Below are 284,513 nucleotides of genomic sequence, written 5' to 3' on the forward strand. Positions count from 1 at the left end.
TGGTCTGTGGTGTGTAATGAGGAGCAACCAGACGCTGCTGGTCTGTGGTGTGTAATGAGGAGCAACCAGATGCTGCTGGTCTGTAGTGTGTAATGAGGAGCAACCAGATGCTGCTGGTCTGTGGTGTGTAATGAGGAGCAACCAGATGCTGCTGGTCTGTGGTGTGTAATGAGGAGCAACCAGATGCTGCTGGTCTGTGGTGTGTAATGAGGAGCAACCAGATGCTGCTGGTATGTAGTGTGTAATGAGGAGCAACCAGATGCTGCTGGTCTGTAGTGTGTAATGAGGAGCAACCAGATGCTGCTGGTCTGTAGTGTGCAATGAGGAGCAACCAGACGCTGCTGGTCTGTGGTGTGTAATGAGGAGCAACCAGACGCTGCTGGTCTGTGGTGTGTAATGAGGAGCAACCAGACGCTGCTGGTCTGTGGTGTGTAATGAGGAGCAACCAGACGCTGCTGGTCTGTGGTGTGTAATGAGGAGCAACCAGATGCTGCTGGTCTGTAGTGTGTAATGAGGAGCAACCAGATGCTGCTGGTCTGTGGTGTGTAATGAGGAGCAACCAGATGCTGCTGGTCTGTGGTGTGTAATGAGGAGCAACCAGATGCTGCTGGTCTGTGGTGTGTAATGAGGAGCAACCAGATGCTGCTGGTCTGTGGTGTGTAATGAGGAGCAACCAGACGCTGCTGGTCTGTGGTGTGTAATGAGGAGCAACCAGACGCTGCTGGTCTGTGGTGTGTAATGAGGAGCAACCAGACGCTGCTGGTCTGTGGTGTGTAATGAGGAGCAACCAGACGCTGCTGGTCTGTGGTGTGTAATGAGGAGCAACCAGATGCTGCTGGTCTGTAGTGTGTAATGAGGAGCAACCAGATGCTGCTGGTCTGTGGTGTGTAATGAGGAGCAACCAGATGCTGCTGGTCTGTGGTGTGTAATGAGGAGCAACCAGATGCTGCTGGTCTGTGGTGTGTAATGAGGAGCAACCAGATGCTGCTGGTATGTAGTGTGTAATGAGGAGCAACCAGATGCTGCTGGTCTGTAGTGTGTAATGAGGAGCAACCAGATGCTGCTGGTCTGTAGTGTGCAATGAGGAGCAACCAGACGCTGCTGGTCTGTGGTGTGTAATGAGGAGCAACCAGACGCTGCTGGTCTGTGGTGTGTAATGAGGAGCAACCAGACGCTGCTGGTCTGTGGTGTGTAATGAGGAGCAACCAGATGCTGCTGGTCTGTAGTGTGTAATGAGGAGCAACCAGATGCTGCTGGTCTGTGGTGTGTAATGAGGAGCAACCAGACGCTGCTGGTCTGTGGTGTGTAATGAGGAGCAACCAGACGCTGCTGGTCTGTGGTGTGTAATGAGGAGCAACCAGACGCTGCTGGTCTGTGGTGTTTAATGAGGAGCAACCAGACGCTGCTGGTCTGTGGTGTGTAATGAGGAGCAACCAGACGCTGCACTTGACACATTTATGAAACAGCTTATTCCAGTTGCTAATAAGCTCCACCCATTAAGAAAATGACTGTAAAAACTGGAATTGATGAGGAACTGAAAAATGGTTGAGAGGGACGAGGCAAAAGGAAATAAGCATGCACAACCTTGGCTGAGAAATCACAACCGATTGGCTGAGAAATCACAACCGATTGGCTGAGAAATCACAACCGATTGGCTGAGAAATCACAACCGATTGGTTGAGAAATCACAACCGATTGGCTGAGAAATCACAACCGATTGGCTGAGAAATCACAACCGATTGGCTGAGGAATCACAACCGATTGGCTGAGGAATCACAACCGATTGGCTGAGAAATCACAACCGATTGGCTGAGGAATCACAACCGATTGGCTGAGGAATCACAACCGATTGGCTGAGAAATCACAACCGATTGGCTGAGAAATCACAACCGATTGGCTGAGAAATCACAACCGATTGGCTGAGAAATCACAACCGATTGGCTGAGAAATCACAACCGATTGGCTGAGAAATCACAACCGATTGGCTGAGAAATCACAACCGATTGGCTGAGAAATCATGTGACTAAACTGAATAAAAAGAAGAAGAAACTACACTATGAAACCAAGATACATGAATTAAGGAATGATAGTAAAACACTGGAGCTTTTTATCTTTATTGAACTAGGCAAGTCAGTTAAGAACAAATTCGTATTTTCAATGATGGCCGAGGAACAGTGGGTTAAACTGCCTGTTCAGGGGCAGAACGACAGATTTGTACCTTGTCAGCTCGGGGATATGAACTTTCGGTTACTAGTCCAACGCTCTAACCAATAGGCTACCCTGCCGCCCCAGAAATGAAATCCTGGGAAAAAAGACAAAGTCAGCTCCATCATTCATTGAAACAGATGGCTCCTTCATCACAAAACCAACTGATATTGCTACTTTAATGATTTTGTCATTGGCAAGATTAACAAACTTAGGCATGACATGCCAGCAACAAATTCTTACACTACACACCCAAGTATATCTGACCAAATTATGAAAGACAAGCACTGTCATTTTAAATTCTGTAAAGTTAGTGTAGAAGAGGTGAACAAAATTATAGTAGTTTATCAACAATGAGCCACCGGGGTCTCACAACTTGGATGGAAAATGACTGAGGATGATAGCGGACGATATTGCCACTCCTATTTGCCATATCTTACATGTTAAGCCTACTACAGTAGTTTAAGCCTACTACAGTAGTTTAAGCCTACTACAGTAGTTTAAGCCTACTACAGTAGTTTAAGCCTACTACAGTAGTTTAAGCCTCAGGCCTGGAGGGGAGATAAAGTCATTCCGCTTCCCAAGTATAGTAAAGCCCCATTTACTGGCTCAAATAGCCGACCAATCAGCCTGTCACCAACGCTTAGTAAAGTTTTGGAAAAAAATGGTGTTTAACCAGATACAATGCTATTTACAGATAGACCAGATACAATTCTATTTACAGATACAATGCTATTTTATAGTAAACAAATTGACAACAGACTTTCAGCATGCTTATAGAGAAGGACACTCAACAAGCACAGCACACTAAGAGAAATTGATGAATAAAAGATTGTGTGGGCTGTTTTGTTAGACTTCAGTGCAGCTTTCAACATTATCGATCATAGTCTGCTGCTGGAAAAACATATCTGTTATGGCTTTACACCCCCTGCTGTAATGTGGATAAAGAGTTACCTGTCTAACAGAACACAGAGGGTGTTCTTTAATGGAAGCCTATCAAATATAATCCAGGTAGAATCAGGCATTCCCCAGGGCAGCTGTCTAGGCCCCTTACCTTTTTCAATCTTTACAAATGACATGCCACTGGCTTTGAGAAAAGCCAATGTGTCTATGTATGCAGATGACTCAACACTATACACGTCAGCTACAACAGTGACTGAAATGACTGTTAAGTGTTGCAAAGTGCTGCAGTTCGTTTCAGAGTTGGTGGCATAGAATAAGTTCATCCTAAATATTTCTAAAACAAAACACATTGTATTTGGGACAAATCATTCACTAAAACCTAAACCTCAACTAAATCTTGTAATAAATCATGTGAAAATTGAGCAAGTTGAGGAGACTAAACTGCTTGGAGTAACCCTGGATTGTAAACTGTCACGGTCAAAACATATTGATACAACAGTAACTAAGATGGGGAGAAGTCTGTCCATAATAAAGCGCTGCTCTGCCTTCTTAACAACACTATCAACAAGGCAGGTCCGACAGGCCCTAGTTTCTACCTTCTTAACAACACTATCAACAAGGCAGGTCCTACAGGCCCTAGTTTCTACCTTAACAACACTATCAACAAGGCAGGTCCTACAGGCCCTAGTTTTGTCGCACCTGGACTACTGTTCAGTTGTGTGGTCAGGTGCCACAAAAAAAGCTCTTTGGAAAATTGGAAGTTGGAACCAAAAATCTCAAATTTGGACTCATCAGACCAAAGGACAGATTTCCATCGGTCTAATGTCCAATGCTTGTGTTTCTTGGTCCAGGCAAGTCTCTTCTTATTATTGGTGTCCTTTAGAAGTGGTTTCTTTGCAGTAATTTGACCATGAAGGCCTGAATCACACAGTCTCCTCTGAACAGTTGATGTTGAGATGTGTCTGGGCTGCAATTTCTGAGGCTGGTAACTCTAATGAACTTATCCTCTGCAGCAGAGGTAACTCTGGGGCTTCCTTTCCAGTTTCATCATAGCACTTGATGGTTTTTGCGACTGCACTTGAAACTTTCAAAGTTTTTGACATTTTCCGGATTGACTGACCTTCATGTCTTAAAGTAATGATGGACTGTCGTTTCTCTTTGTTTATTTGAGCTGTTCTTGCCATAATATGGACTTGTTCTTTTACCAAATAGGGCTATATTCTGTATACCCCCCTACCTTGTCACAACACAACTGATTGGCTCAAACACATTAAAAAAGGAAAGAAATTCCATAAAATCACATTTAAAAAGGCCCACCTATTAATTGAAATGTATTCCGGGTGACTACCTCATGAAGCTGGTTGAGAGAATGCCAAGAGTATGCAAAGCTGTCATCAAGGCAAAGGGTGGCTACTTTGAAGAATTTCAAATATAAAATATATTTTGATTTGTATAACACTTTTTTGGTTACTACATGATTCCATATGTGTTATTTCATAGTGTTGACGTCTTCACTATTGTTTGACAATGTAGAAAATAGTACAAATAAAGTCCCTTGAATGAGTAGGTGTGTCCAGACTGGTACTGTATATTTTGTGATATCCAATTGGTAGTTACAGTGTTGTCCCATCACTGCAACTCCCGTACTGACTCGGGAGAGGTGAAGGTCGAGAGCCATGCATCTTCCCGAAACACGACCCCACCAAGCGACACGGCTCGCTTAACCCGGAAGCCAGCCGCAACAATGTGTCAGAGGAAACACCGTACAGCTGGCGACTGAAGTCTGCGTTTATGCGCCCGGCCCGCCACAAGGAGTCACTAGATGGGACAAGAACAGCCCACCCGGCCAAACCCTCCCCTAACTCGGACGACGCTGGGCCAATTGTGCGCCGCCTCATGGGTCTCCCAGTTGCAGCCGGCTGCGACACAGCCCGGGATTGAACTCGGGTCTGGAGTGACTCCTCTAGCACTGCGATGGAGAATACAGAATAGAGCTAAGCACAGGCAAAATCCTCTAGGAAAACCTGGTTCAGTCCACCAGACACTGGAGACAAATGGACCTTTCAGCAGGACAATAACCTAAAACACATGTAGAAATCAGGGGTGTGACAGCCATACCCATAACATGATGCTGCCACCACAATACTCAAAAAACGCAAAGGGATCAACAACATTAGATTCACTCCACATTACTGGCATGAAGGACAAAGTGAAAAGGAAGCCTATTTAAAAATATAATCTCCAAATCATCCCTTTGCAAAAAGGCCATTAAGTAATACTGGAAGACAACATGGCAAAGATATGAACTTATGTCCTGAATGAAATACTAAAGGTTTTGTAAAACCCAACACAACACAGCACAGTGAGTGAAACCCTTAGTATTTTTTAGTATTCTGGTGGCAGCATCATGTTATTGGTATGCTTGTCATCGGCAGGGACTGGGGAGTTTGTCAGGATTAAAATAAATATGAAAAGGAGCAAAGCCCAGGTAAAAAGTTAGAGGAAAACCATCCTCAGTCTTCTTCAAACCTAACCCTGGGATAGTTACATTTTTCAGCGGGACAATTGCAAATGTTTATGCCAAAGACACACCAGAGTCGCTTTCCAAAAGGTTTTCCTGAGTGGTCTAGTCTCAGTCCTGACTTAAATTTGCTTGAAAATCAGAGACAAGGTATGACGATTAACTGTTAATTAATAATGGTTCCCGACTAAATTTACTGAACTTGAGCAATTTTGTCAAAAACAATGGACATACAGTGAGTGTACAAAACATTAAGAACACCTGCATAATAATGACTTGCACCCCCTTTTGCCCTCAGAACAGACTCAATTCGTCAGGCATGGACTCTACAAGGTGTTGAAAGCATTCCACAGGGATGCTGGCCCATGTTGACTCTACAAGGTGTTGAAAGCGTTCCACAGGGATGCTGGCCCATCTTGACTCTACAAGGTGTCGAAAGTGTTCCACAGGGATGCTGGCCCATCTTGACTCTACAAGGTGTCGAAAGTGTTCCACAGGGATGCTGGCCCATCTTGACTCTACAAGGTGTTGAAAGCATTCCACAGGCATGCTGGCCCATCTTGACTCTACAAGGTGTCGAAAGTGTTCCACAGGCATGCTGGCCCATCTTGACTCTACAAGGTGTTGAAAGTGTTCCACAGGCATGCTGGCCCATCTTGACTCTACAAGGTGTTGAAAGCGTTCCACAGGCATGCTGGCCCATCTTGACTCTACAAGGTGTCGAAAGTGTTCCACAGGCATGCTGGCCCATCTTGACTCTACAAGGTGTCGAAAGTGTTCCACAGGCATGCTGGCCCATCTTGACTCCAATGCTTCCCAAAGTTGTGTCAAGCTGGCTAGATTTCCTTTGGGTGGGGGAACATTTTTGATCCGGATTAGAAAATGTTGAGCTGAAAAACCCAGCAGCGTTGCAGTTCCTCACACAAACCGATGCGCCTGGCACCTACTACCCCCGTTCAAAGGCAGATACACAGTGGATGTATTTCAAGGTCTACCTTCAAACTCAGTGCCTCTTCGCCTGACATCATGGGAAAATCAAAAGAAATCAGCCAGGACCTCCGAAAGAAATGTAGACCTCCACAAGTCTGGTTCATCCTTGGGAGCAATTTCCAAACGCTTGAAGGTACCACGTTCATCTGTACAAACAATATTATGCAAGTATAAACTCCATGGGACCACGCAGCCGTCATTCTGCTCAGGAAGGAGACTCGTTCTGTCTCCTAGAGATGAACGTACTTTGGTGTGAAAAGTGCAAATCAATCTCAGAACAACAGCAAAGGACCTTGTGAAGATGCTGGAGGAAACGGGTACAAAAGTTTCTATGTCCACAGTAAAACAAAGATCGTACTTTTTTTAGAAATGTCCTCTGGTCTGATGAAACAAAAAAAGGACTGTTTGGCCATAATGACCATCGTTATGTTTGGAGGAAAAAGGGGGAGGCTTGCAAGCCGAAGAACACCATCCAAACTGTGAAGCACGGGGGTAACAGCATCATGTTGTGGGGGTGCTTTGCTGCAGGAGGGACTGGTGCACTTCACAAAATAGATGGCATCATGAGGAAAGAAAATTATGTGGATATATTGACGCAACATCTCAAGACATCAGTCAGGAAGTTAAAGCTTGGTCGCAAATGGGTCTTCCAAATGGACAACGTCCCCAAGCATACTTCCAAAGTTGTGGCAAAATGGCTTAAGGACAACAAAGTCAAGGTATTGGAGTGGCCATCACAAAGCCCTGACCTCAATCCTACAGAACATTTGTGGGCAGAACTGAACAAGTGTGTGTGAGCAAGGAGGCCTACAAACCTCACTCAGTTACACCAGCTCTGTCAGGAGGAATGGGCCAAAATTCACCCAACTTATTGTGAGAAGCTTGTGGAATGTTACCTGAAGTGTTTGACCCAAGTTAAACAATTTAAAGGCAATACACTCAATTTATATTTTGTAGCATGTAAACTTCTGACCCTCTGGGATTGTGATGAAAGAAATAAAAACTGAAATAAATCACTCTACTATTATTCTGACATTTCACATTCTTAAAATAAAGTGGTGATCCTAACTGACCTAAATGTTTTGTGTTCTTTATTCGTAGTGTTCTTTAGTCATGTGTTTTGGTGTTCTTTAGTCATGTGTTTTGGTGTTCTTTAGTCATGTGTTTTGGTGTTCTTTAGTCATGTGTTTTGGTGTTCTTTAGTCATGTGTTGTGTTCTTTAGTCATGTGTTTTGGTCTTCTTTAGTCATGTGTTTTGGTCTTCTTTAGTCATGTGTTTTGTGTTCTTTAGTCATGTGTTTTGTGTTCTTTAGTCATGTGTTTTGGTGTTCTTTAGTCATGTGTTTAAATGTTCTTTAGTCATGTGTTTTGGTCTTCTTTAGTCATGTGTTTTGGTCTTCTTTAGTCATGTGTTTTGGTCTTCTTTAGTCATGTGTTTTGGTGTTCTTTAGTCATGTGTTTTGTGTTCTTTAGTCATGTGTTTTGGTGTTCTTTAGTCATGTGTTGTGTTCTTTAGTCATGTGTTTTGGTCTTCTTTAGTCATGTGTTTTGGTCTTCTTTAGTCATGTGTTTTGTGTTCTTTAGTCATGTGTTTTGGTGTTCTTTAGTCATGTGTTTAAATGTTCTTTAGTCATGTGTTTTGGTCTTCTTTAGTCATGTGTTGTGTTCTTTAGTCATGTGTTTTGGTCTTCTTTAGTCATGTGTTTTGTGTTCTTTAGTCATGTGTTTTGGTGTTCTTTAGTCATGTGTTTAAATGTTCTTTAGTCATGTGTTTTGGTCTTCTTTAGTCATGTGTTGTGTTCTTTAGTCATGTGTTTTGGTCTTCTTTAGTCATGTGTTTTGTGTTCTTTAGTCATGTGTTTTGGTGTTCTTTAGTCATGTGTTTAAATGTTCTTTAGTCATGTGTTTTGGTCTTCTTTAGTCATGTGTTGTGTTCTTTAGTCATGTGTTTTGGTCTTCTTTAGTCATGTGTTTTGGTGTTCTTTAGTCATGTGTTTTGGTCTTCTTTAGTCATGTGTTTTGGTCTTCTTTAGTCAGGTGTTTTGGTCTTCTTTAGTCAGGTGTTTTGTGTTCTTTAGTCATGTGTTTTGTGTTCTTTAGTCATGTGTTTTGGTCTTCTTTAGTCATGTGTTTTGGTCTTCTTTAGTCATGTGTTTTGGTCTTCTTTAGTCATGTGTTTTGTGTTCTTTAGTCATGTGTTTTGGTGTTCTTTAGTCATGTGTTGTGTTCTTTAGTCATGTGTTTTGGTCTTCTTTAGTCATGTGTTTTGGTCTTCTTTAGTCATGTGTTTTGGTGTTCTTAGTCATGTGTTTAAATGTTCTTTAGTCATGTGTTTTGGTCTTCTTTAGTCATGTGTTGTGTTCTTTAGTCATGTGTTTTGGTCTTCTTTAGTCATGTGTTTTGGTCTTCTTTAGTCATGTGTTTTGGTGTTCTTTAGTCATGTGTTTAAATGTTCTTTAGTCATGTGTTTTGTGTTCTTTAGTCATGTGTTGTATTCTTTAGTCATGTGTTGTGTTCTTTAGTCATGTGTTTTGGTGTTCTTTAGTCATGTGTTTAGTGTTCTTTAGTCATGTGTTTTGTGTCCTTTAGTCATGTGTTTAGTGTTCTTTAGTCATGTGTTTTAGTGTTCTTTAGTCATGTGTTTTGGTGTTCTTTAGTCATGTGTTTTGTGTTCTTTAGTCATGTGTTTTGTGTTCTTTAGTCATGTGTTTTGTGTTCTTTAGTCATGTGTTTAGTGTTCTTTATTCGTAGTGTTCTTTAGTCATGTGTTTTGGTGTTCTTTAGTCATGTGTTTTGTGTTCTTTAGTCATGTGTTTTGTGTTTTTTAGTCATGTGTTTTGGTGTTCTTTAGTCACGTGTTTTGTGTTCTTTAGTCATGTGTTTTGTGTTCTTTAGTCATGTGTTTTGTGTTCTTTAGTCATGTGTTTTGTGTTCTTTAGTCATGTGTTTTGTGTTCTTTAGTCATGTGTTTTGTATCCTTTAGTCATGTGTTTAATGTTCTTTATTCGTAGTGTTCTTTCGTCATGTGTTTTGTGTTCTTTAGTCATGTGTTTTGGGTTCTTTAGTCATGTGTTTTGTGTTCTTTATTCGTAGTGTTCTTTCGTCATGTGTTTTGTGTCCTTTAGTCATGTGTTTTGTGTTCTTTATTCGTAGTGTTCTTTAGTCATGTGTTGTGTGTTCTTTAATCATGTGTTTTGTGTTCTTTAGTCATGTGTTGTGTGTTCTTTAGTCATGTGTTTTGCGTTCTTTATTCGTAGTGTTCTTTAGTCATGTGTTTTGTGTTCTTTATTTGTAGTGTTCTTTAGTCATGTGTTTTGTGTTCTTTATTCGTAGTGTTCTTTAGTCATGTGTTTTGTGTTCTTTAGTCATGTGTTTTGTGTTCTTTATTCGTAGTGTTCTTTAGTCATGTGTTTTGTGTTCTTTATTTCGTAGTGTTCTTTAGTCATGTGTTTTGTGTTCTTTAGTCATGTGTTTTGTGTTCTTTATTCGTAGTGTTCTTTAGTCATGTGTTGTGTGTTCTTTAGTCATGTGTTGTGTGTTCTTTAGTCATGTGTTGTGTGTTCTTTAGTCATGTGTTTTGTGTTCTTTAGTCATGTGTTTTGTGTTCTTTAGTCATGTGTTTTGTGTTCTTTAGTCATGTGTTGTGTGTTCTTTAATCATGTGTTTTGTGTTCTTTAGTCATGTGTTGTGTGTTCTTTAGTCATGTGTTTTGCGTTCTTTATTCGTAGTGTTCTTTAGTCATGTGTTTTGTGTTCTTTATTCGTAGTGTTCTTTAGTCATGTGTTTTGTGTTCTTTAGTCATGTGTTTTGTGTTCTTTATTCGTAGTGTTCTTTAGTCATGTGTTTTGTGTTCTTTATTTCGTAGTGTTCTTTAGTCATGTGTTTTGTGTTCTTTAGTCATGTGTTTTGTGTTCTTTATTCGTAGTGTTCTTTAGTCATGTGTTGTGTGTTCTTTAGTCATGTGTTGTGTGTTCTTTAGTCATGTGTTGTGTGTTCTTTAGTCATGTGTTTTGTGTTCTTTAGTCATGTGTTTTGTGTTCTTTAGTCATGTGTTTTGTGTTCTTTAGTCATGTGTTGTGTGTTCTTTAGTCATGTGTTGTGTCTTCTTTAGTCATGTGTTTTGTGTTCTTTAGTCATGTGTTTTGTGTTCTTTATTCGTAGTGTTCTTTAGTCATGTGTTGTGTGTTCTTTAGTCATGTGTTTTGTGTTCTTTAGTCATGTGTTGTGTGTTCTTTAGTCATGTGTTTTGTGTTCTTTAGTCATGTGTTGTGTGTTCTTTAGTCATGTGTTTTGTGTGGACCCCAACAACTAATGGGGATCTGAATAAAATCATAAATGCCAAACTGATGCAGGTGGGGGATAAAGGCCTAAATTAAGGCCTACGTTTGAATCAGACCACTTGCCTACTTGGCTCATAGGTTTTTGTAAATTCCCCTGTTTATACGTGGTACTTACATAGGCAGGTACAGTCTTATTCATATCGTGTTAAGTGTTCAAGGATTTTCAAATAAAGTCAGTGGAGGGAAAACAATAGGATACTTTGTGGGGGAGGGGAGCTTTATAGACGGCTGGGAGGAATGGCTGCAGCAGAAAATAAACATAAATAAAAAACTATGATGCTAAATAGTTATTATCTGGCTAGTAAATGGTGGGCCTATAGGGGGGTCAAATAAAATACTATTATGCTAAATAGTTATTATCTGGCTAGTAAATGGTGGGCCTATAGGGGGGTCAAATAAAATACTATTATGCTAAATAGTTATTATCTGGCTAGTAAATGGTGGGCCTATAGGGGGGGGGGGTCCAATAAACTATTATGCTAAATAGTTATTATCTGGCTAGTAAATGGTGGGCCTAGAGGGGGGTCAAATAAAATACTATTATGCTAAATAGTTATTATCTGGCTAGTAAATGGTGGGCCTATAGGGGGTCCAATAAAAACTATTATGCTAAATAGTTATTATCTGGCTAGTAAATGGTGGGCCTATAGGGGGGTCCAATAAACTATTATGCTAAATAGTTATTATCTGGCTAGTAAATGGTGGGCCTATAGGGGGGTCCAATAAAAAACTATGATGCTAAATAGTTATTATCTGGCTAGTAAATGGTGGGCATATAGGGGGGTCCAATAAAAACTATTATGCTAAATAGTTATTATCTGGCTAGTAAATGGTGGGCCTATAGGGGGTCCAATAAAAACTATTATGCTAAATAGTTATTATCTGGCTAGTAAATGGTGGGCCTATAGGGGGGTCAATAAAAACTATTATGCTAAATAGTTATTATCTGGCTAGTAAATGGTGGGCCTATAGGGGGGTCCAATAAAAACTATGATGCTGAATAGTTATTATCTGGCTAGTAAATGGTGGGCCTATAGGGGGGTCCAATAAAAACTATGATGCTAAATAGTTATTATCTGGCTAGTAAATGGTGGGCCTATAGGGGGGGGTCCAATAAAAACTATTATGCTAAATAGTTATTATCTGGCTAGTAAATGGTGGGCCTATAGGGGGGTCCAATAAAAACTATTATGCTAAATAGTTATTATCTGGCTAGTAAATGGTGGGCCTATAGGGCGGGGGGCCTATAGGGGGGGGGGGGTCCAATAAAACATAAAAACTATTATGCTAAATAGTTATTATCTGGCTAGTAAATGGTGGGCCTATAGGGGGTCCAATAAAAACTATTATGCTAAATAGTTATTATCTGGCTAGTAAATGGTGGGCCTATAGGGGGGTCCAATAAAAACTATTATGCTAAATAGTTATTATCTGGCTAGTAAATGGTGGGCCTATAGGGGGGTCAAATAAAAACTATTATGCTAAATAGTTATTATCTGGCTAGTAAATGGTGGGCCTATAGGGGGGGTCCAATAAAAACTATTATACTAAATAGTTATTATCTGGCTAGTAAATGGTGGGCCTATAGGGGGGGGGGTCCAATAAACTATGATGCTAAATAGTTATTATCTGGCTAGTAAATGGAGGGCCTATAGGGGGGGTCCAATAAAAACTATTATGCTAAATAGTTATTATCTGGCTAGTAAATGGTGGGCCTATAAAAAAAACTATTATGCTAAATAGTTATTATCTGGCTCGTAAATGGTGGGCCTATAGGGGGGGTCCAATAAAAACTATTATGCTAAATAGTTATTATCTGGCTAGTAAATGGTGGGCCTATAGGGGGGTCCAATAAAAACTATTATGCTAAATAGTTATTATCTGGCTAGTAAATGGTGGGCCTATAGGGGGGTCCAATAAAAACTATGATGCTAAATAGTTATTATCTGGCTAGTAAATGGTGGGCCTATAGGGGGGTCCAATAAAAACTATTATGCTAAATAGTTATTATCTGGCTAGTAAATGGTGGGCCTATAGGGGGGGGGGGTCCAATAAAAAACTATTATGCTAAATAGTTATTACCTGGCTAGTAAATGGTGGGCCTATAGGGGGGGGTCCAATAAAAAACTATTATGCTAAATAGTTATTATCTGGCTAGTAAATGGTGGGCCTATAGGGGGGGGGGGGTCCAATAAAAACTATTATGCTAAATAGTTATTATCTGGCTAGTAAATGGTGAGCCTATAAAAAACTATTATGCTAAATAGTTATTATCTGGCTCGTAAATGGTGGGCCTATAGGGAGGGGGGGTCCAATAAAAAACTATTATGCTAAATAGTTATTATCTGGCTAGTAAATGGTGGGCCTATAGGGGGGTCCAATAAAAACTATTATGCTAAATAGTTATTATCTGGCTAGTAAATGGTGGGCCTATAGGGGGGTCCAATAAAAACTATTATGCTAAATAGTTATTATCTGGCTAGTAAATGGTGGGCCTATAGGGGGGTCCAATAAAAACTATTATGCTAAATAGTTATTATCTGGCTAGTAAATGGTGGGCCTATAGGGGGAGTCAATGGTGGGCCTATAAAAAACTATGATGCTAAATAGTTATTATCTGGCTAGTAAATGGTGGGCCTATAAGGGGGGTCCAATAAAAATAGTTATTATCTATGACGCTAAATAGTTATTATCTGGCTAGTAAATGGTGGGCCTATAGGGGGTCCAATAAAAACTATTATGCTAAATAGTTATTATCTGGCTAGTAAATGGTGGGCCTATAGGGGGTCCAATAAAAACTATATGCTAAATAGTTATTATCTGGCTAGTAAATGGTGGGCCTATAGGGGGGGGGTCCAATAAAAACTATTATGCTAAATAGTTATTATCTGGCTAGTAAATGGTGGGCCTATAGGGGGGTCCAATAAAAACTATTATGCTAAATAGTTATTATCTGGCTAGTAAATGGTGGGCCTATAGGGGGGTCCAATAAAAACTATTATGCTAAATAGTTATTATCTGGCTAGTAAATGGTGGGCCTATAGGGGGGTCCAATAAAAACTGATGCTGCTAAATAGTTATTATCTGGCTAGTAAATGGTGGGCCTATAGGGGGGTCCAATAAACTATGATGCTAAATAGTTATTATCTGGCTAGTAAATGGTGGGCCTATAGGGGGGTCCAATAAACTATTATGCTAAATAGTTATTATCTGGCTAGTAAATGGTGGGCCTATAGGGGGGTCCAATAAAAATGCTATGATGCTAAATAGTTATTATCTGGCTAGTAAATGGTGGGCCTATAGGGGGGTCCAATAAACTATGATGCTAAATAGTTATTATCTGGCTAGTAAATGGTGGGCCTATAGGGGGGTCCAATAAAAACTATTATGCTAAATAGTTATTATCTGGCTAGTAAATGGTGGGCCTATAGGGGGTCCAATAAAAACTTATGCTAAATAGTTATTATCTGGCTAGTAAATGGTGGGCCTATAGGGGGGTCCAATAAAAACTATTATGCTAAATAGTTATTATCTGGCTAGTAAATGGTGGGCCTATAGGGGGGTCCAATAAAAACTATTATGCTAAATAGTTATTATCTGGCTAGTAAATGGTGGGCCTATAGGGGGGGTCAAATAAAAACGATGATGCTAAATAGTTATTATCTGGCTAGTAAATGGTGGGCCTATAGGGGGGTCCAATAAAAACTATTATGCTAAATAGTTATTATCTGGCTAGTAAATGGTGGGCCCATAGGGGGGGGGGTCCAATAAAAACTTATTATGCTAAATAGTTATTATCTGGCTAGTAAATGGTGGGCCTATAGGGGGGTCCAATAAAAACTATTATGCTAAATAGTTATTATCTGGCTAGTAAATGGTGGGCCTATAGGGGGTCCAATAAAAACTATTATGCTAAATAGTTATTATCTGGCTAGTAAATGGTGGGCCTATAGGGGGGTCCAATAAACTATGATGCTAAATAGTTATTATCTGGCTAGTAAATGGTGGGCCTATAGGGGGTCCAATAAACTATTATGCTAAATAGTTATTATCTGGCTAGTAAATGGTGGGCCTATAGGGGGGGCCTGGTCCAATAAACTATGATGCTAAATAGTTATTATCTGGCTAGTAAATGGTGGGCCTATAGGGGGGTCCAATAAAAAATGGTGGGCTATGATGCTAAATAGTTATTATCTGGCTAGTAAATGGTGGGCCTATAGGGGGGGTCCAATAAAAAACTATTATGCTAAATAGTTATTATCTGGCTAGTAAATGGTGGGCCTATAGGGGGGGGGTCCAATAAACTATGATGCTAAATAGTTATTATCTGGCTCGTAAATGGTGGGCCTATAGGGGGGTCCAATAAACTATTATGCTAAATAGTTATTATCTGGCTAGTAAATGGTGGGCCTATAGGGGGTCCAATAAAAAACTTATGCTAAATAGTTATTATCTGGCTAGTAAATGGTGGGCCTATAGGGGGGTCCAATAAAAAACTATTATGCTAAATAGTTATTATCTGGCTAGTAAATGGTGGGCCTATAGGGGGGGGGTCCAATAAAAAACTATTATGCTAAATAGTTATTATCTGGCTAGTAAATGGTGGGCCTATAGGGGGGTCCAATAAAAACTATTATGCTAAATAGTTATTATCTGGCTAGTAAATGGTGGGCCTATAGGGGGGTCCAATAAAAACTATTATGCTAAATAGTTATTATCTGGCTAGTAAATGGTGGGCCTATAGGGGGGTCCAATAAAAAACTATTATGCTAAATAGTTATTATCTGGCTAGTAAATGGTGGGCCTATAGGGGGTCCAATAAACTATGATGCTAAATAGTTATTATCTGGCTAGTAAATGGTGGGCCTATAGGGGGGTCCAATAAACTATTATGCTAAATAGTTATTATCTGGCTAGTAAATGGTGGGCCTATAGGGGGGTCCAATAAACTATGATGCTAAATAGTTATTATCTGGCTAGTAAATGGTGGGCCTATAGGGGGGTCCAATAAAAACTATGATGCTAAATAGTTATTATCTGGCTAGTAAATGGTGGGCCTATAGGGGGGTCCAATAAAAACTATTATGCTAAATAGTTATTATCTGGCTAGTAAATGGTGGGCCTATAGGGGAGGCTAAATAGGGTCCAATCCAAAAAACTATTATGCTAAATAGTTATTATCTGGCTAGTAAATGGTGGGCCTAAATGGTGGGCCTATATTATGCTAAATAGTTATTATCTGGCTAGTAAATGGTGGGCCTATAGGGGGGGGGGTCCAATAAAAAACTATTATGCTAAATAGTTATTATCAGGCTAGTAAATGGTGGGCCTATAGGGGGGGGGGTCCAATAAAAAACTATTATGCTAAATAGTTATTATCTGGCTAGTAAATGGTGGGCCTAAATGGTGGGCCTATATTATGCTAAATAGTTATTATCTGGCTAGTAAATGGTGGGCCTATAGGGGGGTCCAATAAAAAACTATTATGCTAAATAGTTATTATCTGGCTAGTAAATGGTGGGCCTATAGGGGGGGGGGTCCAATAAAAAACTATTATGCTAAATAGTTATTATCTGGCTAGTAAATGGTGGGCCTAAATGGTGGGCCTATATTATGCTAAATAGTTATTATCTGGCTAGTAAATGGTGGGCCTATAGGGGGGGGGGGTCCAATAAAAAACTATTATGCTAAATAGTTATTATCAGGCTAGTAAATGGTGGGCCTATAGGGGGGGGGGGGGAGGGGGTCAATAAAAAACTATTATGCTAAATAGTTATTATCTGGCTAGTAAATGGTGGGCCTAAATGGTGGGCCTATATTATGCTAAATAGTTATTATCTGGCTAGTAAATGGTGGGCCTATAGGGGGGTCCAATAAAAAACTATTATGCTAAATAGTTATTATCTGGCTTATCTGGCTAGTAAATCTGGTGGGCCTATAGGGGGGTCCAATAAAAACTATTATGCTAAATAGTTATTATCTGGCTAGTAAATGGTGGGCCTATAGGGGGGGGGTCCAATAAAAACTATTATGCTAAATAGTTATTATCTGGCTAGTAAATGGTGGGCCTAAATGGTGGGCCTATATTATGCTAAATAGTTATTATCTGGCTAGTAAATGGTGGGCCTATAGGGGGGTCCAATAAAAACTATTATGCTAAATAGTTATTATCTGGCTAGTAAATGGTGGGCCTATAGGGGGGTCCAATAAAAACTATTATGCTAAATAGTTATTATCTGGCTAGTAAATGGTGGGCCTATAGGGGGGGGGGTCCAATAAAAAACTATTATGCTAAATAGTTATTATCTGGCTAGTAAATGGTGGGCCTATAGGGGGGTCCAATAAAAACTATTATGCTAAATAGTTATTATCTGGCTAGTAAATGGTGGGCCTATAGGGGGGTCCAATGTGTTTCAAATGCCCCCAAAAATATCTGGTCCCAGTCAATTGTCCAAGTCAATAGCCCCTTTATAGGCCTAAATAAATAAACTCCATATGAAGGGGGGAGAAACAACTAAGGGTGACAACTTTAAGTACTCTACTTTATAACAAAATGTGTACATGTATGTTCTTGAAACATATGTTGTTTTGATTGAAGACTCAGATTGGTCACCTGAGTCAGCAGGACGACAGGTATAACAGGCCTGCCAGTACGGCGCATATCTCCATGCCCCCACTGCGCCTGCGTTCCCAGCATATTGAAACAGAGGCGCAGTTGTCTGACAGAGTTGAGAGATACAGTAAGATAGATACAGTAAGATCGACACAACGAGGAAAACATCGCGTCGCACGTTCGCCACCTACCTGTTGAATATCACCGCCGTTTAATTTGCAAGTTTGGGGTTGGGTTGACGAGTCACTCACTGTCGAAGAACAAAGTCGAACCTGGAAAAAGGAGAGTCAGTCGAGGTTTTTTGTCGAGGTAAATGCGGAAGGAAAGAGGATTTGTGCAACTGGTTGCCACTCCAATGTTCTAACCGGACCGACAGACCAAAGGATTTATCAACCGATCAAACCGATTTATTGACGCCAAAAAAACACAATGCCTTTAGGACTGAGGAGAAAGAAGAACAAGTCGAGAGAGAGCTCGAACCTGGTGGAGAACGAGGAGGTCGGTGGACACGCAACTGGGAGCTCCGTGAAGTCGACCGTAAACGGAGCGGGGCTCCCACCGCCACCTGCCAACCTGCGGCCCAAACTAGTGTTCCACACTCAGCTCGCCCACGGCAGCCCCACGGGAAGGATCGAGGGATTTACTAACGTCAAAGAACTCTACGGGAAAATAGCTGATACGTTCAATTTAAGTCCACCAGAGGTATGTTTTTCTTAACAACTTTTGTAGTTCTAGACAGATAAAACAACGAGGTTTTCTGAATGCCAAAACGGGGCAAAGTTTTTGCGCAAGGTGCGCCCTGACGGTGCGGTTTTACCTACGCACAAAGAGGCTGAGTTTTGACGTTCGCTAGACTGAGGTTAAGCAGTACCTGGTGGAAGTGAGTCAAAACCAAGCCTGATTTATCCTCGGCTACATGAGACCTCACATGATTTGACAGGTATTCTATGTAACTGTAGTTTCTGGGGCAATTTGGTGAGACTATTGTCCCGGTTCAGTTTAGGGAATAATAATGACATAAAAATAAATAACATAACTTATTATTTTAATAGATTGGGCTGTATGGGCATCTGGGTTTACATTGTCATTGAATCACATTAATAAATGGGGCTATATTTACCTGGTCATTGAATCACATTAATAAATGGGGCTATATTTACCTGGTCATTGAAGACAATTGAAAAGTTTGACAAATCCTTCTTGATTCTCTTTGAGATAGTTGAACTTTTTTTACGTGGTTAAATACCATTCTCTTTGAAGAGAATGAAGGCCTTGACTCAGACAGACAGACAGACAGACATTAGTGCAAAAGGTGCATTTCTCTACGGTGAGGGAGAGAGAAATGACCACGGTAAGTGCATGTTCACATCCCATTCTGTCTGCCCTCATCCCTGAGCCTGCCAGGCTCGGCTACCAAGGCTATACATCCCAAATCGCACCCTATTCCCCATGGGCCCTATTCCCTATAGGCCCTGGCCAAAGGTAGTGCACTAAAAGAGGATAGGGTGCCATTTAGGCCTCAGTCCACAGTCATTGTGCTGTCGGTCTTTGTTAAAGGAGTCTGTGAGTGACATGTCTGTCTTTTGTCTTTCTGAGCTGGACCTGATAGGTTGGCTGACCAGCCCGCCTCTGCTATCACACAGGGACACATTTGAGCTGGAGCCATCGTTTTACACACACACACACACACACACACACACACACACACACACACACACACACACACACACACACACCACCAGCGTAGATGATCCCACAGTGACAGACGAGAGAGAGAGAGAGAGATTCTCGGGAACCAGACAAACCAGACCGATGGACAAACTGGGAAAACAAAAAAAAACAAAGTTAAAAACATTTAAAAAAACAAAGTTAAACAAACATAATGTTGTCTTTTCATCTGACCTTAACAGAAACTCAACCGTTTCACAATGCATCTGTTGCATCACTATAATTTCTCTCCAAACGTGCCCCGACTTCCGCCCGACGACTCAAAGTGAGTTCTTTCCACAGTATACTTGGAAGTCGTTTGAGGTGAATGATGAGGGGCTTCCATTGGTTAGGAGATTATCCAATCGCTGATGACTTTGTTTTATACACAAAGCCCCTCCCCCAAAATGAGGGGCTTTTTGTATAAAACAAAGTTATCAGCGATTGGATAATCTCCTAACCAATTAGATTATCAAAGCCAATTACACATTTTCAAAACGCAGCTTTACACACCTGGCTCTGGCACAACTCAATCGGTTTCTGCGACCAATCAGAAGGTCTAGAATGGGTTTCCATTCTAGAATCCCCCGGGGAGGTACTACGATCCAGACTCATTGTAGAGAAGAAACTAATGTCTGTGGGCGTGGCCTAGCGTTTGGCCAAAACAAGGAGTAACCAGACAAGTCCCGTCTCCCAACGTGTTTGAACGTGACTCCTCTTTCTTGGTTTGTGAGCATGTTGTTGAAAACGTATATTCAACTACAGGATAGGGGCTGTTTGACACCCATTTTGGACTGTGTTGGATGTTTAATAAACAAAAAAAAATGTAAACAGACATCATGATCTGGGAATAGGGGAGGAGCTAGATCTGTTGTATCTCCCAGAGAGAGGCAGGGAGGGAGGTGTTGTGGTGGTTGGAATCTCCCAAAGGAAGTCCCCTACTTCCTGCCGGTGGGCACAGCCTAAAGACCATCCTGATAAAGCCTCTCTGTCCTGGACCATGGGTCTTCAGGGAGACGAGTTAGAGCTAACCACACCCCAACAACTTTCTACTTTGTCAACTACTTGGCAGAAGTGTAATATAGTATTGACCCAAATATTATTTTGGTGAGACCGGTATGGTAAGTTGCCAGACAAAAAAAGACAGCTGTGATTTATTGTTTGGTATACCTTAACGTCAGCTAGGGCTTTGTATAGGAAATAGGGTTAGGGTTAGGGTTAGGGGTTAGGGTTAGGGTTAGGGTTTGGGTTAGGGTTAGGGTTAGGGGTTAGGGGTTAGGGTTAGGGTTAGGGGTTAGGGTTAGGGTTTGGGTTTGGGTTAGGGCTAGGGTTAGGGTTAGGGTTAGGGTTAGGGGTTAGGGTTTGTATAGGAAATAGAGGATCGACCGATTATGATTTTTCAACACTGATACCGATTATTGGAGGACCAAAAAAGCCGATACCGATTTAAATCGGACAATTTTCTTACATTTGTAATAATGACCATTAGAACAACACTGAATGAATACTTATTAACTTAATATAATACAGCAATAAAATCAATTTAGCCTCAAGTAAATAATGAAACATGTTCAAAGTGTTGGATAAGAAAGTAAAAGTGCAATATGTGCCATGTAAGGAAGCTAACGTTTCAGTTCCTTGCTCAGAACATGAGAACATATGAAAGCTGGTGGTTCCTTTTAACATGAGTCTCCAATATTCCCAGTTAAAAAGTTTTAGGTTGTAGTTCTTATAGGACTCTTTCCCTCTATACCATTTGTATTTCATTAACCTTTGACTATTGGATGTTCTTATAGTCACTTTAGTATTGCCAGTGTAACAGTATAGCCTCCGTCCCTCTCCTCGCTCCTACCTGGGCTCGAAACAGGAACACATCGACAACAGCCCCCATCGAAGCAGCGTTGCCCATGCAGAGCAAGGGGAACAACCACAGGCTCGGAGCGAGTGACGTTTGAAACACTATTAGCACGCACCCCGCTAACTAGCTAGCCATTTCACATCGGTTACACCAGCCATCTCAGGATAGGCTTGAAGTCATAAACAGCTCAATGCTTGACGCACAACGAAGAGCTGCTGGCAAAACGCACGAAAGTGCTGTTTGAATGAATGTTTACGCGCCTGCTTCTGCCTACCACCGCTCAGTCAGATACTTAGATGCTTGTATGCTCAGTCAGATTATATGCAACACAGGACACGCTAGATAATATCTAGTAATATCATCAACCATGTGTAGTTAACTAGTGATTATGATTGATTCTTTTTTTATAAGATAAGTTTAATGCTAGCTAGCAACTTACCTTGGCTTACTGCATTCGCGTAACAGGCAGTCTCCTTGTGGAGTGCAACGAGAGAGAGGCAGGTCGTTATTGCGTTGGACTAGTTAACTGTACGGCTGCAAGATTGGATCCCCCGAGCGGACAAGGTGAACATCTGTCGTTCTGCCCCTGAACGAGGCAGTTAACCCACCGTTCCTAGGCCGTCATTGAAAATAAGAATGTGTTCTTAACTGACTTGCCTAGTTAAATAAAGGTGTAAAAAAATAAATAAAAAAAACTTTTAATTTTTATAAATCTGTGGCCAAATTTTTTTTTTCTGATTGTTATGAAAACTTGAAATCGGCCCTAATTAATCGGCCATTCAGATTAATCGGTCAACCTCTAATAGGAAATCGCTTGAACGCTCATCGTGCAAGTCAGACTTTTTTGTGAACATTGTTTCCATTACCTAAAACACAAACCTTCAGAACCAAGGTTTACTACAGGTGAGTTACTACAGGTGAGTTACTACAGGTGAGTTACCAGGACCACAGGTGTGGCTCTCTGGCCGGCAGCATTTCATCACCGCCGCGACGTCTGGGATTCTGTGTATTTCACGTCATCACCTCATGATTCTGAAGGACACGTGGAGAAAGCAGTCCTCATCTCTCACTGAGCTCTGTCATGAGGACGTTTTACAGTGTAGAAGCTTACTCCAGTCAGCTGTGACTACAGGTCAAAGTCTGCTGCAGTAGAGCTTTTTACTACGGGTGAGTTACCAGGACCACAGGTGTGGCTCTCTGGCCGGCAGCGTGACCTGCAGCCTGTCTCTGTCCCACCTGCCGTCTCTCTATGTATCTACCTGTACTATTGACTAGCTACTAGGGTTTAGACCGTGTGTGGTCTCTGTGTACCCATCTACCTATCTGGCTCTACTATTGACTAGCCACTAGGGTTTAGACCGTGTGTGGTCTCTGTGTACCCATCTACCTATCTGGCTCTACTATTGACTAGCTACTAGGGTTTAGACCGTGTGTGGTCTCTGTGTACCCATCTACCTATCTGGCTCTACTATTGACTAGCTACTAGGGTTTAGACCGTGTGTGGTCTCTGTGTACCCATCTACCTATCTGGCTCTACTATTGACTAGCTACTAGGGTTTAGACCGTGTGTGGTCTCTGTGTACCCATCTACCTATCTGGCTCTACTATTGACTAGCTACTAGGGTTTAGACCGTGTGTGGTCTCTGTGTACCCATCTACCTATCTGGCTCTACTATTGACTAGCTACTAGGGTTTAGACCGTGTGTGGTCTCTGTGTACCCATCTACCTATCTGGCTCTACTATTGACTAGCCACTAGGGTTTAGACCGTGTGTGGTCTCTGTGTACCCATCTACCTATCTGGCTCTACTATTGACTAGCTACTAGGGTTTAGACCGTGTGGGTCTCTGTGTACCCATCTACCTATCTGGCTCTACTATTGACTAGCTACTAGGTTTAGACCGTGTGTGGTGTACCCATCTACCTATCTGGCTCTACTATTGACTAGCTACTAGGGTTTAGACCGTGTGTGGTCTCTGTGTACCCATCTACCTATCTGGCTCTACTATTGACTAGCTACTAGGGTTTAGACCGTGTGTGGTCTCTGTGTACCCATCTACCTATCTGGCTCTACTATTGACTAGCTACTAGGGTTTAGACCGTGTGTGGTCTCTGTGTACCCATCTACCTATCTGGCTCTACTATTGACTAGCTACTAGGGTTTAGACCGTGTGTGGTCTCTGTGTACCCATCTACCTATCTGGCTCTACTATTGACTCGCTACTAGGGTTTAGACCGTGTGTGGTCTCTGTGTACCCATCTGGCTCTACTATTGACTAGCTACTAGGGTTTAGACCGTGTGTGGTCTCTGTGTACCCATCTGGCTCTACTATTGACTAGCTACTAACCCATACTATTGACTAGCTACTAGGGTTTACCGTTTTTCTGTGTACCCATCTACCTATCTGGCTCTACTATTGACTAGCTACTAGGGTTTAGACCGTGTGTGGTCTCTGTGTACCCATCTACCTATCTGGCTCTACTATTGACTAGCTACTAGGGTTTAGACCGTGTGTGGTCTCTGTGTACCCATCTACCTATCTGGCTCTACTATTGACTAGCTACTAGGGTTTAGACCGTGTGTGGTCTCTGTGTACCCATCTACCTATTGACTAGGGTTGGGCCTTGGTTTTTGTGGGCCTAATGAATTCAGGGCTTGCGGAGATACAAATAGGCCGAATATAAACCTTCCACAACCATAAGACCCACTAATAATTACATTATTTTATCAAAATAGTTGATTTAACCTGCTTTTGTGCAGTAATCACTGATCTGTCTTTCAAGTCTGTGAAAATGCCATGACCATGACGTACATTCACTAATAACGACTGACTTTTTTAGCACGTGGGTGTAACAGTATAACTTTAGACCGTCCCCCTCGCCCATACCCGGGCGCGAACCAGGGACCCTCTGCACACATCAACAACAGTCACCCCTCGAAGCATCGTCACCCATCGCTCCACAAAAGCCGCGGCCCTTGCAGAGCAAAGGGGGAACCACTACTTCAAGGTCTCAGAGCAAGTGACGTCACCGATTGAAACGCTATTTAGCGCGAACCACCGCTAACTAAGCTAGCCGTTTCACATCCGTTATATATGATAACGCTATTTAGCGCGCACCACCGCTAACTAAGCTAGCCGTTTCACATCCGTTACATGGGCTTGTGTTCGAGTAGCTGCCTGGCAGCGTGACCAGCAACCTGTCTGTCCACCTGCCGTCTCTATGTATCTACCATTGGCTAGTTACTAGCTAGCGAGTAGCCAGCTGATCTTTTATATTTCAAGTTTAGCCAACTTGTTACCAAATAGATCCAAGGTTGAACAGTTTTAATTGTTATGAACACACCCTTCTGTCTGTCTCCCACTGTTTGAACGGCAGGCTAGCCTGCCCACTTTGTTCAGATGTTGAAATCAAGCCTACCTACAAGTGGCCTACCGTTCCTTATTTCTCAGAGTGAGAACAAGTTGCCAAGTCTTTATGTAATTGTGTTTTATGCTTATTGCACATTTTTATAAAACACAGTCGCTAGTAGCATGTTCAATGATACTCCTGTTATTAGTAGCTTCTGCTCTTAGGCTTGGCCGGTATTCCGTATATATCGTACACCAGGGTATTTTGGAAAAAGCCACAGGATGGTTTTTCCCAATACCGTTGAAACTAACGTTTATTTATACGCACGCACACACACACACACACACACACACACACACACACACACACACACACACACACACACACACACACACACACACACACACACACACACACACACACACACACACACACACACACAGTGGGGAGAACAAGTATTTGATAACCTGCAAAAATTGGCAGTGTTTCCTACTTACAAAGCATGTAGAGGTCTGTAATTTTTAATCATAGGTACATTTCAACTGTGAGAGACGAAATCTAAAACAAAAATCTAGAAAATCACCTTGTATGATTTTAATTTGCATTTTATTGCATGACATAAGTATTTGATACATTAGAAAAGCAGAACTTAATATTTGGTACAGAAGCATTTGTTTACAATTACAGAGATCATACGTTTCCTGTAGTTCTTGATCAGGTTTGCACACACTGCAGCAGGGATTTTGGCCCACTCCTCCGTACAGACCTTCTCCAGATCCTTCAGGTTTCGGGGCTGTTGCTGGGCAATACGGACTTTCAGCTCCCTCCAAAGATTTTCTATTGGGTTCAGGTCTGGAGACTGGCTAGGCCACTCCAGGACCTTGAGATGCTTCTTACGGAGCCACTCCTTATTGCCCTGGCTGTGTGTTTCGGGTCGTTGTCATGCTGGAAAACCCAGCCACGACCCATCTTCAATGCTCTTACTGAGGGAAGGAGGTTGTTGGCCAAGATCTCACGATACATGGCCCCATCCATCCTCCCCTCAATAAGGTGCAGTCGTCCTGTCCCCTTTGCAGAAAAGCATCCCCAAAGGATGATGTTTCCACCTCCATGCTTCACGGTTGGGATGATGTTCTTGGGGTTGTACTCATCCTTCTTCTTCCTCCAAACACAGCGAGTGGAGTTTAGACCAAAAAGCTATATTTTTGTCTCATCAGACCACATGACCTTCTCCCATTCCTCCTCTGGATCATCCAGATGGTCATTGGCAAACTTCAGACGGGCCTGGACATGCGCTGGCTTGAGCAGGGGGACCTTGCGTGCGCTGCAGGATTTTAATCCATGACGGCGTAGGGTGTTACTCATGGTTTTCTTTGAGACTGTGGTCCCAGCTCTCTTCAGGTCATTGTCCAGGTCCTGCCGTGTAGTTCTGGGCTGATCCCTCACCTTCCTCATGATCATTGATGCCCCACGAGGTGAGATCTTGCATGGAGCCCCAGACCGAGGGTGAGGACATGGGGCGGCAGCGTAGCCTAGTGGTTAGAGTGTTGGACTAAATAAGAATCTGTTCTTAACTGACTTGCCTAGTAAAATAAAGGTAAAATATATATATTTTTTTTAAATTGACCGTCATCTTGATATTCTTCCATTTTCTAATAATTGCGCCAACAGTTGTTGCCTCCTCACCAAGCTGCTTGCCTTGTCTTGTAGCCCACCCCAGCCTTGTGCAGGTCTACAATTTGACCCTGATGTCCTTACACAGCTCTCTGGTCTTGGCCATTGTGGAGAGGTTGGAGTCTGTTTGATTGTGTGTGGACAATACAGATGTGCCAAGCTTGTAGCGTCATACCCAAGAAGACTCAAGGCTGTAATCACTGCCAAAGGTGCTTCAACAAAGTACTGAGTAAAGGGTCTGAATACTTATGTAAATGTAATATTTCAGTTTTGTATGTTTAATACATTTGGAAAAATGTCTAACTGTTTTTGCTTTGTCATTTATGGTGTGTTGTGTAGATTAAGGGATTTTTTTTAAAATCAATTTTTGAATAAGGCTGTAACAATAACAAAGTGGAGAAAGTCAAAGGGTCTGAGTATTTTTTAAGTGCACTGTACCTATCGGTACTATTAGCTCAGGTAGGGCTGTGCTCTGTGTGTACCCAGCTGTACTGCTTGGGCTCACCACGTCATTTGCTTACAGTTTGAATACTTCAGCTTCTTTCGACCAGGTGTCGCTTGTTGTCTCTTACTCTATTGGTACTAACTGCAGTGTGTTGTCTCTCTCTCTATTGGTACTAACTGCAGTGTGTTGTCTCTATTGGTACTAACTGCAGTGTGTTGTCTCTATTGGTACTAACTGCAGTGTGTTGTCTCTCTCTATTGGTACTAACTGCAGTGTGTTGTCTCTCTCTATTGGTACTAACTGCAGTGTGTTGTCTCTCTCTCTATTGGTACTAACTGCAGTGTGTTGTCTCTCTCTCTATTGGTACTAACTGCAGTGTGTTGTCTCTCTCTCTCTATTGGTACTAACTGCAGTGTACTAACTGCAGTGTGTTGTCTCTCTCTCTCTATTGGTACTAACTGCAGTGTGTTGTCTCTCTCTCTCTATTGGTACTAACTGCAGTGTGTTGTCTCTATTGGTACTAACTGCAGTGTGTTGTCTCTCTCTATTGGTACTAACTGCAGTGTGTTGTCTCTATTGGTACTAACTGCAGTGTGTTGTCTCTATTGGTACTAACTGCAGTGTGTTGTCTCTATTGGTACTAACTGCAGTGTGTTGTCTCTCTCTCTATTGGTACTAACTGCAGTGTGTTGTCTCTCTCTCTATTGGTACTAACTGCAGTGTGTTGTCTCTATTGGTACTAACTGCAGTGTGTTGTCTCTATTGGTACTAACTGCAGTGTGTTGTCTCTATTGGTACTAACTGCAGTGTGTTGTCTCTCTCTCTATTGGTACTAACTGCAGTGTGTTGTCTCTCTCTATTGGTACTAACTGCAGTGTGTTGTCTCTCTATTGGTACTAACTGCAGTGTGTTTCTCTCTCTATTGGTACTAACTGCAGTGTGTTGTCTCTTTCTCTATTGGTACTAACTGCAGTGTGTTGTCTCTCTATTGGTACTAACTGCAGTGTGTTGTCTCTCTCTATTGGTACTAACTGCAGTGTGTTGTCTCTCTCTATTGGTACTAACTGCAGTGTGTTGTCTCTCTCTATTGGTACTAACTGCAGTGTGTTGTCTCTCTCTCTATTGGTACTAACTGCAGTGTGTTGTCTCTCTCTCTATTGGTACTAACTGCAGTGTGTTGTCTCTCTCTCTATTGGTACTAACTGCAGTGTGTTGTCTCTCTCTATTGGTACTAACTGCAGTGTGTTGTCTCTCTATTGGTACTAACTGCAGTGTGTTGTCTCTCTCTATTGGTACTAACTGCAGTGTGTTGTCTCTATTGGTACTAACTGCAGTGTGTTGTCTCTATTGGTACTAACTGCAGTGTGTTGTCTCTCTCTATTGGTACTAACTGCAGTGTGTTGTCTCTCTCTCTATTGGTACTAACTGCAGTGTGTTGTCTCTCTATTGGTACTAACTGCAGTGTGTTGTTGGTACTAACTGCAGTGTGTTGTCTCTATTGGTACTAACTGCAGTGTGTTGTCTCTATTGGTACTAACTGCAGTGTGTTGTCTCTATTGGTACTAACTGCAGTGTGGTACTAACTGCAGTGTGTTGTCTCTCTCTCTATTGGTACTAACTGCAGTGTGTTGTCTCTCTCTAACTGCAGTGTGTTGTCTCTCTCTATTGGTACTAACTGCAGTGTGTTGTCTCTTTCTCTATTGGTACTAACTGCAGTGTGTTGTCTCTCTATTGGTACTAACTGCAGTGTGTTGTCTCTCTATTGGTACTAACTGCAGTGTGTTGTCTCTCTCTCTATTGGTACTAACTGCAGTGTGTTGTCTCTCTCTCTATTGGTACTAACTGCAGTGTGTTGTCTCTCTCTCTATTGGTACTAACTGCAGTGTGTTGTCTCTCTCTATTGGTACTAACTGCAGTGTGTTGTCTCTCTCTCTATTGGTACTAACTGCAGTGTGTTGTCTCTTTCTCTATTGGTACTAACTGCAGTGTGTTGTCTCTATTGGTACTAACTGCAGTGTGTTGTCTCTCTCTATTGGTACTAACTGCAGTGTGTTGTCTCTCTCTCTATTGGTACTAACTGCAGTGTGTTGTCTCTCTCTCTATTGGTACTAACTGCAGTGTGTTGTCTCTCTCTCTATTGGTACTAACTGCAGTGTGTTGTCTCTCTCTCTATTGGTACTAACTGCAGTGTGTTGTCTCTCTCTCTATTGGTACTAACTGCAGTGTGTTGTCTCTCTCTCTATTGGTACTAACTGCAGTGTGTTGTCTCTCTCTCTATTGGTACTAACTGCAGTGTGTTGTCTCTCTCTCTATTGGTACTAACTGCAGTGTGTTGTCTCTCTATTGGTACTAACTGCAGTGTGTTGTCTCTCTATTGGTACTAACTGCAGTGTGTTGTCTCTCTATTGGTACTAACTGCAGTGTGTTGTCTCTTTCTCTATTGGTACTAACTGCAGTGTGTTGTCTCTCTCTCTATTGGTACTAACTGTGTTGTCTCTCTCTCTATTGGTACTAACTGCAGTGTGTTGTCTCTCTCTATTGGTACTAACTGCAGTGTGTTGTCTCTCTCTAACTATTGGTACTAACTAACAGTGTGTTGGTACTAACTGCAGTGTGTTGTCTCTCTATTGGTACTAACTGCAGTGTGTTGTCTCTTTCTAACTGCAGTGTGTTGTCTCTCTCTATTGGTACTAACTGCAGTGTGTTGTCTCTCTCTCTATTGGTACTAACTGCAGTGTGTTGTCTGTCTCTCTGTGTTGTCTCTCTATTGGTACTAACTGCAGTGTGTTGTCTCTCTCTATTGGTACTAACTGCAGTGTGTTGTCTCTCTCTATTGGTACTAACTGCAGTGTGTTGTCTCTATTGGTACTAACTGCAGTGTGTTGTCTCTCTATTGGTACTAACTGCAGTGTGTTGTCTCTCTCTCTATTGGTACTAACTGCAGTGTGTTGTCTCTCTCTCTATTGGTACTAACTGCAGTGTGTTGTCTCTCTCTCTATTGGTACTAACTGCAGTGTGTTGTCTCTATTGGTACTAACTGCAGTGTGTTGTCTCTCTATTGGTACTAACTGCAGTGTGTGTCTCTCTCTCTCTATTGGTACTAACTGCAGTGTGTTGTCTCTCTCTCTCTATTGGTACTAACTGCAGTGTGTTGTCTCTCTCTCTCTATTGGTACTAACTGCAGTGTGTTGTCTCTCTCTCTCTATTGGTACTAACTGCAGTGTGTTGTCTCTCTCTCTCTATTGGTACTAACTGCAGTGTGTTGTCTCTCTCTCTCTATTGGTACTAACTGCAGTGTGTTGTCTCTCTAACTGCAGTGTGTTGTCTCTATTGGTACTAACTGCAGTGTGTTGTCTCTCTATTGGTACTAACTACAACTGTGTGTTGTCTCTATTGGTACTAACTACAGTGTGTTGTCTCTATTGGTACTAACTGCAGTGTGTTGTCTCTCTCTCTATTGGTACTAACTGCAGTGTGTTGTGTCTCTTGGTACTAACTACAGTGTTGTCTGCCTCTCTATTGGTACTAACTGCAGTGTGTTGTCTCTCTATTGGTACTAACTGCAGTGTGTTGTCTCTCTATTGGTACTAACTGCAGTGTGTTGTCTCTCTATTGGTACTAACTGCAGTGTGTTGTCTCTCTATTGGTACTAACTACAGTGTGTTGTCTGCCGCTGAGCGGGTGGCGATCAACTCTATGCTAATCCATGTAAACAAGGTCTGAGTAGTCTTTTTTTTTTTTTAGGCTAATTTCAAGCTTTGCAAAAGTGTACAGACTGTGAAGTAGACTGTGAAGTAGACTGTGAAGTAGACTGTGAAGTAGACTGTGAAGTAGACTGCGCTAGAGTAGACCAATGGTAGTCTCATGTTATATTAAGTTTACAGCAAGCCTGACACTTACTAATTGCTCAAAGGGATTAAAATGTTACAACCAATCCCATTTGATGGAGTGTGTGTGTGTGTGTGTGTGTGTGACATGGAGACATCTCAAGATAACTGGTCTAATCCAAGGCTTACTCTACTGGGATTAAGACATTAATAATTCATTAATACATGCTCATGTCATCACCAGACAGTAACACTGAGTTTGGAGTCACATTTTTGTGATTTTGTTTGTGTGTGTGGTGGGGGTGGGAGGGGGGGGGGACTACATTGATTTATTTTGGCTTATTTGTTTTGTTAGTGTTCGTTTACAATGGATTTTCTTCACCTGAAAACATTTCCGTTCCAAGTCAGGGATTACTGGAGCTGTAATAACGTTGCGGTTTTAAAATGGAAGGGGTCAGCGCATTGTTGTTGTTGAGAAGCAGAGCTCATTGTTGTTGTTGAGAAGCAGAGCGCATTGTTGTTGTTGAGAAGCAGAGCTCATTGTTGTTGTTGAGAAGCAGAGCTCATTGTTGTTGTTGAGAAGCAGAGCTCATTGTTGTTGTTGAGAAGCAGAGCTCATTGTTGTTGTTGAGAAGCAGAGCTCATTGTTGTTGTTGAGAAGCAGAGCTCATTGTTGTTGTTGAGAAGCAGAGCTCATTGTTGTTATTGAGAAGCAGAGCTCATTGTTGTTGTTGAGAAGCAGAGCTCATTGTTGTTATTGAGAAGCAGAGCTCATTGTTGTTATTGAGAAGCAGAGCTCATTGTTGTTATTGAGAAGCAGAGCTCATTGTTGTTATTGAGAAGCAGAGCTCATTGTTGTTATTGAGAAGCAGAGCTCATTGTTGTTATTGAGAAGCAGTGCTCGTTGTTGTTGAGAAGCAGAGCTCGTTGTTGTTGAGAAGCAGAGCTCGTTGTTGTTGAGAAGCAGAGCTCATTGTTGTTGAGAAGCAGAGCTCATTGTTGTGGAGAAGCAGAGCTCATTGTTGTGGAGAAGCAGAGCTCATTGTTGTTGAGGAGCAGAGCTCATTGTTGTTGAGAAGCAGAGCTCATTGTTGTTATTGAGAAGCAGAGCTCATTGTTGTTATTGAGAAGTACAGCTCATTGTTATTGAGAAGCAGAGCTCATTGTTGTTGAGAAGCAGTGCTCGTTGTTGTTGAGAAGCAGAGCTCATTGTTGTTATTGAGAAGCAGAGCTCATTGTTGTTATTGAGAAGCAGAACTCCTTGTTGTTATTGAGAAGCAGAGCTCATTGTTGTTATTGAGAAGCAGAGCTCATTGTTGTTATTGAGAAGCAGAACTCCTTGTTGTTATTGAGAAGCAGAGCTCATTGTTGTTATTGAGAAGCAGAGCTCATTGTTGTTATTGAGAAGCAGAGCTCATTGTTGTTATTGAGAAGTACAGCTCATTGTTATTGAGAAGCAGAGCTCATTGTTGTTGAGAAGCAGAGCTCATTGTTGTTGTTGAGAAGCAGAGCTCATTGTTGTTGTTGAGAAGCAGAGCTCATTGTTGTTATTGAGAAGCAGAGCTCATTGTTGTTATTGAGAAGCAGAGCTCATTTGATTTTCTTTATGCCCTCAATCCTATTCCTTGATATTTTACTGAATTTATTAATTACTACTGTGTTATCTCGTTGATTTCACCTTTTAATCCATTTGAAATGTTAAGGCTTTCTCTGTTGATTAAATTATTTAAAATGTCGTCACTTCTCTGGGTTAATAATGCATTTTAGTAAAGAAAAACAGGGAAGACATTGAGACCAAGTCCTTTTCCAGATGTGTCCTGTAGAATTTAACATAAAATACACAAACCCTATAAATATATACAGTACGATTGAACACACTGACTCCTTCCAGGGTTTTTCTTTATTTTATTTGTACTCTTTTTTCTACTTTGTAGAATAATAGAAAAGACAAAACTATTAAATAACACATATGGAATCATGTAGTAACCAACAAAGTGTTAAACAAATCAAAAATGTTGTATATTTTTAGATTCTTCAATGTCGCCACCCTTTACCTTGACAGCTATGCACTCTCTTGGCATGCCCTCAACCAGATTAATGAGGAATGCTTTTCCAAAGGTCTTGAAGGAGTTCCCACATATGCTGAGCACTTGTGGGTTGCTTTTCCTTCACTCTACAGTCCAACTCATCCCAAACCATCTCAATTGAGTTGAGGTCAGGTGATTGTGGAGGCCAGGTCATCTGATGTAGCATTCCATCACCCTCCGTCTTGGTAAAATAGCCCTTACACAGCCTGGAGGTGTGTTAGGTCATTGTCCTCTTGAAAAACAAATGACAGTCCCAGTAAGCCCAAACCAGATGGGATGGTGTATCGTTGCAGAATGTTGTGGTAGCCATGCTGGTAAAGTGTGCCTTGAATTCTAAATAAATCACTGACAGTGTCCCTAGCAAAGCACCATTACACCTCCTCCTCCATGCTTCAGGGGGGGAAAGATCATCTGTTCACCTACTTGTTTATTTATTTTTTTACCCCTTTTTTTGTCCCCAATTTTGTGGTATCCAATTGGTAGTTAGTCTTGTCTCATCGCTGCAACTCCTGTACGGACTCAGGAGAGGTGAAGGCCGTGCACCCTCTGAAACACAACCCAACCAAGTCGCACTGCTTCTTGACACAATGCCCACTTAACCCGTCAGCCCGCCGCACCAATGTGTCGGAGGAAACACAGTACACCTGGCGACCAGTGTGCGCTGCGCCCGGCCCGCCACAGGAGTCGCTAGTGCGCAATGGGACAAGTATATCCCTGCTGGCCAAACCGTCTCCTAACCCCGACGACGCTGGGCCGAACCATCCCCTAACCCGGACAAAGCTGGGCCGAACCCTCCCCTAACCCGGAGGACGCTGGGCCGAACCCTCCCCTAACCCGGAGGACGCTGGGCCGAACCCTCCCCTGACCCGGAGGACGCTGGGCCGAACCCTCCCCTGACCCGGAGGACGCTGGGCCGAACCCTCCCCTGACCCGGAGGACGCTGGGCCGAACCCTCCCCTGACCCGGAGGACGCTGGGCCGAACCCTCCCCTGACCCGGAGGACGCTGGGCCGAACCCTCCCCTGACCCGGAGGACGCTGGGCCGAACCCTCCCCTGACCCGGACGACGCTGGGCCGAACCCTGCCCTGACCCGGACGACGCTGGGCCGAACCCTGGGCTCCTCTACAACCTGTTTCTCCTGGACAGACATGGGCTCTATAACCTGTTTCTCCTGGACACCGGGCTCCCTGTTTCTCCAGGACAGACATGGGCTCCATAACCTGTTTCTCCTGGACAGACATGGGGCTCTATAACCTGTTTCTCCTGGACAGACATGGGGCTCTATAACCTGTTTCTCCTGGACAGACATGGGGCTCTATAACCTGTTTCTCCTGGACAGACATGGGGCTCTATAACCTGTTTCTCCTGGACCACGGGCTCTATAACCTGTTTCTCCTGGACAGACTGGGCTCCAACCCTGTTTCTCCTGACATGGGCTCGGATAACGTTTCTCCTGGACAGACATGGGCCTCCTGGACAGACATCCTCTATAACCTGTTTCTCCTGGACAGACATGGGCTCCTATAACCTGTTTCTCCTGGACAGACATGGGCTCTATAACCTGTTTCTCCTGGACAGACATGGGGCTCCTCTATAACCTGTTTCTCCTGGACAGACATGGGCTCTATAACCTGTTTCTCCTGGACAGACATGGGGCTCTACCTGTTTCTCCTGGACAGACATGGGGCTCCTCTATAACCTGTTTCTCCTGGACAGACATGGGCTCGATAACCTGTTTCTCCTGGACAGACATCCTCTATAACCTGTTTCTCCTGGACAGACATGGGCTCTATAACCTGTTTCTCCTGGACAGACATGGCGCTCCTCTATAACCTGTTTCTCCTGGACAGACATGGGGCTCCATAACCTGTTTCTCCTGGACAGACATGGGGCTCTATAACCTGTTTCTCCTGGACAGACATGGGGCTCTATAACCTGTTTCTCCTGGACAGACATGGGGCTCTATAACCTGTTTCTCCTGGACAGACATGGGGCTCCTCTATAACCTGTTTCTCCTGGACAGACATGGGGCTCCTCTATAACCTGTTTCTCCTGGACAGACATGGGGCTCCTCTATAACCTGTTTCTCCTGGACAGACATGGGGCTCCTCTATAACCTGTTTCTCCTGGACAGACATGGGGCTCTATAACCTGTTTCTCCTGGACAGACATGGGGCTCCTCTATAACCTGTTTCTCCTGGACAGACATGGGGCTCTATAACCTGTTTCTCCTGGACAGAGATGGGGCTCCTCTATAATCTGTTTCTCCTGGACAGAAAGCTCAGGTGTGAACTGAGACATGATTACAGTGAAAGGGCTTCAGTTGATTAAGTGGCTGTTTACCCGCCAAAGGGGATAGAAGGGTTGCCACGGTCACGGCATTGTTGAGACAGAGGGTAAGACCGTTTTCATTGGCTGCTGAGAGGCGTGTGTGTGTGTGTGTGTGTGTGAGAGAGAGAGAGAGAGAGAGAGCAGGTGGTGACCTCCAGTCATTGCTCAACCATTTACAATTACGATGTGATTGAATGATACTTTTGAAAAACACATTGTGTTGTGACCTGATATATTTTCTACCTTGGGATTACAATCTCTATGTGACACATGACTGGAGAAAGTGGACGCCTGTAGTTGGAGAAACCAATTATTATTATTATTATTATTATTATATTAAACCCCTGTCCACTTCATCAATGCCTTTTATCTAGTGATGTTTTATTTCTATTGGTAGACCCAAAGGCATCTATTCTTTTAGACCAATCAAATTGCTCAAATTTTAACACACACACACACACACACACAATGTGTTTTAATATAATCAACTATATCGTCTGGTGGTGCTTGAAGCTCACGGTTTGGTGCCTAAAGAGGGCAACAGATCTCGATTAGAGAGATATTTACCTGACCCAACTTCTCCTCCCGCTCCTGTTGCCTTTCACAGATTCTGCCAGAAGAGATATTTGCCACTACTGAAGATGCCGTTGTGGTTTTCAAGATTCTGCCACTCTCCTCCCGCTCCTCCCACTACTCTCCTGAGGATTGCCTTTCACAGATTCTCCCACAGAAGATGCCGTTGTGGTTTTCTTCTGCCACTACTCTCCTGAAGATGCCGTTGTGGTTTTCATGGTTTTTTTCACAGATTCTCCCACTACTCTCCTGAAGATGCCAGTTCTCCCACTACTCTCCTGAAGATGGTTTTTTTCACAGATTCTCCCACTACTCTCCTGAAGATGCCGTTGTGGTTTTCACAGATTCTCCCACTACTCTCCTGAAGATGCCGTTGTGGTTTTCACAGATTCTCCCACTACTCTCCTGAAGATGCCGTTGTGGTTTTCACAGATTCTCCCACTAAGATGCCGTCTCTCCACTACTGAAGATGCCGTTGTGGTTTTCACAGATTCTCCCACTACTCTCCGGAAGATGCCGAAGATGCCGTTGTGGTTTTCACAGATTCTCCCACTACTCTCCTGAAGATGCCGTTGTGGTTTTCACAGATTCTCCCACTACTCTCCTGAAGATGCCGTTGTGGTTTTCACAGATTCTCCCACTACTCTCCTGAAGATGCCGTTGTGGTTTTCACAGATTCTCCCACTACTCTCCTGAAGATGCCGTTGTGGTTTTCACAGATTCTCCCACTACTCTCCTGAAGATGCCGTTGTGGTTTTCACAGATTCTCCCACTACTCTCTCCCACTGAAGATGCCGTTGTGGTTTTCACAGATTCTCCCACTACTCTCCTGAAGATGCCGTTGTGGTTTTCGTTGTGGTTTTGTGGTTTTCACAGATTCTCCCACTAGAAGATTCTCTCCACTACTCTCCTGAAGATGCCGTTGTGGTTTTCACAGATTCTCCACACTAAGATGCTCTCTCCCACTGAAGATGCCGTTGTGGTTTTCACAGATTCTCCCACTACTCTCCTGAAGATGCCGTTGTGGTTTTCACAGATTCTCCCACTACTCTCCTGAAGATGCCGTTGTGGTTTTCTCTCCACTACTCTCCTGAAGATGCCGTTGTGGTTTTTCTGCCACAGAAGATTCTTCTGCCACTACTCTCCTGAAGATGCCGTTGTGGTTTTCACAGATTCTCCCACTACTCTCCTGAAGATGCCGTTGTGGTTTTCACAGATTCTCCCACTACTCTCCTGAAGATGCCGTTGTGGTTTTCACAGATTCTGCCACTACTCTCCTGAAGATGCCGTTTTTTCACAGATTCTCCCACTACTCTCCTGAAGATGCCGTTGTGGTTTTCTCTCCTGACAGATTCTCCCACTACTCTCCTGAAGATGCCGTTGTGGTTTTCACAGATTCTCCCACTACTCTCCTGAAGATGCCGTTGTGGTTTTCACAGATTCTCCCACTACTCTCCTGAAGATGCCGATTCTCCCACTACTCTCCTGAAGATGCCGTTGTGGTTTTCACAGATTCTCCCACTACTCTCCTGAAGATGCCGTTGTGGTTTTCTACAGATTCTCCTGAAGATGCCGTTGTGGTTTTCACAGATTCTCCCACTACTCTCCTGAAGATGCCGTTGTGGTTTTCACAGATTCTCCCACTACTCTCCTGAAGATGCCGTTGTTTTTCACAGATTCTCCCACTACTCTCCTGAAGGATGCCGTTGTGGTTTTCACAGATTCTCCCACTACTCTCCTGAAGATGCCGATTCTGCCACTGGTTTTTGTGGTTTTCACAGATTCTCCCACTACTCCTGAAGGAAGATGCCTGAAGATGAAGATGCCGTTGTGGTTTTCACAGATTCTCCCACTACTCTCCTGAAGATGCCGTGCCGTTGTGGTTTTCACAGATTCTCTCCACTACCTCCTGACCGTACAGATCTCCTGAAGATGCCGTTGTGGTTTTCACAGATTCTCCCACTACTCTCCTGAAGATGCCGTTGGTTTTCACAGATTCTCCCACTACTCTCTGAAGATTTTGGTTTTCACAGATTCTCCCACTACTCTCCTGAAGATGCCGTTGTGGTTTTCACAGATTCTCCCACTACTCTCCTGAAGATGCCGTTGTGGTTTTCAGATGCACGTTGTTTGCTGAAGTTCACTTTTTAAATATTTTTTTATAACATCATATCTATATATCCTTGTCATGTGGATAATCAAAATTCTATCCAGATAAACAACAAACTTCAAACAACTTTGGTCTGGCCAGAGGCTAGCAACATTATATAAAATATTCTGGGACCCTCAGAGCTTCCTGCTCCAGTGAGCTCAGGACAGACACAGCTGTAGGCTATTTGATCAAAGGGATAAGAAGCAGTGGTCGACTTGGACAGGAGCTGAGTTCAAATGTTCTACTGCTTGAGCTCCTGTCCCTCTTTATAGAATATCAACTCAACAGTATTGTGGATCTCCTAAATATAAAAACAGAACCCATTTCAGCCCAAGTCAAGAACTAAGGATGACAGAGGCAGAGAATTTTAACGTGAGCAAGGAATTTATTTCCTTCACACGGTAATTTGGGGGGAAAAGGGGCTGGACGGAACCAAAGAAAGTAAAAGTTAAGGAGCCCCCTCTCCTACCCACTGCTTACCTAACCAGCACCACCTGGCACGCTAACCAAAATACAGGGGGTGGTCCCCCAGGTCTTACCTACTGGGCCTAGACAGAGTACATACTGCAGGTATGTGTATTCCCGCAGGCCTCAGCACTCCTAAGGTGCCTTCCCCGTCCCCCCCTGGGAACAACAGAATACAAACTTAAAGTGAACAATTTCACAAATCAAAAACACAGTCCTATGGCATACACTATTACAGACCAACACTATGGTATACACAACCTACTCTACACAACACTATTACAGACCAACACTATGGTATACACAACCTACTCTACACAACACTATTACAGACCAACACTATGGTATACACAACCTACTCTACACAACACTATTACAGACCAACACTATGGTATACACAACCTACTCTACACAACACTATTACAGACCAACACTATGGTATACACAACCTACTCCCCACAACACTATTACAGACCAACACTATGGTATACACAACCTACTCTCCACAACACTATTACAGACCAACACTATGGTATACACAACCTACTCTCCACAACACTATTACAGACCAACACTATGGTATACACAACCTACTCTACACAACACTATTACAGACCAACACTATGGTATACACAACCTACTCTACACAACACTATTACAGACCAACACTATGGTATACACAACCTACTCTACACAACACTATTACAGACCAACACTATGGTATACACAACCTACTCTCCACAACACTATTACAGACCAACACTATGGTATACACAACCTACTCTACACAACACTATTACAGACCAACACTATGGCATACACAACCTACTCTCCACAACACTATTACAGACCAACACTATGGTATACACAACCTACTCCCCACAACACTATTACAGACCAACACTATGGTATACACAACCTACTCTCCACAACACTATTACAGACCAGCAACAAAACACATGACCTAGAAGCTCTCGCTTTCCTAACAAAGGAACACTGGCTTTTATCTGGAGAAGGAGTCTGTAATTGAAGACAGCTGTATCCCCTAACGAGAGGGCGGGGTCAGAGCTCCAATTAGCAATGGGGCCGACCAATCAGCTGCTTTGGACTTCAGGAAGCCGTTTCCTGAAATACACACATGAACACAAACAAACCCACAACAACTGGAACATAAACCTATTTCATGTTTCCATTGGATCAGAGCACTGATAAGAAGTAATCAGGTCTATATGTATGGTGTTTCCACTGGATCAGAGCACTGATAAGAAGTAATCAGGTCTATTTGTATGGTGTTTCCATTGGATCAGAGCACTGATAAGAAGTAATCAGGTCTATTTGTATGGTGTTTCCATTGGATCAGAGCACTGATAAGAAGTAATCAGGACTATTTGTATGGTGTTTCCACTGGATCAGAGCACTGATAAGAAGTAATCAGGTCTATTTGTATGGTGTTTCCATTGGATCAGAGCACTGATAAGAAGTAATCAGGTCTATTTGTATGGTGTTTCCACTGGATCAGAGCACTGATAAGAAGTAATCAGGACTATTTGTATGGTGTTTCCATTGGATCAGAGCACTGATAAGAAGTAATCAGGTCTATTTGTATGGTGTTTCCACTGGATCAGAGCATGACATTGTTCCCTTTCACGCTGAGTGGTTGTCGAAAGGGAGAGAGCTGGAAAGATCTTTCAAATACATTGAGGAACTATTGACATTATCAATGGATGGAAAAACAGACTTCGTTCACTTTCTGTTTGAGTTGAAGAAAACATTACTTTGAGAAGCTCCACAGCTCATTGGTGGTGGGGCGTTAACCAATCAGAAACACTATCAGATCCCCAAATGGGCACATTATTATGCCTCTGTTTTCACAGCAGGTCAGGTAGCCTATAGGTCTACTTCTATGTGTAACCAGGTAGCCTATAGGTCTACTTCTATGTGTAATCAGGTAGTCTATAGGTCTACTTCTATGTGTAATCAGGTAGTCTATAGGTCTACTTCCATGTGTAACCAGGTAGTCTATAGGTCTACTTCTATGTGTAATCAGGTAGTCTATAGGTCTACTTCTATGTGTAATCAGGCCAGGTAGCCTATAGGTCTACTTCTATGTGTAATCAGGTAGTCTATAGGTCTACTTCTATGTGTAATCAGGTAGTCTATAGGTCTACTTCTATGTGTAACCAGGTAGTCTATAGGTCTACTTCTATGTGTCATCAGGTAGTCTATAGGTCTACTTCTATGTGTCATCAGGTAGTCTATAGGTCTACTTCTATGTGTCATCAGGTAGTCTATAGGTCTACTTCTATGTGTAATCAGGTAGTCAGAACACTATAGGTCTACTTCTATGTGTAATCAGGTAGTCTATAGGTCTACTTCTATGTGTAATCAGGCCAGGTAGCCTATAGGTCTACTTCTATGTGTAATCAGGTAGTCTATAGGTCTACTTCCATGTGTAACCAGGTAGTCTATAGGTCTACTTCTATGTGTAATCAGGTAGTCTATAGGTCTACTTCTATGTGTAATCAGGCCAGGTAGCCTATAGGTTTACTTCACAGATTCTGCCACTACTCTCCTGAAGATGCCGTTGTGGTTTTCACAGATTCTCCCACTACTCTCCTGAAGATGCCGTTGTGGTTTTCACAGATTCTCCCACTACTCTCCTGAAGATGCCGTTGTGGTTTTCACAGATTCTCCCACTACTCTCCTGAAGATGCCGTTGTGGTTTTCACAGATTCTCCCACTACTCTCCTGAAGATGCCGTTGTGGTTTTCACAGATTCTCCCACTACTCTCCTGAAGATGCCGTTGTGGTTTTCACAGATTCTCCCACTACTCTCCTGAAGATGCCGTTATGGTTTTCAGATGCACGTTGTTTGCTGAAGTTCACTTTTTTAAATATTTTTTTATAACATCATATCTATATATCCTTGTCATGTGGATAATCAAAATTCTATCCAGATAAACAACAAACTTCAAACAACTTTGGTCTGGCCAGAGGCTAGCAACATTATATAAAATATTCTGGGACCCTCAGAGCTTCCTGCTCCAGTGAGCTCAGGACAGACACAGCTGTAGGCTATTTGATCAAAGGGATAAGAAGCAGTGGTCGACTTGGACAGGAGCTGAGTTCAAATGTTCTACTGCTTGAGCTCCTGTCCCTCTTTATAGAATATCAACTCAACAGTATTGTGGATCTCCTAAATATAAAAACAGAACCCATTTCAGCCCAAGTCAAGAACTAAGGATGACAGAGGCAGAGAATTTTAACGTGAGCAAGGAATTTATTTCCTTCACACGGTAATTTGGGGAAAAGGGACTGGACGGAACCAAAGAAAGTAAAAGTTAAGGAGCCCCTCTCCTACCCACTGCTTACCTAACCAGCACCACCTGGCACGCTAACCAAAATACAGGGGTGGTCCCCCAGGTCTTACCTACTGGGCCTAGACAGAGTACATACTGCAGGTATGTGTTTCCATTGCAGGCCTCAGCACTCCTAAGGTGCCTTCCCCGTCCCCCTGGGAACAACAGAATACAAACTTAAAGTGAACAATTTCACAAATCAAAAACACAGTCCTATGGCATACACTATTACAGACCAACACTATGGTATACACAACCTACTCTACACAACACTATTACAGACCAACACTATGGTATACACAACCTACTCTACACAACACTATTACAGACCAACACTATGGTATACACAACCTACTCTACACAACACTATTACAGACCAACACTATGGTATACACAACCTACTCTACACAACACTATTACAGACCAACACTATGGTATACACAACCTACTCCCCACAACACTATTACAGACCAACACTATGGTATACACAACCTACTCTCCACAACACTATTACAGACCAACACTATGGTATACACAACCTACTCCCCACAACACTATTACAGACCAACACTATGGTATACACAACCTACTCTACACAACACTATTACAGACCAACACTATGGTATACACAACCTACTCCCCACAACACTATTACAGACCAACACTATGGTATACACAACCTACTCTACACAACACTATTACAGACCAACACTATGGTATACACAACCTACTCCCCACAACACTATTACAGACCAACACTATGGTATACACAACCTACTCTACACAACACTATTACAGACCAACACTATGGTATACACAACCTACTCTCCACAACACTATTACAGACCAACACTATGGTATACACAACCTACTCCCCACAACACTATTACAGACCAACACTATGGTATACACAACCTACTCCCCACAACACTATTACAGACCAGCAACAAAACACATGACCTATTTGAAGCTCTCGCTTTCCTAACAAAGGAACACTGGCTTTTATCTGGAGAAGGAGTCTGTAATTGAAGACAGCTGTATCCCCTAACGAGAGGGCGGGGTCAGAGCTCCAATTGTAATGGGGCCGACCAATCAGCTGCTTTGGACTTCAGGAAGCCGTTTCCTGAAATACACACATGAACACAAACAAACCCACAACAACTGGAACATAAACCTATTTCATGTTTCCATTGGATCAGAGCACTGATAAGAAGTAATCAGGTCTATTTGTATGGTGTTTCCACTGGATCAGAGCACTGATAAGAAGTAATCAGGTCTATTTGTATGGTGTTTCCATTGGATCAGAGCACTGATAAGAAGTAATCAGGTCTATTTGTATGGTGTTTCCATTGGATCAGAGCACTGATAAGAAGTAATCAGGACTATTTGTATGGTGTTTCCACTGGATCAGAGCACTGATAAGAAGTAATCAGGTCTATTTGTATGGTGTTTCCATTGGATCAGAGCACTGATAAGAAGTAATCAGGTCTATTTGTATGGTGTTTCCACTGGATCAGAGCACTGATAAGAAGTAATCAGGACTATTTGTATGGTGTTTCCACTGGATCAGTAATGCACTGATAAGAAGTAATCAGGTCTATTTGTATGGTGTTTCCACTGGATCAGAGCATGACATTGTTCCCTTTCACGCTGAGTGGTTGTCGAAAGGGAGAGAGCTGGAAAGATCTTTCAAATACATTGAGGAACTATTGACATTATCAATGGATGGAAAAACAGACTTCGTTCACTTTCTGTTTGAGTTGAAGAAAACATTACTTTGAGAAGCTCCACAGCTCATTGGTGGTGGGGCGTTAACCAATCAGAAACACTATCAGATCCCCAAATGGGCACATTATTATGCCTCTGTTTTCACGCAGGTCAGGTAGTCTATAGGTCTACTTCTATGTGTAACCAGGTAGCCTATAGGTCTACTTCTATGTGTAATCAGGTAGTCTATAGGTCTACTTCTATGTGTAATCAGGTAGTCTATAGGTCTACTTCTATGTGTAACCAGGTAGTCTATAGGTCTACTTCTATGTGTAATCAGGTAGTCTATAGGTCTACTTCTATGTGTAATCAGGCCAGGTAGTCTATAGGTCTACTTCTATGTGTAATCAGGTAGTCTATAGGTCTACTTCTATGTGTCATCAGGTAGTCTATAGGTCTACTTCTATGTGTAATCAGGTAGTCTATAGGTCTACTTCTATGTGTCATCAGGTAGTCTATAGGTCTACTTCTATGTGTCATCAGGTAGTCTATAGGTCTACTTCTATGTGTCATCAGGTAGTCTATAGGTCTACTTCTATGTGTAATCAGGTAGTCTATAGGTCTACTTCTATGTGTAATCAGGTAGTCTATAGGTCTACGTCTATGTGTAATCAGGCCAGGTAGCCTATAGGTCTACTTTGATGTGTAATCAGGTAGTCTATAGGTCTACTTCTATGTTATCAGGTAGTCTATAGGTCTACTTCTATGTGTAATCAGGCCAGGTAGTCTATAGGTCTACTTCTATGTGTAACCAGGTAGTCTATAGGTCTACTTCTATGTGTAACCAGGTAGTCTATAGGTCTACTTCTATGTGTAATCAGGTAGTCTATAGGTCTACTTCTATGTGTAACCAGGTAGTCTATAGGTCTACTTCTATGTGTCATCAGGTAGTCTATAGGTCTACTTCTATGTGTCATCAGGTAGTCTATAGGTCTACTTCTATGTGTCATCAGGTAGTCTATAGGTCTACTTCTATGTGTAATCAGGTAGTCTATAGGTCTACTTCTATGTGTAATCAGGTAGTCTATAGGTCTACTTCTATGTGTAATCAGGTAGTCTATAGGTCTACTTCTATGTGTAATCAGGTAGTCTATAGGTCTACTTCTATGTGTAACCAGGTAGTCTATAGGTCTACTTCTATGTGTCATCAGGTAGTCTATAGGTCTACTTCTATGTGTCATCAGGTAGTCTATAGGTCTACTTCTATGTGTCATCAGGTAGTCTATAGGTCTACTTCTATGTGTCATCAGGTAGTCTATAGGTCTACTTCTATGTGTAATCAGGTAGTCTATAGGTCTACTTCTATGTGTCATCAGGTAGTCTATAGGTCTACTTCTATGTGTAATCAGGTAGTCTATAGGTCTACTTCTATGTGTAATCAGGGCCAGGTAGTCTATAGGTCTACTTCTATGTGTAACCAGGTAGTCTATAGGTCTACTTCTATGTGTAATCAGGCCAGGTAGCCTATAGGTCTACTTCTATGTGTAATCAGGTAGTCTATAGGTCTACTTCCATGTGTAACCAGGTAGTCTATAGGTCTACTTCTATGTGTAATCAGGTAGTCTATAGGTCTACTTCTATGTGTAATCAGGCCAGGTAGCCTATAGGTCTACTTCTATGTGTAATCAGGTAGTCTATAGGTCTACTTCTATGTGTAATCAGGTAGTCTATAGGTCTACTTCTATGTGTAATCAGGTAGTCTATAGGTCTACTTCTATGTGTCATCAGGTAGTCTATAGGTCTACTTCTATGTGTCATCAGGTAGTCTATAGGTCTACTTCTATGTGTCATCAGGTAGTCTATAGGTCTACTTCTATGTGTAATCAGGTAGTCTATAGGTCTACTTCTATGTGTAATCAGGTAGTCTATAGGTCTACTTCTATGTGTAATCAGGTAGCCTATAGGTCTACTTCTATGTGTAATCAGGTAGTCTATAGGTCTACTTCTATGTGTAATCAGGTAGTCTATAGGTCTACTTCTATATGTAATCAGGTAGTCTATAGGTCTACTTCTATGTGTAATCAGGTAGTCTATAGGTCTACTTCTGTGTGTAATCAGGTAGTCTATAGGTCTACTTCTATGTGTCATCAGGTAGCCTATAGGTCTACTTCTATGTGTAACCAGGTAGTCTATAGGTCTACTTCTATGTGTAATCAGGGCCAGGTAGTCTATAGGTCTACTTCTATGTGTAATCAGGGCCAGGTAGTCTATAGGTCTACTTCTATGTGTAACCAGGTAGTCTATAGGTCTACTTCTATATGTAATCAGGTAGTCTATAGGTCTACTTCTATGTGTCATCAGGTAGTCTATAGGTCTACTTCTATGTGTAATCAGGTAGTCTATAGGTCTACTTCTATGTGTAATCAGGTAGTCTATAGGTCTACTTCTATGTGTAATCAGGTAGTCTATAGGTCTACTTCTATGTGTAATCAGGTAGTCTATAGGTCTACTTCTATGTGTAATCAGGGCCATGTGGTCTATAGGTCTACTTCTATGTGTAACCAGGTAGTCTATAGGCCTACTTCTATGTGTCATCAGGTAGTCTATAGGTCTACTTCTATGTGTCATCAGGTAGTCTATAGGTCTACTTCTGTGTGTAATCAGGTAGTCTATAGGTCTACTTCTGTGTGCTCGTCCTTATTCAACATTCACAGGAGAGCTCCAAACAGAAGACAATAAATAAATTGACAGAATTGACGTGTTTCTCACAAGTGTATCATAAGTTGTGTGCTGTGCAAACAATGTGTCCACTCCGACAATGAGACCAGGAAGACTGGAACAATAATATAGAAAGCATGAAGAGAAATGACTGTAACCAAAGTAACAAACACTGTAGATTATGAATTAATGGTAAACGTAGTACTGGGGACACATGTCATGGGGGAATTGATAGACACTAAGACGTGCATTGTGTGGAGAGGAGGGACGTGCATTGTGTGGAGAGGAGGGACGTGCATTGTGTGGAGAGGGGCGTGCGTTGTGTGGAGAGGGGCGTGCGTTGTGTGGAGAGGAGGGGCGTGCGTTGTGTGGAGAGGGACGTGCGTTGTGTGGAGAGGGACGTGCGTTGTGTGGAGAGGGGCGTGCATTGTGCATCTGGGCGCTACATGGTCAACCTAACATCTGCATTGTCCGTGCAGCATTTAACATGTAACAGGCGAGTTTAGGCAGTTTATGAGAGAAAGAGAAAGACCGAGACTAGAAGTAGTTAAGTTCAGCATTTACATACGACCTCAGCAGAAGTCAGGACATTCAAATCAAATGTTATTTGTCACATACACATGGTTAGCAGATGTTAATGCGAGTGTAGCGAAATGCTTGTGCTTCATTCACACTTCTTGTGCTTCGGGGAGCAACACTGTTGTCAACAGACAGTATATACACTGCTCAAAAAAATCAAGGAAACACTAAAATAACACATCCTAGATCTGAATGAATTAAATATTCTTATTAAATACTTTTTTCTTTACATAGTTGAATGTGCTGACAAGAAAATCACACAAATTATCAATGGAAATCAAATGTATCAACCCATGGAGGTCTGGATTTGGAGTCACACTCAAAATTAAAGTGGAAAACCACACTACAGGCTGATCCAACTTTGATGTAATGTCCTTAAAACAAGTCAAAATGAGGCTCAGTAGTGTGTGTGGCCTCCACGTGCCTGTATGACCTCCCTACAACGCCTGGGCATGCTCCTGATGAGGTGGCGGATGGTCTCCTGAGGGATCTCCTCCCAGACCTGGACTAAAGCATCCGCCAACTCCTGGACAGTCTGTGGTGCAACGTGGCGTTGGTGGATGGAGCGAGACATGATGTCCCAGATGTGCTCAATTGGATTCAGGTCTGGGGAACGGGCGGGCCAGTCCATAGCATCAATGCCTTCCTCTTGCAGGAACTGCTGACACTCCAGACACATGAGGTCTAGCATTGTCTTGTGTTAGGAGGAACCCAGGGCCAACCGCACCAGCATATGGTCTCCCAAGGGGTCTGGGGATCTCATCCCGGTACCTAATGGCAGTCAGGCTACCTCTGGCGAGCACATGGAGGGCTGTGTGGCCCCCCAAAGAAATGCCACCCCACACCATGACTGACCCACCGTCAAACCGGTCATGCTGGAGCATGTTGCAGGCAGCAGCAGAACGTTCTCCACGGCATCTCTGTCACGTCTGTCACGTGCTCAGTGTGAACCTGCTTTCATCTGTGAAGAGCACAGGGCGCCAGTGACGAATTTTCCAATCTTGGTGTTCTCTGGCAAATGCCAAACGTCCTGCACGGTGTTGGGCTGTAAGCACAACCCCCACCTGTGGACGTCGGGCCCTCATACCACCCTCATGGAGTCTGTTTCTGACCGTTTGAGCAGACGCATGCACATTTGTGGCCTGCTGGGGGTCATTTTGCAGGCCACAGCTCGCATTGATGTGCCATCCTGGATGAGCTGCACTACCTGAGCCACTTGTGTGGGTTGTAGACTCCATCTCATGCTACCACTAGAGTGAAAGCACCGCCAGCATTCAAAAGTGACCAAAACATCAGCCAGGAAGCATTGGAACTGAGAAGTGGTCTGTGGTCCCCACCCGCAGAACCACTCCTTTATTGAGGGTGTCTTGCTAATTGCCTATAATTTCCACCTGTTGTCTATTCCATTTGCACAACAGCATGTGAAATGTATTGTCAATCAGTGTTGCTTCCTAAGTGGACAGTTTGATTTCACAGAAGTATGATTGACTTGGAGTTACATTGTGTTGTTTAAGTGTTCCCTTTATTTTTTTTTGAGCAGTGTATTTGTTTGTTACTGATCAACTAAAATAATCTCTGTTGACCAACGGCCGAACGACCACGCAATCGACTAGGTGGCTAATTGGGGTCAGCCCTGATTTCTATAGTTGGAAGGAAACACTCCTGTCTCCTTCATAAAGGTGTTTATCCATCCAGTGATTTTTATTTCTTCATGACTTGTTCTGAAGCTGTATCCTCTGACACTCGACCAATGATCCTAAAGACCTGATGCTGACCGGCTGTATCCCCTGGCAACAACCAGACCTACATGCCCCCTAGTCAGTCAGTCAGTCAGTCAGTCAATGATCCTAAAGACCTGATGCTGACCGGCTGTATCCCCTGGCAACAACCAGACCTACATGCCCCCTAGTCAGTCAGTCAGTCAGTCAGTCAATGATCCTAAAGACCTGATGCTGACCGGCTGTATCCCCTGGCAACAACCAGACCTACATGCCCCCTAGTCAGTCAGTCAGTCAGTCAATGATCCTAAAGACATGATGCTGACCGGCTGTATCCCCTGGCAACAACCAGACCTACATGCCCCCTAGTCAGTCAGTCAGTCAGTCAGTCAGTCAATGAATGATCAGTTTATCATGAACTTCCTCTTATCTAATGCTGGGACAATGTTGTGAGGTCAGCATTTTCATCGAACATCTCTAGGTTAGCCATTATTAAAATTCCATGGCTTTCTCAATGTAGGAAGCAACACAGCTTCCTAAAACAAATCCTTAGGTATATTCAGTCAGTTAAACAGGTATATGACAGACGGAACAGACGGCAGCGTGTATATACACACTTCAGCGATTGGCTTTCGTGGCCTACCACTTCACGGCTGAGCCGTTGTTGCTCCTAAACGTTCTTATTGTACAATATCAGCACTGACAGTTGCCCGGGGCAGCTCTGGCAGGGTAGAAATGTATGACGAACTGACTGGTTGGACAGGTGGCATCCTATGACGGTGCCACGGTGAAAGTCACTGAGCTCTTCGGTACGGGCCACAGTCAAATCCACTCATTTTGCAGGGGTGTCTACCATTTTGTAGTACGTTTATCAGCCAAAACATGACACCCACCCTGTTTTCAAGAGAATGCTGTCTCATCACAACACAAACTCCTCTGTTGATGAGGATGTCAAATAAGGTCTAAGCTTCAATGTGAAAATGAAAATTTTGAGTTTTTAGATAATTGACATTTAAGGTGAATAAAATGTACCCCAATTTTTATTTTTTTCAAAAATACAATTGTTTGACAACCCTGTTTTTCTAAGCTTTTTAAAAAGATATCCAACTCAACCTGTGTGTCTTTCCCAGTGATGAAGACATGGATGTCTCATGGTAGGGTGGATATGCAAAAATGGGTCAACATCTCCTAAATGTTTTAGCATTCAGATCCCAAAAGTAATTTTCTGATGCTTCTAGCGTGGGCAAATATGTATGGAAAGTGTTAGTTATCCAGATGTTCATATTATCATACGACAGGTAGCCTAGTGGTTAGAGTGTAGAGGCGGCAGGTAGCCTAGTGGTTAGAGTGTAGAGGCGGCAGGTAGCCTAGTGGTTAGAGTGTAGAGGAGGCAGGGTAGCCTAGTGGTTAGAGTGTAGAGGTGGCAGGGTAGCCTAGTGGTTAGAGTGTAGAGACGGCAGGTAGTCTAGTGGTTAGAGTGTAGGGACGGCAGGTAGTCTAGTGGTTAGAGTGTAGAGGCGGCAGGTAGCCTAGTGGTTAGAGTGTAGAGGCGGCAGGTAGCCTAGTGGTTAGAGTGTAGAGGAGGCAGGTAGCCTAGTGGTTAGAGTGTAGAGGAGGCAGGTAGCCTAGTGGTTAGAGTGTAGAGGAGGCAGGTAGCCTAGTGGTTAGAGTGTAGAGGTGGCAGGTAGCCTAGTGGTTAGAGTGTAGGGGCGGCAGGTAGCCTAGTGGTTAGAGTGTAGAGGCGGCAGGTAGCCTTGTGGTTAGAGTGTAGAGGAGGCAGGTAGCCTAGTGGTTAGAGTGTAGAGGAGGCAGGTAGCCTAGTGGTTAGAGTGTAGAGGAGGCAGGTAGCCTAGTGGTTAGAGTGTAGAGGAGGCAGGTAGCCTAGTGGTTAGAGTGTAGAGGAGGCAGGTAGCCTAGTGGTTAGAGTGTAGAGGAGGCAGGTAGCCTAGTGGTTAGAGTGTAGAGGAGGCAGGGTAGCCTAGTGGTTAGAGTGTAGAGACGGCAGGTAGCCTAGTGGTTAGAGTGTAGAGGCGGCAGGTAGCCTAGTGGTTAGAGTGTAGAGGCGGCAGGTAGCCTAGTGGTTAGAGTGTAGAGGAGGCAGGTAGCCTAGTGGTTAGAGTGTAGAGGAGGCAGGTAGCCTAGTGGTTAGAGTGTAGAGGAGGCAGGTAGCCTAGTGGTTAGAGTGTAGAGGAGGCAGGTAGCCTAGTGGTTAGAGTGTAGAGGAGGCAGGTAGCCTAGTGGTTAGAGTGTAGAGGAGGCAGGTAGCCTAGTGGTTAGAGTGTAGAGGCGGCAGGGTAGCCTAGTGGTTAGAGTGTAGGGCGGCAGGTAGCCTAGTGGTTAGAGTGTAGAGGAGGCAGGGTAGCCTAGTGGTTAGAGTGTAGAGGCGGCAGGGTAGCCTAGTGGTTAAGAGTGTAGAGGCGGTAGGTAGCCTAGTGGTTAGAGTGTAGGGGAGGCAGGTAGCCTATTGGTTAGAGTGTAGGGGCGGCAGGTGGCCTAGTGGTTAGAGTGTAGGGGCGGCAGGTAGCCTAGTGGTTAGAGTGTAGGGACGGCAGGGTAGCCTAGTGGTTAGAGAGTTGGACTAGTAACTGAAAGGTTGCAAGATCGACTCCCTGAGCTGACAAGGTACAAATCTGTCGTTCTGCCCCTCAACAGGGCACTGTTCCTTGGCCGTCATTAAAAGTAGGAATTTGTTCTTAACTGACTTGTCTCGTTAAATAAAGGTAAAAATAAGTACCATCCTTTTCTCACACTGGTGTATACATGGTATTACCAGTTTAGTACACAAGGGGGCGCAAAAAAAAAAAAAAGCCCATTGGGCGTAGCCAGCCTACTTTTTCCTCTACTTTTCTTTGTGTAACCAGCCTGCTTTTCTCAGGTCTCCTCCCTGGCCTGGTCTCCCTCCCTGGCCTGGTCTCCCTCCCTGGCCTGGTCTCCCTCCCTGGCCTGGCCTCTCCCACTGCCCTGGCCTCTCCCCTCCTCCTGCCCTGGCCTCTCCCCCTCCTGCCCTGTCCTCTCCTCCTCCTCCTGCCCTGGCCTCTCCTCCTCCTCCTGCCCTGGCCTCTCCTCCTCCTCCTGCCCTGGCCTCTCCTCCTCCTCCTGCCCTGGCCTCTCCTCCTCCTTCCCTGGCCTCTCCTCCTCCTCCCATTGCCCTGGCCTCTCCTCCTCCTCCTCCCATTGCCCTGGCCTCTCCTCCTCCCATTGCCCTGGCCTCTCCTCCTCCTCCTGCCCTGGCCTCTCCTCCTCCTTCCCTGGCCTCTCCTCCTCCTCCTGCCCTGGCCTCTCCTCCTCCTCCTGCCCTGGCCTCTCCTCCACCTCCTCCTCCCACTGCCCTGGCCTCTCCTCCTCTTCCTCCTCCCACTGCCCTGCCCTGTCCTCTCCTCCTCCTCCTGGCCTCTCCTCCTCCTGGCCTCCTCCTCCTCCTCCTGCCCTGGCCTCTCCTCCTCCTCCTGCCCTGGCCTCTCCTCCTCCTGCCCTGGCCTGGCTCCTCCTCCTGCCCTGGCCTCCCCTCCTCCCACTGTCCTGGCCTCTCCTCCTCCTGCCCTGGCCTCCCTCCTCCCACTGTCCTGGCCTCTCCTCCTCCTCCTGCCCTGGCCTCTCCTCCTCCTCCTCATCCTCCTCCTCCCACTGCCCTGTCCTCCCTGGCCTCCCCTCCTCCCACTGTCCTGGCCTCCCTCCCTGTCCTCCCCTCCTCCTGCCCTGGCCTCCCCTCCTCCTCTTCCTCCTGGCCTCCCGTCCTCTTCCTGGCCTGGCCTGACTCCCCCTCCTTCCTTCTGCATACTGCCCTGGCCTGGCCTCCCCTCCTCCTCCTGCCCTGGCCTCCCCTCCTCCTGCCCTGCCCTGGCCTGGCCTCCCCTCCTCCTCCTGGCATCTCCTCCTCCTGGCTTCCCGTCCTCTTCCTGGCCTGGCCTGACTTCCCCTCCCTCCTTCTGCATACTGCCCTGGCCTGGCCTCCCTCCCTGTTCTCTCCTCCTGCTCCCACTGCCCTGGCCTGGCCTCTCCTCCTCCTCCTCCTCCTCCTCCTCCCATTGCCCTGACCTCCCCTCCCTGTTCTCTCCTCCTCCTCCCACTGCCCTGGCCTCTCCTCCTCCTCCCACTGCCCTGGCCTCTCCTCCTCCTCCCACTGCCCTGGCCTCTCCTCCTCCTCCCACTGCCCTGGCCTCTCCTCCTCCTCCTGCCCTCCTCCTCCTCCTCCTCCTCCTCGCCTCTCCTCCTCCCACTGCCCTGGCCTGGCCTCTCCTCCTCCTGGCCTCTCCTCCTCCTGGCCTCTCCTCCTCCTGGCCTCTCCTCCTCCCACTGCCCTGGCCTCTCCTCCTCCTCCCACTGCCCTGGCCTGGCCTCTCCTCCTCCTCCCACTGCCCTGGCCTCGCCTCCCTCCTCCCCCCGCCCTGGCCTCTCCTCCTCCTCCTCCTCCTCCTGGCCTCTCCTCCTCCCACTGCCCTGGCCTGGCCTCTCCTCCTCCCACTGCCCTGGCCTCTCCTCCTCCTCCTCCTGGCCACTCCTCCTCCCACTGCCCTGGCCTCCTCCTCCTCCTCCTCCTGGCCACTCCTCCTCCTGGCCACTCCTCCTCCCACTGCCCTGTCCTCTCCTCCTCCTCCTCCTCCTCCTGGCCACTCCTCCTCCCACTTCCCTGGCCTCTCCTCCTCCCCCTGGCCTCTCCTCCTCCCACTGCCCTGGCCTCTCCTCCTCCCACTGCCCTGGCCTCTCCTCCCACTGCCCTGGCCTCTCCTCCTCCTGGCCTCTCCTCCTCCTCCTCCTCCTCCTCCTCCTCCTCCTCCTCCTCCTCCCACTGCCCTGGCCTCTCCTCCTCCTGGCCTCTCCTCCTCCTCCTCCTCCTCCTCCTCCCACTGCCCTGGCCTCTCCTCCTCCTGGCCTCTCCACCTCCTCCTCCTCCCACTGCCCTGGCCTCTCCTCCTCCTGGCCTCTCCTCCTCCTCCTCCTCCTCCCACTGCCCTGGCCTCTCCTCCTCCTCCTGGCCTCTCCTCCTCCTCCTCCTCCTGGCCACTCCTCCTCCCACTGCCCTGGCCTCTCCTCCTCCTCCTGGCCTCTCCGCCTCCTCCTCCCCTCCTCCTGCCCTCTCATCCTCCCATTGCCCTGGCCTCTCCTCCTCCTCCTCCTGGCCACTCATCCTCCCACTGCCCTGGCCTCTCCTCCTCCTCCTCCCAGCCACTCCTCCTCCCACTGCCCTGGCCTCTCCTCCTCCTCCTCCTGGCCACTCCTCCTCCCACTGCCCTGGCCTCTCCTCCTCCTGGCCTCTCCTCCTCCTCCTGGCCTCTCCTCCTCCTCCTGGCCTCTCCTCCTCCCACTGCCCTGGCCACTCCTCCTCCCACTGCCCTGGCCTCTCCTCCTCCTCCTGGCCTCTCCTCCTCCCACTGCCCTGGCCTCTCCTCCTCCTCCTCCTGGCCACTCCTCCTCCCACTGCCCTGGCCTCTCCTCCTCCTCCTCCTGGCCACTCCTCCTCCTGGCCTCTCCTCCTCCCACTGCCCTGGCCACTCCTCCTCCCACTGCCCTGGCCACTCCTCCTCCCACTGCCCTGGCATCTCCTCCTCCTCCTCCTCCAGGCCACTCCTCCTCCCACTGGCCTCTCCTCCTCCTCCTCCTGGCCACTCCTCCTCCCACTGCCCTGGCCACTCCTCCTCCCACTGCCATGGCCTCTCCTCCTCCTCCTCCTGGCCTCTCCTCCTCCTCCTGGCCTCTCCTCCTCCTCCTGGCCTCTCCTCCTCCTCCTGGCCTCTCCTCCTCCTCCTGGCCTCTCCTCCTCCCCCTGCCCTCTCCTCCTCCCACTGCCCTGGCTGTGTTCCCAGAGAGCTTCTGTTCAGTTCCGTCCTGTCCTGTGACTGTTCTGCTCTGTTCTACTCTGCCCTGTTCTTCTTTGTCCTGTCCTGTCCTGCTCTGCTCCATACTGTTTTGGCTGTGTGGTGTTGATGAAAGCTGGGAGTTTAGCCAAGTAGAGAGTCCACTTCACCTCCCACCCAGCCCCCTTTGCCTCCGCCTCCTCCTCCTCCTCCTCCACCCCCTCGCCTCAATTCAAAGGGGCTTTATTGCCAAAGCAAGTGAAAAAACAAAACAAAAGCGAAGAAGACAAAACAACAAAGTAAAAACTATTACAATTGAACAGTAAATTTCACTAGAAAAAGGTCAAAAAAAGAAGAGACATTTCAAGTCTTATATTATCAACTAAGTGTTTTAGCAATGTGCAAATAGTTGTAGTATGAAAGGGAAGATGAATAAACAGAGACATATTGGTGGTATTTACAATGTTTGTTCTTCACTGGTTGCCTATTTCTCATGGCAACAGGTCACACATCTCGCTGCTGTGATGCCTCTTCACCTAACAGATATGAGAGTTTATCAATGTTTTGGTTTGTTTCTCTAATTCTCTGTGTGTCTGTGGGAAATATGTATTTCTAATGTGGTCAGGAAGTGCAGCTCCATTTCAGACCTGGCTCTCTAGAGAAGACCGGCTATGGTGGAATCTCTGCTCACTGAGTCTGTTCACATGTTTTATTTTATTTAACCTTGTTTAACTTGGCAATCAGTTAAGAACAAATGATTATTTACAATGACGGCCGACCCCTACCAAACCCTTACCCGGACGACGCTGGGCCAATTGTGAGCCTCCCCTATGGGACTCCCAATCACGGCCGGTTGTGATAGAGCCTGGAATTGAACCAGGGTCTGTAGTGACGCCTGTAGCACTGAGATGCAGTGTCTTAGACCTCTGAACTAGGGTCTGTAGTGATGCACTGAGATGCAGTGCTTTAGACTGCTGCGCCACTCGGGAGCCCTAAATCCTTGACATTCCTTAATTTTCCACCTGATAGGTGTGGCATATCAAGAACCTGATTAAACAGAATGATCATTACACAGGTTCACCTTGTGCATGGGGACAATAAAAGGCAACTCGCAACGCAATGCCACAGGCTCAAGTTGAGGGAGCGTGCAATTGGCATATTGACTGCAGGAATGTCCACCAGAGCTTTTGCCAAAAAATGAAATGTTAATTTCTCTACCAAAAGCCGCCTCCAACATAGTTTTTTTACAAATTTGGCAGTATGTCCAACCGGCCTTACAACCACAGACCATGTGTAACCACAACAGCCCAGGACCTGCACATTTGGCTTCTTCACCTGCAGGATCGTCTGGACCAGCCTCCCAGACAGCTGATGAAACTGTGGGTTTGCACAACCAAATACATTTCTTCACAGACTGTTTGAAACCGCCTCAGGGAATCTCATCAGCGTGCTCGTGATCCTCACCAGGTGCTTGACCTGACTGCAGTTTGGCTTCGTCACCAAGAGCAGTGGGCAAATGCTCACCTTCGATGGCCACTGGCACGCTGGAGAAGTGTGCTCTTCACGGATGAATCCCGGTTTCAACTGTATTGGGTAGCTGGCAGACAGCGCGCGTCTGGCGTCATGTTGGTGAGCGGTTTGCAGATGTCAACGTGTGAACAGAGTGCCCCACGGTGGGGTTATGGTAAGGGCAGGCGTAAGCTATCGACAACGAACGCAATTACTTTTTATTGATGGCAATTTGAATGCACAGATATACCGTGATGAGATCTTGAGGCCCATTGTCGTGCCATTTCATCCACCGTCATCACCTCATGTGTCAGCATGATAATGCATAGCCCCATGTCGCAATGATCTGTACACACTTCCTGGAATCTGAAAATGTCCCAGGTCTTCCATGGCCTGCATCCTCACCAGACATGTTACCCATTGAGCATGTTTGGGATGCTCTGGATCGACGTGTACGACAGCGTTACAGTTCCTCCATCCTCACCAGACATGTTACCCATTGAGCATGTTTGCGATGCTCTAGATCGACATGTACGACAGCGTGTTCCAGTTTCTGCCAATGTCCAGCAACTTTGCACAGCCATTGAAGAGGAGTGGGACAACATCCACAGGCCACAATCAACAGCCTGATCAACTATATGTGAAGGAGATGTGTTGCGCTGCATGAGACAGGGTGGTCAAACCAGATACTGACTGGTTTTCTGATCCATCCCCCTACTTTTTTTAAGGTATCTGACCAACAGATGCATATCTGTTTTCCCAGTCATGTGAAATCCATAGATTAGTGCCTAATGAATTGTATTTCAATTGACTGATTTCCTTATGAACTGTAACTCAGTAAAATATTTTAAATTGTTGCATGTTGATTTTGTTTTTGCAGAATTCTTTGTCCTGTTTTATGAATTCTTGGTTGGTGAGTCCAGACCTCACAACCATGGAGGGTAATGGGTTCTATCTGTATAATGTACTGGTAGTGTAATGTGGGTGAGTCCAGACCTCACAACCATGGAGGGTAATGGGTTCTATCTGTATAATGTACTGGTAGTGTAATGTGGGTTCTAGAACTGATTTAAGTATTTTTTTTACCAGATCTTAATTGGTATGTTGAATTTTATGTTCCCTTTGATGGAGTAGAAGGCCCTTCTTGCCTTGTCTCTCAGATCGTTCATAGCTTTGTAGAAGTTACCTGTGGTGCTGATGTTTAGGCAGAGGTGGGTATAGTTTTTTTGTGTGCTCTAGGGCAACCGTGTCTAGATGGAATTTATATTTATGGTCCTGACAACTGGACCTTTTTTTGTAACAACATTATTTTTGTCTTACTGAGATTGTGTCAGAGCACAGGTCTGGCAATATGTGCAGAAGATTTAGGTGCTGCTGTAGGCCCTCCTTGGTTGGTGACAGAAGCACCAGATCATCAGCAAACAGTAGACATTTGACTTTAGATTCTGTGTTCTAGTGCCCTCGCCAATTTATTGATAGAAATGTTCAAGAGGGTGGGGCTCACGCTGCATCCCTGTCCCACCCCACGGCCCTGTGGAAATAAATCTGGCTGTTCGTTGCCCTTTTCTATCTCACACATGTTTGTCTACATTGCTTTTATAATGTCAGATGTTTTTCCCCCAACACCACTTTCCATCAGTTTGTATAGCAGACCCTCTTGATATTTGCTCAGTACACTGTTTTCACGGAGGAAGTGTACGAGTCTGCTGTTAATGATAATGCAGAGGTTGCTGTTGATGCATATCCCACGGTAGTTATATCAAATTTGTCTCCACTTTTGTGGATTGGGGTGATCAGTCCTTGGGTTCCAAATATTGGGGAAGATGCCAGAGCTACGCATGTATGATGTTAAAGAGTTTAAGTTTAGCCAATTGGAATTTGTGGTCTGTATATTTTATCATTTCATTTAGGATACTGTCAACACCACAGGCCTTTTTGGGTTGGATGGTTTGTATTTTGTCCTGTAGTTCATTCAATGTAATTGGAGAATCCAATGGATTCTGGTAGTCTTTAATAGCTGATTCTAAGATTAGTAGTTGATCATGTTTTTGCTGGTTGTTCTTTGTTAAAGAGCCAATCAGATTGGAGAAGTGGTTTACCCGGACATCTCCGTGTTGGATAGATAAATCTTCGTGTTGTTTGTTAAAGAGCCAATCAGATTGGAGAAGTGGTTTATCCATACATCTCCGTGTTGAATAGATAACTCTTCATGTTGTTTGTTAAAGAGCCAATCAGATTGGAGAAGTGGTTTACCCAGACATCTCCGTGTTGGATAGATTACTCTTCGTGTTGTTTGTTAAAGAGCCAATCAGATTGGAGAAGTGGTTTATCCAGACATCTCTGTTTTGGCAAGATAACTCTTCGTGTTGCTTGTTTAGTGTTATTCAATTTTCGCAGAAGTGGTTTCTTCTTCAATTACGCTGAGCTGATTTCTGACGTGCTGTTGGTTCTCTTTCCGTAGTGTATTTCTGTATTGTTTTAGTGATTCACCATAGAGAAGATGTAGGCTCAGGTTTTCCGTAGTGTATTTCTGTATTGTTTTAGTGATTCACCATAGAGAAGATGTAGGCTCAGGTTTTCCGTAGTGTATTTCTACATTGTTTTCGTGATTCAACATAGAGAAGATGTAGGCTCAGGTTTTCCGTAGTGTATTTCTGTATTGTTTTAGTGATTCACCATAGAGAAGATGTAGGCTCAGGTTTTCCGTAGTGTATTTCTGTATTGTTTTAGTGATTCACCATAGAGAAGATGTAGGCTCAGGTTTTCCGTAGTGTATTTCTGTATTGTTTTAGTGATTCACCATAGAGAAGATGTAGGCTCAGGTTTTCCGTAGTGTATTTCTGTATTGTTTTAGTGATTCACCATAGAGAAGATGTAGGCTCAGGTTTTCCGTAGTGTGTTTCTGTATTGTTTTAGTGATTCACCATAGAGAAGATGTAGGCTCATGTTTTCCGTAGTGTGTTTCTGTATTGTTTTAGTGATTCACCATAGAGAAGATGTAGGCTCATGTTTTCCGTAGTGTGTTTCTGTATTGTTTTAGTGATTCACCATAGAGAAGATGTAGGCTCAGGTTTCCGTAGTGTATTTCTGTATTGTTTTAGTGATTCACCATAGAGAAGATGTAGGCTCAGGTTTTCCGTAGTGTATTTCTGTATTGTTTTAGTGATTCACCATAGAGAAGATGTAGGCTCAGGTTTTCCGTAGTGTATTTCTACATTGTTTTAGTGATTCACCATAGAGAAGATGTAGGCTCAGGTTTTCCGTAGTGTATTTCTGTATTGTTTTAGTGATTCACCATAGAGAAGATGTAGGCTCAGGTTTTCCGTAGTGTATTTCTGTATTGTTTTAGTGATTCACCATAGAGAAGATGTAGGCTCAGGTTTTCCGTAGTGTATTTCTGTATTGTTTTAGTGATTCGCCATAGAGAAGATGTAGGCTCAGGTTTTCCGTAGTGTATTTCTGTATTGTTTTAGTGATTCACCATAGAGAAGATGTAGGCTCAGGTTTTCCGTAGTGTGTTTCTGTATTGTTTTAGTGATTCACCATAGAGAAGATGTAGGCTCAGGTTTTCCGTAGTGTATTTCTGTATTGTTTTAGTGATTCGCCAAGAGAAGATGTCTTTTTCCGTAGTGTTTTCTGTATTGTTTTAGTGATTCAAAACATGTTTTTTCCGTTGTGTTTTCTGCTGTATTGTTTTAGTGATTCGCCATAGAGAAGATGTAGGCTCAGGTTTTCCGTAGTGTATTTCTGTATTGTTTTAGTGATTCGCCATAGAGAAGATGTAGGCTCAGGTTTTCCGTTTATTTCTGTATTGTTTTAAATGATTGATAAGAAGATGTTTGCTCAGGTTTTCATTAAATCTGTAGAGCTGTGTTCATATGAGCAGATGTAGGCTCAGGTTTTCCGAGTATTTCTGTATTTTTATCAGTTATTAAATGGAACATTAGAACACATTTTCCGTATGTATTTCTGTATTGTTTTAGTGATTCGCCATAGAACATGTAGGCTCAGGTTTTCCGTATGTATTTCTGTATTGTTTTAATTCGCCATAGAGAAGATGTAGGCTCATTTATATTTCTGTATTGTTTTAATTCGCCATAGAACATTCAGAACACATTTATATTTCTGTAGTTATTAAATAGAACATGTAGGCTCAGGTTTCCACATTTATATCAGTTATTAAATAGAACATTCAGAACACATTTATTTCTGTTTGTTAAATAGAACATTCAGAACACATTTATATTTCATTGTTATTAAATAGAACATGTAGAACACATTTTCCGTATGTATTTATTAAATAGAACATTCAGAAGATGTAGGCTCAGGTTTTCCGTATATTTCTGTATTGTTTTAATTCGCCATAGAACATTCAGAACTCATTTTCCGTATATTTCTGTATTGTTTTAATTCGCCATAGAACATGTCAGAACTCATTTTCAGTTATTTCTGTAATTGTTTTATTCAGAACACATTTATATCAGTTATTTCTGTATAGAACATTCAGAACACATTTATATCAGGTTTTAAATAGAACATTCAGAACCATTTATTTCTGTATTGTTTTTAATTCCCCATAGAACATGTCTCAGGTTTTCCGTTTATATTTCTGTTATTGTTTTAGTGATTCGCATTCAGAAGATGTAGGCATTTTCCGTATATTTCTGTATTGTTATTAAATAGAAAGATTCTCAGGTTTTATATCAGTTATTTCTGTATTGTTTATTAGTGATTAAATAGAACATTCAGAACACATTTATTTCTGTATTGTTTTTGAAATGGAACATTCAGGCTCATTTATATTTCTGTATTGTTTTAATTCGCCATAGAACATTAGAACTCATTTTTCAGTTTTTAAATGGAACATTTCTCAACACTTTCAGTTTTTAAATCAAAACATTTTTTTCCTTTGAACTGCTTGACATATCAGTTATTAAACTAGAACTGTATGTTGAACATTTCATTTATATCAGTTATTAAATAGAACAATGTCTGTTTGCTGAACACATTTAAATCATCAGTTATATGAAATAGAACATTCAGAACACATTTATATCAGTTATTAAATGGAACATTCAGAACACATTTATATCAGTTATTAAATAGAACATTCAGAACACATTTATATCAGTTATTAAATAGAACATTCAGAACACATTTATATCAGTTATTAAATAGAACATTCAGAACACATTTATATCAGTTATTAAATAGAACATTCAGAACACATTTATATCAGTTATTAAATAGAACATTCAGAACACATTTATATCAGTTATTAAATAGAACATTCAGAACACATTTATATCAGTTATTAAATAGAACATTCAGAACACATTTATATCAGTTATTAAATAGAACATTCAGAACACATTTATATCAGTTATTAAATAGAACATTCAGAACACATTTATATCAGTTATTAAATAGAACATTCAGAACACATTTATATCAGTTATTAAATAGAACATTCAGAACACATTTATATCAGTTATTAAATAGAACATTCCATGCGAAAATATCTGGTTAATCAGCTGGCACTTTGACTTTTTAATTTTTTTAAAGACTGTCACATGACTACATAAATTGAAATATCGTGATTTTAGAGACACAATTTAACAATTGCCTATGATTAAAGGTTTAGGCTATAATGGACTCTCACCATTCATCATCATCATCATCATCATCATCATTATTCACATCATTCCAATTTAACCAAGTCAATTCCAAAGCTGATAATTGTGACATCAGTGAGCAGGCCTTCTGAGTGAGGAGAGACATGAGTCGACTTACCAAAGGAAAACGTCTGAAAAATGAATTATGAAATTCGAGCCACAGTAATCCAATGGTTATATAAAATGCCTGCCTTTCTCCCTACATTTTATGTCTGTCGTTTTCATTTAGTCTCCCTATAATATGAAAAATGTGGGCTATTTAAAAATAACAGAATACCATATTTTGAGTTGGCTCTATAGGCTATTATAGTGAAGATCCGAGGTTCAACTGTAAGGCAAGGGCATCTTTTAAAACGATTTTGATACTCACCTCATGTCTTGGACTATAGTCTCGTTCATATTATCGTGTTTTGAAATCAGTATTTGTCCATCTCTTCCATTTTCGTTCCCGTTTTCAATCAGAAAAATATGCCTGAGAGATTCACCAGACGGAACATTGGAATGTTGTAAAGTGCTGCCCAACCCGGCTGGCCAGAACACTCCCCTGAATAATAATAATAATAATAGGCATATAAACTGAAGAATATTAACTTAAGATTCTCACCAAGACAGGCAGACAGTCCAGACAAACAGTACAGTAGGTTATACATTGTACAAGAAGAGTATATAGGCTATTTTAAAAGAAGAACACACGTATGCTGCTCATGAACAATAACTAGGCCCAATCCATTACCTTAACTGTCCTCGTTGATCAGATCTGAATAAATGGGGTTGATGGATGTCCAGCAATCCAATTGCAAGCCATGAGGTGACTACCTCATGAAGCTGGTTGAGAGAATGCCAAGAGTGTGCAAAGCTGTCATCAAGGCAAAGTGTGGCGACTTTGAAGAATCTCAAATATAAAATATATTTTGATTTGTTTAACACTTTTTTGGTTACAACATGATTTGATGTCTTCACTATTATTCTACAATGTAGAAAATAGTAAAAAATAAAGAAAAAACCTTGAATGAGTAGGTGTTCTAGAACTTTTAACTGGTTCTATATGTATTTACTCTGTTCCATCTGACTGTGCAATCCACTGTCTCATCAGCCCAGCCAGGCAATTTATAAACTTGATCTCCATTATTTTTAAAAAGCATCTAGATATTATCTTGCAGAACAAAAAAACTGAGACTTGGTCGCGCCTCTGGCAACTGAACCGATAGAACGACCAGCTGGCTTGGGTAGCAACCCTAGATTTGTGTCTGAGTTTAGAGGATCTATTGGTATGGTTTGCCGGCCCTCGACCCTCATCTCAGGCCTAACAACACCCGGGCCAATATATTCTCCAAACACCGGCTTCAAGGGCATTATCACTTAAATGCAGCGGTGCCTCGGGGTGTTAGCGGGCTGACTGTGAACGCTCTGAGAGACTCTGGGTTGAGGTCTGTGATAAAGTAGTCTACAGTACTATTGCCAAGAGATGAGCTGTAGGTGTACCTACCATAGGAGTCTCCTCAAAGCCTACCGTTGACTATGTACTGACCCAGCGTGCGACAGAGCTGGAGGAGTTGTGACACGTTTTTGTTGGTTGTTTTGTCATAGTTGTGCCTGGGGGGGATATTTGAGTAGGTGTTTGTCCCCCTGTGTGCTGAGAATGTCAGGTTCTGGTCCAGTTCTGGCATTTAGGTCGTTACAGACTAGTACATGTCCCTGGGCCTGGAATTGATTGATCTCCCCCTCCAGGATGGAGAAGCTGTCTTCATTAAAGTATGGGGATCCTAGTGGGGGGATATAGGTAGCACACAGGAAGACATTTTACTCTGAGATTATTTCCTTCTTTATTTGTAACCAAATGTAAAATATCCCGTTTTGATTCATTGAATCAATAACTCCTGAATCTCTTCCCTGTGTAACACCTGGTAGTTTGGCTGATGGGACTACCAGCTCTATTTTAACTTGGAGGGCAACCAGTGGGTCCGTCTCCACTCTCTCTGACCCTCACTTGCTCTCTCTCTTGGTCTCTCTCACACTCTCTCATTCTCGCTATCGCTCTCTTCCTGACACCCTCTCTCTCTCTCTCTCTCTCGGTCTCTCTCATTCTTTCTCCTCGATCGCCCCCCCCCCTCTTCCTAATCCAATTATTTATACTCCAGTAACCAGGGGCAACCCTTGCTTGTGTCAGTGATTGTCAGCTGATGCGCATTCAATGCAGAGTGGAGCAGTGCTCTGCGTCTGTTAGGCCTCTTTGCTTGTATTGTGTACTAACAAGGAACGTCTTTTCTCTGCCACTCACGCTAGTCCGAGTCCCAAATGGCACCCTATTCCATATATAGTGCACTACTTTTGACCAGAGTCCAATGGGCCCTAGTGCACTATAAAGGGAATCGGGTACCTTTTTGGTACGCAGCCTAGATAAGAGCCCTGTAACACTTAGAGGTCATTCTGATGACCCCATACTAATACAGCATGTCAGGTAAGGCAGGTCAGGAAACTAGTACATCATATCAGAAACCCCATAGATATTGGTATCATATCAGGAATCCCATAGACTGGGCGGCAGGGTAGCCTAGTTGTTAGAGTGTAGGGGCGGCAGGGTAGCCTAGTGGTTAGAGTGTAGGGGCGGCAGGGTAGCCTAGTGGTTAGAGTGTAGAGGCGGCAGGGTAGCCTAGTGGTTAGAGTGTAGGGGCGGCAGGGTAGCCTAGTGGTTAGAGTGTAGGGGGCAGGGTAGCCTAGTGGTTAGAGTGTAGAGGCGGCAGGGTAGCCTAGTGGTTAGAGTGTAGGGGCGGCAGGGTAGCCTAGTGGTTAGAGTGTAGAGGCGGCAGGGTAGCCTAGTGGTTAGAGTGTAGAGGCGGCAGGGTAGCCTAGTGGTTAGAGTGTAGGGGCGGCAGGGTAGCCTAGTGGTTAGAGTGTAGGGGCGGCAGGGTAGCCTAGTGGTTAGAGTGTAGAGGCGGCAGGGTAGCCTAGTGGTTAGAGTGTAGAGGCGGCAGGGTGCCTAGTGGTTAGAGTGTAGGGCGGCAGGGTAGCCTAGTGGTTAGAGTGTAGAGGCGGCAGGGTAGCCTAGTGGTTAGAGTGTAGAGGTGGCAGGGTAGCCTAGTGGTTAGAGTGTAGGGCGGTAGGGTAGCTTAGTGGTTAGAGTGTAGGGGCGGCAGGGTAGCCTAGTGGTTAGAGTGTAGGGGCGGCAGGGTAGCCTAGTGGTTAGAGTGTAGAGGCGGCAGGGTAGCCTAGTGGTTAGAGTGTAGGGGCGGCAGGGTAGCCTAGTGGTTAGAGTGTAGAGGCGGCAGGGTAGCCTAGTGGTTAGAGTGTAGAGGCGGCAGGGTAGCCTAGTGGTTAGAGTGTAGAGGCGGCAGGGTAGCCTAGTGGTTAGAGTGTAGAGGCGGCAGGGTAGCTTAGTGGTTAGAGTGTAGGGGCGGCAGGGTAGCCTAGTGGCTAGAGTGTAGAGGAGGCAGGGTAGCCTAGTGGTTAGAGTGTTGGACGAGTAACCGAAAGGTTGCAAGTTCAAACCCCCGAGCTGACAAGGTACAATTCTGTACCTAGGCCGTCATTGAAAATAAGAATTTGTTCTTAACTGACTTGCCTAGTTAAATAAAGGTTAAAAAAATACAAATAAATATTGGTATCATATCAGAAACCCAGAAGTAAGGCGGTTCAGGAAACTAGTGCAACTTGTCATTTCATCACACCAGGTTTAGAAAGTTTGATACAAACTAAAATGGTTTTAAACTCACTCAAGAACAAATGTCTACTGTACCATTATTCTCTATTGGTGTTGATACAATAGCATTGAAATAAATGGTCTGCTTGAAAGAAGCTTTGACAAGGGTTGATAGATAAAATGTTAGATATTATATTATTCTATGGGTTTCTGAAATGGTACTATTTATCTATGGGTTTCTGACATGGTACTATTTATCTATGGGTTTCTGAGATGGTGCCATTTATCTATGGGTTTCTGAGATGGTGCCATTTATCTATGGGTTTCTGACATGGTACTATTTATCTATGGGTTTCTGACATGGTACCATTTATCTATGACATGGTACCATTTATCTATACATGGTGCCATTTATCTATGGGTTTCTGAAATGGTACTATTTATCTATGGGTTTCTGACATGGTACTATTTATCTATGGGTTTCTGAGATGGTGCCATTTATCTATGGGTTTCTGAGATGGTGCCATTTATCTATGGGTTTCTGACATGGTACTATTTATCTATGGGTTTCTGAGATGGTGCCATTTATCTATGGGTTTCTGAGATGGTGCCATTTATCTATGGGTTTCTGACATGGTACCATTTATCTATGGGTTTCTGACATGGTACCATTATCTATGGGTTTCTGACATGGTACCATTATCTATGGGTTTCTGACATGGTACCATTATCTATGGGTTTCTGATATTATAGTGTTTTATTGGAGTGCTGCCCTTTTGTACTGTCATTATTAGCCCTGTGTTTATTTATTTTATTTTTATTTAACTAGGCAAGTCAGTAACACACACAGACACAACCTGTGAAACACACACAGCCCGTCTGTGATGTAAATAGCAGTGAAATAAATGATTGACCAGCGGTAGAGTCCTCCCAGTAGCTGTGGGTGACCAGCGGTAGAGTCCTCCCAGTAGCTGTGGGTGACCAGCGGTAGAGTCCTCCCAGTAGCTGTGGGTGACCAGCGGTAGAGTCCTCCCAGTAGCTGTGGGTGACCAGCGGTAGAGTCCTCCCAGTAGCTGTGGGTGACCAGCGGTAGAGTCCTCCCAGTAGCTGTGGGTGACCAGCGGTAGAGTCCTCCCAGTAGCTGTGGGTGACCAGCGGTAGAGTCCTCCCAGTAGCTGTGGGTGACCAGCGGTAGAGTCCTCCCAGTAGCTGTGGGTGACCAGCGGTAGAGTCCTCCCAGTAGCTTTGGGTGACCAGCGGTAGAGTCCTCCCAGTAGCTGTGGGTGACCAGCGGTAGAGTCCTCCCAGTAGCTGTGGGTGACCAGCGGTAGAGTCCTCCCAGTAGCTGTGGGTGACCAGCGGTAGAGTCCTCCCAGTAGCTGTGGGTGACCAGCGGTAGAGTCCTCCCAGTAGCTGTGGGTGACCAGCAGTAGAGTCCTCCCAGTAGCTGTGGGTGACCAGATGTGACCTCCCAGTAGCTGTGGGTGACCAGATGTAGAGTCCTCCCAGTAGCTGTGGGTGACCAGCGGTAGAGTCCTCCCAGTAGCTTTGGGTGACCAGCGGTAGAGTCCTCCCAGTAGCTTTGGGTGACCAGCGGTAGAGTCCTCCCAGTAGCTGTGGGTGACCAGCGGTAGAGTCCTCCCAGTAGCTGTGGGTGACCAGCGGTAGAGTCCTCCCAGTAGCTGTGGGTGACCAGCGGTAGAGTCCTCCCAGTAGCTGTGGGTGACCAGCGGTAGAGTCCTCCCAGTAGCTGGGGGTGTGTCCTAAATGGCACCCTGTTCCCTTTGGGCCCTGGTTAACAGTAGTTCTCTATACAAGGAATGGTCTTCCATTTGGGACACCGAGTTTCAGCCATCCCAGTGGACTGAGCCATGGTCAGTTTAAAGGCCTTTTAAATCAGGCCTCAAACAGATCCCATTACCAACACTCCCTGGGTCTGCCACGAGGTGTGAAGCCAGATCTCTGCTGCATCACTGGCGCTGGTAGAAAGGTCACCTTCCTCATCTGCTCTACCAGTGGGAATAGGACATGACCAAAGAATAAACACATGACTCGCTCATTAATGATTTCTCTGTTAACACGCTGACGCTCACTCTGAAAATAAACTTTGAACTCAAGGCTTGAATCGCAGACGGACATCAGGGAATGCTGTCTTGTGTTTTTACAGAGGTTTTGGGACAATACACCTGACTCTGCTATTCAACCAGACTGCTTTTCCATTTTTCATATGGATCGAATGGCGGCTTCTGGTGAGAGTAGGGGGAGGGGTATGCTTTCTCATCGACAATTCCTGGTGTACCGAAGTTGAAAACATCTTGAGCGCCTCAACGAACTCAACGAACTGTACAAGAACATTATCTAGCAAGAATCCTCCTAACCAGAGGCAGTCTTTATTGTCGTGGGTGATTTAAAAAATAAAAAATGTAATCATTTGAAATATCACAAACATGATATCACCAACATGATGATGTTGTAGGCACAATAACAATCCGGACATTCCCCAACCAAAAACCTTGGGCGAACAGAGAATCCGTACCATGCTGAGACCCGTACTGCAGCATTCAATGTCAGCAGAATCGACCCCCATGACTCGGTCACGTGCAATGCATACAAAGCAAGCAGGTACAAGGTCCACAAATCCATCAGGGATGCAAAAAGACAATAGAGACTGAAACTTGAATTGATGTTCAACAATTCGGACTTGCGACACTTGTCACACCTGGACAAAAGGAACACCTATGTGAGAATGTTGTTCATTGACTACAGTTCAGCATTCAACCCTAAGTCTGGACACTACCTTCTGCAACTGGACACTGGACTTCCTGACGGGCAGATCAGTGTCATGATGTGGCCCTTTCTGGGTATATAGATTGTGGCTTCCCCACTCTCTTCTACACCCCAGGTTATGTTATCTCAGGTCGTAACTTCCTGGTGGAGACTCTTCCCCTGGCAATGCAGTATGGAGAGAGAGATTTTCACAGTAGAACAAAGGAACTCCCACCAAATTCTACTACATTGCAGAATTTGAGAATTGAACAATATCCACATTTTGGAGAATGTGTAAACGGTCGATGGAGAAGCCAGCTACGACCCGGTCCGTTTTTGTTTCGTGTTTGTGACCTCATGAAAGACAATGCTGCCACATTACCATAACTCTGTTTATACAGGTTCTTCAGTTATGAGGCTTGCATCTAATTATTGTATAAAATGAATGAGTAAAGATGAAACTATTTGTGAAATGATGTGATGTTAAACCTTTAATGTGAGAGAATTGTATTCCATTTAAAGTCATTGGCCCGCCCCTTACAAATGAGCACAGACATGATCAGGCGTCATGGAACCGCCTATTCTACTGCTGCAAATAAAAGCCCCTCCTAAGAAAATTCCCTTCAGACTGAGCAAACCCACAGCGTGGAAACAGAAAGAGAGAGAGAGAGAGACTCTGATGAACTCTCCAGCAGACAGACCGGATTCCAACAGAGATCACAACGACACATGGGCGTAAATATATATTGATTGCAATTATTCCGAAATGAGTGAGCGTTCATGTGCAAAGGATTAGCATTTCAATTCATATAATTATAGACTGTGTGTCGTGATCCCTTTTGTCTTTCCCGCTTCTTTCCCAGTCCATACCCCCTTCTTTCCCAGTCCACACCCACTTCCCTTTGTCCACCAAGCCATCATATCGGCTTAGCCCACTAGGGAATCCTCCCTATCCTTGTTAGTAACATATATCTACTGTTTGTTTGTTTATGCATTTCTGTGATTATTTAGTTAGTTAGTAAATAAATGATTAAGCCAATTGGTGTATGGATGATTTATAGTGAAGACTGGGTTCGTGCAGATAACCAACGATTTACGATGTTTGGAATGAGACTAACGTGAGGTAAAGAATGATTCATTAATAGAATACTAATTGATCAGATATTAAAATATCTGAAGAGTTGTATTCGGAGGATTATAACTTTGTAATCTGAAGATGTTCCATAGTGCCCGACTTCCTAGTTAATTACATTTAAATTATTAGTTTAATCACGTAATAATAATTAGTGAATTGATTTGATAAAATATGTCTTCACTTTTAATGATGCCAAAGACATGACAACAAGCTGTGAGGATTGGCAACAGCACATCCTCCACACTGACTATTAACACAGGGGTCCCCCAGGGGTGTGTACTCAGCCCTCTGCTGTACTCCCTGTTCACCAACGTCTGCTTGGCTTTGTCTACACCAACTCCATCAATTTTGCTGACGACACTACGGTTGTAGGCCTGATAGCCTATATAGAGGGGTGGTAAGTGAACTGGTATTGTGGTGCCAGGACAAGCGCTCCCTCAATGTCAGCAAAACCAAGGAATGGATTTTTTGACTTCAGGAATCACAGGACTGCAGTAGAGAGTGTCAGCAGTTTTAAGTTCCTCAGCGTCCACATCACCAAGGACCAACAACACGACCACTCTTGTCAAGTGGGCGTAACAGAGTCTCTACTTCTAAGGGGACTGAAGAAATTCACCGTGCCACCTGGGTCCTCTCCCAGTACTACCGCTGCACCGTGCCACCTGGGTCCTCTCCCAGTACTACCGCTGCACCGTGCCACCTGGGTCCTCTCCCAGTACTACCGCTGCACCGTGCCACCTGGGTCCTCTCCCAGGACTATCGCTGCACCGTGCCACCTGGGTCCTCTCTCAGGACTACCGCTGCACTGTGCCATCTGGGTCCTCTCCCAGGACTATCGCTGCACCGTGCCACCTGGGTCCTCTCCCAGGACTATCGCTGCACCGTGCCACCTGGGTCCTCTCCCAGGACTACCGCTGCACCGTGCCATCTGGGTCCTCTCCGGTCCTCTCCCAGGACTATCGCTGCACCGTGCCACCTGGTCCTCTCCCAGGATTATCGCTGCACTGTGCCATCTGGTCCTCTCCCAGGACTATCGCTGCACCGTGCCACCTGGTCCTCTCCCAGGATTATCGCTGCACTGTGCCACCTGGGTCCTCTCCCAGGACTATCGCTGCACCGTGCCACCTGGTCCTCTCCCAGTACTACCGCTGCACCGTGCCACCTGGGTCCTCTCCGGTCCTCTCCCAGGACTATCGCTGCACCGTGCCACCTGGTCCTCTCCCAGGACTATCGCTGCACCGTGCCACCTGGTCCTCTCCGGTCCTCTCCCAGGACTACCGCTGCACCGTGCCACCTGGGTCCTCTCCGGTCCTCTCCCAGAACTACCGCTGCACCGTGCCACCTGGGTCCTCTCCGGTCCTCTCCCAGGACTATCGCTGCACCGTGCCACCTGGTCCTCTCCCAGTACTACCGCTGCACCATGCCACCTGGGTCCTCTCCGGTCCTCTCCCAGGACTACCGCTGCACCGTGCCACCTGGGTCCTCCCCAGTACTATCTCTGCACCGTGCCACCTGGGTCCTCTCCGGTCCTCTCCCAGGACTACCGCTGCACCGTGCCACCTGGGTCCTCCCCCAGTACTATCTCTGCACCGTCCACCTGGGTCCTCTCCGGTCCTCTCCCAGGACTACGTCTGCACCGTGCCACCTGGGTCCTCTCCGGTCCTCTCCCAGGACTACCGCTGCACCATGCCACCTGGGTCCTCTCCCAGTACTACCGCTGCACCGTGCCACCTGGGTCCTCCCCAGGACTATCTCTGCCCCGTGCCACCTGGGTCCTCCCCAGGACTATCTCTGCACCGTGCCACCTGGGTCCTCTCCCAGTACTACCGCTGCACCGTGCCACCTGGGTCCTCCCCCAGGACTATCTCTGCACCGTGCCACCTGGTCCTCTCCCAGGACTACCTCTGCACCGTGCCACCTGGGTCCTCTCCCAGTACTATCTCTGCACCATGCCACCTGGGTCCTCCCCCAGGACTATCTCTGCACCGTGCCACCTGGGTCCTCTCCCAGGACTATTGTGCACCGTCAAGAAATGTATTTTAAAAAATGAATGAAAAATAAATAAAATAAAACACTGTGTATAGAAAACATTAAGAACACCTTCCTAATATTGAATTGGAACCTACCTTTTGTCCTCAGAACAGCCACAATTCGTCTGTGCATGGACTCTACAAGGTGCTGAAAGCGTTCCACAGGGATCCTGGCCCATGTTGACTCCAAATATTTCCACAGTTGTGTCAAGATGGCTGGATTTATTTTTGGTGTTGGACCATTCTTGATACAGACGGGAAAACTGTTGAGTGTGAAAACTAGCAGCATTGCAGTTCTTGACACAAAACGGTGCGCCTGGCACCTACTACCTTACCCCGTTCAAGGTCTTGCCCATTCACCCTCTGAATGGCACACATACTGTACACGATCCGTGTCTCAACACTTAAAAATCCTTATTTAACCCGTCTCCTTCCGTTCAGCTACACTGATTTGAAGTGGATTTAACAAGTGACATCCAATAAGGAATCATAGTTTCACCTGGATTCACCTGGTCAGTCAATGTCATGGAAAGATCTGGTGTTCTTAATGTTTTGTCCACTCAGTGTGTCTTGATCAGAAATGGTTCCCCTGAAGGAACCTGGTCGGTCATGAATAGGAAAGGCTGAGTTATGTCACATGTGCAGTGAACAATCATATATGGGAGTATCTGCTCAATCCAAATGTACAACCAACTGATTGCAGCATTACTGCAAAAATGGAGGAGGAAGGTGGAAGGGGGAGAAGGTAGGGAACTTGTCTGTCCTCCCTGAATTAAAAACCAAAATTGGCAACAACAAAAAAAATGTCAGAAAGAAATATACCAGTTTAACTTGAGGACCAAAATGTTGACCGAGGCTCCATACAGGTTGCAAAATGAGTTAGGAGATCTTTTGATGTTCTGATTCCGTGGGCACATGGTTTTATCAACTGTCTCTCTGTCTCTTCGTGTGTCTCCAGATCCTGTTCATTAATATGTCTGTCTGTCTCTCCCTCCCCAGATCCTGTTCTGTACATTGAACACCCATAAGATCGACATGGAGAAGCTGCTTGGTGGTCAGATCGGCCTGGAGGACTTTATATTCGCCCACATTAAAGGGATTAAGAAGGAGGTGGAGGTGTTTAAATCAGAGGAGGCCCTGGGACTCACCATCACAGACAACGGGGCGGGATACGCCTTCATCAAGGTAGGATTTTGTTTAAATATTTTAAAAAATAGAGAGAGATTTTATTGAGATATGAAAGATAGGAGAGTTTGCGAGTCAGAATGGCTGTGGTTCGGATCATAACCGATCCTGACTAGTCTCCCAGTCCTTTACATGTGCCAGGGTCCCGAGTACTAACTGCTTGACTACTCAGGCCACATCAAGGTAGGATACAATCAATCAATCCATAAAATCTCGTCAATCAACCAATAAAATATATCAATTGAATTGCAACTCATCTATTTATTATAGAAGGTTAAATCGTTACAATCACAGGGCTGTCACTTCTATTAGGCAGTTATTATAGACGATAGTTAGAGAGGCTAGTTTAGTACTACCTGGTCTTAGAGAGGCTAGTTTCGTACTACCTGAGGCTAGTTTAGTACTACCTGGTCTTAGAGAGGCTAGTTTAGTACTACCTTAAGGCTGGTCTTAGAGAGGCTAGTTTAGTACTACCTGGTCTTAGAGAGGCTAGTTTAGTACTACCTTAAGGCTGGTCTTAGAGAGGCTAGTTTAGTACTACCTGGTCTTAGAGAGGCTAGTTTAGTACTACCTTAAGGCTGGTCTTAGAGAGGCTAGTTTAGTACTACCTGGTCTTAGAGAGGCTAGTTTAGTACTACCTTAAGGCTGGTCTTAGAGAGGCTAGTTTAGTACTACCTGGTCTTAGAGAGGCTAGTTTAGTACTACCTTAAGGCTGGTCTTAGAGAGGCTAGTTTAGTACTACCTGGTCTTAGAGAGGCTAGTTTAGTACTTACTACCTGGTCTTAGAGAGGCTAGTTTAGTACTACCGTAAGGCTGGTCTTAGAGAGGCTAGTTTAGTACTACATTAAGGCTGGTCTTAGAGAGGCTAGTTTAGAACTACCTGGTCTTAGAGAGGCTAGTTTAGTACTACCTTAAGGCTGGTCTTAGAGAGGCTAGTTTAGTACTACCTGGTCTTAGAGGCTAGTTTAGTACTACCTTAAGGCTGGTCTTAGAGAGGCTAGTTTAGTACTACCTTAAGGCTGGTCTTAGAGAGGCTAGTTTAGTACTACCTGGTCTTAGAGAGACTAGTTTAGTACTACCTGGTCTTAGAGAGGCTAGTTTAGTACTACCTGGTCTTAGAGAGGCTAGTTTAGTACTACCTGGTCTTAGAGAGGCTAGTTTAGTACTACCGTAAGGCTGGTCTTAGAGAGGCTAGTTTAGTACTACCTTAAGGCTGGTCTTAGAGAGGCTAGTTTAGTACTACCTGGTCTTAGAGAGGCTAGTTTAGTACTACCTGGTCTTAGAGAGTCTAGTTTAGTACTACCTGGTCTTAGAGAGGCTAGTTTAGTACTACCTTAAGGCTGGTTTTATGATCAAAGTTTTCCACCAACATCTTGTACAGACAGCAACAATAATGGCGTCTTTTTCTAGGCACAAACAGAAGCTAACTCCGCCTTGACTCGCTGGCCAAAGTCTATGGGGGAACCACATTGCCCCCAAAAGGAATGGCTGAAGGAAACAGTGGTATTAATGTCAGGGTTTTATGACTACAAGCTGGTGGGCTCTATAGGCTAGTGTGTAAAACATTGCTCCAAGACACCCCCTTGTGTTGGTGAAGCGTCACGGTATCTTCAGAACATTTACACCAGAGGGTTTCTTACTGTTTTGATTAGTCAGCGTTTTACAGAACAGACTGACCCCGGGTACACGGGTACAGCTTCAGGGGAAAGATGGACTATAGTATCTTTATATCTACTGTATGCAGTATGGGTCAATTATTGTACATATATAATCTGTTTATTGTTGTCAGCACTAGTTCACCAGGGCCCGGTTTCCCATTAGCGATGAAAATTAGACTTCTGAGTGTTTTTGTAACGTGTGTTTTCCCAGAACACCACACTGAGAGAAGGTTCACCAAGGTTGTTGAGGCGTAGTGTTGATACTGATAGAATGGAAACAAAGGGAGCTCTCAGATCAGCTTTCTCCATTCAAATCTGACCTTTAACATTAGAATTATTTCACCAAACTGACAATGGATCAGCTTTCTCCATTCAAATTTTACCTTAATGGTCAAATCCACTCAAACTATCTCGAGCGCTGTTTTGCATCAGTTCACGGTTGATTCAGTCCCAACATGTTTTGCATGGCAGTTATCAAGATATTGGACTTTCAAGAAGCAAAGTGTCACAGGTCGCGTCATTATGATGATGATGCAACATTTAGAATTCATTGACAACACTAACGACCAATCCGCTCCAAGAGAGATATTATTGAGGCGGCTTATTCTAATGCGTATCCAATTAAAATGCTCTAAATCCCAGATCTGGCACATCATCGCACGTTAGGCTACACATCATGAGATATATTGAGACTAATTACAGACAGTAGCCTACAAGTAACAAAATAGAACTCTAATGAATGAACATGAAATGTATTTCGATATGATTGAATTATATACAGTAGGCCTATGTAGCATATACTGTAGGCTATTCATTTTTTTTATGCAGTTGTAACAGTATAACTTTAAACCGTCCCCTCGCCCATACCCGGGGGCGAACCAGGGACCCTCTGCACACATCAACAACAGTCACCCTCGAAGCATCGTTACCCATCGCTCCACAAAAGCCGCGGCCCTTGCAGAGCAAGGGGAACCACTACATCAAGGTCTCAGAGCAAGTGACGTCACCGATTGAAACGCTATTTAGCGCGCACCACCGCTAACTAAGCTAGCCGTTTCACATCCATTACACATGATGACGCTATTTAGAGCGCACCACCGCTAACTAAGCTAGCCGTTTCACATCCGTTACACATGATGACGCTAAGGCACTGCATCTCAGTGCAAGTAACGTCCATCACAGTCCCTGGTTCAAATCCAGGCTGTGTTCCGTAGGGCGGTGCACAATTGGCTCAGCGTCATCCGGGTTTGGCAGGGGGTAGGCCATCATTGTAAATAAGAATTTGTTCTTAACTGACTTGCCTGGTTAAATATATAAAAGTAGTAGTGACGTGTTTTTGTTGGTTGTTGTGTGTAGGGGGAATATTTGGGAGGGAATGCTGTCACCTCCAGGTAGATGTTTGTCCCCCTGTGTGCTGAGGGTGTCAGGTTCTTGTCCAGTTCTGGCATTTAGGTCACCACAGACTAGTACATGTCCATGAGCCTGGAAATGATTGATTTCCCCCTCTCGCATGGAGAAGCTGTCTTCATTAAAGTATGGGGATCCTAGTGGGGGGATATAGGTAGCACACACGAGGATATTTTTCTCTGTTGAGATAATTAACTTGTTTATTTCTAACCAAATGTAAAATGCTCCTGTTTTGATTAATTGAATAGTGGGTTGTGTCTGCTTTATAGTCTCTTACATCTTACATTGTTTCACATCTGGTAGTGTGGTGGATGGGACTACCAGCTCTCTGTAACCTAGAGGGCAACCAGTGGGTCCGTCTCCTCTATACCACCCACCTGGTAGTGTGGTGGATGGGACTACCAGCTCTCTGTAACCTAGAGGGCAACCAGTGGGTCCGTCTCCTCTATACCACCCACCTGGTAGTGTGGTGGATGGGACTACCAGCTCTCTGTAACCTAGAGGGCAACCAGTGGGTCCATCTCCTCTATACCACCCACCTGGTAGTGTGGTGGATGGGACTACCAGCTCTCTGTAACCTAGAGGGCAACCAGTGGGTCCGTCTCCTCTATACCACCCACCTGGTAGTGTGGTGGATGGGACTACCAGCTCTCTGTAACCTAGAGGGCAACCAGTGGGTCCGTCTCCTCTATACCACCCACCTGGTAGTGTGGTGGATGGGACTACCAGCTCTCTGTAACCTAGAGGACAACCAGTGGGTCCGTCTCCTCTATACCACCCACCTGGTAGTGTGGTGGATGGGACTACCAGCTCTCTGTAACCTAGAGGGCAACCAGTGGGTCCGTCTCCTCTATACCACCCACCTGGTAGTGTGGTGGATGGGACTACCAGCTCTCTGTAACCTAGAGGGCAACCAGTGGGTCCATCTCCTCTATACCACCCACCTGGTAGCTCTCTGTAACCTAGAGGGCAACCAGTGGGTCTATCTCCTCTATACCACCCACCTGGTAGTGTGGTGGATGGGATTACCAGCTCTCTGTAACCTAGAGGGCAACCAGTGGGTCCATCTCTATACCACCCACCTGGTAGTGTGGTGGATGGGACTACCAGCTCTCTGTAACCTAGAGGGCAACCAGTGGGTCCATCTCCTCTATACCACCCACCTGGTAGTGTGGTGGATGGGACTACCAGCTCTCTGTAACCTAGAGGGCAACCAGTGGGTCCATCTCCTCTATACCACCCACCTGGTAGTGTGGTGGATGGGACTACCAGCTCTCTGTAACCTAGAGGGCAACCAGTGGGTCCATCTCCTCTATACCACCCACCTGGTAGTGTGGTGGATGGGATTACCAGCTCTCTGTAACCTAGAGGGCAACCAGTGGGTCCATCTCCTCTATACCACCTACCTGGTAGTGTGGTGGATGGGACTACCAGCTCTCTGTAACCTAGAGGGCAACCAGTGGGTCCATCTCCTCTATACCACCCACCTGGTAGTGTGGTGGATGGGATTACCAGCTCTCTGTAACCTAGAGGGCAACCAGTGGGTCCATCTCTATACCACCCACCTGGTAGTGTGGTGGATGGGACTACCAGCTCTCTGTAACCTAGAGGGCAACCAGTGGGTCCGTCTCCTCTATACCACCTACCTGGTAGTGTGGTGGATGGGACTACCAGCTCTCTGTAACCTAGAGGGCAACCAGTGGGTCCGTCTCCTCTATACCACCCACCTGGTAGTGTGGTGGATGGGACTACCAGCTCTCTGTAACCTAGAGGGCAACCAGTGGGTCCATCTCCTCTATACCACCCACCTGGTAGTGTGGTGGATGGGACTACCAGCTCTCTGTAACCTAGAGGGCAACCAGTGGGTCCGTCTCCTCTATACCACCCACCTGGTAGTGTGGTGGATGGGACTACCAGCTCTCTGTAACCTAGAGGGCAACCAGTGGGTCCGTCTCCTCTATACCACCCACCTGGTAGTGTGGTGGATGGGACTACCAGCTCTCTGTAACCTAGAGGGCAACCAGTGGGTCCGTCTCCTCTATACCACCCACCTGGTAGTGTGGTGGATGGGACTACCAGCTCTCTGTAACCTAGAGGGCAACCAGTGGGTCCGTCTCCTCTATACCACCCACCTGGTAGCTCTCTGTAACCTAGAGGGCAACCAGTGGGTCCGTCTCCTCTATACCACCCACCTGGTAGTGTGGTGGATGGGACTACCAGCTCTCTGTAACCTAGAGGGCAACCAGTGGGTCCATCTCCTCTATACCACCCACCTGGTAGTGTGGTGGATGGGACTACCAGCTCTCTGTAACCTAGAGGGCAACCAGTGGGTCCGTCTCCTCTATACCACCCACCTGGTAGTGTGGTGGATGGGACTACCAGCTCTCTGTAACCTAGAGGGCAACCAGTGGGTCCGTCTCCTCTATACCACCCACCTGGTAGTGTGGTGGATGGGACTACCAGCTCTCTGTAACCTAGAGGGCAACCAGTGGGTCCGTCTCCTCTATACCACCCACCTGGTAGTGTGGTGGATGGGACTACCAGCTCTCTGTAACCTAGAGGGCAACCAGTGGGTCCGTCTCCTCTATACCACCCACCTGGTAGTGTGGTGGATGGGACTACCAGCTCTCTGTAACCTAGAGGGCAACCAGTGGGTCCGTCTCCTCTATACCACCCACCTGGTAGTGTGGTGGATGGGACTACCAGCTCTCTGTAACCTAGAGGGCAACCAGTGGGTCCGTCTCCTCTATACTACCAGCCCACCTGTGGGTCCGTCTCCTCTATACCACCCACCTGGTAGTGTGGTGGATGGGACTACCAGCTCTCTGTAACCTAGAGGGCAACCAGTGGGTCCGTCTCCTCTATACCACCCACCTGGTAGTGTGGTGGATGGGACTACCAGCTCTCTGTAACCTAGAGGGCAACCAGTGGGTCCGTCTCCTCTATACCACCCACCTGGTAGTGTGGTGGATGGGACTACCAGCTCTCTGTAACCTAGAGGGCAACCAGTGGGTCCGTCTCTCTCTATACCACCCACCTGGTAGTGTGGTGGATGGGACTACCAGCTCTCTGTAACCTAGAGGGCAACCAGTGGGTCCATCTCCTCTCCTCTATACCACCCACCTGGTAGTTTGGTGGATGGGACTACCAGCTCTCTGTAACCTAGAGGGCAACCAGTGGGTCCGTCTCCTCTATACCACCCACCTGGTAGTGTGGTGGATGGGACTACCAGCTCTCTGTAACCTAGAGGGCAACCAGTGGGTCCGTCTCCTCTATACCACCCACCTGGTAGTTTGGTGGATGGGACTACCAGCTCTCTGTAACCTAGAGGGCAACCAGTGGGTCCGTCTCCTCTATACCACCCACCTGGTAGTGTGGTGGATGGGACTACCAGCTCTCTGTAACCTAGAGGGCAACCAGTGGGTCCGTCTCCTCTATACCACCCACCTGGTAGTGTGGTGGATGGGACTACCAGCTCTCTGTAACCTAGAGGGCAACCAGTGGGTCCGTCTCCTCTATACCACCCACCTGGTAGTTTGGTGGATGGGACCAGCTCTCTGTAACCTAGAGGGCAACCAGTGGGTCCGTCTCCTCTATACCATGTTTCTTATAGAATAACAATGTCTGTATTTCTGATTTATTTTGTGAAGTCCAGGTTCCTGCTCTTTCGGCCAAAGGCAGGTGACCTCTCTCTCACCCCTCTCTCCCCGTCCCCCCAACAGCGTATCAAGGAGGGCAGTGTGGTGGACAATGTGAAGGTGATCTCTGTTGGAGACCACATAGAGTGCATCAACGGGAAGAACATTGTGGGAACACGTCACTACGAGGTTGCTCGCATGCTGAAGGAGCTGCCTAAGGAGCAGAAGTTCACCCTCAAACTGGTGGAGCCGATGAAGGCCTTTGGTGAGTGGACAGGGGATGTTCAGTAAACTACATTGGCGGCAAGTAGCCTAAAAATCTGTTGTTCTGCCCCTGAATAAGGCAGTTTAACCCACTGTTCCCTGATTGGCTGTCATGGTAAATAAGAATGTGTTCTTAACTGACTTTCCGAGTTAAACAAAGATAAAATACAAATGGTGAACTGTAGTAGTTGGTCGTTGGTGAGGGCATGGACCTCAGGTAGAAGGCTCTTCAACTTTGTAGGGTGTGCAGGCTTTTATTCTAGCCCAACAAGATGTTTTCTGAAGCGTTTTATTTTGGTGCTGAACAGAGATGCTGGAGCCGAGGTCGAAGGGAGCCAAGCCGGCCAGTGAGAATAAGTTGGGGACAGGGAGAGGGACTCTGAGACTGCGCGCCAAAGGACCTGCTACTGTAGAGGAAGTGGTGAGTGTGGATCCCGCTGTCGCGAAGAGAAGGGGGGTCCCTCTCTCTCTCTCTCTGGTACTCACACTGTTTCTCCTTTCCAGCCGACAGAGTTTGAGGAGAAAGCAGTGAAGAAGGTGGATGACCTACTGGAGAGCTACATGGGTATCAGAGATACAGAACTGGGTGAGTTGATAAGCCTTTTAAAAATCCAGTTGGATTGGATTTCAGAAGCAGTGTAGGCATATCTAATTTACATGAATGTCTAGACCGGAAAACGATCAGAATACACATTTGTTTACTAAACAGAAACATGTTGGTGTAACCGATGTGAAATGGCTAGCTAGTTAGCGGCGGTGTTGGTGTAACCGATGTGAAATGGCTAGCTACTTAGCGGTGATGTTGGTGTAACCGATGTGAAATGGCTAGCTAGTTAGCGGTGGTGTTGGTGTAACCGCTGTGAAATGGCTAGCTAGTTAGCGGTGGTGTTGGTGTAACCGATGTGAAATGGCTAGCTAGCTACTAGCGGTGGTGTTGGTGTAACCGATGTGAAATGGCTAGCTACTTAGCGGTGGTGTTGGTGTAACCGATGTGAAATGGCTAGCTACTTAGCGGTGGTGTTGGTGTAACCGATGTGAAATGGCTAGCTACTTAGCGGTGGTGTTGGTGTAACCGATGTGAAATGGCTAGCTACTTAGCGGTGGTGTTGGTGTAACCGATGTGAAATGGCTAGCTAGTTAGCGGTGGTGTTGGTGTAACCGATGTGAAATGGCTAGCTAGTTAGCGGTGGTGTTGGTGTAACCGATGTGAAATGGCTAGCTACTTAGCGGTGGTGTTGGTGTAACCGATGTGAAATGGCTAGCTAGTTAGCGGCGGTGTTGGTGTAACCGATGTGAAATGGCTAGCTACTTAGCGGCGGTGTTGGTGTAACCGATGTGAAATGGCTAGCTAGTTAGCGGTGGTGTTGGTGTAACCGATGTGAAATGGCTAGCTACTTAGCGGTGGTGTTGGTGTAACCGATGTGAAATGGCTAGCTACTTAGCGGTGGTGTTGGTGTAACCGATGTGAAATGGCTAGCTAGTTAGCGGTGGTGTTGGTGTAACCGATGTGAAATGGCTAGCTAGTTAGCGGCGGTGTTGGTGTAACCGATGTGAAATGGCTAGCTACTTAGCGGTGGTGTTTGGTGTAACCGATGTGAAATGGCTAGCTAGTTAGCGGCGGTGTTGGTGTAACCGATGTGAAATGGCTAGCTACTTAGCGGTGGTGTTTGGTGTAACCGATGTGAAATGGCTAGCTACTTAGCGGTGGTGTTGGTGTAACCGATGTGAAATGGCTAGCTACTTAGCGGTGGTGTTGGTGTAACCGATGTGAAATGGCTAGCTACTTAGCGGTGGTGTTGGTGTAACCGATGTGAAATGGCTAGCTAGTTAGCGGCGGTGTTGGTGTAACCGATGTGAAATGGCTAGCTACTTAGCGGTGGTGTTTGGTGTAACCGATGTGAAATGGCTAGCTAGTTAGCGGTGGTGTTGGTGTAACCGATGTGAAATGGCTAGCTACTTAGCGGCGGTGTTGGTGTAACCGATGTGAAATGGCTAGCTACTTAGCGGTGGTGTTGGTGTAACCGATGTGAAATGGCTAGCTACTTAGCGGTGGTGTTTGGTGTAACCGATGTGAAATGGCTAGCTACTTAGCGGTGGTGTTGGTGTAACCGATGTGAAATGGCTAGCTACTTAGCGGCGGTGTTGGTGTAACCGATGTGAAATGGCTAGCTACTTAGCGGTGGTGTTGGTGTAACCGATGTGAAATGGCTAGCTACTTAGCGGTGGTGTTGGTGTAACCGATGTGAAATGGCTAGCTACTTAGCGGTGGTGTTGGTGTAACCGATGTGAAATGGCTAGCTACTTAGCGGTGGTGTTGGTGTAACCGATGTGAAATGGCTAGCTACTTAGCGGTGGTGTTTGGTGTAACCGATGTGAAATGGCTAGCTACTTAGCGGTGGTGTTGGTGTAACCGCTGTGAAATGGTTATGTAACTGCTAGCTAGTTAGCGGTGGTGTTGGTGTAACCGATGTGAAATGGCTAGCTACTTAGCGGCGGTGTTGGTGTAACCGATGTGAAATGGCTAGCTAGTTAGCGGCGGTGTTGGTGTAACCGATGTGAAATGGCTAGCTACTTAGCGGTGGTGTTTGGTGTAACCGATGTGAAATGGCTAGCTAGTTAGCGGTGGTGTTGGTGTAACCGATGTGAAATGGCTAGCTACTTAGCGGCGGTGTTGGTGTAACCGATGTGAAATGGCTAGCTACTTAGCGGTGGTGTTGGTGTAACCGATGTGAAATGGCTAGCTACTTAGCGGTGGTGTTTGGTGTAAATGGCCGATGTGAAATGGCTAGCTACTTAGCGGTGGTGTTGGTGTAACCGATGTGAAATGGCTAGCTACTTAGCGGTGGTGTTGGTGTAACAGATGTGAAATGGCTAGCTACTTAGCGGTGGTGTTGGTGTAACCGATGTGAAATGGCTAGCTACTTAGCGGTGGTGTTTGTGTAACCGATGTGAAATGGCTAGCTACTTAGCGGTGGTGTTGGTGTAACCGATGTGAAATGGCTAGCTAGTTAGCGGTGGTGTTTGGTGTAACCGATGTGAAATGGCTAGCTACTTAGCGGTGGTGTTGGTGTAACCGATGTGAAATGGCTAGCTACTTAGCGGTGGTGTTGGTGTAACCGATGTGAAATGGCTAGCTAGTTAGCGGTGGTGTTTGGTGTAACCGATGTGAAATGGCTAGCTAGTTAGCGGTGGTGTTTGGTGTAACCGATGTGAAATGGCTAGCTACTTAGCGGTGGTGTTGGTGTAACCGATGTGAAATGGCTAGCTAGTTAGCGGTGGTGTTGGTGTAACCGATGTGAAATGGCTAGCTACTTAGCGGTGGTGTTGGTGTAACCGCTGTGAAATGGCTAGCTAGTTAGCGGTGGTGTTTGGTGTAACCGATGTGAAATGGCTAGCTACTTAGCGGTGGTGTTGGTGTAACCGCTGTGAAATGGCTAGCTAGCTCCTTAGCGGTGGTGTTTGGTGTAACCGATGTGAAATGGCTAGCTACTTAGCGGTGGTGTTGGTGTAACCGATGTGAAATGGCTAGCTACTTAGCGGTGGTGTTGGTGTAACCGATGTGAAATGGCTAGCTACTTAGCGGTGGTGTTTGGTGTAACCGATGTGAAATGGCTAGCTAGTTAGCGGTGGTGTTGGTGTAACCGATGTGAAATGGCTAGCTAGTTAGCGGTGATGTTGGTGTAACCGATGTGAAATGGCTAGCTAGTTAGCGGTGGTGTTGGTGTAACCGATGTGAAATGGCTAGCTACTTAGCGGTGATGTTGGTGTAACCGATGTGAAATGGCTAGCTACTTAGCGGTGGTGTTGGTGTAACCGATGTGAAATGGCTAGCTAGTTAGCGGTGATGTTGGTGTAACCGATGTGAAATGGCTAGCTAGTTAGCGGTGATGTTGGTGTAACCGATGTGAAATGGCTAGCTAGTTAGCGGTGGTGTTGGTGTAACCGATGTGAAATGGCTAGCTAGTTAGCGGTGATGTTGGTGTAACCGATGTGAAATGGCTAGCTACTTAGCGGTGGTGTTGGTGTAACCGATGTGAAATGGCTAGCTACTTAGATGGTGTTGTTGGTGTAACCGATGTGAAATGGCTAGCTAGTTAGCGGTGGTGTTGGTGTAACCGATGTGAAATGGCTAGCTAGTTAGCGGTGGTGTAACCGATGTGAAATGGCTAGCTCCTTAGCGGTGATGTTGGTGTAACCGATATGAAATGGCTAGCTACTTAGCGGTGGTGTTGGTGAGACGGAAGCTCCACTGTTACATTGGTCATGAAGGCAGTTGTTCTAATCTGTGATAAATCCTCTCTACTCCTCTCCCCCCACTCTCTAGCGGCGACCATGGTGGAGGTGGGTCGAGACAAGAAGAACCCTGATGAGTTTGCCATGGCTCTGGACGAGGCTCTCGGAGATTTTGCCTTCCCCGACGAGTTTGTGTTCGACGTCTGGGGCGCCATCGGAGATGCCAAACAGGGACGTCTTTAAATGTTTTAACTGATTACCCAGATCACCTCGCCTGGTCCAAGACAGCACAAACACATCTGGGACCAGGCTACCAACCCCTGTTCCAGTGGACAAATATCAGCCAGTAGAGAATGAGGGGTGGGAATTAACAGGGACCTCACACGCATTTGCGATTCCACACTGTGATTTTATTCCGATTTGATGTTCCGAACATATTGCTCACTAAATGTCTGCTGCAGAAGGACAAGCTAGAGAATGAGGAAATTAGTTTTAAATCAGTCATGGAAATAAGTGGTCACTGTGTTAAAAGATGGAAAAACAAACTATAGGATGGAAAATACCAGAATTTTGGCGCAGGTACATCGCTAACACTACCTTTTGAAAATTAAAAATCGATACTTAAAGAGTCAAAGTATCTACATAATACGGTCCAAAATAATATTGTGATATGTAACTATCGATTTATTTTATTATTATTTGTTATTATATACACCCTCGAAGACAGAATCACTTATTGACCAGTCATGTCCCACTTAACCTAGTTCTCTGGATTGCATCCCAAATGGGCACCCTATTTCCTTTCATAGTCCCTTACTTGGCATCCTATTTCCTTTCATAGTGCACTACTTGGCACCCTATTTCCTTTCATAGTCCCTTACTTGGCACCCTATTTCCTTTCATAGTGCACTACTTGGCACCCTATTTCCTTTCATAGTGCACTACTTGGCACCCTATTCCCTATATAGAGCACTACTTGGCACCCTATTCCCTACAGTGCACTACTTGTCCTTTCCCACAGGTTACAAAGGGTACACACCTCATGTCTGAATCAGTCCTTCTAATAACTGGTGTGAATTGTAATGTACTAATGATCACATACTTAATGTTCATCGTGGCGTTTTATAATTGGTCTTCTAATGTTGCTGTGGAGTTTTAAGCACCAGCAGAAACAGATGCTGTATGACCTTCATATGTTCCAACGCCTGACAGATGACTGTTTATTTAGAGCCTACAGAGAAATTAAATCGTTGTTTTTATTCTAGCTATGGAGGGTGAGGTGAGATCCCCCGACCCACCTTTCGGCTAACATTCCTTCACTTCGTGGCATTTTGTTTTGTACAGGCTGCTTAGTATATAATTATCTTATAATAAATACTTATATTTGTTTATTTATTCGTTCAAATAAACATTCATTTATTTTAAGCTGGAAAATGTTATTACAAATAAATCTCAAGACCGACGATCGGAATTCGACAGAAATCTTGAAAAGTGTCACTTCGTGGTCAATTGCAATTCAAAATGTCTGACACTGTCGAAAGAAACCACTGTAGATTGAATTGAATCGACACACTGAATTTGAATAGTAATAGAATTCTTACTGTAGGCTGTGTATTGAGTTGTTTTAGGGAAATACTTAAGGGATCACTGTTAAACAAAAAAATAAAATGTACTATTCTCGAGCTGAGCGTTTTGTATTATTCATTAACTGCAGAGATATCATGTAGATTGAGCAGAAGTTAGATACACGTTGTTTTCTGTATGTGGCTGAATACACAGTCAGTGCGTGACTGAGGTTTAGCGTGGCGGCGAGATTCAAATGTAAAGGCGATGTCGCAAACCACCTTTTATTTCAAGTTCACGATCCAGATAAAATAGAGCCCAAATTCGCTTTGGATAAAAGCATTTGCTAAATTTAGTAATTTCACACACGTCCTTATCCAGAGCGACTTGCACGAGCATTGAAGTCGTCATATTGGTGTAGACAAATACTACATTAGCTTCCCCCAGCACATTCCACCCGGCACATTCCACCCGGCACATTCCACCCAGCACATTGCAGAACATTCCACCCAGCAAACTTTATTAACACTTGGCTGTGTACATACATGTAAAAAAAAAAAAAATACAGCATGACAAGACTTATCACATTCTAGTGTTCCTTCTATTCTTCACAGAAAGCAGTTTGGTCTCGTCAGTCAGAATTATGAGCCGCTTGGGGGGGTCCACAAAATCATTTTAAGCAATTGAACATTTTGCCCCAGCTGGATTCAACATTTTATTGATATACTGATTTGAGAAAAAAAAGGAGAGAATTCTAGGCCCCTTGTATACATTGACTGAGCGAGAGTTTCACAAATGAACCGTTGGAAGCACGTTAATGTGGTAAGAGAAGTCTAACCGTCTGAAGTCTTGTGTGTGTTTTAAAATGCAGGACAGTATCGGTCCAGCTTTTCTGTTGTTCAACTTCTACAGAGTTGTTATATGGCCTGTATTCAACCTCAAATTAAAATTTCGATATGTGGATGGATTAAATCAAAAGTTTTACCATTTAAAAACAAGTTGGATGGAGAAACTAAACTTGTGCACCTATGTGTCAGATGGACGGTTTGCTTTGGTTGACCAAGATGGGACTCTCATTCATTCACACTCCAGAGTACTATACAGTTGAAACGACTAGTGTTGTGGTCTTACGGATTGTGAGGTACTGAAACAAACGTAAAACTTGTTATTTTATTTTTTAAGAGTTGGTTTCTGGACAGTAACTTTCAACCGTTTTAAGGGTGAGGAGAGAAAGTGGACGCATCAACCCAATGCACACTGATGGAAACGAGAGCCCTGAAATGTACACCTGCTCACTTGTGTTTCAAAAGCCTTCGGAGTGCAGTAAGCATGTGATCGTGAAGTGAACGAGTGGACACTTCGGGTAGAATTCTACAGCCTTCTCTCCCCACCTATCCTACCACCTTACAGCTCGTCTTCAATGTGGGTCCTGAAGGCATCTCCTGTCAACTTCTCCTGAGCTTGCTTCATAGCAGACAGAACTACAGACACACAGAGGGGAGGGGGGGGAGCAGTCAGAAGATTGACCTAAGCAAGGAACTACAATGAGTCAACCATCATCACCCAAACCTATAATATGTGATTCTCACCTTGGTCTGCGTTGCTGTAAAAGTACTTGTAGTTCGGGTTCCCGTTTTTGTTGGTGATCTCAGGGTGGACTTTACCACTGGGGTCTATGTGGTAGAAAGGAACAGGAATGGAGAGACAGTGTAAACATGATGGGGGTTGGGAGCACAGAAAATTATGAATAAAAAAAAAACTACCATTTTAGTAGGCTCTCAAAGAATAACTTATTATGTAGAGACCTAGGAGCAGTGTCCTGGGGATGTCTCCACCACCAGGACTGTAGAGGTTCTTACCTAGCAACGGTATCCTGGGAATGTCTCCACCACCAGGACTGTAGGGGTTCTTACCTAGCAACTGTATCCTGGGGATGTCTCCACCACCAAGACTGTAGGGGTTCTTACCTAGCAACAGTATCCTGGGGATGTCTCCACCACCAGGACTGTAGGGGTTCTTACCTAGCAACTGTATCCTGGGGATGTCTCCACCACCAGAACTGTAGGGGTTCTTACCTAGCAACTGTATCCTGGGGATGTCTCCACCACCAGGACTGTAGGGGTTCTTACCTAGCAACAGTATCCTGGGGATGTCTCCACCACCAGGACTGTAGGGGTTCTTACCTAGCAACAGTATCCTGGGGATGTCTCCACCACCAGAACTGTAGGGGTTCTTACCTAGCAACTGTATCCTGGGGATGTCTCCACCACCAGGACTGTAGGGGTTCTTACCTAGCAACAGTATCCTGGGGATGTCTCCACCACCAGGACTGTAGGGGTTCTTACCTAGCAACAGTATCCTGGGGATGTATCCACCACCAGGACTGTAGGGGTTCTTACCTAGCAACAGTATCCTGGGGATGTCTCCACCACCAGGACTGTAGGGGTTCTTACCTGGGGATGTATCCACCATCAGGACTGTAGGGGTTCTTACCTAGGAACATTATCCTGGGGATGTCTCCACCATCAGGACTGTAGGGGTACTTACCTAGGAACATTATCCTGGGGATGTATCCACCATCAGGACTGTAGGGGTTCTTACCTAGGAACAGTATCCTGGGGATGTCTCCACCACCAGGACTGTAGGGGTTCTTACCTGGGGATGTATCCACCATCAGGACTGTAGGGGTTCTTACCTAGGAACATTATCCTGGGGATGTCTCCACCATCAGGACTGTAGGGGTACTTACCTAGGAACATTATCCTGGGGATGTATCCACCATCAGGACTGTAGGGGTTCTTACCTAGGAACATTATCCTGGGGATGTATCCACCATCAGGACTGTAGGGGTTCTTACCTAGCAACAGTATCCTGGGGATGTATCCACCACCAGAACTGTAGGGGTTCTTACCTAGGAACATTATCCTGGGGATGTATCCACCATCAGGACTGTATGCCTCATCTTTAGGCTCCTCCTCATCCTAAGAACATAACATTTAGTGTTAATTCATATAAGTAGTGACATAGGGACCTGTACTACAGTGTATTCAGACTATACCCTCATTTTGTTACAGCCTTATTCTAAAATGGATTAAGTATTTTTTTCTCCTCTCAATCTACACACAGTCCCCCATGAAAATATATTTTTTCCACTTAGTATTTTCTACCCCTTTTTTCGTGATATCCAAATTGGTAGGTACAGTATTGTCCCTTCGCTGCAACTCCCATACGGACTCGGGATAGGCAAAGGTTAACAGCCCTGCGTTCTCCGAAACACGACCCTGCCCAGCCACACTGCTTCTTGACACGCTGCTCTCTTAACCCGGAAGTCAGCCGCACCAATGTGTTGGAGGAAATACCGTCCAACTGGCGACCGTGTCGGCGTGCATTGCGCCCGGCCCGCCACAGGAGTCGCTAGAGCGCGATGGGACAAGGACATCCAAGCCGGCCTAACCGGACGATGCTGGGCCAATGATGCGCCCTCATGGGTCTCCCGGGTCGGGGCCGGCCGCAACACAGCCTGGGATCGAACCCGGACCTGTAGTGATGCCTCAAGCACTACCTTAAACCGCTGCACCACTCGGGAGGCCTGAAATATCACATTTACATAAGTATTCAGACCCTTTACTCAGAACTTTGTTGAAGCACCTTTGGCAGTGATTACAGCCTCCAGTCTTATTGGGTATGACGCTACAAGATTGGCACACCTGTATTTGGGGAGTTTCTCCCATTCTTCTCTGAAGATCCTCTCAAGCTCTGTCAGGTTGGATTGGGAGTGTCGCTGCACAGCTATTTTCAGGTCTCTCCAGAGCTGTTTGATCGGGTTAAAGTCCGGGCTCTGGCTGCGACACTGAAGGACATTCAGAGACTTGTTTCCGAAGCCACTCCTGTGTTGTCTTGGCTGTGTGCTTAGGGTCGTTGTTCTGTTGGAAGGTGAACCTTCGCCCCAGTCTGAGGTCCTGAGTGCTCTGGAGCAGGTTCTCGTCAAGGAGTTCTGTACTTTCCTCCGTTTACCTTTCCCACAATCCTTACTCGTCTCCCAGTCCCTGCAACTGAAAAACATTGCCACAGCTTGATGCTGCCATCACCGTGCTTCACCGTAGGGATGGTGCCAGGTTTCCTCCAGACATAACGTTTGGCATTCAGGCCAAAAGTTCAATCTTGGTTGCATCAGACCAGATAATCTTTTTCTCATGGTCTGAGAGTTCTTTAGGTGCCTTTTGGCGAACTCAAAGCGGGCTGTCCTGTGCCTTTTACTGAGGAATGGCTTCTGTCTGGCCACTCTACCACAAAAGCCTGATTGGTAGAGTGCTGCAGAGGTGAGTGTCCTTCTGGAACATTCTCCCATCTCCAGAGGAACTCTGGAGCTCTTTCAGTGTGACCGTAGGGTTCTTGGTCACCTCCCTGACCAAGGCCCTTCTCCCCCGATTGCCCAGTTTAGCTGGTTGGCCAGCTCTAGGAAGAGTTTTGGTGGTTCCAAACCTCTCCCATTTAAGAATGATGGAGGCCACTGTGTTCTTCAGGACCTTCAATGCTGCAGAAATTTTTTGGTACCCTTCCCCAGATCTGTGCCTTGACACAATCCTGTCTCGGAGCTCTACGGACAACTCCTTCGACCTCATGGCTTGGTTATTTGCTCTGACATGCACCGTCAACTGTGGGACCTTATATATGACAGGTGTGATCCTTTCCAAATCATGTCCAATCAATTAAATTTACCACAGATGGACTCCAATCAAGTTGTCGAAACATCTCAAGGATGATCAATGGAAACAGGATACACCTGAGCTCAATTTAGAGTCTCATAGCAAAGGGTCTGAATACTTACGTAAATAAGGTAAGGGGGGGGGTGTCTCGTCGTCTGACAAACCACGGCTCTAACTCTGCCACCTTGGAAGATGGATTGGGATGCAGCCCATACAACAACAACAACAACACCTGTCTAGCTTAAACTGACAGATTTTTTTTAATTGTGTTGTTACACAGTCCATTATCCTCACCTCCAGGTTGACCATGACAAAGTTGTGAGCCAGCTCAGAGATCTCCTTGGACTCGGCGAACTTGGGCTTCAGAGCTGGAGGCAGAAAACTGAACGTGATGATGGCTTCATTGTGCAAGGTAAATGTAAATCAGGTTATTATAAAAAAAAGAGGACGGTCTTTACCTTTGCAGGCTCCACACCAGGTCTTGTGAATGATAACCATCAGTGGAAGACCACTGTGAAGAGAATAAAAGTCATTGTGTTTAAAGTAATGGCCACAAAACTCCCCCAATGGTTCCATTCAATTGACATCTATCTTGTAAGAGAGGGGATATATTCATTAGTCGGGACAAGAGGCAAAAAACATTTCTCGCACTGTAAACTTTAGACTCAAAAAACGAGTTTGCTTCCATTTGCTTCCTAGTGAATACAACCCCATTAACTCTTCCAGAGAAGTGTTTATATCAGAGGGTTACACCTGGCCACTCCTCCTCACCTGGCCTCTGCCTCCTTCTTCCCATCGTCCAGACTCCTCCAGTGGATGCTGTCTCCAAACCCTGGGAGGAGAATCACATTCGACAGTGTCAAGTTATTGTGTCAGGCTGTCAGCTGTTTACGTAACTGGTTAACGAGGACATGGGGTGGGTCTTTTATCTTCGCTGAAAGAAACGAGGGGATCATTGCTGGGAACTGAACACAGTGAATCTTGCATGCTTTGTTCCCGGTAACTTGATTTTACTATGCTGATAATATGACTGCAGGTTGGTTTGTGTACTATGAACATTGTAGCCAAACTAACTAGGTCTCAGATAAAGTTTCCATTTAAAAAGTATACTTTGTCGATATAGATACATGGTGAAATTAAGAGAGTGCCTGACCTCACTAATGCTCGTGGCTGAATGGAAGCAAGTCCCCACATCTAGTGGAAAGACTTCCCAGAAGAGTGGAGGCTGTTATAGCAGCAATGTTCCAACATCTAGTGGAAAGCCTTCCCAGAAGAGTGGAGGCTGTTATAGCAGCAATGTTCCAACATCTAGTGGAAAGCCTTCCCAGTAGAGTGGAGGCTGTTATAGCAGCAATGTTCCAACATCTAGAGGCTGTTATAGCAGCAATGTTCCAACATCTAGTGGAAAGCCTTCCCAGAAGAGTGGAGAGGCTGTTAAGCCTTCCCAGTAGAGTGGAGGCTGTTATAGCAGCAATGTTCCAACATCTAGTGGAAAGCCTTCCCAGAAGAGTGGAGGCTGTTATAGCAGCAATGTTCCAACATCTAGTGGAAAGCCTTCCCAGAAGAGTGGAGAGGCTGTTATAGCAGCAATGTACCAACATCTAGTGGAAAGCCTTCCCAGAAGAGTGGAGGCTGTTATAGCAGCAATGTTCCATCATCTAGTGGAAAGCCTTCCCAGAAGAGTGGAGGCTGTTATAGCAGCAATGTTCCAACATCTAGTGGAAAGCCTTCCCAGAAGAGTGGAGGCTGTTATAGCAGCAATGTTCCTACATCTAGTGGAAAGCCTTCCCAGAAGAGTGGAGAGGCTGTTATAGCAGCAATGTTCCAACATCTAGTGGAAAGCCTTCCCAGAAGAGTGGAGGCTGTTATAGCAGCAATGTTCCTACATCTAGTGGAAAGCCTTCCCAGAAGAGTGGAGGCTGTTATAGTAGCAATGTTCCAACATCTAGTGGAAAGCCTTCCCAGAAGAGTGGAGGCTGTTATAGTAGCAATGTTCCAACATCTAGTGGAAAGCCTTCCCAGAAGAGTGGAGGCTGTTATAGCAGCAATGTTCCAACATCTAGTGGAAAGCCTTCCCAGAAGAGTGGAGGCTGTTATAGCAGCAATGTACCAACATCTAGTGGAAAGCCTTCCCAGAAGAGTGGAGGCTGTTATAGCAGCAATGTTCCAACATCTAGTGGAAAGACTTCCCAGAAGAGTGGAGGCTGTTATAGCAGCAATGTTCCAACATCTAGTGGAAAGCCTTCCCAGAAGAGTGGAGAGGCTGTTATAGTAGCAATGTTCCAACATCTAGTGGAAAGCCTTCCCAGAAGAGTGGAGGCTGTTATAGCAGCAATGTTCCAACATCTAGTGGAAAGCCTCCCCAGAAGAATGGAGGCTGTTATAGCAGCAATGTTCCAACATCTAGTGGAAATCCTTCCCAGAAGAGTGGAGGCTGTTATAGCAGCAATGTTCCAACATCTAGTGGAAAGCCTTCCCAGAAGAGTAGAGGCTGTTATAGCAGCAATGTTCCAACATCTAGTGGAAAGCCTTCCCAGAAGAGTGGAGGCTGTTATAGTAGCAATGTTCCAACATCTAGTGGAAAGCCTTCCCAGAAGAGTGGAGGCTGTTATAGCAGCAATGTTCCAACATCTAGTGGAAAGCCTTCCCAGAAGAGTGGAGGTTGTTATAGTAGCAATGTTCCAACATCTAGTGGAAAGCCTTCCCAGAAGAGTGGAGGCTGTTATAGTAGCAATGTTCCAACATCTAGTGGAAAGCCTTCCCAGAAGAGTGGAGGCTGTTATAGCAGCAATGTTCCAACATCTAGTGGAAAGCCTTCCCAGAAGAGTGGAGGTTGTTATAGTAGCAATGTTCCAACATCTAGTGGAAAGCCTTCCCAGAAGAGTGGAGGCTGTTATAGCAGCAATGTTCCAACATCTAGTGGAAAGCCTTCCCAGAAGAGTGGAGGCTGTTATAGTAGCAATGTTCCAACATCTAGTGGAAAGCCTTCCCAGAAGAGTGGAGGCTGTTATAGCAGCAATGTACCAACATCTAGTGGAAAGCCTTCCCAGTAGAGTGGAGGCTGTTATAGTAGCAATGTTCCAACATCTAGTGGAAAGCCTTCCCAGAAGAGTGGAGGCTGTTATAGTAGCAATGTTCCAACATCTAGTGGAAAGCCTTCCCAGAAGAGTGGAGGCTGTTATAGTAGCAATGTTCCAACATCTAGTGGAAAGCCTTCCCAGAAGAGTGGAGGCTGTTATAGTAGCAATGTTCCAACATCTAGTGGAAAGCCTTCCCAGAAGAGTGGAGGCTGTTATAGCAGCAATGTTCCAACATCTAGTGGAAAGCCTTCCCAGAAGAGTGGAGGCTGTTATAGCAGCAATGTACCAACATCTAGTGGAAAGCATTCCCAGAAGAGTGGAGGCTGTTATAGCAGCAATGTACCAACATCTAGTGGAAAGCATTCCCAGAAGAGTGGAGGCTGTTATAGCAGCAATGTACCAACATCTAGTGGAAAGCCTTCCCAGAAGAGTGGAGGCTGTTATAGCAGCAATGTTCCAACATCTAGTGGAAAGCCTTCCCAGAAGAGTGGAGGCTGTTATAGCAGCAATGTACCAACATCTAGTGGAAAGCATTCCCAGAAGAGTGGAGGCTGTTATAGCAGCAATGTACCAACATCTAGTGGAAAGCATTCCCAGAAGAGTGGAGGCTGTTATAGCAGCAATGTACCAACATCTAGTGGAAAGCCTTCCCAGAAGAGTGGAGGCTGTTATAGCAGCAAAGAGGGGGGACCAACTCCATATTAATACCTATGATGTTGGACAAGCAGGTGTCCACATACTTTTGGTCATGCAGTGAATATCTTCCATGGCAAAAAATAAACCCGAAGCAGACAGATCCTTTAAAAAAAACCTGCTGTATGTCAAATATTAGGCGCTTTAGCGTGGAAAATAAATACACGTGACAACAGATTGACGGTTTTTTTTCTTAGCAAAAGTCAAGTCCGCTTGGTGTTGTCTTCCTTGCCACGATACTAGTATCAATCTAATCAATAACACACTGTGAGTAACATAGCACACCATTTCTTTCTTATAGTCTTGGGGGGGGGTGAAGACAACGAGAGAAGAGAAGGATGTAGACCATTTGAGGCCAATGAACAGAAGAGAAGCAGACGAGACTCCAACCTGACTGCTGGAAGCACAAGAGAAACAACTTGGTGAGGGGAGGACACACACACGGCGGCAGGGTAGCCTAGTGGTTAGAGTGTAGAGGCGGCAGGGTAGCCTAGTGGTTAGAGTGTAGAGGCGGCAGGGTAGCCTAGTGGTTAGAGTGTAGAGCCTAGCGGTTAGAGTGTAGAGGGTAGCCTAGTGGTTAGAGTGTAGAGGCGGCAGGGTAGCCGGCAGGGTAGCGGTTAGAGTGTAGAGGCGGCAGGGTAGCCTAGGGTAGCGGTTAGAGTGTAGAGGCGGGTAGCCTAGCGGTTAGAGTGTAGAGGCGGCAGGGTAGCCTAGCGGTTAGAGTGTAGAGGCGGCAGGGTAGCCTGCGGTTAGAGTGTAGGCGGCAGGGTAGCCTAGCGGTTAGAGTGTAGAGGCGGCAGGGTAGCCTAGCGGTTAGAGTGTAGAGGCGGCAGGGTAGCCTAGCGGTTAGAGTGTAGAGGCGGCAGGGTAGCCTAGCGGTTAGAGTGTAGAGGCGGCAGGGTAGCCTAGCGGTTAGAGTGTAGAGGCGGCAGGGTAGCCTAGCGGTTAGAGTGTAGAGGCGGCAGGGTAGCCTAGCGGTTAGAGTGTAGAGCGGCAGGGTAGCCTAGCGGTTAGAGTGTAGAGGCGGCAGGGTAGCCTAGGGTTAGAGTGTAGAGGCGGCAGGGTAGCCTAGCGGTTAGAGTGTAGAGGCGGCAGGGTAGCCTAGCGGTTAGAGTGTAGAGGCGGCAGGGTAGCCTAGCGGTTAGAGTGTAGAGGCGGCAGGGTAGCCTAGCGGTTAGAGTGTAGAGGCGGCAGGGTAGCCTAGCGGTTAGAGTGTAGAGGCGGCAGGGTAGCCTAGCGGTTAGAGTGTAGAGGCGGCAGGGTAGCCTAGCGGTTAGAGTGTAGAGGCGGCAGGGTAGCCTAGCGGTTAGAGTGTAGAGGCGGCAGGGTAGCCTAGCGGTTAGAGTGTAGGGTAGCCTAGCGGTTAGAGTGTAGAGGCGGCAGGGTAGCCTAGCGGTTAGAGTGTAGAGGCGGCAGGGTAGCCTAGCGGTTAGAGTGTAGAGGCGGCAGGGTAGCCTAGCGGTTAGAGTGTAGAGCGGCAGGGTAGCCTAGCGGTTAGAGTGGCGGCAGGGTAGCCTAGCGGTTAGAGTGTAGAGGCGGCAGGGTAGCCTAGCGGTTAGAGTGTAGAGGCGGCAGGGTAGCCTAGCGGTTAGAGTGTAGAGGCGGCAGGGTAGCCTAGCGGTTAGAGTGTAGAGGCGGCAGGGTAGCCTAGCGGTTAGAGTGTAGAGGCGGCAGGGTAGCCTAGCGGTTAGAGTGTAGGGCGGCAGGGTAGCCTAGCGGTTAGAGTGTAGAGGCGGCAGGGTAGCCTAGCGGTTAGAGTGTAGAGGCGGCAGGGTAGCCTAGCGGTTAGAGTGTAGAGGCGGCAGGGTAGCCTAGCGGTTAGAGTGTAGAGAGCGGCAGGGTAGCCTAGCGGTTAGAGTGTAGAGGCGGCAGGGTAGCCTAGCGGTTAGAGTGTAGAGGCGGCAGGGTAGCCTAGCGGTTAGAGTGTAGAGGCGGCAGGGTAGCCTAGCGGTTAGAGTGTAGAGGCGGCAGGGTAGCCTAGCGGTTAGAGTGTAGAGGCGGCAGGGTAGCCTAGTGGTTAGAGTGTAGAGGCGGCAGGGTAGCCTAGTGGTTAGAGTGTAGAGGCGGCAGGGTAGCCTAGTGGTTAGAGTGTAGAGGCGGCAGGGTAGCCTAGTGGTTAGAGTGTAGAGGCGGCAGGGTAGCCTAGTGGTTAGAGTGTAGAGGCGGCAGGGTTAGAGTGTAGAGACGGCAGGGTAGCCTAGTGGTTAGAGTGTAGAGGCGGCAGGGTAGCCTAGTGGTTAGAGTGTAGAGGCGGCAGGGTAGCCTAGTGGTTAGAGTGTAGAGGGGGCAGGGTAGCCTAGTGGTTAGAGTGTAGAGGCGGCAGGGTAGCCTAGTGGTTAGAGTGTTGGACTAGTAACCGGGAAGGTTGCGAGTTCAAACCCCCGAGCTGACAAGGTACAAATCTGTCGTTCTGCCCCTGAACAGGAAGTTAAACCCACTGTTCCCAGGCCGTCATTGAAAATAAGAATATGTTCTTAACTGACTTGCCTGGTTAAATAAAGGTCAAATAAAATAAATAAAACACACACACAGCCTCTTGCATGGTGTTTGTTTCGCAAACATGAATCTCTACCGTCTCCCTTACAGGTTTCACAGGGGAACTATGAGGCACAGACACAGGAGAGAGGCACAGACACAGGAGAGAGGCATGAGGCACAGACACAGGAGAGAGGCACAGACACAGGAGAGAGGAGAGAGGCACAGACACAGGAGAGAGGAGAGGCACAGACACAGGAGAGAGGAGAGAGGCACAGACACAGGAGAGAGGCATGAGGCACAGACACAGGAGAGAGGCACAGACACAGGAGAGGGCACAGACACAGGAGGCACAGACACAGGAGAGAGGCACAGACACAGGAGAGAGGCATGAGACACAGGAGAGAGGCATGAGGCACAGACACAGGAGAGAGGAGAGAGGCACAGACACAGGAGAGGAGAGAGGCACAGACACAGGAGAGAGGAGAGAGGCACAGACACAGGAGAGAGGAGAGAGGCACAGACACAGGAGAGAGGCACAGACACAGGAGAGAGGCATGAGGCACAGACACAGGAGAGAGGCATGAGGCACAGACACAGGAGAGAGGCACAGACACAGGAGACAGAGGCACAGACACAGGAGAGAGGCACAGACACAGGAGAGAGGCACAGACACAGGAGAGAGGCACAGACACAGGAGAGAGGCACAGACACAGGAGAGAGGCACAGACACAGGAGAGAGGCATGAGGCACAGACGAGAGGCATGAGGCACAGACACAGGAGAGAGGCATGAGGCATAGACACAGGAGAGAGGCATGAGGCACAGACACAGGAGAGAGGCACAGACACAGGAGAGAGGCACAGACACAGGAGAGAGGCACAGACACAGGAGAGAGGCACAGACACAGGAGAGAGGCATGAGGCACAGACAGACACAGGAGAGAGGCACAGACACAGGAGAGAGGCACAGACACAGGAGAGAGGCACAGACACAGGAGAGAGGAGAGAGGCACAGACACAGGAGAGAGGAGAGAGGCACAGACACAGGAGAGAGGAGAGAGGCTCAGACACAGGAGAGAGGCATGAGGCAGATGACAGGAGAGAACAGGTGGCGTTGGCCAGGAGATGAAGACCCTGAGCCGAGGACACACACACGTTAGAGCCAGCCCCCACTAAGGAAATAAATAGGCCATGGTGGCGAAGTAATTACAATATAGCAATTAAACACTGGAATGGTAGATCGGCAGAAGATGAATGTGCAGGTAGAGATACTGGGGTGCAAAGGAGCTAAATAAATAAATAGATAAATACCAGTATGGGAATGAAGTAGATAGATAGGTGGGCTGTCTACAGATGGGTTATGTACAGGTACAATGATCTGTGAGCTGCTCTGACAGCTGGTGCTTAAAGCTAGTGATTGAGATATGAGTCTCCAGCTTCAGAGAATTTTGCAGTTCGTTCCAGTCATTGGCAGCAGAGAATTGGAAGGAAAGACAACCAAAGGAGGAATTGTCTTTGGGGGTGGTGACCAGTGAGATATACCTGCTGGAGCGCGTGCTAAGAGTGGGTGCTGCTATGGTGATCAGTGAGCTGAGATAAGACGGGGCTTTACCTAGCAGAGACTTGTAGATGACCTGAAGCCAGTGGGTTTGGCGACGAGTATGAAGCGAGGGCCAACCAACGAGAGCGTACAGGTCGCAATGGTGGGTAGTATACGGGGCTTTGGTGACAAAACGGATGGCACTGTGATAGACTGCATGAAGAAGATAAATTAAGATAGTGACTAGTGATCTCCAATTCACACCTTATAAACAACATGCATGACTACAACATGACTGATGACTTAATGCTATACAGGACCATTCAGCACAATACAACATGACTGACTTAATGCTATACAGGACCATTCAGCACAATACAACATGACTGACTTAATGCTATACAGGACCATTCAGCACAATACAACATGACTGACTTAATGCTATACAGGACCATTCAGCACAATACAACATGACTGACTTAATGCTATCATTTGAGATCATTAGGGGTTCCACCGCACCTGTACTACAAACCACAGCACCTTCAGTACAGGGCTCCAACGAACTGGAATACCAATAAACCACAGCACCGTCAGTACAGGGCTACAACGAACTGGAATACCTCTAAACCACAGCACCTTCAGTACAGAGCTCCAACGAACTGGAATACCTCTAAACCACAGCACCTTCAGTACAGGGCTACAACGAACTGGAATACCTCTAAACCACAGCACCGTCATCTTCCGTACAGGGCTACAACGAACTGGAATACGTCTAAACCACAGCACCGTCATCTTCAGTACAGGGCTACAACGAACTGGAATACCTCTAAACCACAGCACCGTCATCTTCAGTACAGGGCTACAACGAACTGGAATACCTCTAAACCACAGCACCTTCATCTTCAGTACAGGGCTAAAACGAACTGGAATACCTCTAAACCACAGCACCGTCATCTTCAGTACAGGGCTACAACGAACTGGAATACCTCTAAACCACAGCACCGTCATCTTCAGTACAGGGCTACAACGAACTGGAATACCTCTAAACCACAGCACCGTCATCTTCAGTACAGGGCTACAACGAACTGGAATACCTCTAAACCACAGCACCGTCATCTTCAGTACAGGGCTACAACGAACTGGAATACCTCTAAACCACAGCACCGTCATCTTCAGTACAGGGCTACAACGAACTGGAATACCTCTAAACCACAGCACCGTCATCTTCAGTACAGGGCTACAACGAACTGGAATACCTCTAAACCACAGCACCGTCATCTTCAGTACAGGGCTACAACGAACTGGAATACCTCTAAACCACAGCACCGTCATCTTCAGTACAGGGCTACAACGAACTGGAATACCTCTAAACCACAGCACCGTCATCTTCAGTACAGGGCTACAACGAACTGGAATACCTCTAAACCACAGCACCGTCATCTTCAGTACAGGGCTACAACGAACTGGAATACCTCTAAACCACAGCACCGTCATCTTCAGTACAGGGCTAAAACGAACTGGAATACCTCTAAACCACAGCACCGTCATCTTCAGTACAGGGCTACAACGAACTGGAATACCTCTAAACCACAGCACCGTCATCTTCAGTACAGGGCTACAACGAACTGGAATACCTCTAAACCACAGCACCGTCATCTTCAGTACAGGGCTACAACGAACTGGAATACCTCTAAACCACAGCACCGTCATCTTCAGTACAGGGCTACAACGAACTGGAATACCTCTAAACCACAGCACCGTCATCTTCAGTACAGGGCTAAAACGAACTGGAATACCTCTAAACCACAGCATCTTCAGTACAGGGCTACAACGAACTGGAATACCTCTAAACCACAGCACCTTCAGTACAGGGCTACAACGAACTGGAATACCTCTAAACCACAGCACCTTCAGTACAGGGCTACAACAAACTGGAATACCTCTAAACCACAGCACCTTCAGTACAGGGCTACAACGAACTGGAATACCTCTAAACCACAGCATCTTCAGTACAGGGCTACAACGAACTGGAATACCTCTAAACAGTTAAACACAATGTAATACCCATAGAATTATGTACCATACACTTCTACAATTGGAGTGTAGAGCAAGATTCCGTCCGTCGTCTGGCCCGCTCCAACAACGCTCCAACAACGCTCACTTCGCCAGTTCATGGCATGCATTTGTAGTCTACTTGTGCGCTACTAATAGCCCCCCTTGAGTTCGCTAAATATTTTAATAAATAAACTGATTTTTTTTAAAACACACTCAGGTGCTAAATCAAGGTGACTTGCAAAGACAAGGACAAATAGCAAGAGGGTGATGTCGTGTCCATTAGAGGTCGATCGATTAATCTGAATGCCCGATTAAATAGAGCAGATTTCAAGTTTTCATAACAATAGGAAATCGGTATTTTTGGGCGCCGATTTTTATTTTATACCTTTATTTAACCAGGCAAGTCAGTTAAGAACACATTCTTATTTTCAATGACGGCCTAGGAACGGTGGGTTAACTGCATCGTTCAGGGGCAGAAAGACAGATGTTCACCTTGTCAGCTCGGGGGATCCAATCTTGCAACCTTACAGTTAACGAGTCCAACGCAATAACGACCTGCTTCTCTCTCGTGGCACTCCACAAGGTAAGTTGCTAGCATTAAACTTATCTTATAAAAAACAATCATAATCACTAGTTAACTACACATGGTTGATATTACTAGATATTATCTAGCGTGTCCTGCGTTGCATATAATCTGACTGAGCATACAAGCATACAAGTATCTAAGTATCTGACTGAGCGGTGGTAGGCAGAAGCAGGCGCTGTAAACATTCATTCAAACAGCACTTGTGCATTTTGCCAGCAGCTCTTCGTTGTGCGTCAAGCATTGCGCCGTTTATGACTTCAAGCCTATCAACTCCCAAGATGAGGCTGGTGTAACCAAAGTGAAATGGCTAGCTAGTTAGCGCGCGCTAATAGCGTTTCAAACGTCACTCACTCTGAGCCTTCTAGTAGTTGTTCCCCTTGCTCTGCATGGGTAACGCTGCTTCGAAGGTAGCTGTTGTCGTTGTGTTGCTGGTTCGAGCCCAGGTAGGGGTGAGGAGAGGGACGGAAGCTATACTGTTACACTGGCAATACTAAAGTGCCTTATAAGAACATCCAATAGTCAAAGGTTAATGAAATACAAATGGTATAGAGGGAAAGAGTCCTATAAGAACTACAACCTAAAACTTTTTAACTGGGAATATTGGAGACTCATGTTAAAAGGAACCACCAGCTTTCATATGTTCTCATGTTCTGAGCAAGGAACTGAAACGTTAGCTTTCTTACATGGCACATATTGCACTTTTACTTTCTTCTCCAACACTTTGTTTTTGCATTATTTAAACCAAATTGAACATGTTTCATTATTTACTTGAGGCTAAATTGATTTTATTTCTGTATTATATTAAGTTAAAATAAATAAAATATCGGCCGATTGGTCGGTATCGGCTTTTTTTTCCTCTGTCCTCCAATAATCGGTATCGGCGTTGAAAAATCTTAATCGGTCGACCTCTAGTGCCCATACTACATTGCAAGTGATGTCGTGTCCACAACTAAAATAACCATTGTTGAATCTGAAAAGACATGTATCCTGAACACATGATGGTGTACTTCCTACATGCACATGCTAGAAGAACGAGGTGGGTATATAACTAAGTGTGTCATTGTAGCAAAGTATTTATAACCTTAAAAAAAAATCAGAAATCTTAAAACATTTCGTTCATTTTCCTTTCTATTATCTATACAATATGGTATAATTGATTTTGGCCCAATGGGTCTGGCATATTCCCACATTCAAGGAGCTTTTCTTTTTTGATTGAGTTATTTTGCCTAAAAACCTTTAGGCCTACCTACAGAAGTATTTTTTTTTTTTTTAAATAACTCTGCATCTCTGCCCAGCCTGACAAGCGTGGCCAAAAGGGTGTTTAGCATCCCTAGTGGGTCTACAGTCAGGAGAGGATATTCTCTGCTCTACCATCCAATGAGCCTGAAGGCACAAACTGACCAAACTCGTGTTTATAAAAATGAATTAAAATGAGCACTAAATTACATTGGAGTTTAATTTGTATTTAATTCTAAGTAAATCACAGACTATATGCGCAATGCATAGATTATTTAATGTAACTAAAATGTTTAAATGCTTGAGCACTTTGTGCGCAACGGCCTAGTGTGTCACACTCGCAAATGCTTCTCAATGTATTTCTTTGAAGGCTATAGCCTTGAAATAAATCAAATTAAAAATACATTTCTGCACCTGGTTTATTTCGCATCTTTATATGCTGTTTAATATTATGTACAATACAGCTCAACTTTTAATAATGATTTGATTGTTTTAATGCTCATCTTTAAGAAGCATTATATCTAACGTTTGAAAATCGCCTCATCTGACTACTGCGTTCCGTCGCCTTGGTAACGTGTCATTCCGTCGCCTTGGTAACGTGTCATCAACGAATACACATTAAAAATGTTTAGTCTGACAGGCAGCCCAGATGCATGTACAATGCATGTCTAGTAGCCTCATTGAGAAGGTTTTCATTTTGACAACAAAATTAAGTGACTTTTTATTTATTTTTGAAGGCTATCCTGTTAAGAGACTAGCCAGGTAACATGGCATGTGTACTGTGCATCTTCGCTAGCTAGGTAGTGCAAAACCATGGCAAGCTTGTCTATCATTTATGGATATTTTAGTAACTAGTGGACATTAGCAGGACAGCTTGCTAAAGTGCAGGATTTGACTATAGATTTCACACTGGACATTGGCAGCATCATTTGGTAAGTCTCACGACTAGCTGGGATTGATTGAATAGGAGTGGACACTTAACTCTTCATGTCTGTTGCTAATGCTTTCAGAACAGACACGTTCACCTGCGGGATCGTCCGAGACCAGACACCCGGACAGCTGATCAAACTGTGGGTTTGCACGACCTTAGTCTCGGGGTGCTTGTCGTCACCAAGGTCTTGACCTGACTGCAGTTCTGTGTCTTAACTGATTTCAGCGGGCAGATGGCCACTGGCAAGCTGGAGAAGTTTGATCTTCACAGATGAATCCTGGTTTCAAACTGTACCAACACGCACAGCTGCATTTTATTGATGGCAATTTGAATCCCGTGATGAGATCCCGAGGCCCATTGTCGTGCCATTCATCCACCGCCATCACCTCATGTTTCAGCATGACAAATCAAATCATATTTTATTTGTCACAATGCACAGCCCCATGTCGCAAGGATGTGTACACAATTCCTGGAAGCTGAAAATGTCCCAGTTCTTCCATGGCCTGCATCCTCACCAGACATGTCATCCATTGAGCATGTTTGGGATGCTCTGGATCAACGTGTACGATGGTGTGTTCCAGTTCCCGCCAATATCCAGCTACTTCACACAGCCATTGAAGAGGACTGGGACAACATTCCACAGGCCACAATCAACAGCCTGATCAACTCTATGTGAAGGAGATGTGTCGCGCTGCATGAGGCAAATGGTGGTCACACCAGAAACTGACTTTTTTGTTTAAGTTATCTGTATTTCCAGTCATGTGAAATCCATAGATTAGGACCTAATGAATGTATTTCAATAGACTGATTTCCTTACATGAACTGTAACTCAGAAAAATATTTGAAATTGTTGCATTTATATTTTTTGTTCAGTGTAAAAATGTGAGTCACACTGCCAAGTCAAACCGGGGGGGATCCCGAGTGACGCAGCGGTCTAAGGCACTGCATCTCAGTGCTATAGGCATCACTACAGACCCTGGTTTGATTCCAAGCTGTTTCACAACCACCCGTGATTGGGAGTCCCATACATAGGGCATCACACAATTGGCCCAGCGTCATCTGGGTTTGGCCGGGATAGGCCGTCATTGTAAATAAGAATTTGTTCTTAACTGACTTGCCTGGTTAAATAGGGTTACGGTGCCCACTCACTGCCATGATCTTCATGTCATGGTGGTTGTTTATGGACAACAGAGTGGACTACTTGTGTTAATAAGCCAATATTGCGTCTCCTAACACCTGTGTGTAAACGGAGGACTGACACCAAACGTGTCGTCACTGAAAAATACTGTATTAAAAATGGGTTTCAAAACAGTGTATTTAGCATTTGTGAAATTATTTTGATGTGATATGGACAAAGTAGAGGGCTTTATGTTTTTAGAGCCGTACCGTAATTAGGAATCGATTCACGTTTAGAAATTAGTATTTGCCTCGAAACGCAACAGGTAAGATCCTTGGACTATAAGCAGTAACATTAGGATCCTTCTGTTCATTATTGGACTGATTAATCAGGCTGTAATAACAAATTAATTGATATATAAAGCCCGAAAGTAAAAATGATGTATATGCTCATTACAAGCCATAATGTTTAATAAAATTACATTTTAAAAACACACTCTACCAGTTGTCTTTGCGGTGTGTCCAACTGCTCAACACTTCTTTTTTACTATCCTCCCCTGATTCCAAATATAACATTGTCATGGCATGCTTGGTTCAATAGCTATTGATGAGAGAATATTGTATATAAAACTAACTTTACCAAATCATATACAGTACCTCCCTACCAGCTCTCTAAAAGGTCAGGTAAACAATACATTCCTGTGGATATTTTGTCAAATTTCGAGCAGCTGAAGGACAAAGAGTACAGACAACTGGTAGAGTACATTTGTATGTAATTTTATTCAACATTCTGGCTTGTAAGGAACATTTACAAGATTTTGCAGGCATTAGTCTGTATACCAATTAAGGCTGTATACCAATTCATTGTTTAAATTTTCGAAGTCACGTGAAATGCGGTTCTTGGAGCTTTAAACCCAATAACAATGTAATACTAAAAATAAATGTCTATTACTACAGCATGATTAATCAGATTACCACACCCAATGAGACATAGGTGAGGTTTGTTTGCAATATACAGGTAGCCGATGGGCGAGACATTGTGTCGTCGACAACACAAAGCTGATAAAGCTTTAAAAGTTAGATAACTCAAACTGGGTTGTTACTATTTACCACAGCCACAAAGAATTGGCTCTATCGTCAAAAAAAACTAGTTTTGGTCTTAATTTAAGATAGAATTTGGCATAAGGTTAGCAGTGTGGTTAAGGTTTGGTTCAAAATAAGATTTTAGTTAGATACATGTTCAATATAGGCGGAGTTTAGACATAAGTATGACTTTGTGGATGTGGTAACTAGTGACGACCCTCAAACAGCTAGCAAGCAAGAATCTTGTTAGCATGACCTGATGATTGTTACAATAACGTTAGTTTTCAGAGCTGCCACCGAAGCTACATTTGACTGTCTTACCTCTCGCATTCGCCTCAGCTGCAACCTTCTGAATATGAGTCAGAGAAAATAAAACATAAGAGGACAACAAAGCGATGTTGACAAGCGGGGACTGCATATTTGTAGCTGTGACGGCCTTTCTTCCAACAAACTAAGAGCGCGCACGGTGAAATTACACCGGAAGTGATGTTCGGTTGGATAGGAAAAAGGGTTTCCACCAGTTACCATAGCAAAAAAAATCTAAATTGGCTATAAAAAAATATATTTTGTGTAGCATTTTGGCTTTTAAGGTTAGGGTTGGACATAAAGTCAACCGTTTGGTTGTTAGGATTAGGTTTAAAATAATATTTTAATTGTAAAAAAAAAAAAAAAAAAAGGCGGGTTTATGACTTTGTGGCTGTGTTAACTAGTGACGAACAGGAAAAAGTGAGTTGAAGTGGAGCGGTTCGAACTTCAAAATACAAGTCCTCGTTTCTTCTTTGTACAGTCTGCAGTGCCTTCCGAAAGTATTCATTCACCTTGTCTTAGTCCAAAAATGTTTGTGTTATAGTCTAAATTCAAAACGGATTCAATATTATTTTTTTCTCACCCGTCTACACACAATAACCCACAATGTTCAGGCCAAAAAAGACTCCAGTCACAAACGGTTCTCTCTGCTACCGCACGGCAAGCGGTACCGGAGCGAGTGCCCAGTTTCGGCCCAAAAGGCTCCTTAACAGCTTCTACCCCCAAGCCATAAAACTGCTGAACAATTAATAAATTGTCCATCCGGGCTATTTACATTGACCCTCCCTCCTCCCTTTTGTTTTTACACTGCTGCTTCTCGCTGTTAATTATCTATGCCTTACCCCTACCTATATGTACAAATTACCTCAACTAACCTGTACCCCCGCACATTGACTCGGTACCGGTATATTATAGCCTCATTATTGTTATTCTATTGTGTTACAATTTTGTATTTTTTTTATTCTTCTTTAGTTTATTTAGGAAATATTTTCTTAACTATTGTCTAAAAACTGCATTGCTGGTTAAGGGCTTGTAAGTAAGCATTGCTGGTTAAGGGCGTGTAAGTACGCATTTCACGGTTAGGGCTCCGCTTGTTGTATTCAGCGCACGTGACAAATACAATTTGATTCGATTGGCAAAGTGAAAACATGTTTTTAGAAATTTTAGCTAATTTATTGAAAATAACTTACAGAAACATATAATTTAAATAACTATTCACATTTACATTTTTACATTTTAGTCACTTGGCAGACACTCTAGTCCAGAGCGATTTACAGTTTGTATATTCATGTTAAGGATATTCAGTTGATGTCGGAAATTTACATACACTTAGGTTGGAGTCATTAAAACTTGTTTTTCTACCACTCCACAAATGTCTTGTTAACAAACTATAGTTTTGGCAAGTCGGTTAGGACATCTACCTTGTGCATGACACAAGTAATTTTTCCAACAATTGTTTACAGACAGATTATTTCACTTCTAATTCACTGTATCACAATTCCAGTGAGTCAGAAGTTTACATACACATACATACACAGTTGACTGTGCCTTTAAACAGCTTGGAAAATTTCAGAAAATTATGTCATGGCTTTAGAAGCTTTTGATAGGCTAATTGACATTATTTGTGTCAATTGGAGGTGTACCTGTGGATGTATTTCAAGGCGTACCTTCAAACTTCAAAGTACCTCCTTGCTTGACATCATGGGGAAATCAAAAGAAATCAGCCAAGACCTCAGGAAAAAAAGGTATACCTCCACAAGTCTGGTTCATCCTTGGGAGCAATTTCCAAACGCCTGAAGGTACCATGTTCATCTGTACAAACAATAGTACACAAGTATAAACACCACGGGACCACGCAGCCGTCATACCGCTCAGGACGGAGACGCGTTCTGTCTCCTAGAGATGAACGTACTTTGGTGTGAAAAGTGCAAATCAATCCCAGAACAACAGCAAATGACCTTGTGAAGATGCTGGAGGAAACCGGTACAAAAGTATCTATATCCACAGTAAAACAAGTCCTATATCGACATAACCTGAAAGGCCATTCAGCAAGGAAGAAGCCACTGCTCCAAAACCGCCATTAAAAAGCCAGACTACGATTTTCCACTGCACATGGGGACAAAGATCATATTTTTTAAAGGAATGTCCTCTGGTCTGATGAAACAAAAATATAACTGTTTGGCCAATATGACCATCGTTGTGTTTGGAGGAAAAAGGGGGAGGCTTACAAGCCGAAGAACACCATCCCAACCCTGAAGCACGGGGGTGGCAGCATCATGTTGTGAGGGTGCTTTGCTGCAGAAGGAACTGGTGCACTTCACAAAATAGATGGCTTCATGAGGTGGGAAAATTACGTGGATATATTGATGCAACATCTCAAGACATCATTCAGGAAGTTAAAGCTTGGTCGCAAATGGGTATTCCAAATGGACAATGATCCCAAGCATACTTCCAAAGTTGTGGCAAAATGGCTTAAGGACAACAAAGTCAAGGTATTGGAGTGGCCATCACTAAGCTGTGACTTCAATCCCATAGAACATGTGTGGGTAGAACTGAAACCCGTGTGCGAGCAAGGAGGCTCACAAACCTGACTAAGTTACACCAGCACTGTCAGGAGGAATGGGTTCAAATTCACCTGACTTATTGTGGGAAGCTTGTGGAAGGTCAAGTTAAACAATGAAAAAGCTGAAATAAATCATTCTCTCTACTATTATTCTGCCATTTCACATTCTTAAAATAAAGTGGTGATCCTAACTGACCTAAGATTGAATTTTTACTAGGATTAAATGTCAGGAATTGTGAAAAACAGTTTAAATCAAATTGTATTGGTCACATACACATGGTTAGCAGATGTTAATGCGAGTGTAGCGAAATGCTTATGCTTCTAGTTCCGACCATGCAGTAATATCTAACAAGTAATCTAACAATTTCACAACCACTACCTTATATACAAGTGTAAAGGAATGAATAAGAATATGTACCTATAAATTAATGGATGAGCGATGGCCAAACGGCATAGTCAAGATGGTTTAGAGTACAGTATAAACATATGAGATGAGTTATGTAGGGTATGTAAACATTATATAAAGTGGCATTGTTTAAAGTGACTAGTGATACATTTATTACATCCACTTTTTAATTATTAAAGTGGCTTTAGATTTGAGTCAGTATGTTGGCAGCAGCCACTCAATGTTAGTGATGGCTGTTTAACAGTCTGATGGCCTTGTATTTGGCCAAGGTGTAGGTAAACTTCCGACTTAACTAGGTGGGACAACTGTAGCTAGGTGGGACAACTGTAGCTAGGTGGGACAACTGTAGCTAGGTGAGACAACTGTTGCTAGGTGGGACAACTGTAGCTTGGTGGGACAACTGTAGCTAGGTGGGACAACTGTAGCTAGGTGGGACAACTGTAGCTTGGTGGGTCAACTGTAGCTTGGTGGGTCAACTGTAGCTAGGTGGGACAACTGTAGCTTGGTGGGTCAACTGTAGCTTGGTGGGTCAACTGTAGCTAGGTGGGACAACTGTAGCTTGGTGGGTCAACTGTAGCTTGGTGGGACAACTGTAGCTTGGTGGGTCAACTGTAGCTTGGTGGGACAACTGTAGCTAGGTGGGACAACTGTAGCTAGGTGGGACAACTGTAGCTAGGTGGGACAACTGTTGCTAGGTGGGACAACTGTAGCTTGGTGGGACAACTGTAGCTAGGTGGGACAACTGTAGCTAGGTGGGACAACTGTAGCTTGGTGGGTCAACTGTAGCTTGGTGGGTCAACTGTAGCTAGGTGGGACAACTGTAGCTTGGTGGGTCAACTGTAGCTTGGTGGGTCAACTGTAGCTAGGTGGGACAACTGTAGCTTGGTGGGTCAACTGTAGCTTGGTGGGACAACTGTAGCTTGGTGGGTCAACTGTAGCTTGGTGGGACAACTGTAGCTTGGTGGGTCAACTGTAGCTTGGTGGGACAACTGTAGCTAGGTGGGACAACTGTAGCTAGGTGGGACAACTGTTGCTAGGTGGGACAACTGTAGCTTGGTGGGACAACTGTAGCTAGGTGGGACAACTGTAGCTAGGTGGGACAACTGTAGCTTGGTGGGTCAACTGTAGCTTGGTGGGTCAACTGTAGCTAGGTGGGACAACTGTAGCTTGGTGGGTCAACTGTAGCTTGGTGGGTCAACTGTAGCTAGGTGGGACAACTGTAGCTTGGTGGGTCAACTGTAGCTTGGTGGGACAACTGTAGCTTGGTGGGTCAACTGTAGCTTGGTGGGACAACTGTAGCTTGGTGGGTCAACTGTAGCTTGGTGGGTCAACTGTAGCTAGGTGGAACAACCACATATCAAAGGCATGGAAAGTACATTTTTCCTCAATAAAGTAGCTATCAGTAGAGTCAGAGTTAGAAAGGGGGAGGGTCAAGTGCAAGTGCTGGTTAAGGGTCAGACAGAGGATTATTTAAGACACTGTTTGAAGAAGTAGGGTTTAAGATGTTTTCAGAAGATGGGCAGGGACTCTATTGTCCTAGCTTCAGGGGGAAGCTGGTTCTGCCATTGAAGTGCTAGAACAGAGAACAGTTTGGACTGGGTTGAGCGGGAGCTGCCCTCCCACAGTGGTGGGAGAGTCAAGAGACCTGAGGTGGCAGAACAGAGAACAGTTTGGACTGGGCTGAGCGGGAGCTGCCCTCCCACAGTGGTGGGAGAGTCAAGAGACCTGAGGTGGCAGAACAGAGAACAGTTTGGACTGGGCTGAGCGGTAGCTGCCCTCCGGTAGGGGAGGGAGAGTCAAGAGACCTGAGGTGGCAGAACAGAGAACAGTTTGGACTGGGCTGAGCGGGAGCTGCCCTCCCACAGGGGTGGGAGAGTCAAGAGACCTGAGGTGGCAGAACAGAGAACAGTTTGGACTGGGCTGAGCGGGAGCTGCCCTCCCACAATGGTGGGAGAGTCAAGAGACCTGAGGTGGCAGAACAGAGAACAGTTTGGACTGGGCTGAGCGGTAGCTGCCCTCCGGTAGGGGAGGGAGAGTCAAGAGACCTGAGGTGGCAGAACAGAGAACAGTTTGGACTGGGCTGAGCGGGAGCTGCCCTCCCACAGGGGTGGGAGAGTCAAGAGACCTGAGGTGGCAGAACAGAGAACAGTTTGGACTGGGCTGAGCGGGAGCTGCCCTCCAGTAGGGGAGGGAGAGTCAAGAGACCTGAGGTGGCAGAACAGAGTGCTCAGAGTGCTCAGGGTAGGGTTTGTAAATTGCCCAAAGGTAGGGAGGGGCATTCACACCTCTGAGTCAATACTTTGTTGAAGCACATTTGTCTTTCTGGGTGAGTCTCTAAGAGCTGTCCACACCTGGATTGTGCAACATTTACCCATTATTTCTTTCTAAATCCTTCCAAGCTCTATCAAATTGGTTGTTGATCATTACTAGACAACCATTTTCAAGTCTTGCCATAGATTTTCAAGTAGGTTTAAGTCAAAACTGTAACTAGGCCACTCAGGAACATTCATAGTCTTCTTGGTAAGCAACTACAGTGTATATTTGACCTTTTGTTTCCGGTTATTGTCCTGCTGAAAGGTGAATTCATCTACCAGTGTCAGGTGGAAAGCAGACTGAGCCAGGTCTTTCAATAGGATTTTGCCTGTGCTTAGCTTCATTCCATTTCTTTTTATCCTGAAAAACTCCCCAGTCCTTACCGATTACAAGCATACCCATAACATGATGTAGCCATCACTATGCTTGAAAATATGGAGAGTTGTACTCAGTATTCAGGACAAAAAGGTTTATTTTCTTTGCCACATTACTTGCAGTATTACTTTTGTGCCTTGTTGCAAACAGGATGCATGTTTTGGAATATTTTTATTCTGTACGGGCTTCCTTCTTTTCCCTCTGTCAATTAGGTTAGTATTGTGGCGTAACTACAATGTTGTTGATCCATCCTCAGTTTTCTCCTATCACAGCCATTAAACTCTGTAGCTGTTTTTAAAGTCACCATTGGCCTCATGGTAAAAAAAAACCCTGAGTGGTTTCCTTCCTCTACAACAACTGAGTTAGGAAGGACCCCTTTGTAGTTACTGGGTGTATTGATACGCCATCCAAAGTCTAATTAATAACTTCACCATGCTCAAAGCGATACTCAATGTCAGCTTTAAAAAAAAAAAGTGGGCTCCCCGAGTAGTGCAGCGGTCTAAGGTACTGCATCTTAGTGGTATAGGCGTCACTACAGACACCCTGGTTTGATTCCAGGCTGTATCACAACCGGCCATGATTGGGAGTCCCATAGGGTGTCGCACAATTGGCCCAGCTTTGTCCGGGTTTGGCCGGGGTAGGCCGTCATTGTAAATAAGAATTTGTTCTTAACGGACTTGTCTAGTTAAATAAAGGTAAAAAAATATATATATTTTATCTACCAATAGGTGTCCTTTTTTTGCGAGGCATTGGAAAAACCTTGGTCTTTGTGGTTGTCACGGTTTTCACATGGTGAAGGAGAGTCAGACCAAACTGCAGCGTGTCGATTGCGATCCATGTTTATTGAAACAAACGTAAACACGAACACTACAAAACAATAAACGAAACCCAAAAACAGCCTATACATGTGTCAACTAACATCAAGACAATCACCCACAATTACAACCAAAGAATATGGCTGCCTAAATATGGCTCCCAATCAGAGACAACGATAAACACCTGCCTCTGATTGAGTACCACTTCAGACAGCCATAGACTCTCCTAGAACACCCCACTAAGCTACAATCCCACTAAGCATACACACCACATACAAAAACCCATGTCACACCCTGGCCTGACCAAATACATGAAGAAAAACACAAAATACTTCGACCAGGGCGTGACAGTGGTTGAATCTGTGTTTTCTAAGCACATTTTTACTCATGAACGTATTTAAGCTTGAATACTTATTGACTCAAGACATTTCAGCTTTTCATTTTTTTAATCATTTTTAAACTTTAAAAAAAATACACGATTCCACTTTTACATTATGAGGTATTGTGTATAGATCAGTGACACATTTTTAAAAATTCAATCCATTTTAAATTCAGGCTGTAACACAACTTAAATATGGAAAAAGCCAAGGGGTGTGAATCATTTCTAAAGGCACTGTATCTTACTGAAGAGCTCAGACTTTCAACGTGGCACCATCATAGGATGCCACCTTTCCAACAAGTCAGTATATCAAATTTCTGCCCTGCTCGAGCTGCCCCGATCGACTGCATTATTATTATTATTATTGTTATTTGTGAAGTGGAAATTTCTAGGAGCAACAACGGCTCAGCCACCAAGTGGAAGGCCACACAAGCTCACAGAACGGGACCGAGTGCTGAAGTTCTTAGCACGTAAAAAATGGTCTGTCCTCGGTTGCAACACTCACTACCGAGTTCCAAACTGCTTCTGGAAGCAACGTCAGCACAAGAACTGTTCGTCGGGAGCTTCATGAAATGGGTTTCCATGGCCGAGCAGCCGCACACAAGCCTAAGATCACCGTGCGCAATGCTAAGTGTCTGCTGGAGTGGTGTAAATCTCGCCGCCATTGGACTCTCTGAATCAAGCTTCAACATTTGTCAGTCCAATGGACAAATCTGGGTTTGGCAAAAAAATGTTATTTAACTCAGCAAACCAAACCCAGATGATACTGGGCCAATTGTGCACCGCCCTATGGGACTCCCGATCACGGCCGGTTGTTATACAGCCTGTGTATCATGGTTCGGGCTAGTCCTCTTAGTTCCAGTGAAGGGAAATCTTAACGCTACAGCATACAATGACATTATAGACAATTCTGTACTTCCAACTTTGTGGCAACAGTTTGGGGGAAGGCCCTTTCCTCTTTCAGCATGACAATACCCCCATGCACAAAGCAAGGTCCATACAGAAATGGTTTGTCGGAGATCGGCGTGGAAGAACTTGACTGGCCTGCACAAAGCCCTGACCTCAACCCTATTGAACACCTTTAGGATGAATTGGAACGCTGACTGTGAGCCAGGCCTAATCGCTCAACATCAGTGCCTGACCTCACTAATGCTCTTATGGCTGAATGGAAGCAAGTCCCCAGCAACAATGTTCCAACATCTAGTGGAAAGACTTCAGAAGAGTGGAGGCTGTTATTGCAGCAATGTACCAACATCTAGTGTAAAGCCTTCCCAGATGAGTGGAGGCTGTTATAGCAGCAATGTTCCAACATCTCGTGAAGAGCCTTCCCAGAAGAGTGGAGGCTGTTATAGCAGCAATGTTCCAACATCTAGTGTAAAGCCTTCCCAGAAGAGTGGAGGCTGTGATAGCAGCAATGTTCCAACATCTAGTGGAAAGCCTTCCCAGAAGAGTGGAGGCTGTTATAGCAGCAATGTTCCAACATCTCATGAAAAGTCATCAATCAATCAATTGAATCATCAAATCAAATTGTATTTGTCACATACACATGGTTAGCAATGTTAATGTGAGTGTAGCATTTACATTACATTTACATTACATTTAAGTCATTTAGCAGACGCTCTTATCCAGAGCGACTTACAAATTGGTGCATACACCTTATGACAACCAGTGGAACAGCCACTTGCATCTAAATCTTGTTGGGGGGTGAGAAGGGGGGTGAGAAGGATTACTTACCCTTACTTACCCTATCCTAGGTATTCCTTGAAGAGGTGGGGTTTCAGGTGTCTCCGGAAGGTGGTGATTGACTCCGCTGTCCTGGCGTCGTGAGGGAGTTTGTTCCACCATTGGGGGCCAGAGCAGCGAACAGTTTTGACTGGGCTGAGCGGGAACTGTACTTCCTCAGTGGTAGGGAGGCGAGCAGGCCAGAGGTGGATGAACGCAGTGTCCTTGTTTGGGTGTAGGGCCTGATCAGAGCCTGGAGGTACTGAGGTGCCGTTCCCCTCACAGCTCCGTAGGCGAGCACCATGGTCTTGTAGCGGATGCGAGCTTCAACTGGAAGCCAGTGGAGAGAGCGGAGGAGCGGGGTGACGTGAGAGAACTTGGGAAGGTTGAACACCAGACGGGCTGCGGCGTTCTGGATGAGTTGTAGGGGTTTAATGGCACAGGCAGGGAGCCCAGCCAACAGCGAGTTGCAGTAATCAAGACGGGAGATGACAAGTGCCTGGATTAGGACCTGCGCCGCTTCCTGTGTGAGGCAGGGTCGTACTCTGCGGATGTTGTAGAGCATGAACCTACAGGAACGGGACACCGCCTTGATGTTAGTTGAGAACGTCAGGGTGTTGTCCAGGATCACGCCAAGGTTCTTAGCGCTCTGGGAGGAGGACACAATGGAGTTGTCAACCGTGATGGCGAGATCATGGAACGGGCAGTCCTTCCCCGGGAGGAAGAGGAGCTCCGTCTTGCTGAGGTTCAGCTTGAGGTGGTGATCCGTCATCCACACTGATATGTCTGCCAGACATGCAGAGATGCGATTCGCCACCTGGTCATCAGAAGGGGAAAGGAGAAGATTAATTGTGTGTCGTCTGCATAGCAATGATAGGAGAGACCATGTGAGGTTATGACAGAGCCAAGTGACTTGGTGTATAGCGAGAATAAGAGAGGGCCTAGAACAGAGCCCTGGGGGACACCAGTGGTGAGAGCGCGTGGTGAGGAGACAGATTCTCGCCACGCCACCTGGTAGGAGCGACCTGTCAGGTAGGACGCAATCCAAGCGTGGGCCGCGCCGGAGATGCCCAACTCGGAGAGGGTGGAGAGGAGGATCTGATGGTTCACAGTATCGAAGGCAGCCGATAGGTCTAGAAGGATGAGAGCAGAGGAGAGAGAGTTAGCTTTAGCAGTGCGGAGCGCCTCCGTGATACAGAGAAGAGCAGTCTCAGTTGAATGACTAGTCTTGAAACCTGACTGATTTGGATCAAGAAGGTCATTCTGAGAGAGATAGCGGTAGAGCTGGCCAAGGACGGAATGTAGCGAAATGCTTGTGCTTCTAGTTCCGACAATGCAGTGATAACCAACAAGTAATCTAACTAACAATTCCAAAACGACTGTCTTATACACAGTGTAAGGGGATAAAGAATATGTACATAAAGATATATGAATGAGTGATGGTACAGAGCAGCATAGGCAAGATACAGTAGATGGTATCGAGTACAGTATATACATATGAGATGAGTATGTAAACAAAGTGGCATAGTTAAAGTGGCTAGTGAATCATCCGGAAATCATGCAGTTTATTCGGCTACGGGTGAAATAAACTGTAAAATAACTTTACAGGATGGTGAAAGTGAAAGGTGATGAGCGAGATGCTGCTTTCCAATAAATATCGAGGGTCTTATTCTGGTGATATCATCGTGAGCACACTCGCTATTTAAAGCAGCAACAAAAAAAATTGTCCGAAAACCATCAGTAGAGTTAAATGCGATGGAAACCCATTTAACTTGTATTTGGGTTTTATTCGGTTCATGGTTATTTAACCGCGAAAGCTATTTCTAATGTGCAGGTTGTCATCACACACATACTATAGTCTGAAGCAACAAGTCAATTTGATAATAATATATAATATAATATATGCCATTTAGCAGACGCTTTTATCCAAAGCGACTTACAGTCATGTGTGCATACATTCTACGTATGGGTGGTCCCGGGAATCGAACCCACTACCCTGGCGTTACAAGCGCCATGCTCTACCAACTGAGCTACAGAAGGACCACATTGAAACCCATTGAAACAAAACTCTGGTGGGAAAATGCACGACTTTATGCGGATTTTAGAATGTCGGCAATTGGGTGGAAACCTGGTTATTCATGCAACAACAACGAACATACAAATGTGATATGAACCGCAACGAGACGAAAGCACTCATTTCTCCATATACAACATTGGCACAAACGGTCGATTTCTCTTCAGAAACACATTGCAGGCAACTGTATTACAAATGGCGTTCATGTTGTGCCTATAAATCTGTATGTGTTTAAAGTGATCCAGCTCACACATTAAATCAATCAATTAAAAGCATAATCTGCTGAGAATGACACACGCAACCAAAACGACACTGCCTGAAATCCACCCAACACTGGAGAGAAAAGACACGTGGTGAGATTCGCCATCAGCGCCAACCGCGTGGTCTCTCTTGCTGTGAGCCACTTCCTGTTCTGCTGTGAACCCCGTGTGGATGTTGTGGCTTTAGGACTGATCAATCAAATTACTGACTCTCTCTTTACACAGGTAAATACTTGATTTTTAACAACTAGAGCTATGGACTACGGTATATACGACAAAAAAAACCAAACAAAAGACCACAGCCCTAAAACAGTATCCGGTGTTTTCGTTTTGCTTTGAGCAACCGAGCCTACTGTGTTTACAATGCTAGCTAGGGAACAGTATCCACGTTGTCTTACTTAGCTGTGTCTTTATGCAGTAACATTTAGATAACTAGCTACCTCGTCAGGAATATGTAATGGTTAACTGACTAACTGACAGCTAGATTAGTTAACGTGAGCTACATTTTTATGGCCAGCGTTAGACCATGTCATTAACAAAGCTAGTTTAACTAGCTAACTATTCATCTGTGTGTGTTTTGGCTTACGGGCATTTGTTTTATTTTTGAATAGTCAGTCCTTAGGAATGTAACACCTGATATATTGCAGTGTTTTCCAGACAATGAAAAAATGTGTTGTCTAGTAAACTAGATAACTCAACTGGTGTCTAGTTTATAGCTAGGTCCATTAAACGGCTTCCACGGTGGTTCAGGATAAACCTGAAGCTGATTACATTCACCCAGTGAGCTTGTGTTTATTTATTTATTTATTTATTTGTTAATTCATGAGAATATTGTCCGACGACAACTCATCCACGTTCCTCTTTTCCAGATAAAACCATGAACCAAGAGAAACTAGCCAAACTTCAGGCCCAGGTCCGGATAGGTGGAAAGGTAACTACGATCATCTCTTACTGTTGAAATAGACCATTTTTGTTATGACACAGGCACGACTAACTTGTAGTCCCTTCCATGTCTGGGAATGTGCAGGGTTTTTGACGGCAGCAGTTGAGTATTTTAACTGCCGGGTCTGTTTGGTTGAAAGGCATTAGACTTGTCAAAGCAACTGGTATTCGTGTTTCCCCCTGAGCACATTACTCCTATTATGAGCAGATGCTTTGGCCCATCCGGCCTGGCTGTGGGGGGGCCCATGGCTTTGTCTTCTTACTGTTTGGTTTGGTAAAGGGCCTCGTTGTGTCTCCTGTCCACAGCTAGATGGCACTATTGGTGTGGCCGAAATGTAACACCTGCCAAATGTGTGTTGGTTTTGTGTCATTGGCGGCTAAAGGCGCTGACTCGATCAGGACAGGCGTGTTGAAATATCAAAACAAACTCTTAACCAGCTATGTTCATTTGGGGACAGGTAGAAAAGCATTAAACGTTAAACAAGCATTTCGCTACACTCGCATTAACATCTGCTAACCATGTGTATGTGTGACAAATAAAAATTTGATTTTGATTTGAAACGTTTGTGGAAATTTAGCTAGCTTGCTGTTGCTAGCTAGTAATATAGTAATATATGCCATTTACCAGACGCTTTTATCCAAAGCGACTTACAGTCATGTGTGCATACATTCTACGTATGGGTGGTCCCGGGGATCGAACCCACTACCCTGGCGTTACAAGCGCCATGCTCTACCAACTGAGCTACAGAAGGACCATACGTTAATTTGTCCTATTTAGCTAGCTTGCTGTTGCTAGCTAACGTTAATTTGTCCTATTTAGCTAGCTTGCTGTTGCTAGCTAATTTGTCCTGGGATATAAACATTGGGTTTGTTACTTTACCTGAAATACACAAGGTCTTTGACAATTAATCCACACATTTTAAAGGGGAAACCGCATATCTTTTTTTTCTAGTCACATCTCTCCTCCTTCCAGGCTTCTACTTCAGTCTTTATGTGGCGGTTGACAACCACCTTTAAGGTGCATCGCCACCAACTGGTCTGGCGCGTGGACCTCGGTTTAGATTTTAAATCACCCGCGTGAGAAGAAGAAAAAAAAACGAACGAACGAACGAGGAGTTGAGAAAGGAGGGACTTGCAGCACGCGGACGGTCACAAATAGAAACGAGTTGTGTGTTAGTGCCTGGCTACGCAGACGCTCGTGAGCAGTGTGGATGCGATGATTGAATAAATGTCTCTTGCGACACAACAGCATGTTGGGTGGGTGTATTTCAGTAGCCGCGGTGGCGGGTGGTCAGGGCGCCACAGTGGTGAGTATTTCACTCGTATTTGTGAATACAAATAGTGAAGTATGATCACATTTATAGTAACATAAATGCTTCAGTAGCTGTTTTTTTTTAAAGTATTTCTGCCATTTTTTTCCCCCTTCTATAGCTGGTAAATTAAAGTCAAAAGAACTACAAATCTGTATTTGACCCTTTTTATTTAACGAGGCAAGTCAGTTAAGAACAAATTCTTAATTGCAATGACGGCCGAGGATATAGCCTATACCACCTCACGCTGAAATACTGCCTGGCTGTGGGCACCTGAAGAGCTAAAGTGAAAGATTTTTTTTTGGGGTGTATTTTGGCTGGTACAATCTGAGTGAATGGGGAAAAAGTTGTAATCTGCCTGACAGTGGCTGGTAGAACCTAAAATGTACTTTTTTTGTTCCGACTGTTGGCACTCAGCATATCACTAACATGTTGATGACTTTAAGTTTGACTACTACATCCATTGTACTGGCTGGAGATGGTTAATAAGTATTTGTGTGAAGACCGAATACTTGATATGTTACCCTGGGTGCTGAGTCCAAACCAACGTGCAGCAGATTCCATCTGTTGCATTCAGGGGTTCTGACGTGACGTTTCATTGGTCACCTCCATTCCTATTCATGGTTCACGAGCAAGTCTCTTCTTCTTATTGGTGTCCTTTAGTAGTGGTTTCTTTGCAGCAATTGGACCATAAAAGGCCTGATTCACACAGTCTCCTCCCAACAGTTGATGTTGATGTGTCTGTTACTTGAACTCTGAAGCATTTATTTGGGCTGAAATTGCTGAGGCTGGTAACTCTTATGAACTTATCCTCTGCAGCAGAGGTAACTCTGGGTCTTCCTTTCCTGTGGAGATCCAGTTTCATCATAGCACTTTATGGTTTTTGCGACTGCACTTGAAGAAACTTTCGAAGTTCTTTACATTTTCTGGATTGACTGACCTTCGTGTCTTAAAGTAATGGACTGTCATTTCGCTTTGCTTATTTGAGCTGTTCTTGCCATAATATGGACTTGTTCTTTTACCAAATAGGGCTATATTCTGTGTACCCCCCTACCTTGTCACAACACAACTGATTGGCTCAAACACATTAAGAAGGAAATAAATTCCAAAAATGAAACTTTTAACAAGGCGCACCTGTTAATTGAAATGCATTCCAGGTGACTACCTCATGAAGCTGGTTGAGAGAATGCCATGTGTGTGCAAAGCTGTCATCAAGGCAAAGGGTGGCTACTTTTGAAGAATCTCAAATATATCAAATATATGTTTTGAATTTACACTTCATTTCACACTAGTTCATAGTTTTGATGTCTATAGTAGTATTCTACAATGTAGGAAATAGTTGAAGTAAAGGAAAAAAAAACCTAGAATGAGTTATTGTTGTTTTCTACCAAACCTACCACCCTTCCCTGAATTGGAATAAACTAATGAACAATAACACTTAGGCTTCTACTTCCAGCATATACATACATTTACTTATGTCCTTAAAAATATATATAGTTTTGTTCTATTTGCCAAATATTCTAACTGACGATTTCTAAATTTCGGATCCCTTCAATTCATATCGTTTCTACAGATTGTAAATACATTTTTTTTTTTTCAATTTTTTTTACACTAAAATAATTATATTATTGACCATTTCAAATCACCCAGTTATCTGCAGTTGGCTCCAGGTAAAATGTTTGTACTTCGTCCCACTGTAATTATAAACATGTTGACGCTGTTGTCCTCAGGGAACAGCTCGCCGGAAGAAGAAGGTGGTTCACAGAACCGCAACAGCTGACGACAAAAAACTCCAGAGCTCCTTGAAGAAACTGGCGGTGAACAACATCGCTGGGATTGAGGAGGCAAGTCATTACAATATTTATTTATTTATATTTTTAACGGAGAAATTGAGTTGACTGTCTTCACACTGAGCATGTCAACTAAATCAACTCTTAGCCTCTCCCCTTTTTTTAAATTTTTTTATTTCACCTTTATTTAACCAGGTAGGCTAGTTGAGAACACCTTTATTTAACCAGGTAGGCTAGTTGAGAACACCTTTATTTAACCAGGTAGGCTAGTTGAGAAGACCTGTATTTAACCAGGTAGGCTAGTTGAGAACACCTTTATTTAACCAGGTAGGCTAGTTGAGAAGACCTGTATTTAACCAGGTAGGCTAGTTGAGAACACCTTTATTTAACCAGGTAGGCTAGTTGAGAACACCTTTATTTAACCAGGGAGGCTAGTTGAGAACACCTGTATTTAACCAGGTAGGCTAGTTGAGAACACCTTTATTTAACCAGGGAGGCTAGTTGAAAACACCTTTATTCAACCAGGGAGGCTAGTTGAGAACACCTGTATTTAACCAGGGAGGCTAGTTGAGAACACCTGTATTTAACCAGGTAGGCTCGTTGAGAACACCTGTATTTAACCAGGTAGGCTCGTTGAAAAGACCTTTATTTAACCAGGGAGGCTAGTTGAGAACACCTGTATTTAACCAGGTAGGCTAGTTGAGAACACCTTTATTTAACCAGGTAGGCTAGTTGAGAACACCTTTATTTAACCAGGGAGGCTAGTTGAGAACACCTTTATTTAACCAGGGAGGCTAGTTGAGAACACCTGTATTTAACCAGGGAGGCTAGTTGAGAACACCTTTATTTAACCAGGGAGGCTAGTTGAGAACACCTTTATTTAACCAGGTAGGCTAGTTGAGAAGACCTTTATTTAACCAGGTAGGCTAGTTGAGAAGACCTTTATTTAACCAGGGAGGCTAGTTGAGAACACCTTTATTTAACCAGGGAGGCTAGTTGAGAACACCTTTATTTAACCAGGTAGGCTAGTTGAGAAGACCTTTATTTAACCAGGTAGGCTCGTTGAGAAGACCTTTATTTAACCAGGTAGGCTCGTTGAGAACACCTGTATTTAACCAGGTAGGCTGGTTGAGAACACCTTTATTTAACCAGGTAGGCTAGATGAGAACACCTTTATTTAACCAGGTAGGCTAGTTGAGAACACCTTTATTTAACCAGGTAGGCTAGTTGAGAACACTTTTATTTAACCAGGTAGGCTAGTTGAGAACACCTTTATTTAACCAGGTAGGCTAGTTGAGAACAAGTTCTCATTTGCAACTGCGACCTGGCCAAGATAAAGCATAGCAGTGTGAACAGACAACACAGTTACACATGGAGTAAACAATTAACAAGTCAATAACACAGTAGAAAAAAAAGGGGCAGTCTATATACAATGTGTGCAAAAGGCATTGAGGAGGTAGGCAAATAATTACTATAATCCTTCGGCATCAAATGTAGATCTGAAAGTCTCGGGAATCGGGTCAACAACCGCTTGTTCTCTGAAATGATTAGATAGGAAAGCACGATTTGTTCTTCATGGCACATTTCTATCTGAACGTTCCGGAAACATTGTTGTGCTGTTTATACAGTACAGAATACTTTGCTAAACCCCTGTCTCTATCCCCCACCAGGTGAACATGATAAAGTACGATGGCACGGTGATCCACTTCAACAACCCCAAGGTGCAGGCCTCTCTGTCCGCCAACACGTTTGCCATCACAGGCCATGCAGAGAACAAACAGCTGACAGAGATGCTCCCAGGCATCCTCAGTCAGCTGGGGGCAGACAGCTTCACCAGCCTTCGCAAACTGGCAGAGCAGTTCCCACGCCAAGGTGGGTGTAGTGGGCTCACTGCATTAGGATTCAAGACCACTTGATTTTCTCTACGTTTTTGTTAAGTTACAGACCGTTTCTTTTTCCCCTCGTGAATTTACTCAAAATACCCCATAATGACAAAGCAAAAACATGTTTTTAGAAATTGTAGCTTAAGTTGTTAAAATGTAAAATCTGAAATATCACATTTTACGTAAGTATTCAGACACTTTACTCAGTACTTTGTTGAAGCACATTTAGCAGTGATTACAGCCTCCAGTCTTCTTGGGTATGACGCTACAAGCTTGGTACACCTGTATTTGGGGAGTTTCTCCCGTTCTTCTCTGCAGATCCTCTCAAGCTCTGTCAGGTTGGATGGGGAGCGTCACTGCACAGCTATTTTCAGGTCTCTCCAGAGATGTTCGATCGGGTTCAAGTCCAGACTCTGGCTGTGCCACACAAGGACATTCAGAGACTTGTCCCAAAGCCACTCTTTCGTTGTCTTGGCTGAGTCCTTAGAGTTGTTGTCCTGTTGGACGGTGAACCTTCTCCCCCCCCCCAACAGTCTGAGGTCCTGAGCGCTCTGATGCAGGTTTTCATCAAGGATCTCTATGTACTTTGCTCAGTTCATCTTTCCCTCGATCCTGACTCGTCTCCCAGTCCCTGCCATTGAAAAACATCCCCACAGCATGATGCTGCCACCACCATGCTTCACTGTCGGGATGTTTTAAAAAATATATATATAATTTTTAACCTTTATTTTACTAGGCAAGTCAGTTAAGAACAAATTCTTATTTTCAATGACTGCCTAGCCTTGTCAGCTCGGGGATTCGAACTTGCAACCTTTCAGTTACTAGTCCATCGCTCTAACCACTAGGCTACCCTGCCGCCTCTACACTCTAACCACTAGGCTACCCTGCCGCCTCTACACTCTAACCACAAGGCTACCCTGCCACCTCTACACTCTAACCACTAGGCTACCCTGCCGCCTCTACGCTCTAACCACTAGGCTACCTGCCGCCTCCACACTCTAACCACTAGGCTACCCTGCCGCCCCTACACTCTAACCACTAGGCTACCCTGCCTCCTCTACAATCTAACCACTAGGCTACCCTGCCCCCTCTACACTCTAACCACTAGACTACCTGCCTCCTCTACACTCTAACCACTAGGCTACCCTGCCGCCTCTACACTCTAACCACTAGGCTACCCTGCCGCCTCTACACTCTAACCACTAGGCTACCCTGCCGCCTCTACACTCTAACCACTAGGCTACCCTGCCGCCTCTACACTCTAACCACTAGGCTACCCTGCCGCCTCTACACTCTAACCACTAGGCTACCCTGCCGCCTCTACACTCTAACCACTAGGCTACCCTGCCGCCTCTACACTCTAACCACTAGGCTACCCTGCCACCTCTACACTCTAACCACTAGGCTACCCTGCCGCCTCTACACTCTAACCACTAGGCTACCTGCCGCCCCGTCTCTATGTTGCCAGGTTTCCTCCAGACCTGATACTTGGCATTCAGGCCAAAGAGTTCAATCTTGGTTTCATCAGACCAGAAAATCTGATAGTCCTTTAGGTGCCTATTGGCAAACTCCAAGAGGGCTGTCATGTGCCTTTTATTGAGGAGGGGCTTCCGTCTGGCCACTCTACCATAAAGGCCTGATTGGTGGAGTGCTGCAGAGATCGTTGTCCTTCTGGAAGGTTCTCCCATCTCCACAGAGGAACTCTGGAGCTCTGTCAGAGTGACCATCGGGTTCTTGGTCTCCTCCCTGGAGTGCTGCTGAGATGGTTCTCATTCTCATTGGAAAGGGGCTGATATTCCAGTTTTATTTTGCAAACATTTCTAAACCTGTTTTCGCTTTGTCATTATGGGATATTGTGATGTCCTTATGGGATATTTTGATGTCCTTATGGGATATTGTGTGTTGTTTGAGGAGTAAAAATAATGATTTAATCAATTTTAGAATTGGGCTGTAACGAAACAAAATGTGATAAAAGTCTAGGGCTCTGAATACTTCCCGAATGCCCTGCAGTTACAGCCTCACGAGGGGCAGTTGCGCAGCCTCGCGCCTTGTTCAAGAATAAAATGTCTAATTTTACCCTTTTTTTTTTTTTTTTTTTTTTTTCTCCTTCCCTATTGCAGTACTTGACAACAAAGCGATGTCGATCAGCAAACCAGAAGATATTGAAGAGGAGGACGATGTTCCAGGTATTGTTTCTCGAGACACGGCTTTGTTGTTAAAATGGCGGCATCATGCTCTCTTATATCTCTTATGATGCTGGTAGAGGGGCAGAATGTTGATCTCCCTGTTGGAAGTAGCTTTGAATTAGAGTTTCTGCTAAATGACCAAATGGTACTTTCCTGAAGATTTACATGTATCTCTCCTTTCTTTCTTTCTTTCTTTCTTTCTTTCTTTCTTTCTTTCTTTCTTTCTTTTCTCTCTCTCCTCTTCTCTCTCTCCACAGATCTTGTAGAAAACTTTGATGAAGCGTCAAAGAATGAAGCCAACTAATGAATCCAACTTCAGGCCCTTTTTATCCAGTACCCTCTGCCCTTCCTCAGTACCATCTATTCAGAACCCACTGGGTACCCCCCCCAATAACCTATCTTCTACCCAGTACACACCTCTCTATCGTGTGGACTCTGTGGGATCTGTTCAGTAAGCTGTAGCATGACTTACAGAATCTATCATGGAGAACAGATGCGTGTCAGAGCAGTCACCATTCCTATTCTCTCTCATGGCCTCAATACACCCCAGACCTCCCCCTCTCTCTCTCATGGCCTCAATACATCCCAGACCTCCCCTCTCTCTCAATACATCCCAGACCTCCCCCTCTCTCTCAATACATCCCAGACCTCCCCCTCTCTCTCAATACATCCCAGACCTCCCCCTCTCTCTCTCTCAATACACCCCAGACCTCCCCCTCTCTCTCTCTCAATACACCCCAGACCTCCCCCCTCTCTCTCTCTCTCAATACACCCCAGACCTCCCCCTCTCTCTCTCTCTCTCTCTCTCTCTCATGGCCTCAATACACCCCAGACCTCCCCCTCTCTCTCTCTCTCTCATGGCCTCAATACATCCCAGACCTCCCCCTCTCTCTCTCTCATGGCCTCAATACATCCCAGACCTCCCCCTCTCTCTCTCTCATTGCCTCAATACACCCCAGACCTCCCCTCTCTCCCCCTCTCTCTTTCTCTCATGGCCTCAATACACCCCAGACCTCCCCCTCTCTCTCTCTCATGGTCTCAATACACCTCCCCCTCTCTCTCATGGCCTCAATACACCTCCCCCTCTCTCTCTCAATACACCCTAGACTTCCCCCTCTCTCTCTCTCTCTCTCTGCACAACTGCTGTTGAAGGAACAACATCATCCAGTATTTTAGCCTCAAGACAAATCAAACTGGTGTTGTCCCAAATGGCTCCCTCTTCACTACTTTTAACCAGGCCCCATCGGGGATTTTAGTCGAAAGTAGTGTACAATGTAGTTGAGAATAGTTGACCATTTTGGTACGGCGCCATTATACCAACCAACCACCAACTGTAACACAGCAATCCATGTCTCGTATTTTAACAGGCGATCCTATTAATGTCTACATTCACTGAATGACTAGGGTACCAAGTACTCCATCCAGAATGATCCCCTGCACTACGTTCTGATTAGAGCAAAGGGGGTGCCGTTTGGGAGGCCCAATTACTATCAGTATATCTATCAGACATGAAGGTCTAGGCCCTACTCTAGGATGTCAACAGGTCCTGGTGTAGGCCTTACAGTAGGGTGTCAACAGGTCCTGGTGTAGGCCTTACTGTAGGGTGTCAACATGTCCTGGTGTAGGCCTTACTGTAGGGTGTCAACAGGTCCTGGTGTAGGCCTTACTGTAGGGTGTCAACAGGTCCTGGTGTAGGCCTTACTGTAGGGTGTCAACAGGTCCTGGTGTAGGCCTTACTGTAGGGTGTCAACAGGTCCTGGTGTAGGCCTTACTGTAGGGTGTCAACAGGTCCTGGTGTAGGCCTTACTGTAGGGTGTCAACAGGTCCTGGTGTAGGCCTTACTGTAGGGTGTCAACAGGTCCTGGTGTAGGCCTTACTGTAGGGTGTCAACAGGTCCTGGTCTAGGCCTTACTGTAGGGTGTCAACAGGTCCTGGTGTAGGCCTTACTGTAGGGTGTCAACAGGTCCTGTAGGGTCCTCCTGGTGTAGGCCTTAGGTCCCGGTCCTGGTGTAGGCCTTACTGTAGGGTGTCAGGCAGGTCCTGGTGTAGGCCTTACTGTAGGATGTCAACAGGTCCCGGTGTAGGCCTTACTGTAGGGTGTCAACAGGTCCTGGTGTAGGCCTTACTGTAGGATGTCAACAGGTCCTGGTGTAGGCCTTACTGTAGGGTGTCAACAGGTCCTGGTGTAGGCCTTACTGTAGGGTGTCAACAGGTCCTGGTGTAGGCCTTACTGTAGGGTGTCAACAGGTCCTGGTGTAGGCCTTACTGTAGGGTGTCAACAGGTCCTGGTCTAGGCCTTACTGTAGGGTGTCAACAGGTCCTGGTGTAGGCCTTACTGTAGGGTGTCAACAGGTCCTGGTCTAGGCCTTACTGTAGGGTGTCAACAGGTCCTGGTCTAGGCCTTACTGTAGGGTGTCAACAGGTCCCAGCCCTGCCAGACATCACTCATCTTATACAAAAAACAAAAACAATTATCCTGTTTATTAAAAACCAAATAAATCTGTGATCATGAATAGTTTGTTTGCTGTGTTTTTATTATGTGTGGTGATCTGCTTGTTTAAGCTGACATTGAATGGTTCAGATACTGTGCGTTTGTCTGAAATAGCACCCTATTCCCTATATAGTGACCTGTAGGGAACCCTGGTCCACTGTGGGGCACTATAGGGAACAGGTGCCATTTGGGATCTGCATGTTTCTGTGGTCTTGCTTAAAGCGGCAATATGTAACTTTTTGGTGCGACCCTGACCAAATTCACATAGAAATGTGTGTTATAGATTTGCCATTCTCATTGAAAGCAAGTCTAAGAAGCGGTAGATCTGTCCTAAACTCGGCAGCAAAAGAAACGTCCCTTTTTTCAGGACCCTGTCTTTCAAAGATAATTTGTAAAAATCCAAATAACTTCACAGATCTTCATTGTAAAGGGTTTAAACACTGTTTCCCATGCTTGTTCAATGAACCATAAACAATTAATGAACATGCACCTGTGGAACGGTCGTTAAGACACTAACAGCTTACAGACGGTAGGCAATTAAGGTCACAGTTATGAAAGCTTAGGACACTAAAGAGGCCTTTCTACTGACTCTGAAAAGAAAGATGCCCAGGATCCCTGCCCATCTGCGTAAACGTGCCTTAGGCATGCTGTAAGGAGACATGAGGACTGCAGATGTGGCCAGGGCAATAAATTGCAATGTCCGTACTGTGAGATGCCTAAGACAGCGCTACAGGACGGACAGCTGATCGTCCTCGCACTGGCAGACCATGTGTAACAACACCTGCACAGGATCGGTACATCCGAACATCACACCTGCGGGACAGGTACAGGATGGCAGCAACAACTGCCCGAGTTACACAAGGAACGCACAATCCCTCCATCAGTGCTCAGACTGTCCGCAATAGGCAGAGAGAGGCTGGACTGAGGGCTTGTAGGCCTGTTGTAAGGCAGGTCCTCACCAGACATCACCGGCAACAACGTCACCTATGGGCACAAACCCACCATCGCTGGACCAGACAGGACTGGCAAAAAGTGCTCTTCGCTGACGAGTCGCGGTTTTGTCTCACCAGGGTGATAGTCGGATTCGCGTTTATCGTCAAAGAAATGAGCATTACACCGAGGCCTGTACTCTGGAGCAGGATTGATCTGTTCCGTCAAGGTCTAGGGCGGTGTGTCACAGCGTCATCGGACTGAGCTTGTTGTCATTGCAGGCAATGTCAACGCTGTGCGTAACAGGGAAGACCTCCTCCTCCCTCATGTGGTACCCTTCCTGAAGGCTCATCCTGACATGACAATGCCACCAGCCATACTGCTTGTTCTGTGTGTGATTTCCTGCAAGACAGGAATGTCAGTGTTCTGCCATGGCCAGCGAAGAGCCCGGATCTCAATCCCATTGAGTACATCTGGGACCCATTGGATTGGAGGGTGAGGGCCATTCCTCCCAGAAATGTCTGGGAACTTGCAGGTGCCTTGGAAGAGTGGGGTAACATCTCACAGCAAGAACTGGCAAATCTGGTGCAGTCCATGAGGAGGAGATGCACTGCAGTACTTAATGCAGCTGGTGGCCACACCAGATACTGACTGTTACTTTTGATTTTGACCCCCCCCCCCTTTGTTCAGGGACACATTATTCCATTTCTGTTAGTCACATGTCTGTGGAACTTGTTCAGTTTGTCTCAGTTGTTGAATCTTATGTTCATACAAATATGTTAAGTTTGCTGAAAATAAACACAGTTGACAGTGAGAGGATGTTTCTTTTTTTGCTGAGGTTAGAAGCGCAATCATTTCATCTTTACTATTTATTTTGTTTATTTTTTGCTGAGTTTGTGCGATATTTCTTTGCTCCTCGTTTAAGTTTAGTTTTTGCGTCTTTTACTTTGGGATTTGTACAGCAGCTTCAAACAGCTGAAAAATACAATATTTTAGTTGATTGAAAAGACAGATTGTACATTGGTTCTCTCCACTCCACATTTCTTATTTTGTCACAAACTGAAAATAAGGGAACTATTAGAATTCTAGCAACCGGGAAATGGCGGAGTAAATGTATTAAAAATATAATTTAAAGTTACAAGTCCAGAGCCTCAATGTGTGTCTTGAACTACGTTGGGAATAGGGGTCTGTTTTCAGTCACAGACCATGTATATAGGCCAAGACCAAGCAAAGCAGTTCGACAAAAAACAACACATAAACAAACAGTCAAACACACAAAATAAAAATATATATGTACAGTGTAGAAGAGTAAGGAGGTAAGGCAATAAATAGGCCATAGAGGTGAAAATAATTACAATTTAGCTTTAATTACTGGAGTGATACATGTGCAGATGATGATGTGCAAGTAGAGAAACTGGGGTGCAAAGGAGCAAAATAAATGAATACCAGTATGGGGATGAGGTAGATAGATGGGCTGTTTACAGATGGACTAAGTACAGGTGCAGTGATCTGTAAACTGCTCTGACAGCTGATGCTGAAAGTTAGTGAGGGAGATATGAGTCTCCAGCTTCAGAGATATATATATTTTTTTGCAATTCGTTCCAGTCATTGGCAGCAGAGAACTGGAAGTGTTGGCTTTGGGGATGACCAGTGAAATATACCTGCTGTGGAACTCATGCTACAGGTGGGTGTTGCTATGGTGAGCTGAGATAAGGCGGGGCTTTACCTAGCAAAGACTTATAGATGACCTGGAGCCAGTGGGTTTGGCGACGGATATGTAGTGAGGGCCATCTAACGAGAGCATACAGGTCACAGTGGTGGGTCGTATATAGGGCTTTGGTGACAAAACGGATGGCACTGTGATAGACTGCATCCAATTTGTTGAGTAGAGTGTTGGAGGCTATTTTATAAATGACATCGCCAAAGTCGAGGATTGGTAGGATGGTCAGTTTTACGAGGGTATGTTTGGCAGCATGAGTGAAGGAGGCTTTGTTGCGAAATAGGAAGCCAATTCTAGATTTAATTTTGGATTGGAGATGCTTAATATGAGTCTGGAAGGAGAGTTTACAGTCTAACCAGACACCTAGGTATTTGTAGTTGTCCACATATTCTACGTCAGAACCGTCCAGAGTAGTGATGCTGGACCGGTGGGCAGGTGCGGGCAGCGATCGGTTGAAGAGCATGCACTTAGTTTAACAATATGATATAGGTGTGATGTGTACCCCGCTCTGCTTTTGCCTGGAAAAGGCATCTTATAAGGTTATTAAGTGAATGGTATTTTCGCTGAACGGTGGAGCTAATTGTAAAGGTGTCCGCATCACAGGAGGCTGGTAAGGGGAGGATGGCTGGAATAGAACAGTATCAAACAGATTTGAACCATGCGTTTGATGTGCTTGTTACCATTCCAGACATTACTAGACGCACATCCTCCCCACTTTAGGTGCCACCAGCCGCCTGTGGTCTGCATACATACGTTTGAAAAAAACTAGGGAAAAAAGCAGAAATATCTCTCATGAGACACCGTAGCAACAAGTACACAATGGTTTGAATTCATCCAAAATAACCAAGGGGCCAGTGTTCCTGTCGAGGCACTGTTTCGACAGCTCCTATAATTTTGCTGATGCCCAACCCAGAAATACAATTTCCATACACAGCCACATTGAAAGTCCGATAAGAAAATTCCTAGTAAAACGCTTTAGTTGTCACCTTTGTGCACAAAACATTCATTGAAATATTCAAATAATTGTCACGAACGCCATTTTGTTATCACTCACAGGCAAAGATATTGGCTGTGTTCTCGTGCATCAAAACTGTGATGTTTCATGGGTAAATTGTGACTGGCTGACTGATCTACAAACAATATTGAGTAGTTATTTATGATGCAAGATGATTTGTAGATTAGTTAGTCTCGCCTTTAAAATCGTCCATTAAAAATGTTAGTGCTAGTGTGCATGTGATGTTGGTGAAAACATGTTTTTTTTAACAGTCTACGGTACAAAGAAATATATAACTATTCCAATATCGTTCATCTGTGTCGTTTACCGTGGGAACAAATGAAGCATAATAGCAGAACAAGCAATGAAGTAGCCAAAGCCAAGCACGATCTAGCGTGATCCTATTGGTGCGTTGTTGCACCTATTTGCATATTTCTGTTAGGGAACGCTTCCTATTTGAGGTGCGTGTGTGCACAAACTCAAGTAGACTTTGCACTCCTAAACAACGGAATTTAAATTTTTAAAAAGTATAATAAACTTAGTCCACTATGTTCGTAACAGATTCTACTTTTGGTATTTGTAATTTTTATTGATATCAGATGTTTCATCGATGAGAAAATTTGCATAACGTCTGCCCGTTTTCACCTAGTTCCATCCTCGCTCACTGCCCGTTAATGGACTTCCTCTCACTACCATATTTGGTGGTGAGAAAACTTTCTTAACGGAGGGCAGCACGATTTCTATTATTATTATTTTTTAAATAAGAGTCCCCCTAGAAAGATAATTTTACGTACTTTTTATTTTAATATTGTATTTGGAATTACTCAATAGTCTACATAACTTAAAATGGTCTATTGGGCAGGGAAACGGGTTTAATTAAGTGACAGCCCCTCCATTCACTGCAATGCAATACACTGCATATGAATTACATATTGGCTTGTAGAGAGAAAAAAACTGTTCCAGTTGCCGATGTGAACGTGTGGTTGAGAGTACTCAGTAAGGTCTGTTGAATCTATATGGTGTTATTTCATGGGGGACTGAGGTCTAAATACCCAGCAACACTATCCACACTTAACTATTTGAAAAAAACTACTAATAATTGTTACTTGGCCCCTCCATTAGGGCAAGGCAAGAGTGCATGGAAGTCTAGTATGGGATGGTTGTTTATTACACACTGGAAATAAACAGGGAAATATATTTTTTTAAACTAAGTCTCACTCCAGTCTCCTTTTCACCTCAGTTTTACAAACTGATTTTCAATACAAACAGTCAATTAATGTATTCTATTGGAATGAATATAACATGCAGGACTCCATTCATATGTCAAAGAAAGGCTGAGTAATCACCAACCATTCAGAACATCATTTGGTTCGTAGAGATCCGACACTCTTTGGAAAGAAAAAAAGGGTTCCCAAAGGTTTGTATGGCTGTCCCCATAGAAGAACCCTTTCTTTGGTTCCAGGTTCCCTCTAAACTGCTCTCATGCTGCGCAGTAGGCCCAAGCAGCTCCTTTGGGACTGCCAATCAGCTCCTTTGGGACTGCCAAGCAGCTCCTTTGGGACTGCCAAGCAGCTCCTTTGGGACTGCCAATCAGCTCCTTTGGGACTGCCAATCAGCTCCTTTGGGACTGCCAAGCAGCTCCTTTGGGTCTGCCAAGCAGCTCCTTTGGGACTGCCAAGCAGCTCCTTTGGGACTGCCAATCAGCTCCTTTGGGACTGCCAAGCAGCTCCTTTGGGACTGCCAAGCAGCTCCTTTGGGACTGCCAAGCAGCTCCTTTGGGACTGCCAAGCAGCTCCTTTGGGACTGCCAAGCAGCTCCTTTGGGACTGCCAAGCAGCTCCTTTGGGACTGCCAATCAGCTCCTTTGGGACTGCCAATCAGCTCCTTTGGGACTGCCAATCAGCTCCTTTGGGACTGCCAAGCAGCTCCTTTGGGACTGCCAATCAGCCATGCAGAAGAAACATGAGCCCACCGAGAGAAGCACAATATTGAATTTAACTTTCTATAGTTTTCCCCTGTTAACGCTATCAGTGTTTCCCCTTTACTGTGGCAAATCTGAACAAATCAAATCAATATTAGCCACTTTCAATGCAACATACCAAAACAAACTATGTACAGTTGAAGTGGGGAGTTTACATACACCTTAGCCAAATACATTTCAACTCAGTTTTGAACTATTCCGGACATTTCATCTGAGTAAAAAAATCCCTGTTTTAGGTCAGTTAGGATCACCACTTTATTTTAAGAATGTGAAATGTCAGAATAATAGTAGAGAGAGTGATTTATTTCAGCTTTTATTTCTTTCATCACATTCCCAGTGGGACAGACATTTACATACACTCAATTACTATTTGGTAGCATTTCCTTTAAATTGTTTAACTTGGGTCAAATGTTTCTTGTAGCCTTCCACAAGCTTCTCACAATAAATTGGGTGAATTTTGGCCCATTCCTCCTGACAGAGCTGGTGTATCTGGTGTATCTGAGTCAGGTTTGTAGGCCTCCTTGCTCACACATGCTTTTTCAGTTCTGCCCACAAATTTTCTATAGGATTGAGGTCAGGGCTTTGTGATGACCACTCCGATACCTTGACTTTGTTGTCCTTAAGCCATTTTGCCACAACTTTGTAAGTATGCTTGTCCATTTGGAAGACCCATTTGCGACCAAGCTTTAACTTCCTGACTGATGTCTTGAGATGTTGCTTCAATATATTCACATAGTTTTCCGTCCTCAGGGTGCCATCTATTTTGTGAAGTCCACCAGCAAAGCACCCCCACAACATGATGCTGCCACCCCCACAACATGATGCTGCCACCCCCGTGCTTCACTGTTGGGATGGTGTTCTTCGGCTTGCAAGCGTCCCCCTTTTTCCTCCAAACATAACAATGGTCATTATGGCCAAACAGTTCTATTTTTGTTTCATCAGCCCAGAGGACATTTCTCTAAAAAGTAAGATCTTAGTCCCCATGTGCAGTTGCAAACCGTAGTCTGGCTTCTTTATGGCGGTTTTGGAGCAGTGGCTTCTTCCTTGCTGAGCGGCCTTTCAGGTTATGTTGATATAGGACTTGTTTTACTGTTGATATAGATACCTTTGTACCTGTTTCCTCCAGCATCGTCACAAGGTACTTTCCTGTTGTTCTGGGATTGATTTGCACTTTTCGCACCAAAGTACGTTCATCTCTAGGAGACAGAATGCGTCTCCTTCCTGAGCGGTATGACAGCTGCGTGGTCCCATGGTGTTTATACTTGCGCACTATTGTTTGTACAGATGAATATGGTACCTTCAGGCATTTGGAAATTGCTCCCAAGGATGAAGCAGACTTGTGGAAGTCTACAAAAAAAATGTTCTGGGGGTCTTGGCTGACTTCTTTTGATTTTCCCATGATGTCAAGCAAAGAGGCACTGCACTGAGTTTGAAGTTAGGCGTTGAAATACATCCACAGGTACACCTCCAATTGACTCAAATGAATTCAATTAGCCAATCAGAAGCTTCTAAAAGCCATGATATAATGTTATGCAATTTTCCAAGCTGTTTAAAGGCACAGTCAACTTAGTGTATGTAAACTTCTGACTCACAGGAATTGTGATACAATGAATTATAAGTGATATAATCTGTCTGTAAACAATTGTTGGAAAAATTATTTATGTCATGCACAAAGTAGATGTCCTAACTGACTTGCCAAAACTATAGCTTGTTATCAAGAAATGTGTGGAGTGGTTGAAAAATGAGTTTTAATGACTCCAACCTAAGTGTATGTAAACTTCCCGACTTCAACTGTATGAGATTGTGTTGTAGGCAGAACACATTGGAGTAGAATTCTATTGCATTGACTCAACTATCCCTTACGAGGCATAGGTATCCCTCACTACCAATCAGAACTGCAGTAGGCCTATATGCAAATGAACCATTGCCATATATGGATCTGTGTCATTTACTTTGAACTGGACTGTGTTTTCGTGGTCGTGAGTAGACGAGCTTGTTTTGAGATCAAAGAGAGCTGCGTGTAGCCACGTGTGAACAGTTTGTTCATATCCTTTGCTAGTCAGCAAGTTATTAGCCCAGTTATATATATATATATACACTTTGTAGTCAGCAATAGGGGAGTGATTGCTTCCTTCAAGAGCACAAAACGTATACATTTCTATACATCTTTGAAAAGCCAGTCAGGTAAAGAGCTTTTTTTTTCTGTCTAAAAGGGGCAATGTTGTATTTTGAGATCGGCTTGAATCAACTAAATAGTCAACAGGCAGAGGGTAGCGTAATTTGTATTTTTCTCTGTAATAATAGTATGGGAATAATAATGCTTTTTATTTGGTTAATTGTTTTCTTGCATCAAACACCATTTTCATTTCCACCTCCTTGTCTGTTGCACAAGTGGATAAACGGGTTAATGTGAAGCCCTGCATGTTTTTTTTCCCCCCATAAGTCTCATGGAATGTTGGCCTATATTGGAAATCACACATTGGCTGCTTCTGTAGGCTGATTGATATAACAGCTATTTCCATGTTAAAATGTTATGGGATGCATTTTCTCCATCGTTTTTGATGGTAGGCGACTTTGGTAGGCGAACGTTACAATCAAATAGCCACAGTAGCCTACTTGGCCACTGTTAAAACTGTAACTTACAGCAGGTACAGCCCTCCGTGTTCACAGTAAACGCGCACTGGAAGTTTCACAGAATTTTCACAACTTCCAAGTTTACGCTCAGCAGACCTTACGTTTGCTCAGTGCTGAAAAAAAGAGCGAACATTGGTTCCAGGTCAAACTTTTGGGGGTTTCAGGTAGAACCCTTTGGGGTTCCATGTAAGGAAACGGGTTCAACCTGGAACAACAAATGTCATCTTATGGGGACAGCCGAAGAACCCCAAATTCCTTCTTGCATTTGCTTATAAACACAAATCGACACGGATTAAAAATAGTTTATTTTGATTTAGTTATTCACCTTGCAACGTGTTAAAATGTGGGCTTTTATTTTTTTTAACGTTTCTTCACTATCATTGGAAAGTGATGTCATTGTTAGTGCTGCTAGCGGAATAGTAGTGAGGCGTCAGAGTGATTCCTGAGTGCTGACGTACAACTACTACTCTCCGTCTTCAGCTGTTCCAAGTCTGGCGATAACTGAACTGTATGTGGTGTGTTTACCTACACGGGGAGACTTGTAAAACGCAACTGAAAGGCGATTGTTATTGGACCTGTGTGTGTGTGTGTGAGAGAGAATGACCGGTACAAACGGAAGGATTTCATGGCACTACGCGTGAAGATGGGAATTCCACCAGTGAGTATAATAGTATCTAAATAGCTAATGCGGTCAGTTAGTTTTTCCATGTCATCTTAGCTCTGATGGTATAGACCCAGGCACTACGGTCATTGCGCAGGGTTCTACTGGGTTCAGTGGTGTAGAATATTCATGGCGTTCTGGAACTCCTCCAGATTCTAAGACGGACATTCTGTTGATTGTCTACTTTTAATTTGCGTTCCGCTCATTGGTTGGTTTGTCTAAGCCATACAAACAACATTAGTCAGCAAGCGAACTGACGGGGAATAGCGGTAACTCATTTTGTCGCTGATGGTGGACATTAGTTTAGGGTGTCAGCTTTTAGCGGTCGTAACCGCACCGGGTTTATGACGATATGCCTGCAACAACACACCGGGTAGAAGTAGCTGCTAGTAGTAACCTCGGCGCGACCACCCGCAACACTGCTGCTTCTTATAGCTACAATTTATCCTTTGTCCAAAACCGCTACTTGTAAACGTTCTCACTCACCGTTGCCACTATTTTACAACATTGTAGCCTACACATGATTGACTAAAGTCTGTGCAGTCTGCCATTAAGCTTAGTGGCACCGCAGAAACGAATGCTGATAGTACAGTAACCCATTTATAGATGCTAACTGCTTTATCGCCCATTGACTAACGAGTTAACGTTCGTGTCTTCTGGTCAATGGGGATATTTGTTAAGATCCCCGAAGCTCGTTTTGAACATTTAAAACGCATGCCTGCTGTACAGTTTTGTAAACATAAAGAACAGTCTTTCATATCATCTAAAAAAAAAAAAAAAAGTTAAGTTACAACACACTAGGATTTAGTGTTTGTACATGGCTATACCTCCATGTTACGGAGCGTGTTTACAGAAGACCAAGCCAACAGCCGATCAATACGCTGTGGTCCTCCTGTGGAAGAACTACACTCCCTCCCTGGTCTAGCATTCTCCAAACACCTGTGTGTAGGCTACCTGGGGAGGAAGTGTAGTTCAACTGGAGGCACACGTCATATGGAGCTGTGCAGAACTCCTACAGTAAAGTGTATCTTTTTTTATTTGTAAGATAATTTTTTGGGGTGATAGGTTGATTATGCTCCTTTTCATAATGTTTCGAAAACCGGTTTGAAAGCAATGATTGACTTTTGTAAACGTTTAAACATAGGGTTGGAATTGTAGTTGCACATGGAGCCAACCATGGGTGAATGTAGCTGCTGAAAACCCTACTTACAGAGCAGAAGGGTTTAGAGAGCTAAGCAACCCATACTCCCTGGCCACATGTTAACCATAAACAAACAGCTAATGAGATGTCACTACTTTATTTAACCAGGCAAGTCAGTTAAGAACAAATTCTTATTTACAATGACGGCCTAGGAACAGTGGGTTAACTGCCCGTTCAGGGGGCAGAACAAAAGATGTGTACCTTGTCAGCTCTGGGATTTGACCCAGCAACCTTTCAGTTACTGTCCCAACATTCTAACCACTACTGCCTCCTCTAACCCCTAGGCTACCTGCCTCCTCTAACCCCTAGGCTACCTGCCTCCTCTAACCACTAGGCTACCTGCCTCCTCTAACCACTAGGCTACCTGCCTCCTCTAACCACTAGGCTACCTGCCTCCTCTAAACACTAGGCTACCTGCCTCCTCTAAACACTAGGCTACCTGCCTCCTCTAACCCCTAGGCTACCTGCCTCCTCTAACCCCTAGGCTACCTGCCTCCTCTAACCCCTAGGCTACCTGCCTCCTCTAACCCCTAGGCTACCTGCCTCCTCTAACCCCTAGGCTACCTGCCTCCTCTAACCCCTAGGCTACCTGCCTCCTCTAACCCCTAGGCTACCTGCCTCCTCTAACCCCTAGGCTACCTGCCTCCTCTAACCACTAGGCTACCTGCCTCCTCTAACCACTAGGCTACCTGCCTCCTCTAACCACTTTAATGATAGCTATGTTAATGTGTATTATAACCTGGGTGGTTCCTGCCCCTGAATGCTGATTGGCTGACAGCCGTCCTATATCAGACTCGGCTACTACGGGTACGACAAAACATTTTATTTTTACTGCTCTAATTAAGTTGGTAACCAGTTTATAATGGCAATAAGACACCTCTGGGGTTATCCATATGGCCAAAATCACGGCTACGGGCTGTATCCAGGCACTCCATGTTGCAGGTATAAAAACAGCCCTAAGCAGTGATATATTGGCCATATACCACACCCCTATGCCTTATTGGTTAATTATCTCATGTAAAGACTTAGGGTGCCTTTTATTGTTTAAAGGTACTGCAAGTGAATTAGCAGATGCTATTTCATGTAGCTACTGGAACACAGCTGTTGACAGGTTGATGTTAGCTACTGGAACACAGCTGTTGATGTGGAGCTACTGTAACACAGCTGTTGATGTGGAGCTACTGGAACACAGCTGTAGTTTACTGGAACACATCTGTTGTTGTGGAGCTACTGTAACACATCTGTTGATGTGGAGCTACTGGAACACAGCTGTTGATGTGGAGCTACTGGAACACAGCTGTTGATGTGGAGCTACTGGAACACAGCTGTTGATGTGGAGCTATGGAACACAGCTGTTGATGTGGAGCTTACTGGAACACAGCTGTTGATGTGGAGCTACTGGAACACAGCTGTTGATGTGGAGCTACTGGAACACAGCTGTAGTGGAGCTACTGGAACACAGCTGTTGATGTGGAGCTACTGGAACACAGCTGTTGATGTGGAGTTTGGAACACAGCTGTCTATGTGGAGCTACTGGAACACAGCTGTTGATGGTAGCTACTGGAACACAGCTGTTGATGTGGAGCTACTGGAACACAGCTGTTGATGTTTACTGGAACACAGCTGTTGATGTGGAGCTACTGGAACACAGCTGTTGATGTGGAGCTACTGGAACACAGCTGTTGATGTGGAGCTACTGGAACACAGCTGTAGATGTGGAGCTATGGAACACAGCTGTTGATGTGGAGCTACTGGAACACAGCTGTTGATGTGGAGCTACTGGAACACAGCTGTTGATGTGGAGCTACTGGAACACAGCTGTTGATGTGGAGCTACTGGAACACAGCTGTTGATGTGGAGCTACTGGAACACAGCTGTTGATGTGGAGCTACTGGAACACAGCTGTTGATGTGGAGCTACTGGAACACAGCTGTATGTGGAGCTACTGGAACACAGCTGTTGATGTGGAGCTACTGGAACACAGCTGTTGATGTGGAGCTACTGGAACACAGCTGTTGATGTGGAGCTACTGGAACACAGCTGTCCTATATACAGGTAGTATGTACAGGTTGTCTATGTACAGGTTGTCTATGTACAGGTTATCTATGTACAGGTAGTTTATACAGGTTATCCTATATACAGGTTATCTATGTACAGGTTATACTACAGTGCCTTTGTTAAGTATTCAGACCCCTTGACACAGTGTTACGTTACAGCCTTATTCTAAAATGTGTTCAATAGTTTTTTCCTCCTCCTCAATCTACACACAATACACCACAATGATAAAGCAAAAAGGGGTTTAGAAATGTTAGCACATGTATTACAAATAAACTGATGATACATTTACGTAAGTGTTCAGACCCTTTCCTCAGTACTTTGTTGAAGCATATTTGGCAGTGATTACAGCCTCCAGTCTTCTTGGGTATGATGCTACCAGCTTGGTACACCTGTATTTGGGGAGTTTCTCCCATTGTTCTCTGCAGATCCTCTCAAGCTCTGTTCGGTTGGGTGTGGAGCGTTGCAGTACAGCTGTTTTCAGGTCTCTCCAGAGATGTTCAATTGGGTTTAAGTCAGTGTTCTGGCTGGGCCACTCAATGACATTCAGAGACTTGTCCCGAAGCTACTCCTGTGCTGTCTTGACTGTGTGCTTAGGTTCTTTCAGCCTGTTGAATGTGAACCTTCGCCCCAGTCTGAGGTTAACCTGCTTCAGAACGCTCTTCATCAAGGATCTCTCTGTACTTCCGTCTGGCCACTCTACCATAAAGGCCTAATTTGTGGAGTGCTGCAGAGATGGTTGTCCTTCTAGAAGGTTCTCCCATCTTCAGAGGTACTCTGGAGCTCTGTCAGAGTGAACATCGGGTTCTTGGTCATCTCCCAGACCAAGGCCTTTCTCACCTAATTGCTGAATTTGGCCGGGCAGCCAGGTCTAGGAAGAGACTTGGTGGTTCCAAACTTCTTCCATTTAAGAATGATGGAGGCCACTGTGTTCTTGGGGACCTTTTAATGCTGTAGAATATTTTTGGTACCATTCCCCAGATCTGGTGCCTCGACACAATCCTGTTTCGGAGCTCTACGGACAATTCCTTTGCCCTCATGGCTTGATTTTTGCTCTGACATGCACTGTCAACCTTGGGACCTTTTTTTTATATAGACAGGTGTGTGTGTCTTTTCCAAATCATGTCCAATCAATTGAATTCACCACAGGTGGACTCCATGTTATAGAAACATCTCAAGGATGATCAATGGGAACAGGATGCACCTGAGCTCAATGTTGAGTCTCATAGCAAAGGGTCTGAATACTTATGTATTTATTTCGTGTCTCATAGCAAAGGGTCTGAATACTTATGTATTTATTTCGTGTCTCATAGCAAAGGGTCTGAATACTTATGTATTTTTTTGTCTCATAGCAAAGGGTCTGAATACTTATGTATTTATTTGAGTCTCATAGCAAAGGGTCTGAATACTTATGTATTTATTTCGTGTCTCATAGCAAAGGGTCTGAATACTTATGTATTTATTTCGTGTCTCATAGCAAAGGGTCTGAATACTTATGTATTTATTTTGTGTCTCATAGCAAAGGGTCTGAATACTTATGTATTTATTTTGTGTCTCATAGTAATGTATATGTATGTAAATAAGATATCAAAGGGTAAGTTCAGGAGTAAACATGTGCTTAACAAGTCACATAATAAGTTGCGTGGACTCACTCTGTGTGCAATGACATACTATTTGTTTGACTGCCTGATGTCTGTACCCCACACATACTGTCTGTACCCCACACATACTGTCTGTACCCCACACATACTGTCTGTACCCCACACATACTGTCTGTACCCCACACATACTGTCTGTACCCCACACATACTGTCTGTACCCCACACATACTGTCTGTACCCCACACATACTGTCTGTACCCCACACATACTGTCTGTACCCCACACATACTGTCTGTACCCCACACATACAAGTATCTGTACGGTCCCTCAGTCGAGCAGTGAATTTCAAACACACATTAAACCACAAAGACCAGGGAGGTTTTCCTTGAAAAACTATGGCAGGACTTTAATGGTTGTCTAACAATGATCAACAACCAATTTGACCGAGCTTGAAGAATTTAGAAAATAATAATGGGCAAATGTTGCACAATTTAGGTGTGGAAAGCTCTTAGAGATTTACCCAGAAAGACTCTCTGCTGTAATCGCTGGGCGAAAGGTGCTTCTTTTAAGTATTCGAGGTGTGAATAGTTATGTAAATGAGATTTCTATATTTAATTTCCAACACATTTGCTAAACATTTCTCCAAATGTCTTATCACTTTGTCATTACGGGGTATTGTGTGTAGATTGGTGAGATAAAAAAAAGATATTTAATCCTTTTTGAATTCTTTCTGTAACACAATAAAATGTGTAATGAGTCTCGGGGTATGAATACTTTCTGAAGGCTCTATCCATCTACCCAGAGATTCTAGACCTTTCAGATATACAAACATCAAATGTTTAGGGCCGAGGGGTAGAGAGTTTGGAACACGGAGACTGAAGTCGTGTTAATTCTCGAACCAAGCCAGAGCCAGCATGCCCCAGTATGACAGTGCGTTCTCGCTATCTTGCTTTGTTTTTTTTAAGGAGCCCTCACGGTACTCTTTAAATGGAAGAATGATGACATTTAACTGACTCATATCGATGCCACAGGCTGTTTTCAAACGATAGGAGGTTGGGTAATGGGTTGGGTAATGTATTGGGTTGGGTAATGTATTGGGTTGGGTAATGTATTGGGTTGGGTAATGTATTGGGTTGGGTAATGTATTGGGTTGGGTAATGTATTGGGTTGGGTAATGTATTGGGTCGGGTAATGTATTGGGTCGGGTAATGTAAGGGGTCGGGTAATGTATTGGGTCGGGTATGGTGAGAGTAGCATAAAGATATGTGGTTTGGGTTAGATGGGTCTTACTACATACTCACCAAGGTTAGGGTTAGGTTAGATGGGTTGTAGTGTCATACTACATACTCACCAAGGTTAGGGTTAGGCTAGATGGGTTGTAGTGTCATACTACATACTCACCAAGGTTAGGGTTAGGTTAGATGGGTTGTAGTGTCATACTACATACTCACCAAGGTTAGGGTTAGGTTAGATGGGTTGTAGTGTCATACTACATACTCACCAAGGTTAGGGTTAGGTTAGATGGGTTGTAGTGTCATACTACATACTCACCAAGGTTAGGGTTAGGCTAGATGGGTTGTAGTGTCATACTACATACTCACCAAGGTTAGGGTTAGGTTAGATGGGTTGTAGTGTCATACTACATACTCACCAAGGTTAGGGTTAGGTTAGATGGGTTGTAGTGTCATACTACATCCTCACCAAGTTACCAACTATGTGAACAGCCTCCTGCAAATCTCTTTATAAACACATCCTGCTGTGTGAGGACAGGAGCCAGCCTGATTCAGATGTAATTACCCAGAGTCTGAATAATACATAATGCAGCTGTTGTAGACCTGTGAACTCTCATTCAAGGACAACGCCGCCACTTTACCATTCGGGTTGTGTTAAGGTTAAAGGTTAAAACTACACAGTTCTGGTGCCGTTTTTGTCAGAGGATCCCTGCGATGACTAATGCAATAAATGACGGGCAGTGATTTTTTTTTCAGAGAACTACAGACGGGTTATATAGGTTCCTGATCATGTTGAAACGTCTTTGCTGTGTGTTGCTCTGCGTTGCTATGCTATTGCATATCTTTTAAATGGGATATGGTATTAGGTGCCGGGTTTTCCACGCTCAAAAGTTTCCCCCGTGTGTATGAAGAACGGCCCACCACTCAAAGGACATCCAGTCAACTTGACACAACCGTGGGCCAGCATCCCTGTGGAATGCTTTCGATGCCTTTTTGTAGAGTCCACGAGGAATTATGGCTCAATGTTAGGATGGCGTTCCTAATGTCTGGTATACTCTGTGTATATGCAGTAGCAATTGAGCCCGGGGACAGGGAGTTGGATGAGGTCAGTTGACTGTTTACACTTGGCCCAAATGGAACCCGCTTTTACTATAAATAGTGCACTACTTTAAGGGTGCCATTTGGGACGATGCCTTGATCTGGTCAAGGATTCCTGTTCATCTAAAAACAAGCATGTTGCCTCTTAATCAGATTGAGTCTCAGTAGTGTAAGGTTGGAGCCGTGCTGTGTTGAGGCTGGGTCTGTGTGTGTGTGTGTGTGTGTGTGTGTGTGTGTGTGTGTGTCTGTGTGTGTGTGTGTGTGTCTGTGTGTCTGTGTGTCTGTGTGTGTGTGTGTCTGTGTGTGTCTGTGTGTCTGGTGTCTGTGTGTCTGTGTGTCTGTGTCTGTGTCTGTGTCTGTGTCTGTGTCTGTGTCTGTGTCTGTGTCTGTGTCTGTGTCTGTGTCTGTGTCTGTGTCTATTTAAGGCTAGTGCAGAGATCAGCAGTGTAAGGTTGGAGCTGTGTTGAGGCTGGGTCTGTGATAATGAGAGATTGGGTTTCCTCCCCATTTGTTCCTTAAAGGTGACATGAATTATCACACACACCAGACACACAGACACACAGACACACACAGACACACACAGACACACACACAGACACACACACACACACACACACACACACACACGCGCAGACACACACACACACACACACGCGCAGACACACACACACGCGCAGACACACAGACACGCGCAGACACACACACACGCGCAGACACACGCGCAGACACACACACACACACACACACACACGAGACACACACACACACACGCGCAGACACACACACACACACGCAGACACACACGCACACACACACGCGCAGACACACACGCACACACACACGCGCAGATGCGCAGACGCGCAGACACGCAGACACGCAGACACAGTAGTCAGGTGGAAGAGGTTACTTTACATTATCATACGAGGCTGAAAAATGGCGTCAACAGAGAGGGCTGCCGTGCTTCGAGCTCTTAGAAACATCTAGAAACAAGTATGTTGCCTCTTAATATGAAATGGCGCCGGAGGAGATGGCTGCCGTTTTTACGGGCTCCTAACCAATTTTTGTTGTTTTTCCGCATTATATGTAAATAATTTTGTACATAATGTTTCTGCCACCATCTTATGACCGGAAATAGCTTCTGGATATCAGGACGGCGACGACTCACCACGAACCGGATGAAGATCTTTGTTTTAACGAGTCGGACGCGAAAGTTTTTTTCTGCAGACATCCCCCGACCAATTCCACGTCATTCGCATGAAGAAAATCACCGTCCACATCACCAACAAACTAACATGGTCAAAACACACCAAGACAGTTGTGAAGAGGACACGACAAAACCTATTCCCCCTCAGGAGACTGAAATGATTTGGCATGTGTCCTTAGACCCTCAAAAGGTTCTACAGCTGCACCATCGAGAGCATTCTGACTCGTTCCATCACTGCCTGGTATGGCAACTGCTCGGCCTCTAACCTCAAGACTCCAGCCACCCGAGTCAGACTGTTCTCTCTGCTACCGCAAGGCAAGCGGTACCGGAGCGCCAAGTCTAGGTCCAAGAGGCTTCTAAACAGCTTCTACCCCCAAGCCATAAGACTCCTAAACATCTAGTCAAATGGCTACATAACTATCTGTACCAGTACCCCCTGTATATAGCCTCCACATTGACTCTGTACCAGTACCCCCTGTATATAGCCTCCACATTGACTCTGTACCGTAACACCCTGTATATAGCCTCCACATTGACTCTGTACCGGTACCCCTGTATATAACCTCCACATTGACTCTGTACTGGTACCCCTGTATATAGCCTCCACATTGACTCTGTACCGGTACCACCTGTATATAGCCTCCACATTGACTCTGTACTGGTACCCCTGTATATAGCCTCCACATTGACTCTGTACCGGTACCACCTGTATATAGCCTCCACATTGACTCTGTACTGGTACCCCTGTATATACCCTCCACATTGACTCTGTACCGGTACCACCTGTATATAGCCTCCACATTGACTCTGTACTGGTACCCCTGTATATAGCCTCCACATTGACTCTGTACCGGTACCCCCTGTATATAGCCTCCACATTAACTCTGTACCGTAACACCCTGTATATAGCCTCCACATTAACTCTGTACCGGTACCCCTGTATATAGCCTCCACATTGACTCTGTACTGGTACCCCTGTATATAGCCTCCACATTGACTCTGTACCGGTACCCCCTGTATATAGCCTCCACATTAACTCTGTACCGTAACACCCTGTATATAGCCTCCACATTAACTCTGTACCGGTACCCCTGTATATAGCCTCCACATTGACTCTGTACCGGTATCCCTGTATATAGCCTCCACATTGACTCTGTACCAGTACCCCCTGTATATAGCCTCCACATTGACTCTGTACCGTAACACCCTGTATATAGCCTCCACATTGACTCTGTACCGGTACCCCCTGTATAAAGCCTCCGCATTGACTCTGTACCAGTACCCCCTGTATATAGCCTCCGCATTGACTCTGTACCAGTACCCCCTGTATATAGATATTAGTTACTGTCAAGGCAGCAGCTACTCTTCCTGGGGTTTATTATGGATCCCCATTAGTTCCTGCCAAGGCAGCAGCTACTCTTCCTGGGGTTTATTATGGATCCCCATTAGTTCCTGCCAAGGCAGCAGCTACTCTTCCTGGGGTTTATTATGGATCCCCATTAGTTCCTGCCAAGGCAGCAGCTACTCTTCCTGGGGTTTATTATGGATCCCCATTTAGTTCCTACCAAGGCAGCAGCTACTCTTCCTGGGGTTTATTATGGATCCCCATTAGTTCCTGCCAAGGCAGCAGCTACTCTTCCTGGGGTTTATTATGGATCCCCATTAGTTCCTGCCAAGGCAGCAGCTACTCTTCCTGGGGTTTATTATGGATCCCCATTTAGTTCCTACCAAGGCAGCAGCTACTCTTCCTGGGGTTTATTATGGATCCCCATTAGTTCCTGCCAAGGCAGCAGCTACTCTTCCTGGGGTTTATTATGGATCCCCATTAGTTCCTGCCAAGGCAGCAGCTACTCTTCCTGGGGTTTATTATGGATCCCCATTAGTTCCTGCCAAGGCAGCAGCTACTCTTCCTGGGGTTTATTATGGATCCCCATTTAGTTCCTACCAAGGCAGCAGCTACTCTTCCTGGGGTTTATTATGGATCCCCATTAGTTCCTGCCAAGGCAGCAGCTACTCTTCCTGGGGTTTATTATGGATCCCCATTAGTTCCTGCCAAGGCAGCAGCTACTCTTCCTGGGGTTTATTATGGATCCCCATTAGTTCCTGCCAAGGCAGCAGCTACTCTTCCTGGGGTTTATTATGGATCCCCATTAGTTCCTGCCAAGGCAGCAGCTACTCTTCCTGGGGTTTATTATGGATCCCCATTTAGTTCCTGCCAAGGCAGCAGCTACTCTTCCTGGGGTTTATTATGGATCCCCATTAGTTCCTGCCAAGGCAGCAGCTACTCTTCCTGGGGTTTATTATGGATCCCCATTAGTTCCTGCCAAGGCAGCAGCTACTCTTCCTGGGGTTTATTATGGATCCCCATTAGTTCCTGCCAAGGCAGCAGCTACTCTTCCTGGGGTTTATTATGGATCCCCATTAGTTCCTGCCAAGGCAGCAGCTACTCTTCCTGGGGTTTATTATGGATCCCCATTAGTTCCTGCCAAGGCAGCAGCTACTCTTCCTGGGGTTTATTATGGATCCCCATTTAGTTCCTGCCAAGGCAGCAGCTACTCTTCCTGGGGTTTATTATGGATCCCCATTAGTTCCTGCCAAGGCAGCAGCTACTCTTCCTGGGGTTTATTATGGATCCCCATTAGTTCCTGCCAAGGCAGCAGCTACTCTTCCTGGGGTTTATTATGGATCCCCATTAGTTCCTGCCAAGGCAGCAGCTATTCTTCCTGGGGTTTATTATGGATCCCCACTAGTTCCTGCCAAGGCAGCAGCTACTCTTCCTGGTGTTTATTATGGATCCCCATTAGTTCCTGTCAAGGCAGCAGCTACTCTTCCTGGGGTTTATTATGGATCCCCATTTAGTTCCTACCAAGGCAGCAGCTACTCTTCCTGGGGTTTATTATGGATCCCCATTAGTTCCTGCCAAGGCAGCAGCTACTCTTCCTGGGGTTTATTATTGATCCCCAATAGTTCCTGTCAAGGCAGCAGCTACTCTTCCTGGGGTTTATTATGGATCCCCATTAGTTCCTGGCAAGGCAGCAGCTACTCTTCCTGGGTTTATTATGGATCCCCATTAGTTCCTGCCAAGGCAGCAGCTACTCTTCCTGGGGTTTATTATGGATCCCCATTAGTTCCTGCCAAGGCAGCAGCTACTCTTCCTGGGGTTTATTATGGATCCCCATTAGTTCCTGCCAAGGCAGCAGCTACTCTTCCTGGGGTTTATTATGGATCCCCATTAGTTCCTGCCAAGGCAGCAGCTACTCTTCCTGGGGTTTATTATGGATCCCCATTAGTTCCTGCCAAGGCAGCAGCTACTCTTCCTGGGGTTTATTATGGATCCCCATTAGTTCCTGCCAAGGCAGCAGCTACTCTTCCTGGGGTTTATTATGGATCCCCATTAGTTCCTGCCAAGGCAGCAGCTACTCTTCCTGGGGTTTATTATGGATCCCCATTAGTTCCTGCCAAGGCAGCAGCTACTCTTCCTGGGGTTTATTATGGATCCCATTAGTTCCTGCCAAGGCAGCAGCTACTCTTCCTGGGGTTTATTATGGATCCCCATTAGTTCCTGCAGCAGCTACTCTTCCTGGGGTTTATTATGGATCCCCATTAGTTCCTGCCAAGGCAGCAGCTACTCTTCCTGGGGTTTATTATGGATCCCCATTAGTTCCTGCCAAGGCAGCAGCTACTCTTCCTGGGGTTTATTATGGATCCCATTAGTTCCTGCCAAGGCAGCAGCTATTCTTCCTGGGGTTAATTATGGATCCCCATTAGTTCCTGCCAAGGCAGCAGCTACTCTTCCTGGGGTTTATTATGGATCCCCATTTAGTTCCTACAAAGGCAGCAGCTACTCTTCCTGGGGTTTATTATGGATCCCCATTAGTTCCTGCCAAGGCAGCAGCTACTCTTCCTGGGGTTTATTATGGATCCCCATTAGTTCCTGCCAAGGCAGCAGCTACTCTTCCTGGGGTTTATTATGGATCCCCATTTGTTCCTACCAAGGCAGCAGCTACTCTTCCTGGGGTTTATTATGGATCCCCATTAGTTCCTGCCAAGGCAGCAGCTACTCTTCCTGGGGTTTATTATGGATCCCCATTAGTTCCTGCCAAGGCAGCAGCTACTCTTCCTGGGGTTTATTATGGATCCCCATTAGTTCCTGCCAAGGCAGCAGCTACTCTTCCTGGGGTTTATTATGGATCCCCATTAGTTCCTGCCAAGGCAGCAGCTACTCTTCCTGGGGTTTATTATGGATCCCCATTTAGTTCCTACCAAGGCAGCAGCTACTCTTCCTGGGGTTTATTATGGATCCCCATTAGTTCCTGCCAAGGCAGCAGCTACTCTTCCTGGGGTTTATTATGGATCCCCATTAGTTCCTGCCAAGGCAGCAGCTACTCTTCCTGGGGTTTATTATGGATCCCCATTAGTTCCTGCCAAGGCAGCAGCTACTCTTCCTGGGGTTTATTATGGATCCCCATTAGTTCCTGCCAAGGCAGCAGCTACTCTTCCTGGGGTTTATTATGGATCCCCATTAGTTCCTGCCAAGGCAGCAGCTACTCTTCCTGGGGTTTATTATGGATCCCCATTTAGTTCCTACCAAGGCAGCAGCTACTCTTCCTGGGGTTTATTATGGATCCCCATTAGTTCCTGCCAAGGCAGCAGCTACTCTTCCTGGGGTTTATTATGGATCCCCATTAGTTCCTGCCAAGGCAGCAGCTACTCTTCCTGGGGTTTATTATGGATCCCCATTAGTTCCTGCCAAGGCAGCAGCTACTCTTCCTGGGGTTTATTATGGATCCCCATTAGTTCCTGCCAAGGCAGCAGCTACTCTTCCTGGGGTTTATTATGGATCCCCATGAGTTCCTGCCAAGGCAGCAGCTACTCTTCCTGGGGTTTATTATTGATCCCCACTAGTTCCTGCCAAGGCAGCAGCTACTCTTCCTGGGGTCCAAACACATTAAGGCACTTACACTTAATGTAAGTGTACCCATTAAGCCCACTTCCATATTGTTAGATCCTATACAGTACCAAAATACTCGTCATTTAAAAAAAAACTATTTTCTACACTGTAGAAATATAGTGAAGATATCACAACTATGAAATAACCCATATGGAATCATGTAGTAACCCAAAAAGTGTTTAACAAATCAAAATATATTTGAGATTCTTTAAAGTAGCCACCCTTTGCCTTGACAGCTTTGCACACTCTTGGCATTCTCTCAACCAGCTTCATGAGGTAGTCACCTGGAATGCATTTCAATTAACAGGTGTGCCTTGTTAAAAGTTAATTTGTGGAATTTCTTTCATTACTTTAAGACATGAAGGTCCGTCAATGTGAAACATTTCAAGAACTTTGAAAGTTTCTTCAAGTGCAGTCGCAAAAACCATCAAGCGCTATGATGAAACTGGCTCTCATAAGGACCGCCACAAGAAAGGAAGACCCAGAGTTACCTCTGCTGCAGAGGATACATTCATTAGGAGTTACCAGCCTCAGAAATTGCAGCCCAAATAAATGCTTCAGAGAGTTCAAGTAAGACGCATCTCAACATCAACTGTTCGGAGGAGAATGCGTGATTCAGGCTTTTGTGGTCGAATTGCTGCAAACCACTACTAAAGGACACCAATAAGAAGAGACTTGCTTGGGCCAAGAAACACAAGAAATGGACATTAGACTGGTGGAAATCTGTCCTTTGGTCTGATGAGTCCAAATTTGAGATTTTTGGTTCCAACTGCTGTGTATTTGTGAGACGCAGAGAAGATGAACGGATGATGTCCGCATGTGTGGTTCCTACCGTGAAGCATGGAGGAGGAGGTGGTGGTGTGATGTTTTGGGGGTGCTTTTCTGGTGACACTGTCTGATTTTATTTAGAATTCAAGGCACACTTAACCAGCCTGCCTACCACAGCATTCTGCAGTGATATGCCATCCCATCTGCTTTGCGCTTACCAGTGAAAAGACACCTCATTCAAGGGTTTCTCTATTTTTGTTGTTGTACTATTTTCAACATTGGAGAATAATAGTGAAGACATCAAAACTATGAAATAACACATTATGGAATCATGTAGAAGCCAGAAAAGTGTTGAAAAAAATCTAAATTTGTAAAACAGTCACTCTTCAATCTCTGGTCCCTGGTAAAAAAAAGTAATATTTTAACTAGGCAAGTTAGGTAAGAAGAAATTATTATTTACAGTGACGACCTACCCCGGCCAAACCCTAACCAGGACGACACTGGGGCAATTGTGCGCCGCCCTGTGGGACTCGAAATAACGGCCGGTTGTGATACCGCCTGGAATTGAACCCGGGTCTGTAGTGGACGCCTCTAGCACTGAGATGCAGTGTCTTAGACCGCTGTACCACTTGGGAGCGTAAAGCCTGGTCCTCTCCCCTCCCTTGTACTGTCCATGACCCTGAAGTTCAAACAGAACAGTTTTTAACCCCTGAGGTCCCGGTCAGCAAGAAGACTGGCCAGGTGTGTGTGTGTGTGTGTGTGTGTGTGTGTGTGTGTGTGTACTGTTCTACTCCGATTGGCCATTGCTCTTTATCCTCTATCAGACCAAGACCACAGTCGATTCCTCTCTAGTCATTTCCCTGAAGTGTGCACTCATTCAGTAATAGGTGATCAGAATTCAGCTCAACAGGTGTGGGATGAAACGGTAACACCAAATAAAAGATATGGGTGCTTGGCGCTGGCCAGACTGGATGAGGAAGTGAGCCTGAGTGTGACGGGTTCCTTGTCGTTGCAGATATGGGTGCTTGGCGCTGGCCAGACTGGATGAGGAAGTGAGCCTGAGTGTGACGGGTTCCTTGTCGTTGCAGATATGGGTGCTTGGCGCTGGCCAGACTGGATGAGGAAGTGAGCCTGAGTGTGAAGGAGATCACAGCTACCCAGGACTACTGTTGGAGAGGACCTCTGGACAGGTGAGGGAGGGAGTGAGCGAGATGATTGCCCGATGAGCGAGACATGGGGAGGGAGATGAAGAGATTGAGGGCGTTAACCCAGATAACTACTTCCAGTGCCGGTGCTAACCCGGTGTTAACCCGGTGTTAACCCTATATTAACAGGTTCCTGCAGCGTGTTTCAGGGTGGAGGTACCGGACTCATGGACAACCACTTCCAGACAGAGGCCTTCAACCTGGATAAAGTGTTGGATGACTTTGAACAGAAGCAAGGTGAGTCAATTAACACATTTAACCAATTCATCAATCAATCCATCCATCAACCCGCCAATCAGATTCGCACTTACTATGCTGTGGTCCGATTCTCTACCCTTCTCTCTATGTATGTTTAAGCAAAGCAGAGGACCAGCGCTTTTGCCAATAATTGGGAAAAAGATGAGAATTGGGTTGCCTGTGTAAGCACAGCCCTGGATCAGAATTGGGGTGTCTGTGTAAACAACGCCCTAGATCAGAATTGGGCTGTCTGTGTAAACAACGCCCTGGATCAGAATTGGGCTGGCTGTGTAAACAACGCCCTGGATCAGAATTGGGCTGGCTGTGTAAACAACGCCCTGGATCAGAATTGGGCTGGCTGTGTAAACAACGCCCTGGATCAGAATTGGGCTGGCTGTGTAAACAACGCCCTGGATCAGAATTGGGCTGGCTGTGTAAACAACGCCCTGGATCAGAATTGGGCTGGCTGTGTAAACAACGCCCTGGATCAGAATTGGGCTGGCTGTGTAAACAACGCCCTGGATCAGAATTGGGCTGGCTGTGTAAACAACGCCCTGGATCAGAATTGGGCTGGCTGTGTAAACAACGCCCTGGATCAGAATTGGGCTGGCTGTGTAAACAACGCCCTGGATCAGAATTGGGCTGGCTGTGTAAACAACGCCCTGGATCAGAATTGGGCTGGCTGTGTAAACAACGCCCTGGATCAGAATTGGGCTGGCTGTGTAAACGCCCTGGATCAGAATTGGGCTGGCTGTGTAAACAACAGCCTGTGTAAACAACGCCCTGGATCAGAATTGGGCTGGCTGTGTAAACAACGCCCTGGATCAGAATTGGGCTGGCTGTGTGGAAACAACGCCCTGGATCAGAATTGGGCTGGCTGTGTAAACAACGCCCTGGATCAGAATTGGGCTGGCTGTGTAAACAACGCCCTGGATCAGAATTGGGCTGGCTGTCAGAATTGGGCTGGCTGTGTAAACAACGCCCTGGAAGAATTGGGCGCCAACGCCCTGGATCAGAATTGGGCTGGCTGTGTAAACAACGCCCTGGATCAGAATTGGGCTGGCTGTGTAAACAACGCCCTGGATCAGAATTGGGCTGGCTGTGTAAACAACGCCCTGGATCAGAATTGGGCTGGCTGTGTAAACAACGCCCTGGATCAGAATCAGAATTGGGCTGAACAACGCCCTGGGCTGGCTGTGTAAACAACGCCCTGGATCAGAATTGGGCTGGCTGTGTAAACAACGCCCTGGATCAGATCAGAATGGGCTGGCTGTGTAAACAACGCCCTGGATCAGAATTCAGAATTGGGCTGGCTGTGTAAACAACGCCCTGGATCAGTAAACAACGCCCTGGATCAGAATTGGGCTGGCTGTGTAAACAACGCCCTGGATCAGAATTGGGCTGGCTGTGTAAACAACGCCCTGGATCAGAATTGGGCTGGCTGTGTAAACAACGCCCTGGATCAGAATTGGGCTGCCCCTCTGTGTAAACAACGCCCTAGATCAGAATTGGGCTGTCTGTGTAAACAACGCCCTGGATCAGAATTGGGCTGTCTGTGTAAACAACGCCCTGGATCAGAATTGGGCTAAACAACGCCCTAGATCAGAATTGGGCTGGCTGTGTAAACAACGCCCTGGATCAGAATTGGGCTGGCTGTGTAAACACATCCTTGGTGTGTGAAGGCAGAGTATTAGAGTGTTTTGTTAGACACACCGAGAGGGAACACAGGTTATTGAATGGGTAATTTGTGCCTCGTGTATTTGGTCGAGGGTTGTCTCTCTCTGTGTGTCACATTGTACGTTTTGAAAATGTTGACGGACAGGACCTCCATAGTCATCGTACACTGTCTGTAGGACAGTTCAGTGTGTGTGTGTCTATTTAAGGCTAGTGCAGAGATCAGCAGTGTAAGGTTGGAGCTGTGTTGAGGCTGGGTCTGTGATAATGAGAGATTGGGTTTCCTCCCCATTTGTTCCTTAAAGGTGACATGAATTATCACAGACACAGACACACAGACACACAGAGACACAGAGACACAGAGACACAGAGACACAGTCGCTCAGCTGGTTGTGTGTGCCTGCCATGTCACGGTACAGAGGGCTCTGTGTGTGTTCAGGCTGTGAGTGATTATCTGGGAGTCCTCAGCCAGATCCAGTTTGGCAGATTAACTGTGTGTAGTGTGTGGGTGTGTTCAGGAATGTGGACTCCTCCCAACATTCCAGACAGTATTCAAGTGTCGGAGAGGAAAGGAGAGGAAAGAGGGAAAGAGGGAAAGAGGAAAGGAGAGGAAAGAGGAAAGGAGAGGAAAGAGGAAAGGAGAGGAAAGAGGAAAGGAGAGGAAAGAGGAAAGAGGGAGGGGAGGAAAGGGGGAGGGGAGGAAAGGGGGAGGGGAGGAAAGAGGAAAGGAGAGGAAAGGAGGGGGAGGGGAGGGAGGAAAGAGGGAGGAAAGAGTGAGGGTGAGGGGAGCGAGGGAGAGGGGAGGGAGGAAAGAGAGAGAGGGAGGGAGGAAAGAGAGCGAGAAAGAGGGAGGAAAGAGGGAGAGGGAGGAGAGAGGGAGGAAAGAGGGAGAGGGAGGAAAGAGGGAGAGGGAGGAAAGAGGGAGGAAAGAGGGAGAGGGAGGAAAGAGGGAGAGGGAGGAAAGAGAGCGAGGGAGAGGGAGGAAAGAGAGCGAGGGAGAGGGAGGAAAGGGAGCGAGGGAGGAAAGGGAGCGAGGGAGAGGGGAGGGAGCGAGGGAGAGGGGAGGGAGGAAAGAGAGCGAGGGAGGAAAGAGTGAGGGAGAGGGGAGGGAGGAAAGAGTGAGGGAGAGGGGAGGGAGGAAAGAGGGAGAGGGGAGGAAAGAGGGAGAGGGGAGGAAAGAGGGAGAGGGGAGCGAGGGAGAGGGGAGGGAGGGAGAGGGGAGGGAGGAAAGAGTGAGGGGAGGGAGGAAAGAGTGAGGGAGAGGGGAGGGAGGAAAGAGTGAGGGGGAGGTGAGGGGAGGAAAGAGGGTGAGGACAGAGGAGAGGAGAGGAAAGGAGAGGGAGGGAAGAGGGGAGGAAAGAGAGTGAGGGAGAGGGGAGGAAAGAGAGGGAGGGAAGAGGGGAGGAAAGAGAGTGAGGGAGAGGGGAGGAAAGAGTGAGGGAGAGGGGAGGAAAGAGAGGAGAGGAAAGGAGAAGGAGAGGGGAGGAAAGGAAAGGAGAGGGAGGGAAGAGGGGAGGAAAGGGAGGGAGAGGGGAGGAAAGGGAGGGAGAGGGGAGGAAAGGGAGGGAGAGGGGTGAGGGGAGGGAGAGGGGAGGGAGAAGAGGGGAGAGGAAAGAGAGGGAGGTGAGGAGAGGAGAGGGGAGGAATGGAAAGGAGAGGAAGAGGGGGAGGAAAGAGGAAGAGAGGGAGGGAGAGGGGAGGAAAGAGGGAGGGAAAGGGAGGGAGGGAGAGGGGAGGAAAGGGGGAGGGAGAGGAGAGGGGAGGGAAGGAGAGAGGGAGGAAAGGGAGAGGAGAGAGAGAGGAAAGGGAGAGGAGAGAGAGAGAGAGGGAGAGGAAAGGGAGGGAGGAAAAAGAGGGGAGGAGAGGGGGAGGGAGAGGAAAGAAGGGGAGGGAGAGGAAAGAGAGGAGAGGAGAGGGGAGGACAGGGAGAGGGAAAGAGAAAGAGAGGGAGAGGAAAGAGAGGAGGACAGAGAGGGGAGGAGAGGAGGGAGAGGGGCCACAACCCTCCCAATACATCCCACCACCCATTCCAGCCTCGTTACTTCATTTCTCCACATCAGTAACAGAGTTTGTATTTGGTGGTTTAGTATTACATCCCTCTTTCCTGTTGTCTCTGGTAATGTCCTAACCTCTTTCCTGTTGTCTCTGGTAATGTCCTTCCCTCTTTCCTGTTGTCTGGTAATGTCCTTCCCTCTTTCCTGTTGTGTCTGGTAATGTCCTACCCTCTTTCCTGTTGCCTCTGGTAATGTCCTACCCTCTTTCCTGTTGTCTGGTAATGTCCTACCCTCTTTCCTGTTGTCTCTGGTAATGTCCTACCCTCTTTCCTGTTGTCTCTGGTAATGCTATTTCCTGTTGTCTCTGGTAATTTCCTACCCTCTTTCCTGTTGTGTCTGGTAATGTCCTACCCTCTTTCCTGTTGTGTCTGGTAATGTCCTTCCCTCTTTCCTGTTGTCTCTGGTAATGTCCTTCCCTCTTTCCTGTTGTCTCTGGTAATGTCCTACCCTCTTTCCTGTTGCCTCTGGTAATGTCCTACCCTCTTTCCTGTTGTGTCTGGTAATGTCCTTCCCTCTTTCCTGTTGTCTCTGGTAATGTCCTACCCTCTTTCCTGTTGTCTCTGGTAATGTCCTACCCTCTTTCCTGTTGTCTCTGGTAATGCCCTTCCCTCTTTCCTGTTGTCTCTGGTAATGTCCTACCCTCTTTCCTGTTGCCTCTGGTAATGTCCTTCCCTCTTTCCTGTTGTCTCTGGTAATGTCCTTCCCTCTTTCCTGTTGCGTCTGGTAATGTCCTTCCCTCTTTCCTGTTGCCTCTGGTAATGTCCTACCCTCTTTCCTGTTGTGTCTGGTAATGTCCTTCCCTCTTTCCTGTTGTCTCTGGTAATGTCTTTCCTGTTGTCTCTGGTAATGTCTTTCCTGTTGTCTCTGGTAATGTCTTTCCTGTTGTCTCTGGTAATGTCTTTCATGTTGTCTCTGGTAATGTCCTTCCCTCTTTCCTGTTGTCTCTGGTAATGTCCTTCCCTGTTGTCTCTGGTAATGTCCTTCCCTCTTTCCTGTTGTCTCTGGTAATGTCTTTCCTGTTGTCTCTGGTAATGTCTTTCCTGTTGTCTCTGGTAATGTCTTTCCTGTTGTCTCTGGTAATGTCTTTCCTGTTGTCTCTGGTAATGTCTTTCCTGTTGTCTCTGGTAATGTCTATCCTGTTGTCTCTGGTAATGTCTATCCTGTTGTCTCTGGTAATGTCTTTCCTGTTGTCTCTGGTAATGTCCTTCCCTCTTTCCCGTTGTCTCTGGTAATGTCCTTCCTCTTTCCCGTTGTCTCTGGTAATGTCTTTCCCGTTGTCTCTGGTAATGTCTTTCCTGTTGTCTCTGGTAATGTCTTTCCTGTTGTCTCTGGTAATGTCTTTCCTGTTGTCTCTGGTAATGTCCTTCCCTCTTTCCTGTTGTCTCTGGTAATGTCTTTCCTGTTGTCTCTGGTAATGTCTTTCCTGTTGTCTCTGGTAATGTCTTTCCTGTTGTCTCTGGTAATGTCTTTCCTGTTGTCTCTGGTAATGTCTTTCCTGTTGTCTCTGGTAATGTCTTTCCTGTTGTCTCTGGTAATGTCTTTCCCGTTGTCTCTGGTAATGTCTTTCCCGTCTTTCCCGTTAATGTCTGTTGTCTCTGGTAATGTCTTTCCCTCTTTCTGGTAATGTCTTTCCCGTTGTCTCTGGTAATGTCTTTCCCTCTTTCCTGTTGTCTCTGGTAATGTCTTTCCTGTTGTCTCTGGTAATGTCTTTCCTGTTGTCTCTGTAATGTCTTTCCTGTTGTCTCTGGTAATGTCCTTCCTCTTTCCTGTTGTCTCTGGTAATGTCTTTCCTGTTGTCTCTGGTAATGTCTTCCCTCTTTCCTGTTGTCTCTGGTAATGTCCTTCCCTCTTTCCTGTTGTCTCTGGTAATGTCCTACCCTCTTTCCTGTTGTCTCTGGTAATGTCCTTCCCTCTCTTAATGTCCTGTTGTCTCTGGTAATGTCCTTCCCTCTTTCCTGTTGTCTCTGGTAATGTCCTACCCTCTTTCCTGTTGTCTCTGGTAATGTCCTTCCCTCTTTCCTGTTGTCTCTGTTGTCTCTGGTAATGTCCTTCCCTCTTTCCTGTTGTCTCTGGTAATGTCCTTTCTTTCCTGTTGTCTCTGGTAATGTCCTTCTTTCCTGTTGTCTCTGGTAATGCCCTCCTGTTGTCTCTGGTAATGTCCTTCTGGTAATGTCCTGTTGTCTCTGGTAATGTCCTTCCCTCTTTCCTGTTGTGTCTGGTAATGCCCTTCCCTCTTCCTGTTGTCTCTGGTAATGTCTTTCCTGTTGTCTCTGGTAATGTCCTTCCCTCTTTCCTGTTGTCTCTGGTAATGTTCCCTTTCCTGTTGTCTCTGGTAATGTCTTTCCTGGTAATGTCTTTCCCGTTGTCTCTGGTAATGTCTTTCCTGTTGTCTCTGGTAATGTCTTTCCTGTTGTCTCTGGTAATGTCTTTCCTGTTGTCTCTGGTAATGTCTTTCCCTGTTGTCTCTGGTAATGTCTTTCCTGTTGTCTCTGGTAATGTCTTTCCCTGTTGTCTCTGGTAATGTCCTTTCTTTCCTGTTGTCTCTGGTAATGTCTTTCCTGTTGTCTCTGGTAATGTCCCTGTTGTCTCTGGTAATGTCTTTCCTGTTGTCTCTGGTAATGTCTTTCCTGTTGTCTCTGGTAATGTCTTTCCTGTTGTCTCTGGTAATGTCTTTCCTGTTGTCTCTGGTAATGTCTTTCCTGTTGTCTCTGGTAATGTCTTTCCTGTTGTCTCTGGTAATGTCTTTCCTGTTGTCTCTGGTAATGTCTTTCCTGTTGTCTCTGGTAATGTCTTTCCTGTTGTCTCTGGTAATGTCTATCCTGTTGTCTCTGGTAATGTCTATCCTGTTGTCTCTGGTAATGTCTTTCCTGTTGTCTCTGGTAATGTCCTTCCCTCTTTCCCGTTGTCTCTGGTAATGTCCTTCCCTCTTTCCCGTTGTCTCTGGTAATGTCTTTCCTGTTGTCTCTGGTAATGTCTTTCCTGTTGTCTCTGGTAATGTCTTTCCCTCTTTCCTGTTGTCTCTGGTAATGCCCTTCCCTCTTTCCTGTTGTCTCTGGTAATGTCTTTCCCGTTGTCTCTGGTAATGTCTTAACTGTTGTCTCTGGTAATGTCTTTCCCGTTGTCTCTGGTAATGTCTTTCCTGTTGTCTCTGGTAATGTCTTTCCCTGTTGTCTCTGGTAATGTCTTTCCTGTTGTCTCTGGTAATGTCTTTCCTGTTGTCTCTGGTAATGTCTTTCCTGTTGTCTCTGGTAATGTCTTTCTGGTAATGTCTTTCCCTTGTCTCTGGTAATGTCTCTGGTAATGTCTTTCCCGTCTCTTTTCCTGTTGTCTCTGGTAATGTCTTTCCTGTTGTCTCTGGTAATGTCTTTCCCGTTGTCTGGTAATGTCTTTCCTGTTGTCTCTGGTAATGTCTTTCCTTTGTCCTGGTAATGTCTTTCCTGTTGTCTCTGGTAATGTCCTTCCTCTGGTTTCATTCCTGTTGTCTCTGGTAATGTCCTTCCCTCTTTCCCGTTGTCCTGTAATGTCTTCCCTCTGGTCTCTGGTAATGTCTTTCCTGTTGTCTCTGGTAATGTCTTTCCTGTTGTCTCTGGTAATGTCCTTCCCTCTTTCCCGTTGTCTCTGGTAATGTCTTTCCTGTTGTCTCTGGTAATGTCTTTCCTGTTGTCTCTGGTAATGTCTTTCCCTCTTTCCTGTTGTCTCTGGTAATGCCCTTCCCTCTTTCCTGTTGTCTCTGGTAATGTCTTTCCCGTTGTCTCTGGTAATGTCTTAACTGTTGTCTCTGGTAATGTCTTTCCTGTTGTCTCTGGTAATGTCTTTCCTGTTGTCTCTGGTAATGTCTTTCCTGTTGTCTCTGGTAATGTCTTTCCCGTTGTCTCTGGTAATGTCTTTCCCGTTGTCTCTGGTAATGTCTTTCCCGTTGTCTCTGGTAATGTCTTTCCCGTTGTCTCTGGTAATGTCTTTCCCGTTGTCTCTGGTAATGTCTTTCCCGTTGTCTCTGGTAATGTCTTTCCGTTGTCTCTGGTAATCTCTGGTAATGTCTTTCCTGTTGTCTTTCTGTTGTCTCTGGTAATGTCTTTCCTGTTGTCTCTGGTAATGTCTTTCATGTTGTCTCTGGTAATGTCCTTCCCTCTTTCCTGTTGTCTCTGGTAATGTCCTACCCTCTTTCCTGTTGTCTCTGGTAATGTCCTTCTTTCCTGTTGTCTCTGGTAATGTCCTACCCTCTTTCCTGTTGTCTCTGGTAATGTCCTTCCCTCTTTCCTGTTGTCTCTGGTAATGTCCTACCCTCTTTCCTGTTGTCTCTGGTAATGCCCTTCCCTCTTTCCTGTTGTCTCTGGTAATGTCCTACCCTCTTTCCTGTTGTCTCTGGTAATGTTCTTCCCTCTTTCCTGTTGTCTCTGGTAATGTCCTTCCCTCTTTCCTGTTGCTCTGGTAATGTCCTTCCCTCTTTCCTGTTGTCTCTGGTAATGTCCTTCCCTCTTTCCTGTTGTCTCTGGTAATGTCCTTCCCTCTTTCCTGTTGCCTCTGGTAATGTCCTTCCCTCTTTCCTGTTGTCTCTGGTAATGTCCTTCCCTCTTTCCTGTTGTCTCTGGTAATGCCCTTCCCTCTTTCCTGTTGTCTCTGGTAATGCCCTTCCCTCTTTCCTGTTGTCTCTGGTAATGCCCTTCCCTCTTTCCTGTTGTCTCTGGTAATGCCCTTCCCTCTTTCCTGTTGTCTCTGGTAATGCCCTTCCCTCTTTCCTGTTGTCTCTGGTAATGCCCTTCCCTCTTTCCTGTTGTCTCTGGTAATGCCCTTCCCTCTTTCCTGTTGTCTCTGGTAATGTCTTTCCTGTTGTCTCTGGTAATGTCTTTCCCGTTGTCTCTGGTAATGTCTTTCCTGTTGTCTCTGGTAATGTCTTTCCTGTTGTCTCTGGTAATGTCTTTCCTCTGGTAATGTCTTTCATGTTGTCTCTGGTAATGTCTTTCCTGTTGTCTCTGGTAATGTCTTTCCTGTTGTCTCTGGTAATGTCTTTCCTGTTGTCTCTGGTAATGTCTTTCCTGTTGTCTCTGGTAATGTCTTTCCCGTTGTCTCTGGTAATGTCTTTCCCGTTGTCTCTGGTAATGTCTTTCCCGTTGTCTTTAATGTCTTTCGTTGTCTCTGGTAATGTCTTTCCTGTTGTCTCTGGTAATGTCTTTCCTGTTGTCTCTGGTAATGTCTTTCCTGTTGTCTCTGGTAATGTCTTTCCCGTTGTCTCTGGTAATGTCTTTCCCGTTGTCTCTGGTAATGTCTTTCCTGTTGTCTCTGGTAATGTCTTTCCCGTTGTCTCTGGTAATGTCTTTCCCGTTGTCTCTGGTAATGTCTTTCCTGTTGTCTCTGGTAATGTCTTTCCTGTTGTCTCTGGTAATGTCTTTCCCGTTGTCTCTGGTAATGTCTTTCCTGTTGTCTCTGGTAATGTCTTTCCTGTTGTCTCTGGTAATGTCTTTCCTGTTGTCTCTGGTAATGTCTTTCCCTCTTTCCTGTTGTCTCTGGTAATGTCTTTCCCGTTGTCTCTGGTAATGTCTTTCCCGTTGTCTCTGGTAATGTCTTTCCCGTTGTCTCTGGTAATGTCTTTCCTGTTGTCTCTGGTAATGTCTTTCCTGTTGTCTGTTGTCTCTGGTAATGTCCTTCCCTCTTTCCCGTTGTCTCTGGTAATGTCTTTCCTGTTGTCTCTGGTAATGTCTTTCCTCTTTCCTGTTGTCTCTGGTAATGTCTATTTCCTGTTGTCTCTGGTAATGTCTTTCCTGTTGTCTCTGGTAATGTCTTTCCTGTTGTCTCTGGTAATGTCCTTCCCTCTTTCCTGTTGTCTCTGGTAATGTCTTTCCTGTTGTCTCTGGTAATGTCTTTCCTGTTGTCTCTGGTAATGTCCTTCCCTCTTTCCTGTTGTCTCTGGTAATGTCTTTCCCGTTGTCTCTGGTAATGTCTTTCCCGTTGTCTCTGGTAATGTCTTTCCTGTTGTCTCTGGTAATGTCTTTCCCGTTGTCTCTGGTAATGTCTTTCCCGTTGTCTCTGGTAATGTCTTTCCTGTTGTCTCTGGTAATGTCTTTCATGTTGTCTCTGGTAATGTCTTTCCTGTTGTCTCTGGTAATGTCTTTCCTGTTGTCTCTTCCCGTTGTCTCTGGTAATGTCTTTCCCGTTGTCTCTGGTAATGTCTTTCCCGTTGTCTCTGGTAATGTCTTTCCCGTTGTCTCTGGTAATGTCTTTCCCGTTGTCTCTGGTAATGTCTTTCCCGTTGTCTCTGGTAATGTCTTTCCCGTTGTCTCTGGTAATGTCTTTCCTGTTGTCTCTGGTAATGTCTTTCCTGTTGTCTCTGGTAATGTCTTTCCCGTTGTCTCTGGTAATGTCTTTCCTGTTGTCTCTGGTAATGTCTTTCCTGTTGTCTCTGGTAATGTCTTTCCTGTTGTCTCTGGTAATGTCTTTCCTGTTGTCTCTGGTAATGTCTTTCCTGTTGTCTCTGGTAATGTCCTTCCCTCTTTCATGTTGTCTCTGGTAATGTCCTTCCCTCTTTCCCGTTGTCTCTGGTAATGTCCTTCCCTCTTTCCCGTTGTCTCTGGTAATGTCTTTCCCGTTGTCTCTGGTAATGTCTTTCCTGTTGTCTCTGGTAATGTCTTTCCTGTTGTCTCTGGTAATGTCTTTCCTGTTGTCTCTGGTAATGTCTTTCCTGTTGTCTCTGGTAATGTCTTTCCCTCTTTCCTGTTGTCTCTGGTAATGCCCTTCCCTCTTTCCTGTTGTCTCTGGTAATGTCTTTCCCGTTGTCTCTGGTAATGTCTTTCCTGTTGTCTCTGGTAATGTCTTTCCTGTTGTCTCTGGTAATGTCTTTCCCGTTGTCTCTGGTAATGTCTTTCCCGTTGTCTCTGGTAATGTCTTTCCCGTTGTCTCTGGTAATGTCTTTCCCGTTGTCTCTGGTAATGTCTTTCCCGTTGTCTCTGGTAATGTCTTTCCCGTTGTCTCTGGTAATGTCTTTCCCGTTGTCTCTGGTAATGTCTTTCCCGTTGTCTCTGGTAATGTCTTTCCCGTTGTCTCTGGTAATGTCTTTCCTGTTGTCTCTGGTAATGTCTTTCCTGTTGTCTCTGGTAATGTCTTTCATGTTGTCTCTGGTAATGTCCTTCCCTCTTTCCTGTTGTCTCTGGTAATGTCCTACCCTCTTTCCTGTTGTCTCTGGTAATGTCCTACCCTCTTTCCTGTTGCCTCTGGTAATGTCCTACCCTCTTTCCTGTTGTGTCTGGTAATGTCCTTCCCTCTTTCCTGTTGTCTCTGGTAATGTCCTACCCTCTTTCCTGTTGTCTCTGGTAATGCCCTTCCCTCTTTCCTGTTGTCTCTGGTAATGTCCTACCCTCTTTCCTGTTGCCTCTGGTAATGTTCTTCCCTCTTTCCTGTTGTCTCTGGTAATGTCCTTCCCTCTTTCCTGTTGTGTCTGGTAATGTCCTTCCCTCTTTCCTGTTGCCTCTGGTAATGTCCTTCCCTCTTTCCTGTTGCCTCTGGTAATGTCCTTCCCTCTTTCCTGTTGCCTCTGGTAATGTCCTACCCTCTTTCCTGTTGTGTCTGGTAATGCCCTTCCCTCTTTCCTGTTGTCTCTGGTAATGCCCTTCCCTCTTTCCTGTTGTCTCTGGTAATGCCCTTCCCTCTTTCCTGTTGTCTCTGGTAATGCCCTTCCCTCTTTCCTGTTGTCTCTGGTAATGCCCTTCCCTCTTTCCTGTTGTCTCTGGTAATGCCCTTCCCTCTTTCCTGTTGTCTCTGGTAATGCCCTTCCCTCTTTCCTGTTGTCTCTGGTAATGCCCTTCCCTCTTTCCTGTTGTCTCTGGTAATGCCCTTCCCTCTTTCCTGTTGTCTCTGGTAATGTCTTTCCTGTTGTCTCTGGTAATGTCTTTCCTGTTGTCTCTGGTAATGTCTTTCATGTTGTCTCTGGTAATGTCTTTCATGTTGTCTCTGGTAATGTCTTTCATGTTGTCTCTGGTAATGTCTTTCATGTTGTCTCTGGTAATGTCTTTCCCGTTGTCTCTGGTAATGTCTTTCCTGTTGTCTCTGGTAATGTCTTTCCTGTTGTCTCTGGTAATGTCTTTCCCGTTGTCTCTGGTAATGTCTTTCCCGTTGTCTCTGGTAATGTCTTTCCCGTTGTCTCTGGTAATGTCTTTCCCGTTGTCTCTGGTAATGTCTTTCCTGTTGTCTCTGGTAATGTCTTTCCTGTTGTCTCTGGTAATGTCTTTCCCGTTGTCTCTGGTAATGTCTTTCCCGTTGTCTCTGGTAATGTCTTTCCCGTTGTCTCTGGTAATGTCTTTCCCGTTGTCTCTGGTAATGTCTTTCCTGTTGTCTCTGGTAATGTCTTTCCTGTTGTCTCTGGTAATGTCTTTCCCGTTGTCTCTGGTAATGTCTTTCCCGTTGTCTCTGGTAATGTCTTTCCCGTTGTCTCTGGTAATGTCTTTCCTGTTGTCTCTGGTAATGTCTTTCCTGTTGTCTCTGGTAATGCCCTTCCCTCTTTCCTGTTGTCTCTGGTAATGTCTTTCCCGTTGTCTCTGGTAATGTCTTTCCCGTTGTCTCTGGTAATGTCTTTCCCGTTGTCTCTGGTAATGTCTTTCATGTTGTCTCTGGTAATGTCCTTCCCTCTTTCCCGTTGTCTCTGGTAATGTCTTTCCTGTTGTCTCTGGTAATGTCTTTCCCTCTTTCCTGTTGTCTCTGGTAATGCTATTTCCTGTTGTCTCTGGTAATGCTATTTCCTGTTGTCTCTGGTAATGTCTTTCATGTTGTCTCTGGTAATGTCCTTCCCTCTTTCCTGTTGTCTCTGGTAATGTCTTTCCTGTTGTCTCTGGTAATGTCTTTCATGTTGTCTCTGGTAATGTCCTTCCCTCTTTCCTGTTGTCTCTGGTAATGTCTTTCCCGTTGTCTCTGGTAATGTCTTTCCCGTTGTCTCTGGTAATGTCTTTCCTGTTGTCTCTGGTAATGTATTTCCCGTTGTCTCTGGTAATGTCTTTCCCGTTGTCTCTGGTAATGTCTTTCCTGTTGTCTCTGGTAATGTCTTTCATGTTGTCTCTGGTAATGTCTTTCCCGTTGTCTCTGGTAATGTCTTTCCCTCTTTCCCGTTGTCTCTGGTAATGTCTTTCCCGTTGTCTCTGGTAATGTCTTTCCCGTTGTCTCTGGTAATGTCTTTCCCGTTGTCTCTGGTAATGTCTTTCCCGTTGTCTCTGGTAATGTCTTTCCCGTTGTCTCTGGTAATGTCTTTCCCGTTGTCTCTGGTAATGTCTTTCCCGTTGTCTCTGGTAATGTCTTTCCTGTTGTCTCTGGTAATGTCTTTCCCGTTGTCTCTGGTAATGTCTTTCCTGTTGTCTCTGGTAATGTCTTTCCTGTTGTCTCTGGTAATGTCTTTCCTGTTGTCTCTGGTAATGTCTTTCCTGTTGTCTCTGGTAATGTCTTTCCCGTTGTCTCTGGTAATGTCTTTCCCGTTGTCTCTGGTAATGTCTTTCCCTCTTTCCTGTTGTCTCTGGTAATGCCCTTCCCTCTTTCCTGTTGTCTCTGGTAATGTCTTTCCCTCTTTCCTGTTGTCTCTGGTAATGTCTTTCCCATTGTCTCTGGTAATGTCTTTCCCTCTTTCCTGTTGTCTCTGGTAATGCCCTTCCCTCTTTCCTGTTGCCTCTGGTAATGTCCTTCCCTCTTTCCTGTTGTCTCTGGTAATGTCTTTCCTGTTGTCTCTGGTAATGCCCTTCCCTCTTTCCTGTTGTCTCTGGTAATGTCTTTCCCATTGTCTCTGGTAATGTCTTTCCCTCTTTCCTGTTGTCTCTGGTAATGCCCTTCCCTCTTTCCTGTTGCCTCTGGTAATGTCCTTCCCTCTTTCCTGTTGTCTCTGGTAATGTCTTTCCTGTTGTCTCTGGTAATGCCCTTCCCTCTTTCCTGTTGTCTCTGGTAATGTCTTTCCCGTTGTCTCTGGTAATGTCTTTCCCGTTGTCTCTGGTAATGTCTTTCCCGTTGTCTCTGGTAATGTCTTTCCCGTTGTCTCTGGTAATGTCTTTCCCGTTGTCTCTGGTAATGTCTTTCCCGTTGTCTCTGGTAATGTCTTTCCCGTTGTCTCTGGTAATGTCTTTCCCGTTGTCTCTGGTAATGTCTTTCCCGTTGTCTCTGGTAATGTCTTTCCCGTTGTCTCTGGTAATGTCTTTCCTGTTGTCTCTGGTAATGTCTTTCCCGTTGTCTCTGGTAATGTCTTTCCTGTTGTCTCTGGTAATGTCTTTCCTGTTGTCTCTGGTAATGTCTTTCCTGTTGTCTCTGGTAATGTCTTTCCTGTTGTCTCTGGTAATGTCTTTCCTGTTGTCTCTGGTAATGTCTTTCCTGTTGTCTCTGGTAATGTCTTTCCTGTTGTCTCTGGTAATGTCTTTCCCGTTGTCTCTGGTAATGTCTTTCCCGTTGTCTCTGGTAATGTCTTTCCCGTTGTCTCTGGTAATGCCCTTCCCTCTTTCCTGTTGTCTCTGGTAATGCCCTTCCCTCTTTCCTGTTGTCTCTGGTAATGTCTTTCCCGTTGTCTCTGGTAATGCCCTTTCCCTCTTTCCTGTTGTCTCTGGTAATGCCCTTCCCTCTTTCCTGTTGTCTCTGGTAATGCCCTTCCCTCTTTCCTGTTGTCTCTGGTAATGCCCTTCCCTCTTTCCTGTTGTCTCTGGTAATGCCCTTCCCTCTTTCCTGTTGCCTCTGGTAATGCCCTTCCCTCTTTCCTGTTGCCTCTGGTAATGCCCTTCCCTATTTCCTGTTGTCTCTGGTAATGTCTTTCCCGTTGTCTCTGGTAATGCCCTTCCCTCTTTCCCGTTGTCTCTGGTAATGTCTTTCCCGTTGTCTCTGGTAATGTCTTTCCCGTTGTCTCTGGTAATGTCTTTCCCGTTGTCTCTGGTAATGTCTTTCATGTTGTCTCTGGTAATGTCCTTCCCTCTTTCCCGTTGTCTCTGGTAATGTCTTTCCTGTTGCCTCTGGTAATGTCCTTCCCTCTTTCCTGTTGTCTCTGGTAATGTATTTCCGGTTGTCTCTGGTAATGCCCTTCCCTCTTTCCTGTTGTCTCTGGTAATGTCTTTCCTGTTGTCTCTGGTAATGTCTTTCCTGTTGTCTCTGGTAATGTCTTTCCCGTTGTCTCTGGTAATGTCTTTCCCGTTGTCTCTGGTAATGTCTTTCCCGTTGTCTCTGGTAATGTCTTTCCTGTTGTCTCTGGTAATGTCTTTCCCGTTGTCTCTGGTAATGTCTTTCCCGTTGTCTCTGGTAATGTCTTTCCCGTTGTCTCTGGTAATGTCTTTCCCGTTGTCTCTGGTAATGTCTTTCCCGTTGTCTCTGGTAATGTCTTTCCCGTTGTCTCTGGTAATGTCTTTCCCGTTGTCTCTGGTAATGTCTTTCCCGTTGTCTCTGGTAATGTCTTTCCCGTTGTCTCTGGTAATGTCTTTCCCGTTGTCTCTGGTAATGTCTTTCCCTCTTTCCTGTTGTCTCTGGTAATGTCCTTCCCTCTTTCCTGTTGTCTCTGGTAATGTCCTTCCCTCTTTCCTGTTGCCTCTGGTAATGCTATTTCCTGTTGCCTCTGGTAATGCTATTTCCTGTTGCCTCTGGTAATGCTATTTCCTGTTGCCTCTGGTAATGTCCTTCCCTCTTTCCTGTTGTCTCTGGTAATGTCTTTCCCTCTTTCCTGTTGCCTCTGGTAATGTCCTTCCCTCTTTCCTGTTGTCTCTGGTAATGTCTTTCCTGTTGTCTCTGGTAATGTCTTTCCTGTTGTCTCTGGTAATGCTATTTCCTGTTGCCTCTGGTAATGCTATTTCCTGTTGCCTCTGGTAATGTCCTTCCCTCTTTCCTGTTGTCTCTGGTAATGCCCTTCCCTCTTTCCTGTTGTCTCTGGTAATGCCCTTCCCTCTTTCCTGTTGTCTCTGGTAATGCCCTTCCCTCTTTCCTGTTGTCTCTGGTAATGTCCTTCCTTCTTTCCTGTTGTCTCTGGTAATGCTCTTTCCTGTTGTCTCTGGTAATGTCCTTCCCTCTTTCCTGTTGTCTCTGGTAATGTCTTTCCTGTTGTCTCTGGTAATGCCCTTCCCTCTTTCCTGTTGTCTCTGGTAATGTCCTTCCCTCTTTTCCTGTTGTCTCTGGTAATGCTATTTCCTGTTGCCTCTGGTAATGTCCTTCCCTCTTTCATGTTGTCTCTGGTAATGCTATTTCCTGTTGCCTCTGGTAATGTCCTTCCCTCTTTCCTGTTGCCTCTGGTAATGCCCTTCCCTCTTTCCTGTTGTCTCTGGTAATGCTATTTCCTGTTGCCTCTGGTAATGTCCTTCCCTCTTTCATGTTGTCTCTGGTAATGCTATTTCCTGTTGCCTCTGGTAATGTCCTTCCCTCTTTCCTGTTGCCTCTGGTAATGCCCTTCCCTCTTTCCTGTTGTCTCTGGTAATGCTATTTCCTGTTGCCTCTGGTAATGTCTTTCCCTCTTTCCTGTTGTCTCTGGTAATGTCTTTCCCTCTTTCCTGTTGTCTCTGGTAATGTCCTTCCCTCTTTCCTGTTGTCTCTGGTAATGTCCTTCCCTCTTTCCTGTTGTCTCTGGTAATGTCCTTCCCTCTTTCCTGTTTGATATCTCATGGACTCATCTATTTCCTGTCCAGTGTTTCATTCTCCTCTCCCTCCCCAGATGAGACCGACAGTCCTAGTCTGTCTGATAAGTGGATTCAGATCCTGGCCCCTCCTGCCCACCTACTATCTCCGAACCGTGCCCTGGCTTTGACCCCAGACCTCGGCCCCCTCCCCTTAAAGACCCCCCTGCCCCCTGCCCCATCATCCAGCAACCCCCAGGGGCCCAACGCCAAATGCCACCCCACCGCCGAGCCCCCACCCTGGGGAGAACTACCGGACTGCCATGCAGACGTGCGGAGCCCTCCGCTCCCCCAGCCCAACACTGGCAAACTGGTTGGGGGTGAGGGCTCGTCGGCCTCCTCTAGCCCCCCTCCGTACCACCACCACCACTCCTCTATCAGCCCCTCTAGTCCAGCCAGCCCTGCCCTCAACGGGCTCAGTGAACATCCCTGCAAGGGGAACCAGGCATGGTTGACCCCTTTAGACCACCACCTGCCCCCCACACCCTCAGACCCACGTACTGATGCCCCTGTGGGGGAGAGGGGTGACGGAAGCTCCCACATTAGTCACACACACTTGACCATTGAGGAGAGGCTGGGAGGGGTTGAGGCGATAGCAGAGAAGTTTAACTCCAAGCCAGAGACCGAGAGACCTGGTGCTTGGTCACCTATTCAGGACAGTGGCAGGGAGGAGGCTGGAATGGCTGGGATACAGTCACATGTGGAAGGAATCCCTAAGAGGGAAGGTCATGGAAATACTGTTAAAAATGGATTGAAGGAGGGACCGACAGAGCGGAAGGAGTGTAGGAATTCCTGTCAGAAGCAGACGAGGTTGATAGGAGAAATGGAGAAGGAGAGCAGGGGAGGTCAGGATGGAGAGATGGTTCTTACCAGCAGCATGACTACTGAGGAGGAGGACCGAGGGAGCAGGGAGGAGGACCGAGGGAGCAGGGAGGAGGACCGAGGGAGTAGGGAGGAGGAAGAGGAGTACCGAGGGAGCAGGGAGGAGGGCCAGTCTCTCCCTCCTCCTCACTCCAAGGAGGACTCCGTAACAGAGGAGAAGGAGATGGAGGAGAGCAACCTAGAGAACGGAGGAGGAGGAGATAGCAGTGTTCCCTCCATACTAAACACTCGTCTGCAGCTGGTAAGTGTTCCGTTCGGTGGAGCACGTCCCAAAGAACCGGTCAGTCTCAAACTCCAGATCCCCTGGCCGCTATCCGGACAGGACCAGAACCAACTATCACCTACCGTTAACACCACCACCACCACCGCAGTCTGCAAGAACAAGAACCTTGAGAACCGTGCCGGTGACATAACCATGGAAACCGGAACCGTCGTTGCCAGGGGTGACCCTGGTGGTTGTGTCGAGGTTGTTAACGGGGAGTTGATGACGACGGAGACCCGTTTAGCGTTGGGCCTGGTGCTGGAGTCCGAGAGCAGCCCGGACAATGACCTCCAGGCTGGGTGTCACCACCAGGGTGCTCTGCCCAGGAAACAGCTCTCCTCCCTGGGGGATGTGGCCCCCGTGTGGGTCCCTGACTCCCAGGCTCCAGTCTGTATGAAGTGCGAGGTCCGCTTCACCTTCACCAAGAGGAGGCATCACTGCAGGGCCTGTGGAAAGGTGGGTGGAGTCTATACTGCAGGAAAGGTGGGTGGAGTCTATACTGCAGGAACTGTGGAAGGTGGGTGGAGTCTATACTGCAGGAACTGTGGAGAGGTGGGTGGAGTCTATACTGCAGGAACTGTGGAGGTGGGTGGAGTCTATACTGCAGGAAAGGTGGGTGGAGTCTATACTGCAGGAACTGTGGAGAGGTGGGTGGAGTCTATACTGCAGGAACTGTGGAGAGGTGGGTGGAGTCTATACTGCAGGGCCTGTGGAAAGGTGGGTGGAGTCTATACTGCAGGAACTGTGGAGGTGGGTGGAGTCTATACTGCAGGAACTGTGGAAAGGTGGGTGGAGTCTATACTGCAGGAACTGTGGAAAGGTGGGTGGAGTCTATACAGCAGGGCCTGTGGAAAGGTGGGTGGAGTCTATTATTATATATTGAACCTTTATTTTGACAGGGAGTCGATGCTGAGACCAAGGTCTCTTTTCCAGGTGAGCCCTGTTTAACACAACAATACACATCAATAAACACATTCATATACATGTTGGTATACAGGAAAAGTAGACCCCAACCAGAAACGGACACATTCTTCAGGAAATGCCTCCCAATTTTGGAGTGCTTGGGAGATCATTCCACACGCGAGGTGCAGAAGCACTGCAAAGCAGATGAACTTAACTCAGTGGAGATTAAAGGGACCTTCAGAGTTAGTCATCCCTGTGGGTCTGGAGACTCGTATGTCTAGAATTTAACAATGAAGTAAAGTATGGCGGAAGTTTGCACACGAGGGCTTTATAAACAAAAAGAGAGCAGTGCATTGATCTATGAGACTTGAGGGCCAGCCTACCTTCTGATACAGAGTGCAGTGACGTGTACGGAATCCATCTCCCGTAATATAGTGTAGGGCATTATGGGAAACAATACAGGAGCAGCTCCGTTCTCGTCGACCGGCGGGGCTCGGCTCTCTCGTCGACCGGGGCTCGGCTCTCTCGTCGACTACCACTATAGTCTATAAAGCCAGAAGGAATGTCGACTGAATGATTTGTTTTCTGATATTTAACTAAGTTACTTATTCCTATGAAATAAACCCATTAGAATTGTTGAAGCTGAGCTGGGTTGTTCTAGGATAGCTGGGACAGGTCTGGACTGTTGTGGACAAACACTGTCTCAATTTCCCAAGGTCACACACCCTCCCTCCCCCTCCCTCAGCGGGAAGGGAGAGCTGTGAGATTTCATTACAATTGTGTGGATGAATTCAGTGTTTGGATGAATTCAGTGTGTGGATGAATTCAGTGTGTGAACTGAGTTGGGGTAGAAGCCAGGCTGGAGAGGTGGAGGCTTAGCTTTTAAGGTACAGTGGAGGTCGTGACCCGATCTCTCACATGGAGACTCCGGAGCAGAGGGTTAGGGGTCAAATCAGGAAGTACACTGAAATTCCATTTGCAATTCTCTTCAATGTCTCTCCAGGTGTAATATAGTGTGTCTCCAGGTGTAATATAGTGTGTGTCTCCAGGTGTAATATAGTGTGTGTCTCCAGGTGTAATATAGTGTGTGTCTCTCCAGGTGTAATATAGTGTGTGTCTCTCCAGGTGTAATATAGTGTGTGTCTCTCCAGGTGTAATATAGTGTGTGTCTCCAGGTGTAATATAGTGTGTGTCTCTCCCAGGTGTAATATAGTGTGTGTCTCTCCAGGTGTAATATAGTGTGTGTCTCCAGGTGTAATATAGTGTGTGTCTCTCTCCAGGTGTAATATAGTGTGTCTCTCTCCAGGTGTAATATAGTGTGTGTCTCTCCAGGTGTAATATAGTGTGTGTCTCTCCAGGTGTAATATAGTGTGTGTCTCTCCAGGTGTAATATAGTGTGTGTCTCTCTCCAGGTGTAATATAGTGTGTGTCTCTCTCCAGGTGTAATATAGTGTGTGTCTCTCCAGGTGTAATATAGTGTGTGTCTCTCCAGGTGTAATATAGTGTGTGTCTCTCTCCAGGTGTAATATAGTGTGTGGTGTAATATAGTGTGTGTCTCTCTCCAGGTGTAATATAGTGTGTGTCTCTCTCCAGGTGTAATATAGTGTGTGTCTCTCTCCAGGTGTAATATAGTGTGTGTCTCTCTCCAGGTGTAATATAGTGTGTGTCTCTCTCCAGGTGTAATATAGTGTGTGGTGTAATATAGTGTGTGTCTCTCCAGGTGTAATATAGTGTGTGTGGTGTAATCTCTCAGGTGTAATATAGTGTGTGTGGTGTAATATAGTGTGTGTCTCAGGTGTGTCTTCCAGGTGTAATATAGTGTGTGTCTCTCCAGGTGTAATATAGTGTGTGTCTCTCTCCAGGTGTAATATAGTGTGTGTGTGTGTCTCCAGGTGTAATATAGTGTGTGTGTGGTGTAATATAGTGTGTGTCTCAGGTGTAATATAGTGTGTGTCTCCAGGTGTAATATAGTGTGTGTGTCTCCAGGTGTGTGTGTGTCTCTAGGTGTAATATAGTGTGTGTGTCTCTCAGGTGTAATATAGTGTGTGTCTCTAGGTGTAATATAAGTGTGTGTGTGTCTCTCTCCAGGTGTAATATAGTGTGTGTCTCTCAGTGTGTGTGTGTGTCTCTAGGTGTAATATGTAATATAGTGTGTGGTGTAATATAGTGTGTGTCTAGGTGTAATATAGTGTGTGTCTCTAGGTGTAATATAGTGTGTCTCTAGGTGTAATATAGTGTGTCTCTAGGTGTAATATAATATAGTGTGTGTCTCTAGGTGTAATATAGTGTGTGTCTAGGTGTAATATAGTGTGTGTCTCTAGGTGTAATATAGTGTGTCTCTAGGTGTAATATAAGGTGTAATATAGTCTCTAGGTGTAATATAGTGTGTGTCTCTCTCTGTAATATAGTGTGTGTCTCTCTCCAGGTGTAATATAGTGTGTGTCTCTCAGTGTGTGTGTGTCTCTCCAGGTGTAATATAGTGTGTGTCTCTGTAGGTGTAATATAAGTGTGTGTCTCTGTAATATAGTGTGTGTCTCCAGGTAGGTGTAATATAGTGTGTGTCTCCCTCTAGGTGTAATATAGTGTGTGTGTGTCTCTAGGTGTAATATAGTGTGTGTCTCTCTCTAGGTGTAATATAGTGTGTGTCTCTCTCTCTAGGTGTAATATAAGTGTGTCTCTCTCTCCAGGTGTAATATAATTGTGTCTCTCTCTCCAGGTGTAATATAATTGTCTCTCTCTCTCCAGGTGTTCTGTGCTGCCTGCTGCAGCCTGAGGAGCAGACTGATTTACATGGACCGGAAGGAGGCCAGAGTCTGTATCACCTGTCACTCTGCCCTACTGAGTGGTGAGTCACTATTACTACAGATCTAGGATCAGCTAACTCCATCCCATTCCTGACCTTAACCAATAGGATATTAACACAATACTGATCCTAGATCTGCGTCTAGAATCCACTTCATCTCTACGTCCTACTTCAATATCTTTGCAGTCACTTTGGTTTGGTCTAATTACATGTTTAGGTAAAACTCTTGGCCCTAGTTGTAAGGTATGGAAACACTCCTGGCCCTAGTTAGTCTACTACTTAACTTCCTGTCAGGTAAATTCCTATACATATCCTCATCCTAATCATAAATATCTCAAATCAAATTGGGGTTTAATTGAATTGTGTATTTCACTATATCAGTCCTGTGTATGTATATATATATATCCTTATACTGATCCTATATCGCCATGTATTGATCCTACATCTCCCTGTATTGATTCTGTCTCCGTATATTGATCCTATATCTCTATTGATCCTATATTGCCCTATATCGATCCTATAGTGATCCTATAGTGATCATGTATATCTCCCTATATCAATATTGATCCTATCACCCTATATTGATTATATATACATCTCCCTGTATTGATCTTGGTCCTATATTGCTCTATATTGATCCTATATCACCCTATATTGATTTTATATTTCTATATCTCTCCCTGTATTGATATTGATCCTATATTACCCTATATTGATTATATATACACACATCTCCCTGTATTGATCTTTGTCCTATATTGCTCAATATTGATCCTATATCACCCTATATTGATTTTATATTTCTATATCTCTCCCTGTATTGATATTGATCCTATATTACCCTATATTGATTTTATATTTCTATATCTCTCCCTGTATTGATCCTGGTCCTATATTGATCCTATATCACCCTATATTGATTTTATATTTCTATATCTCTCCCTGTATTGATCCTATACCGCCGTCTCCATTTTCCCTCAGCTCATTCGTGGGGGGGTATGTGTGGTGGGTCTAACCAGAGTCCTAACCCCAACAACCCAGCAGAGTACTGCAGTACCATCCCACCTCTGCAGCCGATCCGCTCAGAGGGTAATAACCTTCTCCGTTCCCCACCTAAACACCAGTCCATTAGGCACCAAAACGGGGGGACAACTGACTGCAACAGGGAGGGAGAACCTGACCTTTACCCAATAAGAAATGTTTCCGTTGCAAAAACGTTTTGCTGTGGTGCGCACTAATGAATACCACCCTGTATAACCTCTCCCATAGAACATCTGGCACATCTTTCTGTTTCCTGTCCTCATAATGACCTCCTTTCTCACATATAGGACTAGTTTTCATTCCCGTTGCTTTCTTTTTTGATAATAATAATATAATAATATAATAATAATAGTTTTGTTTGCTGTAACCTGTGTGTGTGGGTCTGTGTCACAGGGTCCACAGGTTTCCACCCGCGGGAGCGGAGGAGGGTGCGGTTTGCAGATGGAATCCTGCCCAATGGGGAAGCAGCGGAATCCCCCAAGCGCCCTGCTACCAGCCCCGCCCCCTCGCAAACATTGGCTGTCTCACAGTGTTCCAACAAATCCTTCACTTCTGATTTGCGAGAGGTACAGTTGGCACCAAAGGTCAAAAAATGACATCTTACACTTTGTTAAAGAGGAATTTTAATATAAATTTTTTAAATTTATAATTGATATTCTGAGGTTGGTTTATAGTCCTGCTTGGCAGGTGCTGGGTGAGCAATGACTAACTGACTAGGAGTAGGAGTGACTAGGACTGACTGAGTAGGAGTGACTAGGACTGACTGAGTAGGAGTGACTAGGACTGACTGAGTAGGAGTGACTAGGACTGACTGAGTAGGAGTGACTAGGACTGACTGAGTAGGAGTGACTAGGACTGACTGAGTAGGAGTGACTAGGACTGACTGAGTAGGAGTGACTAGGACTGACTGAGTAGGAGTGACTAGGACTGACTGAGTAGGAGTGACTAGGACTGACTGAGTAGGAGTGACTAGGACTGACTGAGTAGGAGTGACTAGGACTGACTGAGTAGGAGTGACTAGGACTGACTGAGTAGGAGTGACTAGGACTGACTGAGTAGGAGTGACTAGGACTGACTGAGTAGGAGTGACTAGGACTGACTGAGTAGGAGTGACTAGGACTGACTGAGTAGGAGTGACTAGGACTGACTGAGTAGGAGTGACTAGGACTGACTAGGGACTGGACTGAGTAGGAGTGACTAGGACTGACTGAGTAGGAGTGACTAGGACTGACTGAGTAGGAGTGACTAGGACTGACTGAGTAGGAGTGACTAGGACTGACTGAGTAGGAGTGACTAGGACTGACTGAGTAGGAGTGACTAGGACTGACTGAGTAGGAGTGACTAGGACTGACTGAGTAGGAGTGACTAGGACTGACTGAGTAGGAGTGACTAGGACTGACTGACTGACTAGGAGTAGGAGTGACTAGGACTGACTGACTAGGAGGAAACACGCCTGGACAAGTGGAGCCTGGATCGACTTTAGCATTTCTAGAATGAAACGCCTTTTCTCATACAGACGGTTTCCCCCGTCATCATCAGTGAAGTGTAACCATGTTGTTTAGTTGGTGCCGTTTGTCTGGACTCGGCCTGGTAGAGTAGCAGCAGGTTAGGAGGTGACTCACCACTCAGCTTGTCTGTAAGTCGAGCCTTTTTAATGCCTTTCTGTCTGTACTGATCTGACTCATCCAAAATGTCTAACTTATAACACACACCTCTCTGATTTTGTTCAACGTGAATATGAAGGGTTGTCTGCCAATTACACATTTAATCAGCCTTCTACAATTCTCCACACCTGTTTTTCTGTACTTCAACCCTCTCCTCCTCCCTCCAGGCGTTGTCCCCTGCCCCTGCGTCCACCGTGGGAAGCCCTGTAGGCAGATCCATCAGTCTAATTCCGGAGGACGGACTTCCTCCCATCCTCATCTCAACCGGAGTTAAAGGAGGTGTGAGGGGACACAGCACAGGTGCTTAACCTCCCCATCCTCTCTGTTGACCGCGCCTTAACCCCCCATCCTCTCTGTTGACCGCGCCTTAACCCCCATCCTCTCTGTTGACCGCGCCTTAACCCCCATCCTCTCTGTTGACCGCGCCCTAACCCCCATCCTCTCTGTTGACCGCGCCTTAACCCCCATCCTCTCTGTTGACCGCGCCCTAACCCCCCATCCTCTCTGTTGACCGCGCCTTAACCCCCCATCCTCTCTGTTGACCGCGCCTTAACCCCCCATCCTCTCTGTTGACCGCGCCCCCCCATAACCCCCATCCTCTCTGTTGACCGCGCCCTAACCCCCCATCCTCTCTGTTGACCGCGCCCCCCCCAACCCCCCCCCATCCTCTCTGTTGACCGCGCCCTAACCCCCATCCTCTCTGTTGACCGCGCCTAACCCCCGCGCCCTATCCTCTCTGTTGACCGCGCCCCCCCCATCCTCTCTGTTGAACCCCCATCCTCTCTGTTGACCGCGCCCCCCCACCCCCCCGCGCCCTATCCTCCTCTGTTGACCGCGCCCTAACCCCCATCCTCTCTGTTGACCGCGCCCTAACCCCCCATCCTCTCTGTTGACCGCGCCCTAACCCCATCCTCTCTGTTGACCGCGCCCTAACCCCCCATCCTCTCTGTTGACCGCGCCCTAACCCCCCATCCTCTCTGTTGACCGCGCCCTAACCCCCCATCCTCTCTGTTGACCGCGCCCTAACCCCCCATCCTCTCTGTTGACCGCGCCCTAACCCCCCATCCTCTCTGTTGACCGCGCCCTAACCCCCATCCTCCTCTGTTGACCGCGCCCCCCATAACCCCCATCCTCTCTGTTGACCGCGCCCCCATCCTCTCTGTTGAACCCCCATCCTCTCTGTTGACCGCGCCCTAACCCCCATCCTCTCTGTTGACCGCGCCCCATAACCCCCCCCCATCCTCTCTTGACCGCGGCTTAACCCCCATCCTCTCTGTTGACCGCGCCCTAACCCCCCATCCTCTCTGTTGACCGCGCCCTAACCCCCATCCTCTCTGTTGACCGCGCCTTAACCCCCATCCTCTCTGTTGACCGCGCCCTTAACCCCCCTCTCTGTTGATCCTCTCTGTTGACCGCGCCCTAACCCCCCCTCTCTGTTGATCCTCCTCTGTTGACCGCGCCCCTAACCCCCATCCTCTCTGTCGACCGCGCTTACCCCCATCCTCTCTGTCGACCGCGCGCTCCTACCCCCCCCCCATCCTCTCTGTCGCGCCTTACCCCCATCCTCTCTGTTGACCGTCCCCCCATCCTCTCTGTTGACCCCCCCCCCATCCTCTCTGTCGACCGCGCCTCTTCCTCTCTGTTGACCCCCATCCTCTCTGTTGACCGCGCCCTAACCCCCATCCTCTCTGTTGACCGCGCCTTAACCCCCCATCCTCTCTGTTGACCGCGCCTTAACCCCCCCATCCTCTCTCCTCTCTGTCGACCGCGCCTTACCCCCATCCTCTCTGTCGACCGCGCCTTACCCCCATCCTCTCTGTCGACCGCGCCCCCTAACCCCCATCCTCTCTGTTGACCGCGCCTTAACCCCCATCCTCTCTGTCCGCGCCTTAACCCCCCATCCTCTCTGTTGACCGCGCCTTCTCCTACCCCCCCCATCCTCTCTGTCGACCGCACCTAACCCCCATCCCCCATCCCCATCCTCTGTCGACCGCGCCCTCCTCTCTGTTGAACCCCCCATCCTCTCTGTTGACCGCGCCTTAACCCCCCCATCCTCTCTGTTGACCGCGCCCCTAACCCCCATCCTCTCTGTTGACCGCGCCCTAACCCCCATCCTCTCTGTTGACCGCGCCCTATCCTCTCTGTTGACCCGCCTATCCCATCTCTGTTGACCGCGCCCCTAACCCCCATCCTCTGTTGACTGTTGACCGCGCCCCCCATCCTCTCTGTTGACCCCCCCCATCCTCTCTGTTGACCGCGCCCCCCCAACCCCCCCCCCATCCTCTCTGTTGACCGCGCCCCCCCATAACCCCCCATCCTCTCTGTTGACCGCGCCCCTAACCCCCATCCTCTCTGTTGACCGCGCCCTAACCCCCCTGTTGATCCGCTCGCCTCCCCCATCCTCTCTGTTGACCCCCATCCTCTCTGCGCCCTAACCCCCATCCTCTCTGTTGACCGCGCCCTAACCCCCATCCTCTCTGTTGACCGCGCCCCCCATCCTCTGTCGAACCCCCCCCATCCTCTCTGTCGACCGCGCCCTAACCCCCCATCCTCTCTGTCGACCGCGCCCTAACCCCCCCCCCATCCTCTCTGTCGACCGCGCCTAACCCCCATCCCCCCATCCCCATCCTCTGTCGACCGCGCCCTAACCCCCATCCTCTCTGTCGACCGCGCCCTAACCCCCATCCTCTCTGTCGACCGCGTCTTACCCCCATCCTCTCTGTCGACCGCGCTTACCCCCATCCTCTCTGTCGACCGCGCCCTAACCCCCCCCTCTCTGTCGATCCTCTCTGTTGACCGCGCCCCCACCCCCATCCTCTCTGTCGACCGCGCCCCCCCACCCCCCATCCTCTCTGTTGACCGCGCCCCTAACCCCCATCCTCTCTGTTGACCGCGCCTTAACCCCCCCCATCCTCTCTGTCGACCGCGCCCTCTTACCCCCATCCTCTCTGTCGACCGTCCTCTCTGTCTTACCCCCCATCCTCTCTGTCGACCGCGTCTTGCCCCCATCCTCTCTGTCGACCGCGCCCTAACCCCCATCCTCTCTGCGCCCCTAACCCCCATCCTCTCTGTCGATCGCGTCTTCCTCTCTGTCGACCCCCCCATCCTCTCTGTCGATCGCGTCTTACCCCCCCATCCTCTCTGTCGATCGCGTCTTACCCCCATCCTCTCTGTCGATCGCGTCTTACCCCCCATCCTCTCTGTCGATCGCGTCTTACCCCCCCTCTCTGTCGATCCGTCTCTCCTCTCTGTCGATCGCGTCTTACCCCCCATCCTCTGTCGATCGCGTCTTACCCCCCCCATCCTTCTGTCGACCCCCCCATCCTCTCTGTCGATCTCTTACCCCCATCCTCTCTGTCGATCGCGTCTTACCCCCCATCCTCTCTGTCGATCGCGTCTTACCCCCCCATCCTCTCTGTCGATCGCGTCTTACCCCCATCCTCTCTGTCGATCCTCTCTGTCGATCTCTTACCCCCGATCATCCTCTCTGTCGATCGCGTCTTACCCCCATCCTCTCTGTCGATCGCGTCTTACCCCCATCCTCTCTGTCGATCGCGTCTTACCCCCATCCTCTCTGTCTTACCCCCCCCATCCTCTCTGTCGATCGCGCCCTTACCCCCATCCTCTCTGTCGATCGCGCCCTTACCCCCCCATCCTCTCTGTCGATCGCGCCCTTACCCCCCCATCCTCTCTGTCGATCGCGCCCTTACCCCCATCCTCTCTGTCGACCGCGCCCCTAACCCCCATCCTCTCTGTCGACCGCCCCCCCCATCCTCTCTGTCGACCGCCCCCCCCCAATCCTCTCTGTCGACCGCCCCCCTCCCCATCCTCTCTGTCGACCGCCCCCCCCCATCCCCTGTCGATCCTCATCCTCTCTGTCGACCGCCCCCATCCCCATCCTCACTGTCGATCGCGTCTTACCCCCCATCCTCACTGAATGAGGAAAGGAACCTAGTGTGTTGTTTCTCCATCAGCATCACCACCATCAGACTATGTGGTGGAGGAGCGTCCCTCTGAGATGGTTCTGATACAGCAGCTGGAGGAGGGAGGTCCTGACCCCTTGGTGTTCGTGCTCAACGCTAACCTGCTGGCTATGGTCAAACTGGTCAACTGTGAGTGTCTCCATAACTCCTTCCAGCTCCAACTAGCTACACATGTATCGTTTCATATACTGTAGATGTCATAATGCTAGTTTATTCTGACATCACTGAGGATCTTGTCTGGTTTGTTTTTCCTCACACTAGTAGAGAAGTAAATATATCATTGAGAGAAAATATTTAACCCCCCCCACCCCCAATACCATCCCACAGTACTATCACTCATTACCTGAATCACATTCTGCGATCTATTGTAGAATTATTTTGTTTTCAAACCTTCTCTCGGCTCTCCCTTCCTGTAGACGTAAACAGGAAGTGTTGGTATGTGACCACTAAGGGGATGCATGCAGTGGGCCAGGCCGAGGTGGTGGTGCTTCTGCAGTGTCTACCTGACGAGAAGAGCATCCCCAAAGACCTCTTCAGCCACTTTGTACAGCTCTACCAGGAGGCCCTCACAGGTTAGTTTAACCTACCTCCACCAGGAGGCCCTCACAGGTTAGTTTAACCTACCTCCACCAGGAGGCCCTCACAGGTTAGTTTAACCTACCTCCATCAGGAGGCCCTCACAGGTTAGTTTAACCTACCTCCATCAGGAGGCCCTCACAGGTTAGTTTAACCTACCTCCACCAGGAGGCCCTCACAGGTTAGTTTAACCTACCTCCACCAGGAGGCCCTCACAGGTTAGTTTAACCTACCTCCACCAGGAGGCCCTCACAGGTTAGTTTAACCTACCTCCACCAGGAGGCCCTCACAGGTTAGTTTAACCTACCTCCACCAGGAGGCCCTCACAGGTTAGTTTAACCTACCTCCACCAGGAGGCCCTCACAGGTTAGTTTAACCTACCTCCACCAGGAGGCCCTCACAGGTTAGTTTAACCTACCTCCACCAGGAGGCCCTCACAGGTTAGTTTAACCTACCTCCACCAGGAGGCCCTCACAGGTTAGTTTAACCTACCTCCACCAGGAGGCCCTCACAGGTTAGTTTAACCTACCTCCACCAGGAGGCCCTCACAGGTTAGTTTAACCTACCTCCACCAGGAGGCCCTCACAGGTTAGTTTAACCTACCTCCACCAGGAGGCCCTCACAGGTTAGTTTAACCTACCTCCACCAGGGGGCCTCACCTCCACCAGGGGGCCCTCACAGGTTAGTTTAACCCTCCACAGGGGGCCCTTAGTTTAACCTACCTCCACCAGGAGGCCCTCACAGGTTAGTTTAACCTACCTCCACCAGGAGGCCCTCACAGGTTACATTTAGGCACATTAGCGCACGATGGCGCACGCGCAGCCGGTTTGGGTGCCGTGTTAACAGCCTGGAGGTGTGTTGGTCATTGTCCTGTTGAAAAACAAATGATAGTCCCACTAAGCCCAAACCAGATGGGATGTTGTATTGCTGCAGAAGGCTGTGGTAGCCATGCAGAAGGCTGTGGTAGCCATGCAGAAGGCTGTGGTTAGCCTATGCAGAAGGCTGTGGTAGCCATGCAGAATGCTGTGGTAGCCATGCAGAAGGCTGTGGTAGCCATGCAGAAGGCTGTGGTAGCCATGCTGGTTAAGTGTGCCTTGAATTCTAAATAAATCAGACAGTGTCACCAGCAAATCACCCCCACAATTTGGACTCATCAGACCAAAGGACAAATTTCCACCGGTCTAATGTCCATTGCTCATGTTTCTTGGCCCAAGCAAGTCTCTTCTTCTTATTGGTGTCCTTTAATAGTGTTTTCTTTGCAGCAATTCAACCATGAAGGCCTGATTCACACAGTCTCCTCTGAACAGTTGATGTTGAGATGTCTGTTACTTGAACTCTGAAGCTGGTAACTCCTAATGAACTTATCCTCTGCAGCAGAGGTAACTCTGGGTCTTCCCTTCCTGTGGCGGTCCTTATGAGAGCCAGTTTCACCCCCCCCCATCCTCACTGTCGATCGCGTCTTGATGGTTTTTGAAGAAACTTTCAAAGTTCTAGAAATGTTCAGGCTTGACTGACTTTCATGTCTTAAAGTAATGGACTGTCGTTTCCCTTTGCTTACTTGAACTTTTCTTGCCATAATATGGACTGGGTCTTTTAACAAATAGGGATATCTTCTGTCCCTACCTTGTCACAACACAACTGATTGGCTCAAACGCATTAAGAAGAAGGAAGAAGAAGGAAGAAGAAGGAAGAAGGAAGGAAGGAAGGAAATTCCACAAATTAACTTAACAAGTGTGGTGGTTCATTTCTTTACTGTGAAATGAGAGACAAACTTATCACAGCAAGTCAGTTATATGTAAACTAAATCTTTATTCAAGCTTAGCAGATCAATACAACACACACATATATAAAGTGAATCGTTCAGAGTAATGTGAATCGATACCCTAAAGTGAATCGATACGATAATGTGAATCGATTTAGGATAATGTGAATCGATACGATAAAGTGAATCGATTACGATAATGATGGCTGGTTGAAAAACAAATGAATCACCCCCAAGATGATTCGTTGAGAGCCCCGAGACAAAAGTACAAAAGGTCTTTTAGAGCAAAGATACACCCCCTTCAGTCTACATGACAAACAACAGATGTATGGAATGAGTCACAATGTTTAGATTTTGTATGAAAGATACTTATAATTCACAGCAGACAGTACCTGCTGTAAAAAAACGTTATCTTTGTGTAGAGACCAAGGTCTGGCCCTGGGGTCATCTTTCCCTGGTACCATATAGAACAGAAACATTAACTCATGCTCTGGAATATGGTCTCTTTAGGTTTTATCACACAAAAGACATCAGAAATATCCTGTCGGTGTTCTCCCAGAGGTCCATCCTCGGTAGAGTTCACACAGATGAGCGTTCTAACAACCCTTTATTCTGTTGCATAAAACAACCATTTGATGCAATAAAAGCATTCTAACATAATCTTGTAATTGCCCCCATACAAGGTGCACCTGTTAATTGAAATGCATTCCAGGTGACTACCTCATGAAGCTGGTTGAGAGAATGAAAACGGTGTGCAAAGCTGTCATCAAGGCAAAGGGTGGCTTTTTAAAAAATCTCAAATATATTTGTGTTTGTTTAACACCTTTTTTGGTTACTACATGATTCCATATGTGTTATTTCATAGTGTTGATGTCTTCACTATTATTCTACAATGTAGAAAATAGTAAAAAATCAATAAAAACCCTTGAATGAGTAGGTGTTCTAGAACTTTTGACTGATACTGTATATACATCTCTACTGGAGTGGTTGAGATGGATTTGTACATCAAGTGACTAGTGGTAGGAGATTAAAATGTGTTTTTAAAAAGCGTTTATTTAGCTAGGAAACTCCGTTAAGAACAAATTCTTATTCATGACTGCCTACCCCGGTCCAACCCTTCCCCAACCCGGACGACGCTGGGCCCCATGCACTGCCCCATGGGACTCCCGATTTATGTCCGGTTGTGATACAGCCCGTGATCGAACCCGGGTCTGTAGTGATGCCGTTAGCACTGCGACGCAGTGCCTTAGACCGCTGCGCCACTCATATAAACAGGGCTGAAAAGTGACTGGTAGTAGGATATGCAGTGGCCGGTGGGTGGATATGCAGTGGCCGGTGGGTGGATGTGCAGTGGCCGGTGGGTGGATGTGCAGTGGCCGGTGGGTGGGTGTGCAGTGGCCGGTGGGTGGGTGTGCAGTGGCCGGTGGGTGGGTGTGCAGTGGCCGGTGGGTGGGTGTGCAGTGGCCGGTGGGTGGGTGTGCAGTGGCCGGTGGGTGGGTGTGCAGTGGGTGTGCAGTGGCCGGTAGGTGGGTGTGCAGTGGTCGGTAGGTGGGGCCCCATGCAGTGGCCGGTGGGTGGGTGTGCAGTGGCCGGTGGGTGGGTGTGCAGTGGCCGGTAGGTGGGTGTGCAGTGGCCGGTAGGTGGGTGTGCAGTGGCCGGTAGGTGGGTGTGCAGTGGCCGGTAGGTGGGTGTGCAGTGGCCGGTAGGTGGGGGTGCAGTGGCCGGTAGGTGGGTGTGCAGTGGCCGGTAGGTGGGTGTGCAGTGGCCGGTAGGTGGGTGTGCAGTGGCCGGTAGGTGGGTGTGCAGTGGCCGGTAGGTGGGTGTGCAGTGGCCGGTAGGTGGGTGTGCAGTGGCCGGTAGGTGGGTGTGCAGTGGCCGGTAGGTGGGTGTGCAGTGGCCGGTAGGTGGGTGTGCATGTAAAATGTCCTCTTTACTGCCTGCTGCTGTAGTGATGGTGAGGCTCGACCTCGTCACTAAATGTAGGTCAAACATTTAGTGTCCTGTTTTCAGGCTCGCTGAGGCGAACGCCTCTGGGAGTCCCTTGTGCCTTAATTATAACAGTTCTAGTGTTGTGTATGATCAAAAGCAGGGCTGTCCAACCCTGTTCCTGGAGAGAGACCCTCCTGTATGTTTTCTGTCCAACCCTGTTCCTGGAGAGAGACCCTCCTGTATGTTTTCTGTCCATACCTGTTCCTGGAGAGAGACCCTCCTGTATGTTTTCTGTCCAACCCTTACGGAACATACCTGATTCAGCTAGTTAACATTTTGGCGAGCAGCACTAAATTAAGGTTGGACTGAACCTACAGGATGGAAGCTCTTCAGTTGGGCAGCCCTGACCTGTAGCTTTTCTTTGATAATTTACAACTGGGAAGATGAAAGCTGTATGTTGGTGGCATTATACTGTATGTGGGCTGGCTTGAATATCTCGGAGATGAGAGGGCTAGTCAATAGGTTGATGAAGACTGTGCTAGTTGGTACTAGATACTGTACGTCTAATGTACAGTCAGTTGGTTACTTCCCGTTATATTTTGAATGTTATGAGTAAAAGCAGAGTCCTCTGTCTTGCCGTTTGAGTGTATTAAGCTCTTAAGCTTGTCACATGGAATTATGCTGAGGAACCGAGTTAGTTTTCATCACATCTGCTGCCTGCAGGGGAATCAAAAGAACAGTTGATATCCTTCCTCTTGCTCTCAACTCTTCCTCTTCACTGATCCTCTCTCCCTCCTATCCTCTCTGCTCTTCTCCTTCATTGAAGCTGTGAGCTCTGTATTCACTCCTTAATTGCTAAATATAAGTTTTTATTTAAAAAATATATTTTACCAATTTTTTTTCTCCCCAATTTCGTGTTGTCCAATTGGAAGTTACGATCTTGTCTCATCGCTGCAACTCCCCCAACGGACTCAGGAGAGGCGAACGTCAAGAGCCGTGACCTGCCAAGCAGCACTGCTTCTTGACACAATGCCCACTTAACCCGGAAGCCAGCCGCACCAATGTGTCGGAGGAAACATCTTCCAAGCTGAAGTCAGCTTGCAGGCGCCCGGCCCACCACAAGGAGTCGCTAGTGCACGATGAGCCAAGAAAAACCCTCCCCTAACTCAGACAATGCTTCTCGTTCTTCACCTCTCCTTCTTCTTCCCTCCCTTTCCTCTCCTCCTTCTTCCCTCCCTTTCCTCTCCTCCTTCTTCCCTCCCTTTCCTCTCCTCCTTCTTCCCTCCCTTTCCTCTCCTCCTCCTAACCCATATTCTCCTCCTCCCCTCCAGGTAATGTCCTGACCCACCTGGGCCATTCGTTCTTCACCTCTCCTTCTTCTTCCCTCCCTTTCCTCTCCTCCTTCTTCCCTCCCTTTCCTCTCCTCCTCGTAACCCATATTCTCCTCCTCCCCTCCAGGTAATGTTCTGACCCACCTGGGCCATTCGTTCTTCACCCAGAGTTTCCTGGGCAGCAGGGAGCATGGAGGGTTCCTCTACGTCTCCCCGTCTTTCCAGTCCCTCCAGGACCTGATGCTCCCCAACCCCCCCTACCTGTTTGGGGTGTTGCTGCAGAAGTGGGAGACCCCCTGGGCCAAGATGTTCCCCATCAGACTCATGCTGCGGCTGGGCGCCGAGTACAGATGTGAGTACGGAGGGATGGGTTGGTTTGGGTTAGCTTTGGGATGGGTTGGTTTGGGTTAGCTTTGGGATGGGTTGGTTTGGGTTAGCTTTGGGATGGGTTGGTTTGGGTTAGCTTTGGGATGGGTTGGTTTGGGGTTGAATTTATAAATAAAAAAATTTGAGCGGCTGGGCACAATTTGTAATGTCCTGGCGACTCTGTAATTGTTCAGTTTCTAAAAGGTTTTCTGTTTCATGCCCTACTGAACCTGCTGGTTGTGTGTTTCAGTCTACCCCTGCCCTCTGTTCAGTGTGCGGTTCAGAAAACCCCTGTTTGGAGAGGCAGGTCACACCATCATGACCCTGCTAGTGGTAAGAATCATGGCGTCACTTCTTCTGTATCACACATACAGATCTGGGACCAGGCGTACAGAATGTAAACTGTTTATGTGCTATAATGTTATTACTCTGCAGGACTTCTGTAAATACCAGTACACATTGTCCCTAGTGAAGGGTCTATATAATATAATATAATATATAATATAATATAATATAATGTACCTACAGGACTTCTGTTGTCCATGGTGAAGGGTCTATATAATATAATATAATATAATATAATATAATGTACCTACAGGACTTCTGTTGTCCATGGTGAAGGGTCTATATAATATAATATAATATAATGTACCTACAGGACTTCTGTTGTCCCTGGTGAAGGGTCTATATAATATAATATAATATAATGTACCTACAGGACTTCTGTTGTCCATGGTGAGGGGTCTATATAATGTAATATAATATAATATAATATAATGTACCTACAGGACTTCTGTTGTCCATGGTGAAGGGTCTATATAATATAATATAATATAATGTACCTACAGGACTTCTGTAACTACCAGTACACGTTGTCCCTAGTGAAGGGGTCTATATAATATAATATAATGTTATGTACCTACAGGACTTCCGTAACTACCAGTACACGTTGTCCCTAGTGAAGGGGTCTATATAATATAATATAATATAATGTACCTACAGGACTTCCGTAACTACCAGTACACGTTGTCTCTAGTGAAGGGTCTATATAATATAATGTTATGTACCTACAGGACTTCCGTAACTACCAGTACACGTTGTCCCTGGTGAAGGGTCTGGTGGTGGACATGGAGGTGAAGAAGACCTGCATCAAGATCCCCAGCAATCGATACAACGAGGTGAGGCTGTCAACCAATCATATTGCTTCCTAGTGAGGGGTTCTGCCTAGACACCACGGTCCACCACCAGAGAAGACCAACATTATGTACAGTCGCCTGGAATCCACACTGAATATCGTTCCTTTACCCTTTCACTGCCTTCATTGATACATTTGTTTAACCTTTATTTAACTAGGCAAGTCAGTTAAGAACAAATTCTTATTTACAATGACTGCCTGGGAACAGTGGGTTAACTGCCTGTTCAGGGGCAGAACGACAGATTTATTTGTACCTTGTCAGCTCGGGGGTTTGAACTTGCAACCTTCCGGTTACTAGTCCAACGCTCTAACCACTAGGTTACCCTGCCGCCCCCATACTGCCGTATAGCCAAGTAGTATAGTATGTAGTAGCTGTAGTATTGCCAAGTTGTGTGTTACAGAAGACTCCCTGTAAATGTGTGGTTTATCTGCTTGGCTACGGCCTCCCTAACAGATGGGAACCCATTGATTTGACCCTTGGAACGTTTGACAACAGACTGTATGAGAGCTTTAACACCGTCAGTGACTCAAACACTTTTATTTCTGCCATGTGAACGACGGGAGAAATGACCAAGTCAGTCACACAGACCAGGATTTCTCCACTATTCTTGGATTTTCCTCAATGTACCTCGTAAAAATGGGACCTAATTTCATCTAAAACAGGAACTGATTTGTGGAAGGGTGACCACAACTAGCGGCCCCCTGACCACAACTAGCGGCCCCCTGACCACAACTAGCGGCCCCCTGACCACAACTAGCGGCCCCCTGACCACAACTAGCGGCCCCCTGACCACAACTAGCGGCCCCCTGACCACAACTAGCGGCCCCCTGACCCCAACTAGCGGCCCCCTGACCCCAACTAGCGGCCCCTGACCCCAACTAGCGGCCCCTGACCCCAACTAGCGGCCCCTGACCACAACTAGCGGCCCCAACTAGCGGCCCCAACTAGCGGCCCCAACTAGCGGCCCCAACTAGCGGCCCCCTGACCACAACTAGCGGCCCCTGACCACAACTAGCGGCCCCCTGACCCCAACTAGCGGCCCCCTGACCCCAACTAGCGGCCCCCTGACCCCAACTAGCGGCCCCCTGACCCCAACTAGCGGCCCCCTGACCCCAACTAGCGGCCCCCTGACCACAACTAGCGGCCCCCTGACCACAACTAGCGGCCCCTGACCACAACTAGCGGCCCCCTGACCACAACTAGCGGCCCCTGACCCCAACTAGCGGCCCCAACTAGCCCCCAACTAGCGGCCCCAACTAGCGGCCCCAACTAGCGGCCCCAACTAGCGGCCCCAACTAGCGGCCCCAACTAGCGGCCCCAACTAGCGGCCCCAACTAGCGGCCCCAACTAGCGGCCCCAACTAGCGGCCCCTGACCACAACTAGCGGCCCCCTGACCCCAACTAGCGGCCCCCTGACCCCAACTAGCGGCCCCCTGACCCCAACTAGCGGCCCCCTGACCCCAACTAGCGGCCCCTGACCCCAACTAGCGGCCCCCTGACCCCAACTAGCGGCCCCCTGACCCCAACTAGCGGCCCCCTGACCACAACTAGCGGCCCCCAGACCACAACTCTTCAGACACCGGTTTCCCCAAAGCAACTTAAGGCTAGTTCATTAATCGTTAAACTTTTGTAGTGAGCATCGTTAAATCTCCCCGGCCGTTTCCCAATCCTATAGTTGTTAACGTGTCACTTGAAAACGCTCGTCATCGAACTCCCCTCTAATCTAACTCTACCAGACTGAACAGACTATTGCCAGACTATACAGTCTTTATATTCCCTGCAGCTGATGAAGGCGATGAACAAGTCCAATGAACACGTCCTGGCCATGGGGGCGTGTTTTAACGAACTGGCCGACTCCCACCTGGTGTGTATTCAGAACGACGACGGAAACTACCAGACACAGGCCATCAGTATCCACCACCAACCACGCAAAGGTACGTACACACACACACACACACACACACACGCCATGGGGAGTCAAGTCATAGTTTATCAACTGGACTAACAAAACCATGGATGAAATCAATATCAATATTTAATGTTTTTTCTTCCAGTGACTGGCGCCTGCTTCTTTGTGTTCAGTGGTTCTCTGAAGGCATCTTCTGGATACCTGGCCAAGACCAGCATTGTGGAGGGTACAACATCCTTACAACATCTCCAAATTAGAGACTGCATTTTCAATATCCCGTCATGGGGAAATAAGGACCTTTTTATTGACTAATGTCAGAGCACACACACGGTGTGTTAGATTAGTTTTTTTTTTTTTTTCAAACTCTGGACGGGCAGGGCCCTGAAAATAGATTTACATTTATTAAGGTGAGGCACATTTGTGTCAAAAAGGGACCCGTCAAATAACACAATTCTATTATAGAACGTTGTGTGTTCTGAATGTGCACCTGCAAACCAAGCACCACCACTACTATCAGTAGTTAAAGCTGTAGGAACGCAAGTAGCCAAACGAGCCGGGCCACGAACCCTGTGTTTACAATACCGCGTTGGTGAAAATACACCAAATGATTAGGGTGAGGCACACGGGCTACTAACAGCTTACTACACAACAAACACTTATGTATACTGGAGCTAAGGAAGTAATGCCGGAGCTAAGGAAGTAATGCCGTAGCTAAGGAAGTAATGCCGTAGCTAAGGAAGTAATGCTATCTCCCTGGAATATCATTTATGCAGCAGCATACAAGACATTTTTGGACTCATTGTGTTAAGGTGGTGCAGCGGTCCTTTGTTGGCAAATTTTGTCTTCCAAACTTTGATCCAAGTCTGCCATTCGCTGGATTTATGGCGGGAACTTGGAACCAAAACACACAGCCAGTCCACTGAATAGCAGGCTAACGTTAGCGGTTTCTTAGCAACGCTCGCAGTGAGCCACTGATTCCATTCCAAACGACTCGTTGTTGAATTTGCGTCATCTTTATGTACGATGGCCGATGAGCACCGATACCTTTTTATCTATAAATTCTCTTCTTGTGAGAAGGATGAAAAAGGATTTGCCAGTAGATTGTCGACAACTGATTATGACTGCTAGCTAAGAAAGTGAAAGTTGAAAGTCAGTCCAATCAAAGCTACTGTAGATATGTGATGTCATTCTATCTGTGGCCAATGACCTTGAGCCTTCTTGGATGGGCACTTCTAATAGAACTCTATGGGAGAAGCCAAGGGGAAAACCATTCGAGCTCTGACCTTAGAATTGGGGATGACGTAATGTCCCATGAGTTACATAAAGCAGAGCCAATCAGAAGAATGGGAGAAACTCCCCAAATACATGTGTACCAAGCTTGTAGCGTCATACCCAAGAAGACTTCATGGAGGCTATAATCGCTGCCAAATCTGCTTCAACAAAGTACTGAGTAAAGGGTCTGAATACTTACGTAAATGTGATATTTCAGTGTTTAATTTGGTATAAATTAGCAAAAATGTAATGACAAAAATGCTTTGTCATTATGGGGTATTGTGATGTCATTATGGGGTATTGTGATGTCATTATGGGGTATTGTGAGGTCATTATGGGGTATTGTGAGGTCATTATGGGGTATTGTGAGGTCATTATGGGGTATTGTGAGGTCATTATGGGGTATTGTGAGGTCATTATGGGGTATTGTGAGGTCATTATGGGGTATTGTGAGGTCATTATGGGGTATTGTGAGGTCATTATGGGGTATTGTGAGGTCATTATGGGGTATTGTGAGGTCATTATGGGGTATTGTGAGGTCATTATGGGGTATTGTGATGTCATTATGGGGTATTGTGAGGTCATTATGGGGTATTGTGAGGTCATTATGGGGTATTGTGAGGTCATTATGGGGTATAGTGTGTGTAGATTGAGGGGGAAAAAACAATTAAATCCATGTTAGAATAAAGCTGTAACATAACAACATGTAGGAAAAGGTCTGAATACTTTCCATTATTGTGTCTGTTGTTCACCTGTAGATGGTGTGATGGTGCAGATCACAGCAGAGACCATGGATGCTCTACGGCAAGCCCTCAGGGACATGAAGGACTTCAGTATCACCTGTGGCTGGGCAGACCAGGAGTACAGCCAGGAACACGTTCACATACAGTGGATAGATGACGATCACAACTTTTTCAATAAAGGGTGAGGAAGGGGACTGGGGAATCTCTATAGTCTAGTTTCTCTAATGTGATGTCGTAGTGTTCCCTACCTTAATATCCAACTAAAGATGTTTAGAAGACTTTTTTTTAAAGTAAGTGTCTTATCTAAAACTCCCCCCCCCCCCAGGGTAATTAGTCCTATTGATGGGAAGTCTATGGAGTTCATCACCAGTGTGAAAATCTTCCAGGGTTCAGAGTTCAAGGCTAATGGGAAGGTCATCCGCTGGACAGAGGTATGCGATGTCACCCTCCTAAGCAACAACTAGGTTCAGTAAACACAAAGCCAGACAAACATTTTGAAACAGGGAGGCACTGCCTGATCTTGTTTTACTACGGTGTGAATACGACCTCAAGTTTCCGCTCAAGACAATCTGCAGCGTGTAATAAAACGATGTGAATAATAAACAATATTTACTCCTTTTTTAGGTGTTTTTCCTACAGAGTGAGGACCAGCCCAACGGTCTGAGTGACCCTGCTGACCACAGTCGCCTGACGGAGAACGTGGCGAGGGCATTCTGCGTGGCGCTCTGCCCACACCTCAAACTGCTGAAGGAGGAAGGCATGGCTAAGCTGGGCCTACGGGTCACCCTCGAGTCTGACCAGGTACGGACTCGGTTCATCACTTCCTGGCCACACCAGAAATGAATCAAAATCGCAAATCAGAAATGCGCAGGGGCAGACATCGACCAGAAATTGGCGCTGGAATTTCAAACACACTAGCCTGTTTTTTTTTCTTCCCTAAAGACCACCCCCACCACGGGAAATAACATGCCCCCCTCCTCAAGGCACCCACACCACCCCCACCACGGGAAATAACATGCCCCCCTCCTCAAGGCACCCACACCACCCCCACCACGGGAAATAACATGCCCCCCTCCTCAAGGCACCCACACCTCCCCCACCGCGGGAAATAACAGCCCCCTCCAAGGCCCCCTCAAGGCCCACCCCCTCCTCAAGGCCCCCTCCAAGGCACGCCCCCCTCCTCAAGGCCCCCTCCCCAAGGCACCCCCTCCTCAAGGCCCCCCACCGTGGGAAATAACAGGCCCTACTCCCACCGGTACCTGGTTAGATAAAGGATAACAACGTCCCTTCCCTGTTCTCTTTTCTCCCAGGTGGGTTACCTAGCAGGAAGTAATGGCCAGCCTCTCCTCTCCCATTACCTGAGGGACCTGGACAGTACTCTGATCCCTGTCATCCACAGAGGGGCGTGTCAACTCAGCGAGGGACCTGTCGTCATGGAGCTGGTCTTCTACATCCTGGAAATCCTCTCCTAGGAGACGGATGCACCGCTTAGCAACGGACCAACACCCCAGATGCCGATCTCCTAGTTCTCTCTCTCTCTCTCTCGTTCTCATCCTCTATTTTTCCCTCCCATCTTGCCTCTCCTGTTTTTCAGAGAGAGGCTGTGAGGGGCAGCAAGCTGATGTTGCTATCCCTTCAACAGACAGACAGCTGTGGGGATGGTTACCTGCTAGCTGATGTTGCTATCCCTTCAACAGACAGCTGTGGGGATGGTTACCAGCTAGCTGATGTTGCTATCCCTTCAACAGACAGCTGTGGGGATGGTTACCAGCTAGCTGATGTTGCTATCCCTTCAACAGACAGCTGTGGGGATGGTTACCAGCTAGCTGATGTTGCTATCCCTTCAACAGACAGCTGAGGGGATGGTTACCAGCTAGCTGATGTTGCTATCCCTTCAACAGACAGCTGTGGGGATGGTTACCAGCTAGCTGATGTTGCTATCCCTTCAACAGACAGCTGAGGGGATGGTTACCAGCTAGCTGATGTTGCCATCCCTTCAACAGACAGCTGTGGGGATGGTTACCAGCTAGCTGATGTTGCCATCCCTTCAACAGACAGCTGAGGGGATGGTTACCAGCTAGCTGATGTTGCTATCCCTTCAACAGACAGCTGAGGGGATGGTTACCAGCTAGCTGATGTTGCCATCCCTTCAACAGACAGCTGTGGGGATGGTTACCAGCTAGCTGATGTTGCTATCCCTTAAACAGACAGCTGTGGGGATGGTTACCAGCTAGCTGATGTTGCTATCCCTTCAACAGACAGCTGTGGGGATGGTTACCAGCTAGCTGATGTTGCCATCCCTTCAACAGACAGCTGAGGGGATGGTTACCAGCTAGCTGATGTTGCTATCCCTTCAACAGACAGACAGCTGTGGGGATGGTTACCAGCTAGCTGATGTTGCCATCCCTTCAACAGACAGCTGTGGGGATGGTTACCAGCTAGCTGATGTTGCTATCCCTTCAACAGACAGCTGTGGGGATGGTTACCAGCTAGCTGATGTTGCTATCCCTTCAACAGACAGCTGTGGGGATGGTTACCAGCTAGCTGATGTTGCTATCCCTTCAACAGACAGCTGTGGGGATGGTTGCCAGCTAGCTGATGTTGCTATCCCTTCAACAGACAGCTGTGGGGATGGTTACCAGCTAGCTGATGTTGCTATCCCTTCAACAGACAGCTGTGGGGATGGTTACCAGCTAGCTGATGTTGCTATCCCTTCAACAGACAGCTGTGGGGATGGTTACCAGCTAGCTGATGTTGCCATCCCTTCAACAGACAGCTGAGGGGATGGTTACCAGCTAGCTGATGTTGCTATCCCTTCAACAGACAGACAGCTGTGGGGATGGTTACCAGCTAGCTGATGTTGCCATCCCTTCAACAGACAGCTGTGGGGATGGTTACCAGCTAGCTGATGTTGCTATCCCTTCAACAGACAGCTGTGGGGATGGTTACCAGCTAGCTGATGTTGCCATCCCTTCAACAGACAGCTGAGGGGATGGTTACCAGCTAGCTGATGTTGCCATCCCTTCAACAGACAGCTGAGGGGATGGTTACCAGCTAGCTGATGTTGCTATCCCTTCAACAGACAGACAGCTGTGGGGATGGTTACCAGCTAGCTGATGTTGCCATCCCTTCAACAGACAGCTGTGGGGATGGTTACCAGCTAGCTGATGTTGCTATCCCTTCAACAGACAGCTGTGGGGATGGTTACCAGCTAGCTGATGTTGCCATCCCTTCAACAGACAGCTGAGGGGATGGTTACCAGCTAGCTGATGTTGCCATCCCTTCAACAGACAGCTGAGGGGATGGTTACCAGCTAGCTGATGTTGCTATCCCTTCAACAGACAGCTGAGGGGATGGTTACCAGCTAGCTGATGTTGCTATCCCTTCAACAGACAGCTGTGGGGATGGTTACCAGCTAGCTGATGTTGCCATCCCTTCAACAGACAGCTGAGGGGATGGTTACCAGCTAGCTGATGTTGCTATCCCTTCAACAGACAGCTGTGGGGATGGTTACCAGCTAGCTGATGTTGCCATCCCTTCAACAGACAGCTGAGGGGATGGTTACCAGCTAGCTGATGTTGCTATCCCTTCAACAGACAGCTGAGGGGATGGTTACCAGCTAGCTGATGTTGCCATCCCTTCAACAGACAGCTGTGGGGATGGTTACCAGCTAGCTGATGTTGCTATCCCTTAAACAGACAGCTGTGGGGATGGTTACCAGCTAGCTGATGTTGCTATCCCTTCAACAGACAGCTGTGGGGATGGTTACCAGCTAGCTGATGTTGCTATCCCTTCAACAGACAGCTGAGGGGATGGTTGCCAGCTAGTTGATGTTGCTATCCCTTCAACAGACAGACAGCTGTGGGGATGGTTACCAGCTAGCTGATGTTGCCATCCCTTAAACAGACAGCTGTGGGGATGGTTACCAGCTAGCTGATGTTGCTATCCCTTCAACAGACAGCTGTGGGGATGGTTACCAGCTAGCTGATGTTGCTATCCCTTCAACAGACAGCTGTGGGGATGGTTACCAGCTAGCTGATGTTGCTATCCCTTCAACAGACAGCTGTGGGGATGGTTACCAGCTAGCTGATGTTGCTATCCCTTCAACAGACAGCTGTGGGGATGGTTACCAGCTAGCTGATGTTGCTATCCCTTCAACAGACAGCTGTGGGGATGGTTACCAGCTAGCTGATGTTGCTATCCCTTCAACAGACAGCTGTGGGGATGGTTGCCAGCTAGCTGATGTTGCTATCCCTTCAACAGACAGCTGAGGGGATGGTTGCCAGCTAGTTGATGTTGCTATCCCTTCAACAGACAGACAGCTGTGGGGATGGTTACCAGCTAGCTGATGTTGCCATCCCTTAAACAGACAGCTGTGGGGATGGTTACCAGCTAGCTGATGTTGCTATCCCTTCAACAGACAGCTGTGGGGATGGTTACCAGCTAGCTGATGTTGCCATCCCTTCAACAGACAGCTGAGGGGATGGTTACCAGCTAGCTGATGTTGCCATCCCTTCAACAGACAGCTGAGGGGATGGTTACCAGCTAGCTGATGTTGCTATCCCTTCAACAGACAGACAGCTGTGGGGATGGTTACCAGCTAGCTGATGTTGCTATCCCTTCAACAGACAGCTGAGGGGATGGTTACCAGCTAGCTGATGTTGCTATCCCTTCAACAGACAGCTGTGGGGATGGTTACCAGCTAGCTGATGTTGCTATCCCTTCAACAGACAGCTGAGGGGATGGTTACCAGCTAGCTGATGTTGCCATCCCTTCAACAGACAGCTGAGGGGATGGTTACCAGCTAGCTGATGTTGCTATCCCTTCAACAGACAGCTGTGGGGATGGTTACCAGCTAGCTGATGTTGCTATCCCTTCAACAGACAGCTGTGGGGATGGTTACCAGCTAGCTGATGTTGCTATCCCTTCAACAGACAGCTGTGGGGATGGTTACCAGCTAGCTGATGTTGCTATCCCTTCAACAGACAGCTGTGGGGATGGTTACCTGCTAGCTGATGTTGCTATCCCTTCAACAGACAGACAGCTGTGGGGATGGTTACCAGCTAGCTGATGTTGCCATCCCTTCAACAGACAGCTGTGGGGATGGTTACCAGCTAGCTGATGTTGCTATCCCTTCAACAGACAGCTGTGGGGATGGTTACCAGCTAGCTGATGTTGCCATCCCTTCAACAGACAGCTGAGGGGATGGTTACCAGCTAGCTGATGTTGCTATCCCTTCAACAGACAGCTGAGGGGATGGTTACCAGCTAGCTGATGTTGCTATCCCTTCAACAGACAGCTGAGGGGATGGTTACCAGCTAGCTGATGTTGCTATCCCTTCAACAGACAGACAGCTGTGGGGATGGTTACCAGCTAGCTGATGTTGCTATCCCTTCAACAGACAGCTGAGGGGATGGTTACCAGCTAGCTGATGTTGCTATCCCTTCAACAGACAGCTGTGGGGATGGTTACCAGCTAGCTGATGTTGCTATCCCTTCAACAGACAGACAGCTGTGGGGATGGTTACCAGCTAGCTGATGTTGCTATCCCTTCAACAGACAGCTGTGGGGATGGTTACCAGCTAGCTGATGTTGCTATCCCTTCAACAGACAGCTGTGGGGATGGTTACCAGCTAGCTGATGTTGCTATCCCTTCAACAGACAGCTGTGGGGATGGTTACCAGCTAGCTGATGTTGCTATCCCTTCAACAGACAGCTGTGGGGATGGTTACCAGCTAGCTGATGTTGCTATCCCTTAAACAGACAGCTGAGGGGATGGTTGCCAGCTAGCTGATGTTGCTATCCCTTCAACAGACAGCTGTGGGGATGGTTACCAGCTAGCTGATGTTGCTATCCCTTCAACAGACAGCTGTGGGGATGGTTACCAGCTAGCTGATGTTGCTATCCCTTCAACAGACAGCTGTGGGGATGGTTACCAGCTAGCTGATGTTGCTATCCCTTCAACAGACAGCTGTGGGGATGGTTACCTGCTAGCTGATGTTGCTATCCCTTCAACAGACAGCTGTGGGGATGGTTACCAGCTAGCTGATGTTGCTATCCCTTCAACAGACAGCTGTGGGGATGGTTACCAGCTAGCTGATGTTGCTATCCCTTCAACAGACAGCTGTGGGGATGGTTACCTGCTAGCTGATGTTGCTATCCCTTCAACAGACAGCTGTGGGGATGGTTACCAGCTAGCTGATGTTGCTATCCCTTCAACAGACAGCTGTGGGGATGGTTACCAGCTAGCTGATGTTGCTATCCCTTCAACAGACAGCTGTGGAGATGGTTACCAGCTAGCTGATGTTGCTATCCCTTCAACAGACAGCTGTGGGGATGGTTACCAGCTAGCTGATGTTGCTATCCCTTCAACAGACAGCTGTGGAGATGGTTACCAGCTAGCTGATGTTGCTATCCCTTCAACAGACAGACAGCTGTGGAGATGGTTACCAGCTAGCTGATGTTGCTATCCCTTCAACAGACAGACAGCTGTGGGGATGGTTACCAGCTAGCTGATGTTGCTATCCCTTCAACAGACAGCTGGGGGGATGGTTACCAGCTAGCTGATGTTGCTATCCCTTCAACAGACAGCTGTGGGGATGGTTACCAGCTAGCTGATGTTGCTATCCCTTCAACAGACAGCTGTGGGGATGGTTACCAGCTAGCTGATGTTGCTATCCCTTCAACAGACAGCTGTGGGGATGGTTACCAGCTAGCTGATGTTGCTATCCCTTCAACAGACAGCTGTGGGGATGGTTACCAGCTAGCTGATGTTGCTATCCCTTCAACAGACAGCTGTGGGGATGGTTACCAGCTAGCTGATGTTGCTATCCCTTCAACAGACAGCTGTGGGGATGGTTACCAGCTAGCTGATGTTGCTATCCCTTCAACAGACAGACAGCTGTGGGGATGGTTACCAGCTAGCTGATGTTGCTATCCCTTCAACAGACAGCTGTGGGGATGGTTACCTGCTAGCTGATGTTGCTATCCCTTCAACAGACAGCTGTGGGGATGGTTACCAGCTAGCTGATGTTGCTATCCCTTCAACAGACAGCTGTGGGGATGGTTACCTGCTAGCTGATGTTGCTATCCCTTCAACAGACAGCTGTGGGGATGGTTACCAGCTAGCTGATGTTGCTATCCCTTCAACAGACAGCTGTGGGGATGGTTACCAGCTAGCTGATGTTGCTATCCCTTCAACAGACAGACAGCTGTGGGGATGGTTACCAGCTAGCTGATGTTGCTATCCCTTCAACAGACAGCTGTGGGGATGGTTACCAGCTAGCTGATGTTGCTATCCCTTCAACAGACAGACAGCTGTGGGGATGGTTACCAGCTAGCTGATGTTGCTATCCCTTCAACAGACAGCTGTGGGGATGGTTACCAGCTAGCTGATGTTGCTATCCCTTCAACAGACAGACAGCTGTGGGGATGGTTACCAGCTAGCTGATGTTGCTATCCCTTCAACAGACAGCTGTGGGGATGGTTACCAGCTAGCTGATGTTGCTATCCCTTCAACAGACAGCTGTGGGGATGGTTACCAGCTAGCTGATGTTGCTATCCCTTCAACAGACAGCTGTGGGGATGGTTACCAGCTAGCTGATGTTGCTATCCCTTCAACAGACAGCTGTGGGGATGGTTACCAGCTAGCTGATGTTGCTATCCCTTAAACAGACAGCTGAGGGGATGGTTGCCAGCTAGCTGATGTTGCTATCCCTTCAACAGACAGCTGAGGGGATGGTTACCTGCTAGCTGATGTTGCTATCCCTTCAACAGACAGCTGTGGGGATGGTTACCAGCTAGCTGATGTTGCTATCCCTTCAACAGACAGCTGTGGGGATGGTTACCAGCTAGCTGATGTTGCTATCCCTTCAACAGACAGCTGTGGGGATGGTTACCTGCTAGCTGATGTTGCTATCCCTTCAACAGACAGCTGTGGGGATGGTTACCAGCTAGCTGATGTTGCTATCCCTTCAACAGACAGCTGAGGGGATGGTTACCAGCTAGCTGATGTTGCTATCCCTTCAACAGACAGCTGTGGGGATGGTTACCAGCTAGCTGATGTTGCTATCCCTTCAACAGACAGCTGTGGGGATGGTTACCAGCTAGCTGATGTTGCTATCCCTTCAACAGACAGCTGTGGGGATGGTTGCCAGCTAGCTGATGTTGCTATCCCTTCAACAGACAGCTGTGGGGATGGTTACCAGCTAGCTGATGTTGCTATCCCTTCAACAGACAGCTGTGGGGATGGTTACCAGCTAGCTGATGTTGCTATCCCTTCAACAGACAGCTGTGGGGATGGTTACCAGCTAGCTGATGTTGCTATCCCTTCAACAGACAGACAGCTGTGGGGATGGTTACCAGCTAGCTGATGTTGCTATCCCTTCAACAGACAGCTGTGGGGATGGTTACCTGCTAGCTGATGTTGCTATCCCTTCAACAGACAGCTGTGGAGATGGTTACCAGCTAGCTGATGTTGCTATCCCTTCAACAGACAGCTGTGGGGATGGTTACCTGCTAGCTGATGTTGCTATCCCTTCAACAGACAGCTGTGGGGATGGTTACCAGCTAGCTGATGTTGCTATCCCTTCAACAGACAGCTGAGGGGATGGTTACCAGCTAGCTGATGTTGCTATCCCTTCAACAGACAGCTGTGGGGATGGTTACCAGCTAGCTGATGTTGCTATCCCTTCAACAGACAGCTGTGGGGATGGTTACCAGCTAGCTGATGTTGCTATCCCTTCAACAGACAGACAGCTGTGGGGATGGTTACCAGCTAGCTGATGTTGCTATCCCTTCAACAGACAGCTGTGGGGATGGTTACCAGCTAGCTGATGTTGCTATCCCTTCAACAGACAGCTGTGGGGATGGTTACCAGCTAGCTGATGTTGCTATCCCTTCAACAGACAGCTGAGGGGATGGTTACCAGCTAGCTGATGTTGCTATCCCTTCAACAGACAGACAGCTGTGGGGATGGTTACCAGCTAGCTGATGTTGCTATCCCTTCAACAGACAGCTGAGGGGATGGTTACCAGCTAGCTGATGTTGCTATCCCTTCAACAGACAGCTGTGGGGATGGTTACCAGCTAGCTGATGTTGCTATCCCTTCAACAGACAGCTGTGGGGATGGTTACCAGCTAGCTGATGTTGCTATCCCTTCAACAGACAGCTGTGGGGATGGTTACCAGCTAGCTGATGTTGCTATCCCTTCAACAGACAGCTGAGGGGATGGTTACCAGCTAGCTGATGTTGCTATCCCTTCAACAGACAGACAGCTGTGGGGATGGTTACCAGCTAGCTGATGTTGCTATCCCTTCAACAGACAGCTGAGGGGATGGTTACCAGCTAGCTGATGTTGCTATCCCTTCAACAGACAGCTGTGGGGATGGTTACCAGCTAGCTGATGTTGCTATCCCTTCAACAGACAGCTGTGGGGATGGTTACCAGCTAGCTGATGTTGCTATCCCTTCAACAGACAGCTGTGGGGATGGTTACCAGCTAGCTGATGTTGCTATCCCTTCAACAGACAGCTGAGGGGATGGTTACCAGCTAGCTGATGTTGCTATCCCTTCAACAGACAGCTGAGGGGATGGTTACCAGCTAGCTGATGTTGCCATCCCTTCAACAGACAGCTGTGGGGATGGTTACCAGCTAGCTGATGTTGCTATCCCTTCAACAGACAGACAGCTGTGGGGATGGTTACCAGCTAGCTGATGTTGCTATCCCTTCAACAGACAGCTGAGGGGATGGTTACCAGCTAGCTGATGTTGCTATCCCTTCAACAGACAGCTGAGGGGATGGTTACCAGCTAGCTGATGTTGCTATCCCTTCAACAGACAGCTGTGGGGATGGTTACCAGCTAGCTGATGTTGCTATCCCTTCAACAGACAGACAGCTGTGGGGATGGTTACCAGCTAGCTGATGTTGCTATCCCTTCAACAGACAGCTGAGGGGATGGTTACCAGCTAGCTGATGTTGCTATCCCTTCAACAGACAGCTGTGGGGATGGTTACCAGCTAGCTGATGTTGCTATCCCTTCAACAGACAGCTGAGGGGATGGTTACCAGCTAGCTGATGTTGCTATCCCTTCAACAGACAGCTGTGGGGATGGTTACCAGCTAGCTGATGTTGCTATCCCTTCAACAGACAGCTGAGGGGATGGTTACCAGCTAGCTGATGTTGCTATCCCTTCAACAGACAGACAGCTGTGGGGATGGTTACCAGCTAGCTGATGTTGCTATCCCTTCAACAGACAGCTGAGGGGATGGTTACCAGCTAGCTGATGTTGCTATCCCTTCAACAGACAGCTGTGGGGATGGTTACCAGCTAGCTGATGTTGCTATCCCTTCAACAGACAGCTGTGGGGATGGTTACCAGCTAGCTGATGTTGCTATCCCTTCAACAGACAGCTGAGGGGATGGTTACCAGCTAGCTGATGTTGCTATCCCTTCAACAGACAGCTGAGGGGATGGTTACCAGCTAGCTGATGTTGCTATCCCTTCAACAGACAGCTGTGGGGATGGTTACCAGCTAGCTGATGTTGCTATCCCTTCAACAGACAGCTGAGGGGATGGTTACCAGCTAGCTGATGTTGCCATCCCTTCAACAGACAGCTGTGGGGATGGTTACCAGCTAGCTGATGTTGCTATCCCTTCAACAGACAGCTGTGGGGATGGTTACCAGCTAGCTGATGTTGCTATCCCTTCAACAGACAGCTGAGGGGATGGTTACCAGCTAGCTGATGTTGCTATCCCTTCAACAGACAGCTGTGGGGATGGTTACCAGCTAGCTGATGTTGCTATCCCTTCAACAGACAGCTGTGGGGATGGTTACCAGCTAGCTGATGTTGCTATCCCTTCAACAGACAGCTGAGGGGATGGTTACCAGCTAGCTGATGTTGCTATCCCTTCAACAGACAGACAGCTGTGGGGATGGTTACCAGCTAGCTGATGTTGCTATCCCTTCAACAGACAGCTGAGGGGATGGTTACCTGCTAGCTGATGTTGCTATCCCTTCAACAGACAGACAGCTGTGGGGATGGTTACCAGCTAGCTGATGTTGCCATCCCTTCAACAGACAGCTGTGGGGATGGTTACCAGCTAGCTGATGTTGCTATCCCTTCAACAGACAGACAGCTGTGGGGATGGTTACCAGCTAGCTGATGTTGCTATCCCTTCAACAGACAGCTGTGGGGATGGTTACCAGCTAGCTGATGTTGCTATCCCTTCAACAGACAGCTGAGGGGATGGTTACCAGCTAGCTGATGTTGCTATCCCTTCAACAGACAGCTGTGGGGATGGTTACCAGCTAGCTGATGTTGCTATCCCTTCAACAGACAGCTGTGGGGATGGTTACCAGCTAGCTGATGTTGCTATCCCTTCAACAGACAGACAGCTGTGGGGATGGTTACCAGCTAGCTGATGTTGCTATCCCTTCAACAGACAGCTAGGGCCTCTCCAGTCCACCTATGCATCATGTCCACCCTGATCACATGAAATTAAAAAAAAATTCCTCAAAACACAACTGTATATATTGGAGTGCCTTTGCTTTTTTCACGACCATTAGAAACAATGTCGTGTTTCTACATATGTGAATTTAGCTAGCCAAGTCGCCATGACAACGCCTACAAGTGTGATCGAGGATTTCTATTGGAGAAGCAGTTCCTGTCGATCTTCATACTGTACACTGTCTTTGCTGTGGGAGCTAGCCAACCTCGAGGACAAAGCAGAAGCACTGCACTCTGGGAAACGTAGTCTCCGAAGGCCATGTTGTAGCATGGGCGCTTTGAGGATCCCATGTAGGAGGTGTTCCAAGCTCTGCCTGATGAGAGTACACTGTTGTCTCTGCCGACAGGGACTTCACACGGTCCGGTGGGCTGGAAAGATTAAAAACTCTGAGATGAGTGGATGGAGAGGGGGTAGAGCGAGAGGATCTGGTGACTCTGTTTAATTTGCATCCTGGTGCTCAGTTCCAGCAGTCGCAACTCTTTACAGTGGAAGGAACGAAGGAACTTACCTGTCGTTTTCAGCCTGGCTTTTAGCCAATGATCACCAAATGCTTTATTTCCTGACATTGATGGACTACAGTTTTCGTTTTGCTTGTTATTTAGTTTAGGCAGAGCTGCAATTGGCTCAATAGCTCATCCAGAGATCCAACACCAAGATTGTCTGTCTCACGAGAACTGCTAAGCAGTTGGACCACTTAGTCGAAGGCACCATGTCTCTAAGAGAGGTGGTGTGGGTGTTTTCTGATTTTACCGTTAGACTTAATAGGTCAAAGATCCTGAACCGTGGAGATCAACCAAGCTTTATATGGCTTCAAGTCTTCTGAGAACCACCCTTCTGTTTAAAACCGGTTTCCAATGCTTTACCAGAACATTCTAACAGGAAGCATAACAAACTGTCTCTGGCCTCTCATTGGCCACCCGAGGGGATTGGTTGGGAGTCTTGGGATGAGAAATGCATTGTGGTCTGATCCTTCACCACCGACAGAACACCAGCCCCGTCCTTCCACCGTTAACCAGCCCCGTCCTTCCACCGTTACCCAACCCCAGCCTCGTCCTTTCCACCCAACCCCAGCCTCGTCCTTCCACCCAGCCTCGTCCTTCCACCCAGCCTCGTCCTTCCACCCAGCCTCGTCCTTCCACCCAGCCTCGTCCTTCCACCCAGCCTCGTCCTTCCACCCAGCCTCGTCCTTCCACCCAGCCTCGTCCTTCCACCCAGCCTCGTCCTTCCACCCAGCCTCGCCTTCCACCCAGCCTCGTCCTTCCACCCAGCCTCGTCCTTCCACCCAGCCTCGTCCTTCCACCCAGCCTCGTCCTTCCACCCAGCCTCGTCCTTCCACCCAGCCTCGTCCTTCCACCCAGCCTCGTCCTTCCACCCAGCCTCGTCCTTCCACCCAGCCTCGTCCTTCCACCCAGCCTCGTCCTTCCACCCAGCCTCGTCCTTCCACCCAGCCTCGTCCTTACACCCAGCCTCGTCCTTACACCCAGCCTCGTCCTTACACCCAGCCTCGTCCTTACACCCAGCCTCGTCCTTACACCCAGCCTCGTCCTTACACCCAGCCTCGTCCTTACACCCAGCCTCGTCCTTACACCGTTAACAATGGAGAGGATAAGAGGAACTGAAGCATCTTCAGTAAATTGTTACCTGTGGTTGCTTCCCAAATTGCACACATTTGACCGGAGCCATATGGGACGCACCCTATAGGTGACCCTGTCCTCCTGACCTGTGAGCCAAAGCAACTATTCAACACATTGATGCTGCTCTCCTCCTCTACCCAGAGACTTTTTGTACAATTCAAAATAAAAACTGCCTAAATGATTTTGAATGTGTCATCATTATACAAATAACATTTTTTGCAGGAACTAAAAATGTAGATGCACTGGAGTCTAAGCCATTTTAACAGTTCAGCTGAGTACTTGGTCAAACTTCTCAACATCCATTATGTGTAAGCTGCTCTGAGGGCCTATGGGAGTAGGCTGCTGTTTGGAACATAAGACTGCCCTCTGCTGTGGGAAGGGACCTGAAGAATATACTACCCTATTTTAGTGTAATTGTTTGTTGCTAAATTTGGCAGCAAGCCATTACCAAAATATCTCATTTATGAACTGCTAAATCTGAATAAGTAGGTAAACATACTATCAGGGGGTGGCAGGTTAGCCATTAACCAAAAGCTTGCCAGATCAAATCCCTGAGCTGACCAGGTAAGAATTGTCGTTCTGCCCCTGAACAAGGCAGTTTAACCCACTGTTCCTAGGTCATCTTTGTAGTTTGACCACTGGTTTTGCAAAGGGTTTTATTGATTAAAACAATGACACTCAACTGTATTTTAAGAACATTGTGGGTTTCACAGTATTGAGGGCGAACAATGGTGATTGGAGGATCAGAACCACCTGCTCAATAAGGACACTTGTTTTGCACTCAAGGTTATGCTCAAGAGTGACCATGCGGACTTGTCCAATAAACAGAAATGAAATGTACCCTAATGAACAGGACTCACATTTCTGGAGAGAAGCTTTCTTATCTGCATGACTGTGGCTTCCTTAATCCTTGTGTGCAACTTCCAAGATAAACAACCTTCTAAAATGTCGAGGCCATTCAGAGCTTTAATGGGGAGGGACCTACCTGAATTTGTCCAATAGAAACCGTTTGTGACAGTGTGCACACTCCATTACTTTTCTTTGGCACCATTGCAGCTGTGCAGCACGCTTATCAATAAAGGTGGAATTGTTTGATGGTAGCATTTTGTTATTCAATTGAACAGACTTACCAGAAGTCCATTGCATAAAGACAGAAACAAACCAAAACCACTCGGCTTTGTGACCATATTCTGTCCTGTGTATCAGTCAGGCCGGACCAAGAAAAGTGTAACATGATCAAAAACTAAAACATGAAAAGCCCCACAATCATTTTTTTCCTTTATTGAATCTTACAAATGTCAAAAGCAGTCTTAAAAATGTATGCTTCGTTTATGCCACAAATACACATTTTGGGACTTTTTTTAAAGGTACCTTTTAGGTCCTATAAAAGTGTACAGTTTTAGTCTCATGATAAACTTGCCAATATACATAAACATATTGGAGCAGAGGAAGCATTTTGTTAAACTAATAAAATATATATTTTGAATTGACGGGACCACATTGATGCACAATATTCTGATAGAAACAGCATTGTAAAGTTCTAGTGGGATATAATTGGCTATCAGTAGAGAATGGGTGGATATAATTGGCTCAGACCGTGGGACAGTTACCAAAACACACTGTACTGGACGCCCCCATTGAAAAGCATCGGTGTCCGTGTAACCATAATGGCTTTGCTGTTAAGCATTTTTAAGATTTACACGCAGACAAAAAAAAATTCTTGGCTAAAAGCTCAGCTGAACCCAACAGGTAATCTATGTACGGAGGATCACAGCTATAAAGTGTAAACTTACGAGTCTCTTCGGTTTAAAACACAAAACAATCCCAACATAAATGACATCTTTCTCAAACAGCACCATAATCGCCATTTAGTGCACTAGTTTTGACCAGGGCCCCATAGGGAACAGAGGGTCAAGATCAGATCTATTACTATCCACCTCAAAAGTGACACGGTCACAAGAGCCATGTAGCCTTATGACACCTTAGAGAGTACCTATGACATGCTTATGTCAGTTGACCAATTTGCCTTTGAACATCCAGTAGCAGTGGTAGCCTAGACATCTGTAAATTCAGTCATGTCCACCTGTGGTGCGAGCGTGAACATTATCCCGTTCTGGTATTAGAGACGGGATCCAACCTCGCTCGTCAACAATGCAGCTTTTACAAAAAAAAAATAAAAAAGGGCAATGTTACCGCGTATGTGGTCCTTCTGTAGCTCAGTTGGTAGAGCATGGCGCTTGTAACGCCAGGGTAGTGGGTTCGATTCCCGGGACCACCCATACGTAGAATGTATGCACACATGACTGTAAGTCGCTTTGGATAAAAGCGTCTGCTAAATGGCATATATTATTATTATTATATTATTATTATTATTATTATTATATGTGGAGATTGCATTCCCTTTCAAAAAAAAAATGTCAAGCTGCTATAAAACGGGGGGTCTTAATCAGTTTGAATCCAGACCTATAACTGCTCCAGTGAATAGAAACAAAACAGTCCTCGGAACAACCACCAACAATGTAGCAAAGAAGTACTTTTTGAGCGATGCAAGTTATTATCACACATTATCATTGTGATCATTAACAGTAGGGCAGATATTCAAGGCAATTGAAATATGCAGCATCGTACAGCAACAGTGATTACTTTGGTAGAATAAGTGCAATAGGTGAATAATATATTAGAGAGAGACTAACTACGTCGCTGTCTTTCAAAATCAGCAGGGTATTGAACTAGGACTCAGAAAATCAGCTCAGGGGGGGAAAACGATGACCTGTAAAAGGCTCCTTTTGAATCCCAGCCAATGTTATCTTAAGGTTAGCTAAACATGGAGCCCATTTCTACCCCCCCCCCCACCCCCAGAGTGTAGAGAAGCTCCATCGCTCTGTGTGCAAAATGTTTACAAGCTAAAAGACCCGTGTTGACTGTGTCGGGACTGCCAGAACCCTGGAAGACTAAACAGGCCAGCCACGACAACATCCTCCTCTTCATCATCATCATCATCCCGTCATCTTCATCAGAGGACAACGGGAGCGTTTATCATCTGTGAGATAGAAAAAGGTCATTGTGTTGATGATTTGGTTTCTATTTTAACTTGTTGTGGAGAGGACGTTCACCTACCTTTTTAGAGTGTTCCTAGTTGTCCCCAGCTGAGCAGCAGTTAGAGAAGAACCTGGGAGGACCAACCAGAGGTTGAGTGTCTGGGCCACAATCACACTACAACTCCAGGGCCTGACAGAGGAACCCACACGTTGGCCTTGAAGGACCTTACTACAAATGTGTGTGTACCTGTGACTGGTCCAGAACTAACCAGCGTTCTGTGGTTGTCTGAAGGTCCTGTCCACTCAGAGGCTCTCTCAGGCGAACCCTGACCTCCACACGTCCTCCGGTAGGCTTACGGCCATCGATCACCTGTAATACAAAACATAGTATCACTAAAAACACACAACCAAAACAGTTCACTCATATTCCTGTCAAACCAACAAAACCACGTTATATTTACCAGCTTTGTTCTGCCTTTATATCTGAAGGGTATTGCTGGTAACTAAAGCTTGATCTAGTCATGAATGTGTCTAATAATTCAGCTGACCTCAAACTACAAAAACACCCTCCTTTCATCTTACAGTCTTTGGCATTAAAATCATTAACATTCTACTGTCGTTTGAAATCAAACGGGTCCTTACGGGGAAAAAGTATCAACTCAAAAAAACGGCAGTCTGCATCAATGCTGAAGTGGCATTGGCACACATTTTTACATGAATTAAATACACTGCTCAAAAAAATAAAGGGAACACTTAAACAACACAATGTAACTCCAAGTCAATCACACTTCTGCGAAATCAAACTGTCCACTTAAGAAGCAACACTGATTGACAACACATTTCACATGCTGTTGTGCAAACGGAATAGACAACAGGTGGAAATTATAGGCAATTAGCAAGACACCCCCAATAAAGGAGTGGTTCTGCAGGTGGGGACCACAGAACACTTCTCAGTTCCTATGCTTCCTGGCTGATGTTTTGGTCACTTTTGAATGCTGGCGGTGCTTTCACTCTAGTGGTAGCATGAGACGGAGTCTACAACCCACACAAGTGGCTCAGGTAGTGCAGCTCATCCAGGATGGCACATCAATGCGAGCTGTGGCAAGGTGGTTTGCTGTGTCGGTCAGCATAGTGTCCAGAGCATGGAGGCGCTACCAGGAGACAGGCCAGTACATCAGGAGACATGGAGGAGGCCGTAGGAGGGCAACAACCCAGCAGCAGGACCGCCACCTCCGCCTTTGTGCAAGGAAGAGCACTGCCAGAGCCCTGCAAAATGACCTCCAGCAGGCCACAAATGTGCATGTGTCTGCTCAAACGGTCAGAAAGACTCCATGAGGGTGGTATGAGGGCCCGACGTCCACAGGTGGGGGTTGTGCTTACAGCCCAATACCGTGCAGGACGTTTGGCATTTGCCAGAGAACACCAAGATTGGAAGATTCGCCACTGGCGCCCTGTGCACTTCGCAGATGAAAGCACGTGACAGTCTGGAGACGCCGTGGAGAACGTTCTGCTGCCTGCAACATCCTCCAGCATGACCGGTTTGGCGGTGGGTCAGTCGTGGTGTGGGGTGGCATTTTTTTTTTTGGTGGGGGGCCGCACAGCCCTCCATGTGCTCGCCAGAGGTAGCCTGACTGCCATTAGGTACCGAGATGAGGACCTCAGACCCCTTGTGAGACCATATGCTGGTGCAGTTGGCCCTGGGTTCCTCCTAATGCAAGACAATGCTGGACCTCATGTGGCTGGAGTGTGTCAGCAGTTCCTGCAAGAGGAAGGCATTGATGCTATGGACTGTCCCGCCCGTTCCCCAGACCTGAATCCAATTGAGCACATCTGGGACATCATGTCTCGCTCCATCCACCAACGCCACGTTGCGGATGCTTTAGTCCAGGTCTGGGAGGAGATCCCTCAGGAGACCATCCGCCACCTCATCAGGAGCATGCCCAGGCGTTGTAGGGAGGTCATACAGGCACGTGGAGGCCACACACACTACTGATCCTCATTTTGACTTGTTTTAAGGACATTACATCAAAGTTGGATCAGCCTGTAGTGTGGTTTTCCACTTTAATTTTGAGTGTGACTCCAAATCCAGACCCTCCATGTGTTGATAATTTTTGCGTGATTTTTGTTGTCAGCATATTCAACGATGTAAAGAAAAAAGTATTTAATTCATTCAGATCTAGGATGTGTTATTTTAGTGTTCCCTTTATTTTTTTGAGCAGTGTATATAGTTAATTCTCTGGCTGGTGGAGCCTGCGAAATATGAACTCCCGTTCCAGAACCACAGAGGAAACGTGGATAAAAAAAGGGTTTGTTCCAAAATATACAGTTTCACAAGTTCCCATGACTCAAGTTGTGAAAATATGACTTGTATTTTATTATTTTATATTCTTACTATAAGTGTGTGTTGACCGATCAGGGCAGGGGAATGTAAGTGTGTGTTGACCGATCAGGGCAGGGGAATGTAAGTGTGTGTTGACCGATCAGGGCAGGGGAATGTAAGTGTGTGTTGACTGATCAGGGCAGGGGAATGTAAGTGTGTGTTGACTGATCAGGGCAGGGGAATGTAAGTGTGTGTTGACTGATCAGGGCAGGGGAATGTAAGTGTGTGTTGACTGATCAGGGCAGGGGAATGTAAGTGTGTGTTGACCGATCAGGGAATGTAAGTGTGTGTTGACCGATCAGGGAATGTAAGTGTGTGTTGACCGATCAGGGGAATGTAAGTGTGTGTTGACCGATCAGGGAATGTAAGTGTGTGTTGACCGATCAGGGCAGGGGAATGTAAGTGTGTGTTGACCGATCAGGGGAATGTAAGTGTGTGTTGACCGATCAGGGCAGGGGAATGTAAGTGTTGCAGGTTATCACATTGCACACTTTCTGCCTGTGGACGTCTGTTCTACATTGTGCCAGCAGAGCATGAGACCCTTTGTTGGCCTAATTGATCTCTTTCAGGCAGAGTGTAACTCCCGGCATACCCCTTTATCTTTCAGGCAGAGTGTAACTCCCGGCATACCCCTTTTATCTTTCAGGCAGAGTACTCCCGGCATACCCCTTTATCTTTCAGGCAGAGTACTCCCTTTTTTCAGGCATACCCCTTTTATCTTTCAGGCAGAGTACTCCCGGCATACCCCTTTTATCTTTCAGGCAGAGTACTCCCGGCATACCCCTTTATCTTTCAGGCAGAGTACTCCCGGCATACCCCTTTATCTTTCAGGCAGAGTACTCCCGGCATACCCCTTTTATCTTTCAGGCAGAGTACTCCCGGCATACCCCTTTATGGGGTATGCCGGGAGTGGTCCTTATGTAGCTCAGTTGGTAGAGCATGGCGCTTGTAACGCCAGGGTAGTGGGTTCGATTCCCGGGACCACCCATACGTAGAATGTATGCACACATGACTGTAAGTCGCTTTGGATAAAAGCGTCTGCTAAATGGCATATATTATTATTATTATATTATATATATTATTTATCTTTCAGGCAGAGAGTAACTCCCGGCATACCCCTTTTATCTTTCAGGCAGAGAGTAACTCCCGGCATACCCCTTTTATCCTTCAGGCAGAGAGTAACTCCCGGCATACCCCTTTTATCTTTCAGGCAGAGAGTAACTCCCGGCATACCCCTTTTATCTTTCAGGCAGAGAGTAACTCCCGGCATACCCCTTTTATCTTTCAGGCAGAGAGTAACTCCCGGCATACCCCTTTTATCTTTCAGGCAGAGTACTCCCGGCATACCCCTTTTATCTTTCAGGCAGAGTGTAACTCCCGGCATACCCCTTTTATCTTTCAGGCAGAGTACTCCCGGCATACCCCTTTTATCTTTCAGGCAGAGTACTCCCGGCATATCCCTTTTGAGCGTGTGTGGTGTTCCTTTCACCTCTATAGTGACAACCAGCTGAACCCATCTCCACTTCATCACTGGGACGCGCTGCTGTAACTGGGAAACTGCCGCTGCACCCTACCGCCGTCTTCCCAGAGCGCACGCTGATTCTGTAACTTTTCAGTCGGGTGCTGCATTCTGTTGTTTTGTGAACGATTGGCGGAGGCAAAATCGTACCGCCACCGTCTCTCCCCACGTCATCCTTACCTCCACTATCTCCCGTACTTCACTCTCGGTCTCCAGTTTCTCCAGTTTGATGTGGGCCGTCCCGATAGGCTTGTCGCTCCGCAGGAAACCCCTGTCACATGACACACACACACACAAAGACCTCGCTCATCACTTACACTCGAAAAGGATCGAAACGACTTCCACTCGTCTTGGGGTCACAAGGTCGTGTTCCAGTTTGGACGTGTGTGTGTGTGTGTGTGTGTGTGTGTGTGTGTGTGTGTCAGACGTACCCTTTGTGCAGCAGTTCCAGTTTGAGTCCTTTCGATTGGACCACTCTCCTGAAGCCTCTGTGGTTCCGGTTGATGTTCAGAGTGAAGCCCTGGTTGAACTCTGGAGCACAGAGAGACGACAGGAAATGGGGTAAGCTATTTCACAGACACACCACAGACATCATGGTCCCGGGCGTTACCTGGGGAGTTGGTGTTCTTGACCACGGCCGTTCTGTGTTTCTGGGGTTGTTCCTGAGATCAACACAGAAGAGACAGTTCAAATGGAGACGATGACTTCTGCCACTACACAGGCCTTCTCAGACCAACCATCCAATAGACGTACTATAGCTGGAGCACAGCACACCTCTGCTTGACGATTAGTGGACTAGGGTGAACATGGTGTGTTCGTGTCGGATTAGAACATTAGAACGTGCAAATGGATGCGAGTCTCCAAGAACAGGTTGGTAGTAAACTGAACAGTGGCCCATTAACTCACCGTACTGGGATAGGGGAAGTCAAACTTGACATAGGCATCCAGATCATTGGTAGCTATACCTGGGGAGAGACAAAGGGGGCAGAGAGACATTAAGAGAGGACCGACTCAATACCCGGGGAGAGACAAGGGGGCAGAGAGACATTAAGAGAGGACCGACTCAATACCTGGGGAGAGACAAGGGGGCAGAGAGACATTAAGAGAGGACCGACCACTGACTCAATACCTGGGGAGAGACGAGGGGGCAGAGAGACATTAAGAGAGGACCGACCACTGACTCAATACCTGGGGAGAGACGAGGGGGCAGAGAGACATTAAGAGAGGACCGACCACTGACTCAATACCTGGGGAGAGACGAGGGGGCAGAGAGACATTAAGAGAGGACCGACCACTGACTCAATACCTGGGAGCTGATCCACCACCACAGGGAGACACAGGGGAGATACAGGGGACTATAGGAAGAATACAGGAAGGATACGGGTGGATACAGAGGGGTCAATGTTACCTGAAGGAGCAGGCAGATTCATCCCTCTGACGACCACCACCACCATCTCTGTACTACTGAGCTCTGGGAAGATCCTAGAGAGAGAGAGAGAGACAGGTATTTTCATATTGTAAATATCCAAAATAAGCTTTGGCAATATGTACATTGTTACGTCATGCCAATAAAGCGAATTGAATTGATAGGAGAACACAGAAGAGTGAGATGAAGGACGAGAGAGCGATATATACTGATGGAGAGAAAGAGAGACGTCGACCTGACGGTGTGGTATGTCCTCTCCTCAAAGTGATGTTTAGGAGGGTCCAGTCTCTTCGACTGGGACAGCTTCAACATCTCCAGACTCTTCTTACAACTCTCTGCCATCTTCTCAAACCTCGACACACACACACACACAACGGGCAGAACATCAGTACCACAACGCCAGAATGATGAGTGTTGAAGTGTGTGTGTGTGTGTATCAGTTGGTGTTGTATAATGCATGTTAATTAGTCCATGTATTTTCTGTTTTGTGTGTGTGGTTTTCCCATTCATAGGGACAGGCTAGGTGTGTACAGGATGCTACCATGAAGACGGTCTCTTACTTGGTGGTCTCAGCGATGTTACCCAGATGAGTGAACTGCTTGGAATAAGTCATGCAATTCTACAGGAGACAAGAGAGAAAAATAAAATGATTCATTGTTGGTGGCTGCAACCTGTCATGGGTATGCTTGTTATCGTTAAGGACAGGGGAGTTTTTCCAGGATAAAAAGAAAATGGAATGGAGCTAAGTACAGTCAAAATCCTAGAGAATGACATGGTTCAGTCTGCTTTCTACCAGACACTGGGAGATGAATTCACCCTTCAGCAGGAAAATAACCTGGTTCAGTCTGCTTTCTACCAGACACTGGGAGATGAATTCACCCTTCAGCAGGACAATAACCTAAAAAACAAGGCCAAATCTACATGAGTTTACATACCAAGAAGACAGTGAATGCTTGAGTGGCCGAGAAAGTTTAGACTATATAAAATATATAGCAACCCATGAAAATCGTTGGAGTAGCAATGATCAACAACCATGTTGACAAAGTATGAAGAATTTTTTAAAATTAATTATTATGGGCAAATATGGTACAATCCAGGTTTGTACAGCTCTTGGAGACTTACCCAGAAAGACTCAGCTGTTATCGCTGCCAAAAGTGAATCTTTGTTTTATAATTGTTTTCTTTGGAACTTTTGACCCTTTTTAGTGATATTCAAATTGGTAGTTACAGTCTTGTCCCTTCGCTGCAACTCCCCTATGAACTTGGGAGACGCAAAAGGTCGAGGGACAAGCGTCCTCTGAAACACGACCCCACTGTTCGTTTAACCCGGAAGCAATCCGTACCAATGTGTTGGAAACACAGTACAGCTGGCGACCATGTCAGCGTGCATGTGCCTGGCCCGCAACAAGGCCAAACCCTCCTCTAACCCGGACGACGCTGGGCCAAACCCTCTAACCCGGACGACGCTGGGCCAAACCCTCCTCTAACCTGGACGACGCTGGGCCAAACCCTCCTCTAACCTGGACGACGCTGGGCCAAACCCTCCTCTAACCTGGACGACGCTGGGCCAAACCCTCCCCTAACCTGGACGACGCTGGGCCAAACCCTCCCCTAACCTGGACGACGCTGGGCCAAACCCTCCTCTAACCTGGACGACGCTGGGCCAAACCCTCCCCTAACCTGGACGACGCTGGGCCAAACCCTCCCCTAACCCGGACGACGCTGAGCCAAACCCTCCCTAACCCGGACGACGCTGAGCCAAACCCTCCTCTAACCCGGACGACGCTGAGCCAAACCCTCCTCTAACCCGGACGACGCTGGGCCAAACCCTCCTCTAACCCGGACGACGCTGGGCCAAACCCTCCTCTAACCCGGACGACGCTGGGCCAAACCCTCCTCTAACCCGGACGACGCTGAGCCAAACCCTCCTCTAACCTGGACGACGCTGAGCCAAACCCTCCTCTAACCTGGACGACGCTGAGCCAAACCCTCCTCTAACCTGGACGACGCTGGGCCAAACCCTCCTAACCTGGACGACGCTGAGCCAAACCCTCCTCTAACCTGGACGACGCTGGGCCAAACCCTCCTCTAACCTGGACGATGCTGAGCCAAACCCTCCACTAACCCGGACGACACTGAGCCAAACCCTCCTCTAACCCGGACAACGCTGAGCCAAACCCTCCTCTAACCTGGACGACGCTGGGCCAAACCCTCCTCTAACCCGGACGACGCGGAGCCAAACCCTCCTCTGGCTAGCCTTCGAGTTTGGAGGCATGTGAAAAAACCCTCTCCTTTCATTATCTAACAAGCAGTTGATAATTAGTACCTCGTACTGTTCCTTGAGCATCTTGGCCAGTTGAGTGTAGACCTCATCTGCCTTCTCTGAGATCTGGACTTCACTGTGATGAACCAGGATGAAGTCCTCATCCTCGTCACCAGGGGGCGACGGCACCTAGAGAACACCACAGACAGACAAGGTGTTACACCACAGAGGTAGAGGATTGTCGTTCCTTCTTTACTAAAAGTCTGGAATGACCCACCTTCCCAGCCAAACATTGTTGATATACAATAGTATTGTCAATTTTTTTAATACCAGACTGTGATCTGCTGCACGACGACATACTTAAATTGTTACAAAGCCACAATCTGAATACATCATTTATCAAAACAGAACAGTGTCAGGCCTAGTTATGTTCTCATCGAGGCAGCATAACATTTTTCAAATTGGTAGGGCCATGTTTCTCATATCAGTTACATTAGCCTACCCTTTAAACTGCACTGAACAAAAATATAAAAACCAAAAGTGTTTGTTCAATGTTTCATGAGCTGAAATAAAATCTCTCAAGAAATGTTCCATAACACACAAAAAGGTAAATTTCTCTAAAAATGTTGTGCACAAATTTGTTTACATCCCTGTTAGTGAGCATTTCTCCTTTGTCAAGATAATCCATCCACCTGACAGGTGTGGCATATCAACAAGCTGATTAAACAGCATGATCATTACACAGGGGAACCTTGTGCTGGGGACAATAAAAGGCCACTGTAAAATGTGCAGTTGTGTCACACAACGCCACAGATGTCTCAAGTTGAGGGTTTGTGCAATTGGCATGTTGACTGCAAGAATGTCCACCAGAGCTGTTGTCAGGTTAATGTTAATTTCTCTACCATAAGCTGCCTCCAACTTCGTTTTAGAGAATTTGGCAGTACATCCAACCGGCCTCGCAACCGCAGACCACAGTGCCGTCAGATCCCGGCTGCACAGTCAAGTTCAAATATTTAAAAAAATAATTTGTGACATCACGATGTTGTCGCCATCGGCACAATGGCTGTCGAACATCGTGAACAGACAATGCAATCAATAAAATTCACCCGACTCTACTTAGTACACTACAACAGGCAAAGACCGTAATACGATATGCAGAAACTGCTTCTCCAATAGAAATCCTCCATGACACTTCTAGGTGATGTCATGGCGACGTTGGCTAGCTAAAGGTCATGCGCGGACACACGTCATCCATCGGGTCTAACGGTCGTGTCGCGCCGAACTGCCCCCTGCTTCAATATAAAGTCGTTTCTCGACAAAAAAGGTAAACGTGTCAGTTTGTAACATTCACCAGGTTGGATGTAATTTTATTTATTTATTTTACCTTTATTTAACCAGGCAAGTCAGTTAAAGAACAAATTCTTATTTTCAACGACGGCCTAGGAACAGTGGGTTAACTACCTGTTCAGGGGCAGAACGACAGATTTGTACCTTGTCAGCTCGGGGGTTTGAACTTGCAACCTTCCGGTTACTAGTCCAACGCTCTAACCACTAGGCTACCCTGCCGCCCCTACACTCTAACCACTAGGCTACCCTGCCGCCCCTACACTCTAACCACTAGGCTACCCTGCCGCCCCTACACTCTAACCACTAGGCTACCCTGCCGCCTCTACACTCTAACCACTAGGCTACCCTGCCGCCCCTACACTCTAACCACTAGGCTACCCTGCCCCCTCTACACTCTAACCACTAGGCTACCCTACCGCCCCTACACTCTAACCACTAGGCTACCCTGCCGCCTCTACACTCTAACCACTAGGCTACCCTGCCCCCTCTACACTCTAACCACTAGGCTACCCTACCGCCCCTGGTTCCAATCCAAGTCGCGAAAATTCACCTTGCTGATGTCGACGTGTTTGCCTGCCTTGACGGCGTCGATGAGCGGCTCCAGTCCCTTGGCGGTACGGAGCAGGGTTCTGGCTGCGTCCATGTCGTTCTTCTGTTTGGCCTGCAACGCTGCCTTCACGTACTGCTGCCTGCGTCCCTCCACAAAGTCCAACTGCTGTAGCGCTGTAGGCGAGGAGAAGAACAACGTGTTTCTGAAATGACTTCCTATTACCTGCCGACAGTAGTCCACTATAACCACTAGGCTACCCTGTCCACCAGTACCCGATGTTGCTCCAGTCCCACTGGTGATTTGCTCAAGACTTTCTTAACTGTTTATGACAGTAGTCCCGTTAAAGTAGTGACAGGGACTGGGGTTGTCATCTCTTCTCTTGATTGGCCGTAGTCGGGGAGTTAACCACTAAGTATGCTAGTCTGTTTTTCCCCCAATAGTATGTCACATGCTTGGTAAACAGCAGGTGTAGACTAACAGTGAAATGCATACCCCCTCCCATTATGGAAAACAATGCACCCTGCCGAAAAAAAACTGGAAAAACTAGGACCGTGGAGGACACGAACCAGCGAGGACCGTGGAACCAGCGAGGACCCTGCCGTCTCCACATTTAGAGCACCAGCGAGGACCCTGCCGAGGTCACGACATTTAGAGCCCAGCGAGGACCCTGCGGAGGACCACTCAGAGCACCAGGCTACCCCTGCTGCATTTAGAGCACCAGCTAGGACCGCCGAGGTCCGACATTTAGAGCACCAGCTAGGACCGCGGAGGTCACGACATTTAGAGCACCAGCTAGGACCGCCGAGGTCCGACATTTAGAGCACCAGCTAGGACCGCGGAGGTCACGACATTTAGAGCACCAGCTAGGACCGCGGAGGCCCGACATTTAACCCAGCTAGGACCGCCGAGGTCACGACATTTAGAGCACCAGCTAGGACCGCGGAGGCCCTCCATTTAGAGCACCAGCTAGGACCGCGCCGGTCACTCCATTTAGAGCACCAGCTAGGACCGTGGAGGCCACTCCACATTTAGAGCACCAGCTAGGACCGTGGAGGACACGACATTTAGAGCACCAGCTAGGCTACCGTGGAGGACTCTACATTTGGAGCACCAGCTAGGACCGTGGAGGACACTCCATTTAGAGCACCAGCTAGGCTACCGTGGAGGACACGAACATTTAGAGCACCAGCTAGGACCGTGGAGGCACGACATTTAGAGCACCAGCTAGGACCGTGGAGGACACGACATTTAGAGCACCAGCTAGGACCACTGGAGGTCACGACATTTAGAGCACCAGCTAGGACCCTGCCACCCCTCACATGACATTTAAGCACAGCTAGGACCGTGGAGTACTCCATTTAACACCAGCTAGGACCGTGGAGGACACGACATTTAGAGCACCAGCTAGGACCGTGGAGGACACGACATTTAGAGCACCAGCTAGGACCGTGGAGGACACGACATTTAGAGCACCAGCTAGGACCGTGGAGGACACGACATTTAGAGCACCAGCTAGGACCGTGGAGGACACGACATTTAGAGCACCAGCTAGGACCGTGGAGGACACGACATTTAGAGCACCAGCTAGGACCGTGGAGGACACGACATTTAGAGCACTAGGACCGTGGAGGACACGACATTTAGAGCACCAGCGAGGACCGTGGAGGTCACGACATTTAGAGCACCAGCTAGGACCGTGGAGGTCACGACATTTAGAGCACCAGCGAGGACCGTGGAGGTCACACATTTAACACCAGCGAGGACCGTGCCTTTACACCAGCCAGGACCGTGGAGGTCACACATTTAGAGCACCAGGCTACCGGGAGGTCACGACACTTAACCAGCTAGGGACCAGGCTAGGCCCCCTAGAGAACCAGCTAGGGTAGGGGGCTAGAGACTAGGGGGATAGAGACGGGCCGCCCTCCAGAGACCACTAGAGACGGGACTAGAGGCCTAGACCCTGGGGGCTATACTCTAACCACTAGAGCACCAGCCGCCTCTCCTAGAGTCTAGAGACGACCCCTCCACCTAGACCACGAGATGGGACTAGAGGCCTAAAGCTAGGGGGCCGAGATGGGGATCACGAGGCTTAGAGGCCAGCTAGGCTAGGGGCTAGAGACTAGGGGCTAGGATAGGGGCGCCGCTAGAGGCTAGAGGCTAGGATATAGGGGGCTGAGGCTAGGGGCTAGAGGCTAGGGGGGCTAGATATGGGCTAGAGACTAGGGGCTAGAGATGGGGCCAGCGTCTGACCTGCCTGCAGACCAGACTGGTGGGCTCCTGTCCCCTCCACAACCACTAGGTCCAGCCCCCCTGGGCCTCTGGGCGAGGAGGGGCCACTAGGCTAACAACGGGCCCCTCTGAAATGATTTAACCTAGGGCTTGCTCTGGGGACCACAGCTGTTGGGGTACAGGGGATAACCCTGCTCCCTCTACTGCACCCCCTCCTAACCACTGGGCTCTCAAGACTTTCATAACTGCCATGACAGCCACTAGGCTACCCTGTCTAACCACTAGCAGTGACTCAGGAACAGGAGGCTTGCTCATGTGGATAGGAGCACAGGCGGCAAGCACACTAACCCTATGGTCTCAAATCCCATGCAGTTACTTTTTCCTGGTTGACACACTGTTCCCCCTCCAACACGCAGTTGACAACTGTTCCCCGAACACGGCAGGTTGACAACTGTTCCCGAACACGGCTTTGACACACTGTTCCCCCCGAACACGGCAGTTGACACACTGTTCATTTGGACACCAGTTGACACACTGTTCCCCGAACACGGCAGTAGTGACACACTGTTCCCCCAACACGGCAGTTGACCGTGGAGGTTCCCCCCCAACACGGCAGTTGACACACTGTTCCCCGAACACGGCAGTTGACACACTGTTCCCCGACACGACAGTTGACACACTGTTCCCCGAGGACACGGCAGTTGACACACTGTTCCCCGGAGGTCACGGCAGTTGACACCACTGTTCCCCGGACACGGCAGTTGACACACTGTTCCCCGGAGGTCACGGCAGTTGACACCAGTTCCCCCTGGACCGGGAGGTCACACATTTCCCCCGAGCACCAGCGACACCTGTTCCCGACACGGCATTTGACACCAGCTAGTTCCCCCGAGGACACGGCATTTAGACACCAGCTGTTCCCCGGAGGACACGGCATTTGAGCACCAGCTGGACCGTGGAGGACACGGCACATTTAGACACACTGTTCCCCGTGGAGGACACGGCAGTTGACACTGTTCCCCGAGGACCGTGGAGTTGACACACTGTTCCCCGGAACACGGCAGTTGACACCAGCTCCCCGAACACGGGAGTTGACACACTTTAGAGCACCAGCTAGAACACGGCAGGTGACACATTTCCCAGCGAGGACCGTGGAGTTGACACACTGTTCACCAGCGAGGACCGTGGAGGTTGACACACTGTTAGAGCACCAGTGAGGACCGTTCCCCCGAGGACACGGCAGTTGACACCACTGTTCCCCGTGGAGGACACGACATTTGAGCACACAGTTCCCCCGAGGACCGTGGAGGTGACACATTTCCCCCGAGCACCAGCTGGACCTGTTCCCCGAGGTCACGGCATTTGAGCACCAGCTTCCCCGACCGTGGAGGTGACACACTGTTCCCCGAACCAGCTAGGGTGACACACTGTTCCCCCAGACTAGGGGGATAGAGACACTGAGTCTAGAGACGGGACTAGAGACACTGTTCCCTAGAACAGGGGGTTGACACACTGGACTAGAGACGGCAGTTGACACACTGTTCTAGAGACGGGGCTAGAGGCCAGACTGTAGGGGGCTAGAGATGGACTAGAGGCCTAGAAAGTAGGGGGTTAGAGATGGGGATAGAGGCTACGGGGCTGAGGCACTGGGCCCCCGAGACTACGGGCAGGGTTGACACACTGTTCCCCCGTATACACGGCAGGACACACTGGGGCCCGGACACGGGGGCTGTTCCCCCGGGGCACGGAGTTGACACACTGTTCCCCCTAGAGACAGGCGGCAGAGATGGGGCACTGTTCCCCGAACACGGCAGCAGACACTGTTCCCTGGTGGGTCCTGTCTGCAGAGGGACACTGCTCCTCTTGGGCCTCTGGGTCGTGGGACACTGTTCCCCGAACATGGGCAGTTGACAACTGTTCCCCGAACAGGAGGCTTGACACACTGTTCCCCCCACAGTCAACACGGCACACTGACCCACTGTTCTCAAATCCCAGTTGATTTACACTGTTCCCCAACACGGTTGACACACTGTTCCCCCCCGAACACGGCAGTTGACACACTGTTCCCCCGAACACGGCAGTTGACACACTGTTCCCCCCGAACACGGCAGTTGACACACTGTTCCCCCCGAACACGGCAGTTGACACACTGTTCCCCCGAACACGGCAGTTGACACACTGTTCCCCGAACACGGCAGTTGACACACTGTTCCCCCGAACACGGCAGTTGACACACTGTTCCCCGAACACGGCAGTTGACACACTGTTCCCCGAACACGGCAGTTGACACACTGTTCCCCCGAACACGGCAGTTGACACACTGTTCCCCCGAACACGGCAGTTGACACACTGTTCCCCCGAACACGGCAGTTGACACACTGTTCCCCCCGAACACGGCAGTTGACACACTGTTCCCCCGAACACGGCAGTTGACACACTGTTCCCCCGAACACGGCAGTTGACACACTGTTCCCCCGAACACGGCAGTTGACACACTGTTCCCCCGAACACGGCAGTTGACACACTGTTCCCCCGAACACGGCAGTTGACACACTGTTCCCCCGAACACGGCAGTTGACACACTGTTCCCCCGAACACGGCAGTTGACACACTGTTCCCCCGAACACGGCAGTTGACACACTGTTCCCCGAACACGGCAGTTGACACACTGTTCCCCCGAACACGGCAGTTGACACACTGTTCCCCCGAACACGGCAGTTGACACACTGTTCCCCGAACACGGCAGTTGACACACTGTTCCCCCCGAACACGGCAGTTGACACACTGTTCCCCGAACACGGCAGTTGACACACTGTTCCCCTGAACACGGCAGTTGACACACTGTTCCCCGAACACGGCAGTTGACACACTGTTCCCCCAACACGGCAGTTGACACACTGTTCCCCCGAACACGGCAGTTGACACACTGTTCCCCCCCGAACACGGCAGTTGACACACTGTTCCCCGAACACGGCAGTTGACACACTGTTCCCCGAACACGGCAGTTGACACACTGTTCCCCGAACACGGCAGTTGACACACTGTTCCCCCGAACACGGCAGTTGACACACTGTTCCCCCGAACACGGCAGTTGACACACTGTTCCCCCGAACACGGCAGTTGACACACTGTTCCCCGAACACGGCAGTTGACACACTGTTCCCCCCGAACACGGCAGTTGACACACTGTTCCCCCGAACACGGCAGTTGACACACTGTTCCCCCTAACACGGCAGTTGACACACTGTTCCCCCCGAACACGGCAGTTGACACACTGTTCCCCCGAACACGGCAGTTGACACACTGTTCCCCCCCGAACACGGCAGTTGACACACTGTTCCCCTGAACACGGCAGTTGACACACTGTTCCCCCGAACACGGCAGTTGACACACTGTTCCCCTGAACACGGCAGTTGACACACTGTTCCCCCACGAACACGGCAGTTGACACACTGTTCCCCGAACACGGCAGTTGACACACTGTTCCCCGAACACGGCAGTTGACACACTGTTCCCCCGAACACGGCAGTTGACACACTGTTCCCCCGAACACGGCAGTTGACACACTGTTCCCCTGAACACGGCAGTTGACACACTGTTCCCCCGAACACGGCAGTTGACACACTGTTCCCCTGAACACGGCAGTTGACACACTGTTCCCCGAACACGGCAGTTGACACACTGTTCCCCCGAACACGGCAGTTGACACACTGTTCCCCTGAACAAGGCAGTTGACACACTGTTCCCCTGAACACGGCAGTTGACACACTGTTCCCCGAACACGGCAGTTGACACACTGTTCCCCGAACACGGCAGTTGACACACTGTTCCCCCGAACACGGCAGTTGACACACTGTTCCCCCCCGAACACGGCAGTTGACACACTGTTCCCCCGAACACGGCAGTTGACACACTGTTCCCCTGAACACGGCAGTTGACACACTGTTCCCCCGAACACGGCAGTTGACACACTGTTCCCCTGAACACGGCAGTTGACACACTGTTCCCCGAACACGGCAGTTGACACACTGTTCCCCCGAACACGGCAGTTGACACACTGTTCCCCCCCGAACACGGCAGTTGACACACTGTTCCCCCGAACACGGCAGTTGACACACTGTTCCCCCGAACACGGCAGTTGACACACTGTTCCCCGAACACGGCAGTTGACACACTGTTCCCCTGAACACGGCAGTTGACACACTGTTCCCCCCCGAACAAGGCAGTTGACACACTGTTCCCCCCCGAACACGGCAGTTGACACACTGTTCCCCTGAACACGGCAGTTGACACACTGTTCCCCCGAACACGGCAGTTGACACACTGTTCCCCCGAACAAGGCAGTTGACACACTGTTCCCCTGAACACGGCAGTTGACACACTGTTCCCCTGAACACGGCAGTTGACACACTGTTCCCCCGAACACGGCAGTTGACACACTGTTCCCCGAACACGGCAGTTGACACACTGTTCCCCCGAACACGGCAGTTGACACACTGTTCCCCGAACACGGCAGTTGACACACTGTTCCCCGAACACGGCAGTTGACACACTGTTCCCCCGAACAAGGCAGTTGACACACTGTTCCCCTGAACACGGCAGTTGACACACTGTTCCCCCGAACAAGGCAGTTGACACACTGTTCCCCGAACACGGCAGTTGACACACTGTTCCCCGAACACGGCAGTTGACACACTGTTCCCCCCGAACACGGCAGTTGACACACTGTTCCCCCCCCGAACACGGCAGTTGACACACTGTTCCCGAACACGGCAGTTGACACACTGTTCCCCTGAACACGGCAGTTGACACACTGTTCCCCCCGAACACGGCAGTTGACACACTGTTCCCCCGAACACGGCAGTTGACACACTGTTCCCCCGAACACGGCAGTTGACACACTGTTCCCCCGAACACGGCAGTTGACACACTGTTCCCCGAACACGGCAGTTGACACACTGTTCCCCCCGAACACGGCAGTTGACACACTGTTCCCCTGAACACGGCAGTTGACACACTGTTCCCCGAACACGGCAGTTGACACACTGTTCCCCCGAACACGGCAGTTGACACACTGTTCCCCCGAACACGGCAGTTGACACACTGTTCCCCCGAACACGGCAGTTGACACACTGTTCCCCCGAACACGGCAGTTGACACACTGTTCCCCTGAACAAGGCAGTTGACACACTGTTCCCCTGAACACGGCAGTTGACACACTGTTCCCCTGAACACGGCAGTTGACACACTGTTCCCCCGAACACGGCAGTTGACACACTGTTCCCTGAACACGGCAGTTGACACACTGTTCCCACTGTTCCCGAACACGGCAGTTGACACACTGTTCCCCCGAACACGGCAGTTGACACACTGTTCCCCTGAACGGCAGTTGACACACTGTTCCCCACGAACAAGGCAGTTGACACACTGTTCCCCTGAACAAGGCAGTTGACACACTGTTGACACACTGTTCCCCTGAACACGGCAGTTGACACACTGTTCCCCGAACACGGCAGTTGACACACTGTTCCCCCGAACACGGCAGTTGACACACTGTTCCCCACGGCAGTTGAACACGGCAGTTGACACACTGTTCCCCTGAACACGGCAGTTGACACACTGTTCCCCCCCCGAACACGGCAGTTGACACACTGTTCCCCCGAACACGGCAGTTGACACACTGTTCCCCGAACACGGCAGTTGACACACTGTTCCCCTGAACACGGCAGTTGACACACTGTTCCCCGAACACGGCAGTTGACACACTGTTCCCCCTGAACAAGGCAGTTGACACACTGTTCCCCGAACACGGCAGTTGACACACTGTTCCCCTGAACACGGCAGTTGACACACTGTTCCCCCGAACACGGCAGTTGACACACTGTTCCCCCGAACACGGCAGTTGACACACTGTTCCCCCGAACACGGCAGTTGACACACTGTTCCCCTGAACACGGCAGTTGACACACTGTTCCCCCGAACAAGGCAGTTGACACACTGTTCCCCCGAACAAGGCAGTTGACACACTGTTCCCCCCCGAACAAGGCAGTTGACACACTGTTCCCCCGAACAAGGCAGTTGACACACTGTTCCCCTGAACAAGGCAGTTGACACACTGTTCCCCTGAACAAGGCAGTTGACACACTGTTCCCCCGAACACGGCAGTTGACACACTGTTCCCCCGAACAAGGCAGTTGACACACTGTTCCCCCGAACAAGGCAGTTGACACACTGTTCCCCCGAACAAGGCAGTTGACACACTGTTCCCCGAACAAGGCAGTTGACACACTGTTCCCCGAACAAGGCAGTTGACACACTGTTCCCCCCCGAACACGGCAGTTGACACACTGTTCCCCGAACAAGGCAGTTGACACACTGTTCCCCCCCGAACAAGGCAGTTGACACACTGTTCCCCGAACAAGGCAGTTGACACACTGTTCCCCCGAACACGGCAGTTGACACACTGTTCCCCCGAACAAGGCAGTTGACACACTGTTCCCCCGAACAAGGCAGTTGACACACTGTTCCCCTGAACAAGGCAGTTGACACACTGTTCCCCTGAACACGGCAGTTGACACACTGTTCCCCGAACAAGGCAGTTGACACACTGTTCCCCTGAACACGGCAGTTGACACACTGTTCCCCAAGGCAGAACAAGGCAGTTGACACACTGTTCCCCTGAACAAGGCAGTTGACACACTGTTCCCCTGAACAAGGCAGTTGACACACTGTTCCCCCGAACAAGGCAGTTGACACACTGTTCCCCTGAACAAGGCAGTTGACACACTGTTCCCCTGAACAAGGCAGTTGACACACTGTTCCCCTGAACAAGGCAGTTGACACACTGTTCCCCTGAACAAGGCAGTTGACACACTGTTCCCCTGAACAAGGCAGTTGACACACTGTTCCCTGAACAAGGCAGTTGACACACTGTTCCCTGAACAAGGCAGTTGACACACTGTTCCCCCGAACACGGCAGTTGACACACTGTTCCCCCCCGAACAAGGCAGTTGACACACTGTTCCCCTGAACAAGGCAGTTGACACACTGTTCCCCCCGAACACGGCAGTTGACACACTGTTCCCCTGAACAAGGCAGTTGACACACTGTTCCCCCGAACACGGCAGTTGACACACTGTTCCCCCGAACACGGCAGTTGACACACTGTTCCCTGAACACGGCAGTTGACACACTGTTCCCCTGAACAAGGCAGTTGACACACTGTTCCCCCGAACAAGGCAGTTGACACACTGTTCCCCCGAACAAGGCAGTTGACACACTGTTCCCCCGAACAAGGCAGTTGACACACTGTTCCCTGAACAAGGCAGTTGACACACTGTTCCCCCGAACAAGGCAGTTGACACACTGTTCCCCTGAACACGGCAGTTGACACACTGTTCCCCTGAACAAGGCAGTTGACACACTGTTCCCTGAACAAGGCAGTTGACACACTGTTCCCCCGAACAAGGCAGTTGACACACTGTTCCCCCGAACACGGCAGTTGACACACTGTTCCCCTGAACAAGGCAGTTGACACACTGTTCCCCGAACAAGGCAGTTGACACACTGTTCCCCGAACACGGCAGTTGACACACTGTTCCCTGAACAAGGCAGTTGACACACTGTTCCCCTGAACAAGGCAGTTGACACACTGTTCCCCCCGAACAAGGCAGTTGACACACTGTTCCCTGAACAAGGCAGTTGACACACTGTTCCCCTGAACAAGGCAGTTGACACACTGTTCCCTGAACAAGGCAGTTGACACACTGTTCCCCTGAACAAGGCAGTTGACACACTGTTCCCCTGAACAAGGCAGTTGACACACTGTTCCCCGAACAAGGCAGTTGACACACTGTTCCCTGAACAAGGCAGTTGACACACTGTTCCCCTGAACAAGGCAGTTGACACACTGTTCCCCTGAACAAGGCAGTTGACACACTGTTCCCCTGAACAAGGCAGTTGACACACTGTTCCCCCGAACACGGCAGTTGACACACTGTTCCCCCGAACACGGCAGTTGACACACTGTTCCCTGAACAAGGCAGTTGACACACTGTTCCCCCGAACAAGGCAGTTGACACACTGTTCCCCTGAACAAGGCAGTTGACACACTGTTCCCCTGAACACGGCAGTTGACACACTGTTCCCCCGAACAAGGCAGTTGACACACTGTTCCCCCCCGAACAAGGCAGTTGACACACTGTTCCCCGAACAAGGCAGTTGACACACTGTTCCCCTGAACAAGGCAGTTGACACACTGTTCCCCCGAACAAGGCAGTTGACACACTGTTCCCCTGAACACGGCAGTTGACACACTGTTCCCCTGAACAAGGCAGTTGACCCACTGTTCCCCTGAACAAGGCAGTTGACCCACTGTTCCCCTGAACAAGGCAGTTGACCCACTGTTCCCCTGAACAAGGCAGTTAACCCACTGTTCCCCGGGGACTGATGACGTGGATGTCGATTAAGGCAGCCCCCCTACACCTCTCCGATTCACGGGGGTTAAATGTGGAAGACACATTTCAGTTGTACAACTGACTAGGTATCCTAACCCTTTCCCACACAGGGGCCTGGGTTGTGCTCTATATGAGAATAAGGTGGTTTCTAGTGCACAATATTGGAAGGAAAGAAATTGTTTACCTCCTCATTCTCTCCTTCCTCCTCTCCTGTCACTATGGTTTCCTCAGATGCCAGCTTATTGGCTGCCTCCAGCATGGCAGCGAATCCCTGCTCAGCTCCCGCCCCCCCCTCCTGGCCAGGGATTGGAGGAAACCCTGTTGGATGCAGATACATCATTCTGATTGGATAACACAAACATAACTACAAAAAAAAATAAAAATAAAAAATAAATAAATAAATAAATAAATAAATAAATAAATAAATAAATAAATAAATAAATAAATAAATATAAATAAATAAATAAATAAATAAATAAATAAATAAATAAATAATAAATAAATAAATTGTTTATACACAACTAACACTAGTCTATATCCTGTTCCTGCAGTGAGACAGCTTGATATACAGGACACCCCTGGACAGGACACTAGTCTATATCCTGTTCCTGCAGTGAGACAGCTTGATGTACCAGTACACCCCTGGACAGGACACTAGTCTATATCCTGTAGTGAGACAGCTTGATGTACCAGGACACCCCCTGGACAGGACACTAGTCTATATCCTGTAGTGAGACAGCTTGATGTACAGTACACTAGTCTATATCCTGTAGTGAGACAGCTTGATGTACAGTACACCCCCTGGACAGGACACTAGTCTATATCCTGTTCCTGTAGTGAGACAGCTTGATGTACAGGACTCACCTGGGGGGACAGGCAGCTCAGCATAGTTGACAGCTCGTCCTGCTTTGTGGGTGCGGATGGCACTCTGGTATTGCTGTGGGAACAGGTCAAGGGTCATATCATAGTCCTCTAATAACCAGAGGTCAAAGGTGATAAGGATTTAGGCATGGATTGAGTCCCATCGTAGTCCCACCTGCAGACGCCCGGCCACCTGCAGACGCCCGGCCACCTGCAGACGCCCGGCCACCTGCAGACGCCCGGCCACCTGCAGACGCCCGGCCACCTGCAGACGCCCGGCCACCTGCAGACGCCCGGCCACCTGCAGACGCCCGGCCACCTGCAGACGCCCGGCCACCTGCAGACGCCCGGCCACCTGCAGACGCCCGGCCACCTGCAGACGCCCGGCCACCTGCAGACGCCCGGCCACCTGCAGACACCAGCCACCTGCAGACACCAGCCACCTGCAGACACCAGCCACCTGCAGACACCAGCCATCTGCAGACACCAGCCATCTGCAGACGCCAGCCATCTGCAGACACCAGCCACCTGCAGACACCAGCCACCTGCAGACACCAGCCACCTGCAGACACCAGCCATCTGCAGACACCAGCCATCTGCAGACACCAGCCATCTGCAGACACCAGCCATCTGCAGACACCAGCCATCTGCGTGATTAACGGGGGCTGCGCTAGAGATAATGGCTGATCCTGAAGGGGACCGGGATTGGGTCTTTTTTATTTTTTTTTATTTTAACAAAAATGTCAGAATGATTTGAACTACAAAACTATTAAAAAGTCATCTCTGAAAAGCTCACGTAAACATGCAACACAAGAGTCATTAGAAGGTAAGGGGGTCTTCTACATGGTAAGATTATAGGAGACCCCAGGACAGGGTCAGGTTTTTGATTGGGCATGTTGCTGTTGTTGTTGTTGTTGCCATTTGTCAATAAAAAAAAAACCTCACGAATGAAACGGTTTATGTCAAACTGTTTTGTGTTGTACTTGTAGTCCTGGTTATCCTGAACAGAACATGGTACAACACCTCATTATGAGGACAAATATAAGGGCCATGCAGACAAATGAAAAGGAGATTTTTGATGGAGTCTCGAGACTTAAAAGGTTAAGTACTTTGTGATAAACATAGTTTTAAATTATTTTTTTGGACCCCTTTTCCTCCCCAATGTCGTGGTGTCCAATTGTTTTTAGTAGCTACTATCTTGTCTCATCGCTACAACTCCCGTACGGGCTCGGGAGAGACGAAGGTTGAAAGTCATACATCCTCCGATACACAACCCAACCAAGCCGCACTGCTTCTTAAACACAGCGCGCATCCAACCCGGAAGCCAGCCGCACCAATGTGTCGGAGGAAACACCGTGCACCTGGCCACCTTGGTTAGCGCGCACTGCGCCCAGTCCGCCACAGGAGTCGCTGGTGCGCGATGAGACAAGAATATCCCTACCGGCCAAACCATCCCTAACCCGGACGACGCTAGGCTAATTCTGCGTCGCCCCACGGACCTCCCGGTCGGTTACGACAGAACCTGGGCGCGAACCCAGGGACTCTGGTGGCAAAACCTCATTTTTTTTAAAGAGACAGAGTACAAATAGAAAGTTATTGGTTGTTCTACACGGTTAAGGTTAGTTCTTAGGAGGCGTTACCTTGGCGATGCGCTCGTGCATGCGGGCCTTGCGGTCGTCTCCGCTGGCTTTGGCCTGGGCGCAGGCCTCCTGATACCGGTCTCTCCGCTGCTCCAGGGCCTCCAGGACGTCTTTAGGCTGGGCCGGGACAGCAGAGGGGGCTGGAGGTGTGGAGGCAGGGGGATTGGGGCTTGACATCTGTCCAGGACCGGGTTCTTTGTCTGGGCCAGATAAGGCTGAGATGACCCCTAAAGACAAAGGATGATAAATTATGACGAATCAAATATTTAAAAAATATATATCATTTTCGAGACGGACAACTTTGACTCCATCTTTTTCCAAAACGTCTCCATTCCCTATAATAATGCAGTGGTTCTGATAGGGCTCTGGTCTATAGTAGTACCACTATATAGGGAACAGGGCTCTGGTCTATAGTAGTACCACTATATATGGAATAGGCCTCTGGTCTATAGTAGTACCACTATATATGGAATAGGCCTCTGGTCTATAGTAGTACCACTATATAGGGAATAGGGCTCTGGTCTATAGTAGTACCACTATATAGGGAACAGGGCTCTGGTCTATAGTAGTACCACTATATAGGAATAGGGCTCTGGTCTATAGTAGTGCACTATATAGGAACAGGGCTCTGGTCTATAGTAGTACCACTATATAGGGAATAGGGCCCTGGTCTATAGTAGTACCACTATATAGGGAATAGGGCTCTGGTCTATAGTAGTACCACTATATAGGGAATAGGGCTCTGGTCTATAGTAGTGCACTATATAGGAATAGGGCTCTGGTCTATAGTAGTACCACTATATAGGGAATAGGGCTCTGGTCTATAGTAGTGCACTATATAGGGAATAGGGCTCTGGTCTATAGTAGTGCACTATATAGGGAATATATAGGGAATAGGGCTCTGGTCTATAGTAGTACCACTATATAGGGAATAGGGCTCTGGTCTATAGTAGTACCACTATATATGGAATAGGCCTCTGGTCTATAGTAGTACCACTATATATGGAATAGGCCTCTGGTCTATAGTAGTACCACTATATATGGAATAGGCCTCTGGTCTATAGTAGTACCACTATATATGGAATAGGCCTCTGGTCTATAGTAGTACCACTATATAGGGAATAGGGCTCTGGTCTATATTAGTACCACTATATATGGAATAGGCCTCTGGTCTATAGTAGTACCACTATATAGGGAATAGGGCTCTGGTCTATAGTAGTACCACTATATATGGAATAGGCATCTGGTCTATAGTAGTACCACTATATAGGGAATAGGGCTCTGGTCTATAGTAGTACCACTATATAGGGAATAGGGCTCTGGTCTATAGTAGTACCACTATATAGGGAATAGGGCTCTGGTCTATAGTAGTACCACTATATATGGAATAGGCCTCTGGTCTATAGTAGTACCACTATATATGGAATAGGGCTCTGGTCTATAGTAGTACCACTATATATGGAATAGGCCTCTGGTCTATAGTAGTACCACTATATAGGGAATAGGGCTCTGGTCTATAGTAGTACCACTATATATGGAATAGGCCTCTGGTCTATAGTAGTACCACTATATAGGGAATAGGGCTCTGGTCTATAGTAGTACCACTATATATGGAATAGGGCTCTGGTCTATAGTAGTACCACTATATAGGGAACAGGGCTCTGGTCTATAGTAGTACCACTATATATGGAATAGGCCTCTGGTCTATAGTAGTACCACTATATATGGAATAGGCCTCTGGTCTATAGTAGTACCACTATATAGGGAATAGGGCTCTGGTCTATAGTAGTACCACTATATAGGGAATAGGGCTCTGGTCTATAGTAGCACCACTATATAGGGAATAGGGAATAGGGCTCTGGTCTATAGTAGTACCACTATATAGGGAATAGGGAATAGGGCTCTGGTCTATAGTAGTACCACTATATAGGGAATAGGGCTCTGGTCTATAGTAGTACCACTATATAGGGAATAGGGCTCTGGTCTATAGTAGTACCACTATATAGGGAATAGGGCTCTGGTCTATAGTAGTACCACTATATAGGGAATAGGGCTCTGGTCTATAGTAGTACCACTATATAGGGAATAGGGCTCTGGTCTATAGTAGTACCACTATATAGGGAATAGGGCTCTGGTCTATAGTAGTACCACTATATAGGGAACAGGGCTCTGGTCTATAGTAGTGCCACTATATAGGGAATAGGGCTCTGGTCTATAGTAGTACCACTATATAGGGAATAGGGCTCTGGTCTATAGTAGTACCACTATATAGGGAATAGGGCTCTGGTCTATAGTAGTGCACTACATAGGGAATAGGGCCCTGGTCTATAGTAGTGCACTACATAGGGAATAGGGCTCTGGCCTAAAGTAGTGCACTATATAGGGAATAGGGTTCTGGCCTAAAGTAGTGCACTACATAGGGAATAGGGCTCTGGCCTAAAGTAGTGCACTACATAGGGAATAGGGCTCTGGCCTAAAGTAGTGCACTACATAGGGAATAGGGCTCTGGCCTAAAGTAGTGCACTACATAGGGAATAGGGCTCTGGCCTAAAGTAGTGCACTACATAGGGAATAGGGCTCTGGCCTAAAGTAGTGCACTACATAGGGAATAGGGCTCTGGCCTAAAGTAGTGCACTACATAGGGAATAGGGCTCTGGCCTAAAGTAGTGCACTACATAGGGAATAGGGCTCTGGCCTAAAGTAGTGCACTACCTAGGGAATAGGGCTCTGGCCTAAAGTAGTGCACTACATAGGGAATAGGGCCCTGGCCTAAAGTAGTGCACTACATAGGGAATAGGGCCCTGGCCTAAAGTAGTGCACTACATAGGGAATAGGGCCCTGGCCTAAAGTAGTGCACTACATAGGGAATAGGGCTCTGGCCTAAAGTAGTGCACTACATAGGGAATGGGGCTCTGGCCTAAAGTAGTGCACTACATAGGGAATAGGGTTCTGGCCTAAAATAGTGCACTACATAGGGAATAGGGCTCTGGCCTAAAGTAGTGCACTACATAGGGAATAGGGCTCTGGCCTAAAGTAGTGCACTACATAGGGAATAGGGCTCTGGCCTAAAGTAGTGCACTACATAGGGAATAGGGCTCTGGCCTAAAGTAGTGCACTACATAGGGAATAGGGTTCTGGCCTAAAGTAGTGCACTACATAGGGAATAGGGCTCTGGTCTAAAGTAGTGCACTACATAGGGAATAGGGCCCTGGTCTATAGTAGTACCACTATATAGGGAATAGGGCTCTGGCCTAAAGTAGTGCACTACATAGGGAATAGGGTGTCATTTCAGATCAGCCCTGTGGTCACTCCTTACCCGAGGATAGTGAGGGTGGCAGGCAACTCAGGTCCACCTCCTGCCCCTTCTCCAACGCTTCGATCACCGCGTCAAACCTCTGCAAACAACAACAAGATATCACAATGGCAGTCTTTGTTGACCTCCTACATGGTTTGCATGCCTCAGATAACTCCAGGGCCTCAGTGAGGAACAGGACAGAGAGAAAGGAAGCAGAAGAGACACAGATACAGATGGACTCAAACAACTCCTCCAGCTGCCCTAGTTTAACACACAGAGAACATCTCTTTCCTCCAGCTGGCCCAATTTAACACACAGAGAACATCTCTCTCCTCCAGCTGGCCCAGTTTAACACACAGAGAACATCTCTCTCCTCCAGCTGCCCCAGTTTAACACACAGAGAACACCTCTCTCCTCCAGCTGCCCCAGTTTAACACACAGAGAACACCTCTCTCCTCCAGCTGCCCCAGTTTAACACACAGAGAACACCTCTCTCCTCCAGCTGCCCCAGTTTAACACACAGAGAACACCTCTCTCCTCCAGCTGCCCCAGTTTAACACACAGAGAACACCTCTCTCCTCCAGCTGCCCCAGTTTAACACACAGAGAACACCTCTCTCCTCCAGCTGCCCCAGTTTAACACACAGAGAACACCTCTCTCCTCCAGCTGCCCCAGTTTAACACACAGAGAACACCTCTCTCCTCCAGCTGCCCTAGTGAACACACAGAGAACATCTCTCCTCCAGCTGCCCTAGTGAACACACAGAGAACATCTCTCCTCCAGCTGCCCTAGTGAACACAGATAACATCTCTCCTCCAGCTGCCCTAGTGAACACACAGAGAACACCTCTCTCCTCCAGCTGCCCTAGTGAACACACAGAGAACATCTCTCCTCCAGCTGCCCTAGTGAACACAGATAACATCTCTCCTCCAGCTGCCCTAGTGAACACACAGAGAACACCTCTCTCCTCCAGCTGCCCTAGTGAACACACAGAGAACATCTCTCTCCTCCAGCTGCCCTAGTGAACACACAGAGAACATCTCTCCTCCAGCTGCCCTAGTGAACACAGATAACATCTCTCCTCCAGCTGCCCTAGTGAACACACAGAACATCCCTCCTCCAACTGCCCTAGTGAACACACAGAGAACATCCCTCTCCTCCAGCTGCCCTAGTGAACACACAGAGAACACCTCTCTACTCCAGCTGCCCTAGTGAACACAGAACATCTCTTTGCCCTAGCAAGCATCTCTCTCCTCCAGCTGCCCTAGTGAACAGAGAACATCTCTCCTCCAGCTGCCCAAGTGAACACAGAACATCTCTCCTCCAGCTGCCCAAGTGAACACCTCTCTCCTCCAGCTGCCCAAGTGAACACAGAACATCTCTCCTCCAGCTGCCCTAGTGAACACAGAGAACATCTCTCCTCCAGCTGCCCTAGTGAACACAGAACATCTCTCCTCCAGCTGCCCTAGTGAGCATCTCTCTCCTCCAGCTGCCCAAGTGAACACAGAACATCTCTCCTCCAGCTGCCCTAGTGAGCATCTCTCTCCTCCAGCTGCCCAAGTGAACACAGAACATCTCTCCTCCAGCTGCCCAAGTGAACACAGAACACCTCTCCTCCAGCTGCCCTAGTGAGCATCTCTCCTCCAGCTGCCCTAGTGAACACACAGAGAACATCTCTCCTCCAGCTGCCCAAGTGAACACAGAACATCTATCCTCCAAATTCTATAGTAGGCGACAAGGCTGCTGTTAAGAATCTCCATGCATCACGTAGTCAGATAACTGGCAGAGTTGTAATTAGAGGATGGACCAGGCTCATCCCCAAGAGATCATACATTACCCCCCTAGATTATTCATGGAAGAGCCTAAGATAATACATTACCCCCAGCTTATCCTGGAAGAGCCTAAGATAATACATTACCCCCTAGCTTATTCCTGGAAGAGCCTAAGATAATACATTACCCCCCTAGATTATTCCTAGAAGAGCCTAAAATCAATACATTACCCCCCTAGATTATTCCTGGAAGAGCCTAAGATAATACATTACCCCCCCTAGCTTATTCCTGGAAGAGCCTAAGATAATACATTACCCCCCCTACATTATTCCTAGAAGAGCCTAAAATCACACATTACCCCCTAGATTATTCCTGGAAGAGCCTAAGATAATACATTACCCCCTAGCTTATTCCTGGAAGAGCCTAAGATCATACATTACCCCCTAGATTATTCCTGGAAGAGCCTAAGATAATACATTACCCCCCCTAGATTATTCCTGGAAGAGCCTAAGATAATACATTACCCCCCCTAGCTTATTCATGGAAGAGCCTAAAATAATACATTACCCACCTAGATTATTCCTAGAAGAGCCTAAGCTAATACATTACCCCCCTAGATTACTCCTGGAAGAGCCTAAGCTAATACATTACCCCCTAGATTACTCCTGGAAGAGCCTAAGCTAATACATTACCCCCCTAGATTACTCCTGGAAGAGCCTAAGCTAATACATTACCCCCCTAGATTACTCCTGGAAGAGCCTAAGCTATAGACCTATTCTTTAAAAATGTCAACACTTTTTGATCCCAAAAACATAAAAACAGTGACCTTGCTGGTCCTGAAGTAGAGTTTGACTTGTTCCATGTCTCCTTGCTGCTTGGCTTTCAGAGCCGCCACTTTATACTCCCTCTGTCTGCCTAACAGCATCGCCTTCGTGGCCTCGCCTACTGTGGGATCAGAGGAGAACACACACACACAGAGAATCACAACCACATCCCAGGAGGTGTAGAGAAACACAACCACATCCCAGGAGGTGTAGAGAAACACAACCACATCCCAGGAGGTGTAGAGAAACACAGCAACCACATCCCAGGAGGTGTAGAGAAACACAGCAACCACATCCCAGGAGGTGTAGAGAAACACAGCAACCACATCCCAGGAGGTATAGAGAAACACAACAACCACATCCCAGGAGGTGTAGAGAAACACAACAACCACATCCCAGGAGGTGTAGAGAAACACAACAACCACATCCCAGGAGGTGTAGAGAAACACAGCAACCACATCCCAGGAGGTGTAGAAACACAGCAACCACATCCCAGGAGGTGTAGAGAAACACAACCACATCCCAGGAGGTGTAGAGAAACACAACCACATCCCAGGAGGTGTAGAGAAACACAACAACCACATCCCAGGAGGTGTAGAGAAACACAACAACCACATCCCAGGAGGTGTAGAGAAACACAACCACATCCCAGGAGGTGTAGAGAAACACAGCAACCACATCCCAGGAGGTGTAGAGAAACACAGCAACCACATCCCAGGAGGTGTAGAGAAACACAGCAACCACATCCCAGGAGGTGTAGAGAAACACAGCAACCACATCCCAGGAGGTGTAGAGAAACACAGCAACCACATCCCAGGAGGTGTAGAAAACACAGCAACCACATCCCAGGAGGTGTAGAGAAACACAGCAACCACATCCCAGGAGGTGTAGAGAAACACAGCAACCACATCCCAGGAGGTGTAGAGAAACACAGCAACCACATCCCAGGAGGTGTAGAGAAACACAGCAACCACATCCCAGGAGGTGTAGAGAAACACAGCAACCACATCCCAGGAGGTGTAGAGAAACACAGCAACCACATCCCAGGAGGTGTAGAGAAACACAGCAACCACATCCCAGGAGGTGTAGAGAAACACAGCAACCACATCCCAGGAGGTGTAGAGAAACACAGCAACCACATCCCAGGAGGTGTAGAGAAACACAACAACCACATCCCAGGAGGTGTAGAGAAACACAACAACCACATCCCAGGAGGTGTAGAGAAACACAACCACATCCCAGGAGGTGTAGAGAAACACAACCACATCCCAGGAGGTGTAGAGAAACACAACCACATCCCAGGAGGTATAGAGAAACACAGCAACCACATCCCAGGAGGTATAGAGAAACACAGCAACCACATCCCAGGAGGTATAGAGAAACACAGCAACCACATCCCAGGAGGTATAGAGAAACACAGCAACCACATCCCAGGAGGTGTAGAGAAACACAGCAACCACATCCCAGGAGGTGTAGAGAAACACAACCACATCCCAGGAGGTGTAGAGAAACACAACCACATCCCAGGAGGTGTAGAGAAACACAACCACATCCCAGGAGGTGTAGAGAAACACAGCAACCACATCCCAGGAGGTGTAGAGAAACACAACCACATCCCAGGAGGTGTAGAGAAACACAACCACATCCCAGGAGGTGTAGAGAAACACAACCACATCCCAGGAGGTGTAGAGAAACACAGCAACCACATCCCAGGAGGTGTAGAGAAACACAGCAACCACATCCCAGGAGGTGTAGAGAAACACAGCAACCACATCCCAGGAGGTGTAGAGAAACACAGCAACCACATCCCAGGAGGTGTAGAGAAACACAGCAACCACATCCCAGGAGGTGTAGAGAAACACAGCAACCACATCCCAGGAGGTGTAGAGAAACACAGCAACCACATCCCAGGAGGTGTAGAGAAACACAGCAACCACATCCCAGGAGGTGTAGAGAAACACAACCACATCCCAGGAGGTGTAGAGAAACACCAACCACATCCCAGGAGGTGTAGAGAAACACAGCAACCACATCCCAGGAGGTGTAGAGAAACACAGCAACCACATCCCAGGAGGTGTAGAGAAACACAGCAACCACATCCCAGGAGGTGTAGAGAAACACAACCACATCCCAGGAGGTGTAGAGAAACACAGCAACCACAGCAAAAACATTAATTTGTTTGGAGGCAGGTGATTCTTGTTTACTGTTATCATTTATCTAATCTGTGGAAAATTTCAGGAGCCTACATGGTAAAAAAATAAGTTGATCGAAATGATTGACTAAGTAACAGCAACAATCATTAAATGATTAACTTCCTGTGTGACCTGTGCTGGCCTGTCCAGTCTCTTCCTCTCCCTCAGTGCTAGGATGGCTGCTGACAGTGGCCAGGGTAGAGATAGACAGCTCCTCCTCACTGCTGGGTGATACTGCCTCAGGTGAGACAGGTACGGGTAACATTTCAGCAGGAGCAGCAGCCTCTGGCTCCCCCTGCTGTTGTGGAGGTGTCGGTTCAGGTTCAAGACCAGAGGGTGGAGGGGGAGGAGCACGTCGTGGGGGGGCGGTGGAGGTTGGGGCTCCACCGGCTACAGGTGGGGGGATGTCAGCCTCATCCACCTTCCTCCCCTTCTTCAATGAGACCAGCATGGACTCCAGGCTCTGTGGAGAAGCACAGAGATAAGGAGACGGGACAAAAAAGGTTTTCGGACGTTAGATCCGAATCTTCCTGCTAGAACCATTAGCAAATTGTCTCAGCGTCGTAGACCGTGCTGATCTTGGATCAGGTCCTTCCTGACCATATGATCTTATTAATTATGATTTTTTTTTTTTTTTTTTAAAGGGCAAACTGATTCTAGATCAGTGTTTACTCTTGAGAAGCTTTGTGAATATAGGCTCTGGAAAGCAACAAAGGAGTACATGTTTTTGCTCCAGCTCTACACTAAACACAACAGGACATGAGAGAGAGTTTTATCGCCACCTGGATCCCTCTGTCGTATCTCCGTGCTTTAGACGATTCCCCTGAGGCCTTGGCGTGAGCGACCGCTGTCCGGTACATCCTCAGTCTCTCCTCCAAGGTGTGCTGCAGACTGCCGGGTACCGCAGGAGGAGCTAACTGATGAGAAGAACGACGACCAAGTTTGATTCATGAAGTATTGTAAATGCAGGTTACAGTGCCGTCTTCAAGAGGTATTCAAACCCCTTGACTTATTGCACATATATATTTTTTATTGTGTAATAGACCATTCAAAATGTATTACATTTATTTTCTCTCATCCGTCTATACAAAATACACCATAAATGAGTGAAAACTTGGGTTTCCTTCTTCTACAGCAACTGAGTTAGGAAGGACGCCTGTCGTGACTGGGTGTATTGATACACCAACCAAAGTGTAAATGAATAACTTCACCATAATCAAAGGGATATTCAATTAATGCTCCGTTTTAAAAAATAAATAAAAAAATTTAAACCCCATCGACCAATAGGTGCACTTCTCTGGGAGGCATTGGAAAACCTCCCTGTTCTTTGTGGTTGAATCTGTATCTAAAATGACTGCTCAACTGAGGGACCTTACAGATAATTGTATGTGTGGGGTACAGAGGTAGTCATTCAAAACTCATGTTAAACACGATTATTGCACACAGAGTGAGTCAATGCAACTTATTATGGGACTTATTTAGCACATTTTTAATCATTGACTTATGTTGGCTTGATAAATCATTTTCATTAAAAAAATACAAAAACAAAATCCCCGCAAGCCCGGGCTGCCAAGACTACGTCCCAACGTAAGCCCGGGCTGCCAAGACTACGTCCCAACGTAAGCCCGGGCTGCCAAGACTACGTCCCAACGTAAGCCCGGGCTGCCAAGACTACGTCCCAACGTAAGCCCGGGCTGCCAAGACTACGTCCCAACGTAAGCCCGGGCTGCCAAGACTACGCCCCGCCGCAAGCCCGGGTTGCCAAGACTACGCCCCAACTTAAGCCCGGGTTGCCAAAACTACGCCCCGGCCGCAGCCCGGGCTGCCAAGACTACGCCCCGGCCGCAAGCCCGGGCTGCCAAGACTACGCCCCGGCCGCAAGCCCGGGCTGCCAAGACTACGTCCCGGCCGCAAGCCCGGGCTGCCAAGACTACGCCCCTGCCGCAAGCCCGGGCTGCCAAGACTACGCCCCGCCGCAAGCCCGGCTGCCAAGACTACGCCCCGCCGCAAGCCCGGGCTGCCAAGACTACGCCCCGGCCGCAAGCCCGGGCTGCCAAGACTACGCCCCGGCCGCAAGCCCGGGCTGCCAAGACTACGCCCCGGCAAGCCCGGGCTGCCAAGACTACGCCCGCCGCAAGCCGGGCTGCCAAGACGTCCCGGCCGCAAGCCCGGGCTGCCAAGACTACGTCCCGGCCGCAAGCCCGGGCTGCCAAGACTACGTCCCGGCCGTAAGCCCGGGCTGCCAAGACTACGTCCCGGCCGTAAGCCGGGCTGCCAAGACTACGCCCGGCCGTAAGCCGGGCTGCCAAGACTACGCCCCGGCCGTAAGCCCGGGCTGCCAAGACTACGCCCCGGCCGTAAGCCCGGGCTGCCAAGACTACGCCCCGGCCGTAAGCCCGGGCTGCCAAGACTACGTCCCGGCCGTAAGCCCGGGCTGCCAAGACTACGCCCCGGCCGTAAGCCCGGGCTGCCAAGACTACGTCCCGGCCGTAAGCCCGGGCTGCCAAGACTACGTCCCAACGTAAGCCCGGGCTGCCAAGACTACGCCCCAACGTAAGCCCGGCTGCCAAGACTGCCCAACGACCCGGCTGCCAAGACGCCCCAACGTAAGCCCGGGCTGCCAAGACTACGCCCCAACGTAAGCCCGGGCTGCCAAGACTACGCCCCAACGTAAGCCCGGGCTGCCAAGACTACGTCCCAACGTAAGCCCGGGCTGCCAAGACTACGTCCCAACGTAAGCCCGGGCTGCCAAGACTACGTCCCAACGTAAGCCCGGGCTGCCAAGACTACGCCCCAACGTAAGCCCGGGCTGCCAAGACTACGTCCCAACGTAAGCCCGGGCTGCCAAGACTACGTCCCCAACGTAAGCCCGGGCTGCCAAGACTACGCCCCAACGTAAGCCCGGGCTGCCAAGACTACGTCCCAACGTAAGCCCGGGCTGCCAAGACTACGCCCCAACGTAAGCCCGGGCTGCCAAGACTACGTCCCAACGTAAGCCCGGGCTGCCAAGACTACGTCCCAACGTAAGCCCGGGCTGCCAAGACTACGCCCCAACGTAAGCCCGGGCTGCCAAGACTACGTCCCAACGTAAGCCCGGGCTGCCAAGACTACGCCCCAACGTAAGCCCGGGCTGCCAAGACTACGTCCCAACGCAAGCCCGGGCTGCCAAGACTACGTCCCAACGTAAGCCCGGGCTGCCAAGACTACGTCCCAACGTAAGCCCGGGCTGCCAAGACTACGCCCCAACGTAAGCCCGGGCTGCCAAGACTACGCCCCAACGTAAGCCCGGGCTGCCAAGACTACGTCCCAACGTAAGCCCGGGCTGCCAAGACTACGTCCCAACGTAAGCCCGGGCTGCCAAGACTACGTCCCAACGTAAGCCCGGGCTGCCAAGACTACGCCCCAACGTAAGCCCGGGCTGCCAAGACTACGTCCCAACGTAAGCCCGGGCTGCCAAGACTACGTCCCAACGTAAGCCCGGGCTGCCAAGACTACGTCCCAACGTAAGCCCGGGCTGCCAAGACTACGTCCCAACGTAAGCCCGGGCTGCCAAGACTACGTCCCGGCTGTAAGCCCGGGCTGCCAAGACTACGTCCCAACGTAAGCCCGGGCTGCCAAGACTACGTCCCAACGTAAGCCCGGGCTGCCAAGACTACGTCCCAACGTAAGCCCGGGTTGCCAAGACTACGTCCCAACGTAAGCCCGGGCTGCCAAGACTACGTCCCAACGTAAGCCCGGGCTGCCAAGACTACGTCCCAACGTAAGCCCGGGTTGCCAAGACTACGTCCCAACAGAAGCCCGGGTTGCCAAGACCACATCCGAATGTTGCAGCACATTATCACAGCATAAGCATCAACATTATACCTGTACACAATCTAACACAAGCAGTCCATTTCATGTGCTACTATTAACTTGAGCCATTTCAAACAGACACAAAAACAGTAGTCGCATAAGAGAGAGAGGATTAACACATTTCAGGATTGTAAAAATAGTATTTCACTCCACTTGGTTTGCCAGAGTCTGTTGAGAACGGAAATGTAAGCGAGTGTTTGCATGTAGTTGCCAATGCTCCGATTAGAGATGCGAGTAACAAGCCCATTAATGCTTCAGTATTTCACACACACACACACAGGTAACACCATCAAAAACTAAAAAGTCACACGCTGGAATTGCAGGATAGAACTCAGTGTATATGTTCGTATAGGCAGGTGATGTCATGTTAGTTTACCTGGGGTGGTGATCGCGGAGGCTCTTCCGTGGAGGTGGGTGTCACATGATCCTCCGTTTCCTCGTCACCCACCACTTCCTGCAGCTCAGCCTGGTAACATAGTAACAGTCAGGCACAAACAGAACATGTTTACCATAGGTTCAACGCAACACCAACACAGCGCAGTTTGTCACACACACACACACACACACACACACACACACACACACACACACACACACACACACACACACACTAAGTAAAAGATGATCAAAAATAGATTGAAATAAACCCAAACAGTTACCAGTAAATCTTCATCATCTTCCAGGTTATAATCATCATCATCATCGTCGTCGTATATATCCTTCATACACTCCTCTGCCATTCTGGCTATATTCTCCATAGGTAAGGGGCTTGGACATTCTGGTGAAACATATATGGGAGGAATCTCCATCTTGTGATTTTTCTTTTTTTTTTTTTTAAAGACGGGGACCTATGACCCTCAGGACAGAGACACATCAACAATTAGTGAAACATATCAGTGGGAGGAATATTATAAATTAACATGGGGGAGTGACCTATGACCCTCAGTGTTTTTACCACACTGCTGGATGCTCCTCACCTCCGTTCATCAACAACAACAAGGAAGTCAGTGGGGGCGAATAGTGGCGTTGTTCCCTAATGCGGATTTCAGCGCAATTTTAAAATAATTGAAATTCATTAAATTAAAGTAGAGATAAGAGTGCCTTCAAAAAGTATTCATACCCCTTGACTCATACACTCTGGTGTTTACAATCCGAAATCAAAATGGATTAAATTTAAAAAAACTAATTCTGTCACCCATCTCTTCTACACAATACCTCATCTCCATCGAGTACACCTGTTGCCAATTCAATTGTTTGAACATGATTGAAAAAAAATAAACACTTGTCTATATATACATTTTTTTTTTTTAAAGTCCCACAGTTGACAGTGTATGTCAGACACAAAACCATGAAGTCCAAGGAACTGTCCGTAGATCACAGAGATAGAAGTGCGATTAGGCATACAGTATATCTGGGGAAGGGTATAAAACAGTTTCTTGAATGTTGAAAGTTTCCAAACAGCACAGAGGTCACCTTTACTGGGAAAAGGGAAAAATAGGGAACTACTCAGACTCTGCCTAGACCTGGCTGTCTGACCAAACTGAACAACCGGGCAAGGAGGCCCTTGGTCAGGGAGGTGACCAAGAACCCAATGCTGTCTGACCAAACTGAAAAACTGGGCAAGGAGGCCCTTGGTCAGGGAGGTGACCAAGAACCCAATGCTGTCTGACCAAACTGAACAACTGGGCAAGGAGGCCCTTGGTCAGGGAGGTGACCAAGAACCCAATGCTGTCTGACCAAACTGAAAACTGGGCAGGAGGCCCTTGGCTGAGATGACCAAGAACCCAATGCTGAAGGACAAACTGAAAAACTGGGCACAGCACTTCACCAATCAGGGAGGTGACCAAGAACCCAATGCTGTCTGACCAAACTGAAAAACTGGGCAAGGAGGCCCTTGGTCAGGGAGGTGACCAAGAACCCAATGCTGTCTGACCAAACTGAAAAACTGGGCAAGGAGGCCCTTGGTCAGGGAGGTGACCAAGAACCCAATGCTGTCTGACCAAACTGAACAACTGGGCAAGGAGGCCCTTGGTCAGGGAGGTGACCAAGAACCCAATGCTGTCTGACCAAACTGAACAACTGGGCAAGAAGGCCCTTGGCCAGGGAGGTGACCAAGAACCCAATGCTGTCTGACCAAACTGAACAACTGGGCAAGGAGGTGACCAAGAACCCAATGCTGTCTGACCTAACTGAACAACTGGGCAAGGAGGCCCTTGGCCAGGGAGGTGACCAAGTACCCAATGCTGTCTGACCAAACTGAACAACTGGGCAAGGAGGCCCTTGGTCAGGGAGGTGACCAAGAACCCAATGCTGTCTGACCAAACTGAACAACTGGGCAAGGAGGCCCTTGGTCAGGGAGGTGACCAAGAACCCAATGCTGTCTGACCAAACTGAACAACCGGGCAAGGATGCCCTTGGTCAGGGAGGTGACCAAGAACCCAATGATCACTGAGAGGAACTACAGAGTTCCTTGGCTGAGATGGGAGAAACTTCCAGAAGGACAACAGTCTCCACAGCACTTCACCAATCTGGGCTTTATGGGGGGAGTGGCCAGACTGAAGACACTCCTGAGAAAAAGGCACATGACAGCATGTCAGGAGTTTGCAAAAAGCCACGTGAAAAACACAAGGCAAAATATTGTGTGGTCTGATGAGACAAATTGAACTCTCGAGCCTGAATGAAAAGTGCTGTGTCTGGAGAAAACCAGACACAGCTCATCACCCATTTAACACCATCCCTACCGTGAAGCATGGTGGTGGCAGAACCATGCAATGGGGATGCTTTTCAGCAGCAGGTTCTGGGACACAAGTAAGGATAGAAGGGGAACAATGAATGGAGCCAAATACAGCCAAATGCATGATGAGAACCTGCTTTAGAGGGCAAACAATCTTACACTGGGGCAAAGATTTACATTCCAACAGAACAATGACCACAAGCATACAGCCAAAGCAACGCTGGAATTTCTATGGAACTAGAATGTATTGAGTGGCCCAGCCACAGCCCAGACATAAATCCCATTGAAAAACTATGGAAAGACTTGAAGATTGCTATTCACTGCCTCTCCCATCTAACTTAATAACAGAGCTTGAGAAATATGCAAAGAAGAATGGAATAAAAAACCCTAATCCAGATGTGCAAAGCCGATAGACATACCCAAGAAGACTCAAAGCTTTAAAATCGGCACCAAAGGTGTGAATACTTAGGAGAGATATCTCCGTATTTATTTTCAAATAAATTTGCTACAATTTCTACAGACATGTTTTCACTGTGTCATTATGGGGTATTGTGGGTAGATGGGTGAGAAAGTCAAGTGGTATGAATACTTCCTGAAAGCTGTACAGTTCTTGTATTTTTATTTATTTTACCTTTATTTAACTGGGCAAGTCATTTAAGAACACATTCTTATTTACAATGACGGGCTACCGAGGAACAGTGGGCTAACTGCCTTGTCCAGGGGCAGAACGATAGATTTCTACCTTGTCAGCTCGGGGATTCGATCTTGCAACCTTTCGGCTACCCGCCTCCCCCAACCACTAGGCTACCCGCCGCCCCTCTAACCACTAGGCTACCCGCCGCCCCTCTAACCACTAGGCTACCCGCCGCCCCTCTAACCACTAGGCTACCCGCCGCCCCTCTAACCACTAGGCTACCCGCCGCCCCTCTAACCACTAGGCTACCCGCCGCCCCTCTAACCACTAGGCTACCCGCCGCCCCTCTAACCACTAGGCTACCCGCCGCCCCTCTAACCACTAGGCTACCCGCCGCCCCTCTAACCACTAGGCTACCCGCCGCCCCTCTAACCACTAGGCTACCCGCCGCCCCTCTAACCACTAGGCTACCCGCCGCCCCTCTAACCACTAGGCTACCCGCCGCCCCTCTAACCACTAGGCTACCCGCCGCCCCTCTAACCACTAGGCTACCCGCCGCCCCTCTAACCACTAGGCTACCCGCCGCCCCTCTAACCACTAGGCTACCCGCCGCCCCTCTAACCACTAGGCTACCCGCCGCCCCTCTAACCACTAGGCTACCCGCCGCCCCTCTAACCACTAGGCTACCCGCCCCCTCTAACCACTAGGCTACCCGCCGCCCCTCTAACCACTCTAAACCACTAGGCTACCCGCCGCCCTAACCACTCCCCTCTAACCACTAGGCTGCCCGCCGCCCCTCTAACCACTAGGCTACCCGCCGCCCCTCTAACCACTAGGCTACCCGCCGCCCCTCTAACCACTAGGCTACCCGCCGCCCCTCTAACCACTAGGCTACCCGCCGCCCCTCTAACCACTAGGCTACCCGCCGCCCCTCTAACCACTAGGCTACCCGCCGCCCCTCTAACCACTAGGCTACCCGCCGCCCCTCTAACCACTAGGCTACCCGCCGCCCCTCTAACCACTAGGCTACCCGCCGCCCCTCTAACCACTAGGCTACCCGCCGCCCCTCTAACCACTAGGCTACCCGCCGCCCCTCTAACCACTAGGCTACCCCCTCCCACTAGGCCCTCTAACCACTAGGCTACCCGCCGCCCCTCTAACCACTAGGCTACCCGCCGCCCCTCTAACCACTAGGCTACCCGCCGCCCCTCTAACCACTAGGCTACCCGCCGCCCCTCTAACCACTAGGCTACCCGCCGCCCCTCTAACCACTAGGCTACCCGCCGCCCTCTAACCACTAGGCTACCCCCCGCCCCCCTCTAACCACTAGGCTACCCGCCGCCCCTCTAACCACTAGGCTACCCGCCGCCCCCCCTCTAACCACTAGGCTACCCGCCGCCCCTCTAACCACTAGGCTACCCGCCGCCCCTCTAACCACTAGGCTACCCGCCGCCCCTCTAACCACTAGGCTACCCACCGCCCCTCTAACCACTAGGCTACCCGCCGCCCCTCTAACCACTAGGCTACCCGCCGCCCCTCTAACCACTAGGCTACCCGCCGCCCCTCTAACCACTAGGCTACCCGCCGCCCCTCTAACCACTAGGCTACCCGCCGCCCCTCTAACCACTGGGCTACCCGCACCCCCTCTAACCACTAGGCTACCCGCCGCCCCTCTAACCACTAGGCTACCCGCCGCCCCTCTAACCACTAGGCTACCCGCCGCCCCTCTAACCACTAGGCTACCCGCCGCCCCTCTAACCACTAGGCTACCCGCCGCCCCTCTAACCACTAGGCTACCCGCCGCCCCTCTAACCACTAGGCTACCCGCCGCCCCTCTAACCACTAGGCTACCCGCCTCCTCTAACCACTAGGCTACCCGCCGCCCCTCTAACCACTAGGCTACCCGCCGCCCCTCTAACCACTAGGCTACCCGCCGCCCCTCTAACCACTAGGCTACCCGCCGCCCCTCTAACCACTAGGTTACCTGCCTCCTCTAACCACTAGGTTACCTGCCTCCTCTAACCACTAGGTTACCTGCCTCCTCTAACCACTAGGTTACCTGCCTCCTCTAACCACTAGGTTACCTGCCTCCTCTAACCACTAGGCTACCTGCCTCCTCTAACCACTAGGCTACCTGCCTGTCTAACCATGAGTACAACACAGTGTGTGAAGACTTACCTTTCTGCTTTAGTCTCCCTCCAGCAGGCTTGCCCCCAGTGAGAGCTGATAACTCTGCTTCGAGATCAGCATCACCCACGGTCGGATCATCCATGTCCTGCGTCATCTCCTCTGGGTTGAAGTCCACAAACAAACCCATCTGGAACCAAGGAAGGTGAATGGTGATATAGGATAGCTAGTGTGTGTGTGTGTGTGAGAGAGAGAGAGAGAGAGAGAGAGAGAGGGTGAGCCAGCCAGCCAGCCAGCCAGCCAGCCAGCCAGCCAGCCAGCCAGCCAGCCAGCCTCCTCGTTGTCATTGTACGTTGTGACACACACAAAGGTGATGTGTCCCTCTCACCTGTTTGGCCGCAGTTGCGCCCTGGCCCTTTGGCAAAGGAGTCCTCTTCTTCTTCCCGAACATACCGCTAGTTGTAAAACACCTCTAACCGGAGGAATTAAACCGTCCCAAGAGAGCTGGGGCAAAACAGAAGACGACAGACTAACGTTAGCTAGATAACTAGCTAGTGATGTTGCTACGCTAAACGTCAGCTAGTTAACGCTACTAACCAGCGTTAGTGAGTTCAACTTAAAGTCGCTAACTTAAAACAGTTACAGGTGCAGCAGGTCATGTGAGTTAACATAGCTTAAAAAATTTTTTTATTGAAACGGCAGAGGCTAGTAGTGAACTAGTTAGTGAAGTTACCACTATATATTTTTGTGCTAAAATAGCTAACATTACACAGATTTACACAGTGGATTTGCGGCAACCATTTCGTGACAAGCATAAACCGCCTCCCTTGAGGTAGCTAACGCTACTTCGGTGTTTTTAAGCCAGCTAGCAAACCATTAACATTCGCTAGTAGCAAAACTATCTGTGGGTAGTTAAGTTAGCTAACGACGCTTATAGTACGACCATTGTCTTTTACCTACTCGTTCACCACGAATACAACGTATTTTCCTTCACGGATAAACGTGAAATCTCCAGCCAGCGACCAGTTGACGGTTATTTACTCTCAGACTGACAACCAACTTCTTCTTCTTCTTCTTCTTCTTCTTCGTGTGAATTTCCCCGGCGGACTGAATGCTGTGTTGTATATTGCTGCCCATCGCAGGTCAGAGTGCAGATTGCACATTTTGTAAAAAAAAACAACAACATAATTTAAAAAAAATATATATATATATATATATATATATATATATATATATATTTAAAAAATGAGGGATTTTTAAAAAATTGTACCTCCGTCTAACACTGCACCTTGCACCCCCCCCCCCCTTACCATTTATTTGGCCCTAAACGAGGCCGTCAGGGTTGAACCCCTTCTCTCAACTTCCTGTAGATCTTCTGCACTGAAATCTTTCTCATCCAAATATTTATCTGCTGCTGCGACTACCACATCTATCTTCTGTGATTTCCGTTCCATCAATGCAGTGCAGTTGATTACCATGGTTATAAATGCATGACATTCAACCTTACTAAAATTCATTTTCTCTGGATCTCTCTCTTCGGGCCTCAATGGGGGGCTCCCAATCAAATCCCTCATCCTTGAGCTATCCTCTACTTGCCTTACTGCCTCAGCATATGAAACCTTCTTCCTCACTCGAACTCTGGCAATCTCAACTTGTCTCTCTCTCTAGTACAGGGCACTTCAGACCCCCAGCTGCATTAGGCGATTCACAGTTTACACACAGTGCTTTCTCAACCCCAACTTCACACTCCCTCTGACCTCCTGCACACTTTCTACATCCTTGGACCTCCCTTCTACATACTGTTGCTACATGTCCTTGGCACCTAAAGCCCCGTAGCGGGTTCGGAACAAACACCCTCACCAAATAGCTAATATACCCTAGCCTGACCTTACCAGGTAGAAACTCCATGTCGAAGCTCAACAAGACAGACAGGGTATATACTCCCTTTCCCCATTTCTTCCGGGTCTGTGTCTCACCAAATGGTGGGTGACACAAACACCAGGAGTATTTTTTCTCATCTTATCCACCTCTACACTCAACGATACCCCAGAGGGCATGACATAACCTATTCCCCCTCAGGAGACTGAAAAGATTTGGCATGGGTCCTCAGATACTCAAAAAGTTCTACAGCTGCACACCATCGAGAGAGAGGAAAGAGAATAGACAGTACGGGACATTAAAGAGAATAGACAGTACGGGACATTAAAGAAAATAGACAGTACAGTGATGCCAGAAAACATAACCACATCAACAAGATATCTTCATGATATACTGCTAGAAAAATATGCAAACATAATAATTGAATCTCTCAACCTGCTCCACTACAGCCCCATCGATGAGAATGGGGGGCGTGCTCGTTCCTCTTTTTACTGTAGTCCACAATTATCTCCTTTGTCTTGATCACGTTGAGGGAGTGGTTGTTGTCCTGGCACCACACGGCCAGGTTTCTGACCTCCTGCCTATAGGCTGTCTCATCGTTGTCGGTGATCAGGCCCAAGTTCATCGTTGTCGGTGATCAGGCCTAAGTTTGCCGATGACACTGTTGTGTAATCGGCAAACTTAATGATGGTGTTGGAGTCACGCCTGGCAGTTCAGTCATGAGTGAACAGGGAGTACAGGAGGGGACTGAGTACGCACCCCTGAGGGGCCCCTGTTTTGAGGATCAGCGTGGTGGATGTGTTGTTACCTACCTTTACCACCTGGGGGCGGCCCGTCAGGATGTCCAGGATCCAGTTGCAAAGGGAGATGTTTAGTCCCAGGGTCCTTAGCTTAGTGATGAGTTTTGAGGACAAAATGGTGTTGAATGCTGAGCTGTAGTCAATTAAAAGCATTCTCACATAGGTGTTCCTTTTGTCCAGGTGGGAAAGGGCAGTGTGGAGTGCAATAGAGATGGCATCATCTGTGGATCTATTGGGGCGGTATGCAAATTATTGGGTCTAACGTTCTGGGAAAATGGTGTTGATGTAAGCTATGACCAGCCTTTCAAAGCACTTCATCGCTACAGAAGTGAGTGCTACATGTCGGTAGTCATTTAGGCAGATTACCTTAGTGTTTTTGGGCACAGGGACTATGGTGGTCTTTTTAAAACATGCTGGTATTACAGACTAGGTCAGGGAGAGGTTGAAAATGTCAGTGAAGACACTTGCCAGTTGGTCAGCACATGCTCGCAGTACACATCGTGGTAATTCGTCAGGCCCTGTGGCGAGCAATAGCTCGAGGCTTCCTTAGATATCGTACACCAGCTGTTATTTACAAAAATACAAAGTTCGCCATCCCTGTTTAAAGGTCTTACTCACATCGGCTGCGGAGAGTGTGATCACACAGTCTTCTGGAACAGCTGGTGCTCTCATGTATGTTTCAGTGTTATTTGCCTCAAAGCGAGCATAGAAGTAGTTTAGCTCGTCTGGTATGCTCGTGTCACTGGGCAGCTCTCGGCCGTGCTTCTCTTTGTATTCTGCAATGGTTTGCAAGCCCTGCCACATCCGACAAGTGTTGGAGCGAACCATTGAGGAGAGAGCTGAGCATTACATAGGTCTGGTTGCAAGGCTGAAATAGCAAGGACATGCACGTTAAGAGAAGATGACACCCAGGCCTTATGACACCCAGGCTATACTCTATTTTTGAAAGAATACATTAACCAAGACCATACGTGCATTCATGACAGCTGAACATGCTGTGGTCAGCAGGATACAGGAAGAAAGATGTAGGCAAGATGACTGATGACTAACACGTAAAACATAAGCATGCAGTACATTATCTTTAGAACATGGAAAGAGTTCTGCCATCGTTGTAACCAAAAGCAGATACTAAGGGGGAGTAACTTTATTTACATATGTGATGTACACAAATACTATGTATAAAAGCAGAGCCAGTGCTAAGAAGGGGCGGCTATTCCGCGGACCAGCACGGCTCTTAATAACTTGTGTTAAAGTCATACATTGAATTCACAAAGTTCTTCTGAGAGTATTATATTTCTGAAACAATTCTCTACGACACGAGCGTCAGAGCCGGTGTAGTACGATTCGATCTTAGTCCCGTTTTGATGCTTTACCTGTTTGACGGTTCGTCAGGAGGGCATAGCGGGATTTCTTATCAGCTTCCTGCTCCTTGAAAGCGGCAGCTCTAGCCGTTAGCTCAGTGCGGATGTTGCCTGTAATCCATGGCTTCTGGTTGGGGTATGTACGTACGGTCACTGTGGGGACGACGTCATCGATGCACTTATTGATGAAGCCAATGACTGATATGGTATACTCCTCAATGCCATCGGAGGAATCCTGGAACATATTCCAGTCTGTGCAAAACAGTCCTGTAGTTTAGCATCTGCTTCATCTGACCACTTTTTTATTGATCTAGTCACTGGTGCTTCCTGCTTTAATTTTAGCCCGTAACCAGGAATCAGGAGGATAGAATTATGGTCAGATTTGCCAAATGGAGGGTGAGGGAGAGCTTTGTATGCGTCTCTGTGTGGAGTAAAGTTGGTCTAAAATTCCTTTTCCTCTGGTTGCACATTTAACATGCTGAAAGAAATTTGGTAAAATGGATTTAAGTTTCCCTGCATTAAAGTCCACGGCCACTAGGAGTGCCGCCTCTGGGTGAGCGTTTTCTTGTTTGCTTATGGCGGAATACAGCTCATTCAATGCGGTCTTAGTGCCTCTGACTGTGGTGGTATGTAAACATCTACAAGAAATACAGCTGAAAACTCTGTAGGTAGATAGTGTGGTCTACAGCTTATCATGAGATACTCTACCTCAGGCGAGGAATAGCTCATATTCCACCGTTCCTGGTCTTACCATATGCCACTGTTCTATCCTGCCGGTACAGCGGATAACCAGCCAGCTATATGTTGATAGTGTTGTCGTTCTGCCACGTCTCCGTGAAGCATAAGATATTACAGTTTTGAATGTCATGTTGGTAGTTTTATATTCTACGTAGGTCATCTATTTTATTTTCCAACGATTGCATGTTTCCAAGCAGAATGGAAGGAAGTGGGGGTTTATTCGATCACCTAAGAATTCTCAGAACGCAGCCCGCCCTCCAGCCCCTTTTTCTCCGCCTCCTCTTCACACAAATCACGGGGATCTGGGCCTGTTCCCGAGAAAGCAGTATATCATTCACGTCGGGCTCGTCAGACTCGTTTAAAGGGAAAAAAACGATTCCGCCAGTCCATGGTGAGTAATCGCAGTCCTGATGTCCAGAAGTTATTTTTGGTCATAAGAGACGGTAGTGGCAACATTATGTACAAAATACGTTTTTTTTAAAATTGGTTGGGGACACATACAACGTCAGCCTTCTTCTCCGGCGTTTTAAGAGAATTCACGTGAATGGGTACAATCTAGGAATTTCAATGTTTTATATACACAGTAATTTGATGCTAGAATTGGCATTCATGTAAAGAAACACTGACAAATGAAACCTCTCTAGACAAGCATATCCATGTTTTGAAAATACCCATATTCATGAAAGTTTGTCTCAGGTGACATGTCTGTCAATGTACTACATTTAAATAGTTATTAATTTTGAAAGATTACACATAAAAAAAAATATAAAAAAAAAAAATCACCAACATTTTATACGACTATAAATCCAAATCATATACGGAAAAGTATTCAGCAAGAAGAAAACACAGATAAGGACTTTTAATCGAAGATTTTTGTTCTCAAGAAATGTCCAGTCCAAGCTTTTTTTTTTTGGCACTTTTTTTTTAATGAACAAAACTTATATTTGATATACAGACAAATGTTACCCCACAGAAAATAAGTATGGATAACTTGAACTCATTGGCTGCTTCAGTAGTAAAATAATACTTTTATTTTTAGTCAACTCTCACCTAAATCTAGAAAAATAATAACGAACATGTATTGAAGGTAATGCTGAAATATTGTACAGTACACCGACTGGAACGATGCTAGCTAGCTACATGACAACAGTTGACATCACATCCTGTGGAACCCTTTATAGTCCACGACCTATGACCAGAGCCCTATAGGGAAGAGGGTACCATTTAGGACACAGCCAGAGACTCAGGCTAACAGACTAGAATGATGCTGTGTGTACACAACACAGCCAGGAAACAGTCCCTCTTCTCTCTAGTTGGAATGTCCTTCCGCTCACGGTGCTGTGCAGGAAATAGTCCCTCTTCTCTCTAGTTGGAGTATCCCTCCGCTCACGGTGCTCTGCAGTAAATTGAATTCTTCCTCGGAATTGATTCTCAATAGGGGGAAATGGTTCTGACTGTTCTAATGCCCACCAGGGTTGGAGCCAATTCCATTTCAATTCAGGAAGTACACCGTCAATGGGTACTCTTCTCAGTCATATGGCTACAGTGGGGTCAATGGATACTCTTCTCAGTCATATGGCTATAGTGGGGTCAATGGGTACTCTTCTCAGTCATATGGCTACAGTGGGGTCAATGGGTACTCTTCTCAGTCATATGGCTACAGTGGGGTCAATGGGTACTCTTCTCAGTCATATGGCTACAGTGGGGTCAATGGGTACTCTTCCCAGTCATATGGCTATAGTGGGGTCAATGGGTACTCTTCTCAGTCATATGGCTACAGTGGGGTCAATGGGTACTCTTCTCAGTCATATGGCTATAGTGGGGTCAATGGGTACTCTTCTCAGTCATATGGCTACAGTGGGGTCAATGGGTACTCTTCTCAGTCATATGGCTATAGTGGGATCAATGGGTACTCTTCTCAGTCATATGGCTATAGTGGGCTGTGCTACCGGTGGCCTCCTCCGTACTTGGTGGCCCAGTCCACCCGTCCGTGAACAGGCTGGATAGGAGGAGGTCTGGACGAGGTGATCTTCCCTCCACTGTTGCTGTTGAGGCGAGAAGATCCAGGGATCTGAGGATTCATGGATTTGGTCTTCCATCCCTCGTACTCTGTCAGATCAAAGTGGAGACGTTAGAGCAGGAAGCTCAACACAACCCAGGAGTCTCATTCTGTCTCCTCAACACAACCCAGGAGTCTCATTCTGTCTCCTCAACACAACCCAGGAGTCTCATTCTGTCTCCTCAACACAACCCAGGAGTCTCATTCTGTCTCCTCAACACAACCCAGGAGTCTCATTCTGTCTCCTCAACACAACCCAGGAGTCTCATTCTGTCTCCTCAACACAACCCAGGAGTCTCATTCTGTCTCCTCAACACAACCCAGGAGTCTCATTCTGTCTCCTCAACACAACCCAGGAGTCTCATTCTGTCTCCTCAACACAACCCAGGAGTCTCATTCTGTCTCCTCAACACAACCCAGGAGTCTCATTCTGTCTCATCTCATTCTGTCTCCTCAACACAACCCAGGAGTCTCATTCTGTCTCCTCAACACAACCCAGGAGTCTCATTCTGTCTCCTCAACACAACCCAGGAGTCTCATTCTGTCTCCTCAACACAACCCAGGAGTCTCATTCTGTCTCCTCAACACAACCCAGGAGTCTCATTCTGTCTCCTCAACACAACCCAGGAGTCTCATTCTGTCTCCTCAACACAACCCAGGAATCTCATTCTGTCTCCTCAACACAACCCAGGAGTCTCATTCAGGTCAACTAGGAAAAGAGTTCAGAAAGACAGAGGAAGTTAAGGAAACAAAGACATGGAAGATAGAGTAGATGTTTTTATTATTGAATACTGTAAATAAATGGCACTTAAACCATCATGTCTGTCTGTCTGGTCTGGTCTGGTGTGGTGTGGTCTGGTCTGGTCTGTCTGGTCTGGTCTGGTCTGGTGTGGTGTGGTGTGGTGTGGTGTGATGCGGTGTGGTCTGGTCTGGTCTGTCTGGTCTGGTCTGGTGTGGTGTGGTGTGGTGTGGTGTGGTCTGTGGTCTGGTCTGGTCTGTCTGGTCTGGTGTGGTGTGGTGTGGTGTGGTGTGGTGTGGTCTGGTCTGGTGTGGTCTGGTCTGGTGGTGTGGTGTGGTGTGGTGTGGTCTGGTCTGGTCTGGTCTGGGTGTGGTGTGGTCTGGTCTGTCTGGTCTGGTCTGGTGTGGTGGTGGTCTGGTCTGTCTGGTGTGGTGTGGTGTGGTCTGGTCTGTCTGGTGTGGTGTGGTGTGGTCTGGTGTGGTCTGGTGTGGTGTGGTGTGGTGTGGTCTGGTGTGGTGTGGTGTGGTGTGGTGTGGTCTGGTGGTGGTCTGGTCTGGTGTGGTCTGGTGTGGTGTGGTCTGTCTGGTCTGGTGTGGTGTGGTGTGGTGTGGTCTGGTCTGGTGTGGTCTGGTCTGGTCTGGTCTGGTGTGGTCTGGTGTGGTGTGGTGTGGTGTGGTGTGGTGTGGTGTGGTCTGGTGTGGTCTGGTGTGGTCTGGTGTGGTCTGGTGTGGTCTGGTGTGGTGTGGTCTGGTCTGGTCTGGTCTGGTGTGGTCTGGTGTGGTGTGGTGTGGTCTGGTCTGGTGTGGTGTCTGGTGTGGTGTGGGTGTGGTGTGGTGGTCTGGTCTGGTCTGGTGTGGTCTGGTGTGGTCTGGTCTGGTCTGGTCTGGTGTGGTCTGGTGTGGTGTGGTGTGGTGTGGTGGTGTGGTGTGGTGTGGTGTGGTGGTGGTGTGGTGTGGTGTGGTGTGGTGTGGTCTGGTCTGGTCTGGTCTGGTCTGGTCTGGTGGTGGTCTGGGTGTGGTGTGGTCTGGTGTGGTGTGGTGGTGGTGGTGTGGTCTGGTCTGGTCTGGGTCTGGTCTGGTCTGTGGTCTGGTCTGGTCTGGTCTGGTCTGTGGTCTGGTCTGGTGTGGTCTGGTCTGGTCTGGTCTGGTCTGGTCTGGTCTGTGGTGTGGTCTGGTCTGGTCTGGTGTCTGGTGTGGTGTGGTGGGTCTGGTCTGTCTGGTCTGTCTGGTCTGTCTGGTCTGGTGTGGTCTGGTGTGGTCTGGTGTGGTCTGGGTGTGGTCTGGGTGTGGTGTGGTCTGGTGTGGTGTGGTCTGGTCTGGTCTGGTCTGGTCTGGTGTGGTCTGTCTGGTGTGGTCTGGTCTGGTGTCTGGTGGGTCTGGTCTGGTGTGGTCTGGTCTGGTGTGGTGTGGTGTGGTGTGGTGTCTGGTCTGGTCTGGTCTGGTCTGGTCTGGTCTGGTCTGTCTGGTCTGTCTGGTCTGTCTGGTCTGGTCTGGTCTGGTCTGGTGTGGTGTGGTCTGGTCTGGTCTGTCTGGTCTGGTCTGGTCTGTTGAGATGAGACTTACTAGCAGAGTTGCCTCCTACGGTTGCTAGGTGATGGGTCCTGTGTCCAGCTGATCCCATCTCCTTCTGAAACGATGGTGTGTAACTGCTACTGCTGGCAGGGTTGTAGGTGTTACTCAGGAAGTTATCTGGAAATAAATAACACTCTTTAACTCTGCTACATCAATAAACCAAACAGCACCAATATTACAGCTATTCCTATATGTCTCAAATCAGAGACCAGCTATTCACTAAATAGTCTCTGAGATTACTATTAATTAATCTAAATAGTCTATGAGATTACTATTCATTAATCTATATAATCTACATGAGATTACTATTCATTAATCTATATAATCTACATGAGATTACTATTCATTAATCTATATAATCTACATGAGATTACTATTCATTAATCTATATAATCTACATGAGATTACTATTCATTAATCTAAATAGTCTGTATGACAATAATAGGTTCATTAAAAGGTTCTACAGCTGCACCATCGAGAGCATCCTGACTGGTTCCATCACTGCCTGGTACGGCAACTGCTCGACCTCCGACCGCAAGGCGCTACAGAGAGTAGTACGTGTGCTCCAGTACATCACCGGGGCCAAGCTTCCTGACATCCAGGACCTCTATACCAGGCGGTGTCAGAGGAAGGCCCTACAAATTGTCAAAGACTCCAGCCACCCTAGTCATAGACTGTTCTCTCTGCTACCCGCACGGCAGTCGGTACCAGAGCGCCAAGTCTAGGTCCAAGCGGCTTCTAACTCCAAGCCATAAGACTCCTGAACATCTCATCAAATGGCTACCCAGACTATTTGCATTTCCCCCCCTGCCCTCTTTCACACCACTGCTACTATTATCTATGCATAGTCACTTATATAGTAACTCTACCTACATGTACATATTACCTCAATTACCTCAGCTAACCGGTGCCCCCGCACATTGACTATGTACCGGTACCCCCTGTATATATCTCCTACTGCTGTCTAATGACAGACATTTGATCTCCTACTGCTATCTGATGACAGACATTTGATCTCCTACTGCTATCTAATGACAGACATTTGATCTCCTACTGCTAACAGACATTTGATCTCCTACTGCTAACAGACATGTGATCTCCTACTGCTAACAGACATTTGATCTCCTACTGCTAACAGACATTTGATCTCCTACTGCTAACAGACATGTGATCTCCTACTGCTCACAGACATTTGATCTCCTACTGCTAACAGACATGTGATCTCCTACTGCTAACAGACATTTGATCTCCTACTGCTAACAGACATTTGATCTCCTACTGCTAACAGACATGTGATCTCCTACTGCTAACAGACATTTGATCTCCTACTGCTAACAGACATTTGATCTCCTACTGCTAACAGACATTTGATCTCCTACTGCTAACAGACATTTGATCTCCTACTGCTAACAGACATTTGATCTCCTACTGCTAACAGACATTTGATCTCCTACTGCTATCTGATGACAGACATGTGATCTCCTACTGCTAACAGACATGTGATCTCCTACTGCTAACAGACATGTGATCTCCTACTGCTAACAGACATTTGATCTCCTACTGCTAACAGACATTTGATCTCCTACTGCTAACAGACATGTGATCTCCTACTGCTAACAGACATGTGATCTCCTACTGCTAACAGACATTTGATGTTCTACTGCTAACAGACATTTGATCTCCTACTGCTAACAGACATGTGATCTCCTACTGCTAACAGACATTTGATCTCCTACTGCTAACAGACATGTGATCTTCTACTGCTAACAGACATTTGATCTCCTACTGCTAACAGACATTTGATCTCCTACTGCTATCTGCTAACAGACATTTGATCTCCTACTGCTAACAGACATTTGATCTCCTACTGATATCAGACATTTGATCTCCTACTGTGATCTCCTACTGCTAACAGACATGTGATCTCCTACTGCTAACAGACATTTGATCTCCTACTGCTACCAGACATTTGATCTCCTACTGCTACCAGACATGTGATCTCCTACTGCTAACAGACATGTGATCTCCTACTGCTAACAGACATTTGATCTCCTACTGCTACCAGACATTTGATCTCCTACTGCTACCAGACATTTGATCTCCTACTGCTAACAGACATTTGATCTCCTACTGCTAACAGACATTTGATCTCCTACTGCTAACAGACATTTGATCTCCTACTGCTACCAGACATTTGATCTCCTACTGCTACCAGACATTTGATCTCCTACTGCTATCTGATGACAGACATTTGATCTCCTACTGCTCACAGACATTTGATCTCCTACTGCTAACAGACATGTGATCTCCTACTGCTAACAGACATGTGATCTCCTACTGCTAACAGACATGTGATCTCCTACTGCTAACAGACATGTGATCTCCTACTGCTACTGCTAACAGACGACAGACATTTGATCTCCTACTGCTAACAGACATTTGATCTCCTACTGCTAACAGACATGTGATCTCCTACTGCTATCTCCTACTGCTAACAGACATTTGATCTCCTACTGCTAACAGACATTTGATCTCCTACTGCTTACAGACATTTGATCCCCCTACTGCTATCTCCTACTGCTAACAGACATTTGATCTCCTACTGCTCACAGACATGTGATCTCCTACTGCTAACAGACATTTGATCTCCTACTGCTAACAGACATTTGATCTCCTACTGCTAACAGACATGTGATCTCCCTACTGGAGTGACGGATTTGATACTGTCTCCTGATGTCATGAATAAAGGACTGGTGTAATTTTCCTGATTTTTGACCACTTCTTCTCTCTGGCCTCCACTGATTTAGTCACCCTAATTCTGGCCATCCTTTAAGGGTAAAATACCCAATCATTTTTGAATGGATTACGATAGAGACATTGGTCAGAAGAAGCGTTTTTAACACCTTGTCAAGTGTAACTATATGCTGTACACGTATAGTATATTTTGTAAACTCCTGGCTGTACAATGAATGTCCCTACTGGGACAATAAAGATGGACATGAATGGGATTTGACAGTACTGTATTTGTGTAATAAAGGAATAATCAGTGATGTGAATTATTCTTACCTTTAGTAAGTGGCAGTCCTGTTCCCTGTGCCCTGGTTAAAGAGTAGTTGGCCCACACACTCCTTCCAGGCTGCTGCTGAAAGCTGTTCTTGTTGGTCTTAGGGTTCACGCCTGAAACAGACCGAGGGAGAGAGGACAGAGAGAGACGACAGAGAGAGAGGAACAGAGAGAGAGAGAGGACAGAGAGAGAGAGACGACGACAGAGAGAGAGAGACGACGACAGAGAGAGAGAGAGATGGATCGACAACAGAGAGAGAGAGAGACGACAGAGAGAGAGAGAGACGACAGAGAGAGAGAGAGTGATCGACAGAGAGAGAGAGACTGCGACGACAGAGAGAGAGAGAGACGACGACAGAGAGAGAGAGAGACGACGACAGAGAGAGAGAGACATTTGATTTGAGACGACGACAGAGAGAGAGAGACGACAGAGAGAGAGGAACAGAGAGGAACAGAGAGAGACGACAGAGAGACCAGAGAGAGAGAGTTGACGACAGAGAGAGAGAGACGACAGAGAGAGAGAGAGAGACGACGACAGAGAGAGAGAGACAGAGAGAGAGAGAGAGAGAGAGAGCGACGACAGAGAGAGAGAGAGACGACAGAGAGAGAGAGAACAGAGAGAGACGACAGAGAGAGAGAGACGACGACAGAGAGAGAGAGACGACGACAGAGAGAGAGAGAGACGACAGAGAGAGAGAGACGACGACAGAGAGAGAGAGACGACGACAGAGAGAGAGAGACGACGACAGAGAGAGAGACGACGACAGAGAGAGAGAGACGACGACAGAGAGAGACGACAGAGAGAGAGAGACGACGACAGAGAGAGAGAGACGACGACAGAGAGAGAGAGACGACGACAGGGAGAGAGAGAGACGACGACAGGGAGAGAGAGAGAGACGACAGGGAGAGAGAGAGACGACGACAGGGAGAGAGAGAGAGAGAGACGACGACAGAGAGAGAGAGAGAGAGACGACAGAGAGAGAGAGAGACGACGACAGAGAGAGAGAGAGACGACAGAGAGAGAGAGAGAGAGAGAGACGACAGAGAGAGAGACGACAGAGAGAGAGAGACGACAGAGAGAGTTGACGACAGCGAGAGAGACGACGACAGAGAGAGAGACGACAGAGAGGACAGAGAGAGAGAACAGAGAGAGAGACGACAGAGAGAGAGAGACGACAGAGAGAGAGAGACGACAGAGAGAGGACAGAGAGGACAGAGAGGACAGAGAGAGAGAACAGAGAGAGGACAGAGAGAGAGAACAGAGAGAGAGAGAACAGAGAGAGGACAGAGAGAGTGAGAGGACAGAGAGAGGACAGAGAGTGTGAGAGGACAGAGAGAGTGAGAGGAAAGAGAGATTTGGTTGAGCACAGGACAGGTAACAGATGTATCTACAGTGCATTCAGAAAGTATTCAGACCCCTTGACTTCTTCCACATTTTGTTACTTTACAGTCTTATTCTAAAATGTATTAAATTTAAAAAAATTCTCAATCTACATACAATAACCCATAATGATGAAGTGAAAGCAGGTTTTTAGACATTTTTGCAAACGTATAAATAAAAAACGTATAAGTATTCAGACCCTATGAGACTCTAAATTGAGCTCAGGTGCATCCTGTTTCCATTGATCATCTTTGAGATGTTTCTACAACTTGGAGTCCAGCTGTGGTAAATTCAATTGATTGGAAATTATTTGGAAAGGCACAGACCTGTCTATATAAGGTCCCACAGTTGACAGTGCATGTCAGAAAAACCAAGCCATGAGGTCGAAGGAATTGTTCGTAGAGCTTCGAGACAGGATTGTGTCGAGGCACAGATTTGGGGAAGGGTACCAAAAAATATCTGCAGCATTGAAGGCCCCCAAAAACAATGGCCTCCATCATTCTTAAATGGAAGAAGTTTGGAACCACCAAGACTCTTCCTAGAGCTGGCCACCCGGCCAAACTGACCAATCTGGGGAGAAGGCCTTGGTCGGGGAGGTGACCAAGAACCTGATGGCCACTCTGACAGAGCTCCAGAGTTCCTCTGTGGAGATGGGAGAACCTTCCAGAAGGACAACCATCTCTGCAACACACCACCAATCAGGGTTTTATGTTAGAGTGGCCAGATGGAAGCCCCTCCTCAGTAAAAGGCACATGACAGCCCACTTGGAGTTTGCCAAAAGGCACCTAAAGGACTCTCAGAACATGAGAAACAAGATTCTCTGGTCTGATGAAACCAAGATTGAACTCTTTGGCCTGAATGCCAAGCGTCACGTCTGGAGGAAACCTGGCACCATCCCTACGGTGAAGCATGGTGGTGGCAGCATCATGCTGTGGGGATGTTTTTCAACGGCAGGGACTGGGAGACTAGTCAGGATCGAGGGAAAGATGAACGGAGCAAAGTACAGAGAGACGCTTGATGAAAACCTGCTCCAGAGCGCTCAGGACCTCAGACTGCGTCAAAAGTTTCACCTGCCAACAGGACAACGACCCTAAGCACACAGCCAAGAAAACGCAGGAGCTGCTCCGGTCAACTGTAGGTGATATTATTGTGAATCGGAAATGCCTAGGAGCAACAACGGCTCAGCCAGCAAAGTGGTAGGCCACACAAGCCCACAGAACGGGGTCGCCAAGTGCTGAAGCGTGTAAAATCCGTCTGTCCTCAGTTGCAACACTCACTACTGAGTTCCAAACTGCCTCTGGAAGCAACGTCAGCACAATAACTGTTCGTTGGGAGATTAATGAAATGGGTTTCCATGGTCGAGCAGCCGCACACAAGCCTAAGATCACCATGCGCAATGCCAAGCGTCGGCTGGAGTGGTGTAAAGCTCACCGCCATTGGACTCTGGGTTTGGCAGAGGAGAAATACTGGTCTGGGGCTGTTTTTCATTGTTCGGGCCCCTTAGTTTCAGTGAAGGGAAATTTTAACGCTACAGAATACAATGACATTCTATACGATTCTGTGCTTCTAACTTTGTGGCAACAGTTTGGGAAAGGCCCTTTCCTGTTCAGCTTGACAATGCCCCCCGTGCACAAGCCTAAGATCACCATGCGCAATTCCAAGTGGTCTAAAGCTTGCTGCCATTGGACTCTGGAGCAGTGGAAACACTTTCTCTGGAGTGATGAATCAAACACATTCTCTGGAGTGATGAATCAAACACATTCTCTGGAGTGATGAATCAAACACATTCTCTGGAGTAATGAATCAAACACATTCTCTGGAGTGATGAATCAAACACATTCTCTGGAGTGATGAATCAAACACTTTCTCTGGAGTGATGAATCAAACACATTCTCTGGAGTGATGAATCAAACACATTCTCTGGAGTGATGAATCAAACACATTCTCTGGAGTAATGAATCAAACACATTCTCTGGAGTGATGAATCACGCTTCACCTTCTGGCAGTCCGACGGATGATTCTGGCTTTGGCGGATGCCAGGAGAACACTACATGCTCGAATGCATAGTGCCAACTGTAAAGTTTGGTGGAGGAAGAATAATGGTCTGGGGCTGTTTTTCATGGTTCGGGCCCCTTAGATTCAGTGAAGGGAAATTTTAACGCTGCAGCATACAATGACAGTCTAGACAATTTTGTGCTTCAAACTTTGTGGCAACAGTTTGGGAAAGGCCCTTTCCTGTTTCAGCATGACAATGCAGCAATGTTCCAACATCTAGTGGAAAGCCTTCCCAGGAGAGTGGAGGTTGTTATAGCAGCAATGTTCCTACATCTAGTGGAAAGCCTTCCCAGAAGAGTGGAGGCTGTTATAGCAGCAATGTTCCAACATCTAGTGGAAAGCCTTCCCAGAAGAGTGGAGGCTGTTATAGCAGAAATGTTCCAACATCTAGTGGAAAGTCTTCCCAGAAGAGTGGAGGCTGTTATAGCAGAAATGTTCCAACATCTAGTGGAAAGTCTTCCCAGAAGAGTGGAGGCTGTTATAGCAGCAATGTTCCAACATCTAGTGGAAAGCCTTCCCAGAAGAGTGAAGGCTGTTATAGCAGCAATGTTCCTACATCTAGTGGAAAGCCTTCCCAGAAGAGTGGAGGCTGTTATAGCAGCAATGTTCCTACATCTAGTGGAAAGCCTTCCCAGAAGAGTGGAGGCTGTTATAGCAGCAATGTTCCAACATCTAGTGGAAAGCCTTCCCAGAAGAGTGGAGGCTGTTATAGCAGCAATGTACCAACATCTAGTGGAAAGCCTTCCCAGAAGAGTGGAGGCTGTTATAGCAGCAATGGGTGGACCAACATCTAGTGGAAAGTCTTCCCAGAAGAGTGGAGGCTGCACCAATTTGTAAGTCGCTCTGGATAAGAGCGTCTGCTAAATGACTTAAATGTAAATGTAAATGTTATAGCAGCAAAGGGGGGGCAACTACATATTAATGCCCATGATTTTTTAATATTTATTTATTTTATTTAACCTTTATTTCACTAGGGAAGCCAGTTAACCTCTTCAACCTATGGGGTGCTATGTCATTATTGGATAAAAAGACGTGCCCGTTTTAAGCGCAATATTTTGTCAAAAGATGCTCGACTATGCATGGAATTGACAGCATTGGAAAGACAAAACTCTGACGTCTCCAAAACTGCAAAGATATTATCTGTGAGTGCCCCAGAACTAATGCTACAGGCGAAACCAAGATGAAATTTCAAACAGGAAATGAACAGGATTTTTGACGCTGTGTTTACTAACGTCTCCTTATATGGCTGTGAATATGCTGTGAACGAGCTTATGCGCTCTGCCATTCATCCAAGATGTCTGCAGCATTGTGGCGTATTTGTAGGCATATCATTGGAAGACTGGCCATAAGAGACCACATTTGCCAGGGGGCCGTCCGGTGTCCTTTGTTTAAATCGGTGCGCAATTGTCAGTAACACTCATTTTGCCATGGGATACAGACAGAGAAGCACACTTCCAGGAACGATACCACATTGAAGAGATATGTAGAAAAACACCTTGAGGATTGGTTATAAACAACGTTTGCCATGTTTCAGTCGATATTATGGAGTTAATTTGGAAAAAGTTTGGCGTTTGGATAACTGAATTTTCGTTTTTTTTTGGTAGCCAAACGTGACGCACCAAACGGACCGATTTCTCCAGCACAAAAAATCTTTCAGGAAAAACTAAACATTTGCTATCTAACTGAGAGTCTCCTCATTGAAAACATCCGAAGTTCTTCAAAGGTAAATTATTTATTGAATGTTTTTGCTGGTTTTTGTAAAAATGTTGCCTGCTAATGCTAACGCTAAATGCTAAATGCTAGTTTGCTATGGTAGAGAAGCATATTTTGAAAATCTGAGATGACAGTGTTGTTAAACAAAAGGCTAAGCTTGAGAGAAAATAGATTAATTTCATTTCATTTGCGATTTTCATGAATAGTTAACGTTGTGTTATGGTAATGAGCTTGAGGCTGTAGTCACGATACCGGATCCGGGATGGCTCGACGCAAGAAGTTAAGAACACAGGGAGGTATCTGGACCCTACCGGTTTCAGTACCACAGGACTTTACCAGGGAGGCATCTGGACCCTACCGCTTTCAGTACCACAGGACTTTACCAGGGAGGTATCTGGACCCTACCGGTTTCAGTACCTCAGGACTTTACCAGGGAGGTATCTGGACCCTACCGGTTTCAGAACCACAGGACTTTACCAGGGAGGTATCTGGACCCTACCGGTTTCAGTACCACAGGACTTTACCAGGGAGGTATCTGGACCCTACCGGTTTCAGTACCACAGGACTTTACCAGGGAGGTATCTGGACCCTACCGGTTTCAGTACCACAGGACTTTACCAGGGAGGTATCTGGACCCTACCGGTTTCAGTACCACAGGACTTTACCAGGGAGGTATCTGGACCCTACCGGTTTCAGTACCACAGGACTTTACCAGGGAGGTCCAGGTTTCAGTACCACAGGACTTTACCAGGGAGGTATCTGGACCCTACCGGTTTCAGTACCACAGGACTTTACCAGGGAGGTATCTGGACCCTACCGGTTTCAGTACCACAGGACTTTACCAGGGAGGTATCTGGACCCTACCGGTTTCAGTACCACAGGACTTTACCAGGGAGGTATCTGGACCCTACCGGTTTCAGTACCACAGGACTTTACCAGGGAGGTCCAGGTTTCAGTACCACAGGACTTTACCAGGGAGGTCCAGGTTTCAGTACCACAGGACTTTACCAGGGAGGTATCTGGACCCTACCGGTTTCAGTACCACAGGACTTTACCAGGGAGGTATCTGGACCCTACCGGTTTCAGTACCACAGGACTTTACCAGGGAGGTATCTGGACCCTACCGGTTTCAGTACCACAGGACTTTACCAGGGAGGTATCTGGACCCTACCGGTTTCAGTACCACAGGACTTTACCAGGGAGGTATCTGGACCCTACCGGTTTCAGTACCACAGGACTTTACCAGGGAGGTATCTGGACCCTACCGGTTTCAGTACCACAGGACTTTACCAGGGAGGTCCAGGTTTCAGTACCACAGGACTTTACCAGGGAGGTCCAGGTTTCAGTACCACAGGACTTTACCAGGGAGGTCCAGGTTTCAGTACCACAGGACTTTACCAGGGAGGTATCTGGACCCTACCGGTTTCAGTACCACAGGACTTTACCAGGGAGGTCCGGTTTCAGTACCACAGGACTTTACCAGGGAGGTATCTGGACCCTACCGGTTTCAGTACCACAGGACTTTACCAGGGAGGTATCTGGACCCTACCGGTTTCAGTACCACAGGACTTTACCAGGGAGGTATCTGGACCCTACCGGTTTCAGTACCACAGGACTTTACCAGGGAGGTATCTGGACCCTACCGGTTTCAGTACCACAGGACTTTACCAGGGAGGTATCTGGACCCTACCGGTTTCAGTACCACAGGACTTTACCAGGGAGGTATCTGGACCCTACCGGTTTCAGTACCACAGGACTTTACCAGGGAGGTATCTGGACCCTACCGGTTTCAGTACCACAGGACTTTACCAGGGAGGTATCTGGACCCTACCGGTTTCAGTACCACAGGACTTTACCAGGGAGGTATCTGGACCCTACCGGTTTCAGTACCACAGGACTTTACCAGGGAGGTATCTGGACCCTACCGGTTTCAGTACCACAGGACTTTACCAGGGAGGTATCTGGACCCTACCGGTTTCAGTACCACAGGACTTTACCAGGGAGGTATATGAACCCTACCGGTTACAGTACCACAGGACTTTACCAGGGAGGTATATGAACCCTACCGGTTACAGTACCACAGGACTTTACCAGGGAGGTATATGGACCCTACCGGTTTCAGTACCACAGGACTTTACCAGGGAGGTATATGGACCCTACCGGTTTCAGTACCACAGGACTTTACCAGGGAGGTATCTGGACCCTACCGGTTTCAGTACCACAGGACTTTACCAGGGAGGTATCTGGACCCTACCGGTTTCAGTACCACAGGACTTTACCAGGGAGGTATCTGGACCCTACCGGTTTCAGTACCACAGGACTTTACCAGGGAGGTCCAGGTTTCAGTACCACAGGACTTTACCAGGGAGGTCCAGGTTTCAGTACCACAGGACTTTACCAGGGAGGTCCAGGTTTCAGTACCACAGGACTTTACCAGGGAGGTCCAGGTTTCAGTACCACAGGACTTTACCAGGGAGGTATCTGGACCCTACCGGTTTCAGTACCACAGGACTTTACCAGGGAGGTATCTGGACCCTACCGGTTTCAGTACCACAGGACTTTACCAGGGAGGTATATGGACCCTACCGGTTTCAGTACCACAGGACTTTACCAGGGAGGTATATGGACCCTACCGGTTTCAGTACCACATGACTTTACCAGGGAGGTATCTGGACCATACCGGTTTCAGAACCACAGGACTTTACCAGGGAGGTATCTGGACCCTACCGGTTTCAGTACCACAGGACTTTACCAGAGAGGTATCTGGACCCTACCGGTTTCAGAACCACAGGACTTTACCAGGGAGGTATCTGGACCCTACCGGTTTCAGTACCACAGGACTTTACCAGGGAGGTATCTGGACTGGTGCAGATAGTGTTGCTTCACTGATGACATGTTGGACTTGGGCTCTGCAGACCTACACACAATCAAACAATACATGAATCAATATAAAACCGCATGTGGAAATACTGTATAAGTGGGTGTAATTTTCTAAGACAAAGAATGTATCATGTCTAGGAACTAGGAGTTTTCCACACTAGGAAAAACAGCGTATTTAACTATTCTGTTGCTGGGAATCTTATTGAGACCAAGGTCTCGTCTGCAGCTATGTTTGTCCTGACCGTGTAACCTGCCTAGAAAAAGCTTGACCTAGTCCCTAGCCAGGCATGATGAGGGGAAGAAGCAGAAGGTCCTAGCCAGGCATGATGAGGGGAAGAAGTAGAAGGCCCTAGTCCCTAGCCAAGCATGACGAGGGGAAGAAGCAGAAGGCCCTAGTCCCTAGCCAAGCATGATGAGGGGAAGAAGGAGAAGGCCCTAGTCCCTAGCCAGGCATGATGAGGGGAAGAAGCAGAAGGCCCTAGTCCCTAGCCAGGCATGATGAGGGGAAGAAGCAGAAGGCCCTAGTCCCTAGCCAAGCATGACGAGGGGAAGAAGTAGAAGGCCCTAGTCCCTAGCCAAGCATGATGAGGGGAAGAAGTAGAAGGCCCTACTCCCTAGCCAAGCATGATGAGGGGAAGAAGTAGAAGGCCCTAGTCCCTAGCCAAGCATGATGAGGGGAAGAAGGAGAAGGCCCTAGTCCCTAGCCAAGCATGATGAGGGGAAGAAGGAGAAGGCCCTAGTCCCTAGCCAAGCATGATGAGGGGAAGAAGGAGAAGGCCCTAGTCCCTAGCCAAGCATGATGAGGGGAAGAAGGAGAAGGCCCTAGTCCCTAGCCAAGCATGATGAGGGGAAGAAGGAGAAGGCCCTAGTCCCTAGCCAAGCATGACGAGGGGAAGAAGGAGAAGGACCTAGTCCCTAGCCAAGCATGACGAGGGGAAGAAGTAGAAGGCCCTAGTCCCTAGCCAAGCATGACGAGGGGAAGAAGTAGAAGGCCCTAGTCCCTAGCCAAGCATGATGAGGGGAAGAAGTAGAAGGCCCTAGTCCCTAGCCAAGCATGATGAGGGGAAGAAGGAGAAGGCCCTAGTCCCTAGCCAAGCATGACGAGGGGAAGAAGGAGAAGGACCTAGTCCCTAGCCAAGCATGACGAGGGGAAGAAGTAGAAGGCCCTAGTCCCTAGCCAAGCATGATGAGGGGAAGAAGTAGAAGGCCCTAGTCCCTAGCCAAGCATGATGAGGGGAAGAAGTAGAAGGCCCTAGTCCCTAGCCAAGCATGATGAGGGAAGAAGTAGAAGGCCCTAGTCCCTAGCCAAGCATGATGAGGGGAAGAAGTAGAAGGCCCTAGTCCCTAGCCAAGCATGATGAGGGGAAGAAGTAGAAGGCCCTAGTCCCTAGCCAAGCATGATGAGGGGAAGAAGTAGAAGGCCCTAGTCCCTAGCCAGGCATGACGAGGGAAGAAGCAGAAGGCCCTAGCCAGGCATGACGAGGGGAAGAAGTAGAAGGCCCTAGTCCCTAGCCAGGCATGACGAGGGGAAGAAGCAGAAGGCACTAGCCAGGCATGACGAGGGGAAGAAGTAGAAGGCCCTAGTCCCTAGCCAGGCATGACGAGGGGAAGAAGCAGAAGGCCCTAGCCAGGCATGACGAGGGGAAGAAGCAGAAGGCCCTAGTCCCTAGCCAGGCATGATGAGGGGAAGAAGCAGAAGGCCCTAGTCCCTAACCAGGCATGATGAGGGGAAGAAGCAGAAGGCACTAGCCAGGCATGTCGAGGGGAAGAAGCAGAAGGCCCTAGTCCCTAGCCAGGCATGACGAGGGGAAGAAGCAGAAGGCCCTAGCCAGGCATGACGAGGGGAAGAAGCACCTACTCCCTAGCCAGGCATGATGAGGGGAAGAAGCAGAAGGCCCTAGTCCCTAGCCAGGCATGACGAGGGGAAGAAGCAGAAGGCTCTAGTCCCTAGCCAGGCATGACGAGGGGAAGAAGCAGAAGGACCTACTCCCTAGCCAGGCATGATGAAGGGAAGAAGCAGAAGGACCTACTCCCTAGCCAGGCATGATGAAGGGAAGAAGCAGAAGGCCCTAGTCCCTAGCCAGGCATGATGAGGGGAAGAAGCAGAAGTCCCTAGCCAGGCATGATGAGGGGAAGAAGCAGAAGGCCCTAGCCAGGCATGATGAGGGGAAGAAGCAGAAGGCCCTAGTCCCTAGCCAAGCATGATGAGGGGAAGAAGCAGAAGGCCCTAGTCCCTAGCCAAGCATGATGAGGGGAAGAAGCAGAAGGCCCTAGTCCCTAGCCAGGCATGACGAGGGGAAGAAGCAGAAGGCCCTAGCCAGGCATGATGAGGGGAAGAAGCAGAAGGCCCTAGTCCCTAGCCAAGCATGATGAGGGGAAGAAGCAGAAGGCCCTAGTCCCTAGCCAGGCATGACGAGGGGAAGAAGCAGAAGGTCCTAGCCAGGCATGACGAGGGGAAGAAGCAGAAGGCCCTAGTCCTGAGCCAGGCATGACGAGGGGAAGAAGCAGAAGGCCCTAGTCCCTAGCTAGGCATGACGAGGGGAAGAAGCAGAAGGCCCTAGTCCCTAACCAGGCATGACAAGGGGAAGAAGCAGAAGGCCCTAGTCCCTAGCCAGGCATGACTAGGGGAAGAAGCAGAAGAACCTACCGGTAGTTGTCGTTGTCCTGGTGTTTGTCCCTGAGAGATGCGATGCTGGGTTTCTTGGAGAGGGAGATACCCAGGTCAGAGTCATCCACCTCATCCCAGGTGTCTGCTGCCTTCACTGACGTCTGTCCCCACCGCCTCCTACTGCTCCTGAACCCTGACACGGTGTTCTCACACCCCACTTTCTGACGGACAAGTTCCACATCAAATATTACATGATAATGATGTCATGTGGAGCGGCAGCGTAGCCTAGTGGTTAGAGCGTTGGACTAGTAACCGGAAGGTTGCGAGTTCAAACCCCCGAGCTGACAAGGTACAAATCTGTCGTTCTGCCCCTGAACAGGCAGTTAACCCACTGTTCCCAGGCCGTCATTGAAAATAAGAATATGTTCTTAACTGACTTGCCTAGTTAAATAAAGGTAAAAATAAAAAAAATAAAAAAATGTGTTGTAGAAGACTCCAAATGAAATACCGTAACCATGTTTGACTAGGACTGCTTTTGGTGTCTCATTCATCTTTGAGAGGTCTACAATGTGTTTTTTAAAATCTGTATTTTCTATTTTCAACGATCAAATATTTTACTGATTTACAGTTCATGTAAGGAAAATCAGACAATTCAAATAAATAAAATATGCTCTAATCTATGGATTTCACATGACTGGGAATACAGATATGAATATGTTGTTCAGATACCTTAAAAAATTAAGTAAGGGTGTGGATCAGAAAACCAGTCAGTATCTGGTGTGACCACCATTTGCCTCATGCAGCGCGACACATCTCCTTCGCATAGAGTTGATCAGGCTGTTGATTGTGGCCTGTGGAATGTTGTCCCAGTCCTCTTCAATGGCTGTGTGAAGTAGCTGGATATTGGCGGGAACTGGAACACACCATCGTACACGTTGATCCAGAGCATCCCAAACATGCTCAATGGATGACATGTCTGGTGAGTATGGAGGAACTGGAACACGCTGTCGTATACATCGATCCAGAGCATCCCAAACATGCTCAATGGGTAACATGTCTGGTGAGGATGGAGGAACTGGAACACCGTCGTACACGTCGATCCAGAGCATCCCAAACATGCTCAATGGGTAACATGTCTGGTGAGGATGCAGGCCACGGAAGAACTGGGACATTTTCAGCTTCCAGGAATTGTTTACAGATCCTTGCGACATGGGGCCGTGCATTATCATGCTGACACATGAGGTGATGGCGACACGACAATGCACCTCAGGATCTCGTCACGTCTCAAATTACCATAAATTAAATGCAATTGTGTTCGTTGTCTGTAACTTATGCCTGCCCACACCGTAACCCCACCAAGGGGCACTCTGTTCACAACGTTGACATCAGCAAACCGCTCACCCACATGACGCCGTACACGTGGTCTGTGGTTCTGAGGCCGGTTGGACGTACTGCCACGTTCTCTAAAACGATGTTGGATGAGGCTTATGGTACATAAATGAACACTCAATTCTCTGGCAACAGCTGACCTGTGGCTGGGTGTTTGACCAGGCTGAGTGGGGATGGCTGGCTAAACCACGAACCTGTGGCTGGGTGTTTGACCAGGCTGAGTGGGGATGGCTGGCTAAACCACTGACCTGTGGCTGGGTGTTTGACCAGGCTGAGTGGGGATGGCTGGCTAAACCACTAACCTGTGGCTGGGTGTTTGACCAGGCTGAGTGGGGATGGCTGGCTAAACCACTGACCTGTGGCTGGGTGTTTGACCAGGCTGAGTGGGGATGGCTGGCTAAACCACGAACCTGTGGCTGGGTGTTTGACCAGGCTGAGTGGGGATGGCTGGCTACACCACAAACCTGTGGCTGGGTGTTTGACCAGGCTGAGTGGGGATGGCTGGCTACACCACTGACCTGTGGCTGGGTGTTTGACCAGGCTGAGTGGGGATGGCTGGCTAAACCACTGACCTGTGGCTGGGTGTGTTTGACCAGGCTGAGTGGGGATGGCTGGCTAAACCACAAACCTGTGGCTGGGTGTTTGACCAGGCTGAGTGGGGATGGCTGGCTACACCACTGACCTGTGGCTGGGTGTGTTTGACCAGGCTGAGTGGGGATGGCTGGTACTGGTGCTGGCTGTGTCCATCCCAGTCTGTGTTGTGTTGAGGCTGGTGGATCTGCTGGAGGGGCTGAACCCTGCCCTGTCCCTGGGTTGGCTGGGGCTCTAAGACGGTCTGGAGGTCGGCCTTGCAGAGGGGGAGAGGTTTGGGCTCTGTAGAGGAGGCCTGCTGAGCTGCTGCGGTCCTGCTCTGGGCTTTGTGCTCCTCCGGGTACTGAGGTGGAGGACCCAACGCCTGGCCCACCTGGAAGTACAGGTACCTCAGAGCCTGGAACACAGTGAGAAATCAGCATATTAATCCTCATTGGTGGTGGGTCTCTTCTGGAGTTAACATGTATACCTGTATGGAGGTGGGTCTCTTCTGGGGTTAACATGTATACCTGTATGGAGGTGGGTCTCTTCTGGGGTTAACATGTATACCTGTATGGAGGTGGGTCTCTTCTGGGGTTAACATGTATACCTGTATGGAGGTGGGTCTCTTCTGGGGTTAACATGTATACCTGTATGGAGGTGGGTCTCTTCTGGGGTTAACATGTATACCTGTATGGAGGTGGGTCTCTTCTGGGGTTAACATGTATACCTGTATGGAGGTGGGTCTCTTCTGGGGTTAACATGTATACCTGTATGGAGGTGGGTCTCTTCTGGGGTTAACATGTATACCTGTATGGAGGTGGGTCTCTTCTGGGGTTAACATGTATACCTGTATGGAGGTGGGTCTCTTCTGGGGTTAGGGTTAACATGTATACCTGTATGGAGGTGGGTCTCTTCTGGGGTTAACATGTATACCTGTATGGAGGTGGGTCTCTTCTGGGGTTAACATGTATACCTGTATGGAGGTGGGTCTCTTCTGGGGTTAACATGTATACCTGTATGGAGGTGGGTCTCTTCTGGGGTCAGGGTTAACATGTATACCTGTATGGAGGTGGGTCTCTTCTGGGGTTAACATGTATACCTGTATGGAGGTGGGTCTCTTCTAGGGTTAACATGTATACCTGTATGGAGGTGGGTCTCTTCTGGGGTTAACATGTATACCTGTATGGAGGTGGGTCTCTTCTGGGGTTAACATGTATACCTGTATGGAGGTGGGTCTCTTCTGGGGTTAACATGTATACCTGTATGGCAGGTGGGTCTCTTCTAGGGGTTAGGTGGGTCTCTTCTGGGGTTAACATGTATACCTGTATGGAGGTGGGTCTCTTCTGGGGTTAACATGTATACCTGTATGGAGGTGGGTCTCTTCTGGGGTTAACATGTATACCTGTATGGAGGTGGGTCTCTTCTGGGGTTAACATGTATACCTGTATGGAGGTGGGTCTCTTCTGGGGTTAGGGTTAACATGTATACCTGTATGGAGGTGGGTCTCTTCTGGGGTTAACATGTATACCTGTATGGAGGTGGGTCTCTTCTGGGGTTAGGGTTAACATGTATACCTGTATGGAGGTGGGTCTCTTCTGGGGTTAACATGTATACCTGTATGGAGGTGGGTCTCTTCTGGGTTTAGGGTTAACATGTATACCTGTATGGAGGTGGGTCTCTTCTGGGGTTAACATGTATACCTGTATGGAGGTGGGTCTCTTCTGGGGTTAGGGTTAACATGTATACCTGTATGGAGGTGGGTCTCTTCTGGGGTTAACATGTATACCTGTATGGAGGTGGGTCTCTTCTGGGGTTAACATGTATACCTGTATGGAGGTGGGTCTCTTCTGGGGTTAACATGTATACCTGTATGGAGGTGGGTCTCTTCTGGGGTTAACATGTATACCTGTATGGAGGTGGGTCTCTTCTGGGGTTAACATGTATACCTGTATGGAGGTGGGTCTCTTCTGGGGTTAACATGTATACCTGTATGGAGGTGGGTCTCTTCTGGGGTTAGGGTTAACATGTATACCTGTATGGAGGTGGGTCTCTTCTAGGGTTAACATGTATACCTGTATGGAGGTGGGTCTCTTCTGGGGTTAACATGTATACCTGTATGGAGGTGGGTCTCTTCTGGGGTTGGGGTTAACATGTATACCTGCATGGTGGTGGGTCTCTTCTGGGGGTTCCACTGCAGCATGTCCCTCATCAGAACCAGGGCCTCATTGGAGGCGTTGGGGACCAGCAAGCGCAGGCTGGTCGGGACACACTGGGGGAAACGAAAGTTCATTGAGGCTGCTAGGTTGTAGCCCTCGGGCCAGTCCATCTGGTAATGGGAAGATGAAGAAAGAAGGTTGAGTAAGCAACAACAACAGTACCAAGAAAAAACAGCAACAGTGACAGCAACAGGGCCTCCCGATTGGCGCAGCGGTCTAAGGCACTGAGGGAAGCCAGTTGAGGCGTCACTACAGCCTCGGATTCAATCCCAGGCTTTGTCGCAGCTGGCCGTGACCTGGAGAACCATGATGCGGCGCACAATTGGCCCAGCATCGTCCGGGTTAGGGGAGGGTTTGTCCGGCAGGGATTTCCTTGTCTCATCGTGCTCTAGCGACTACTTGTGGTGGGCCGGGCACCTGCAAGCTGACGCTGGTCGTCAGGTGGACGACGATTTCTCCGACACACTAGTGCGGTTGGCTTCAGGGTCAAGAAGCAGTGCGGCTTGGCAGGGTTGTGTTCCAGAGGACGCATGGCTCTCGATGAGACAAGACCGTAACTAAAAATTAGACACCACGAAAATGGGGTAAAAATAATATTTTTTTAAACGCAGCAACAATAATGACAGCAGCAACAGCAACAACAGCAATGGTAACTACAGTAACAGCAGCAACAGTAACAGTAACAGCAACAGTAACAGCAGCAACAGTAACAGCAACAGTAACAGCAGCAACAGCAACAGTAACAGCAGTAACAGCAACAGTAACAGCAGCAACAGCAACAGTAACAGCAGCAACAGCAACAGTAACAGCTACAACAGTAACAGCAACAGTAACAGCAGCAACAGCAGCAGCAACAGTAACAGCAGCAGCAGCAACATTAATAACAGCTACAACAGCTACAACAGTAACAACAGCAACAGTAACAGCTACAACAGTAACAGCAGCAACAGTAACAGAAGCAACAGCGGTAACAGCAGCAACAGTAACAGCAGCAACAGTAACAGAAGCAACAGCGGTAACAGCAGCAACAGTAACAGCAGCAACAGTAACAGCAGCAACAGTAACAGCAGCAACAGCAGTAACAGCAGCAACAGTAACAGCAGCAACAGTAACAGCAGCAACAGTAACAGCAGTAACAGCAACAGTAACAGCAGCAACAGCAACAGTAACAGCAGCAACAGCAACAGTAACAGCAGCAACAGCAACAGTAACAGCTACAACAGTAACAGCAACAGTAACAGCAGCAACAGCAGCAGCAACAGTAACAGCAGCAGCAGCAACATTAATAACAGCTACAATAGCTACAACAGTAACAACAGCAACAGTAACAGCTACAACAGTAACAGCAGCAACAGTAACAGCAGCAACAGCAGTAACAGCAGCAACAGTAACAGCAGCAACAGTAACAGCAGCAACAGTAACAGCAGCAACAGTAACAGCAGCAACAGTAACAGCAACAGTAACAGCAACAGTAACAACAGCAACAGTAACAGCAACAGTAACAGCAACAGTACCAGCAGCAACAGTAACAGCAGCAACAGTAACAGCAACAGCAGTAACAGCAGTAACAGCAGCAACAGTAACAGCAGCAACAGCAACAGCAGCAACAGTCACAGCAGCAACAGTCACAGCAGCAACAGTAACAGCAGCAACAGTAACAGCAGCAACAGTAACAGCAGCAACAGTCACAGCAGCAACAGTAACAGCAGCAACAGCAGTAACAACAGCAGTAACAGCAGCAACAGCAGCAACAGTAACAGCAGCAACAGTCACAGCAGCAACAGTCACAGCAGTAACAGCAGCAACAGCAACAGTAACAGCAACAGTAACAACAGCAACAGTAACAGCATCAGTAACAGCAGCAACAGTAACAGTAACAGCAACAGTAACAGCAGCAACATTAATAACAGCAGCAACAGTAACATCAACAGCTACAACAGTAACAGCAACAGTAACAGCAGCAACAGCAACAGCAACAGTAACAGCAGCAACAGCAACAGTAACAGCAGCAACAGCAACAGCAGCAACAGCAGCAACAGTAACAGTAACAGCAGCAACAGTAACAGCAGTAACAGCAGCAACAGTAACAGCAGCAACAACAGCAACAGTAACAGTAACAGCAGCAACAGTAACAGCAGCAACAGTAACAGCAGTAACAGCAGCAACAGTAACAGCAGCAACAACAGCAACAGTAACAGTAACAGCAGCAACAGTCACAGCAGCAACAGTAACAGCAGCAACAGCAGCAACAGTAACAGCAGCAACAGTCACAGCAGCAACAGTCACAGCAGTAACAGCAGCAACAGCAACAGTAACAGCAGCAACAGTAACAGCAACAGTAACAGCAACAGTAACAGCAACAGTAACAGCAACAGTAACAACAGCAACAGTAACAGCAACAACAGTAACAGCAGCAACAGTCACAGCAGTAACAGTAACAGCAGCAACAGTCACAGCAGCAACAGTCACAGCAGCAACAGTAACAGCAGCAACAGCAGCAACAGCAGCAACAGTAACAGCAGCAACAGTAACAGCAACAGTAACAGCAGCAACAGTAACAGCAGTAACAGCAACAGTAACAGCAGCAACAGCAACAGTAACAGCAGCAACAGCAACAGTAACAGCTACAACAGTAACAGCAACAGTAACAGCAGCAACAGCAGCAGCAACAGTAACAGCAGCAGCAGCAACATTAATAACAGCAGTAACAGCTACAACAGTAACAACAGCAACAGTAACAGCTACAACAGTAACAGCAGCAACAGTAACAGAAGCAACAGCGGTAACAGCAGCAACAGTAACAGCAGCAACAGTAACAGAAGCAACAGCGGTAACAGCAGCAACAGTAACAGCAGCAACAGTAACAGCAGCAACAGTAACAGCAGCAACAGCAGTAACAGTAGCAACAGTAACAGCAGCAGTAACAGCAGCAACAGTAACAGCAGTAACAGCAACAGTAACAGCAGCAACAGCAACAGTAACAGCAGCAACAGCAACAGTAACAGCAGCAACAGCAACAGTAACAGCAGCAGCAGCAGTAACAGCAGCAACAGTAACAGCAGCAACAGTAACAGCAGCAACAGTAACAGTAGCAACAGTACAGCAACAGTAACAAGCAACAACAGCAACAGCAACAGTAACAGCAACAGTACCAGCAGCAACAGTAACAGCAGCAACAGTAACAGCAACAGCAGTAACAGCAGTAACAGCAGCAACAGTAACAGCAGCAACAGCAACAGCAGCAACAGCAGCAGCAACAGTCACAGCAGCAACAGTAACAGCAGCAACAGTAACAGCAGCAACAGTAACAGCAGCAACAGTCACAGCAGCAACAGTAACAACAGCAACAGCAGTAACAACAACAGTAACAGCAGCAACAGCAGCAACAGTAACAGCAGCAACAGTCACAGCAGCAACAGTCACAGCAGTAACAGCAGCAACAGCAACAGTAACAGCAACAGTAACAACAGCAACAGTAACAGCATCAGTAACAGCAGCAACAGTAACAGCAACAGCAACAGTAACAGCAACAGCAATAACAGCAGCAACAGTAACATCAACAGCTACAACAGTAACAGCAACAGTAACAGCAGCAACAACAGCAACAGCAACAGTAACAGCAGCAACAGCAACAGTAACAGCAGCAACAGCAACAACAGCAGCAACAGTAACAGTAACAGCAGCAACAGTAACAGCAGTAACAGCAGCAACAGTAACAGCAGCAACAACAGCAACAGTAACAGTAACAGCAGCAACAGTAACAGCAGCAACAGTAACAGCAGCAACAGTAACAGCAACAACAGTAACAGCAGCAACAACAGCAGCAGTAACAGTAACAGCAGCAACAGTCACAGCAGCAACAGTAACAGCAGCAGTAGCAGCAACAGTAACAGCAGCAACAGTCACAGCAGCAACAGTAACAGCAGCAACAGCAGCAACAGCAACAGTAACAGCAACAGTAACAGCAACAGTAACAGCAACAGTAACAGCAACAGTAACAGCAACAGTAACAACAGCAACAGTAACAGCAACAACAGTAACAGCAGCAACAGTCACAGCAGTAACAGTAACAGCAGCAACAGTCACAGCAGCAACAGTCACAGCAGCAACAGTAACAGCAGCAACAGCAGCAACAGTAACAGTAACAGCAGCAACAGTAACAGCAACAGTAACAGCAGCAAGCAGCAACAGTAACAGCAGTAACAGCAACAGTAACAGCAGCAACAGCAACAGTAACAGCAGCAACAGCAACAGTAACAGCTACAACAGTAACAGCAACAGTAACAGCAGCAACAGCAGCAGCAACAGTAACAGCAGCAACAGTAACAGCAGCAACATTAATAACAGCTACAACAGCTAGCAACAGTAACAACAGCAACAGTAACAGCACAACAGTAACAGCAGCAACAGTAACAGAAGCAACAGCGGTAACAGCAGCAACAGTAACAGCAGCAACAGTAACAGAAGCAACAGCAGCAACAGCAACAGCAGCAACAGTAACAGCAGCAACAGTAACAGCAGCAACAGTAACAGCAGCAACAGCAGTAACAGCAGCAACAGTAACAGCAGCAACAGTAACAGCAGCAACAGTAACAGCAGTAACAGCAACAGTAACAGCAGCAACAGCAGCACAGTAACAGCAGCAACAGCAACAGTAACAGCAGCAGCAGCAACAGTAACAGCAGCAACAGCAACAGTAACAGCTACAACAGTAACAGCAACAGCAACAGCAACAGCAGCAACAGCAGCAGCAACAGCAGCAACAGCAACAGCAGCAGCAACAGTAATAACAGCTACAATAGCACAACAGTAACAACAGCAACAGTAACAGCACAACAGTAACAGCAGCAACAGTAACAGCAGCAACAGCAGTAACAGCAGCAACAGTAACAGCAGCAACAGTAACAGCAGCAACAGTAACAGCAGCAACAGTAACAGCAGCAACAGTAACAGCAAACAGTAACAGCAGCAACAGTAACAGCAGTAACAGTAACAGCAACAGCAACAGCAGCAACAGTAACAGCAGCAACAGTAACAGCAACAGCAGTAACAGCAGTAACAGCAGCAACAGTAACAGCAGCAACAGCAACAGCAGCAACAGTCACAGCAGCAACAGTACAGCAGTAACAGTAACAGCAGCAACAGTAACAGCAGCAACAGTAACAGCAGCAACAGTCACAGCAGCAACAGTAACAGCAGCAACAGCAGTAACAACAGCAGTAACAGCAGCAACAGCAGCAACAGTAACAGCAGCAACAGTCACAGCAGCAACAGTCACAGCAGTAACAGCAGCAACAGCAACAGTAACAGCAACAGTAACAGCAACAGTAACAGCATCAGTAACAGCAGCAACAGTAACAGTAACAGCAACAGTAACAGCAGCAACATTAATAACAGCAGCAACAGTAACATCAACAGCTACAACAGTAACAGCAACAGTAACAGCAGCAACAGCAACAGCAACAGTAACAGCAGCAACAGTAACAGCAGCAACAGCAACAGCAGCAACAGCAGCAACAGTAACAGTAACAGCAGCAACAGTAACAGCAGTAACAGCAGCAACAGTAACAGCAGCAACAACAGCAACAGTAACAGTAACAGCAGCAACAGTAACAGCAGCAACAGTAACAGCAGTAACAGCAGCAACAGTAACAGCAGCAACAGTCACAGCAGCAACAACAGCAACAGTAACAGTAACAGCAGCAACAGTCACAGCAGCAACAGTAACAGCAACAGCAGCAACAGCAACAGTAACAGCAGCAACAGTAACAGCAGCAACAGTCACAGCAGCAACAGTCACAGCAGTAACAGCAGCAACAGCAACAGTAACAGCAACAGTAACAGCAACAGTAACAGCAACAGTAACAGCAACAGTAACAGCAACAGTAACAACAGCAACAGTAACAGCAACAACAGTAACAGCAGCAACAGTCACAGCAGTAACAGTAACAGCAGCAACAGTCACAGCAGCAACAGTCACAGCAGCAACAGTAACAGCAGCAACAGCAGCAACAGTAACAGTAACAGCAGCAACAGTAACAGCAGTAACAGCAGTAACAGCAGCAACAGTAACAGCAGCAACAGTAACAGCAGCAACAGTAACAGCAGCAACAGTAACAGCAGCAACAGCAGTAACAGTAACAGCAGCAACAGTAACAGCAGTAACAGCAGTAACAGCAGCAACAGTAACAGCAGCAACAGTAACAGCAGCAACAGTAACAGCAGTAACAGTAACAGCAGCAACAGTAACAGCAGCAACAGTAACAGCAGCAACAGTAACAGCAGCAACAGCAGCAACATAAGAGGGTGAGTGAGTGAGTTTCACACACACATGTATAGAAAGCCATGATAATGAAATAGACATCGACCACTGAATCTCTTCAGCAAGTGTGTGTGTGTGTGTTGTGACGGCCCTGAATTTTTCTGAACCGTCTCAGTGCAGCTCCTTCCAATAGGGCGCTTTCCCTTTAATTCCCAATTAAATAGCCAGCATCAGCTGCGCGAAAGTGGGGTTGTGATGGAGACCAGGAGGATGTGTTCAACCCTCAGTTCCGAAGCTTCTCTATTCCGTGTGTTTTGTAGCCTAAGAGAGTTTACCCAGGATCGGATCCACTCTTTGCGTCCCTGGACTACACCTCTCCGTTCTTCGTGGCCTTTCTCCGCTGAAGATCTATTGGCGGATTGGATTGTCTGACTGACCGACTGACTACCACCTTTTTGTATACGGTATTTCATTTGTTTGGATGTGATGTATACTGTGATTTATGTAGTTAGTTGTAGTTGAGGACTTAATTAAGAGTTGATCTGCTTTAAAGTTCTGTGGTAAAGTAATTGTATGTTTAGTACTGGGTTTACGCTACACTGAATGAACGGACAAACATCGCGTGACAAAAGTCACTTGAGTTCACTGAACTCCTTTACCGGGCTGGACTCTTTTTAGGCCCGAGGTACAGGACATTTCTGGAGGAACCAGAACTCATTGTGATATTATTATATATGTGTGTGTGTAATCATTGTTGTTGCTAATACAACCCACGCAACAGAATATAGTTGTTTTTGAAGTTCTTTCCAATGTTTTAAGGGTTTATGAAAAGTTTATTTCCATCCTGACTTTTACATAAGTCCTTTGTATTGGTGTAGACTTGACGGACCAGATGGGACTCATTCCCACCCAAACTAAAAGGAGAAACTAATGTTTTCTCTGGTAGGCACAACCTACCTGGCACCCCTATAAATAATAACCTCAAGTCAAAACCGTTACAGTGTGTGTGTGTGCACATGTATGACTGAATATTCTTGCCCACCTTCTTCATGGTGCCCAGCACCTGGCAGATCTTGAAGATCTCGTCCACCTCGCTGTTTCCTGGAAACAGAGGTCTGAGTGTGTAGAGCTCCGCCATGATGCAGCCCACTGCCCAGATGTCTATAGGAGAGCTATATGACTGGGACCTCAGGAGAACCTCAGGGGCGCGGTACCTGGGGATGGGAGGAGACAGGAGGATCTGTCAGACTTTAGAGCCGAGACAGGATTGTGTCGAGGCACAGAGATCTGGGAAGAGCACCAAAACATTTCTGCAGCATTGAAGGTCTCCAAGAACACAGTGGCCTCCATCATTCTTAAATGGAAGACATTTGGAACCACCAAGCTGGCCGCCCGGCCAAACTGACCAATCAGGGGGAAAGGGCCTTGGTCAGGGAAGTGACGGTCACTCTGACAGAGCTCCAGAGTTCCTCTGTGGAGCAGGGAGAACCTTCCAGAAGGACAACCATCTCTGCAGCACTCCACCAATCAGGCCTTTATGATAAGAGTGGCCAGACGGAAGCCACTCCTCAGTAAAAGGCACATGACAGCCCGCTTGGAGTTTGCCAAAAAGGCAACTAAAAGACTCTGACCATGAGAAACAAGATGTTCTGGTCTGATGAAACCAAGATTGAACTCTTTGGCCTGAATGCCAAGTGTCACGTCTGGAGGAAACCTGACACCATCCCGAAAGTGAAGCATTTGTCATTATGGAGTATTGTGTGTAGACCACGTAGGTTCAGGCAACAGTATAGACCACGTAGCTCCAGCCCCACCTCACGTGCTGCAGAGATCTGCCTTTGTCATTCAGGCTTTAAACTCACTAAGTAAACCACTTGAAGGTCAGAGATTCACCACGTGTATCCGAACTAACAGCACAAGCTCTGAAATGATCTCTGCTGCTATTTGATGTGGTTTTGTTTCTCATGTGATCTTCTTATTGTATTTTATTTATCGTTATAATTATTATCCAAAAATCATATTTAAAGAAAGGAGGGGAAAAGTTCACCAGAAATATACTGGCGTAGCTGACAGCTCAGAACCCACTGTTACAGTACATGCTATACAGTACCGGTCAAAGGTTTGGACACACCTACTCATTCCAGGGTTCTTTTTTATTTAAAAAAAATATTTTCTACATTGTAGAATAATAGTGAATACATTAAAACTATGACATAACACATATGGAATCATGTAGTAACCAAAAAAAGTGTTAAACAAATCAAAATATATTTTATATTTGAGGTTCTTCAAATTAGCCACCCTTTGCCTTTGATAACAGTTTTGCACACTCTTGGCATTCTCTCAACCAGCTTCATGAGGTAGTCACCTGGAATTCATTTCAATTAACAGGTGTGCCTTGTTAAAAGTGAATTTGTAGAATTTCTTTCCTTCTTAATGTGTTTGAGCCAATCAGTTGTGTTGGGACAAGGTTGGGGTGGTAAACAGAAGATAGACCTACTTGGTAAAATACCAAGTCCATATTATGGCAAGAACAGCTCATATAAGCAAAGAGAAATGACAGTCCATTACTTTAAGACATGAAGGTCAGTCAATCTGGAAAATTTCAAGAAAGTTGAAAGTTTCTTCAAGTGCAGTCGCAAAAACCTTCAAGCGCTATGATGAAACTGGCTCTCATGAGGACCGCCACAGGAAAGGAAGACCCAGAGTTACTTTGATAAAATAAACTTTGTACCACTACTAAAGGACACCAATATAAGAAGAAACTTGCTTGGGCCCAAAATCATGAGCAATGAACATTAGACCAGTGTAAATCTGTCCTTTGGTCTGATGATTCCAAATGTGAGATTTTTGGTTCTAACAGCCGTGTCTTTGTGAGACACAGAGGAGGTGAACAGATGATCTCCGCATGTGTGGTTCCCGAGTGAAGCACGGAGGAGGTGTAATGGTGTGGGGGTGCTTTGCTGTTGACACTGTCTGATTTATTTAGAAATCAAGGCACACTGAACCAGCATGGCTACCACAGCCTTCTGCAGCAATACGCCATCCCACCTGGTTTGGGCTTAGTGGGACTATCATTTGTTTTCAACAGGACAATTATCCAAAACACACCTCCAGGCTGTGTAAGGGCTATTTGACCAAGAAGGAGAGTGATGGAGTGCTGCATCAGATGACCTGGCCTCCACAATCACCTGACCTCAACCAAATTGAGATGGTTTGGGATGAGTTGGACGGCAGAGTGAAGGAAAAGCAGCCAACAAGTGCTCAGCATACGTGGGAACTCCTTCAAGACGGTTGGAAAAGCATTCCTCATGAAACTGGTTGAGAGAATACCAAGAGTGTGCAAAGCTGTCATCAAGGCAAAGGGTGGCTACTTTGAAGAATCTAAAATATATTTTGATTTGTTTAACACTTATTTGGTTACTACATGATTCCATATGTGTTATTTCCTAGTTTTGATGTCTTCACTATTATTCTACAATGTAGAAAAGTTTTTTTTTAAATAAAGAAAACCCTTGAATGAGTAGGTGTGTCCAAACTTTTGACTGGTGTGCAAATCAAACATCTTACCATCTAGTTGAGACGTATTCAGTGTAGGGAGGCTGGGAGCGTATCTCTCTGGCCAACCCAAAGTCAGCTATCTTCACCAACTCTGGACCCATACAGAGCAGGTTCTCTGGTTTAATGTCACGGTGGAAGTAACCTGGGGAGACGGAGCAGGTTCTCTGGTTTAATGTCACGGTGGCAGTAACCTGGGGAGACGGAGCAGGTTCTCTGGTTTAATGTCACTGTGGCAGTAACCTGGGGAGACGGAGCAGGTTCTCTGGTTTAATGTCACTGTGGCAGTAACCTGGGGAGACGGAGCAGGTTCTCTGGTTTAATGTCACGGTGGCAGTAACCTGGGGAGACGGAGCAGGTTCTCTGGTTTAATGTCACGGTGGCAGTAACCTGGGGAGACGGAGCAGGTTCTCTGGTTTAATGTCACGGTGGCAGTAACCTGGGGAGACGGAGCAGGTTCTCTGGTTTAATGTCACGGTGGCAGTAACCTGGGGAGACGGAGCAGGTTCTCTGGTTTAATGTCACGGTGGCAGTAACCTGGGGAGACGGAGCAGGTTCTCTGGTTTAATGTCACGGTGGCAGTAACCTGGGGAGACGGAGCAGGTTCTCTGGTTTAATGTCACGGTGGCAGTAACCTGGGGAGACGGAGCAGGTTCTCTGGTTTAATGTCACGGTGGCAGTAACCTGGGGAGACGGAGCAGGTTCTCTGGTTTAATGTCACGGTGGCAGTAACCTGGGGAGACGGAGCAGGTTCTCTGGTTTAATGTCACGGTGGCAGTAACCTGGGGAGACGGAGCAGGTTCTCTGGTTTAATGTCACGGTGGCAGTAACCTGGGGAGACGGAGCAGGTTCTCTGGTTTAATGTCACGGTGGCAGTAACCTGGGGAGACGGAGCAGGTTCTCTGGTTTAATGTCACGGTGGCAGTAACCTGGGGAGACGGAGCAGGTTCTCTGGTTTAATGTCACGGTGGCAGTAACCTGGGGAGACGGAGCAGGTTCTCTGGTTTAATGTCACGGTGGCAGTAACCTGGGAGACGGAGCAGGTTCTCTGGTTTAATGTCACGGTGAAGTAACCTGGGGAGACGGAGCAGGTTCTCTGGTTTAATGTCACGGTGGCAGTAACCTGGGGAGACGGAGCAGGTTCTCTGGTTTAATGTCACTGTGGCAGTAACCTGGGGAGACGGAGCAGGTTCTCTGGTTTAATGTCACGGTGGCAGTAACCTGGGGAGACGGAGCAGGTTCTCTGGTTTAATGTCACGGTGGCAGTAACCTGGGGAGACGGAGCAGGTTCTCTGGTTTAATGTCACGGTGGATAAATAAAATAGACTACTGGTTCACTCATACTCCATTCTAATCTCCTACTCTCTGCAACTACAAAATAACAAAAAAATACTAATTTGAAATAAATAAATCACAGCAAAGATATCAAATATGTCAAATGATTAAGGAAATACCAGATACAGTTGAAATCGGAAGTTTACATACACTTATGTTGGAGTCATTAAAACTCGTTTTTCAACCACTCCACAAATGTCTTGTTAACAAACTATAGTTTTGGCAAGTCGGTTAGGACATCTACTTTGTGCAAGAAACAAGTCATTTTTCCAACAATTGTTTACAGACAGATTATTTCACTTATAATTCACTGTATCACAATTCCAGTGGGTCAGAAGTTTACATACACTAAGTTGACTGTGCCTTTAAACATCTTGGAAAATTCCAGAAAATGATATCATGGCTTTAGAAGCTTCTGATAGGCAAACTGACATAATTTGAGTCATTCGGAGGTGTACCTGTGGATGTATTTCAAGGCCTACCTTCAAACTCAGTGCCTCTTCGCCTGACATCATGGGAAAATATAAAGAAATCAGCCAAGACCACCACAGAAAAAAAATGTCTGGTTCTGTCTTTGGGAGCCATTTCCAAACGCCTGAAGGTACTATGTTTATCGGTACAAACAATAGTTCGCAAGTATAAACACCATGGGACCACGCAGTCGTCATACCGCTCAGGACGGAGACGCGTTCTGTCTCCTAGAGATGAATGTACTTT

The 284,513-nt window shown here is 47.1% G+C and overlaps 8 protein-coding genes and 9 long non-coding RNA genes across 111 annotated transcripts in view; 8 read left to right on the forward strand and 9 right to left on the reverse strand.

Annotated features, from left to right (window-relative positions):
• Positions 1 to 17,686: 17,686 nt before the first annotated feature.
• Positions 17,687 to 84,733, forward strand: LOC127907503 (PDZ domain-containing protein GIPC1-like). 2 transcript variants are annotated; one of them, XR_008064618.1, is made up of 7 exons: positions 17,687 to 18,274; positions 71,666 to 71,851; positions 78,639 to 78,819; positions 79,127 to 79,239; positions 79,323 to 79,404; positions 83,143 to 83,402; positions 83,469 to 84,733. XR_008064618.1 is itself a non-coding variant. In XM_052462864.1 (6 exons), the coding sequence occupies exons 1-6, from the start codon at positions 18,002 to 18,004 to the stop codon at positions 83,292 to 83,294; spliced, it is 987 nt and encodes a 328-aa protein (XP_052318824.1). In that variant the 5' UTR covers positions 17,687 to 18,001; the 3' UTR covers positions 83,295 to 84,733. The 2 variants fall into 2 exon arrangements, 1 of the variants encoding a protein (XP_052318824.1); XM_052462864.1 differs by having other exon boundaries at positions 83,143 to 84,733.
• Positions 22,040 to 23,961, reverse strand: LOC127907508 (uncharacterized). Of its 5 annotated transcripts, none has more exons than XR_008064651.1 (4): positions 23,742 to 23,961; positions 23,393 to 23,405; positions 23,061 to 23,128; positions 22,492 to 22,864 (listed from the first exon to the last, which is right to left on the reverse strand). It is a non-coding gene; the product is annotated as an uncharacterized LOC127907508 (long non-coding RNA). The 5 variants fall into 5 exon arrangements; XR_008064650.1 differs by lacking the exon at positions 23,393 to 23,405 and adding an exon at positions 23,453 to 23,465; XR_008064652.1 differs by lacking the exons at positions 22,492 to 22,864; positions 23,393 to 23,405; positions 23,742 to 23,961 and adding exons at positions 22,040 to 22,456; positions 23,538 to 23,715 and having other exon boundaries at positions 23,061 to 23,332.
• LOC127907506 (uncharacterized) lies at positions 37,932 to 42,220 on the reverse strand. 6 transcript variants are annotated; one of them, XR_008064643.1, is made up of 4 exons: positions 42,128 to 42,220; positions 41,658 to 42,080; positions 38,632 to 38,772; positions 37,932 to 38,537 (listed from the first exon to the last, which is right to left on the reverse strand). It is a non-coding gene; the product is annotated as an uncharacterized LOC127907506 (long non-coding RNA). The 6 variants fall into 6 exon arrangements; XR_008064642.1 differs by having other exon boundaries at positions 41,658 to 42,033; positions 42,081 to 42,220; XR_008064646.1 differs by having other exon boundaries at positions 38,679 to 38,772; positions 41,658 to 41,845; positions 41,987 to 42,220.
• LOC127907507 (uncharacterized) lies at positions 58,495 to 59,223 on the forward strand. The gene is made up of 3 exons (XR_008064647.1): positions 58,495 to 58,616; positions 58,679 to 58,926; positions 59,153 to 59,223. It is a non-coding gene; the product is annotated as an uncharacterized LOC127907507 (long non-coding RNA).
• Positions 75,744 to 76,236, reverse strand: LOC127907509 (uncharacterized). 2 transcript variants are annotated; one of them, XR_008064653.1, is made up of 3 exons: positions 76,080 to 76,236; positions 75,861 to 75,920; positions 75,744 to 75,779 (listed from the first exon to the last, which is right to left on the reverse strand). It is a non-coding gene; the product is annotated as an uncharacterized LOC127907509 (long non-coding RNA). The 2 variants fall into 2 exon arrangements; XR_008064654.1 differs by having other exon boundaries at positions 75,999 to 76,114.
• Positions 84,734 to 84,884: 151 nt separating the features above from the next.
• On the reverse strand, positions 84,885 to 117,329 carry txndc12 (thioredoxin domain containing 12 (endoplasmic reticulum)). Of its 23 annotated transcripts, XM_052462876.1 has the most exons (10): positions 104,438 to 104,616; positions 90,092 to 90,152; positions 89,779 to 89,831; positions 89,615 to 89,688; positions 87,472 to 87,595; positions 86,960 to 87,013; positions 86,852 to 86,905; positions 86,690 to 86,743; positions 86,528 to 86,635; positions 86,333 to 86,473 (listed from the first exon to the last, which is right to left on the reverse strand). In XM_052462876.1, exons 1-10 carry the CDS (start codon positions 104,532 to 104,534, stop codon positions 86,382 to 86,384), a joined length of 771 nt encoding a protein of 256 aa, XP_052318836.1. In that variant the 5' UTR covers positions 104,535 to 104,616; the 3' UTR covers positions 86,333 to 86,381. The 23 variants fall into 23 exon arrangements, with proteins under 23 accessions (XP_052318846.1, XP_052318827.1, XP_052318844.1 ...); XM_052462868.1 differs by having other exon boundaries at positions 86,329 to 86,473; positions 86,528 to 86,797; positions 104,438 to 104,617; XM_052462870.1 differs by lacking the exon at positions 86,690 to 86,743 and having other exon boundaries at positions 86,329 to 86,473; positions 86,528 to 86,689; positions 86,744 to 86,905; positions 104,438 to 104,617.
• On the reverse strand, positions 97,329 to 98,901 carry LOC127907502 (uncharacterized). 5 transcript variants are annotated; one of them, XR_008064616.1, is made up of 5 exons: positions 98,636 to 98,901; positions 98,042 to 98,581; positions 97,934 to 97,987; positions 97,497 to 97,825; positions 97,395 to 97,455 (listed from the first exon to the last, which is right to left on the reverse strand). XR_008064616.1 is itself a non-coding variant. In XM_052462863.1 (4 exons), the coding sequence occupies exons 1-4, from the start codon at positions 98,871 to 98,873 to the stop codon at positions 97,611 to 97,613; spliced, it is 993 nt and encodes a 330-aa protein (XP_052318823.1). In that variant the 5' UTR covers positions 98,874 to 98,901; the 3' UTR covers positions 97,329 to 97,610. The 5 variants fall into 5 exon arrangements, 3 of the variants coding, with proteins under 3 accessions (XP_052318823.1, XP_052318821.1, XP_052318822.1); XM_052462863.1 differs by having other exon boundaries at positions 97,329 to 97,825; positions 98,042 to 98,527; XM_052462861.1 differs by having other exon boundaries at positions 97,329 to 97,825.
• Positions 115,386 to 124,281, forward strand: LOC118377539 (transcription factor BTF3 homolog 4-like). Of its 3 annotated transcripts, none has more exons than XM_052462889.1 (6): positions 115,386 to 115,554; positions 116,199 to 116,260; positions 119,312 to 119,425; positions 121,042 to 121,243; positions 123,375 to 123,440; positions 123,698 to 124,281. In XM_052462889.1, exons 2-6 carry the CDS (start codon positions 116,207 to 116,209, stop codon positions 123,742 to 123,744), a joined length of 483 nt encoding a protein of 160 aa, XP_052318849.1. In that variant the 5' UTR covers positions 115,386 to 115,554; positions 116,199 to 116,206; the 3' UTR covers positions 123,745 to 124,281. The 3 variants fall into 3 exon arrangements, with proteins under 3 accessions (XP_052318849.1, XP_052318850.1, XP_052318848.1); XM_052462890.1 differs by lacking the exon at positions 115,386 to 115,554 and adding an exon at positions 115,974 to 116,109; XM_052462888.1 differs by lacking the exons at positions 115,386 to 115,554; positions 116,199 to 116,260 and adding an exon at positions 117,448 to 117,578.
• A 21-nt stretch (positions 124,282 to 124,302) lies between these two features.
• Positions 124,303 to 125,953, forward strand: LOC127907505 (uncharacterized). Of its 22 annotated transcripts, none has more exons than XR_008064635.1 (3): positions 124,366 to 125,403; positions 125,478 to 125,582; positions 125,618 to 125,953. It is a non-coding gene; the product is annotated as an uncharacterized LOC127907505 (long non-coding RNA). The 22 variants fall into 22 exon arrangements; XR_008064627.1 differs by having other exon boundaries at positions 125,478 to 125,547; positions 125,583 to 125,953; XR_008064633.1 differs by having other exon boundaries at positions 124,367 to 125,403; positions 125,478 to 125,722; positions 125,758 to 125,953.
• Positions 125,954 to 133,528: 7,575 nt separating this feature from the next.
• On the forward strand, positions 133,529 to 190,996 carry LOC118376095 (zinc finger FYVE domain-containing protein 9-like). Of its 5 annotated transcripts, none has more exons than XM_052462895.1 (19): positions 133,529 to 133,739; positions 149,976 to 150,150; positions 150,295 to 150,402; positions 166,756 to 168,317; positions 171,510 to 171,609; positions 172,549 to 172,656; positions 173,002 to 173,174; positions 174,440 to 174,572; positions 178,247 to 178,384; positions 178,672 to 178,827; positions 183,981 to 184,205; positions 184,470 to 184,552; positions 185,293 to 185,397; positions 187,199 to 187,349; positions 187,470 to 187,550; positions 189,355 to 189,520; positions 189,665 to 189,770; positions 189,964 to 190,140; positions 190,650 to 190,996. In XM_052462895.1, exons 3-19 carry the CDS (start codon positions 150,333 to 150,335, stop codon positions 190,809 to 190,811), a joined length of 3,696 nt encoding a protein of 1,231 aa, XP_052318855.1. In that variant the 5' UTR covers positions 133,529 to 133,739; positions 149,976 to 150,150; positions 150,295 to 150,332; the 3' UTR covers positions 190,812 to 190,996. The 5 variants fall into 5 exon arrangements, with proteins under 5 accessions (XP_052318855.1, XP_052318852.1, XP_052318856.1 ...); XM_052462892.1 differs by having other exon boundaries at positions 150,049 to 150,150; XM_052462894.1 differs by lacking the exon at positions 133,529 to 133,739 and adding an exon at positions 134,633 to 134,847.
• LOC127907512 (uncharacterized) lies at positions 169,779 to 170,643 on the forward strand. Its single transcript, XR_008064685.1, has 4 exons — positions 169,779 to 169,915; positions 170,071 to 170,204; positions 170,330 to 170,441; positions 170,599 to 170,643. It is a non-coding gene; the product is annotated as an uncharacterized LOC127907512 (long non-coding RNA).
• On the reverse strand, positions 190,861 to 200,784 carry LOC127907510 (uncharacterized). 27 transcript variants are annotated; one of them, XR_008064666.1, is made up of 8 exons: positions 200,384 to 200,784; positions 200,223 to 200,328; positions 197,594 to 197,750; positions 196,880 to 197,236; positions 196,358 to 196,408; positions 194,400 to 195,325; positions 194,090 to 194,344; positions 190,956 to 191,005 (listed from the first exon to the last, which is right to left on the reverse strand). It is a non-coding gene; the product is annotated as an uncharacterized LOC127907510 (long non-coding RNA). The 27 variants fall into 27 exon arrangements; XR_008064663.1 differs by having other exon boundaries at positions 195,844 to 196,408; XR_008064673.1 differs by lacking the exon at positions 194,400 to 195,325 and having other exon boundaries at positions 196,307 to 196,408; positions 197,084 to 197,236.
• A 2,960-nt stretch (positions 200,785 to 203,744) lies between these two features.
• On the reverse strand, positions 203,745 to 246,704 carry cc2d1b (coiled-coil and C2 domain containing 1B). The gene is made up of 28 exons (XM_052464308.1): positions 246,574 to 246,704; positions 246,006 to 246,121; positions 245,669 to 245,807; positions 242,864 to 242,919; positions 242,487 to 242,689; positions 241,860 to 241,912; positions 240,782 to 240,900; positions 240,499 to 240,588; positions 237,053 to 237,187; positions 236,403 to 236,733; positions 234,081 to 234,199; positions 231,504 to 231,582; positions 228,188 to 228,414; positions 226,551 to 226,623; positions 225,871 to 226,004; positions 217,510 to 217,542; positions 215,002 to 215,223; positions 213,168 to 213,293; positions 211,403 to 211,461; positions 211,078 to 211,194; positions 210,825 to 210,898; positions 210,323 to 210,381; positions 210,027 to 210,078; positions 209,848 to 209,947; positions 209,597 to 209,687; positions 205,765 to 205,887; positions 205,597 to 205,648; positions 203,745 to 205,519 (listed from the first exon to the last, which is right to left on the reverse strand). The coding sequence occupies exons 2-27, from the start codon at positions 246,066 to 246,068 to the stop codon at positions 205,637 to 205,639; spliced, it is 2,889 nt and encodes a 962-aa protein (XP_052320268.1). The 5' UTR covers positions 246,069 to 246,121; positions 246,574 to 246,704; the 3' UTR covers positions 203,745 to 205,519; positions 205,597 to 205,636.
• Positions 246,705 to 252,013: 5,309 nt separating this feature from the next.
• LOC127907724 (serine/threonine-protein kinase MAK-like) lies at positions 252,014 to 270,858 on the reverse strand (the record flags this gene model as incomplete). The annotated part of the gene is made up of 6 exons (XM_052464309.1): positions 252,014 to 252,503; positions 254,755 to 254,880; positions 257,830 to 257,940; positions 265,822 to 265,892; positions 268,503 to 268,684; positions 270,535 to 270,858. Coding segments are annotated over 6 exons (978 nt in total), but the record flags the coding sequence as incomplete, so codon positions are not given.
• On the forward strand, positions 263,594 to 265,439 carry LOC127907513 (uncharacterized). 2 transcript variants are annotated; one of them, XR_008064688.1, is made up of 4 exons: positions 263,594 to 263,730; positions 263,919 to 263,990; positions 264,273 to 264,380; positions 265,309 to 265,439. It is a non-coding gene; the product is annotated as an uncharacterized LOC127907513 (long non-coding RNA). The 2 variants fall into 2 exon arrangements; XR_008064687.1 differs by lacking the exon at positions 263,594 to 263,730 and having other exon boundaries at positions 263,866 to 263,990; positions 264,226 to 264,380.
• The window catches only part of LOC118378415 (serine/threonine-protein kinase MAK-like), a 39,269-nt gene continuing 25,601 nt past the window's right edge, over positions 270,846 to 284,513 (reverse strand). Inside the window, exons 6-11 of one of the 4 annotated variants that reach the window (XM_052462897.1) lie at positions 282,474 to 282,606; positions 279,946 to 280,117; positions 272,498 to 272,751; positions 272,172 to 272,457; positions 271,485 to 271,644; positions 270,846 to 271,438 (exon numbers count right to left, since the gene is read on the reverse strand). In XM_052462897.1, coding sequence (XP_052318857.1) covers positions 272,445 to 272,457; positions 272,498 to 272,751; positions 279,946 to 280,117; positions 282,474 to 282,606 — 572 coding nt within the window. In that variant the 3' untranslated portion in view covers positions 270,846 to 271,438; positions 271,485 to 271,644; positions 272,172 to 272,444. Of the gene's footprint in view, positions 271,439 to 271,484; positions 271,645 to 271,866; positions 271,914 to 271,953; positions 272,040 to 272,171; positions 272,458 to 272,497; positions 272,752 to 279,945; positions 280,118 to 282,473; positions 282,607 to 284,513 lie in introns of those variants that run through there. The other 3 variants (XM_052462898.1, XM_052462899.1, XM_052462900.1) reach the window with 3 other exon arrangements.
• On the forward strand, positions 271,588 to 272,244 carry LOC127907514 (uncharacterized). Its single transcript, XR_008064689.1, has 3 exons — positions 271,588 to 271,654; positions 271,718 to 272,064; positions 272,157 to 272,244. It is a non-coding gene; the product is annotated as an uncharacterized LOC127907514 (long non-coding RNA).

This window comes from Oncorhynchus keta, chromosome 15, assembly GCF_023373465.1.
Source record: "Oncorhynchus keta strain PuntledgeMale-10-30-2019 chromosome 15, Oket_V2, whole genome shotgun sequence".
Classification (NCBI taxonomy): domain Eukaryota; kingdom Metazoa; phylum Chordata; class Actinopteri; order Salmoniformes; family Salmonidae; genus Oncorhynchus; species Oncorhynchus keta.

Bases quoted from the DNA above. Each gene is read 5' to 3' on its own strand.
- txndc12 (XM_052462865.1), bottom strand. From the start codon at position 104,534: ATGCAGTCCCCGCTTGTCAACATCGCTTTGTTGTCCTCTTATGTTTTA. The intron at 90,153-104,437 runs GTAAGACAGTCA...TTCTCCTCCCAG, and splicing joins AGCTGAGGCGAATGCGAGAG to GGTTTGGAGACAGCATCCAC. The intron at 89,832-90,091 runs GTGAGGAGGAGT...TTCTCTTCACAG, and splicing joins AAGAAGGAGGCAGAGGCCAG to TGGTCTTCCACTGATGGTTA.
- cc2d1b (XM_052464308.1), bottom strand. From the start codon at position 246,068: ATGTTCGGGAAGAAGAAGAGGACTCCTTTGCCAAAGGGCCAGGGCGCA. The intron at 234,200-236,402 runs GTCACACAGGAA...CTGATCCCACAG, and splicing joins GACTGGACAGGCCAGCACAG to TAGGCGAGGCCACGAAGGCG. The intron at 209,688-209,847 runs GTACGTCTGACA...GTCATGTGACAG, and splicing joins CTGGAACTGCTGCACAAAGG to GGGTTTCCTGCGGAGCGACA.
- LOC118376095 (XM_052462895.1), top strand. From the start codon at position 150,333: ATGGACAACCACTTCCAGACAGAGGCCTTCAACCTGGATAAAGTGTTG. The intron at 187,350-187,469 runs GTACGTACACAC...TTTTTCTTCCAG, and splicing joins CCACCACCAACCACGCAAAG to TGACTGGCGCCTGCTTCTTT. The intron at 189,521-189,664 runs GTGAGGAAGGGG...CCCCCCCCCCAG, and splicing joins CACAACTTTTTCAATAAAGG to GGTAATTAGTCCTATTGATG.
- LOC127907502 (XM_052462861.1), bottom strand. From the start codon at position 98,873: ATGACGGTGCTGTGGTTTAGAGGTATTCCAGTTCGTTGTAGCCCTGTA. The intron at 98,582-98,635 runs GTATTCCAGTTC...TGTGGTTTAGAG, and splicing joins GACGGTGCTGTGGTTTAGAG to GTATTCCAGTTCGTTGTAGC. The intron at 97,826-97,933 runs GTATTCCAGTTC...TGTGGTTTAGAG, and splicing joins GACGGTGCTGTGGTTTAGAG to GTATTCCAGTTCGTTGTAGC.
- LOC118377539 (XM_052462888.1), top strand. From the start codon at position 117,522: ATGTTGGGTGGGTGTATTTCAGTAGCCGCGGTGGCGGGTGGTCAGGGC. The intron at 119,426-121,041 runs GCAAGTCATTAC...ATCCCCCACCAG, and splicing joins ACATCGCTGGGATTGAGGAG to GTGAACATGATAAAGTACGA. The intron at 123,441-123,697 runs GTATTGTTTCTC...CTCTCTCCACAG, and splicing joins AGAGGAGGACGATGTTCCAG to ATCTTGTAGAAAACTTTGAT.
- LOC127907503 (XM_052462864.1), top strand. From the start codon at position 18,002: ATGCCTTTAGGACTGAGGAGAAAGAAGAACAAGTCGAGAGAGAGCTCG. The intron at 18,275-71,665 runs GTATGTTTTTCT...CTCCCTCCCCAG, and splicing joins TCAATTTAAGTCCACCAGAG to ATCCTGTTCTGTACATTGAA. The intron at 79,240-79,322 runs GTGAGTGTGGAT...TCTCCTTTCCAG, and splicing joins CTGCTACTGTAGAGGAAGTG to CCGACAGAGTTTGAGGAGAA.